Source organism: Eumetopias jubatus, unplaced genomic scaffold (assembly GCF_037043125.1).
Source record: "Eumetopias jubatus isolate StellerSeaLion01/CBP00866 unplaced genomic scaffold, mEumJub1_p1.0 scaffold_4, whole genome shotgun sequence".
Lineage (NCBI taxonomy): Eukaryota > Metazoa > Chordata > Mammalia > Carnivora > Otariidae > Eumetopias > Eumetopias jubatus.
The window spans coordinates 93,223,568-93,441,660 of record NW_028274810.1 but is presented as its reverse complement, the minus strand read 5'-3'; the positions used below and the strand labels follow the sequence as shown (position 1 = coordinate 93,441,660).

The window sequence follows — 218,093 nt, the reverse complement described above, 5'->3', positions numbered from 1 at the left end:
AATTTATAGCCAGTTGGTCAGAAGTACAGGTGCCCCCCAGGACTTGCGATTGGTGTCCGAAGCGGAGGACAGTCCTGCAGAACTAAGCCCAGAACTCCAAGTACTTTCCTGTCAGAACTGAACTGAATTGTTGGAAGCTTAGCTTGTATCAGAGAATTGCAGAATTCCTGTGGAAAAACCCCACACCGCTCAGTGTCAGAAGAAAGACACCACATCATGAAAAATTTAAAAAGTGACGGGAAGAGGCACAAGGGGCTTCTGGGGGCCCTCTGTGCCGTGCGCCCTCTCTTGGCCCAGCTGCTCACCATGTGACGGATTGCTGAGCTAGTGGATTGCATGTTTCTGTCTATATGTCAGTACCTCATAACACATAATAAGTCCCAAAAGCTGTTTTTTAACTTTTTTTTTAAGATTTTATTTATTTATTTGACAGAGAGAGCACAAGCAGGGGGAGCAGCAGCAGGAGAGGGAGAAGCAGACTTCCCGCTGAGCAGGGAGCCCGATGTGGGGCTCAATCCCAGGACCCAGGGATCACGACCTGAGCTGAAGGCAGATGCTTAATCGACCGAGCCATCCAGACACCCCTGTTTTTTTTACTTTTAACTATCCCAGTCAAATAAAACACAGCTAAGGGCCAGATCCGGGCCCCAGGCTGCAAGTTGGCAGCCCCTGAGTTAGGTACGTTCTCCCAGATGGAGAGCTCCCGGCCGCCGAGATGACAGGGCACATCAGGGAAGAGCTAGCAAGACAGGGATGGGACGTCAGGAGCTTGTCTGCTCCAGCCCCTTTCTCCTGCACACAAAGTATTATTATCCCCGTTTTCCAGAGGAGGCCACAGAGGCCCAGAAACCTCCAACAAAAGGCCACATGTCAGAAGCCACCAGCTTACCTGGGGCCTTAAAATTCCCAACCGCCTGACTGCTGTCTCATCTCCTGAGCCTCCAAAAGCCCGAAGTCGTCTCTGCCTGGAAGGGGCCGCTGGGGCCCCAAGGCTGTCCCCACTTGGCTTTTTCACCAGGCCTAAATTGCTCTTCTGAACTTGACTTACCCTTGTTGCAATTTTAATTCTTATTTTAGAGATGCTTTTAAAAACATGTTCTGAGGCCTTTGGGCACTAACATCTCATCACCCACCATTACTGTGATTCCTACTTTATTAACAATAATAATCCCCTGCTCTGGACATCATCTTGTCTTCTCGGATGATCCAAAACAGTTAGCAGGGGTGGACTCGCACCCAATGGGCTGGTCCGAGGAAGCATTGTTCTCCCCAGAAGGTCAATGACTCCTGATAAGTACTCAGGACCGTGCCACCCAGCAGTGCCCAGCACCACCGCCAGGCGCTTAGGAGACCACGTCAGGGCTGGGCCATACGAGACGCAGAGGTAACATTGGCTTCTATAATGAAGTACCCTCCTGTTCGTTCCTTTTCCACTTTTGTCCTGAATTTGACCAGAGAAAGTCTCAGTCTTGTCCTCTTTTGTCCTTGACACCTCTCGCAAGCTCCAACAAAGACAGAACAGGCCCCCCAGGGCTGGATCCAGCGAGAATTTAATGATGCCCGTTCGCTTTTCAAGGCTATTTTTACGGTCGCCTCCCATTTATGTTAAGGGGTGTTGGTGTGATGGACAGCTTCCTTTTCCGATAAATTCAAGCAAGGAAAGGGTGAATCTAAAGAAAGTATTAAAGAAAGCATAGTCTGGGTCAGGGTTGGCAAACTGGGGCCCGCGGGCCAAATCTGGCCCACTGCTTGTTTTTGTGTGGATCACAAACTGAGGATGACTTTTACATTTTTAAGTGGCCGGGGAAAATCAAAAGAAGAATACATGATAAACACCTGGGATTCAAATCCCAGCGTCCGTACATACAGTTTCGTGGGCACACATCGGTCCTCATTCATTCTCGCTTTGTTTGGCTGCCTTCACGCTACGATGGCGGAGCCGAGTAGTTATAACAGACACCAAAGAGCTCGCAAAGTCCAAAATATTTGTTATGAGACCCGCTCCAGAAAAATTTGGCCAGCCCCTGGTGTAGGTGATTGGCCGACATGACAAAGATCCTCGTGATGGTACCAGACTGAGAGAACCCCTCATCTGAACTCCGGGAGGTTATGGTCATTTCTTTCCACCCATTGTACAGATGAGAAGGAAACAGGCATAGAGAGGTTGAGTGACTTGCCTGAGGTCTCCCAGCTGGGAAGCAGCAAGCTGGGATTTGAACCCAGGGCAGATGGCAAAGGGCTTTAGGTAAGCAGGGCTGAACATAACATATGCTTTGCTGATCTTCCTTTTCATACCTTCTGCCCCACCATCCTATCCACAGCCCCGGAACACACCTGGTACTTTTGTGCCTTTGCGCATATGCCTCTTCCCCCATTGCGAAAGCCCGGCAAGACAGCGCCTCCTCTAGGAAGTCTTCCCCATGGCCCATCCCTCCCAGACCCAGGGCAAGCTCCCTCCTTTGTCCTCCCCTCCCCCCCCCACTTGCACCTACAAGGCCGTGGATTATTCATCATCATTTCCTGACGATATGGCTCACCTCCCCAGGCTCAGGTAAGGCCCCTGGAGGGTGGGGACTGTGACTTATACAAAGAGCAAACGATTTAGCAGGACAGGGCAGGCCCTCCAGGCCTAGAGCCTGGTCTACAGCCCCATCTCACTTCTCCCCTGCTTATGCTTTATGCTCCAGCAATACAGAACAGCTTGCAACGCCCCAAATCCACCATGCTAGCTCAGGCCTATCTACCTATGCCCAGCTGTTCCTTCTGACGGGACACACTCTCTACCCATTCTGCATCCAACTCCTCTTCATCCTTCAAAGCCCCAATCAGGCATCAGTATGAAGACTGCTGTGTTTCCCACTCCTACCCCCAATGGTGCAGGCTCCCGTAGGCTGCCTCAATGTCACTACTTCTAGGGAAGCTATAGAGGGGAAAGCTTGGAGCCAGACAGCCTGGGTTCAAATCTGGCTCTTCTCAGTCCTAACTCTACTGTTGGACAAGTGAATGAGCCTTGCTGTGCAGCAACAACAGGTGTGGGTCAGTGTGAGGACTGGATGACAGAACACCTGCAAAGCTCCTACATACAGTAAGTGCTCAATAAATGCTACCACGACTGCACTGTCATTATAATTGGCAGTTTCTTGGTTCCCCCGCCCTCCAAGTGTCGGGGGTCTGTGAGGGTAGGAACTGGCTCTCAGTGCTTAATGCAACAGCAGGTCTGGGCTAAGTACACAGGAAAAGCGGGCTCCCCTGCACCTGTCCCTCCTCTCCTCCACCCCAACCCCTGCTCTCAGCTGAACAAAGTGAACTGGCCTGGGGATGGGGTCGGGGAGGGGTTGGGAATCCTCCTGCCCAAGTACAGCTCTGCTTTCTCATGGCGGGGGGTCTCTGACCCGAAACCTGGGGCCCCAGGCTCCAGGGCCAGGCCAAAGGCTGCCCTCACAGTGGCCCTTCCAAATCCAAGGACAGTACCCAGTAAACATGGTTTATGGGCCAGGAAACAGATTGAGAGGCTTGCCCAGTTCATGAGTCAGTGGGACCTCAAAGGAGGCCCAGGTCCTCTACTGAGAGGAAGTTCCCCCAAACCATAAATCTGTAGAAAAACAACCCAGCCAAAGACACGCCGGGATGGTATCCTTACAGCTGGGCTCAGGCCCCATGCAGCAGCATGCAGAGCGAAGCAAAACCTCCCCAGTAAAGCCAGACTCCCCATTAAGTCTAAACGGATAAAAGCTGGGTCCCTGCCAGACAAGGCTCTGGGAAAGGCAGAGTAATGCAGTGACAAAGAAGGCAGGCCCTGGTTTCAAGTTCGGACGTCACAGCTAATGGCTGTGCGACCTTGGGCAAGTCACTTTACCTCTCTGAGCCTCGGTTTCCATCTCAGTCAAGGGAGGCACCGAGCCGCTGTGAGGATAACACCTGGGAGGTACTTTGCACACAGTGCCAGGCACCAAGTAAATCTTCAATTCATCCAGTTCTGTCTTTATCTGGAGAATCCCCCCCCGGGCCTCAGCTCCTTCCCCGACAAGACCTCCCTCCCTCAGAGCCGAGCAGAGCCGAGGGATGGACAGCACCCTGGGAGCAGGATGGGGACGGGACAGCTGGGGTCACGAAGGTCAGCTCCATTGGGGCCGTGGTCATAGCTAGTGCTTGGGAGCGCTGCCTTAGAGCCCATATAAGGATTCACTACCTGAGCCCGTAGTTTCCTGGAAAGGTCATCCCAGAAGATGCCGGTAGGGGAGTGGGGAAGGCAACCAGCTAAGCCCTGGGCAGCTAGAGCTCAGCACCAACGGGGCGATTCTGGAAGCCAGTGTCAACCCCGCACTGAGCAAGGCAGGATCTTCATACACCAACCCGTGGCTGTCATTAAGTGTGTTGGGAAGAGGGATTCATTTCCCAGCACATCATGCCTGCTGTGGATGGGGCATGAGAAGGCCCCAGACAAAGAACTGAAGGGGCCAGCAGCCTGCACTGGGGCCAGCGTGCTCTGGCGCGGTGAGGGTGAGGGCCTCTGGGGGTAGCTACTGCCCCAGCTGCGAGCGCCTACTCCCTTCCAGGCACTCGGTGCCCTCCGCAGGATTTCTCACCCAGTCCCCCTACAGCCTTGCAAGGTGGACATCATTATCTCCCTCCCCTTTTCTCTCTCTTTCTCTTTTTAAATTTTTTCTGACTTTCCATTGATCACAGCAAGGTCCCTCCCCTTTTAAACAGCCTTATCGAGGTATAATTTACACGCCACAAAATTTGCCCATTTTAAGCGTACACCTCAATGTATTTTACTACATTTACAGAGTGGGACGCCGTCACCACAACCTAATGTTGGAATGTTGTCCAATTACAGTCGCTCCCCATCCTCCCAACCAACACCCCCCACCAACCCTAGGCAGTCACAAATCCATGTTCTGTCTCCATAAATTTTTCTCTTTGGACATTTCACATAAATGGAATCATATACTGTGCGATCATTTGGATCTGGTTTCTTTCACCTAGCGTGATGTTCTTGAGGTTCATCCATGTTGTGGATGCTTCAGTATTTCTCTTTTTTATTGTCAAATAATATTCTGCTGAATAGATATACCAAATTTTGCTTTTCCATTCACCAGCTGACAGACATCTGCATCATTTGCATTTTTTGCCTATTATGAATAATGTTGCTGTGAACATTCACGTATAAGTTTTTGGGTAGATGTATGCTTTCATTTTTCTTTTTCTTTTTTTTAAAGATTTTATTTATTTGAGAGAGAGCACAAGCAGGGGGAGGGGGAGGGGCAGAGGGAGAGGGAGAGGCAAACTCCCTGCTGAGCAGGGAGCACAACGTGGGGCTCGATCCCAGGACCCTGAGCTCATGACCTGAGCCAAAGGCAGACACTTAACCGACTGAGCCACCCAGGTGCCTTACTTTCATTTTTCTAGGAGAGGGAGGGATCGTTGGGTCCTATGCTAACTTCATGTTTACCATTTTGAGAAAAATTTTTCCAAAGAGACTGACCACATGGGACATACCCACCAGCAGTGCATGAAGGTTTCAGTGCTGGACGCTTGCCCAGTGGATGTGAAATGGTACCCCATTGTGGGTTTGATTTGCATTTCCCTAACGACTACAGATTGGTTGAGCAGCTTTCCTGTGCTTATCGGCCAGGTGTATGATCTTCCTTGGATGTATATCTATTCAAATCATTTGCCCATTTATATTAATCGAAGTATAGCTGACATACAAGATGATACTAGTTTCAGACGTACAACATTGTGAGTCAACATTTACATACATTCCAAAATGCTCCCCACGACCAGTGCAGTCACCATCCGTACCCCGCAAAGTCACTACAGTATGACTGACTGTATTCCCTCTACTGTACTTTTCGTCCCCGTGACTCATTGATTTTATGACTGGAAGTTCATACCTCCTAATTCCCTTTGCCCATTTCACCCATCCCCCACCCTTGCCCCTCTGGCAACCACCAGTTTGTTGCCTGTATTTACGAGACTATTTCTGGCTTTTTCTGTTTGTCCATCTGTTTTGGTTTTTCTGATCCCCCGTATAAGTGAAATCATACGGTATTTGTCTCTGACTTCTTCCGCTCAGCATAATGCCCTCTAGTTTCATCCATGTTGTTGCAAACTCCTTTGCCTATTTTTAATCAGCAATGTGTCTTCTTCATCATCCCCCTTTTATAAATGGAAACCGTGGCTTTGAGAAGCAGAGCTGTCGCTTGGGAGTTACAGGCTCCCGAGCTACAGCTTGGGAGTGACAGGCTGCCTGACCCCTAAGGTCTGCCCTTGGCACTACTCCAGGCCATGTCCAGGCACCCATTTGACCTCATTCCCCAAAGGCATGTTTGGAGCTGTTGGGGGTTGAGCATCCGGTTCTTTGGAAATGAGGGGCTGGGGAGCCCCCCCCCACAGCTTTCCTAACTTTAGAAAGCTAAGATGCCCAGAGAGAAAGGTGCTTCGCTGCAGCCCATGCCCCTCCCCAGCACAGGACCAGGTGACAGCACAGAACCACCCTGCCAGGTGCTCAGAGTTTGAAGACGTGTGTCACTGACCATGAGGCTCCACCCCGCCTGCTTCCCGCTCACTCCCTCAGCCTCCGCTTCTGCTTCCCTCTCAGCCGTTCACTCGGGAGTCTGGCCTGCTTTCTCCTGACCTCAGGCTTTGGCTCTGCTTCCTGGCTAATGTTCTTGTCTCTTCCCTACAGTCCAATGATCCCACTAATGGCCCTCTGGGTAACACCCCTGCTGGCCTGACCCAGCTCTCCTCTAGAAGCCATCAGTCTGTCCTCTCAGTGGAGACTGTCTTAGCACCTGCCCGGTGCAGGATGCCAGGGACACAGAAAACACAGGACACGGTCTGTGCCCTCGATGAGGTGGACAAGGCAGAACCATAAATGATTGCTAGCCAGTGAAGTTTTATGGGCACTGTAACGGAGGAGAAAATTCTGTCCAGGGAACCATGGGGCGAGGATCAAGAGGCGGAAGTGAAGCCCACTCCCTGGGCAGACTCATCGTTGGAGGGGAGCTCGCTGTGGGTGGGTGAGGCAGGGAAGGGCGTTCCAGGCAGCGGGAACAGTAAGAGCCAGGGCAGAGAAGTGTGAAATCTGTTTGGCGAGTTTCAAGTAGCTCTGAGTTGCTGGGGTGTGAAAGGAAGGCCTGGGATTGAGTGGAACTGAGGTCATGGATGACCTTGAATGCCACACAAAGGAGTGGGGAGCCAGGGGAGTGAATGAGGGTTTTAAGCAAGGGAAGGACATGGTCAAATCTGTGCTTTAGAAAAATACAACCATGCTGATCAGTCTCTCATTAAATTCAGCCCACCAACACCCAGGGTGTTTTGTGCTGCTGGACGGATCCATTCCATTTGAATTCCCACTCTCATAGATGATCATGTTACACCTTCTCTCTCTCATAGCTTGGACACCTCCTCCCCATCCTCCTTCTCAGCTGATGACCTTCCTTCCTACTTCCTGAGGAAGCAAAGCAACCGGAAGAGATGCCCACACCTATCCATCACCTCATTCCAACCTATCTGCCTCTGTACTCTGCATTCCTCGGTTGCTACAAGCGAGCTCTCCAGCTATACCTGAGCCCCATCTCCCCTCATGCCCTGGACCCCTTCTGCTCTCCCCCACATAGGACATTGCCCCATGAACTGACCCCTGTCTGCTAGGTCATTCTCATCCCCATATAAATTTCTACCCCTCCTCAAACCATCACCATCATCATCATTATGATTATTACTTTGACCCTACACTCCTCTCCAGCTACTGACCCATTTCTCTGATCATTTCCACAGGAAAATTTCATAAAAGAGTGGTGAATTTTTCTGCAGCCACATTCAGTGTAAAGAATTGAATCAATTAAAAGGAGAATCAAAATGGGGTGCCTGGGTGGCTCAGTTGGGTCTACTCTTGGTTTGGGCTCAGGTCATGATCTCACGGGTCATGGGATCGAGCCCTGTGTCAGGCTCCATGCTTAGCGGGGAGTCTGCTTGAAGATTCTCTCCCTCTGCCCCTCCCCCGACTCATGCTCTCTCACTCTCTCAAATAAATAAATCTTAAAAAAAATTTTTTTAAGAGAATCAAACTGAGCAAGGAAAAAGAGATTATAAAGGTGACCATGGAAATTTGAAAAAGAGCCAAATAGAACCTCTAGGAAAGAAAAATATATTAAGTGAAATTATAAACATTAATGTCTGAATTAAATAGTGGATTACACAGGGTGAAAAGATCATCCAGGGAAATGGAAGTTATATCTGGGGAAACTGCCTAGAACTTAGCACAGAGGGATAATGTGATAAACTATGAAATAAAGACTAAAGACATGGGGGCCAGAGGAAGGGTGTAACACACATGTCATTGGTAGACTGAAAATAGCCCCCCCCCACAAAAGATTTCCATGACCTGATGCCTGGAACCTGTGAATGTAACCATATATGGAAAGAAAAAAAAAAAAAGGTCTTTGCAGATGTAATTAAGTTAAGGGTCCTAGGATGCTGAGATTAGCCTGGATTATCCAGGGTCCCTAAATGCAATCACATGTGTCCTTCTAAGAGGGTGGCAGGGGAGATTTGACAACACACAGAAGAGAAGTCAGTATGAAGATAAAGCAGAGACAGGTTTGAAGATGCTTCCCTTGAAGACTGGAGTACAATGGCTGCCAGCCCAGGGCCACTGGTGGCCACCAGGAGCTGGAAGAGACAAGGAGTAGATGGCCACTTGAGCCTCCAAAGGAAACATGGCCCTGCTAACACCTTGATTTCAGCCCAAACATACTTATTGAGGGGTTTTGGCCCCTAGATCTGTGAAAAAATGAATTTTTGTTGTTTTTTAGCCACCAAGTTTGTGGCTGCAAGAAAAAATACAATGGGAGAAAAAGCAATAATCAAAAAGATAATGGCTAAGAATTTTTTCAAAATTGATGAAAGATGTGAATCCTCATGAATTCAAAAAGCACAATGGATCTCACTCCAGATAAAAGTTCAAATCCACATCCATATAGAACATAAGGAATGTACAGGAGAGCATGGTCAGAGAGAAAACACGGTCCAAGAAAAAGAGATTTGCCAACCAAAAAAACACAAGAGTTTGTGGACAGCTGACTTTTCAACTGTAACAACTATAGCCAGAGACCAAGGGAAAATAACTATCAACTAGAATTATATACCCAGCAAAACTATCTTTCAAGAACAAGGACAAAATTTTCAAACAAGCCAATATTGGGTGTGTTGACCACCAATAAAGCTTCAACAAGGGCACTTTTATTTTTTACTTTTTAAAATTAATTAATTTTGTTTTTTAGAAAGAGTGAGCAAGAAGCAGGGATGGGGCAGAGAGAGAGGGAGAGAGAATCCCAAGCAGGCTCCACACCCAGCATGGAGCCCAACGCAGGACTCAATCCCATACCCCTGAGATCATGACCAGAGCTGAAATCAAGAGTTGGATGCTTAGCCGATCGAGCCACCCAGGCGCTACACAAAGACACTTTTAAATATGTCGCTCAGGGCGCCTGGGTGGCTCAGCTGGCTAAGCGACTGCCTTTGGCTCAGGTCATGATCCTGGAGTCCCAGGACTGAGTCCCGCATTGGGCTCCCTGCTCAGCCAGGACTCTGCTTCTCCCTCTAACCCTCCCCTTCTCATGCTCTCTCTCTCTCTCAAATAAATAAATAAAATCTTTTAAAAAAAATGAAGATGTATCTCAGGAAGAAGAAAAATGATCCCAGATGAAAGGTCTAAAATGCAAGATAGAACAATGAGAAGAAAAGAGAGAACCATGAAGGTAAATATGAATAAATACTAACTATATAAAATATGTTTTTGCACAAATCCATTTTCACTCAGTGCAGTTCCAAATGAAATCCCAACAAGGTGCTCATGGCATTTGACAGTCTCTTTCTATACTTTATAAGGAAAAGCAAAAGGCCAAAAAGAGCCAAGACATTCCTGAAGAATTACAAGGTGTACAGTTTGACTTACCAGGTATCAATACACACAATACAAAGTGATCGTTTAGACTCGTTTCAAAGCATTAGTAATTGGAGTTGTGTGGGTTTGGCTCAGGATAGACCAGTGGATCCAACTAGAGATTCTACAAGCAGACTCAAGCATAAATAGAACTGTGATCTAGAGAAGAGGTGGTTTTGCAAACTAAGGAAGAAAAGGAAGCATTCCCTAAATAAAGCCAGAATGGTTGCTTACCCACCTGGAAAATAACTGAAATTGGATCCTTACTTATATAAAATCAATTTTGGGTGGACAAAAAGACCTAAATGTGCAAGGCAAACTTTTGAAAGAAAATATAGGACCTCAGGGGAGGGAGAAGTTTCTTTAAAAAGACACAAAAAGCACACACCATAAGGAAAAACCTGGATACATTCTCCTGTGTTAAGAATAGGAACTTCTGTTCACAAAAAGTCACCACTTAGAAAGTGAAAGGACAAGCCACAGATTTGGAAATGACGCTTGGAATGCAAGTAATTTACAAAAAATTAGGACCCTAATATATAAAGAGCTCCTAAAGAATCAATAAGAAAAAGACAACATGCTAGAAAAAGGACTAAAGGACGTAACCAAGCATTGCACAGGCAAGGAAACAATATTGCCAATAAGCATGAAAAGACTCCCAACCTCAGTGCAAGCTAGTGCCGCCACTCTGGAAAACAGTATGGAGGTTCCTCAAAGAGTTGAAAATAGAGCTACCCTACGATCCAGCAATTGCACTAGTGGGTATTTACCCCAAAGATACAAATGTAGGGATCCAAGGGGATACATGCACCCTGATGTTTATAGCAGCAATGTCCACAATAGCCAAACTGTGGAAAGAGCCAAGATGTCCATCGACAGATGAATGGATAAAGATGTGGTATATAGACACAATGGAATATTATGCAGCCATCAAAAGGAATGAGATCTTGCCATTTGCAACGACGTGGGTGGAACAATAAGTCAATCAGAGAAAGACATGTATCATATGACCTTACTGATATGAGGAATTCTTAATCTCAGGAAACAAACTGAAGGTTGCTGGAGTGGTGGGGGGGTGGGAGGGATGGGGTGGCTGGGTAACAGACATTGGGGAGGGTATGTGCTATGGTGAGCGCTGTGAATTGTGCAAGACTGTTGAATCACAGATCTGTACGTCTGAAACAAATAATGCAATATATGTTAAAAAAAAAAAAGAAGAAGAAGAAGAAGAAGAAGAAGAAGAAGATAGCAGGAGGGGAAGAATGAAGGGGGGGAATCGGAGGGGGAGACGAACCATGAGAGACTATGGACTCTGAAAAACAAACTGAGGGTTCTAGAGGGGAGGGGGGTGGGGGATGGGGTAGCCTGGTGATGGGTATTAAAGAGGGCACGTTCTGCATGGAGCACTGGGTGTTATACACGAACGATGAATCATGGAACACTACATCAAAAACCAATGATGTGATGTATGGTGATTAACATAACAATAAAAAATTTTTAAAAATTCTCCCAACCTCATCAGGAATGAGAGAAATGCAAGCCTAAAACCTCCATAATATGCCAACTTACACCCACCAAATTGGCACCAATGTTAAAGTCTGACAACACTTGGTGTTGTCAGGGCTGTGGAAGGATGCAAACTCTTATACACTGCTAGTGGGAGCATAGATTCATACAGCCATTTTGGAAAGCCACTTCGCATCGTCAGGTCAAGTTCAGATGCACACACCTTACTACCCAGCATTTCTCTTCCTTTGCGCCTCACCTGGAAACCCCTCCATGTGTGCGTCAGGAGATGTAATCAATGTGGACGGCAGCAACACTGTGTCCGTATAGAGGAGAATGGATTGATGATTTGTGGTTTATTCATACAAGACAGTGCATTACGGCAGCAAAAACGAACGCATCACAGCTGCACTCAACAGTGTGGGTGAATGTCACAAACAAACGTGCAACAAACACACACAAGCCCTGTAAGAAGATGCCGTCCAATGCCATTTCTCTGAATTTTAAAGGCACGCAAAGCTACACAATATATTGTTCAAGACTGCACCCCACTGTGAGAAAACTATAAAGAAAAGGGTAAAGGAACAATAAATGCAAAATTCTGGGTAGTTATTGCTTCCAGATGGGAGGGAGAGGAAGAGCTGGGGAGACACATGGGGGAAGCTTCAAGAACTTGTAATGTCAGCTCTCCCAAGATGGATGTGGGTGTATGAATTTATTGATATTATCATTGTCAACATCATCATTATTAATATTTCACATAGAAGGCATGTTTTATGTGGATGAAACATTCTTAACTTCCTTTTTTTGTTTTTTTAAGATTTTATTTTTGAGTCATCTCTACACCCAATGTGGGTCTCGAACCCACAACCCCAAGATCAAGAGTCGCCAGGAGCCCCTGAAATGTTCTTAATTTCAAAAAGGAAAGGCAACTACCACACCCAGACACCCATACTCTGGCAAACGTGAGGATGGTGTGGACTGCAGACTCAAAATGACGGGGGAGACCTGCCGTGAGGCTGTTGCCTCTCTGGGGTCTTAGGAGCATTACGTGAAATCACGAATGCTACAGTGCTCAACAGAATGCCCTGCCCGTGATCAGCTCTATGTGAGTCTTTGTTCTTATGGCAATGATGAGTGTGTGGCTGGGGTGACATAGCGGGTACAGAGGGAAAAAGGAATATATCTGAGAGATCTTTGCAGTTCAGGGTGACTGCAAAGTGGGGGTCAACAGTGATACTATGATTTCATGGCACCAATGAATATTCTTAGTATTTGCAGAAAACCGAGCAGGGACCAGCAGAGGAGAAGCGGCTGGGGTGCTGGCTGTTCTGGATGCATCTTTGAATCATGTGGATGGTTTGGGGTTGCTTTTTTTATTTTGAGAGAGAGAGAGAGAAAGCGTGAGGGGGGGAGGGGCAGAGGGAGAGCGAATCCCAAGCAGGTTCCATGCCCAGTGCAGAGTCAGACACAGGGCTCAATCTCATGACCCTGAGATCATGACCTGAGCCAAAATCAAGAGGATTCAGACGCTTAACCGACTGAGCCACCCAGATGCCCCTCAGGTTGTTTTTATTATTATTATTACTACTACCACTATTATTATTGAGGTGTAATTGATACATACCCTTATATTAGTTGCAGGTGTACAACATAATGATTTGATATTTGTATATACAGCAAAATGACCATGTGAATGGTTACTTTTATCCATATGTTGCATGCACTGGACCAAAGATGGGTAGATGGGGAGCTCGTATGAAGGATGGAGGGTCGAGGATTTTTTGGAGAAGCTGTCCCCAAGCCAGTCCTGGCAGCCAAGTGCACAGTCCACAGCCACTCCAGCCCTCAGGCAAACTCTGGAGAATTTATTGGTCACCCCCTGGGCCCAGCACGGAACGCTTCTCTCACATGGCCTGGTCTTTACCCCTTAACAATGCCCAGAATCCTGTCTGGGGAGGCATACACCCTGTGTGTGGTGGCTATACTTGGAGACGCTCTGTCTTTGTGGCCCTCAAGGGAACCTGACTCCTGGCCTCCCTCTGAGGGCAGAGTCTTCGGAGAGCCACCCAGGGGCCTTGGCCCCCACGGTTAACCCTGACACCGTTTCCATGGTATTCTTGTCACTGGAACCTCATCAGTTCTGGGAGGGACTTCAGGGGTCTCCTGGCAGCTCTGCCTCTGAGACCAATCTGGACAGACTTACATCTCCTCCCTCTCTGAGAGTTTCCTGTGAGGAAGACTCCACTGATTCTCCTGGGAACATTTTCTCCCTTTGAACAAGAAGCTCCTCTTGAAAAACCTTGAGGCAAAGAGGACTGTCAGGAACATACTGTCCTGTTCAGTCTGCAAAGCATTCTCTTTCATGGAAGGCAACTGGGCATTGTACACCAAGAGCTTGCCGGGGCGCCGGGCTGGCTTAGCTGGTAGAGCATGTGACTCTTGATCTCAGGGTCGTGAGTTCAAGCCCCATGTTGGGTGTGGAGCCTACTTTAAAAAAAAAAAAGGGGGGGGGCTTCCAAATCACGTTAACCCATATAGTTTTCCTAATAAAATTCCCCTAAATAAACAACTGGACAATTGCATAAAGAGGCGCTTAGGGGCGCCAGGGTGGCTCAGTAGTTAAGCATCTGCCTTCAGCTCAGGTCATGATCCCAGGGTCCTGGGATCGAGCCCCGCATCGGGCTCCCTGCCCGGTGGGGAGTCTGCTTCTCCCTCTCCCTCTGCTTGTGTGCTCTCTCTCTCCTTCTCTGTCAAATAAATAAATAAAATCTTAAAAAAAAAGAGGCACTTAAAAGTTTGTATATAATAAAGAAAAATTAGAAATGTGTTATGTGTCAACCATAGAGGATTTAAATATGAAATGGTAAAACCCAGCAGCATAAGACAATGCATTTAAAAAAAAAAACAAACTTGGCTTGGGAGAATTTTAATGGCATGGAAAGATACGAAGTGTAAAAAAAAAAAAGCAGGTCATAAAATAGTGTGTTTAATAATAGAGTCATATTTTTAAAGCATGGGAAAATACAGGAAAGATTTGGAAACAAAGACCTTAATAATGGTTACCTTTGGGATGTATTATTATAGGTATTTTTCTCCCCTTCATTTTGCATAACTGCATTTTCAGAGGGTTTGCAATGAATATGTGTTTTAGTTTGAACTTTTTAATTACACCAGTAATGCACAAAAAGAGAGTTATGGGGAAGCAGTGAAGGAAAACGCCTAAGGCCAGCACCCTCTTTAACCCCCACCCCGGTGCCCATCCCCTCCCATCACTGACTGCTGTGAGCTGCTTAATGTCATTTGAGTCCCTTTTCTGTGCATTTTTGCATGGATATGTATGTACATTTAGAAAGAGGCAGCATTCTTTGGGGTTTTTTTTCTTTTTTTACATAAATGGCCTCCTAACGTAAGAACTGTACTGATAGTAACTTACTTTTTCACTTACCCCGTGGCCTGGGAGAGCTTTTGGTAAAGATAGCTCCCTCAGTCATTCTAACTGCTACGTGGTGTCTACCGTATGGATGGACCACAGTTTGTCTACCTATCCACAAATGGTGACTATTTAGGGTGTTGGTTTACAGTTTCTGACTAATGGAAACACCAGTGCCGTGAAGATCCCAGGCCATGCTTACAAGCATGCAGGTACATACATACTCATTTCTTAGGGGAGATTCTAAGAAGCCGAGTCTATGGTCATGCATATTTTAAATGTAAATATATAACCCCAAAGTACTTTCCAAAAATAAGATTTGCCCGGTGGTTTTCCCACTAATGGTATTCAAGCTACCTCTTTTTCCAAGTCCTTGCCAACATGGACATCATCCATTTTTTTTTACTTTTTTGTGTATTACTTCAATGAGAAGGAAGAAAAGAGGGTTATCAAAGGTCAGCCCATTTAACCTCTCCACATGGTGCCTGACTGGGTCTATAACACCGTCCAAAGTGTCCACCAAACTTTCGTGCCCACCTCAAATACCCAGGAACACAGTTTTGTACCCTGGGCCCTGGGTGGTTGTTGTCATGCATCATTGCTACGTCTGCAGGCAAGGGAAGGAGGGCCCATGGGGCTGTAGAGGAGGGCAGACGTTCCAGAAATGTGGAAATCATCTTCCATCACCAAACACGATTCCAGCACGATCCAGTTCTACCTCCGTAAGAAATGTCCAATCCGTCCGCCTCTTCTGCCTCCATCATCATCATTCCCCACCCAGCCATCCTCATCCAGCGCGTGAACCCGGAAGCTGTCAGCCATCGTCTCCCACGTCCACTCGTCCTTTCGATCCTCCAGCTTGTTCTCCATCCGATGGCTAGGGAAGTCTTTCTTGACATGTAATTCAGACCACATGGACTCCCACGCTCAAAAGCCTCCTGGAGCTTTCTGCTGGACTGGGGATCACATCCCAGCCCCTTTCCTGGCCAACGGAGCCCTGCACCAACAGACCCCACCTGCTCCCTGACCCCATCTCCTCTGCGGTGCCCCCTGCTCACTGCAGCCCAGGCACCCTGGCTCCCTTCTACTCTGCATAGACCACCCCCTAGCTCCTCCATGCCTCAGGGATCTTGCCCACGTGTGCCCTCTGTTAAGGACCTCCTTCTGTCACTTTCTTCCCATGCTGGCCCCTGCTAATCTTTCAGGTCTTGACTTAAATGTCACACAATCTAAGATGGGTTTTCCCCGTCTTGTTCTACTTTTCCATCCTTCGCCTTCATAGCATCTGTCACAACCACAACTCAGAAGCGAAGCTGTGTGTCTGTGTCAGGCATTTCAGGTCCAACTTCCCACCAGCCTGGGAGCCCATGAAGGCAGAGACTTCTTCCCTGTATCTCCAGCACCAAACACAGTGCCTGACACATACTAGATGATCAGTGAGGAATGAATAAGTGAGTGAATGAATGAATGAACGGGACATCCCTGGAAAGATGGGGGAGAGACAGCCTCGGTAGCAGGGAGGAACAGGAGAGAAGTAAGGAGGTACAGAACATGGAAGGTTCCAGGGAAGCCTTGGTCAGGAAGGAGCCCGGGGAGGCAGTGGGGGCCCGGAGATGACTAAGAGGAGAAGCATCTAATGTCACTTTCCCATTGTTTGCTGTTCTGTGATGCAATTCTCCCCGTGAGCCCAAATCTCAGTAAAAGCCTATGCTGCTCAGGTGAGTGACACCTTGAGAAGGAGTTAAAGGAAAATGGTGAATGCTCTTGAGTCCACGTGGGGTGGAGAGAAGAAGACAAGGGCAGGAGGTGACTCAGATCCGCCCCTGGAGAATCCTTGGTGATTTAGGCCGGGTGTGGGGATGCCACAGGTCCTCATGGTGGGAACTCACTGACAGGAAGAGTGACCAACCCCACATGGCTAGAGGAACCCGGTGATTCCATTTTTCTATCAGATTCACCATCTAAAGTGTCAGAGGAAAAGAACATTAGAAAAAAAATCAGAAAGGACACCAAGAAAGGAGGCTTACTCTTCTCAGCAGGAGAGGTGGGCAGGCAGAGGAACAAGTCTGAGCTTCGGACTCAGCCAAGTTTGGGGTTCAGGTGCCAGGTCGTCCTCAGCATCTCCATGTCTTCATATGTAAAGTGGGCATGATAGTCATCGTTGACATCCGGATGTGGGCAGATTGCAAGAGATAACAAATCTCTAAAGCACTTGGCACCACTTGCTGCACTTTTCAGAGGGAAGGCACAAGTCCAGAACCACCAGCAGGGACCTTGTGTGTTGCGTGTGTGGAGGGTTGGCTTCCCAGACTCGGGACTTGGGACTCAGGAACTGGCAGTCGCATAGGACCCCCCGCTTAGGGTCCTGCACTTGTTAACACTCTGCTTTTGTGCCACCATCTTGAAATTCTTAATTTTGGATCAAGGGATCCTGCATTTTTGTAGTGCATGGGGCTCCACAAATTAAATTATGTAACAATCATACATGTGTGTACGTGTGTGTGTGCGTGAGAGAGAGAGAGAGAGAGAGAGCATACAATGGTGAGTGGAGAGGAGGATGCTGTGGGTGCTCAGTGAAGAGATGTTCTCATCAACAAAGTGATGTTAACTGATGGCAGACACCCCAACCAGTATCCACCCCATGGTCCCGAGCCAACCCCACACATCAACGAGCTGAGACTTCACCTAACAATAGCCCCTCTCAGTTCCAAACATCAACAACCAAAACAACCCCTCCTAGCCTTTGGGCTGTTACCCAAACACCCCCACACCCACAGGCCAAGGCCCAACACCCAGCAGCACCAGGTGTGGGCTCCCTGTGGATTTTCCCAAGGACTCAACCAGCCCTAGAGGCTGTTTGCTGGTGGTTTCCATCCATGAGGCACTCAATCTGCTCATTCCCACAAGCACTTGCCCCACACCATCCTGTGCACCCTAAATGATGCATTTACCACCCTATCGCCCCTCGGCCAGTTGGTGAGCCCCTTAAGGGCAGGAGCTGGGCCAGCCTCATCTCCTATGTCCCAAGGCTGGGTGCAGTGCTTAGAACACGGAGGTGTTCAATAAATGCATACTGTTTGCTGATGCATTTATGCACTCATTCCAAACACATTTATCATCCAGTGGCAGGGATGGTTATGGACAAGAATAACATAAAATAAAGGAACACTTTTTACAGTCTGAGCAAGAATTTGAGCCTCGATAAGATTTGGACTCCCACTTCCTTAGTACTGCTTCCTTGGTCAGTGCTCACTGACCTGCTCAGGACAGGGCAGGTGTGAGGTGGAGTGGAAAGCCCCTGACAGAATCAGAAGACCTGGGGTCTGCACCTGCTCAGCTCAGTGCCCTTGAAGGCCCACACCCTTCCCTGGATGTCACTTCCCCTCTGTCTGACAAACACATTGAATCAGGGTGTGCTGTTCAATATGGTAACCCCTGTGCTTGAAATATGGCTAGTGGGACTTGAGGAATTGAATTTGAAATTGTATTTATTTTTAATTAATATGAATTTTAAAACAGATATACAAGTCTTAAGTCATTGGAGAATTCTCAAGTACATTTGGAACAACTTGGGTATAGGAACCTACTTTTTTCCATTGTAAATTTGATAAACTCTAAACACAGATCAAGTATTTCTGGGGAAAATTTAGATTTTGGACTAAGAGGTTCTGTAAGTACAAAATACAGACTTTGGAGACTTAATAGGAAAAAGGAATGTAAAATATCTCATTAACGCTTTTCATATTGATGACTTCCAATGATATTTTAGGATTTGTAGGTTAAATAAAATGTATTATTAAAATTAATTTCACCTGTTTCTCTTTTCTTTTCTTTTTGTTTTTAATGTGGGTCTTACAAGATTTAAAGTTTCATTTGTGGTTCACGTTCCACTTTTGTTGGACAGCACTGAATTAGGGAATCTCTGTAGGAATTCCCTAAAGAATCTCCCCCCCCCACTTCCCCGTTTTTTAATATCCTGATATTCTACAAATCTATGTCCTTTTAGTGCTCGGTAATCATTAAATTCTGTGGGTTGACTTGTCCGGCATTACCCCCCAACACACACCCTGCTCTTGTGTGAGCACTTTGATTTTCCAATGGGAAATTACCGCTGATAGACCCATTTTCACACCAGCTCCAGGACTCCCTCATACGACCCAGGCCTGGCCAGTCAGAGAAGAGCACCCTCCCTTTGCCCACAGTGACTGGGTCAGGGATGACACATGACAACCAGGCAGAACCAGTGAGACTTCATTTGATGGCGGGAGTAGAAATGAACCGGCTTGCCCCCTGAGGTGAATGGAGCGGGATGGAAGCCTCGATTTTGTGCATCTGAGAGAATGGCCTGCCTGACAGGAAGCCAACACAGAGAGAAGGAGAACTAAGAGTGAAGACAGTCCAAGTCTTGCACCTAAAGCCAGGATCTATCCCTGGACTTTGCGGTTGCATGAGGAAAGACGTCAACTAGAATTGGAATTCTGTCTCCTGAATCTTGAATGACACGTGGACACTTACCCCTTAACTCCAGACCAAGTGATCACGTTCAAAACCACTGGGCTGGCCTCAGCCTCTCAGCCTGTCTTACCTTCGGCCCCAGCCTCATCTCCCCTGGCCACTCTCTTACCCTCCCCTCAGCTGCAACAACTTGCAGTGACAGGAACCAGCCCCACTTGTCCCCTGGCATTGTCCCATGCCCTTCCACTGCTTGGAAGATCATTTCACTCCCCACCCTCACCCTGCCCCCCTACCTCACAGGGTCTGGCAAACTCCACCTCTTTCAAGCCTCAACTATTCTTGTCAAGGTCACTGGTGATGTCTGTGTTGCCAAATCCAATGGTCCGGTCTCTGTCCAACTCTTACGCAACTTCTTGACAACATTTAACGCAATTGAACATTCTTGCCTTCTTGAAACCTTTCTCTTTCTCTTGGCTTCTATGGTACCTGTTCTCCTTCTATCTCATTGGCCACTCCTTCTCAATCTCTTGATTCATTCATTGATTCTGTCATGTGTTCCTTCAACAAATATTTGCTAAGAGCCTACTACTTGTTAAGTCCTATGCTAGACATTAGAAGTCAACAGAACAAAACCCTGCTCCAGGGAGTTTACATTCTAGGGCATTCTTTATCAATTCTCCACCTTTGCTCAACCTCTAAATGTTGTCATGTGCTGAGGCTCACCTGGGAGCCTCTTGTCTTTTCCATCTTAGCCAGTCTCATGGCTTTAAATTCCATCCATGTGTTGATGACTCCTAAATGTCTATCCTGAGCCCTGGCTGTTTCCCCTGAACTCACGGATCCAACTGCCTTTTTGATTTAACCTCTTGGATGTTCACAGGCTGTCTCAAGCTTCACGTGTTGAAAACAGAAGAGTTTATTCCCCCCTCTCTCAGCCTAAACCTGTTTCTCCACCTGCCGTTCTACATCTCAGTCAATGGCACCACCATCCACCCAGTTGCTCAGGTCAAAAACCTAAGAGTCATCCTGATTCCTATCTTTTCTTCTTGCCCCACGTCGAATCTATCAGCAGGTTCTATCAACTCTCCTTCCAAAATGTACTGTGGAACTGTCCACCTTTCTCTATTTCCCCTTCTACCACCCTAGTCAAGGCCACCATCATTCATCCTGGGACCACTGCAATGACCCTCTAACTGGTTTACCCACTTGCATTCATGCCCGTCATCCCCATCTATTCTTCACACAGTAGCTAGAGTGATCTCTAAAAATGTAAATCAGAGCATGTCACTCCTCTTCTTAAAACCCTCCAGTAAACAGCGTGGGAGAAGAGCTTTGCGACATTTATAAAAGACAATGGATTAGTAACTCGAATATATAAACAACTTCCACCAATCAGTTAGAAAGAGACATCTTTGTGGGAAAATGACAAGGGATATGAACAGACAGTTCTCAAGAGAAGAAACTCCCAAGAGCCAATAAATACGAAATTACATGTTTCACCTCCCTAGTAATCATGGAAATGCAAATTAAAGCGAGTTACCATTTTACACCCAAAACATTGTCAAAACCTTAAAAGGCTGACAATATCAACTGTTGGCAAAGATATAAAGAAATGGGAACTTTCGGACGCTGCTAGTGGGAATCTAAATTAGTACATGAACTTTAGAGAACCATCTGGCAACTTCCTGTAAGGTTGAAAATGTGCACAACCTTCAACCCACTGATCTTCCATTTCAGATTGAGTTGCAATCACAAAACAGGATACAGCGCAAAGGCCCATCAGTATGAGAATGGATAAGTATATGTGCCATATAATCCTCAATGAATTCAACAGTTATCAAGCATTGTCAGATGGGGAAAAAAGGCAGCTGTGAAAAGAAATGTGCACATCGCTTTCATTTATACAAATTTAAAATTCTGAAATTTAAGAGAAACAGGGCTCCCCAGCAAAATCCTGGGACTACCTACCCTGGACCCCAAAGCCTGTGTGATACGGCCCTTGCTCGGCAACCTTGCCCATCCTCCACCACTTGCTAAGCTCCAGCCACACTAGCTTTCTTTCACGCATTCTTCCAGCCCTATATTTTCACAGCCACCCCAGGACCTTTCTATTAACTGTTCCCTCTGCCTGGCACTTCCCCTAAAGTGGGCTCCTCCTCACCCCCAGACATCCCTGTGTTCATTGGTTTGTTTGCTTCTTTATTTTTTTGTCTTTCCCCACTAGACCATAGGTTCCAGGAGAGGAGGGACTTTGCCTTTTTCTTTGATGACATATCACCAATGGATGGCATTTCATAGGCGCTCAGGAAACGCTTGCTAAATGAGTAAGTAGGACTTCTCCAGGCAGTCTTTCCTGAATTCCTAGACTAAGGAGCATTCCTTAACTGTGCATTTCTACAGCCTCCTGGCTTGGCTCTCTCAGCAATTTTCCCACTACGATTGAGGAATTCTTGATCTGAGGTTCTTGAATGGATGTCTGGGGAATCCACAAACATCCTAAAATTGTAGGCAAAATTTCATGTGCATGTGCTTATTACATTTCCTGGGGGGAGGGGGAAGTTTCTTTATTTTTGTCATGTTCTTAAAGGGGTTATGCCCAAACACACTAAAGAGTTGTCATGGGGTGCCTAGCTGGCCCAGTAAGAAGAGCATGTGACTCTTGATCGATTAGAGGTTTGTGGGTTCGAGTCCTACCTTGGGTGTAGAGATTACTTAAAATAAATAAAATTTTTTAAAAAAGATTTGTCATAACACTGCTGTTTCAGTTGGGTTATAATTTGACCAGGTCCTCTGGACTGCGGGCTACTTGAAGGCAAGTCCACCACTGTTCCCCCAAATGCCAGTGCAAGAATCTCAGTGAGATCTGGAATGAATAAGTGAATGAATGCATGCTTTTGGAGCCTGAGTTCCAGGCTCACATTCACTCTTGGACCCTTTGGCAGCCCAGTCATCGGGAACAGGAACAGACTGGAAAAGACGGGGAACAGAATGCTGGCATCAGAGCCAGGAAGGCTAAGCGCCCAGATGGGCAGGACCCTGGATGCGGCTGTCCTTTTGCTCATCTGGAGCCCAGCAGTGCAGATCCGTTACAGGTTTTTGGTCAAGGCTCAGCACTGGCCGCGCCCTCCCTCAGCCCCCTCCCACACCGGAAGGTGAGCTGGGTTTGGTCTCAGGGGTGTTGCAGCTGAGATCAATGCAATCTTCAAGCTCCGTTTCCCCATGGAAACCCCACAACAAGGCACCAAAACAGAGACCAAACCCTTCCTGGAAACTCAAGGGGTGAGGAGGGGAGCCTCCTTCACCGGTAACTTAGGAATCTAGAAATTCCTGTGGGGCCAACTGGGAGACAGGTGTGGGACACTCGTTCCATATAAAGAAATCCCAAGCTCCAAGACAAATCCCTGTTTGCCATGTGGCCAGAGACTTTCTCCAAGGCCATCCAGGGGCACATGCTTCCCTGAGAAGTTCCTGAATGAAGTCCTCAGGTATCATGAGGAATATTTAATAATGCTACTGGCTACAAATGATTGAGGTCTTCCTCGTGCCAGGCCTTGTGCTACATGATCTACCTTTTACGAAATTTTAACCGCACAATATCCCTATGAGTCCCATTTGACAGAAGAGAACACTGAGGCAGGAGAGGCCAAGTGGCTTGCCCAAGGCCCCTCGGCCTGCAAGTGGCAGAGCTGAAATTCAAACTGGTCCCCTGATTCCTATGACCTTAACCTCCACCCCATTTATGGAGCCCATCCTTGGTCCCTCAGGACTACACCTGATTACATTCAGGCCTCACAGCAACGCTGACAGGGGGATCGCCATTACTTTCCCCCATTTTACAGCTGAGCTGCCAGAGACTCTGAGAGGCTAAGTAATATGCCCAAGGCCACTCAGCGAGGAGAGTAATGACAGAGACCCATAGGGATCTGACTCCAACATGCTCGCTCCTAACCCCTGCCTGGAACGCTTCCCCCCAGGAGGGCTGGGCTGATGTGGCCACTCCCACCTCCCCACTCTGCGCCACTCCAAGTCCAGAGTGTAATGAAATCATTCTCGAGGTAGAATTGCTAAGACAAAAACCAGCGGCAAAAACAGTGACTGGCAATGTATGAATGAATGAACAAATGAACTAATGAATGTTGAATGAATGAATGAATGAATTTCTCCTGATGACATTCTCCCCTCTCAGAAGGGGCAAGTTTTTCTAATTCCTGCCAGGATAGGCAGACCCAGGTGCCCACCGGACATTCTCCCTGGGGGCAGGGAACCCCTTCTGTGGTGTGGTATAGGAGACAGGCTCACGTGTGTTCCTGGAGAACCCATCCTGTTGTCTGCACAGTAATCCCCAACACTTCATGCCCAGAGCACGCTTGCACACAGGTTCTCATGGATTTCTCCCCACAGCCACCGGGAGGGAGGTCCCATGCTCCCATTTTATAGGTTGACGAGCCCGCAGCTCAGAGAGGGGACGTGAGTTGTCCTACATGAACAGGTGATGGAATGGGGGACTTCTCCAACCTGTCCCTGTGGATCAGGATCTGACTGCAAACAGCGTCAGGGACAGGATTATGGGATTGCCAGAAGTTTGTCCCAGATCCACAGGCCAAAGGTCAGGGAGAAGCATCTGAGTCCTCACTTGCAGGAAAATGAAATAGAAAGAAGCCATTCCAGGGGGTGTGTCCAGAGGCCCCAGACAGCACAACCAGGCCCGGAGGACTCTCTGGTGGGGTCAGGCCAGAAACCAAGCAAACCAGGGCCACCACCCAGGGCTGGCAAAACAGGCACCAGCCCAGCCGGAGGTGGCCCCAGGAACTGGGGGCAGAATCAGCAATGGGCCCTGGCTCATCCCTCTTCAGAGTGCACAGCGTCACCCCGGATGATGGGCGGGGAGGGGAGAATGTCCCTCTAGCACGGGCACAGTGCTGTGTTGCCCTGCGCTCTCATGCCAGCCCAGCCAGGCTTGGCCCAGCCGGGCCCTCACTAGACGGCCGAGCACAACAGCTCTCTCAGGCAGGCAAACAATTAAGCCCTTTCAGGCTGAAGGCGACGAGGCTGGCACTCGCTGTACCTCTGTTTCTCACTGGCTCCTGCAAGTGAATCACTCGGATTAATTGACCCTGGGAGCAATGAATGAGGAGCAGGTTTGAGTTCTTGAGCAGATAGGAACCTGGGTCCCAGGCACCCCAGCACCACTCTGCTGATAGAAAGGAATGAGGTGTATGCTTCAGGGTCACAGAGACACACAACAATGTCATAGATTTGTCACTGACTGTGGCCATCAGAACTATAGACTGTTAGGTTCACAGCATCATGGAGCATTCAAGAGCTACCGATTGTTCTAATCACAGAGCCACAAAAAGCCAGTGTCCCAGTACCATCAATTATAAGCCCAGACTCAGCAGCTGGGGAATCACAGACTTCCAGGACCATCAAACCATCAGTTGCAAGAACCAGCTCTTTAGAGCAAGAAAAAGCATTAGAGACCAACCTGTCTGAGGCTCCATTTGGAGGTGGGGAAACTGAGTCAGCTGATTAAGGTCACCTAGCTAGGGCAAGGACCCAGACCTCATCACTCCCCATCCTTGCTCCATTTCCAGGGAAAGTGGGCAAGAGCAGCAACAGTCTGAGTTCCTGGACACTCCAGGACCTGCCCCTTGGGGAATGGTCTGGCCTCACTCTGGGGGATCATGCGACACTGTCAGGGTACCTGTGGTCAAGCCCTTCCATTATGCCAAGATCTGAGGCTTTGTGAGCTCTCATGTCATGATGATGTATTTGGCAAGTCTGGACAGGCCTGGATTGTTTTAACCAATCACTTGGTCTCCTGCCTAATAAGGGAGAATTGTGCACCCTCATGATTTTACCTGGGAGTATGCCTACTGTTGATCACACAAGGAAGAGAGCCGGTCCTCCTGAGTTTCAGCTTGGGATACCCATTACCTCATCAGGGTGACTTCAGTTCACTGCCACACAAGGAAACTCAGCCTCACTTCCCAAGGGCCTACCATGTACTAGATTCAGAGAAGCTACTAAGAGAGACTCTGTGCTCACCTTCATGGCCCATATAGTCCATTGAGTCACATATGTATGTGATTATAAGTCAAGGCAGAGTATGATGGCATAAAACACAAAAGAGACAGAAATTAAGAACTTCATGAGAGAGGGGTAACATTTAAAGAGCCACTAGAGAGCTTTTCTTTATATCAATTCCTGACTTCTGCTTCTGGCTGTGACATAGTAACAAGGATTAAACTTACCTACCTACCCAAACAACTAGAAAACTGATCAAGATGTAGGAAACAACTGTTTTCCAACAATTAAAAACAAGCATGGAAGGATGTGATCCCTAAGAGAAGAGAAACAAAAGAGGGGAGCCCTTGATTGTCCTGGTTTTCTGCATGGAGTCATATTCCAGACCAGGGTTCCAGGAGAGGGATCCCAAGAGACTACAGTAATCTTGCTGATTTGAGGATTTGGAGACTGGAGTTCAGGCACCCAGCTAGAAGCTGTGCAGCAAAGCTCTAGAAAGGAGAAAGCTGTGTCCAAAAAGAGCTCCAGAAAGCTGTGTCTGGCCTTCTGGAGTTGTTGCTAAGTAGTAGGGTGAAGCTCCATGATACTGGGCAAAGAAAAACTAGAAAGTTGCAAGCTAAACAATTCCCAGAGCTGACACAGGACAAGAGGCATTTGAGTTGCAACCAGCCAGAGTGATGAGAAGTCACTGAAAACCTAGAACATTGGGTGAAGACTTTGTATATGTCATGCCTTAGCTGTAAGCTGAGCTATCCCTAGAGTGAGGGCTAGTCCAGACTGGTTATAGCAAAGCTTAAAAACAGTCTTCAAAGAGAACAAGCTGATTTGTAAGTAACCTAGTTGCCTGTTACAACAAAACACAGCCCTCTTTAAAAGAAGGCAACAAAACTGAAATCCTCAACTACATAATATCCATAATGCCCAGCATCCAGTCAGAAATTACTAGATATGCCAAGAATCAGGAAAATGGGACCCATAGCCAGAAGAAAAATCAGTCAATAGAAATGGACCCAGAAGTGACAGAGATGATGAGATTAACATACAGAGATGTTAAAATAGTTATTATAATTGTGTTGAAGTATTTAAAGAAAAATATAAGCATAATGAGGAGAGAAATGGAAGACATAAAAAAGAATCAAATGGAATTTCTAAAGATGAAAAATATAATATCTAAAATAAAAATTTCAGGCAACCCTCTCAGGTCCCCTCCCTCTTTGGGGGTTTGTACTCTTACTCAATAAACTCTACTATTGCTCAATAAACTTTGCTTTGCTGCCCACCAAAAAAAAACAAACATAAAAATAAAATATTCATTAGATGAAGCTAACAGCAGATTAGGCACTGCAGAAGAAAAGATCATTGACCCAGGAGATACAGCAATATTATCTATCTAAACTAAAGCACAACAGGGGAAGACACTGAGAAAAAATGAACAGAGCTTAGTGATCTGTGATATGACATCAAGTAGACTATCATGAGTAATTGAAGAGGGAGAGGAGGGGTGGTTGGAGAGAAACAGAAAATATGTTGGGAAAAAAGATATCTGAACATTTTCTAAATTTTCTGAAAACTATAAACCCACGGATCCAAGAACTTCAAGGGGAAATCCCAAATAGAATAAACATAAAAACACTACACCAAGGTAGATCGTAATCAAATTACTGAAATCCAGTAACAACAAGAAAATCTTAAAATCAAAGAGAGAAACAACCATGTGAGTTACAGAGGAACAATGGTAAGAATTAAAAGACTTCTGGGGCAACTAGGTGACTCAGTCAGTTAAGCGTCCGACTCTTGATTTCAGCTCAAGTCATGATCTCAGCGTTGTGAGATCATGCCCCACGTTGGGCTCCATGCTGAGTGTGAAGTCTGCTTGAGATTCTCTCTCTCCCTCTCCCTCTGCTCCTCTCCACACTTGTGCTCTAGATAGATAGATTAGATAGATAGATAGATAGATAGATAGATAATAGATAGATAAAATCTTTAAAAAGAAGGCTTCTATCAGAAACTCTGCAAGCCAAAAGACAATGGAACCTCTCTAAAGCACTGACAGAAAAAGTTCTCAACCTAAAATTCTAGGTTTCCAGCCACGATAGTCTTTAAACAATGAAGGAGAAATAAAATCTTTTTAAGAAAAACATAACCTGAGAGAATGTGTCACCAGCAGACCTTCACTATAAGAAATAGTAAAGGAAATTCTTCAGGTGAAAGGAAGATTATACTGGGTGGAAACTTGAATCTACACAAAGTAGATTTGCCAATTTCTTTAAAACATAAAAAAATATTAACGGTGTATGCTGGGGTTTACAATGTATGAAATAGCAAAATGTATGCCAACAAGAGCAAAAAAGGACAGAATAAGGAATGGAAATGTACGGCTGCTACAAGTTTCTTACGTGAGCTATTGTAGTGGATTTGTCTTGGGTCAACTCAGCTAAGCTCTTCTGGGAACTCTGTTTCCCAGAATTCCTCTCCCTATATAGTTCCAAGTTAGTGTGGGTCACAGAAGACATTTTGTGCAACATCTGGAAGGTGGAATAAAGCAATTGCCACTTGTTGTTGTTTTTTTCTTCCCCCACTCAAAATGTTGGTACAGGAACAGGAAGCACAGTTCACACACTCTATCACCTAACTGCTGGGTCACCTTGTCGTCATGAGGCAGGAGTTGGGCTGACAACTCCTCTACCTCCTGCCGGATTGTCCTTCAAGTTTCTCTGATCCCTAGACTAGGTGTGTTTAGCTAAATGATGAAAAGCCCCAGTTTCTCCTATAGGTCATTCACATCATTGAAGCTGGCATCTTAGAGGAGATGAGAGATGATATATGGCTGCTGGTTTGTTCCGGCTCTCACCCACTCTTTCCCCACATTAAATCCATCTCCCCTTCCCAACTTCCCTCCCTTCAGTCTGTAGTATACCAGCTCCAGACACAAAGAAAATGGCCTTTTATAGATTGTTTAGCCAGCTCCATATAATTATATAAGGTCAAATTCCTAAAATAAATCCCACGTTCTAGATCATTCCCAGTGGTTCTGTTTGCCTGATCAGACCCTAATAAATATGTGAAGTGGCATAATATTACGTAAATATGATGTGATAAAGTAAGGTGCATTTAATTAACCCTAAGCATCCACTAAAAAAAAATAGAACAAAGAGAGCGCCTGGGTGGCTCAGTCGATTAAGCGTCTGCCTTCAGCTCAGGTCATGATCCTGGGGTCCTGGGATCAAGCCCCAAGTAAGGCTCCCTGCTCAGCAGGGAGTTTGCTTCTCCCTCTCCCTTGCCCCTCCACCCCCCATGCTCTCTCTCTCTCTCTCAAATAAATAAATAAAAATCTTTTTAAAAAATAGAACAAAGAGTGAAAACAAAATGGAATAAAAAAAATAATTAATCCAAAAGAAGCCAGGCAAAGGGAAATTAAGGAATCAAAGAAGAGACGGGACAAATAGCAAGCAGCAAGATAGATTTTTTTTTTATAATTTACTTAATTTTATTTAGATGAGCATCCTTTTCTATCATAAGTGTTATCAGGTTTTTTATTTTAATTCTAGTATAGTTAATATACAGTGTTATATTAGTCTCAGGTGAACAATATAGTGATTCAACAATTCTGTGCATTACTCAGTGCTCATCAGGACAAGTGCACTCCTTAATCCCTATCTCTCCCATTCCCCCACCCACCTCCCCTCTGGCAACCATCAATTTGTTCTCTATAGTTAAGAGTATGTTTCTTGGTTTGCTTCTCTCTCTCTCTCTTTTTTTCCCTTTTGCTTGTTTGTTTTGTTTCTTAAATTCCACATATGTGTGAAATCACTTGTATTTGTCTTCCTCTGACTGAATTATTTTGCTTAGCATTCTAAGAAAGTAGATTTAAACCCCACCTTATTGATAATTACATTAAATGTAAACTGTCTAAACAGTCCAATTTAAAGACAGAGATGGTCAGACTGTATTTTAAAAGCAAGGTTCAATTACATGCTGCCTAAGATAAGTCCACTTTCAATAGAAAGATAAGTTAAAAGTAAGAAGATGTGTTTTTGACTATATAGTTTCTGACTGTATAGTCCGAAAACACTAATTGTAAGAAAACTAGCTATATTAACATCAGACAAAGTAGACTTCAGAACAAGGGATATGACCAGAGATTAAGAAGAATTAATGAGAAATGGATCAACCAGTCAAGAGGATATAGCTCCCAGATACGTATGTGCCTAGTAACACATCTTCAAAATACATGAGGCAAACCTGGCAGCCCAAGAAGGAGAAATAGACAAACCCACAACTAGAGTTGGAAGTTTTAACACTCCCATAATTGACAGGACACGTAGGCAGAAAGTCAGCAAGGATAAAGAAAACCTGAACAACCCTGTCGACTGACTTCCCTAATTGACATTTAGAGACCACGCCACCCAACCACAGAGTAGACATTATCAAGGGCACACCAAAGTACACCAGATGCTGGCCCATAAAACAAGTCTCAGTGAATTTCAAAGGATTGAAATCACCACATTGATTCTGGAGGGGAAAAAAATGATAAGGGGTGGGGGGGGTGCCCGAGCTTTTTTTTTTTTTTTTCAACTAAAAGGTAGAGAAGAGAAACTTTCTATATAATGCAAATGAGTCATCGGCTGCTTACAAGTGATAGCAATGGATTACTGCTGTGTGTCTTTAAACTTAACTCCTTTCAAACTAGGCCATGAGTCAGAAGGGACGCCCAGGCCAGTAGAGCATGTTGCTGAACGTCTGGACAACTTTTCAAAGGGACAGTGCTGGTCATGGTGGCTTGAGCCGAGAAACAGGACTGTAGATAGCTGGTTGCCTAAGCTCTAGTGCTCAATCCGTCTCCTCCATTTCTTCCTGGGTGTCCCACAGGCACGTGTGTCCCAAACCAAGCCGACCGCAGGTTCCCGGCCCCTCCTCTTCAGCCCTCCTTCTCAAAACTGCCGCCTCTCCCGAATTACCCATCTCAGTTAAGAGCACCACTGGGAAACTTGCGGATACTCCCGGTTTTGCTCTCTGAGGCTTCAGCTATCGGCGGTCAATCGTGGTCCAGAAGCAGGTGACCCTCCTTCTGATGTTTTATCAGAAGGTCGGCAGTCGCCTGAAGCTATGTCACATGCCTGCAGCGCTCACCTCGCTTCATCTCATCATGCAGGCATTTTCTCGTCTTGCGTCATCCCAGGAAGGGTGAGTACAGCTCGGTCAGGTATCTTCCAGGAGACAGACCACATTCCCGTAACTTTCATTACAGTATCTTGTTAGGATTGTCCTATTTTATTATTGGTATTGCTAATCTCTTACTCTGCCTAATTTATAAACTAAACTTTATCACTAGTATGAATGTCTAGGAAAAAACCATAGTATGTACAGGGTTCGGTTCTATGCCAGTATCCACCGGAGGTCTGGGGACACGCAGTCCTTCTCTCATAATGATCTCCCAAACGCGTTGTTTCTCCCCTGCCCCCCACCACTGCCAAGTCCAGGGCCCCTTCCCATCCCTTACCTTGTTCTCCCACACCTTCTGACTTCCCCCAGGACTTCTGCTTTATTCTACCTCCCATCTATGCTATGCCCTGCACACGAAGGGAGGCTCAACTTCTTTGTTTCCCATGTTTTAAAAGTCACACGATGATACATCTTTCTCCCAAGAAAATATTTAATAAAAGGCAAGCAAACCCAAAATAAATCATTTAATAAACAGAAGTGAAATACCATCACTCAGTGATAACCACTGTTAATGTTTTGGATGAACACCCTCCCAGTGCTTTCCTAAACACTCTTTTGTATTCTTTACAAAATGGGATTGTTCTAGACTAGTAGGGTGACCAGGCGCAACCAGAACACTGCTTGTTTTTGCACTGAAGGTCCTGCATCACGGGAAAGCACTCAGTCATGGGCAAATCAAGATAGTTGTCACCCTGCAATTTTTTTTTTTTTTTTTTTTTTTTGCTTCCAAGGTTAATAATATACCCCTGTTCTTCATTTCAATGACTGCGGGGATACCAGCATGTAAAAATGTCATGATGTCTTTTAAAGGTAAAAATCCACTCTCTTCCACTTACTCTCCTTTGATACACCCCAAGCTCCCAAGTGGAGGAAGGATGCATTCCAGGAAATTCACGAGAAGAGCCATTGGTTCAAGGGAGAAAAGGTACCAGAATTTCTATTTATGTGCATTCTCTTTATCTCGTGTCTTATATTTTCCTGTTGGGAAAACTGGACAGCCCTGTGAAGAAAAATGAAACAGGACCACTATTTTACAGCACACACAAAAATGAACTCAAAGTGGATTAAAGACTTGAACATAAGACCTGAAACCACGAAGTTCCTAGAAGAAAAAACAGGCAGTGAGCTCCTTCACATCGGTCCCGGTGAGGATTTTGAGGGATTTGACACCAAAAGCAAAGGCAACAAAAGCAAAAATAAACAAGTGGGACCACATCAAACTAAAAAGCCGTTGAACACCAAAGGAAACCATCAACAAAATGAAAAGGCAACCTACTGAATGGGAGAAAACAGTTGCAAACCCTATGTCTGATAAGGGATTAATATCCAAAATATCATACAATTCAAGAGAGAATAAAAGCAAAACAATCCAATTAAATGTTTCTCTTTGTGTGTGTCTTACATGATGTATTTGCATAGTAGCACATGTGCATAATTTTTTTTATAAATAAATGTCCATTTCATGGAGATTTTTTTCCTTTATTTCAAGCATGATCCTAGAAGTTGGGGATACTGGCCTAACTGATAAAACATTAGCTCTTTAGTAGTCTTGGAATACTCAGCATAGTATTCCCCTCCAGATCCATCTGCCACCTACCCCACCCCAACCCCGCGAGCCAGACCAAACCCCGTGTGTTCCCTGGACATCCACGTTCCCCTACTCCAAGCTGATTCACAAGCTGTTCCTCCCGCCAGAGTTTCTAGGCACCCCACCCCCTTCACCTCCTGGCAGATACGTATGGATGTACTTGTGCCTCCGCACCCAGATCAAGTGACATCTCTGCCAGGAATCCTTCCTGGATGCACACCCCCACCCAGGCTGGGTGCCCCTCCTCTTTGTTCCCATGGCACCCTGAGCTTACCTGCACAACACTGACCACATGACTGTAATTGCCTGTTTATGCATGTGTGACCTCCTCAAGGTTGGGGATTGCCCTTCAGATCCCAATCCCGGGTCGCTGCCCAGCCCAGGGCCTGCCACATACTTGTCTTTTAGTAAATGATGACAGAAAAAAAAGAACAATAGCAGCAAACATGAATACTGCACCTTGTAACTGCCAGGCACTGGTTTAAGAACTTCATACACGTTAACACAATGGACACGAAACCCACCCCCGAGGCAGGTATGTGGTGTCCATTCCACAGATGGAGAAAGAGGGGCACAGAGAAGTCAAGCAACTTGCTGCAGACACATTAACTTGTCATTGGCAGAGCCAGGGTTTGAACCCAAGCAAATCAGCTTCAGAATCCATGCTAGCTAGCAATCACGAGGCGAACCGCTCAGTAAAAGAATGAACAAGCAGAGGGAGGAAGGAAGGAACACAGGAATGAACAGGTACACAGAGGAATGAGTAAACAGAGGGCATCAGAAGACCATGCCCAGCCTGCTTTGCAGACATCAACCAGCTGCTCTTTCTGTAAGACGCCGTTGTGATTTTTCCAAATGTTGGTTGGTGCTTAAGAAGGTGCAGAAAAGCTGGGCTCCTCCGTCCTCACTCTTTCCCTGGCACCAACCAATCTTTCCTGTCCTCAATATTTCCTCTGTTAACAGCATGCAGGGTGATGAGCAGCTGAACCGTAGGATCATGAGTGTTAGAGCTAGAAGGTGCGGTCCAGCTCTCCATTTTGTAGATGGAAACGTTGAGACCCAGAGAGGCCAAGTGACTTGCCCGAGGTCACACAGCAAGCTAGAGGCAGAGTAGAGAGTGGGCCTAGCCTCCTGCTTTCTAGTCTGTGTCTCTTTACTAACCTGCCTCTGCTCATTGCTTTAGACTTGTCAGGCAAAAGGCAGGGCCCGCTGTGAAGTCAGGTGGGCCGGAGTCCCGGGTCCCGGCAGCCAAGCCTACTGGGTGTCATGCCAGGGGAAGACAAACAGGCTGTTCTAGTCCTCCCTTCATCCCAGGAGGAGTCTGCTTACTATGGTAACAGCCTTCTTAGCTCAGCCAGGTCTCTGGTTTCTTGTCAGACAGTGCAGGGGGTTAAGGTCTGAGGCTCTGACAAAACCAGCCTCCCTGGGACCCTGGCATCTTTCCCGCCCTCCCCTCGCCCGGAAGCCTGCCTGGGGGAGAGTGGGAGGCATGTGGAGCGCCGTGGGGCAGAGGCTCCCCTGCCGGGCGGGGAACACCACTACGACACCAGGACCCCAACGCCTGACACTGGCTGTCTGTGATGCCGGGGGCGGGACTCCACGGCGGCCAGCCAGCTGCTGGGAGCAAGGTGCCACACCTGCTCTTTATACCTTCCCGCTGCCCAAAGCGCTCAGGATAGGACGCGTCGCCTCCACCTTACAGAAGAGGAAGCTGAGGCCCAGAGAGGGGCCGTCCCCCGCTGAGGTCACACAGCATGTCGGTGGCTCTCCCTGCGCCCCAAGCCAGGACGCTCTCCTCTGTGGGAGGCTGTAAAATGATGACGGTGAAGGCAGACTCTGTCTTTAGTGCGTGTCTGTGTGACTCGGTCCCCACAGCATGCCTGCCCGGACACTTGCCTCAGCTGGTTCCTCTGCATCCTGGACATCAGCTCGAGGGCCCTCACCTGCCCGCGGCGGCATGACCCTTAGGCTGGCCCAGGGCCCTGTCCTGGAAGCCACGGCAGCCTGGGCTCCCAGGGGACAGGAACTGATCCCCCAACCCCCAGCACGGACATGTTTGTCAAGTGAACAAATAATTAAATAGATTACTTCATTGCCAGGTAATCTTTAGCTCTGTCTCACTCAGGGGACATCCTGAAGGCAACAGCCCGCTGTTTAGCAGGTGCCCCTGCTCCACCCATTCTCCCCACACTCCCTCTGACCTTCATCCATAGCCTCACTACTCAGATCAGCAGCATCAGTATCACCAAGAGCTTGTTAAAAATGCAGACTCCTGGGGCACCTGGGTGGCTCAGTCGGTTAAGCATCTGCTTTCGGCTCAGGTCATGAGGTCCTGGGATCGAGCCCCGTGTCAGGCTCCCCACTCAGTGAGGACTCTGCTTCTCCCTCTGCTCTTCCTCCCTGCTTGTGCTCTCTCTCTCTCTCTCGCTCTCAAATAAATAAATAAATAATCTTTTAAAAAAAACATGCAGACTCCTGGCACTCAGCCAAGAGGCTGATGAACGTTAGGTATCATCAAGCACTATCGTGTTTGAACCTTCCACGAACCCTCCTCGGGGGCTGTGCCATCATCCCTCTTACTACAGACAAAGCTGGGGTTCTGGGAGGGGAATAACTTTCCCCAGGTTGAACATCCAGGAAAGGAGACGGGTGGGCTTCAGATCCGGGGTTTGTCTCTTTCCGGAGCTGATGAAAATGAACACTGATGCTCCAGGTGGCAGGAGGAGATAGAAAGCCTACATTTATGGAGCATCCGCTACCTGCAAAACCCCTTACCGGGTTCATCTCCCGTTATCTGCCCGACCCTCTTATAAAGTAGGGGGTTTTACATTCTCATTTTACAGGCGAGAATATAAGGCTCAGGGATAGGAACAGACTTTCCCAAGGTCCACAGCTAGGAGACAGCAGACATGGGATGGTATTCAGCTCTGTCTGCCTGATGTCAAAGGCCAGGCTGCTCCCGGCCCAGTGGACACGGCCTGTCAGGGTTTGCTGACTCACTGCTCGGGCTCCTGCCTGTCCAATCTCCCACCTGAGAGAGTCTGCGGCCCTGGGTCATAATCCGCACTTCCTTCCCTTTCCTAACCCTCAGCCTTTGGCTTAATCATTATCCAATTCTGACCAAACAGAACAAGCAGGAACACATGCCGATCAATGGGTCACCAGTGTGTGACATCACCCCCCCCCAGTGATTTTTATCAGCTGGCAGGTGCCAAGAATTCCAGAGATGGCCTTGGTGCATTCCTAACTTTCTTGCTACAGGTTCTGCTTCACCTGATCCCAGATGTGAACCTCTGCAGCGGGCTGGGGTCCGAGGGAATGCCTTATGCCCCGTCAATGGACATAGGAGAGTGGGACCATTCCTGGGCCACCTCTGTCCCTCCGGCTCTTGGCAGATTTCTACCTCTCTGAGCCTCAGTTTCTCCATCTCTGGAATGGGTGGCTGATAATCCAACCTTCCAGGCTGTGAGGGGTGCATGGACGTGGCTGGGGGGTCTCCACAGTTCTCTCTGCCTGGATGAGAACACAGCCGGGGACTGTCTGAGAGGTTGGCCAGGTTCACAGGCATGGATTTGCTTGAGCGGCTCTCAGGGGCAAGAGGTCGTTTGCAAGAAGAGGTGGGAAGATCGGGTCGGTGTGGGTGCCCTGGGAGGAGGTGGCCGGGCAGGGGCAGACAGTGCTGTTCGAAGGGACCAAGGCATGAACAGAGCAATAAGAGAAGCCTCACCCTCCTTCTGCCGAGAACACAGCTCCGTGGACGCAGGGATGGGGGAGCTTTGGGAAACAGTTCTCAGCATGAATTTCCACATTCCTGCAGACAGCACCGGCGGGGACCCTTAAGTGACTTCAAGGACAAAGGACATAGAGGGGGAGAGGAGTGACCAAAAGAAAGGACAGACAGATAGACGGGTTAGTGGTGAATGGAGAGGGGTTGAGCACCCAGGACTCCTGGGCCCCCGGGCAGGGTTCTGCAGGGTCCAGACGCCCCAAGGGGCAGCCAGCAACCAGGCCCGCTGAGATCTGAGTGGGTGCTATGACCGCCAGCCCATTTATACACCAGGCAGGAGAGACAGGTTCCAGACAGAGGAGGGAGGGCCAGGCCCCTGGATATACACGTGGCCGAGCCGGGCCTGCAGGCTCTGAGCCGGGCAACCTGCTCTCACCCCACCTACCCTCTCCCAGACTTGGATGCAGGGCAGAAGGCATGCCCAGGGGACCCCAAGAAAGTCCTTATAGAGTGAAAACCTCTTGTGAGTCAGCCAGAGCCCAGCAGTCCAGCTCATTCATGGCAAAGGTATTTTCCGTTCTATTCTGCAATGTCTCTCACTGGCCTGAGGTGAAGTCATCGCTGGTAAACACTCTGCCTTGTGGTAAATTTCCTTTGAACTTTTTATTTCTGTTTAACCCGCCAGACCTCGAGGGAAGCTGGCAGCCTGTAACAGGGCACAGGGCACCGGACTGAGTCAGAGGCCAGGGTTCAAACCCCAGCCCCGCCCCCGTCCAGCTGCAGGACGACGGCCAATGCAAGTCCCATCTCTGGGCCTCAGTTTCTCCGTTTGTAAAATGAAGTCACTGCGACCAGGATTGTAGAAATACCCGGCACTACACAATCCTTCAACCAACAGATATTTATCGAGTGCTTTCTATGCGTCAAGCACTGTGGTGGGCACGATGGAGATTGTGGTAAGGAATCACACACACATGCACACAGACACATATTCTCTCTCTCTCTCTCTCTCTCTCACACACACACACACACACACACACACACACACACACACACACGTCAAACGATGCCATAAACAAATATTAAAATGCAGCCGTGCTTAGTACCAAGCTCTATGGTGCTCTAAGAGCCCGTGATGGGGGCTGCACCCAGCCTGGGGTGAGCAGAAGCAGGACAGGGAAGACCTCCCCGAGGGGCTATGACTGAGTGGGAGATAGGAGATAGGCCAGGCAGGGAGAAGCTGTGAGCGAGGCCCTTGCAGAGAAGCTGAACCGCGGCCTGTCCCATGGGAGAAGGGCAGCATGCCTTCAGCACAGGGGTGAGGGGAGCACAGATGTCACGGGGCTGCAGGCACAGGAAGGTGGGAATCCGGATAGAGCCTGCAGCCCCTGAGGGCAGTTTCCAGCTCTGATACTCCAGGCCAGCACCTCCCCAGTGTTTTCAAGTGGCCTTGCAGAGAACAGTATGAAATATCAACAGATCAAACTTAATTTGGGGCTAAATCAGACGCCATCATATACCCGACGATGGTGCGGATGAAAGGCAGTAGGTAGGAAAAACCTTGTAACTGAAAATACTCTCTCCCTTACTTTAATTTTTCTGTGATTTGAAAGAACCCTATCATGATTTGATTTCGTGATAGAAAACCTCAGCCCAGTGTATAGGACAGCGGGAGTCCAGTAGGAGCCCAGGTAAACTCAGCCCCTGCCTTCCTAGGACACAGCCTGCAAGGGGCCCCCAGGGGGTGCCTAAGAAGGGGCAGAGGGATCCTTGGGTGGCTGCCCAAAGTAGGCCTGATTTCATTCTGAAAGCACAGGAAAATTCACGTCCAGGAGCCTGGCAATACTTGTCTTATAAAGAATACACTGCTTAGAAGAAAACATAAGGGGGTAAGCCCCTTGATATTGGTCTTGGCAATGATTTTTTTTTTTTTTTTGGATTTGCCACCAAAAAGCCAAGGCAACAGAAACAAGAATAAACAGGTGGGACGACCTCAAACTAAAAGGGTTCTACAGCAAAAAGGAAATCACCAGCAAAATGAAAGGCAAACCCACGGAGCACAAGGAACTCTTGGTAAGTCATACACCTGACAAAGGGTTAATATCTAAAACGTACAAAGGACTCACACAACTGAATAGCCCAAAATCCCCAGACAATCCAGTGAAAAACTGGGCAGAGGAACTAGTTTGACATTTTCCCAAAGAAGACATGCAGAGAGCCAACAGGTCCGGGAAAAGGTGCTCGGCATCACTCATCATCAGGGAAATGCAAATCAAAAGCACAATGAGCTACCACCTTGCACCTGTCAGGATGGTTACTATCAAAAAGACAAGAGGTAACAAGTACAGGCCAGGGTGCAGAGGAAGGGAGCCCCTCGTGCCGTGTTGGCAGGAATGTACGTTGGTGCGGCCATTATGGAAAACAGAGGGAGGTTTTTCAAAACGCTAGAGATAGAACTACCCTACAATCCAGCAATTCCACTTCTGGGTATTTACCCAAAGGAAATGAAATCAGGATCTCAAAGAAAGCTCTCCCATGTTCATTGCAGCCTTATTCATAGGAGCCAAGATGTGGAGACAACCCAAGGCTCCGCCAACAGATGAGTGGATAAGAAGATATAGTGTATGTATGTATACACAATGAGAAAGAAGGAAAGCCCGCCATTTACGACATGGATGGACCTTGAGGGCATCATGCCAAGTGAAACAAGCCAAACAAGGAAAGACATATCTTGCATGGTATCCCTTGTATGTGAAGTCTAAAAACAAAATGTCAAGCTCAGAGAACAGAGAGGAGAAAAGTAGTTGCCAGGTGCTCAGGAGTGAGGGAAATAGAAGGAGATTGGTAAAATGGTACATATTCTGAGCTCTAAGATGAATGAGGTCTGAGAATCTAGTGTCCAACATGGTGAATGTAGTTGGTAACACTGGAATGGAGATTCGCCAAGAGAGTAGAACTTAAATGTTCTCACAATACACACACACACACACACACACACACACACCCTCACACACACACACATACACACCCTCACATACACACACACATACACACGCGCACACATACACACCCTCATACACACATATGCACACATGCACACATACACACCCTCACGCACATACACACATACACACACGCACACATACACACCCTCACACATACATACACACATGCACGCATACACACACATAAACACACATACACACACACACACTTAGTGATGGAAGTGTTAATTAACTGGATGGGAGAAAACCTATATATATCAAATCATCACGTTATACACTTTAAATATCTTATCATTTTATTTTCTAATAAGGCTGAAAAACAATCTGCCAAATAGTGACCTCGCATTGGACAGGTTTTGATGCTTAGTGCTTGTCATCTTGACCCAGGGAGAATCACCAGGAAAGCCAAGGCCATCTGCTTCCCCCTGGCATTCCCAGCCTGGCGTTTAGCACAGGGAGGCCAGGGCTGAAATCGCGTGATCCACTTTGTGAATATTAAATATTGAACTACCTAGAATTTTTATTGCTGTCTTTAAGATTGTAGTGGTTTTACGGGAAGGATGATGTAGATAACTCAGGTCTCTCTCCAAAAAGAGTTGAACTACAGGGGTAGAGATGAAGACATTTCTCCCTCTTCAATATATTTTCTTTAAACAAGCATGGTCAGCCAATATCATTCCTTCTGGAGGCAGAGAGATGGAGGAAGGAATGAAAAGCAAAGCAGATGCACTCAAGCATCACTGAGCATCCTCACTGTGCCCAGCCCCATGCTTAGTCTGGGTTACCCAGAGAATAGCGAGTCAGGCATCCGAGTTCTGAGATAGTAGTAAGACAGGACAAGTGCAATCAGCAGTGGAAAAAGACTCTGGGCAGGGCACATGGTCCACAGATGACCCTCTGGACACAGGTGACCTGGCTTCCAACCCTTGTTCTCCTGTTTTTCACTGGGCAAGTTCCCACTCTGCTCTGAGTCTTAGTTTTCTTGGCTGTGAAATGGGCCACCAATAGGTGTGAGTATTGAGTAAGATGAGGTATGCAAAGAACTCTGTCCCCAGTGCAGCCCTCAGGGGTGGAGAGACAAATGTGGGCTGTAGGCATCTGGGGAGGTTTCTCCTGTGGGGTTGGCACAAGGACTTAGAAGCAAGGGCAGGATTGAACAGGTGGTACTTAGTGCCCACTTCTATATACACAGGTAAGGCCAGTTCGTTTGTCCTTGGTGATGGTGGTGGAGGTGGCTACTCCCTTTGAAGAGTGATTTATTTTGAATGAGAGCTGATTGTAAACTTAGCCACTTCCTGCCTCAGTTTATTCAAACTTCAGCCAAGCCCTGGTTTAAATTAAGGTCACCAGGAAATGATTTCACTCCCATTAGCTTCATGTTTCACTGAAACCCATAAAGCAGTTCATGCATCATTAGGGACTGGTAAAGGAAGCTAACTAAGGCCCTCCTAGCATGGCAGACACTGGCCCGGGACTGCTGTCTAACCAAGGAAGAAAATGGTGGGCAGATGCCGGGGGAAATCCGGCCACCACGCACACTCAGTCGCAGCAAGAAGCAGTGAAAGCCAAAACTGAATCCGCTGCAGGGACCCCCATCATCTTTGCCTGGTGCTTAGAATCATGCACATCTGCTGAAAGGGGCACAGATGTTGCTACCTGGAAGCTCTTACCAGCAACCCTCCTGTTCCAAGATGCATAGAAATTGGACAGTAGCTATCGGAAGACTCCTACGAGTTCATGCCTTTGGGCCCAATCACTTACCCCATTTTAGGCCTTTTCCCTATAGAAGTCATCTGTGGCCCTAACATAGTTTAGATACAAAGATCTTGATAGGAGAGTTCTTTATATTAGTAACAACTGGAAGAAATTAAACGTCCAACAACAGAATGGTTAAACAGAATTTGGCAGAGGCACAGTATAATGTTTCTGGTTCAGAAGGTTTTCTAATCATGACATGGGGAAAAAGAGTTGGTAGGGGGAAAATACCCAAAATTACATATTTATAATATGACTCCGAATTTGTGTTTTCAACAATTGTGCAAGGAGCTCATTTCATTCTGCCTCGTGTTGTAATTAACTGGTTGTCTGTCTGCCCCCTGATCGTAAGCTCCCTGAGGACCGCAAGAGTGAACTTGTCAGTGGATTGGAAGAAACAACAGATGGGTGCGTGGAATTACTATAAAATTTGAGTGGTTCATTTAAAAATAATAGTTAATAGCTTACATTTATTGTGTACTTACTATAGGCCAAATCCTGAACGAAGCTCTTCATACATTTCTCACTCATTCCTTACAACTATATTATGTGAAGGTGATGTGGGTTAGTTAGGTCAGTGTTTCCAAATTGTGGTCCCTTGGAACCCACAGCATCAGCATCACCTAGGAATTTGCTAGAAATCCAACATCTAGGGTTCCCACCCTGACCTCCTGAAGCAGAAACTCTGGGAGGTGGGGGCCACCAATGTGTGCTCTACCGAGCTCTCTGGGGTGATTCAGATGCAAGCTCAAGTTTGAGAAACCTGGGTGCAGGGGTGACATGCAGCTTGTGTTTCTCAAGGACAGCCTTGGCATTGAGGCTTAAAAATTGCATCCCAGCCCAATCCAGCTAAAACTGAAAACAAGCCTTAGTCTGGCAAAGTCAGATTTATCAATCCCAAATGAGGGAGAACACACACTGAAGGAACCGAACAGAGGAAAAGACAGTTACTATAGAACTTTGGAGAAGGGTGGAATTTAAATGATGTGGTATTTTACCTCAAAGCAAAGCAGGACCGTGTTGAAAGGGATCAACATCAAGTCTGGACTGCAAGTGGATCCAGAGTCCCGTCTCCTTGGAAACGACATGATGAAGACCGATGTGGGGTGATGTGTTCAGAAACCCCTTATCTGAAGCCCTATGCTTGGGTTGGAAATGAGCCTGCTTTTCTGTGTCAAAGTGACTTAGATCTTCAAGGCAACAGTGGGGCGTTTCATTCTTACCTTCCATCCTTCCCCCAAATTCCTGCTGATAAAATTTCAAGCAGCAAAGTTCCAGGGAGTGCGTGATCTTAGAGAGCAGTTTCTCAGCGAGTCACTGAAAGACATGAGTTGTTACGACATTTTACAGCGGCAGAGCGTCCTGCTGCAGGACAATATCCTTTCCTGGTTCTTGCAGCTGGCCTTCTCCCTGTCTGCCATCTCAGACGGACAAACGGCCGCGGGTCTGTCCTTTCTCAGTCCCAGCTAATTTCACTTTCTCAGCTACAAGGTGTTAAATGCATTAACACTCGTAAAGTGCTTGAACAGTGCCAGGCAGATAATTAACATAAACTATCATTTAACATCACATAGAATATAAGCTAATACAAATAAAATATAACATATAAAATATGACATGTAATCAATATAAAGAGTAATTAATTAAAGTAGTCAGAGTTTGGGTTAGATAGAAAAAGGAGAAAGGGCTTTTCCCTTCCCTTCAAGCGAACCAGAAATCATCTCAGGCCTCTGACTGCAGAAATAAGAAGACTAGCTTAAGAAAGACCCTGGGTTCTAGTTCCCTGCATGCCAAGGAGAGAGAGAAGTATTTACGGAATGTCTGTTTTGTGCTGGGTTCAGAGCTGCCCCAGTTGCCCTACAAACTGAGTTCTGTTACTGCCATTTTCCCCATGAAGGGAGGTTAAGGTAGTTGTTTAAATGCATCTGGCTAATCAGAGGTAGAGCTAGGATTCAAACCCAGCCATAGCTAGGTGCGGGACCATTCACAAATCACTTGCACTGTGGGACCTTTTGGTTTTCCATTTGTAAAATGGAGGACATACAACAAAACAGTTTTTCAAGCTCCTTCTCATGCCAATGTTCTCTCTATAATTAAAACTCAGCACCTGGTGGCTCAGTTGGTTAAGTGTCTGCTTTCGCCTCAGGTCATGATCTCAGGGTCCTGGGATCGAGCCCTTGCGTCTGGCTCTCTGCTCAGTGGGGAGCCTGTTTCTCCCGCTCCCTTTGTGTGCTCTCTCTCTCTGTCTCAAATAAATAAATAAAATCTATAAAAAATTTCAAAAAATAAAACTCAGTGATGACTCCCCACCCCCAGAAAAAGGCCATATGTGAACAGACAATGGTACAAGGATAGTCATCACGCATTTTTTATAATATCAACAATGGGAAATAACCACAATGCTGAGCAATAGGGTATGATTAAATAAATTATAATATATCCACACAGTGGAGTATTATGCAGCCATTACAAGTCAAATCATTGAAGTATATTATGAAGAAAAAAGATTTCATGATATACTGTTCACATACTCATAATATTTTGTGAAAAAAAGATAGTTTAAAAGCAGTGTATATCATCTACAGGTTAAATGGAATCCTTATCAAAATCCCAGTAACGTTTTTGAAGAAGGGCGCCTGGGTGGCTCAGTCGGTTAAGCATCTGCCTTCAGTTCGGGTCATGGTCCCGGGGTCCTGGGATTGAGTCCCAAGTTGGGCTCTCTGCTCGTCAGGGAGCCTGCTTCTCCCTCTCCCTCTCCCTCTGCCTGCTGCCCCCCCCCCCCCGCTTGTGCACTCTCTCTCTGTCAAATAAATAGTAAAAGTCTAAAAAAATGCATTTAAAGTTGCTGAGAGTAGATCTTAAAAGCCCTCATCACAAGAAAAATATGTTTATGTATGGTGACAGATGTTAACTAGACTTACTGTGGTGATCATTTTGCAATATGTACAAATATTGAATCATGTTGTGTGCCTAAAACTAATATAATGTTTTATGTCAATTATACTTCAATTTAAAAGAAAGAAAAAGAAAAATCCATTTATGCAAAATTTCAAGGGACCTAGATAGCTAAACAATCTTGAAAAAAGAAAAACAAAGTTGGAAGTCTCACATTTCCTTATTTCAAAATGTACTGCAAAGTGATGGTAATCAAAATAATATGATACTGGCATAAAGACTGACATATAGACCAAAGGAATAGAAAAGAGAAATAAATCCTCACTTATCCAGTCAAATAATTTTCAACAAAAGTGCCAAGACCATTCAATGGGGAAAGTACAGGCTTTTCAGCAAATGGTTTTGGGAAAACTGGATATTCACATGCAAAAAATAATAATAATAAAGTTGAACCCTTATTTAACACCACATACAAAAATTAACTGAAAAATGGATCAAAGACCTAAATGGAAGAGCCAAAATTATAAGACCCTTAGAAGAAAACATAGGGGAAAATCTTCACAACATTGGATTTGGGAATGATTTCTTAGATGTGACACCAAAAGCACAAGCAACAAAATAAAGAATAGATTATTTGCACTTGAGCAAAGTTTAAAACTTTGTGCATGAAAAGACACCATCAGCAGAATGAAAAGGCAATACATACAACGGGAGAAAATATTTGAAAGTTATATATTTGATAAGGGATTAATACCCAGAATATATAAAGAACTCCTATAACTCAACAACATAAAAACAAATAACCTGATTTTAAAGTGGGCAAAATGAGCAGGCATTTCTCCAAAGAAGATATTACAATTGGCTAACAAGCACATGAGAAGATACTCAACATCGCTGATCATTAGGGAAATGCAATCAAAACCATATTAGATACCACTACATACCTATTAGGATTGCTATTATCAAAAATCAAAACATAACAAGTGTTGGTGAGGATGTGGTGAAATCGGACCCCTTGTGCATTGCTGGTGCAGCTGCTGTGGAAAATAGCGTGGTGACTCCCCCAAAAAATTTAACGGAATTATCCTGTGATCCAGAAATTCTACTTTGGGGTATATACCCAAAAGAATTGCAACAGATATATGTAGGCCTTTGTTCATAGCAGCATTATTCACAATAGCGAAAAGGTGGAAATATCCCCAATAAGAAACGACCCAAGATGGATATGGAAATGTGATCTATACATAGAATGGAATATTATTCAGACCTAATTGTGAAGTTCCACCACATGCTACAATACGAATGAAACTTGAGGACATTGAGCTAAGTGAAATAGGCCAGTTACAAAAAGACAAATATTTGTATAATTCCATTTACATGAGTAGTTGTAGTAGAGTAGTCAAATTCATAGAGTCAGAAAGTAGGATGGGGGTTGCCAGAGGCTGGCAGAGAGGAAAATGTTTGGGTACACAGTTTCAATTGGGGAAGATGGAAAAGTTCTAGAGATGGATGGTGGTGATGAGTATGCACAGTGATGTGAATGTACTTAATGCTACAGAGCTGTATACTTAAAATGGTTAAAATGGTGATTTTATGTCATGTGTATTCTACCACAACAATAAAGCATACATCAAATTATCCCATTTTTTATTTTTTAATGTATATGCTTAAATATATATGAAAGGATGTATCTACAATGTTAACGGCAATTATCTCCTCTTATTAGATTATGAGTGATTTGAGATATTATCTTATTTTCTAAATATTTATGATGAATTTGGTTTAGTTGTATAATAAAATAAAATCTTGAAAAAAATGCAATGAGCAAGATTTCTAGTAATATCAACATGAGGCCTTAGCAATTCTCCTCCATAGAAAACAAGTCTAAAACTGGACAAAATTATTTTGCTAACAAAGCACTGGAAATGACCCAAGGCAGGTAACAACTTGACTAGTCTTCACTCAGGAAAAACTGCTACTGAGGATAGGAGGAGCAAATTTGTGACCTTTATGCCTGGGGGTGTTTGGGTTTCTCCCAGCAAGGGCGGCAAGAACCCATAGCTTCACTGGCCAAAGGCAGTGGATGTGGTTGGAGGGTTGCCTATTTAACAGGGAGATTTTGAAAGTGAAAGAGCCATATGTGATGGCTAATTTCTCTGTCAACTTGACTGGGCTAAGGGATGTCCAGATAGCTAGTAAAACATGATTTCCAGGTGTGTCTGCAAGGGTGTTTCCAGAAGAGATTAGCGTTCGCATACATAGACAGAGTAAAGAAGGTTGTTGTCCTCACATAATCCAATCCACTGAGAGCCTGAATAGAATGAAGAGGCAGAGGAAGGACGAATTTGCTCTTTTTGCCTGAACTGGGACATCCACCTTCTCCTGCCCTCAGACCTCAGCACTCCTGGTTCTTGAGCCTTCAGACTCAAACCAGAACTTACACCACCAGCTCCGATTCTCAGGCCTTTGGACTTAGATTTATACCATTAGCTCCCTTGGTTTCCAGGTCTTCAGACTTAGACTGAATTTCATCACTGGCTTTCCTTGTTCTCCAGCTTGCAGATGGCAGACTGTGGGACTTTTTAGCCTCCATAATTTGTTGAGCCAATTCCCGTAATAAGTCTTCTCTTATTTATCTATATCTATATATCGTATTGTTCTATTTCTCTGGAGAAACCTGACTAATACACTATAGAAAGGCAAAGACAACAAACTCCCCACATCTTAGGCTGAACGCTAAGCTAAGCATAAATGGGGAGAGCCCAAAGAACTCAGAGGAAATTGAAAGCCCAGGGACACTGGAACAATTTCTCCCTCTTCTTCTTAGCTTACCTGAAACTAGAACCTTTGAATTAGTTCCTCAACCCACCCAGAGCTCACATAGCACAAGGTTTAAATCCTCATTAGCTTGAGATGGCTGAGCGTAACCTTTGCCCAATCATTGGTTGACCTTGAACTATCCAGACACAGGAGAGACCCCTATCGAGCCAACTGAAAATAGAAAAAATAAAAAAATTTTTATTTTAGCAGAAACATTAGCAGCTTCACACTGCAAAACAGTTTGTAGTTTGAGTCCAGGTAAGTTTTTGTTTTGTTTTTAAAGATTTTATTTTTAAGTCCTCTCTACACCCAACATCAGGCTCAAAACTACAAGCCCAAGATCAAGAGCCGCACACCCTGTGGACTGAGCCAGCCAGAGTTCAGGTAAGTTAATTGCCTAATGAAAACAAAAAAACTAACAACTTCAGGAAAACCAAATAATCTAGAGTTACCACAGCATATCATCTACAGTGTCCAGTTTTCAACCAAAATTGCTGTACACAAAGAAACAGGAAAGTGTGACCCCCCCAAAAAAGCAGTAAGTAGAAACTGACTCTGAGTAAGCCCAAGTGTTAAATATAGATGAAAAAACTCCAAAAAGCTATTATAAATATGTTCAAAGAATTAAAAGAATATATATCCAAAGAATTAAGGGAAAATATACTAGGAGGAAGTGAACAAAGAGGAACTCTCTACAGAGAAATTGAAACTTAAAAAAGTCAAATAGAAATTCTAGAACTGGGGCGCCTGGGTGGCTCAGTTGTTAAGCGTCTGCCTTCAGCTCAGGTCATGATCCCAGGGTCCTGGGATCGAGTCCCACATCGGGCTCCCTCCTTGGCGGGAAGCCTGCTCTCCCTCTCCCACTCCCGCTGCTTGTGTTCCTGCTCTTACTATCTCTGTCTCTGTCAAATAAATAAATAAAATCTTTAAAAAAAAAAAAAGAAAGAAATTCTAGAGCTAAAAAGTACAATAACTGAAAAAGAATGTAAATCCACAAGATGAGGTCAACAGTAGATGTGAGATAATAGAAGAAAGAAACAATGAACTTGAAGATAAATCAGTAGAAATTCTCCAGATTGAAAACCACAGAGACAAAAGATTGAGGAAAAATCAACAGAATCTCAGAAATCTGCAAGATAGTAGCAAGCATACCAACATGTGTTTAATCGTAGCCCAAGAAGGAGAGAGAAGAAAGAAGTGGGCAGAGAAATATTTGACATATAATGGCCAAAATCTTCCCAAATTTGGTGAAAAACATTGACTAACAGATCCTATTACTCAACAAGAAAGCTAAACACAAAGAGAGTCAAACCTAGATATATCTCAGTCAAACTGTCGAAAGACAAAGACAAAATCTCGAAAGCAGCAAGACAAAAATGATGTATCACATATAGAGGACTAATAATATAAGTAGCTGGGTTCTCATCAGAAATAATGATACCAGAAGACATTGTAATGGCATATTCAAAGTGATGAAAGAAAAAAAACTTGTCAACAAAGAATTCTCTATACGGTAAAACTATCCTTCAAAATAAGGGCGAAAGAAAGACAGTTGCAGATAAATAAAAACAGCAAATGTGTTGTCGGCAGATCTGCATTACAATGAAAGATAAAGGAAAACCAAGTAAAAACTTTAAACAAAAGGGAAAAGGTAAATGCTACCTGATCCCGATCCACAGGTTAGAATGAAGAGCACTGAAATTGGTGATTATGTGGCATATTTTTTCTCTTGTTTTCTTAATTTCATTAAAAGATATATGACTGGGGCCCCTGGGAGCCTCAGTCGTTAAGTGTCGGCCTTCGGCTCAGGTCATGATCCCGGGGTCCTGGGATCGAGCCCCGCATCGTGCTCCCTGCTCAGTGGGAAGCCTGCTTCTCCCTCTCCCACTCCCCCTGCTTGTGTTCCCTCTATCTCTGTGTCTCTCTCTGTCAAATATATAAATAAAATCTTCAAAAAATATATGACTGTTGAAAGCAAAAATTACCACACTGTTTATAACATATATAGATGTAATATATGACAACAACAGCTCAAAGGAAAGTAGGTGCAACTATGCTAAGTGCAAAGTTGGAGGAAGTTGGTTATTATTAACTTGAATTAGATTGCAATAAGGTAAAGATGCATAGGGCAGTGCCTACAACAATCACCAAAAATCCACAAAAATATCAAAAAGAGAATTAAAATCATACATTAAAAGAATTATTTAACACACAAGTAGGAAGTACAGAAGAAACAGAGAAACAACTAAGAGAGAGAAAAGTAGAAAACAAACAGCAAAATTGCAGACCAACTCTAGCCAGGTCAGTAATACAATAAATATGAATGGGTTAAACCTGACAGCAAAAGGCAGAGATGCTTTAGATTGGATTGAAAAGCAAGATTCAACTATATGCTTTGCACAAGAAAGTATAGTGATGGGAAAGGATGTTCCATGCAAACGGAAGCATGAGAGGACTGGACTGACCATATTAATAACCAACAGAATAGGCTTTAAGACAAGGAGTACAAGATAGGAGGTAACAAAGACACAAGCAGAAATCAATACAATAGAAAACATGAGAAAAGCAATGAAACTAAAAGTTTGTTCTCAGTAAAAATCAATGAAATTGATAAAACCTTAGCTAGACTGATCAACACAAAATAGAAAAGAGTCACAAATTACCAGTGTCAATACCAACTAACGAAATTGAATTGGTAACTTAAAGTCTTCCCCCAAAGACCAGGTCCAGATGACTTCACTAGTGAATCCTATCAAATATGTAAGGAAGAATGACCACCAATTCTACAGAAACAGGAAATACAGGAGGAAGAAACATTTTCCAATTCATGTAATGGGGCTACTATTCTCCTGATAGCAAAGCCAGACAAGGAAATCGCAAGAAGAAGAAAAAACTATACGTCAACATCCCCCATGAATATGGATACAAAAACCTTTAACAACTATCAGCAAATCAAATGCAGCAACGTATACAAAGGATAACACATCATGCCCAAGTGAAGTTCATCCCATCAATGCAAGGTTAGCATAACATCTCGAAATCAATTCATATATTACAGCATGTTATTGGATAAAGGAGAAAAATCATACAATCATCCCAATAGATGCAGGAAAAGCATTTGACCAAATGCAACATTTACTCCTAATATAATCCCTCAGCCAACTCGAAACAGAAGGGGGCTTCCTCAGCCTGATAGAGCATCTGGCAAAAACCCACAGCTTGCGTCAGATTTCGTGGTAAGATACTGAATGCTTGCTACCTAAAATCAGGAGCAGGGCAAGGATGTCTGCTTCACCACTTCCATTTGACATTGTGCTACCGCACACCCACCAGAATGGCTAACATTAAAAATCAAACACTACCCCTGACTATACCAAGTGTGAGTGAGGATAAAAAGAAAGTGGTACGCCGAGCATTGCTGGTGAGAATGCCAAATGGTCCAGTCACTGACATATTTTCCTTGTTTTTAAAGTTTTATTTATTTAAGTAATCTCTACACCCAACATGGGGTTCGAACTCACAACCCTGAGATCAAGAGTCGCACACCCCTTCCAACTGAGTCAGCCAGGCGCCCCGGACGGGTTTCTTAAAAAGCACTTTATCTCATGATCTAGTAATTCTAGTCCTAAGTATCTACCTGAGCAAACTGAAAACATCTACGTCCACGCAGAGATTTGTATGCCAATGATCATAGCCACATTATTCATAACCCCCAAAACACTGATCCAACCCAAATGTCCTTCAACAGGGGAACATTGAACAAAATGGGATCGAGTCACCCAATTGGAAAAACTATTCAGCAATGAAAAGGGACAGCCTACATGATACAAGCTCCAAAACATTATACTAAGCAAAGAAACCAGGCACCAAAGATCACATACTGTCTGATTTCATTTATATGAAATTCTCAGAAAAGCAAATCTACAGTGGCAGGAATTACATCAGCATTTAACAGTATTTGCAGTGTTTATCTGCAAAGAAGCAGGAGGGAACTTGCAGGTGCTGGAAGCGTTCCAAACCTTGACTATGGACATGGATGCACAACTGTGCGTATTTACCGGAATTCGCTGAACCACCCGTTTTAAAATGAGCGAAGTTTACGGAGTGTAAATCATACCTCGGTAAAGCTGTCAAAGAACATGGGACAAGGAGCAGCACTCTGACCCATAACCACATCGAGGTCGACATGGTGCACCACAACACCACCGACCTCCTGGGCAGGGGGGCTGGGAAGGTCAGGGCCATGGAGACGGTGCCCAGGCCAGCAGGGCAGAAAGGCATGTGACCCAGTCACTGCGAAGCAATGCAGTGAGGTTTCACTAGAGTCCCCAGGGCTGAGGGCATGCCAGGGAGGGAGCTGTCAGCCACTTCCTGGTGGGGACGGGCCTCCTTGGAGCCCAGATGGTGGGGACAGTGGGGACATAGCCCTATTGGCTCCTCTGTCCGGCACCGTGTCCCTCCTCCGCCCACCCACCAAAGCGCCAGGGTGCTGTCGATTCTCTTTTAATTAAAGTGAATTAAAATGAATCTTGCCCGGAGAGTTTCTTGATACCTCTTGGAATAATTAGGGTCTCCCCAGGGCATTGCAAAGACTGGATCGGGCCCCTCCATCTACACCCTGAGGGCAGCTTTGGAGATGTCTCCTGGATTTGATCCCAGTGGGGAGGGCGCCGGGGAGGTAGCAAGGAGAATGTTGCAGGCGAAGAGAACCACCTGTCCAAGGGCCCTGCAGTAGGACTTGGCAGGCTCAAGCAGCTGTCCCCAAGTCCTGTGTGACCAGAGCATAGTTAGCAATGACCTAAAGGAGCCACCGAGGTCTGGGGTGTAAACTGCCATTTCCAAGGGCAGAGCAAAGTCTTGGGATGTTATTCAGCTTCATTAGCATACATAATTGTTCCATGGGCAACCTCTTGAGGGCGGGGCCTGTGCTTCACATGGTTTCCTTTTATGTCTGCAAAGGACGGAAGGAATGTTTATCGCAAGCCTACTGTGTACTTTATGGGCATGAGAGCAGGCAGTCCTTATATGGTAGGTTATTTCCTCATCCCTGTTCTAGAATAAGGAAGTTGAGGTCCAGAGAGGTGAAGTGACTTGCCTAAAGTCACACAGACTCTAGGCAGAGGTGGGATTCAAACCACCGTCTCCCTTGCCCAAGTCTGTACCAAGAGCTAAGAGCTGTCCAGAAATCCTGGTGGCGCAAGGGCATGGCTGGGCCTGGCCTATGTATCGGGCTCATTGGGCTGAATCCTAGCTCCCAGGAGAGGGGGCAGCAGGTAGGCAGCCCGAGGTCAGAGCCTCCCTGTCCACATGGCTCCCTGCCTCAGTTCCCCTGGGTGCTAAGGAAGGGCATGCTCATCTCAGGCATGACTAAGGCTTGAAAGATGTACTGAAAGTAAGATCCAGTGACTAAGAGGAAGGAAGGGGTGTCCTCGGCCTTACCCTTGCCCCACGCAGCCGTTTCCCAATTCCCTCTACTGGTTTGACCGAGCTGATGGGAGGGAGGGCGGGAGGAAGGGGTGGGCCTGCAGGAGGCGGCTGCAGGAAGCTGGCTGGGCAGGAGCAGGGTATGGGTGCTATAGCCTCCCAGGCTCCCTGCCTCTTGCCCCGCCTCATACCACCCAGCCCCTGTGAGGCCGCCCCTCGGGGCTCCCCTTCAGCCCAGGACGACGCCCAGCTGCTCAGCCTGGCATTCTGCTGCCCTGCTTTTCAGTTTCACCCTCCACAGTTCCCCACCTCACAACTTTCTGCTTCTCCCAAAATGCCTTTCCGAGCCCCATTTCATTTGGTCTTGGCCATGAACATCCGCTTCTGTTTCCCAGCTGTCGGTGTTTGACTCTTAAAATCCTCAAACAAGCCCCTTTGGTCACCAAACTGATCCAGGGCACTCTGGCCCAGGCGGCTGGCATTTTGAATCACCTTGCAGAGGGCCCGTCCTGGTTCCTGGGTGCCTGTCGCAAACTCCCAGCCAAGTCCTCCTTGGAACACCCTTCACCAAGCCAGGCAAAGCCCATCCTCCTACCCCATGACTTCTTGCCACGGACCCACAGACACACTGTGGCACTCAGGCCCAGGAGTCACGGTGACTTGTCCCTGGGACTGTCTTCCTATCAGATGGTGAGCCACTGGTGCATAGACGGTGCTGGGGATCCGTCCGGACGTGGAAGGGGAGAGCAGAGGGAGGGATGAGCCCCGCACAGTGCCCAACCTATATGTGTGTTAGTGAAAAGAAAACTGATTCTGGATGCCTCTGTTCACTAAGGAGGAATTTAGCATTTTACTAAATTTTATGAAATTTATAAAATTTCAGGAAGGAAACACATAGCTGGTTTTTTTTTTACTATCACAGCTGTGAGACACGCTCATGTGTTTTTTGGGTTTTTTTCTAGACCAAGGGTTGGCAAATGTCCTCTGTAAAGGGCCTAAATAATTTAGGTTTCAGGGATCGCATGTGTTCTCTATACTATAACTCCTCTGGTTTTTGTTTGTTTTTTCAGCGCCTTCAAGATGTAAAAGCCACTCTTAGCTCATGCGCTGTACACAAACAGGCCACAGTTTGCCAAAGTCTGTTCCACACAGCCCCACGAGATACAGATTAGAAAAAAAACACAGCCTGTAAACCTTCATCCAGAAATCACTGCTCCCCGCGATTTGGGTGTGCTTCACTCTGGGCTCTTTCTGGCCATGTCTGTTCCATATATTTGACAAAATAGGATTATATTCTACACCCTACTTAGGACTTGGATCTTTCCTTTTAACAAAAGAATGTGGACGTGGCTGGACGCCGCTGACCACAGCTCGAGGACACATTTCTCACGGCTGTGTGGTTCGGCAGCGTCTGGGCCCGGCCATGGCTTTGGCGGATTTACCAAGGGCAGACGAGGTACTGCCTCCGAGTCCTCACTCCCCTTCGTAAGAGCCAGAAAAAGACAAATAAAGGGATGGATCTTAGTGACCTGGGTCCAAGGCTCCCCTCCCACAGCAGACGCGAAGATACGCTTCTGGCGGGTGGTTTTATCACATATTTATTTTCCCCCACTTCTTTCCGGCGGCTGCTGACGAACAGAAGCAGCACAGACCGGCCCCTGCTTTGATCCCAAGGCCCAGCCCCAGGGAGCGGACAGGGTCAGACGGAGCAGGGAGCCCACGTGATGGCGCCTGGGGCCCGCGACACAGTGGCCCTCGGGCACAAGGCAATGTGACAGTCTTTCGGGTCAGACGGCACTGGCTCAGCCTTTCACCAGACAGTGATCCTAAACTGGGGCAACCGCTATTTAGAAGCTCCTGGAGGGGCAGCTGGGTGGCTCAGTCAGTTGAGCATCTGCCTTCAGCTCAGGTCATGGTCTCAGGGTCCTGGGTTCAAGCCCCAAGTCAGGCTCCCTGCTCAGCGGGAGTCTGCTTCTTCCTCTCTGCTCATGCTCTCTCTCTCTCTCTCTCTCAAATAAATAAGTAAAATTTAAAAAAAAATAGAAGCTCCTGGAGACACAGGTCTTCGCTCTCTAGGTGGGTGTTAGGTGCCCTGGCAGATGTGGCCGTGGAGGCCAAGAGACGGGAATCTTCCATACGTCCTAAAGTACTCCGGTAATTGGAGGCGGGCAAGGGGAGAGAGGGGGCTTCGCTCATGATTATAATACAGTCACATGTATCAACCGTATCCAGGCTTCATGCCACTGTGTTCAAGTCTCACACCAGCCCAGGGATCAGCCCACTTGGCAGTTGAGGGACCTGAAAGCACAGAGCAGTCAAGTTACTTGCCCAAGATCACACAGCCGGGGCCTGGGGGAGCTGGGCCCTGAACCTGTGTCTGACTCAGAAGCCGGCGCTCTCTCCTGCAGGTGGAAGGCAGCCATGGGAGGGGTGCTGCAGTGAAATGGGAGGGCCCCGGGTTGGGGTGGGGGGACTGGTTCTGGAGCCCACCCACCCCTGAGAAGCAGAAGAGCTTAGGACACTTCTGGGCCTCAGATGGCCTGAACCCTCATCTATCCAGCGGGAGCCTCCCACTCCCCTCTGCCCTCAGGGCGACAGGGGGGAGACACAGACCAGAGGATGGGCCTGAACGCGTCGGGACACGTTGCCTGAGCCGACTTATGGGGGACATCATGGACAAGTGTGGCACGGAGGCCAGAAACAACGGAAGGGCGGTGGCCGCTAGGAAAAGCACCTGCTGCTTCCAGGGACCGGGGGTCCTGAGCTCGCCAAGCCCATCCCCTCCTTCCGCCTCCCTGTGCTGCCTGCTCCAGAACCTCTCTCTGCCTCCCCGGATGACCCTGACCTCATCTGGCCAGGCTTTCTGCCACCTGTCTCCACCCGCCGTCCACCTTCCCCACCCTGCCACCAGCATCGCTGCCCTAAAAACTGAACCGGGTCATGTCTCTCCCCGGCCTCGACTCCTCCCGTGGTCCCCGCTGCCCTGACCTGAGCTCCGTGGTGGGACAGAGAGCCTTCCAGTGTCCAGGCTCTGCCAGCCCCACGCTCACTCTTCCCAGGCTCACCCTGAAAACCGCTCATGCTCCCCTAAACCTGTCTCTCGGCCTTTGTACGCTTTCCCTCTGGTTGATGCTGTTCCTGCTGGTTAATATGCCCCCTCCCCCTTTCTGGCAGCCTCTGGTCCATCCTTCAAGACTCATGTCCAGCATCACCTTCCCCGACCTCTGGGCAGCTGGGAGCTGCTCCCCCCATTCCCTCCCGTGGCCAAGGGCAAAGGGTCCGGTGCATGGAAGTCTCCATGCGCACATGTCCCCTGGCCCAGCAGGCACTGGGCCTTCCTCATCCTCACACTCCGGTGCCCACATGGGAGCCCAGCCCAGAGTCAGCATCAGCCAACAACAGCTGACCACCTGCCCAGGGTCCAGGCTCACGCGACAGCTGGGGTGGAGCCGGGGTGCCAGTGGGAACCGGGCATGCCAGGCAAGAAGGTGCTTGTCTGAGCACCAAGCCGAGGGGTGACCTCACTGATGACTCGGCCTCGCAAACACGAAGGTGGGGGCCGCCCTCCTAGGGAGGGGCTGAGCCTGGGACAGCTTTAACAGGCAAGGTGCATGCTCGGGGGCCAGAAAGCAAGGTGATGAGTCAGGGAAGGGGAGACGCCTTGCTTCCCTCCCACAAGTCCCTACTGAGCACAATACACTCAGGAAAAGAAAAAGAAAAGAAATAGGAGGGAAAAGGCTCAAGTCCCAGAGCTGGTGCTTTTTCTCGGAGGTCATTAATGATCACTCGTAAAGAATGGATGACACCATCCCTGGTTTGAGCCAAAAAACAAGAGCCCCAGGTGTGTGCCAGGCGGCAGGCCCCGAACCTAGCCCAAGCCTCCTGTGCCAAGGACACCACCCCGCCCTCCGGACTCATCCCTCGCCCCCCATCCCGTCACTCCCCAAACATCTGCCTCCCTCCCAGCCCCCAGGGGGAGGGGTTTGTGAGGCCTCTATTCCTCCAAGGCCGACTCTGGCTTTCCTACCAAGATACCTGAAAATGGGGTTCAAACTGCTGCTTCTCACTGAGCCCCTGCAGTGTGGCGGGCCCTGGTGACCTGATTTTGCAGGTGGAGAAACAGAGACTGGGGTAGGGGCCGGGGACCCAAGGTTAGTGGCTGATCAGTGGCTGTGCAGGAGACAAAGGCCCTCTCTTTCAGCTGCACAACACGGGCCCCACGGCAGCATCCTTTTGGAAAAAGGGACGGGATCAAGGGCTATTCCTGAGAGCCCCTTACAGGACCCGCAGCGAGGAGACAGAGCTGGGTGGGTGCGGGTGGGAGCAGCTGGGCCCTGGGGGAAGAGGGTTATGACAAAGCCAGAGGTGGTCAGGGTCTGCGTCCCCCACAAAGTCACACCAGGAACTCTAGCCCTCTAGAGGTCTGCCGGCCGCTACATCCTGAGGACCACTCTGCCTCCTTCCGAAGCTTCCAGGGGGATGAGAAATCCCTCCAAGGCAGCTTCACCTGCCCCTGGAGGGAGCCGGGCACAGACAAGTGTCTCTTAATGTCCCCCAGCTGAACCGACCGAGGGGAGCCTTTCGGTTGGGCCCGTGTTATGGGCTGAACTGTGTCCCCCCAAAAGATATGCTGAAGTCCTAACCCCCAGCATCTCAGAAAATGGTCTTCTCTGGAAACAGGGTGTTTGTGGAGATAATCAAGTAAAATGAGGGTTGTTAGGATGGGCCCTAACCTAACATGACTAATGGCCTTCTAGAAAGAAGAAATTTGGACACAGATGCAGACATGCTCTGAGGAAAGATGACTTGAGGGCCTCAGGGAGCAGATGGCCAGGTGCAGGCAGAGACTGGGGTGGGGGAGGGGGATGCTCCTACAGGGCAAGGATGCCCAAGGCTGCCACCCACCAAGAGCTCTGGAGCAGAGTGTCCCTCGGGGTGCTCAGAAGCAGCCCACCCTGCCGACACTTCTAGCCCCCAGAACTGTGAGACATGTGTTCCTGTCATTTCAAGCCCCCCGGTTTGTTAGAGCAGCTCCAGGGGATGAGCCAGCCGGTCCTGCAGGGAGGGAGAGAGTGATCCTGCAAGGGGCCCTTTGCTCCATCATCCTAAATTCTTAATAACTTCTGAAAAAGGGACCCACATTTTCATTTTGCACTGGGCCCCCGCTAATTGTGTAGCTGGTCGTGTTTTCAGATCTCCCTGGCAGGACCCACCTGGCGCAGATATCCAACCCCCCCAACCCCCTACAGTCAGGGCCCAGCTCGGCACTGAGCCGTGAATTTGATGGGACCCAGCCAGGCATGGTGGGGGGCCTGGGGGTAGGGGCCTCCTGGGCCTCCTGACACCTCATTTCTCCAAGGACCTCCGCAGGATGAGATACCTCCATCTGGCCCTTACATCAGGACTCCTGGGTTCTTTTGCCAAATCATCCCGGTGGTGAGCCCAAAGCAAGCCAAATATTAGAGTTTGCAAAGCAGGTGGTCACCGGGAGCCAAGACTTGGCCACACATCCCAGCCCCCTCCCTACAGCACCGAGACCTCTTTCTGCTTTGCACTCACTCGGGTCACATCAGCTGGCATTTCTGGACCCCTCCCTGGAGTTCAGCACAGAATATTCAATACCTTCTGGGAGGTTTCCATAGGGTGTAAGAGTCAGTTTCTATTTATTTCTTGTTTTTAAAAGCAAACAAACCCTCCCAGGAGGCAGGTCACCTCATGATGGAGGAGTTTTATCAGCAGCCTCTGGGGGAGAGCTGAGGGCTTTGTGCCTCACACCCAGTTGAGCTGGATCCGCCCCCTTGACCGGGTGGCCCCGGGGATGCCCCAGGCAGGGAGAAGGGGGGCATCTAGAAGGGAAAAGGGAGCTGATTTTTCTGGGCTGCCTGGGTCCCGCTCAAAGCAAGATCATAGATAATCACATTAACTCCCTGCAATAAAGCCAGGAAGAGATGGACAGATAAATTAAAGCCAGGATAATTGAGGCTCCCAGATAATCCCCATAGCTGACTTTAGCTCTGAATTTCACCTCACAGCAGCCTCCCACCCAGTGGCTGGTAAGAATTCCCCTTCTCACCTTGCCCCCACCTGGTGACCTGGTACAGTGGTCCTGGGAGGAGGTGAGGGGCACGGTGGAGGGGAAGGGGAGAGGGTGACCCCGATGATGCTAGCAGCCCTGTCGTCCCCTGGTCCAGACTGTCTTTCTCCCCTCCCTCCCTGGCCGACTCCTCCGCTGCAAGCATTGCCTCCTTCAGGCAGCCTGCCCTGATAGGGCCATGGCCCACCCCACCCTGTCTGCTCCCCTGCCCCACCCCTTCACTGAACACACTTCACCCAGATTATTCATTTACCCATCTTTCTTCCCGACCAGATGATGCGTTCTTTCAAGCCAGGGTCTTGTTGGTTTAATGTTTGGCCTCTGTGCTTTGTGCGGGGCCTGGTGCAGAGGAGGGGGCGTGCACCGAAACTTCCTGGGGGAGCACAGTCGAAGGGGACGGGAGAGGAAACTGGAAAAGCGGTGAGGAAGGCCAGGCAGGAAAGTGCGGCCAGATGCTGAATACATGGATGAAGAAAGGAACGAATGGGTTGAGGAAGGACAGAAAGATCTCGGGGCCCGGTGAAGACACAAGCCCAGAGTTCACAAGGGTGGCAGCTTTTTGGGCAGGTGACTTTGCCCTCACCCCTTTGCCAGAACCTCAGTACGATGGAGGCCCCCCTGGAGAGCAGCCGTCAGACCGTGACAGGTACAGGGTAACCGCTGGGGCTCTTTCGGGCCACTCCCTGGCACAGAGCCTGTGCCAGCAACAGGAAGAGATTCCCCCCCCACCACCACCACCGCCACCGCTGCTGGAACAGTTCAGACCGAGCAGGGCAGCCGTGGGCACCTGGCAGGCAGCACCTGGAGAACATTCTAGTGCATCTCAAGAAATTAAACTAACCCCCCCCCCCCCGAGGGGACAGGCAGAGCCATGGCGGGGGCCCACCAGAGCAGGCTTTGCACACGAATATGGAACGATGCAGGTCGGCTTTGTCATCGAGGCCATGCTTGGGAATTTTGGAAACGACAGAGAAGTGATCATAGGTCCCCCACTCCCACCAAGACAATTGCTCTTCTGTTTGGGTGCATTTCCTTCCGGCTCTTTCTACGTGTGGTTTTCCGCACAAGAGAGAGCAGAGGCAAGGGATGCCCCACAAAGCCAAGAAGGAGGAAGCTGTCCCACCCCCCCACTCAGCCCCCATTGTTGGGCCCCACAGGATTCATGCTGGGAAGTGCTCAGTGAGCCTGTTTGCAGGGTTGTGACCCTTCCCTTGTGGGGCCTCAGGGCTCCACCTGGCCTCCGGGCATATTTTTACAAGGCCACTGAAAGAGTCTACACCTGCACGGACGTTCGCAATCCTCTTTGGGAACTCAAGGAGAGAAGTGGGAGGGTTTCGAGGCCGTCCGGGGCAAATAAGCAGGGAACATTGCCTCTCTGAGGGTCTGCCTGCAACCCACCCCCACCTCCCCATTCGTTCATTCACTACGTTGGTCCATCAGCCAGCCAGTCAGCAAACCTGGAGACCCGGAGAAAATTGATAGACTCTCTGCCCATTAGGAGCTCTTGTTTGAGGGAGGAGACAACCAACCAAAGAGACAATTACAACCAAGTGAGCTGAAGGCACCGTGGAGCCACAACCCCCATGGCCAGGAGGTTCCCAGGGAACAGGGACTCTGCTTCGGTCCCCTGCCCAGACACCGGAGGGCGGGGACCCACGAGGGCATCAGACCAAGGATTCCCTAAGGACACTCAGTCACTGGGTCTCTCCCATCCGCCCAAGGATACCAGGAAGAGGAACTCAAGGGTTCCTCAAGGGTGGAAAGATGACCTGCTCGAGCTACCCCTGGCAGCTGGGACCACGTCTCCCCCTCCCTAGAACCGTCACATCGTGAGGGTGGTAGATAGAAAAACACTGGATGAAGCTGGGAGCAGAGACAGGCATCCCCAGGCTGGGGATGAGGGCAGGGGCTATGCCTCCCCCATCAGACGAGGAGCCCCTGAGTCAGGGGCCAGGCCTCTCCCATCAAACTGGAGATTCCTGGTTCAATTCAGTGGTTCCCAAAGGTTCTGCATCCACGGTGTGCTTCGTGGACCCTCTTGAACCACTTACGTAGACGCCGATGGGCCACTCACCTTCAGCATTAAGGCTTAGCAGACTCAGCTGAACACTTTCTGCTTCTTAGAAAACCCAGCAGGACTCTGCCATCTGAGATTATTTCGTAAACCGCTTACTCTATCACATAGTGTAGGAGATAACTTGCACTTAAATTTACACAAAGTGTCAATGACTTTGGGATACGGACTCACGATCTTGGGGTTAGAAGGAAATTTGGCTTTCTGTCCTCAAACGTGGGATCACCCAGAGAGCTTTCGCAAACACCCATGCTTAGGCTGTACCGCAAACCAATTGAGTCCGAATCCAGGGCGGTGAGAGTCAAGCATCCAGCCTCGATAAGCTCCCCGCCCAGGGATTCTGCTGCGGAGCCCAGCTGTAGCGGGCTTCCTTCCCGATATGGGAATCACGGTTCTTTATTTATTTATTCCACAGACGTGTACAAAGCACCTACTCCGTGCCGGAAACCAGGATTATCTTAACCTCTTCTAGAACAACTCTGTTGGTTCTCCGGCTTTTTTTTTTTTTTTGGATATTTCCAATAATGGGGAACTCACTGCTTCACGTGGCAGATCTTTTCCCAAGAGCTGGTTTTTAGGGAGTATGTAGGGAAGGGAGATGTGCTGAGAAGGGCCAACTAAGATGTCTTGGGTCCCACTATGTGCCAGCAGTGGTGTGGGATACTTCGCATGCACTCTTTCTTTGAAGCCTGACACCCCCACCCAGTGAGGCGGGGAGTACAAGCAAGGTGTTACAGAGGGGGGACCTCGAGCTCAGAGGAGCCAGGGACCAACCCAAAAGCACTCAGCTTGCGTGTGGTGAAGCCAGAGGGTGGCTTCGGCGGAGATGTCAGGGCTGGCTGGCCCGACAGGGTGGGGAGCAGGAGGGGTGGCCAGGCATTATGTCCGGGTGTCCCAGAAAGAAACTTCCAGTCTCTCATCCCCACAGGGGGCACGTTCGTGCCCCCAGTTTTCCTTCCCTCTGTCCCTTAGGGCTGGGAGAGTCAGTGCAAAGTCATGGGGACCCGAGAGCGGCTGCTCCCCAACAAGTTCTACCCACACACAAAAGGACTCAAGTTGGGCAGGGCAATAGTCAAGCCAAAGGAATGACTATCTACTGGTATACTTGACCACATCCATCCTAGGCATCCAGCCTCGGCTTCCCCAATCATAGCCCAGAGGTGAAGTCCCACCCTGCCCACCCTCCCGAACGGGAACATCTGTGCAGCCGTAACAGCTGTTACCTGCTTCTCGTGTTCCTGCCGTGTGCCAGGCGCACCCCCTGCTTTACACCCAGCCCTTACAACAGCCCCAAATGCAGGATGAGCAGGTTCCCTGTACAGACAGAAACCAGGCACAGACAACTCCAGAGCCTGAGTTCTTGCCCACGTAGACCAGCATTTTTCAACCTGAAGGTTGTTACCCATTAGTGGGGTGTGAAATCAGTGTAGCGGGCTACGAGCAGCATTTAAAAAATAGAAGCAGGGCGCCTGGGTGGCTCAGGAGTTAAGCATCTGCCTTAGGCTCAGATCATGGTCCCAGGGTCCTGGGATCGAGCCCCGCATCAGGCTCCCTGCTCGGCGGGAAGCCTGCTTCTCCCTCTCCCACTCCCCCTGCTTGTGTTCCTGCTCTCACTAACTCTCTCTCTCTGTCAAATAAACAAATAAAATCTAAAAAAAATTAATTAAATAAAATAAAATAATTTTAAAAATAATAAATAATAAAAAGAAACAGGTAGAAAAGAGTAGGAAAAAATAGGGCACATAGCAAGGGAAGGCCTGCTTCATAAACAAGGTGTGTGTGTGTGTGTTACATACCAGTTCATGATGAAAAATATATTTTTTTTACTGGGAGTTGTGATCAAATATTCGAAAGTCAATGCCCTACACTGTCGTCTACATGACGTTACTATAAAGTGGCTTCCGGGGATGGGGTGACAATGTGCTCTGGGCACCCTGAAGTGAGGGCTCAGGAGACCACAGGGAGAGAGCACCCTTGTTGAGAGCTTAGGGAGAGAGGGGGACCCAGCCGCCACCATCGGGGAGGTGAGCAGCGGCTCCCTCTGCCAGGAGCTGCGCATCCAGATGTTCTGTGCTGTTCTTTCATAACCCCACCCCACCCGTTCTTGAGAAATCGCTCAGGAGCCAGCCTGAGGGTAGGAGGCCCACACTGCAGCATGAGGGGTGTGGGTTAGACAGCAGGAAGACTTCGAGGAGACAGTGTTGGAGTCCGGAATGAACCAAGTCAGAAGGGTGATAGAGCTTCCATCCCACCACGTCTTTGGAAGCGGAGATGGGTTTCCCGTCTAGAACAGCATGGCCAGTGTTTCCCTCCGGCAGACGCGGCTGGTCGCCGGGACTCTCAGAAATCACGGGGGCGGCTGATTCTCTGACACGGTGGCCTAGGCCGGGAGCCGGGAGGTGGTGCGGGTGTCGGGGGGGGGAGGGGCAGCTGGAGAGGGACAGACAGAGCCACAGTGGCCTGGAGAAGACAGCTCTGTGGCCAGCCTCCTTATCACGGGGTGCAGCCCCCCTCCCACCTCCCGAAGCAGCCCAGGGGGCGGGACTTGGAGGCCCAGCCCCGCCTTCGGAAACCCCGAAATTGAGCAAATCACACCTCTGAGCCACCCTTGCCTTATCTGTAAAATGGGATAATGGCCTAGAGCGGCAGGGTCCGGTGAAAATACGACGTGAGTCACAGATGTCCTAGTGGCCACATAAAGAAAGAAAAATCAACAGGTGTAATTTATTCTAATAATCCATGTTATTTAACCCACAATATCCAAAATATTATCAGCCCAACACGTAGTCAATATCAAAAAGCAGTAAGATTTTTCATTCTTTGTACTGCAACTTCCACATCCAGTACGCATTTGAGACTTTGAGCCCAGCTCAAGGTAGACGAGCCCCAGCCCCAGGGCCTCACAGCCCCCTGGTGAGTGGCCACCATACTGGACAGCGGCGATATGGAAAACCTCTAGGGCCTCCCCTAAAGTTATGTGAGGGGATTAAAGTCCAGGCTGGAGTCCCCAGGCATTTGCCTCGGGTTGAACGCCAGGGCCCTGGCCGGTCCCAGCTGCAGAAAGCCATTCAGGTGATGTGCTGAGGGCAATAAAACGCCACTCAAGTGGCAATAAAATGGGTCATTGATTCTGGAATGACACAGACCTGGCCCGCTCCGCAGTGTGCTCTGGGAAAGTTAGTCATTGTCTCTGAGCCTCGGTTTTGCCATCTGTGAAACAGGGATCCTAACCATCGAGAACATTACAGAGCACCAGGCACGGGCCCAGCATTGCTGTTCTAAGCCTTTGATGTATGTCAGCTCCTCCTCCAAGAGTCTGTCATGCAGCATCTTGATTTTGCAGGAGCCCGGAGGCACAGAGAGGGGAGGTAACTTGCCCAAGACCACACAGCTAGCATGTGGCACTGCTAGGATTCGAGCCCGGGCAGCCTGGCTCGTTTGTGGGAAGAGCCCCTGGGTGACCTCCAGGCAGCTGGGGCCCAGCTGGGTCATGACCGGCTGGGAGGCAGCCCCTTCTGACCTTTCCTTGCGCCAACCCCAGCCAGAGGCTGAGTGGGGAATTCGGCTGAGAAGGCATCTTCCTCATAGCTCAGGTGCAGAGGACTGTGCGGGTGGATGATTCAGGGTCTGAAGTTCCCGGGGTTGTGGCTCTGGGGGTGGTGGGTGGGTTGAGGGGGGGTGGCCTCGGTGAGAAAGGCAGCCCCACCAGTTCCAAGGGCTGGGCCAGGAGCCCCGTGTGGGCGTCTGCCCGCGTCCCACGGCCAGCATCTTCTGAGGATGGGGGCTGAAAGCAACCCCGAGGAGGTTGCTCAGAGGTCAAAGGGCCAAGAGCTTGGAAGCGCCCAGCGGTCTTGGCAACATCCCAGGCCTGGGAAGGAACACGGCGTCTGCAGGAAGATACTGTCACTTGCACTGTGGGGTAGGTAAACAAAGATCTGGCCCAGACAATAAAGAGGCCAAAAGTCTGGCAGCAGGTGAGGCTGGATACAGCTGCTCTAAAAATCACCAAGCGCCCACCTTACCCCCACCTTCCCCGGGCCCGCTGCAGAGCCAGCCCCACTCTTGCGGGGCTCAGGCCTGCCCCCGGGGTCTTCCCCATCACCCCAGCTCGAGCCCTGAGGTTCAGTCTGATTGGTCCTGCTTTGGTCACGTGTCCACCCTTGAGCCAACCCCTGTAGCGGGAGAAATGGAGCACACGGATTGGCTAGTTGGGATGACGTGCTCCAGCCCTGGTGCCCCACGTGTAACGCGGAACCCGGGCGATCGGTACTGGCGGCATCAGCGGTGAGCTGATTGCTACTCCGTCCGATTCTGGTTGCATTTCTGCCACTGCTTGGCTAGTGACCTGGGCAATCCTTTCCCCTCTCTAGGCGCAGTGGACTGGAGCAAATCTTTTAAAACCTTGTTTTAGTTTAAAAGAAAAAAAATATTTTTCAAAGTCTTAGGTAAATCAGATCCAGGTGGAGATGCTGGGGTTGAAGCCAGGTTGGGGGAGGCAGGACCCTCACCCTCCAGTCCCTTCCCCTCCCCGCAAGGGCCCCAGGAGCCCCCATTGTTCCCTCCATCTCTGGAAGCCCAAGCCACTTGAGTGGACCTGCCCAGGTATCGTCCGGGGAAGCCTGGACAAAGTCAGTAGTCCTCGCGGGGTTTTAGGGTACAAAGGAGAGATGGGGGATCTGTGACCCCCAGTCTCACCATCACCCCCAGTCCCCCTGCACCCTCAGCATCCTCAGCCCTTTCAGAAAGCCCTGCCACTGACGGTGATCTCACACCGAAGCGGAGAGGGTGAGCCTGGCGGGAGGCCAGGATGGAGAGAGGATGGCAGCCAGGAACAGGGCCGCCTTTGTCCTCCCAGTGTCCCCTGAAGGATGGTCCTCGCCCCCTTGGCCACTACCTGGTCCTCAAGAGCAGGTGAGGGCAATGCTGAATGCTTCAAAATAATAATAGAAGAGCGACAGCATTGCCCATCCTGGCAATTCCGTTTGTAAAGCATTTTCCTGCCCTCGGCCTCAATTGGATTTTCTCAACAGCCATGAGAGGCGGCAGGACCCGGGTTTGGCCCTACTGTCCGAGTTGACACCGAGTCCTCGGCCTGCTCTGGATGCTTCCCGCACACTCACATGTCACCTCACACAGTGAGAGGAGGCGGGCACTCCTGTTAACCCTGTTCTCTAGAGGTAGCAGAGCCGGGACTCGAACCCGGGTCTGCAGCTCAAAGCCATGCGAGGAGCAGCCGGAGCGGCTCATTTTACAGAAGAGTCGGCTGTAGGGTTCCAGTCGTCACATCCTTGAAGAACAGAATGGAAGAGAGGGGCTGCACAGGAGTCTCAGGGAGAGAACAACGTCTGTCTGACACAGAGATGCTTCAGGGAAGCAGATTGCGATTCGACCCGAGACAGAACACTGTGACACTCAGAGGGACAGAGGAAAGGACAGCCTGGGCACGTAGGAGCGTCAGGGCCCTGGGCGTGTGCAGGCGGAGGCTGACCGGTCACTGGGCACAGGGGGATGGACATTCCCACGCTGCTGGGGGCTGGACGAACATGGCCTCGGTGCTGGGGCTTTGAGGTTCCTCTCGATCACTGACCAAGCCCCCTGTCTCCAGTCTCAGCCCTGCCAACCCACTTCCCACACCGCAGACCGGATGAACTTTCAAAAGCATCCCTCCGACCCCGTTGGCTCCCCACACGAGTCCTGTGGCGTTGCACCATCCGTGCGGGTTACTAGTGCTGAGCAACAAAGTACCCATGACTTAGTGCCGTAAAACAACCACGTTACTACGCTGAGTCTGTGGGTCGAGCGCCGACCGGGCATTTGGGGAATGGCTTAATTCTGCTTGGTGATATTTGGGGCCTCGGCTGGGAAAGCTGGAAGGCTGGGGTGACTCGAAGGGTGGGCCTGGGAACCATCTGGAGGAGTCTTTGCTCATACGTGTGGTTGTTGCTTGGTGCTGGTTGTCAGCGGGACCTCAGTGATGCTGTGGGCTGGACACCTACACATGGTCTCTCCAAAGTGGACGCGTTTGGGCTTCCTCACGGCGTGACGGCCAGGTTCAAAGAGTGATGATCCCAAGAGAACAAGATGGAAAGGCGTTTTTATGACCTCAACTTGGAGATCACAGAGTGCTAGACACAACGCTCTGCCATATACAAGGCTCCACCCACGTTCAAGGGAAGGGGACATAGACCCAGCATTGGATGGGAGGAAGGTCAAGGTCATGTTGAAAGAAGAGCAAGAGAGATGGGAAATAGTGTTACAAGCCACCTCTGGAAAACCAGAATCTACCACACGTCACTCTTCAGTTGGGGTCCAACCCCTCAGCACGGCCAGTGAGGGCCAGTTTGTGTCACCAGTCTCATTAGTCTCTGCATCTGCTGTTCCTTCTGACCAGAACAGCCATAGGCCCAGCCTGCTCCCACTCCCTTCACCTGGCCCACCTTCACTCACCTTTCAGGGCTCAATGGAGATGTGATTTCTTCCCAGGAAGCCTGCTCTGATCCTGGCCCCACCCCAACTGAGTCGGGGCCCCTCTTGACCGCTACCTCATTTGCCCCTCTGAGTGTACTGGTCTCTCTACTTGTTGGCCTCCAACAGACTAAGCCCCACAAGGGCAGGGGTGGTGTCCCCCCATCCATCTACCATTATATCCCCAGTGTGGGGCCAAATTCCAGCCCTTTTCCGGATCCTGCCAGTGGACAGCCAGCAGCCACCTCCCCCAGGAAGATTCCCCATATTGTCCCAGGCGGTGCCAGGCATCTCCCCTGCTCTCCCACAGCCCCCTGAGCAGGTGTTTCAGAATGCTAGGATGAAAGGAGAGAGTTCCGCCCCCTGTTCCCAAGCCAGAGCTTGTTATTGCAGTAAAAGCAGCGGCAAATTACCAGGCGGCTAGGAGCTGTAATGATTAAAACAAGGGCATTGTTCTCGGGGCTGCTAATTGCATACCTGAGGAGTGAGGCCCGCTCAGCCCACAGCTGTTAACCCGGACCTCAGCCACAATGCCAGACGCAGCCTGGCAGGGAGCCAAACAGAGGTGACAGGGGCAGGAGGGGGTGTCTGGGAGCCAGGTGTCCCCACAGGGGTGACCGCATCCACCTCACCTGGGCACCTGTTGAAAATACAGATTCCCAGGCGCCACCCACAAAATCTGTGTCTGGGGGTCCCAAGGCCCAAGAACCTGGATTCTTGGGAAGCGCCAAGCCTGGGGTTTCTAACTTGCCCCACCCTGAAGCCAGACAGAGCCCCACCCTCCCCTGGCCCGGCTCACTCTGAGAATGTGGCAAGATCCAGAAAGCGACCCAGGGAGAGGACAGGAGAGGGAAGGTTCCCAGGAATCTGGGTCGAATCTTCCTCGTGAGCTGAGAGACCCAGGGCAAGTCACCGCACTTCTCTGAGCACAGGTAGATTTACCAGAGAGCTGAGGGGTGCGTGAGCTCCTAGAGCTCCCAAGGCCAGGAAGGAGCCCCCACAATGGGCTCACTCGCTTGTGTGTTTGTATAATTTGCAAAAGCAAAATATTTTTGTATTCTTTACTTTAGCGTTCCCCTCGAGCTGTAGAAGCTTTGGGCGCCCTAAAAAATGAAGAAAGTAATTTGGACCTCCCTAGGGTCCTCCCGTGGACCGTCCCGTGGGGATGAAGCGAGCAGCTGTATGCAAAGCTGCCGGCCAGGTGCCTGACAGTGGCCCTCGGAGAAAGCACGGCCTCCGGGAGCCTCCCTCCCCTCACCTGTACACTGGGGTTGTAACCGTAGCGGCCTCATCACACGCGAGCGTTAAATGAGCTAATGCGGGGAAAGCTCCCAGCTCAGTGCCGGGCACCAAGCGAGGCCTCCGTCCATGCCCGCTGCCGGGCTGCACCGCTCCGATCGGTGACAGTGTGGGAGGTGGTGGGTGAGGAGCCCAGGAGCCACGGAATGTGAATGCTGCACTTCTGCGAGGCAGCCAAGCCTGCAGGATCACGTGAGCATGTGTGCTTTTTGAAACCCTGTTTCCTGGAAATGGAGAAAAAAGATAAGGCCCCCCCTTTGGCCAAACCCATTTAAGAACAAGGACTCCATGAACCCAGGTATGCTGGGACAGGAGTGATGGGAAGGGCCTTGACCTTGACTCGGTCTGGGAAGACACCTGCTCCGAGGAAAGGGGCAGACACCCAGATAGAAGATGCTGGAAATCTGGATTTCTCCAGAGGAGAGCTTGGGGATGGGGGGTTCATCCAGTCCAACCACCTCGGTGCTTCTCATGCCATCAGCAATCGTGAATTAAAACAAAGCAGGAGCTCAGGACCCACGAGAGGCCAGATGACCACTGTCACTGATATGCATGACATTTTCTGAAAGGACTTCCTGGAGGAGGTGACTTTCAAGCAGGGAGGGAAGGGGCAGGGATGGGCAGAAAGAGAAGATAAAGCCAGGAGATGCAGGAAGCTTGAGAGGCCTCAGCATAAAAATGGACATTAGGTGAGCACGTAGTACGTTGGGATTTGCCTGAGTGCCCCACTCAGCCCACCTCCGTTTTGGAATTCTTTTGTTGTCGTTTATGTATTTGCTTTTATACTAAGCTTGTAAAGCTTTGAAGTGATTGAAACCTGTAGAAAACTGGCATGTATAATAAGAAGATTTTTCTAGAACCCCTGGAGAGGAAGTCCCTGAGTAAGAGAGTAAGTTGTTCCTGAGGCCCCATCATCCCAAAGTCTTTAACGTTTACTTTCTACAAACAAGGACATTTCCCTGCACAACCACAGTAAAACCCTCAAGTCAGGAAGTTGGCTTTGACAACTTACTACCTTCCTTGGAATTAATAAGTATTTTGTGACGACAGACTTTGAAACTAAGTAAAGATCCCTTTCTTCATCAGACTTTCAATTGATTCCCTTACTGAGTTATAGCAATGTGGACCCACGGCTTCTTACTGTATTCAACAGTTTACAATCCACTATTACCATTGTTGGTGATAATAAGCATAACCATGGCCTGGGGGTGCCCCTTCAAGTGGTTCCTGGGGCATTGGGGCATGTCTCCATCATTCTCTGAGCATTTCCTTGCTTTTGGCCACAAGATATCCCAGTTGCATCCTGTACTTTCCCTTGGAATCAGCCATGTCTCCAAAGAACCCGGGTTCCTGTAGTGGAGAATGGTACATAGAAGCCAACAAATGGGTGCTAGATGTGCTCACTGAAAGTGGGAAGTTGCTGCTCCTGGGCCCTCTCTGCAGACAGAGCAGGGGACAGGGGCAGGAAATCTCTCTGTACAGACACACACATGTGCATGTACACACACGTGTGTCTGCATGGGGAGTGCCTCATGCACACATTTCAATCCATATTTATTTCTGCATTTCTCACACTGAAAACCACGCATACACACGGACACCTCAAATTCCAGTCTAACAGCACAAGGCTCATTTCCTTTCTCTCCCTTTCTGGACCTGCAGCTCCCTTCTCTGACGTGAAAGTCTGGCTTCCTTTATCCTTAGCATATTTACCAATTCGGTAACCAGTTTCCCACTGCTACCCCCAACTCACCCTCCGGCCCCCCGCCCCACACGCACGGGATGCCCTCCTCAACCCTCCAGTGCTCTGGCATCTCCCCGGGGCCACTCCCCCACGTGGACAAACTTTTACCCCTTTTGGGCTCCACTACCCCCACCAGGCCAACCCTCCATGGGGTGGCCTTCTTGCCTTGGGCAGGCTCTAACCTCTGGGCCAAGGTTACCCCCGTGGACGCTCTCCTTACCGGAGCTAGTAAATAGCAAAGCGCAGATTCAAAAGCAGGTCTCTCGGGGCGCCTGGGTGGCTCAGTTGGTTAAGCAACTGCCTTCAGCTCAGGTCATGATCCTGGAGTCCCGGGATCGAGTCCCATATCGGGCTCCCTGCTTGGCAGGGAGTCTGCTTCTCCCTCTGACCCTCTTCCTTCTCGTGCTCTCTATCTCTCATTCTCTCTCTCTCAAATAAATAAATAAAATCTTTAAAAAAAAAAAAAAAAAAGCAGGTCTCTCTGCTGCAGACCCTAAGCTCACCACTGTGTTCTCTTCCAAGTCCTAAGGAGGAGCACACTTTGTCTCCAAGGGAAGTTCCCCAGCTGGAAATTGGAATCGGAATTAAGGACACTCTGAGCCTCAGCCAGGACAGGTTCTCCTGGGGAGGGAGGCCAGGCACCCCCACCTCGAGCCGGGGAGGAACTCAGGAATTACAAGGCATCTGCCTGCCCGTGGCAGGTAATAAAAGCAGCTCACCATTTTTTCAAAGTCCTCTGTAAACTCACTGAGTCTTCACGCCAGCTCTAGGAGGGCAGGCTCAGCAAACCCGTTGTGTGGTCAGTAAAACCAAGGCTCAGACTGGGAAAGAAATCTGACAGCCAGTGGGTGTGAGCCCGGGAATCCACTGGACCCTTTGCACCTCCCCTCCCCCGGCACCCCACCACTCCACTTCCCTCGGCCCTGAGCGCCTCCAGAGGACCCCCAAGTTTGGGGCTCCGGTCACGGCTGGCACAGCTGGGCGGCTCTGTCCCTGCCCTTCAGAGCTCACCCTCCAGGGCAGGCCTCACCGGTGACAGTGGTGCCTACCAACGGTGGGGAGCTGGGCCCACGCCCTCTCTTCCTAGAAGCCTGGCTGCTGACTTTCTTTAACCGGACCAGCAAACTAAGGGGTGATCTGCGTGTTGTGTGGGGTTATTCCTCGCTTGCCCCATTCTCCTCCGTGAATGCCAGGAGCCCCCGGGACAGACATCCTCCTCAAAGGGCAGGCCCGGCCACAACGCAGCACAAAACCCCCACGTCAGCAGGCCTGGAGCCCGGGCCTGCCGGTGAATGAGGGCGGTTCCCCCAGCCCAGCACCTGCGACTCCGCTCAGGCCTCATCACAGGCAGGGGGCCAGGCAGAGGGGCGGCACACTCCAGCCCGCACGTGTACGGGGCCCCGCGCCACCAGGCTGCCTCGTGGGAGCCCCAGGGAGGCCAGGCTCGGGCAGCCGGGGCCACTCCACGGGGCCCCTAGGAGAGGCACCTGCATGAGTCAGCCCCACGCTGACCTCAGCACAGAGCCTCTTCCCTGGCCTGCCAGGGACACCACTCCCCATGGTGGGAATAGCCTTTGTCCCCCAAATTCCACGGAAGGGGCACCGAGTCTTGGCACGGTCCCCCTCCTCACAACCCCTTCGGAAAGCTGAATGCACCTCCCCAGTGCATTCTCTCCCCCACAGTGAGGACAAGGCCATAGCCAGCCCCAGGGCAGACTTTGGCCCTGAGGGTCCTCTGGGGTCCCGGGGAAGGGCGGGCCACACACTAAGGCCCTCCACAGGCAGGCAGGGGGGTGCATGGCTGGCAGGGCATGACAAGGCCAAGGGGAAGGGGCCTGTGCAGAGGTCCTTGGTGCCACTTCCAGGGCCCATCACTCCTGCCAGACCTCAGTTTCTCCATCTATAAAATGAGACAGTTATTTCTGGCCAGTGGTAATTATTCTGTTCTCTATGCAGCCATGGCCCACTTGTGGGCGGGTGGGCATGCCAGGCAGGTAGGACTCCAGCTCCCACTGGCACAATGTCCCCAGAGCTAGACCTTAGGGCTTCTCTTCAGATACGGGGTGAGGGTGAGTTTTGGGGGGGGGGAACTTTGTTTAGTTTGGCTGGAAAAGAATAGGGATGAAAGCCACTGCCCTGGGGGAGCCTCCCACAGGCCACTCCTGGTTTCCTTCCCTCCTCCTTCCTACAGTTCCAGAAGATGGGGCTGGGGACAGAAATGAGTTGAGAGCTGCCTCAGTTTCCCTTAGGTGCTCGTCCTTGAAAGGCCAAATTAACCATGAGGCTACTGGCAGAAATATCCTCAAGTGTCCCCAGTTCAATGCCAAGAGTACAGAGCGAACAGGATTGCGTTCCTGCCTTGGGGTCTCGGGTACCAGGGAGCTGATGCTTTGAGCTACGGTCACATCCAAGCCAGAGAGAGCTAGGACCGGGAGACTGCCAGACAGGAGACCGGCTGTTAACACACAACCAGGCGGATCCATCTGGCAACTTCGGAATGGGACAGGTGCCCCCAAGACGGTAAATCAGGGCAATGGGGTAGAGAGGATGGGGGGCAGCCCTGGACAAGTGCCTGGGAAAGGCCCCTTTGAGGAGATGCCATGTGAACAAGCCTCGAAGGCCATGAAGGCGTCTATGAGGCTTAGGAGGGAGCGTTCATCACAAGCAAAGGCCCTGGGGTTGGAAAGGGTTTGGCTTGTTGGAAGAACAGAAAGGTCAGTGTGGATACAGCTGTTTCCTCACAGGCCAGGCGACCCCACTGCCTTTGGGGGGCAGCTGCCTGACCCCCCCCCATCCCCATCCTGGCACTTAGGAGCATGCACCCAGCGAATTCTCAGCTTCCTCCATCTCCTGAGACTCAGCTGCCCTGACTCTAACCTTCAGATGCACAGTCATAGACGAGAATTCCTGCATCGTGGAGACCAGGCTCCAGGCCATCAGGGGAGGACCGTGGCCGTGGCCCGCACTCACGCGACTCAAGGGACGGAGAACTCGGGGTCCTGGCTGGGTGGCTGTCTCCCTGTCCCCCCGGCCTGCCTGGCTCAGGTGCCCAGACACGTACCAGCCTCCACCTGGTGGGGACCCCGCCCTGGCAGACGAAGCTTGCCCAAGAGGAGGTGATGTCACTGCCGTCTGGCCGGGGACCTGCTCGATTGAGAGTGATGGGCGCCTGTCCTGGCGGTGGGGCAGGAAGAACAGGCTGCCCCCGACTCCAGAGGAAGGCGGGCTGAGATGCGTCAGATGCTTCTGTCACAGCTCCCGGACCTCCCGCCCTTCCCGGGCCTGTCCGCAGACTGAGGGGCCGTTTCGGGGCCCACGTCCATGTCTGCCAGGAGGCTGAGAGCCAGGAAACCCTCGGGTTTTGCCAGCGAAGCTTTCTGGAGGACGAGGTGGAGAGGGCCGAGCTGGGGCGGAAGGAGGAGGAGCCCCTCTCTGAGCAGGTTTGACGATGCCTGGGCTGGCAGGTGCTCTGGACAGGGATGTCACCGTGGAGACGGGGCGGAGCACTTGTGGGAGGCAGCCCCGCGGTTCCCACCCGGCAGGTGGCTCCGCCGACAGCTCAGCTCAGCAGCCTCGCAGCCTTGGGAAGGGGCGGCGGTGTGTTCAGCAGGCACCCAGGTCTCGGGGTGCCCAGCCACGGGCTTTGGGCCGCCCGCCCCTCCCGTGGGGTGACCCTGGTGCTCCCCGCAACACCTGCAATCCCCCATAATCCCATGCTGCTTCTGACCCTCCTACCTTTGCCTCTGCTGTCTGGCCCGAAATGCGCTGCCCCTGCTGCCCCTCCCACCTTGGTGTCAGTCCTCCTAGTTGCTTAGGACTCAGCCCAGGTGTCCCCTCCCTCTGCCCCGCGCTCATGGCCCCTTCCCGCCCCTCATGTCCCCTCCATCCTCCAACAGGAGCCCTAGCTCCTGTCCACTCCCGGGCTCAGCAGACACCAAGCGGAACGGGCCCCCACCCGTGGCACAGACAACGTGCTCAGGAGACAGCGGCGGAGGAGGGAGTGCGGTGCTCAAGGGGCCGAGGGGCCGTCGGTCAGCTGCACGGCGCCCTCCTTGACCGAGTGGTCAACGGCATCCCTAGCGGCCGGGCCCTCGGACGGACGTGAGGGGCCGGCAGACACAGTCCCCGGCCTCAGCCGCGCCTGCCGGACGTCGTGACAAGACCCCGATCCAGGCGCTAGCCCTGCCCTCCCATTTACAGGACATACCACGGTTAGAAGCAGCAGTTAAATGAACTTTCACAGATGCAACCAGACAAACCCACGCTGGAACGTCCTCCAAGACCACTGACCTGAACTCTTCGAGAAGCCATGGCTGGAGGGGAAAGCTGTCTGTGGAGGGCGGAGAGCTTCCAGAATAAAAGTGAATTAGAAAAACAACGGAAGGCTACGTGTGAAGAAAAGAAAAAGGCAGCAGACTCTGGAAAGCATTCACTGAACCCTGCCCTAAAGGTCCCTCCATCACCCTTAACTGGGGCCTCAGTGTGCCCATCTGTAAAATGGGGGAATGAGGCCACACGAGGCCATGGAAGAGCAGGCAGAGTAGGCAAGAGATGGAGGGTTCCCGAAGCAGAGGGCTGGGGCCGGAAGACCCTGGTGGCTGCTCAGGAAGGACTGTGGCACGCAGTAGGGTCGGTCAGCAAGCAGCCCCCCCAAGCTCACTCGGGTGCTGGGGACCAGGGCCCACGCCCGGAGCCAGGACTCCACCCCCAGGCAGTGTCTGCACCTCGCATCTCGTGGCAGCCAGGCCCGGCGTCCTGTGAACCGAGAGGGCACCGGAGGCTCCCTGTCACGGCTGCAGGGTGGTCCGTGACAGCACTGTGCTCAGTCATAATCACTTAATCCTGCTGTCGGGGGTCCTATGTTATAGACGAGGGGACTCAGGCCGGCTGAGGCTGAAGCACTCTCTGTCCCTCCAGGTCACCGCCAGTCTGTCTGAGGTGGACAGCTGTCCTGTCTGGCCTCCCGACTACCCAGTGTCTGAACCCACCTGTGAGTCTCGGGGCCCCGCCTCATTCCCCCTGAAGCCTGTCCAGGCCCTCGCCTTCCCAGCCTCCCTCAGCCCCTCGGATGCCCCAGCCCAGACTCTGAAGCCAGGGCAAGGAGAAACAGGACCCTCGGGGATGGCCGTGGCTGCGGGGCACAGGCAGGTCCAGTGTGGAGCGCGGTGGCCTACGTGACTGGTTCTGTTAGCGAGAGCGCAGGAGTGAGGCGTGCCGAGAGCCCCAGGATGGACTGCAGCAGGCAGGGTCACTGCCCACCCAACAGCAGCCCGCCCTCCCCTTGCTGGGGGAGCCCCAGGGACACTCAGGTGCGTTTGAGCCAAGCTCCTGACCCCTGAGACCTGAGGGGAAGCCTCCTGAGGCTTCTAACAGAGGCTTTCCAAGAAGAGGATGCAGGAATCACCATGGGCTGGTGTGACGCCTGGACCCCGCAGGCAGCCAGCCTGGGGGGTACAGCCGACAGCCAAGGCCAGCAGAGAGCCCGGCCCCTGACGGCCTGGCCGAGCCGCAGGACCTGCCCCCCACTGGGCCCCCTGCTCTGGACGTCCTGCTGGGTGAGACAGCAGGTTCCCCGAGCTGCTGGGCGACTGGCACTCACCGCAGGGGCCTCTCGGCCGCTCCAACTCCCACAGCAACACCGACACCCCCCTTCCCTGGTCACGGGGCTGTTTCCCGCAGCTCCCGGCTGGAGCCTGGCCACCGCCTCAACGGACGGACCCACGGACACACTGGGGAGTCAGCCTGCGGGTGTTTCCCAGCAAAGCGGAGCTCAACAGTGTGACCTTGGGCACAGGATGGCTTAGGGCGTTAGGGACTTCGGGGGGGTCAGTCCCCAGGCCGCCTCACTTCTGTAAGGCACCAGACCCCCCCATCTGAACCAGGGCTCGGCCAACATGTTCTACAAAGAGACGGATGGTAGTATTTGGGGCTCTGTGGGCTGTGTGCGGTGTCTGTTACATATTCTGCTGTGTATTTCTGCCAACCTTTTTTCAAAAATGTACAAACGATTCTTACTCTCGGGCTGTGCAAACGCAGGCCAGATGTGCCTCGCCCCCCAAAACCCTTCTTGAACTGATTTGCCACGTTCGGCCTCTGGGACAGTAGGAAGTTCTTCACGACGGCCCCCCACCGGCCCGGCCACCCAACGTCTCCAAGACCGAGTCCGGCTGGGACCAGGATGGAGGTCAGATGGCAAAGGGGGAAATGACTACAGACCGAGGCCTCAGGTGGACTTGAACTCAGATCCCTGCTCTGCCGCTTCTGATCTGACAGGGCGGCCTCAGTTTCCTTCCCTGTGGAATGGGGATGACAAGAGTGCCAGCCCCCGGGGTGACAGCCTGTGAGCACTTACCCCGGGACGAGGCACGCACTGGCTGGCTAGAATTAAGTGGGGAGGCGTCCCGTGGCCCCATCCTGGTCTGGGGCCTCTGCTCTGCCAGCTTCTTGATGAGGCTGCCTGCCCGACGGTGCCAGATACCCACGAGGCTGTGCGAGTCCCACCCCTCTTGGGCCTCAGTTTCCCCCAAAAGTTGCTAATTGGACAGATATCTGTGCACCCTCCAGGAGTTCATAAAATGAAAGCTTCAGTGCACGCGTGTGCGTCCTGGGCTGGCAGCTCCGCCAGGCCCGAGCAGCCCGGAGCAGCACAATGCAGCCCGGAGGGCAGCCTGGCCCGGTGCCCAACCTGCCCGTCAGGTTCACAGCTGCCCCAAAGCACAGAGCCCAGACTCAGCCCTATGATCCTCCCGAGGGTGCCGGGGAGACCCCGGGGGTGCGCGGGCTCTCTCCTCGGACCTGCTGCCTCCCCCCGGTCCCCTCTGGACTCTGAGAACACTTGGGTGACCGTCACCGCAGCCTCGCCCCACCCGCTGGGGGACAGCCAGAGTAACCGGGGAGGAGATGGGTGGCTCCCGGCAGGGACCCATGAAAGCCTCCTCCAAAGCCTCCGTTCCCACATCACGGAGACGCTCCTTAGAACCCACAACTCGTTGGCACCTGCTCTGCGCTGGGCACTTGGCAAACACGGTCACCTTTATCCTGGGAGGCAGCACTGTTGATCGCCTTCACAGGGGCCGTAACTTGAGGCCTGCAGGGTGAGGCCGGCAGTTAGCCAAGGTCACACAGCGTACCGGAGGCAGAATTGGAACCCAGCGCTGTCTGACTCCAAAGCCCCTGAACTCACCCGCTGCCCAGCCCTTAGATTTGGAAACGACCTTCGACATCATCATCCCCCATGAGGCATGCCTGATTGCACAGCAGCTGTCGGATGCCTCCAATGACAGGAGACTCACTCCCTCCAAACTGCTCTTGGTCCTGATGGCCGCTGCTATTTTCCTTCAATGGAACCCAAACCACATCTGCGGAAGCCCCTCCTGGGGGGTGAGTCATTCACAACCCCAACAACTCACGTTTCCAGAGCCTCCCCTCTGCCAGGTACTGTGCAAGCACCTTCTTGGTTAACCAGATGAGGCATGTTCATCTTACACAGGAAGAAACTGAGGCCCAGAGAGAAGGGCTTGGTCTAAGGCTGCATGGCCAGTTGAACTCAAACATGACCCCAGAGCTGAGCAGCTTTGGTGGGATGGAGAACGGTGGTTGTGCTGGGGAGGGATGTGGGGCCAGCCCATGGGGTCTCTGCAGAGAGCTTCTCACCCCTGCCTGCCCTGCTCACCACACTTCAGGAGGAACCTCTTCACCAGCCCCGGTGCCCCCTCCCCTACACTCCAGGCCTGTCGATCTGGCAGCTCTCCAAACACACCAGGCTCTCCCTAGCTTCCAGGCCGGGGCACCTGCTGCTCCCTCAAGCCCAGGGTGATCGGGATTTGCATCTAGGACTTGTCTCTCCCACAGAAGTGGAAGGGGCTCCCTCAAAATCAGGGCCTGGGTTTGCTTAAATTTGTGTGTTCGACAACCACTTGAGCTAGAGCTGCCAGGCTTAGCAAGTACACATGCAGGCCGTGCAGTTAAATGTGAATTTCAGATAGAGAAGGACTAATTATTTTAGTATAAGTATGTCCCAACTGTTGCATGGGATATACTTATATTTTTTTTAAAAAATAGTCCTATGCAGTAGTTAGGAGATACTCATACTAAAAGTTTTTCGTTGTTGATCTGAAATTGAAATTTGGCTTGGCACCCAGCATTTCCTCCAGCAATCCTTATCAGAGCGCCTACTCTGGTGAGGCACCCCCACCCCACAGCCTCTATTCCCTCATCTTATCAGAGCTACTAATGCCTACCTCCATGAGTGCGCCCATAATAGACGAGAGCGTCAGGTGCTGAGCGCAGCCCTGCACATAGCAGGCAGGGAAAAGCAGAAGGGAAAAGGGAAGGCTCGTGGGCCCGGTCCCTGTGGCCTAGGTCCCCCGCCCATGAGTTCACTCTCGAGGAAGCCAGAGCCCCTCTGGCTACAGGGAGCAGGGAAGGAGGAAAGGATTGGTGTCCTGTGCTGTCAAAAGAATCAGCCCACCGGCCACCACTTCCGGATCCCAGAGAGGAAACAAAGTGTCTTTGTCCTGCTGCATGCAGTCACGTTCCACGGGGCTGTGACCTCGTCCCCAGGAACGTGCAGATTCCTGCCCCACGGAGAGGCCGGGGCTGAGGGCAGCCATGTGACTGGGGACCGGGCTACCAGCCACTCACAATTCCCAGGCCCGGCACTCAGGCCCCACCAAACAAAAGCTACCTCCTCACGGCCCTGTTTGCCCTGTCATTAGGGCCAGTGGGGCCCACGGATCCGCCCTGTCATCCCAGCCAGGAGTGTGTTCCCAGGGCCTTGCATCCCGTCTGTCCTGCCCTCGGCATGGTTCCTAGCACACGGCCGCCCCATCTGCCTGTGGGCACTTGGCTGGGCCCTGGCTCCCAGAGCTGTGCCTTGTGTGGGGAGCTGGGCGCATCTGCCCAGATCCTTGCCCAGACCAGCTGCGGAGCAGGACCAGGTGAATGAGCACGGCTCCGGCTGGCTTGATGGCGGCAGCATCCCCCTTAGGGGCCGTGCAGCCTTGGGCAAGTGAATTCACCTGAGTGAAACAGGAAGAACAATAGTAACCAAGGACAAGATCATGTCTGACACAGTGCTTGGCCCGGAGCAGATGCCCAGGAAATATGAGTATGGTGGGGTCCCCAAATATCTAAATTTGTGAACAGCCTGATAGGGGTCCAGCAGGAGACCCCCTGTGAAGACCAAGCCGGCTAGGGGACAGCTGAGGCAGATGGGGTGACGAGGACACTGGGCAAAGGTGGCAGAGGGACCTGAAGGACAGAGTCCAAAGAGCAACCAGTGAGACCCTCGAGTCCCGTCTCCTTGAATCCTGCCCACACCCAGAGTGCCGGGCCCTGGGGTGGGAGTTCTGGGCCCACTGGCTGATTGCCCTGTGAGCTGGTCAGCCCAGGCTAACTTCGGTCCTGTCCCCGCCCCCTGGCCTCGCCCAGCTGTTTTCTTGCTTGGGATGTCCCAGGCACTCATCTCTCCTGCTCCCGAGGGGCCGGGCCAACCCCCTAACTGACCTCAGGCGGATGCATGGGGCCCGTTCCAGGTGCTGAAATTCATGGGCTCTGCACCCCACTGGCCACTTTCTCTTCCCAAAGGGAATGCCGCCTCCTCCAAGCCCATCACCAGTCCCTCTTTCTTGTTGTCAGCCAATATGTAGAAACCATTCTTCAGGCACTCGGCGTGCCAGGCCAGTAGTCCGAGCCTAAATGCCCCACACCCTGTTGGCCTGGGACGTGGGCCTCAGGCAAGCCCCTCTTCCACTCCGTGCCCCCGAAGCCAGTCAAGGGGCACAGGTGAGAGGTAGGAGGATGCCAGCCCTGACCGACGGCGGCCGGGCACAGCCCAGGGGTCCTCGGGGTGGGGGGCACTGCAGAGGGCAGGCGCCTCCCCTCACTGCTGGGCCCCCATGCCCTGCACCTGGCCAGGCCTTGCCCAGCCGCTCCAGGCTTCAGGGAGGCCAAAGTGGGCGAGCTGGCAGCCCACGAGGCTCCAAGATCCAGCAACAGACAAGGCCAGGCAGGAAAGGGAGCGGCGCCCGGGGCAGGGACTGCAGAGCAGCAGAGAATCAAACAGGAGTCACCAAAGCAACGGGCTCCAGTGCCGCTGTGGGGCTGGCGGGCACGTGCCCACGCATGCATGCGTGTCCGGGCTGAGCGTCCGCCCCGGCAGCCGCGACACGAGGAAGGCAGCCTCCCAAGGGCCCCTGACCTCGGCCGTCTGTGATCCCCTGTTCAGCTAAGGGGAGGGGACCTGTGCCTGGGCCGTGCTCAGTTCTAGGACCTTCCACGGCATCACCTGACTTGCTGCTCACTCTCCGAGAGGACGCTGCCCAGCGCACTGCAGAGCTGGGCCCTCTCCGAGCCCCGGCGCTTCCCCTCAACACCACACGGCCCACGGCAGACAGAGAACAGCACGACGACCACCGAGCTCATGCGGCAGATTGCTTCGGTCTCAGGAAAGGCTCTCTTTCTAGCTGCCCGTGCCGGCAAAGACCCCTGAGGCTATCCCCCCGTCCTCGGGGACAGGAGGGAGCAAGCCAGGTCCCACCCCCCGAGCCCCCCTCTACACCCTCATCCTCCTCGGAGCCGCCCCCCAGCATTAGCGCCCCCAGCTCTCTCCACGCCAGCAACGCTCTCTCTGGCGAGGGCTTGACAGAGGTGCTACAGGCGAAGCGCCCGGTTCTCACGGGCACTGGGGCAAGGCTGGTCTTCATCCACTTTCTCGTCCAGAGGCCGCCCTGCTCGCTCCGCTGCATCTGAGCCTCGACAGACCAGTCTTGCGGCAGAAAGAGGGTCGAGGTGGCCTAGAGAAGCTGGAGGAGTCGGTCCTGGCCCACCCCCCGTCTCGGTGCTGCTGGGACGGTGAGGGACAGCAAGCGCACGGCAGCGGCAAGGGTGCGGAGCGGCGGCAGCGGGGCGGGCTAGGGGACGGAGCCAAGGCTCCGCCGCGGAGGTGAACGTGTGAACTGGAGTAAGGCGGCGGCGGCCTGTCCTAAGTGGACTGCACGGGGCAGAGGGGAAGCAGGGAGAGCTGTGAGGAGGCTCCTGAGTCAAGGGTGCAGCCATGGTGACAGGTGGCCGGGGGGTGACAGAGAACACTGTATTTTGAAGCCAGAAAGCAGAGTGAATCTCCCTATCGGGCTGGTCCCCGGTCCCCAAAAGGGCCCGCCTGGCCAAAGCAGCAGGGACTGCCGGGAGCCAGACAGACCCAGGGCCCTGCTGGGGTTGGACTGTTACAAGCAGGAGTGAGGACATGGCGTGGGTGGGCTAGAGGGGGGAGCACGCTGACCCGATCACCCCACGATTGCCCTGCGTGGTGGCCACAGCCCCGCACTGCCACCCGCCCACTCATCTTCATCCGCTCCTACCTCGCACCCCTCACGGGAACCTGGACTCTATGAGGACAGATATGACACACCGTCACACCCTCAGCACACGCCTGGTGCCAAGCGGACATAAAGACTCGGGTGCACAAGTCAAGTAAGGGAACGGAGACATCTCTGGAGTCCCACCCGTGGCTCCTGAGGCCCGGCAGGCAAGACACTCCCTCGGGGGGCTGTCACCTCAAGTGCAAGGTGGGTTAACACCATAACCTGCAGGGTCCATGTGGGAACCACGTGCGAAGGACCTGGCCCAGGCCCTGGTTCTCAGCAAACACAACTGGGGGCAGAAGGGGGGACCTCGGGAAGAAGGGGCCACCCCGGCTCCCACATAGCCCATAACAGAGACCTGAACTCGGAAAGCCCGCCACCAGGAGAGACGCGGTAGACTGAGGACACCAGAGGCTTTAGCCACCCCAGGAGGAACACGCCGGCTTCCCTTCTCCAGCTTCGCTGCTGAACACAGATGAGGGGCTGACCGCCGCAGCCACGACCCCGCACTGCCAGTCCGGAACCGTCTGAATCCCCCGACCAGGGTTGCCCGCTGAGGAAGACGGGGCCCAATAAGCAATGAGCCCAGAAGACAGCTCGGGGCGGGAAGGGACAAAGTGGCTTTCTGCCTGGGATCCCTCGACACTAAGGTCAGGAGACAAGGGCTCAAGGGACAGAGTGCTCTCCCTGGACCAGCTTCCGCTCCCGCCCAAGCTCTGCCGAAGGCGCCACCCCGGGACCGTCGCAGGCCTGTGCGTCTACCACACCAGCAGCCCGTCAGGGACTGTGGCAGTCACCGCGAAGTGGCCCGGGCAGACACCGGGAAAGCTGTGGCGGTGAAAGCAAGAGGCTGAGGCGTTTGGGCTGGAGCCAGAATTCCCTGAGGCCTCTGCAAGAAATAAAAAAATGAAGGGCAGAGAAAAATAAACCAACACCTTGCAAGGAGCTTTGGCAACTCCAGCTCTGCAGGCCAAAGGAACAGGCTGTGGATAAGCTCCTGCAGGTGCCCTTTCAACACTCACGATGCCCTGAGGTGTCACTGTGAAGGTGGCTCAGCCTCCAACGATGCCGAAACAGCAGGCCTGACACCTGGTAAGCAGGGGTCATCCCGACCGTCTACATGGGCCCCTTGCCCCGCTCTCCCTTCTGGCTTTGCTGTCCCTGATGAAGCCGTTCCAGTCTCTCCCCGCTGGGATGTTACGGAACAGCAATCCTGCACACGAGCATGTACCGGGAACAGGCCCTTGGGAGACCACCAGCTAGTGGGAGGCAAGGGGCAAGAGAGGGCATGAGCTTGCAGCGGGTCACTGTGAGAAGCCCGTGTCCCTGAGACCAAGGTCCTTCATCCTCCTCCACTACACACACTTGGACCTCAGCTGAGACCTGGAACTTTGCTAAAGAAAAAGGCAAAATCAGGTAGACTGAAAATGAATTCATTCGTAAGAGCAGCCATTTCTTTGCTACACGGCAGAGAAGCCCACGGATCTCCCCGCAGTTGCCGATGGTCCCACCTTACGCGTGAGGCTGTGGAGACACACGAGGCGGTCGAGCCAGCATCTGAGCAAAGGAGGGAGAGCCCCTCCCCAGAACCCGTGGGTGCCCCACAAAGCCCCTCGCCCAGCCCCAACACTGATGTGCACTTGTGCACTTGGGCACACACGCTCTCGCCTGCGGGGGCACCAGCTGGGCTCTTGCCACCAATCGCCTTTGTCTCTCTGGCCAAGGCCCAAGCAAGACACTTCCGCCTGCCTGTGGCCGTCCGGTCAGGGGCTCTGAGGGAGGGACACCGAGGCCTCCTGGACGTGCAGGTCTTCTAAAGGGGCCCAGAGGGACTTCCCGTCCCAGACAGTCCGGCCTGAGGAACGAGCCACACAAGCTGGGCATTGAGACAGAGGTGGCGTCTTTGGAGAATCAATCGGCAGAGCGGCGCGCAGGGAACAAAAGATGGCCACGAGCAAGCTCCTCCTCCCCTTGAGGCCACGTCTGGCGCAGCCTTGCCCTAGAATCTGAGGAGAGGCTTTTGCGGGTCTTGCTGCCTCACTAGCCACAGGGCCGCCGCCCACAAGCACGGGAAAGGGGGCCCCAAGGCCCCCAAAGGCAGCTGCCACCGTGGTGCGGGGCACAGACCCACCGGCGACGCCTGATCCCAGGCCCTTTCCTGCAGGGCCGCTGGGAAGACTGGAAGCGCGCGCGCACACACACACACAGGAACACGCACACACGTTCTCTCTCTCTCTGGAGCCCGGCAGAGGGCGGCTCAGGAAAGGGCAGCTAAGGAAAGAGCAGCTACTTGCTATTCCAGGGCTCAGACGGCCCCAGGCCCTCTCCTAACACGCCAACCCTGAAGCAAAGTCGCCAAAGGCTGTCTGACACACAGCGAGCAGGAACGCCAGGCGCCCTCACTCGGCCGCACCTGCCTCTGGCCGAGGACCGCAGTCGTCGGCTCTGCGAGTCTTTGGGTTCCAGCTCTTAAGGCCAAAAAACTAAGAGAGGCCAAGGGGTCTGTTTTAGGAAAGCTCAAGCTCCTCAAACGCATTGCCCCAGCTTGCCGGCCGAGAGCAAATGGGCTCCATCCGGTACCGACAAGAACGGCGACTCGGATACGTCAGTCTTCCTGTGCTTGCGCCAGAAAGGGCCACGCAGCCAAAGACAGTCAAGGACAGCGTCCGGCCAGGGGCACCAAGGGTGGGTTTAAGCAGCAGGCAACACCTTCTCTTTCAATGTGTACTCAGTCATTCGTTTATTTCTCAAGATGTGCACACTTGTGTTGAGTCGGCCAGGACAGCTCGTGGCTCCTAGGTATGTACAGGTCCTTCTGTGGCTTGGGTTACAGACAACTTCATAGCTAGTGCACCACACACACAAGATAAAACAGGAAGCCTAAAAACCCCAAGCCACTCCAAGAAGACATGGGGGGGAGAGGAGTGATGTGGCAGCGTCCCATGTGGGGGGAGTCAACGCACAAGAGGGAAGAACACGGAGGATGGAAGGCAAGCTAGCTTCAGTCTCTGCCAACGGCAGCTTCTGCGTGCTGTTCAGGGGATTGAGTTCAACAGGTCCTTCAGGAAGCTCTCGGGATCGGTGACTTCTGACAACAGCCCTGGAAAACAGAGGCGGGCAGAGGTCCTTAGGCATGGGCATGCATGGCCCCCAGCCCCACTGAGTCACGGCTGCCCCATCTGCGCAGAGAACACGGTATGCCCCGACAAGCTCTGACACGGCCGCCCCCTGGGGAGACAGTCACCGAGCAAGCACTCTCGTTCTGTCAGAGAGTTAGCTGCATTCCAGAACTGGGCGCCACTGGGTGTTTAAAGGCGTTAACATGGCAGAGACAGACCCTACGGCCGCCTGGGGCAGAGGTCCTAACCCAGGTCCATGGACCACCGCAAGGGGGGGCCTCCAGTCCGCTGACACCGAGTGCGAAGTGGAGGGGTCTTCTGAGGGGGGAGTCCACGGCATTCAGCCTATTCTTGGAGGAGCCAGGGCCAAGGAAAAGCTAATACCAGTGGCCCCAAGGGCTGGAAGGAAAAGAGCAGGGTACCAGGCCCCTGGGCTCAGCTGGGCTTCATTCCAACCACTAGTCCCAGGGCCTCCAGTGAGCTGTCAAAGCTCAGGACTCTGCTTCCGCAACTATCGAATGGGGACAGGAACAAGTCCTGGTTCGATCACTGTGGGGATTAAATGAGGCCCCGTAAGTGAACGTGCCAGTACACGGAAGGAGCTCAGTGGCCGCTGTGGCCCCGCCCCTCCCTCACCAAGCAGGGCGCTCCCACCTCACAGCCGTGAGTGGTTAAGCCCAAGGCCTGGTGCCATCCGCTCTGAGTCTTCCCCCAGCATCCGCGCCAGTGGAGGGAAGGCTGCGCCCATCACCCCGCGCTGGCTTTGGAAGGTGTTTTTGCCCTTGCATTTGAATAGGGTGTGTCTGATGTTCTTAAATTTTCTACCAGTTTAAACAAAGTAATAAAATCATGCTGTAAAAACCGGACCCTGGAGTGAAGCCACAGAGGCTCCCCGCCCGTCAGGCTCCCGCTCTCCCCGGGTTCAGGCCAGGGGCGCTACCACCAGCTGCAGGGCGGCCGGGAAGCCCCGAACCGAGATGGACACCTTTCTCCCCTGACACCTCTTCCTCTCTTAATCAGACTCTTCTGTTCCCACTCATAGCCCAGGTTCAGACACCCCCAGAGCCCTGGTGACAGGCAGAGCGCGGCACCGAGGACATACGTACACGGGCCACCTGCTCTTAGGCAGGGACCATTCCTGGGGAGAAGCACCAAGGCTAACAGTTAAGACACTGAGCTGAGCAGAGCCAACGCAGGCCCATGACCTGCTCAGCTTCCACCGAGGCCACCTGAAAGCATGGCCAAACTGGAAGTCCCAGCGCACGTGGGGAACTCCATCAGGTGGCACTGAGCTGGGAGGAAAGCGGAATTCCCAAGGAGCATCGCTTCAGACCTCTGAGGGTAGGGTTCCCAGGGGACAGCAGATGGGGAAAATGCTAGTGGAGGCTTTCTCTTGACAGCGGGATCTGAGGAGAATTTTTTTCTGGCTTCTTTACCCTTCACAAAAAGCAGGAGTGGGACAGGTCCCGTCCGCTTGGCCTTGGCTCTGGCACCACCCCCACCACCACCCCCCAGGCCGGCAGCAACCAGGCTCTGATGCACCGGCGCCCACAGCCTGACGGGGCCCTCACGTTTGTAACCTGCGTACGTTTTCCCAACCACCTCCCCAGCTGTCAGCGGGGCTTGCTGATGAGATGCGAACAAACTCTAACATGTTTGCAAGGAGGATGACCAGTTTGTTGTACACAGCATCTGTCGCCGGGAGAGAACTAGGAACTTCCTTCTCACCAGCTGTGGGATGAGGGACTGTCCAAGGGTGTCCAAGATGCTCTTTGCTCTGTTTTCATATTTACCACTTATTTTTAGAATCAGAGTTGAACTCTTCCCCATTTCCCCAGGGTAGCTGTGACATAAAAAGTCTCAGTCCCCAAGAGGCAGGAAAAAGGCAGGTCAGCTGCACGTGAATTCTCTGAACTATCATAAAAATTCAGGAATTTAAAAGAGGCTCTACCCATTTCTCAGGTATGCCCCCACAGTAAACATCTAATCTCCACAGCCTCAGTTACCCCAGCTGTGAAGTGGGGGTAACCAGAGTATCCGCCTCAAACACGTGAGCAGCACAGGGCCTGGGGTGCAGGAAGTCCCCACATGTCCCAGCTGCTGTGCTTACTACCAGGGGCCTGCTGCTTACACCTCTCTCCCAGACCCTGCTCGTGTGTCTGCTGCTGTGAAGATGAAAGCTAAGACCTGCCCCACTAAGATCACATGGGTTCCGCTGGACAAAATCTTTGAGAGATAAAACCCTGACACTGACCAGCCGCATCGAGGAACTCCGAGAAGGTCTCCACTGGCATGAACTCCTCCTGGAAGGTCTTCAGGGCTTTGTCAGCAGCTTCATAGATGGGCATGTCATTGTGGCGGATGTATTCCGCTAGAGAGCAGGACCAGCCTCCCTCCGTGTTACTGGTAGGCACCTTCTACAAGAACCAACAGGAGATAGGCCCGGGGCTGGATTACTTAATGCCTCAAGTCAGTCAGGCTTTGTTGATGCCAAAAAGCAGCCCTCCTCCCTCCCCCCACATCAAAGTTTCCCTGGAGGACGTGTTTTGCTTCTAGGAACAAGAGTCTTGTGTCATTCCTCTTGCAGCCCCTTTATGATGCACCATGTGACGTGACCTCCAAGCTACAAGTGACCACTCTTCCTTCCTGCACAGGTCACATCTGCATTTCCCCAGGAAAGGCACACTCTCACCATGCTTCAACTGAGCGGTCCCATTCAGACCGTAAAAGGAACCACCCCAACACCCTAGGGTTCTGTCAAGGCAGAGGGCAGTGTCCCTCCTGTGAGCCGGGCTGGCGTGAGTCACACTCACACGAGGCAATGCAGGTTACCCAGAGAGAGGGGACAAGAGCCAACAAGGAGGGGGCCTCGGAGGGAGGTGGGCCTGCAGGAGGCCTGAGACCAGATGAGAGGAGCGGCCTTGGCTACAGACATACACCACACACGGAATGCTGTAAGCCGGCGTGTAGATCTCTTCCATGGGAGGTGGCTCGTTCCCGGTGAGCGGCCTCAGAGCAGGCTCGGCGCCAGGAGCACAGAACTTTCACATGCTCACAGAAACCAGCCGAGCTTCCAGTGGCTTCCCTACCTTAAACATGTTGTAAATGAGATCGACGAGGGCCCAAAAGAGAAGGGAAGAGCGGTAGGCAGAATAGTCCTTCACTGCCTTGTCTGTCAGCCTGGAAAAGAAAATCCGATTGCATGCCCATGAAGACCCTGGACCGACACGCACGAGGACAGACCAGAGCAGGACGGTACCAAGGCCAGAGTCACATTAATCTGTGCGCCACTCCCTTCCCGCCACCTGCCTATCTTGTCAGAAAAAAGCAGCTATGGGCAAGAACCTCTGAAGCCTGGACAATGATCCATGAAATACTCATCCTTCGTACGGGTGAATCAGAGCCGGGTGGACATAAGGTGCACGTGGCAACCCAAGACCACTGCCCTGAGGACACACCAAGGAGTCCTATGTGTTCCTGTGTTCAGCCCCCACACAAGCCCTTGGACTCGCTGGGACCTCATAAACAAAGCGGGAAACAGGGTTCTCCCTCAGTCTGGACATTCCCCCCCAGGAGAATTTTCACAAACAGTCAGCAGACTCAAGCCAGCCAAACACAGGAATTTGGCAACCAGTGGCTGTGTTAGAAAGACAGCGAGCTGGAGGGGGAGAGACTGTTGCTGAGCAAGAGTACTATCTAGGATGGAGGGTGCAACCAACACCTCCTAAATCCTGGGTAATCCTAGAGCTGCCACCACACCCCTCTGCCTCTGTCCAGGACCATCTCCACTTAACCCAGTGATTCAGTGCAGGATGAGAGGCCAGCAGGCCCTCGGAATGCCGGGGGCAGCCTGTGACACCGTCCCCTCTTGGCAGACACTGCTGGCGTGAGGAGCGATGACCCTAAATCACGGTGGTAAAGCCACTGTGAAATAGACAGCCCAGACCCCTCTCTGCACCGGCAGTGAAAGATCCGTCCTAGGATTCAGTTTCTACCATCCAAGATCTCTTACAAGAGGTTTTATTTGCACACTGCCCTCACATCTGCAATAAGTAAAGACTAGATGAAACCTTGTCGTGGAAATCCTGTATCTTACAACACACTGGAACAAAGCCCGTAACTAAAGGAACTAAAATTTAGTATTAAAGTGTATATATCAAAGAATCAGCAAAGTAAAACAGGCAGAGAGAAGCCAAAACTATCCTGTATGGGCCGCAAGCAAAGGGACTGCTGAACAGGGAATGGGCCACCCCTACATCCAATAAATATAAATTCATTAAACAAAAATAAAGTAAAACAATAACTGAGATAATTGTTTGCTACAATATTCTTCCTGTTCCCTCCCTGCACCCCAGTGTCCTCCAAAGCACCCACTCTTTCCACGGCCCTTCGTGGGGACTCTGCAGCCTTAGGCAGGCCTGGGGGTAAGGGAGGCACACAAGTCGCCAGATAAGGCTCTGATGGAAGCCTAGAAAGTCCCAGGCCTAACTACTGGCAAGTTCCTGGCAGAGAAACCCTTCTTCAGTGTAAGAGATGCAAAAGGTCAGATTCTCTTGTGCAAATCCCTAGATTTTGTATCGGCTACTGCCTCCCACCCCATCATGGACTCAGGACAGTCTCCTGCCAGGGACACTGCCCAACCGCCAGGATGACGCCCTCTGAGTGTCCCTCTAGCACAGTCTCTCCTTGGAGGGTGTCCCAAATACGGGGCTCACGCCCGGCCCCTTCCCTGCTCGGGCCTCCACCCCTCGCCAGGTTTGGTGGCTGCTGTGCTGTGGTAAGCAGGAATCGTGAGTGACCTGCCCAACTTAATTATTTCAGGCTAATTAGCAGAGGTGACTAAACCACCACAGAGAAAACAGCAGCTCAGGAGCGAAGCCCACACCGGTGTTCCTGCTTCAGCTGTGACCCCACGGGCTTCTCCTGAACTGCCTGGGACTGTGCCGTGTTCTGGTCTCCCCGCTGAAAGCAGAAGAGCTCCTGTGCCTTCAGATTTCACACCTGCCACTGAGAGCCAGTGCCCTGCAAACAGCCACTTTCTGTGCCACGGAGACAGGCTGAGCCTGCCTTATCAACAACCTGGTATCTTCCAGATCTAACTTTTGATTTCTAGCAGCTAGTTCAGCATGAATGCCTTGGACTCTGGGAAACACTGGAAGGGGATAGGTCCAGAATTGGGGCACGGGTGAGGCAGGAAGCTGACAAGACTCGCCCCCTCCTCCTTGACACAAAGCAGCTGGTACTAGCCGGACTCAACAGCAGAGCCCTGCCTGGGACCAGCAAGACAGGGTAAATCAGAGCTGGTAGACTTGAAAGTACCAGGTGTGCCAGTCCAGGCACACAGCTCTTCCCCCTTGGTCTGTGCCCCCTTGGTCCGTCATTGTCAGGGGCTGGAAAGCTCCTCCTCTGCTCCCTTGTTGGCCTGCAAATGTGGAAATGTTCCCTCAGATCCTAGCAAAAGCAGACAGACGAACACAGATCTTCCACTCCAGGGAAGTGAAAAACCTACAGCCTACTCTGGAGCCCAGGACAGGCAGAGACTGTGCAGGGCCACCATGAGCCTAGAGTCATGCCCATGGAGTCCATGCAATGTGTGGAAATCTGCGGTCATCTCAAAGGGCTTCCTGCTGTTTATAGTTGTTTCTCTCAAGATGCCGCCCATCTGACCCAAATCACAGCACAAGGTCATGAAAACAAAGACCCTTCCTTCCCTCCTGAACTGTCGTTCCTTCTTTGGGACATGTCCACACGAACAGAAGAAAGGCTCATGGAACATGGGGCAGACGGGATAAAAATGTGACCAAGGAGCGACATAATGAGCTTTTCGTGATCAGAAGAGAAAGTCCCCAGTGCAGCCATGCGGAAGCCTTCCCAGTTAATGGCCAGCCCAGCAGGACTGGTAAAACCCAGTTACCTGCCCTAGCTCCCTCCTGGCCCTAATTCTCCTCATCAGTAGTCTTGCCCTGTGCCTGGCTGGCTGTTTCTCTGAAACCTTCCACACACTGAAGCCTGGCTCTACCTTTCTAGTGGCTTAACACGACACCCAGAGGTAGCCAGGCACCTGCCAGCCATTGGGCCCAGTCTCTCAGCAGGGCAGACTTGAGGTGAGAAGGGACAGAAGGGACTGAGTTGAGCGAGCAGGCCCTCTCTTAGCACACAAGGGGAATACACAAAGCAGACACTAGGCAGCCTGGAAGATGGTACCCTCTGAGGCAGAGACTGACCTGGTGGCCCCCCCTGGAGCCACTGCCCGGGCCTGAGAGGTCACCAGCAGCCTCCGCAGGATTTCCACACGTGTGGCTCTCCACTTCTCGGGGGGCAGGATGTGGAGGGCCAGGACTGTGAAATAGTGGGGCCCATCCACTTCAAAGGCACTCTCCACCCACTTCTCCTTGGGCTGCTCCAGAAAGCCCTGGAGGTTCTTCTCTTCTCGGGAAGTTGCTCGGGTTCTGGAACAAAAGGGTCACGATGAAACCAGGGTAGAAGCAAGGCACCAACAGCAAGAGGGAAGGAGATTTGGTCAATTCTCATCTTTAAAGCTTCTGGGACGCTTGGATCATAGAGCACGACCACCCACCCTTGACTACCCCTCCCCCCCCCGAGGGCTGCAGCCCCCCCTCCAAGCCCTTCTTGGTGGCATTTTCCCTGCCCCCACCCCACCCCCGATTCAGTTCTGACAACTCGCTGGCTCTTGAGCCCCCTGCAGATGGCGGGCACACTCACAAATACTCCATCAGAGTGTCCTCACAACCCTAGAAGGTGACAGCTGGCACCTTTTTACCATGATAGCCGATGCCCAGAGAAGTGCAGTGACCTTCCCAAAGCCAGCAGGTCTGTAAATGAGGGGGCCAAAGTGAGCCCAGATTCTGACTCTGCAAGCCAGCCCGTGTTCTCGCTTGGCCCACGCAGTCCTCACAGCTAGGTTGTCTGCGCTACGTCCACAGCGGTCCCCTCTCTGGGCACTCTGTTTCTGTGTTTCCCTATGTGTCTGCATCCCCTCCTCCGTTACAACAGCTACTTCCGGGCAAGCATGGCTCCCCGTTCTCCCTCTTGCCTGAAGTGTGAGGATATGATCACAAGCCTCACTACCAGGCACCACTCTGGGAGCACGAAATGGATCATCTCACCTAACCCTGACAACAGCCCTAAGACAGAAGTACTACCCCGATTCCACAGAAGGGGAAACAACAGAGAAGAGGAATTTGCCCAAAGTCACACACTGGGGAGTGGAAGAACTGGGCTTCGAACCCCGGCAGCCTAGATGCCGAGCTGGGCCTCCGCATTCTCAATCCCCGTGAACGCCCCCTGCCCCCCAAACCCCGGCCACCAGCTTCAGCAAGTGGCCACTGGAACGGCACAAGGACACCACTGAAGACCTTCCTGATCACATACTCCTGGACCCTATAGCCTAAATGGTGCTCTCACAACAAGGGCACTTGATGCCCTATCCTCATCCTGTGGGAGAAGAAAACAGGACCCCAGTAGCCACAGGAATGGAAGTCCCCAGGCCTGCAGACAGCATTGGCAGACACTGGACCATAGAAGGGAACAGTGTAAGGACACCTTGCTTCCTTCTGCTCCTGAAGAACGGACACAGATGGCACAGATGGGACATTCCCAACTTGACTTTCCAGAACTGGGAGTCAGAAGTGCTCTGCCACTGTAGCACATGCCCAACTCTGCTCCAGTTCACAGTGTGACCTACCCACCCATGGACCAAATGTGCCACCCAGGCCCTGCTGTAACCACACTCACACCACAGTGAAGCGACCAGCTAAGGGAGCGGCCAGTGGCTCGTCAACAGTGCCTCCCATGAAGCTTCCAGGTCAGCTTCTAACTGACCGAGACAGCCACGGCACAGCGGACTCCCACCCTGACCAAGGGACTCGGGCAGGAGTTACTAGTACCGGGAACCTGAGAAACCCAGGGCCACCTGAAGTCGCTGGCTCTCTTCTGCTGCCTCTGCGGGGCTGCGTTTCCCCTGGAGTGGAACAGTCCGCTCTGCCTCACAGCTGCCAAGAGACAGGTCTCCACAAAGCCAAGGGCTCTGTCAAAGGCCCCACAAACACCGGTAATTAGCACCGCTCAGGCCTGCAGCGGTCTGGACAGTGGGAACACTGGTGCTGTCAACAATGTGGGTGTTTCTTCTGACGGTCTCCACAGCTTAGCAGATGAGTCACACACTGACAGAGACCTGCCCAAGCACCTTTTTAACAATGAGGGCGCGGTCTGGAGGTCAGCCTTCTATCTCCCCGGGAAATGGGAGGGAAGGGGAAAACAACACTATTGAAGACAGCAGACCAGAAAGGACAAGAGACAGATTGTCCTGCTGCCTCACCCGCCTGCAGCGGCCTCAGGCGGACTGCGCACGGCCTTTCAACAGCTGGCCTGTTCCCTGCCCAACGCAGGTGTCAGACTCTTGTGGGAAAACAGGGCCTAAAGCACAGAACTGTGCAAACCAAGAGCTTAAGTATATTAAATCTCCTAATTCACTTTTATAAATCTGGGCCGAAATGAATAAATACTATTCTCTACCCTAAATGTTTCTTTAAAATTATACTTTCCGTTATCAGCGTAACTACTCCATGTGGGACGTTTTAAAATAGATAAAAATACAAGCCCTCTCCTCCTGGCTATCAGCTGACTTTCTCAGATAATCTTCAACACTCCCTGCCCCTCAACTTGCCAGAAGGACTGTTCACTAGAGAGGAAATAGGGATGGCAAGTCCAGGCCTCCATTTATGAGAAGGGTCCCTGGTTCTGCCGCAGCCCCTGGCTGTGAAACCCTCTCCCGTTCACCTTGTGTGCTTGACAGTGACTGTGTGCAGCTCTGACCCACGGCCTCCCCCATCCAAGAGCACCAAGTTCCACGAGGAATGGAGGCTACGTTGCAGTGGAAGCTAAGGAAGTCCTTTGGTGGTCTGGCCTTGACCATTTCCTGCTCCCCTCTGGGCTGAGAGTCAGTCCAAGGACACAGCCTTCGGCTGCCCACGGCGGGGGATGGAACTGTTCTGGAAAGGAAGTCACCTTTATCACCTTATTCTGTGGGACTCCAAAAAGCCGCAGATGAACATGCGTGCTTCAGCAAAGGCTACCTTAGGTCAGCCCTATGTTCTCGAACAAACGCGGGCAGACATGAGAAAACTGAGACCATATTGGGCAGAGGGGCACAGGGGCACAGGAGGGCCGGCCGGACGCTGCCCAGCGGGGCTGAGATACTGACGTGTTCAGGACATAAAGCACAGTGTGAATGATGTACGGGATCAGGTGGATGTTGCTCTCCCGGCCGCCCCCGCCAGTGTCAGCGCTGAATGACTGCTCCATGGCAAAGCGCAGGAAGAGCAGCTTCATGTCGTGGATGTTGAGCTGGTACGTGGGCTCCCGCTGGCCCGTACATTCCTGGAGGTAAGTGTTGTGCCTGGGGAGCAGGAGAACAAAGGCCGTGAGCAAAACAAGTTCCCTAGGGACAGCCGGCTTGGAAGGCAGAGCCCCCTCGGCTGGCATGGCCCGATGGCGGCAAAGGCCCCACAGGCAGACAGAGGAATGCAGGGCTGAGCTGAGGACGGCCATGGGCGCCTGCAGGAAGATGGGAACAGGGAGCATTTCCATTTCTGCTGGGATGGAACGAGATGCTCTCCAAGCTCTGAGGAGAACTTGCCAGTTTTGGGGGGCCCACTTCCTGATAAACAAATGTCATAGAATGTATCATGGCCAAATCCAGAAGCACATCTTGGAAGAAAAAATGTGGAAGGTATTCATTCTAACAAAGTGATCTATCCATAAGAATCTTTTCTTCAACCTCCAAATGAAAGGTATTTTTCTACATCAGTATATGCCACCATTAGTCTGGGCTCTGCCTGACTGTGCGACCTCAGGTAATTTACTCGACCTCTCTGTGCCTTAACTTCTTCATCCACAGAGTGTGTAGTAACAGCACATGGTAAGCATCTCAGTACATTGTCCATCATTATTACTGCCAGGTACCTTTCCATCCCTGAGCCTTTTTTTTTTAAGATTTTATTTATTTATTTGTCAGAAAGAAAGAGGGAGGGAGAAGCACACAAGCAGGGGGAGTGGCAGGCAGAGGGAGAAGCAGGCTCCCCGCTGAGCAGGGAGCCTGATGTAGGACTCGATCCCAGGACCCTGGGATCATGACCTGAGCCGAAGGCAGACGCTTAACTGACTGAGCCACCCAGGTGTCCCATCCCTGAGCCTTCTAATAGGACACGGCGTGGGGCACCACTCCCCAAAGCGCCGGTAAGAGTGGGGACCTCATCAAAGCTTTAGCAACTCTACTCTGGATTTGAGGACGAGGGATGCTTGAAAGGAGCCTGATATTCCCCATGCCACTGAGCTATTTGTGTTATTTAAACCTGAGGCAACACACTGCAGAAGAGAAATCTGGGAAATGTTGATTTTGAGGACACAGCGTCCTGTGTCTTATGCTCTGAGATCAACAAGGGAGAAGAGGGAGCGAATAACCAGAAGTTCCACATGATGCACCAGACACTGAGGGTGCTGGTTTCTCGCAGCCGAATTCCTCCCTCTTCCAGATGCAGCTTCCCTGACAGCACGCAGAGACCAGGGTTCCCAAGGACAGTGACAGGCCTCTAGACCAAGCTGACCACTGACATCCCCCCTTCTCCTGGCAATCCCCCCTTTTCTGCCCTGCACACCATTCAACACTCACCTTGCCAAGCAGGTGGCAAAAGCTGATTCAGGGACATGGGGCCCCCAGACTGGAAGGAGCCCATTGCACTTAGTGTTGGCGTTCTGAAGGGCAGCACTTTCCCACTCTTCCCGGCCACGAGCCAGCCTGGATTGGGACGAGAGCAGGGACAAGTGACCGTTGGAACTGATTTGGCAACCGGGCACCTGGACGAATGGGGGTGGAGAAGGGTTTGCTAATACTAAGGAAAGACGTCAGCCCATGCACCTGACTCCAGAGAGATTTAGCCCTCTCTATTACAATATGGTAAATGCCAGCTTCGCTGCTTCAGGGAAGCAAGGTTGCTTTCTCCAGCCTTAGGCCAAAAGCCAAGTGGATTTTCCTAGTCATATGACACGAGTGGCTCTTGGGTTTAAGGCAGGACACCCTCCTCCTGAGACGAAACCCTCACAGTCGGCATCTACCCCCTCCCAGTACAGGGTCCTGGGCAAGCTGCCCCCTCCTCTGAAGTGACACAGGCCTGGACTTGCACCTGAGGGAGCAGCCTATGGAAGAGCCCAGGCCTACCTGACAGCAGCTAGGTGGCAATCATAGTGCACGATGTTGAAGTGGGATACAGTGCTATAGCCCTGCTGTTTCCGGGGCTTGTTCTCCATCTCTTCCAAGGCTACCCGCTTGGTGAAGGTATAAATGCCCAGGACTTTTGTGGGCTGCAAAGACACCAGAAAAGGAGAAGGTGAGGTGAACCTCAAGGCAGGCTTTGGGAAGAGGCGAAGCAGAGGAGAGCGGACCCGCGGGCCTCCCCTCCCGGGAAGGAATGCACTCAGACAGGGGGTGGTGGATCAGCACCTCCATCTCTTGGTTAAGCACTTGGCTGGGCACAGCCCCAGGGAAATGAGGAACGTGGGGAGCAACCAAAATAAAGCAGATGCTGTGCAGATGGGAAAGCAGAAATGGAAGCCTACACTGTCACTCTTTTCTTTTTGCTGCTTTACTTATCTGAAAAGGAAGAATAAAGTGTCTTCTGGGTAAGTCACTTGCTTTACAAAACTTATCAGGCTGCTCCCAGGAGCCAGTGCCATAGTAGGACTTACAAGGCTTGTGGCCCTTCAGCAGTGTGGATGCTAAGCAGGGCATTCAAGCTGGAAGTGGAGAGGACGCCTTGTAGGCCTTCAGGGGAACAAACGGGTCACTCGCTGCTCTGCTCCTTTCAGTCATAAATCTAGTTTGGTAGAGGTCCTGACCTTCCCCCAGGTATCCTGGTTAGAAGCAGCATGGTGTATTTTTAAAAGCCCCAGGTCTGGAGTCAGAGAAGCCTGGGCTAAAATTCTGGCTCTGCCATGTGACCCTTGTTTTCCCATCCATAATTTGGGGTCCTGTAGCTTTAGAAACAAAATTACAGAAAGCTCTGGGTACTGGGACTAGTATATAGAAGGAATCCAGTGATGGTGATGTCAAGGATGGTGATGATGGTGATGATGATAGTGATGGTGATGGGGGTGGTGGTGGTGGTGGTGAAAACTAATGTTCAGAGCAGTCTGCCTTCCCCTCCCTTTAGAGATGACAGCTGGCCCTGACACACCCCTCGACACCGGCCCACCTAAGAATGAGGAAGGCCGGCAGGAGAAGGCCACCACTGGCGCAAGCGGCCAGGCTTGCCCAGGCCAAGCACTCTACCTGGAACTTGTACCCTTCCCTGCAGATGCAGCAGGTGAGGCCCGGCTCCTCAATCAGCTCCTCCATCTGCTTCAGGAGCGCTGTCTTGGTCACGACCTGGCCCTTTTCGTTTGTCTGCAGGGGAACCCAAGTGGTATGTTGGAAGGTGAGTTCCACCCACCCCCCCCCCCACCCTAGCTTGGGGATGCTTGGAAACAGGGCTGCCCATCCACAGACACTAGAGGGAGGATGCATGGAAAGGAAACCTCTTTAGGTGGCTTCCAATGAGGGTAAAGACCGAGATTCTTCTGCTATTCTCTTCCTGCAGGCTGCCACGCACCATCAGAAAAGCCCCCTTTCTTTGTGCCAGCACTTCCCAGTCTTAGCTGCCAAGGGCTGTTGCATTAGGATTCACTTTACGGTTTGCATGGGAGTTCTAAACTGCTGACACCCAAGCCTGTGCTCTGCAGAAGACATTCGTGGGACTACTGCTTCTTGCAACATGGGGCAGTAAGAGCAGACCATCACGTCCAACAGATGTGGGTTCAAACTCTTGTCCACCTCTTATTCATCATGCACCTTGGCCTGTTTCCCTTGCTTCTCAGCCTCTATTACTTCAACCAGAAAATGAGTATATAGTATCACCCTCACAGAATCACATGAGGGCTTAAATAAAATCTTATGAGCAAGGTGCCTAAACATAGTGCCTGGCAAATAGTAAATCCTCCATGAGGAAGGGTTATCATTATCATCCCCATCTTTACTGTTTCCGTGAATCTGTTAAGTTTTTTAGCCTCTGAGTCCCATCTGCATAGTGGGACCATAGTCCCAGCTCTGAGGGTTGTCAGGAAGATCACAGAAGGTAAAGCTCCTGGCACAGTGCCTGGCACACCTAGTTCTCTCCTCCTCCTCCTCGCCAGCCTTCACCCCCACCAACCCCAAACCAGCCCTGTCCCGAAGCACAGCTATCTCCTCCTCAACAGCATAGAAAAGAACGTGGAGACTCCCGGACAGTGGCTTTACCGTCATGCCCAGGGTGCCCAGAGCCTTCTGCCTCATTGCCATGGCCATGCGCTTCTTCTCAGCACGGGTCTCCCTGCGGGCAGCATCGATCTTCTTGTTTACATCAGGGTGCTCCCGCAATGCCTCCAGCAGGTTCTCTGCCAGGGTCCCAATGCCCTCATCGCTGGATACCTGCTCCAGTTTATGTAGGTTTGTGATGGAGTCTGTTCCGATCAGAACCTACCAAGGACAGACCAGAGACATACATGTTTCCAGTCAGGCGAACAAACATTCTATCCAGGAGCTTATAGGTTCAGAAAACTCAACAGACTGTACTCAATCTCATGTCATCTGTTCAGTTTCAATCAAATCCTTTGAATGTGTGTTTCAAAAAGTTCAACAAATGGAGGAGGGCTTGACTCTGTCACTGACCTTTGACCAGTCACTCTGCTCTTTGGCTCCAGCACCCATCTATAAAAGGGGAAGAATGGGGATGCCTGGGTGGCTTGGTCAGTTAAGCGTCACCTTTGGCTCAGGTCATGATCCTGGGGTCCTGGGATCGAGCCCTGCATTGGGCTCCCTGCTCAATAGGGAGTCTGCTTCTCCCTCTCTCTCTCTCTGCCTCTCCTCTGGCTTGTCACACCCCCCCCAAATAAATAAATAAAATCTTAAAAAAAAAAATAGGTATCACCCAGAAACCCCTGTGCTTGAGAAGGTTGGCAGTCACTGCATGACAGCACCATGTTGTCAACACGTGTGGGAGAACAGAACATGGAAGGCAGGGCAGGTCCGACAATGCTCTCCAGGTGAGTGGAGAAGGAGCACTGTACCACCAAAATCCCCCCACCCCCTGGCACAAGTGTATTAATGCTAATTACTACTGTACGTATTTGACAATAAATGGCAAACAACAGAACCAACTTGTAACGTGAAAGCTCAGCACTCAACTAATATCACTCACCAGCTCATACACCTACCCTCATAGCAGGTACACTTCCAAGCTGCACCTCAGCAAAACTATAGGTCATCTCACATCTCCTGATCCTAAATGCTGAGCCCACAGTGCAACTATCTACAGAACTACTGCGCAGGTACGCCGACCTCCTCACGCTGGGTGGTAGCTGCGTGCGTGTGCGCACACACATCTGCAGGAAGCCATGCTTTAGGTGCTAGGGGGACAAAGACCCGACCCTCCTAAAGCTTACACTCTAACTGGGCAAGCAGACACATGTCAACAGTCTGACAGAACGAGCCCTCCTGCACCTTGCTTCAAACCCCCTACGTTTCCTTCAAGGGCACCACCACTCTCCTGTCGCCCAACCCAAAACTGAACAGAGTTCTTGACTCATCCAGTTTCTTCACCCCTCATGTGCAACCAATCTCCAAATCCCATTCATTCTGCCTCCCAGACCACTGTCCACCTCACATGCTAGCTTAGCTGCCTTCACCTCTTACTAGATTATGATAAGAGGCAAACAACCATCTCTACGATCTGTCATCTCCCCTCCTTCCAGTTCATGGCCCGGGTCATGGCCCTCGGGAGAAAATGCATACTCCTCTCTTTGGAGAATGTGCCCTGGATCAGGGTCAGCTCTCGCCCCACCTCCCCCCCACCCCCACCAATCCCCATGCAACTGCTCCCAACCCCCGAGTGCTTCTAGCATCCTTTGGTTCCTGAGTCTTAGCAGGTGCCATACCTTCTTCTAAAGCATCCTCCTTCCTTTGGCCCTTTCACACTGCACTTATCACCTTCACACTACACTTATTACCAGGTACGTGGCTATATCTTCCACCAGAGAGTGAGCTCCGAGAATCACAGGCTGTGACCACCCTGGTCTCCAATGTCGCCTCAGCCTAGCACAGCTCAGGTACACAGTAAGTGCTAAAAATGTGTTGCTAGGAAGTAAATGGTCACAAGTGTGAATGCCGAGCTCCTAACTAAACAAAGTCTTAATCTAAAGAACGTAATCTGACTTAGTAACCACAAAGAAGCCTGGACATCAGCTGACCCAGGCTTGGCCATATCACAGCCCCACTCCTGGATTCACCCACATATAAAACAAATGTTACAAGAACACAGAAACTACTATACGTGAAGACTCCCGTGTAAGAAAAATTATCTCCACAAAGGTATGCTAATTATGACTACCCCCACTGAACTGAACAAAAGTTTAAAACAAGAGAGACACAAGAATCCTACAGCCAAGCTACCCTACCCTACTTTTGGAATGAGCTATCAGAACCGATCACCAAAAGAGCACGTGGGATTACATTCGATGCATAACACCATACACAGAAAAAAAACCAGCCCTGAGGACTCTCAAAACTCAACATTAAAAAAAAAAAATCCAATTAGAAAATGGGCAAAAGATATGCACAGGAAGGTCACTGAAGAAGACACACAGATGGAAAGTACGTGGAAGGTGTACAGCACCATTAACCGCTAGGGAAATACAAATTAAAATCGCAGTGAGGGAGCGCCTGGGTGGCTCAGTTGTTAAGCGTCTGCCTTCGGCTCAGGTCATGGTCCCAGGATCCTGGGATCGAGCCCCGCATCGGGCTCACTGCTCAGCGGAAAGCCTGCTTCTCCCTCTCCCACTCCCCCTGCTTGTGCTCTCTCTCTCGCTTTGTCAAATAAATAAAATCTTTTTAAAAATTAATAAATAAATACATCACCATCACCTATCAAAGTGGCTAGATGCCACCAAATGCTGATAAGGATGCAGGGACAGTAGCTCACTCAACGCACTGCTGGTGAGAATTAAAATGGGGCAGCCACTCACTCTAGAAACCAGCTTTGCAGTTTCTAATAAAACTAAATCCGCCACTACTGTATAACCCAGCAACTCCATGCCTAGGCATTTACCCCAGGGAAATGAAGATTTCTACACATACACAAAACAACTGCACGTGAATGTTTATGGCCGTTTCGTTTGTAACATCCAAAAACTGGAAACAATCCAGGTGTTAACGGGAGAATGGTGAGGTAGCCTGTGGAACCCACACTATGCAACACTAGTGAGCAATAAAAAGGAACAGACTACCAATACACACAACCTGGATGAGTCCCCAGAAAATGATGCTGAGTGAAAAAAGCCAACCCCGAAAGGCTACCTGCTCTCTGATGCCACATATAACATTCTTGAAGTGACAAGCTTATAGCCGCAGAGAGCAGATCAGGGGTTGCCAGGGTTAGTGCCAGGGTGCATAAGAGTATAAAAGGGAACAGGGGGATCTCTGACGACGAAACTGTCCTGAATCCTGACTGTATCAGTGTCAATACCCCAACTGCGATGCTGTATGTGGTTTCGTATGATGTTACAATTGAGAAACGGGCATATGAGATTTCTCCTTAACCTTACAGGTTAACCTACAATTATCTCAAAGTGAAAAGTTTAATTTAGAAAAACCAGCCTGGCCACCTGTCTGGGCCAGTGAGAATTTGTGAGGGGTACCAGATACTCCAGCTCAGGGATGAGCAGCAGAATGGAATGAATGGTGGGTCTCTCTGAGAACAGTTTCCAGCTGCCTGAAGCAGAGCAAGAAATGGTGGTGATGGTACTATTAATGTCCCAAATGACCCCAATGATGACAGCCAGAAATCAAAATTGTTTTACACTCTGGCCACCATACCTTTAGTTCAATTGCTGCTCAGATGACCCAAAAGATAATAAAGCCCCATGTAAGAATGAGGCGAGGGAGGAAGTCAGTCACTATAGCTTACTCCTCTCCACACAGAGCTGAACCAGATGACCTCTGAGAGTCTCCTCTACTCTAGGGGTCTTACATGCTAGGGGAAGTCACATCCTGAGGCTAATCAAGCTGGTTCTCTTCCTTCAGCCACAGCAGACTAGAGCATGTGGTTCCTTCACCATACATGTCCTGCTTCCAGAATAAGGTCCATAGGCATGCTGGCTACTCACTCACCTGGGTGGCGGGGTGCTGGATGGCCAGCCCCCGAAGAAGCCTCAAGATAAATGGCAGGGCTGGGCGAGATAAGAACTTTTTCCAGATGTCAGCATCCAGACTGCAAAGGAAAAGAAGCTGATTAGCAGGCCAGAGGAGCAAAGCCTACCTAGAAACCAGCTGCTGATTCTATTCTGGCTTGTTTAAACGTGACCCTTCAAGAGGGCCATCAAGAATCACAAAGCATCACCTAGCTCAGCTAGGCAGCCAGACAGAAATGAGTATTCTGAACAGAAACCAACAAGCTGCCTCCTTTTCCCAGCCCCAAAGGGCTCTGCGGTGGCTGAGTCGTCACCTTGATAGTTTCTGGAAGGGGAGGGAGACCCTAAGGAGGGCCAAAGGGGACTATGTGAAGCTTTAGGCCACAGCAATGAAGGAGAAAAGGAACCAGAAGAGGGAAGAAAAGCAGCCGCACCGACAGAGCTGTTTCTTACTTCTTGGCGCTGGGAATGTGCTTTTTCATATAGTCCAGGGCACTCTGGGTGATTCCCTTCTGGAGAATCAGATCCTTTAGCTGATGCCCATTGCTGCTGTTCTTGATGCCGGCTGCAATCTTACAGAAGCAGTCCAGGAAGACCTTATCATCGCCGCTGTGGTCTTCATCATACCTGCAGCAGAGAGCAGAGCCCCAGGGTGTGAAGGAGGGGACACACGTGCATCACGTTGTTCTCTCGGTTAACGATCTTCAACAGTCTACAGGATCAAGTCTAGACTTCTTGGCATGACACGAGGAGCCTGCTGATCTGGTTCCTGCCATTCCTCCTTACCTGCTACATCACCCAAACTCCCAACATTCTCTCACGTTTTCATGCTTTGCACACTTGACTCTCTCCATCTTGTCATGCCCCTGTCCCATCTCACCAGCCCCTTCACTCCCTCTGCCAAGCCAATGTAACACAGCATAGAGTGACTCCCCACTTACAACGAACCTCTTAAAGGCCAGACACATACACGAAAATTTAACAGAAATTGTGATTCTTCCCGTAAGCCTCACAGAACTAGCTCAAGAGTATTGGTGAGGACCCTCATGTAGCCATCTGAAATCCAAGCACATACTTGTCAAAGTTACAGTATGGCTTGAACCGCTCCACCAAGATCTGCATTTTCTCCACCTCGCCAAAGGAAAGGTACGGGATGATGCGCAGCAGGCCCTGGAGCACGCTAGGGTTGGAGCGAACAAAGGTGCTGTTAATCTGGTCCAAAAGCATCACAAGCTGATCTTTGTCACCCGTCAGGAGGAGGTTGCCCTGCAGTAGAAAAGAGGACAGAAGACTCAGTAACAGTGTCAGGACTTTGGTCAGCCATATCTGAACCCCAGATGTCACCCACTTCCATCAGAAGCAGCCCTAGAAAAACTGTCTCAGCACTTCCTGGGGAATAATGAACAGTTTGAGTTCCACTTGATACTAGTTTCTAAGTTTCTGTGTGGCTCTGTTCAGTGTCAGGTAGTTAAAAATGTTAACACAATCTCCCCTCCCCGAAGAGAATGCAGGCTGCCTGATACTCACTTGGTCACACCTCTAGCCAAAACACTGAGTACCAACAGGGACAGGAGGAGGCAAGGGTGCAATCAGTGGAGAGAAACTGAACCAGGGAGTTGGAGACCCAGGTTCTCGGCCTGATTCTGCCAGCAGCCGACTACGGAACACTGAACGGCTGGCTCCCTTTACTTCTCTGGGCTTGGAGTTTCCTCAAGTGGACAATGAGGGGCTGGGCTAAGGCCCTGCCTATCAGCCGGAACATGCCAGCGTTCCATTAATGAGCAGCTTGTGAGTGAAAGAATATCCTCAGCAGCTTCGTTTCCTCCAAATCCACAGACTTCAGGCTTCAATGCCATCATGTCACCATTAGCTGAGCTTTGTCATTTCTATGACCAAAGCATGTTCAATCATTCTTGGTGGACACATCTGGACACATAAACAGGACTGCTGCTGGCAACAAGACACAGTATTGTCCATCTGCAGATGGACAGACTGGCCCCACGCACCTTGTCCTCATTCAGGGGCTCCGCGTTGGATTCATCCAGAATGATCTCCATGATGCTAAGCACCTGCTCAGCCACAGCTGCACCACCACTGTCCTTGCTTTCTTGCTCAGCCACCAGGGCCTGTAGGAGGAGACCCAGTTACTCTGGGAAAAAGACAACCACTCACTGCTGATGGGATCTGTTCCTCACCAATGTCCTTCATGGCCTTAATGCCAGAGACATGCGTGTGTGTGCGTGTGTGCATGTGTGTGTGTGTGTGGAGAGACAAGTGTGTGGACTTCTGCAGACAATGAAATTGTGCTGTTCCAGATCTCTATCTTGGTCGCTCTGACGACACTGGCATTACTTCTCCAACACTGTGCAGTCTGGACTGTTTCACAGACTAACTTCTTCTTATCTCTGATCTGAATTCAGGAAAGGGGCCAGGAAAGCTCTTGCATGTCCCGGCAGTAGCACAGAGGTGAGCCAGCAGGAAAAGAGACAATTTAAATGATCCATGCCTTGGGGCCAGTGAGCCAGACAGAGATAAAGGGTTTGAAAAGGCCACAAACCCATTTCATCTGAGCCCAGAGCTGAGATGCCCCTCCCCCTACCCACGACTTCTGAGGCTCACTCTACCGTCTGCAGTCCATACTCCTTACCAGGTTTAGGGTCCCCAGCATGACATTCAAGGTGTTCATTTCCAGCTTGACCAGCTGCTGTCGGTTGACTTTCACCTTCACACAGTAACTGAACAATTTCAGGAGCACCTGCCAAGAAAAGTCGGTCAAAACCCAAGAGGCCATCTTAAGAGTATAAAACGTGGGGACAAGCAAGAAAGAAATGTCTGAGAGGGGTCATGTACAATCAGTAGGTACTCTTCCCGAAGTGCAGGGAACAGAAAGAAAAAGTGTTTCTTGAGGGGACATGGTAAGGTGGGAAGGATCTCAGGCCAGACTGGCATTTTAAATAGCAATGTTCTCTGGCAATAGCCTACGTGGGCTTGGCATATCTCTACCATCTCTAAAACTGTGGCAATGACACCAATTCCTAGTGGAACAGGTGACACTCTGTTGTCCCAGGGAAATTCCAGTACTAACTCAGACTCTAATAGTAAACAGAAAGATTCCAATGCTCATGGCCTGTGGGAACTCAGAACCATGTAGGTCAGTTAGTTAGTTAGTTATTTTTCCAGTAACACTTTTCCTTTATCGAGATATGGGTTTGTTTTGTTCTTTTTACATTTTTCAGATTGTAATTCTTTTAACGCTTTTTTTCCCTTAATTCTTCACATAGGTCATTTAGAACACGATTACAATGATACACGTTCTCATATCCTCTGAAGCTGGAAATAACAGTGTAATATTTATGGTGCCTTTGGGATCCTCTACTCCTTAGGAGATAGATGAAGACCCAAACAAGATCCTACCAAAGAAATAAAAGAACTACCTAGAAAATCAGTTTAAAAAGCAACAGCAGTAATAATGGACTCAAGTGCAGTTCTGCGGGGAAAGACAGGCAGGCACTGGCTCCAAACAGGTGACTGAAGAGACGCAGCCGAAGGCTGCCAGTGCACTGGCTCTGGTGGGGAGAGGGCCAACAAACGGGGGGCACCCTAGGGGACAGAGGGCTCGGGAGGCTGCTAGGCCCAGGGCTGCCTTGCCCTGGCCTGTGGCACCATGCCGCCCTCTTAGGGTTACATGGCACAGTGGCCACAAGCTTCTCTCCACAGGGGCCGCTCTCAAAGCAGAGGGCTGCTCCCTCCTTGTTGCCCCCAACTCACGGTGAGAAGGTGGCGTCCCTGCTTGAAATCTCTGATCCCAGCCAGTCTGTTGAGCATGCACTCCAGGCCCCCACACTGGGCCATCACACCAGCCATCTTATACACTTCCTCTTCATCTTCTTCTTCATCTGAGGGAGGCAGGAAGCCACACAGAAATGGCAGGGAAGGGAAGGATGGAAATAAAACAGATAATCCTTTTCCGGGCTGATCACTAGTTTCCTCTTTCTTATCTCCAAGAAAAGCATAACAATAGAAGGGATCAATACTGGATATTAAATTATGAGACTGGGGGCGCCTGGGTGGCTCAGGTCATGATCCCAGGGTTCTGAGCTCCCCGCTCAGCGGGAGGCCTGCTTCTCCCTCTCCCACTCCCCCTGCTTGTGTTCCCTCTCTCGCTGTGTGTCTCTCTGTAAGATAAATAAATAAAACCTTTTAAAAAAGAATAAATAAACTACAAGACTAAAGCCAATTACAATTATTTATTCAAATATATAAAAATACAAGCACCAGCACCACAAAAAAAACAAAGCAAAAAAACCCCCCAAAAACCTAAGCTAAAAATAAATCTGAACTTAAGTTTGTTGCTAACTGCACTTTATTCCCCAAGTTTGTTGTTGTTGTTGTTGTTGCTTTAACTCCTGAGGGGTCGGAATCAGGCCATAGATGCCTGTACTTTTCCTCAGTTGGAGAAGTAATCTCCCGTCAATTCCCATCAGAGCTACAGGAGAGTGTATGTTCAGAATGCCCCCAAATCCCAGGATGTGAACCACTCACTGGCCCCAGACCCCCCACCCGATGCGCAGCAGTGTCTGTGGGGAGGGCCTACCTGTGGTGGAGTCCAGGGACTCGATAAACTCCTCGGTGGCATCGCCCAACAGCCCACGCATGCGGTAAACAATCCTCATGGGCTCTCCCTGAGCAGAGGCAGGTAGACAAAGGTGCTTGTAAACAGGCCCAGAAAATGCAAAGGACTCAACACCTGGCCTCGTTCTTCTATTTCTCTCCAAGATCTTAACCACAACATCTAGAATCCAAGCACACTGCGACTCACGTAGGGGAAAGGCAGCTAATTTTATGCAGTGTCTACTGTGGGCCAAGAGTGGGTGTGAACCATTTTATAAACACATTCTCATTTAATTTCATTACAACTATATGTAACAACGATAATCGCTATTAAGTATTGAGTGTTTAACTCTGTGCTAAGTTCTACCCTAATGGAGCACTTCACATCATCCTCTTACACTAGAGGTTAAACAGCTTTTTCAGAGTTATCCAATGATAAGCACAGTCTAATCCCAAGCCTGTGCCTCCTACAGGAGCACAAATTCTAACCAACGGGGACCACTTCCCAAAGAATCAGGACAAGCAAGATCAATCAGATCAAAGAGCTTTGATTCAAGACTCAGGAATCAAAAGCAAGAGCATAATCCAATCCTGAGGTCTTCACATAATCACATAACAAGGAAAGGGTTCTTCCAAAATTACTCAAGTTAAAACCTCTAACTTGATGGAATGATTAGAAAGAAGTCTTCTGCAAACTTTACTAGACTGGAGGATGGTGACAGGTCACTATACACCGGGTACTAAGTTAAGCACTCTCCCATCTACATTTATCTTATTCTGGAATTAAGAAACAGGGGTCTGAGGTCACCCTGTATGAAATAAGGTTGAAGAGCAGATATCACATTAATTCAAGTTGACTGCCTCTAAGCCCAGGCCCAGCTTCAGGAGAGGAAACCCTCCTGGGAGAGAACCTGTCAGAAAGGCCGCTTACAGAAGTATATTCCCAGCTATCGGAGCCCAGTGGGAACTTAAAGAAAGAACGGCTGAAGAACAAGGGCAGAAACAGACACAGAAAACAGAATAGGCTCAGGGCGCCCAGGTGGCTAATCAGTTAAACATCTGACTCTTAATTTCAACTCCAGTCATGGTCTCAGGGTCGTGAGACCGAGTCCCGTGTCAGGCTCTGTGCTCTGTGTGGAGTCTGGTTGAGATTCTCTGTCTCCCTCTGCCCCTCCCCCTGCTCGTGCGCTCTCTCCCTTGCTCTCACTCTCTCTCTCAAATAAATAAAATCTTAAAAAAGAAAACAGAACAAGCTCTAGTCAGCAGCTAAGGAGACAGGCTGTTTATCAGGGGAAAAGAGGAGTGGAGTAAAAAGGCAAGTTGATGAAGGCCCTGACAAAAAGGTACCACAAACTCTGGACTTTGCCAGAAGAACCCCTCAGTGGACTGAGTGCTAATGTGAAAGGCGGTGACCCTCAACTTTTTCCTTGCCTCGTGGTACAAAAGGGGAGCTGCCCATGGATGCTCTTTGGGTTCTGTACCACCATTTCTAAGGACAACCATACAAGCTTGGTCTTTATTTTTTGTGTGCCATTCTGTTTTGATGCTCAAGGGTCAATGACAAGATCACTGGATGGGGCAATCTTCTGTGTGGACCTCTGCCACTGACAGTACCCACTGACCAGGGTTCCCAGCATAGCGGGAGAACAGAAGGAGACAAGCAAAAATATGTGACAGACTGAAGGCCAAAACATACTAGCAGACACTACCAATTTAGTGTCTTAAACTCTCCAGAAATATGTGGGACTAAATCAGAAAAGTTTACCATGCTTCAAGGGCACACTGGCTCACCGTTCTTCAGTTACTTGTTTGACTCACTGACTAAAAATTCCCCAAAAAGGGATGCAAAGAAAAGGGAAGGAAGGGAAAGAAATGAGGAGGAAAGGAAGGAAAAGGGGAACGAGAGGAGGGAAAGAGGAGGGAGAGGGGAAGCAGAATATCTGAGACCCTTAGGAGAGGTCAAACAGTACTGAGGGGGCCAAACGACCAGAGCGCCATGTTTCTTTCACTTCCCTCTCCCCCCCCATCAAGAACAACTGCTTGTTTGCATCTCAATTCCCCAGCTAGTCACACAGGAACCATGCTTGCTCCTTGACACCACCAGTGGAAAATGTTCTAAGTGAGCAAGCCCCTAAAAGCAGAGAGCTCATCTCAGTCAAGAGGTGCCTGTGTATAAAGAGCACGAGACAGCAAGCATCCCCCATCACATGCTTCCTCTGACACTGCCTGGCCTGGCTGCAAACAGCCAGAAATGCTCATCCTCCCCTGAAGTTCTTCTACCTCTGGTCAGATGCCTCAAAAGGAGGACAAGACGACTGGCTTGCTCTACAACCACAAACAGGGAAGCCGGGCTGCGCAAGCGCGGTTACCAACTGGGTAGTGACGATTAACAACGGCTCCTCCTGGTACAAGTCCGCCTAAGTCAGAAAAGTAAAACCCCACCTCCAAGCAAGAAAACAAGCACATACCTCATTCGTGGTACACCAGACCTTCTTGTAAACCTCGGCCACAGGAAGATCCAAACTAATGATCTTATTGTTCACTAGAAGCTGAAAAGCAGATGAAATGAGGCTGTTATTGCAAATAATTATAAGGCAAGGACATTTCAAGATCAAAGGGCACTTCATAGCAGTGGTTTATAACTCATCATTTTTGCATTCTGGGCCCACTGCCTCCCCGTCTCTAAAAACTGCACGTGTGTGCACAACACACAGAATCTGGGACACAATTTCAGAGGCTACAAACACCCTTAACCCAAACCACGGACCCCATGTTAGAAACTGCTGGTGAGGACCTTCTCCTACCCTCTCAGGCTCTGCCAGAAAAACCATTTTCTCTATTTCCCCCAACAGGCTTTCCACCCCTAGATGACAAGGCCAGACCCTGGAGGTCGTCTGCCACAAGGTACCAGATACAGGGCCAGAAATCTGCACAGGGGCCACTGTGCCAGTTTTAAGGAGCTTACTTAACTTGGAATCCCTGAGAAGTCTCTGTCAGAGCAATAAGAACAATAAACTCCTACTCCGTGACAAGCAATAGCCACTAACCATTTGCTTACCACATGCCAGGCATTGGGCAGAGCCCTTTTACAGGTAATTAACCGGTGGGAACCACTGGCCCCATTTATAGAGGAGGAAGCTGAAGCAAACCACCTGCCCAGGGTTAACTGGCTACTGAGCAGGGAGGAACCTGGATGTGACCCCAGCCCGAGTTCCTAACCATGGTGGCAACATCCTATGCTTGTTACCTCCATCCCACTGTCGTCCTCCAGGAGGGCCACCAAGTCACAGTCCTGGCAAATCTTGTTCTTTATGTCCCTCATAAGTGGCCCAATGCCTGGCTCATTGCTGCTATATGGGTTCCCGGGCATCCTGCCCTGTAAGAAGTCTTCTTGTTGTGGGTCCTTCTCCAGGGTCACAAAGAATTCAGTGACTTCATTCTCCTCCTAAAGGACAGAAAGAGGGACGCATAGGCAGGAATGGCATTAAAGACACCACAGAGGGACGGCAGAGGCCTTTCAGATTAGACCATCCTACTTTGTTCCATGGACACTGGAACACGCACACACCCTGGGAGGCACAGGAAGAAGCACCGCTTACAGGATAAATGATGCTGCAGAGCCTCTCAAAGATGAACACGGGCGTCCGGTAGTCATCCAGGTTGTAGCGCTTGGCTGTCTCAATGCACACAGCCATGAAGGCCTTGGTTTCCGATTCTGTACCTGCCAGAAATCAGTGGCCACGTCAGTTAGGAGAGAGCTTCACACACACAAACCCTGATGAGACTTTACGTGCACAACACCAACAGGTTCTTCCCTCTTGGTAAATTTGCAAATGCCCTACGTGGCAGTATCAGTATTTCAATTGGAAACTTGAAGCTGATTGATTTGATGCTCAGACCACATTCCATTTGAAAGCCCCAGCACCCAAGTCAACACAGTGCATCAATGGTTAGCTGTGTACACCTCTTGCTTCCTCTCCAAATGATCACCTCCTTAAGGAGAGGAACTATACTCAGCGCGCATCCTCTTGCGCAAAACAGGTACTCCAAAATGTCAAACAATAATCCTAATTGTATTCCAGGAGGATCAAACAGAAGTCATATATAGCTTTAAGCTTCAGTCTTAAAACGATTAAGTGGACTGCCCTCTACAAGCCAGAGAGACAATTTCAAGTCATACGAGAAGGAAGAAATATGCTTCAAAAGGGTCCAACTGTGGGGCACCTGGGTGGCTCAGTCGGTTGAGCGTCCGACTCTTGGTTTCAGTTCAGGTCATGATATCAGGGTCCTGGGATCGAGCCCCATGACAGGCTCTGGGCTCAGCGCAGAATCGGCTAGAAATTGTCTCCCTCTCCTTCTGCTCCTCCCCCTGCTCATGCTATCTAAAATAAAATAAAATCTTAGAAATAAAAAAGGGTCCACCCAAACCAGCTCAGCATGGCATGATGAAATACATCAGAAGGGCCTCCATGTCCGGCAATATGACAGGCTACACTTCCTCATCTACTCCCACTCCTCACCACTTAAAAATAATGTAAAATACTGAATAACATTTATCAGTGAACTGCCACACTAGCAGAGATGAATCAAAAACCAAAAACCAGGAGATATTCAGAACCTATGGAGGTTAGCAAAACTCTGAAGATGGTGTCTGAGCTTTGGTTTCCACAACCTGCCAGGATTTGAGAGCTAGACGCAAAGCCCCAGGTCTGCCAAGGTAGAGAATCCAGTGGGAACCCCTCCCCCACACATAAAAGTCTAATGCCCCAAAAGAGCTATACCATGTCCTAAGGGTCAACTAGAAATAACTCTCCCTTTCCCCCAAGCAAGTCACTGAAACAAAATTGTCCTCCCTTACAATCTGGCATTGAGGAGAAGGGGGAAAGATCTCCCTTGAGAGAAGGGAGCCTAACAGGCTACCCTTCACAGGGGTTTGTGGCTCAAAATTCATACTACCTAAGAGGTCTGAGAAACCTGAAGCTCAGAACTTCCTTCAAGACCACGCCATGATGGCAGTGCCCAGAGATGCTTTGCAGAAGCAGTCACAAATCCTCACTGGAGAAACCCATATTTGGCTTGGCTTCTAAAGAATTTCCACAGAGGGCACCTGGGTGGCTCAGTCGGTTAAGCATCCAACTCTTGGTTTCAGCTCAGGTCGTGATCTCAGAGCCTTGAGATCAAACCCCATGTCGGGCTTTGGCACTCAGCAGGGAGTCTGCCTCTCTCTCTCTCTGCCCCTCCCCCTGGCTCACGCTCTCTAAAATAAAAATAAATTTTTTGAAAAAAAAAAAATTCCACAGATAAACCCTTGAAACATGAGTGCTGAGCTCACAGTCAAAAATCACGAAATACAAAAAGATTTAAGGCACCAGAAGCAAGAGCTGGAATAACAAACAGCAGAATCAAATGGATAAATATTTCAAGCCTTAGAATTATCAGACACAGAAATATTTGCTATTCTTGCAAACTACAAGATAAATGGGAAGTGTGAGTGAAAAACAAGAAAAACCTATAGAGAACCACAAGGACTCAACAGTTAGACTAAAGAGCTAACACAGTGAAGAAAAAATGAACTAAATGAAAGAACTGAAGAAACCCTCCGGAGTCAGCAGAAAGAGACGATGAGATGGGCCCCGTGATGGAGTGGTAAAGAGAGACGGAGGAGAGAGTGGATTCTACAAGGATGATAGATCGGGGCAAAGGCAACTGAGGAAATGATGGCGGAGAATTTTCCAGAACCAGTGAAAGATACCAATTTGAGGACACATACTTCCTTCTGTTCTATAAGCTTAACATAAAATGTCTAAATGGGGGACGCCTGGGTGGCTCACTGGGTTAAGCATCTACCTTCGGCTCAGGTCATGATCCTGGGGTCCTGGGATCGAGCCCCGCATCGGGCTCCCTGCTCAGCGGAGAGCCTGCTTCTCCCTCTCCCTCTGCCTGCTGCTCTGCCTACTTGTGTGCGCGCTCCCCCACCCTCGTCAAATAAATAAAGTGTTAGTTAGACAGATAAATAGATAAGTAAATAAGAAAATAAATAAATAAAATGTCTAAACAGACTGAGCCCAGATCTGGAATTTTACAGCTCCAAGAACCAGAGCTTCTTGCCCTCTCTCCTCAAACGTGGAAAAACGCCTGCCACCGGCCTCCAGCAGGAATGGCACCCCCAGTCCGGGCCGCTGGGCAGCACTACCTGTGGTCATGTCCTCCAGCATCTCCAGCAGCATGTCCTGGGTCTCATCGATCAGCTTGGTCCTCTGCACCACCAGCTTTCGCAAGCACAGGTACCCATTCAGCACAGTACCTACCAAGCGACTCTTAAAGTGTCTTTTGATGGACTCCACCTCGACAAAGGAGGAAAGAAGCCCTGTGGGGACAAGAAAAAGCTGCTGCGAGGGCTCTGAATGAGAACGAAGGCAAGGAAGGTCCACATCTTCCAAAGGTTATGAGCAACTCCAACTTCTGAGCACAGAGCGGGCGCTCAAGGAAGTGAACTAGTCAACGGTGAACAGGAGCTCAAAAATGTAAGCCCACCCGAGATGGACATGCAGAGCTTACGTATGTACAGTCAACACAAGAGAGAACAGTCAACCTCCGCGCCCCAGGAACCAAGGTCAGCCAGCAAACTAGACCCAGGGTACCTAAGGGAAGGGCCCAGCGGCTACGTCTACCTGTGAGACTTTTGAGGGCGTAGCCCTGCTGCAGGTCAGTGCTCAGGGTGGCCTCCTCCAGGGCCAGCAAGCGGGCGATTTCCTACATGGGACGACAAGCAGTTAGTGACAGCACTGCTGATGAGATCGGCCCCCTCCAGCTGTGGTCCAGGAGCCCACAACATCAACCAGACGTTCTGCAGTCACCATTCTGTTCCAATGACCCCTTGAGCTGAACCTCTGCAGAACTCCTAAGAAGCCGAAGGCAGTGGCAATGACGTTAAGGGAGGGCTTAAAGACTTGGAATGGCCGAAATGCCCCCAGCAAGTTGTTACCTCCTTATGATACACAGAGCCACAAAAATCAATTTTTTTCAACAAATATTTCTTCTCCGCAAAGAAGAGTAGTACAAAATTTACATCAGGGGACTGTCATGAGAGCAGGACCGGGGAAGGGCTCTCCCAAGTTGGGGGGGGGGGAACCGGCGGTGGCAGCTACCTTGGTGATGAGGTTGCCCACATAGGGCAGGACTCCCCGAGCTGCCAGATAGACTTTCCAGTGGGCCGAAGTGATGAGCTTTTGGTAGAGAGCCAAGTACTCGGCGGCACACTCGCCAGCTATGCTCAGCTCGTCCAAGTAGCTGCCCCGAGAAAAGACAGGACACCATGAGAACGCAGCTCCAGGGGCTCCAGCAGCCCCCCTCTGTTCATGTTATCTGCTGTCTTGGGCTCCCCCTTCCTTCTGGGCACCTGAGTAAACCCCAAACTTCCCCCTTGGGGACCTCCCCACATGTGGGGACAACCCGGCGCACACAACAGGAGCGTGATACAGTGATACCCATTTTGGATCAACCAGCACCGAAACGCACAGCGCTTATCTGGGCAGCGAGACTGGTTTTGAGCGGCTCATGGAGAAGGCAAGTGTACCACAGGGTTTAGTGGCTGACGGCATGGGCTTTGGAACCCCACCGCCTGGATTCGAATCCGGCCTTCAGCAGACAAGTGCCCCAGCCGCCATGAAGGTGAAATGAGATGGCGCAGGCTGAGCTGAGCGTTCCTATGCTCATCAGACCTCAACGGCCGCAAGCTGCCAGCGCCCCTGCTCTGCTACCACTCCCAACATGACCACTCACTCAGCTTCTAGACCTTTCCTCTTTCTGTGCTTTCCACGCAGCACGGAGCCCGGCTGTGCCCTCCATCACCCTGACCTCCGGACCCCCCCAGGAACATGGACAAGGCCAAGCACTGATAAGTGTGAGCAGTACCTGGTGAGGAGGTCGAGGACCTGCTGCTTGCGGCTGGGAATGGTGGCCAGAGCTTCCACGATGGTGCAGGCTGCCTGCCGCGCAGCCTGTGTCGCCGGGGTGAAAAGCACCTGTAGGACATGGGCCAGAAGTGTCGTCTCAGGTGACGGCCGGTCTTGCCAGGTCCCCAGCAGGGCACAGTCCACCACCACCCTGCCAGAAGACCTCTGGGCACCTCTCCACGGAAAGGTTAAAGGTGAAAAGCACCAGCTAATGCCATATGCGACTGTGGCTGCCCAGGAGCCCCCTATTTCATGGAAAGTTGCTCCCTCAAGCAATCTGGAGAAATCACCTATGATGACTGAGCTAGGAAAACAAGCCAGGAAGTACTTTCCTCAACACAAATTGCTGTTAACTCTATTCTGGGGACAGGTATATGCTGTTAAATGCTTATAACCTAACAGTATCTTTCTCGTCTTATATATGAATGGACCAACAGATGCCCTGAATTACCTTAATCCTTCATAAGGTTCGCTAGAATGGAGAGGGAGAAGGCAGCAACGGGTAGGGATGACAGAAGGAGAAAAGGGAGGGGTGGCACCGAGGCTTAGTTCTGGTAAGTGACCAGGGAGGAGAGTGGCAAGCCCACCAGCTTGATGAGAAAGGCACAGAAAAATCCTGTCTTGACCAGTCTACCACACTGCTGGCTGCAACCAAGCACCTCCCTTTGCTTCCTAACTAAAAGGAAGCAAAAGCAGAGCAGACACGTGGGGAGGAGCAGAAACGCACGGCTTGGCATCGGGGGCTGAGGCAGCGAGGAGAGGGCCGAGGACTAGCTCACTCACTTGCCGCAACCAGTTGTTATGGCCCAGTTTGAGATCCAAGGGGGGGGTCCTCTTCCCACGACGACTCAGGAATTGCTTCCATCTCCACACGTACTTCTCAGTCAAATAGAGGTGGCGGAGCTCTGACTTGCTGGGGGACTTCCCATTACCATCTATCCCTGGCAGGCACACGGATGCAGCGAGGGGTAAGGAAAAGGAAGTGACAGAAAGGGGGGACTGTAGGGCTGTCAGAGGACAGGGGTCAGGGGGCCTGACTTCCCTAGTCCTGAAGAGACAGACACACCTCTGATAGGAAGACATTTCTTCCAGGCTTCGTAGGATGCTTTGGGGTCTCTCTTGAGCCACAGCTGAGCCTGGGCATGGATCTCATTGCAGTACGGCTTAACTGTGGTGAGGGCCTCGACGGGGACATCCTGCAGGGGAAAGCCGAACAGGGTGGGGAGCTTCAGAGCACACCTGAGCTGGGCTCCAATACAATGGCATGGATGCCCCAGAGGAACATATGCAAAAGCAAGAAGATCAGAAGGATCAACATTCATATCAGTTGTGTGTGTTCCTGTTAACGCATTTTGGCCCAATTTAGTTAGAGCAACATCTCCACGCTGGGCTTACGGTCACTGCTTTGTGCAGGATAAGATGTAGCTGGCTTCCTACAGACCATCCTTCGGCCGCAAACACCAGCTCCTATACCAAGCCTGACTCAGTTTCCTAAACATCTATCTTCAAGGGGTCCCTGAGCAGTCTCCAGAATTTTAAGAGCCATTACTGAGCAGAACTAGCATGCAGAGCAGAGGGACCCACACAGCACTCTAAGCCAGGCGTTCTCAAGCCTTTTGGTCTCAGGACTCCTTTACAGTCTTAAAAAAATTACTGAGGACCCTAAACAGCTTTTGCACATGTGGTTCTATTGATATTTACCATGTTAAAAATGAAGCATGAGAAATTCTTAAAATATTTACTAATTTCATCTTAAAGAAAGAATAAATCCACTACCTATTTACCTAAACATTTATGTTTCCAAAATAAAAATCATCTAAAGGAGCATCAGTACTTTATGTTTTTGAAAATTTGCTTAATGACTGCCTTAAATAAGACAGCTAGACTCCCCAACCTGCTTCCGTGTTCAAACTACTGGGAGATGTTGTTTGGGTTAAAGTACATAAAAAACACAGATACATAATTGGAAAAGAGAAGAATGTTTTAATAGTCTTCTCGTTTAGGGGCGCCTGGATGGCTCAGTCATTAAGCGTCTGCCTTCGGCTCAGGTCATGATCCCAGGGTCCTGGGATCGAGCCCCACATTGGGCTCCCTGCTCAGTGGGGAGGCTGCTTCTCCCTCTCCCACTCCCCTGCTTGTGTTCCCTCTCACTGTGTCTCTCCCTGTAAAATAAATAAATAAAATCTTTAAAAAAAAAATAGTCTTCTCATTTAATTGTGGGTTTCTTTCTTTGATACTACTGTCAGCACGTTACAGGTTCTTAAAGATTGGCTGTTACATGGAGGCTGAAATCAACGGATAAACTTTTCAGAGTCCGTTAAACACTGAAACTCATCTTTTACCCATCCGTGATTCTTTAGCATGTGCTGGTCATTCCACAAATACTGGCTCACTGAATGATGTCAATTCCTCTGGATGTGACAGGCCCACTTCATTCGTTTTTCAAGAAAGCGTCTGCCAAACACCCGATTCTGAATAACCACAACTGGCCCGGCGCACATTTTCCCAAGCATACAGGGGCTCCGTAAGAAAAGCAGCTGGCTCAGCCTGCATCTGAAACAATCACCCATGTGCTTCTCAAGACGAGCACCGCACTTCCGTGTGCAGCAGGAGCACGCTGTGTTCTTCCACACTGTCACACTGAGTATTCAAAACATGAGCACCCCAGAGTGAAAATTTACTAATATTCACTTGTGCTGCTTCCTCAAGGATGCCCTTGAGACAAAGGACACAGCAGTGGGGAACCCGGCTAAGGGTCGCTGGGAGCCGCTACCTTTCCCACTGGGGCCCCGGTGACCTCACCCACCGGTGACTGTGTGCCATCAGGACCAACGGCGCCAGACTGCTAGGGGCAAACAGGGTCGTAGGAGGATTATGAACCAGACGTCAACCTCACAGATTCCCCAATAGTCTGGGGAACACCCAGGCACCTGGGAGCCCAAATTTTGAGAACTGCTGCTTTCTCTAGGCTAAAACTAAGCACGGCGCAAACATCGACACTGGGCTCCAGTGCTCAGAGGGTAAGCAACTCTGCAAATCTGTTGCCTCACTCAGGAAAAAGTGATGGTTAGGTGCAGATGGGGTTCCTCTTCAACCAAGGGCTTTTAGCTGAGAACGAGTTCTACAGGGAAATAAACCTCATCAAAGGGAAGGAAGATGGGTTCCCTCAGCCCTGCCTTTTCTAAGGACTATCTAGGAAGACGGGAGTCAAGGAAAATGTAGTCAATTCTTCAGGATCCAGCTTCCTCCCTAGTGCTCACCACTCAGAAAGCGGCCTTCCTACACTTATGAAGACTGTTTCTACTGAAGGACTCCATCAGGAAATAGAGCAGGGGTCAAATGGCCCAAGGACCGCAGAGAAGTAAGGGACAGAGAGCCTCAGGCATGGCCGAGAGGAAGAATTATGGCCGGGGTTTTCCACAAGCCAGTACAAGCAGATCAACCTGGGGCTCAGCTATGGTTATTTTAGAATAAAAACTTGGCTTTCCTCCTTCACTTAATGATTCACTGGGTGGCTATCATCTGCTAGATATTACACTCTGCCCTGGACGTTAAAAATATTTCTAAACTGGGGCGCCTGGGTGGCTGTCGTTAAGCGTCTGCCTTCAGCTCAGGTCATGATCCCAGAGTCCTGGGATCGAGCCCCGCATCGGGCTCCCTGCTCAGCGGGAAGCCTGCTTCTCCCTCTTCCTCTGCCTGCCACCACTCTGCCTACTTGTGCTCTCTGTCAGATAAATAAAACTAAAAAAAAAAATTTCTAAACTGACGTCCCTGCATTCAAGGAGCTCAAAGGCAGCCTAGCAGAGAACTGGCTCTTTTAAGCAGCAGCTCACAGAAAAGGCAGATCCTATGCAGAGAAGACTGCACGCAGCCACAGCCAACCTTTTTTACGGACTAACATGAGCCAGGGTTTGGTGCACATGATCCGCATCAACTACTGATTCTTCACAACACTTCCACGTGTTGTGTTCTCATTTCAGAGACGGGTAAACTGAGGAGCCTGAGTTAAGAACTTGCCCAAAGTCACAAGGAAAAGAGCTGGGATGTGAAATCAGGAAATCAAGAAGTCCGCTTCAGAGCCTAGGAACTTCACCACTCGCAATGCTGCGTAGGCAACAGCACAGGAACAGCAAAGAACACCGTGCTTTCTGGGAGCCTGGGAGCCTGTAAGTCCTGCAATGCGACTGGACAGACAGCCCTCTAGTAAAACACCTTGTTCGAGGCTCTTGTGTCTTCACGTCTATTTTACTCCTGACTTTCCTCTGAGAAACCTTCCTTCTCAAAAATCCCAACTCCTGTCTACTGAACTATGGCAAAGAAAGCACTGGTGCCCTACCACGGGCAGGCTGAGTGCAGGGTAAGGCAGAGCCCTTTACGAGGCAGAATACTGTGCTGGCCAGGGCGGGAGGGGGCTGCCGCCCTGCCCTGCCCTGCGTGACACCCCGCCCAGTACCTTGTTCTTCTTGCTGGTTGGAGCAGGTGGTTTAATCAGCTTCTGCAAGATCCGCAGGCACATGAGGGTAATGTTCTCCACAACCACAGGAGTCTTAATGTTCACAGCCATGAGGAAAAGGCTGAGAGCTAGGACAGGAAGGACAGGCCAAGATGCAGTCAGAGTGACAGCAAGGCTGTCCATGGCGACCGCCGCGCCCCGCCACCTCTGTGGCTAGGACAGCACCCAAAGCCCCCATCCGCTCTCTTTAGAGCCCCTAACCAGATGTGGCCTGAGCTCACCACAGCGTAACCGGAGTTCCCAGCAGCTGTCCTCCTTCGAGATGGAATCTGTCAGCAACAGCATTTCATACTGAAGGCTGCTTGCCTAGAAGGCCAACGGGAGGAGATATGAGAAGAGGAGGGTCTGCAGGTGAGACCCAGGACTGGGGCTTACGTCCAAGCTCTGCTCAGGGGACTCAGATCAAAGATGTCTGGTACCCAGTGGCACCATCAGAAAGAGAAAGGAGTTGGGCGCCTGGGTGGCTGTCAGTTAATTGTCTGCCTTTGGCTCAGGTCATGATCTCAGGGTCCTGGGATCAAGTCCCACATCAGGCTCCCTGCTCAGTGGGGAGTCTGCTTCTCCCTCTACCCACCCTCCCCTGCTTGTGATCTCCCTCTCTCTCTCTCACTCTCAAATAAAAAAATCTTAAAAGAAAAGAAACAAAGAGAAAGGAGGAGTGGAGACCCCTGTCCCCCATCTGGCCAACCACCCATTTCTCTTCTCCCCCTGAGGCTGGCTCTGATCTGGGGCAGTCATTTTGGGTGAGAACTCTGCAGACTGCTGCTCCTTCCCTCCCCAGCCACCCCAGGGAGACTGGTGGAAAGAAAGCGAGGGAATGCAGAAAGAGAAAGAGGAAGGCATCAAAAGGGCAGTTGTCTTGCTCACTAGATCAGGATTGGCCCAGTGGCCCTTCAAGGCAGTGGAGACTTTGCCAATAATCAAGTCATTCATTTGCTGGGTGGCTTCTGGATTGTCTCTGGAGAAGCAAAGAAACAGAGTCCTGTTATCTACCACTGGCCGTGTCCCTCCTTCCCACCTGAAGGAGCACAGAGAAAAGGCACTCAATGCCCAGGGCCACCTCGCCTCCCCAGGGGCCTGACCACAAGACCTGAGTCTGTAACAGAGTGCCCATCGCAGCCGCCTTTCCCGCAGTGGTCACCGAGGGGAGAGCAGCACCAGCATCCAGGAGATCCCCTCCCCGTGCACAGCCCAGGCCACAGAGCCTCCCAGCACTGCCCGGTACACCGAATCCTCCAACCTCCGAATCCGACATCCCCCAGCCAGGATGGGTCACGACACTTTTCCTTGTCTTCTCCATCTGCCTCTAATTTCCCTCCCATGAGGTACCCACATTTCCTACCAACGGCCCACTGTAATAACATCTACATTAGTGATGACGACATCAACTGTACCAGGTCACTTTCTTGCATCCTACCCCATTCTGAATAAAATCCCAAGTCCTTACAATGGCCTAGATCGCCTGGGATCTGGTCCCCAGGGACCCCTGGTTCTCCTGCCCGTTTCCCATGCGGCCTCCTTCACTCCACTTACACAGGCCTCTGGAGCTCCCGCTCGGTCCCTGGCACAGCCCGGCCTCTCACTCTCGCACATGACGTGTCCTATGCGTGCAGCCACAGCTGAGACATCTGCATGGCTTGTCTCCTTTCTGCAAACACGCCTCCTCAAGCATCACCCCTCAGAGGTCTTCCCTGACCATCTCCCAGCAGTAATCCCTGCCGCAGTCAGGGAGCCACCCCAGCTGTACCTCTCTTCACAGTCCACTCCTGACAGACACCAGACTGTGCAAGTAAGCTTCTGCAGGTCTCCCCACCTGGACTGTAGGCTCCAGGAAGCAGAGACTCTGCTCCATTTACTACTGCACACTCAGAGTCCAGAACAGTGCCTGGCATTCAGCAGACGCTCAAAAAACACCCGCTGAGTGAGCGAGTAAGTAATACAGCAAGAAATGGTTACCAATCACCTAATGTGTTCTGGAACTTATGCCACACTCAATAAATCCAGCTCTGGCGACCGCATCAGCACATACTAAGTAGTCAACAAATACGAGTTATTGCCCACAGGAATTATTCCATCCCACCCTCGTCATAAGCCTTTAAGGCATTTACTATTATCAGTATTTTTCAGAGAAGGAAAACCTCAGCTCAGAAAAGTCAGCTAAGCTGTCCAAGGCACAGAACATCAGACACCGAGCCTAAGCTTCATCTTCCATGTGAGTCTGGAGTCCAAGTGCCCAGTCACTTCCTTCTCCTCTCTCACCAGAACCCAGAGACTGTTGAGGACAAAGTACAAGCCAAATATTCTATTTACAAGGAAACCTGGTCTCAAATGTTCACGGAGTTCACTCACCCAGACCCTGGGCATCTCTCCCTATTCCTCCCTCGTACTAAGTTAGCTGGCCTGTCTGGCAGCGACAAACACCACGCTTTGCACCCCTAAGCTCCTAGCATCGCTGTCACCACCAACCCCCGAGGTAGCAGGAGTTACTGGGCCCACAATCCCGATGCAGGCTCTGACCGAGTTAGCAGGCACATGAGCTGGCGGACCTCCTCCCGCATGGCTGCAGAGCCTCGGCGAAGATTGTAATCGAAGAGCTCCCGGATGAGGCCCTGGGAGACGAGGATGTGCCTCAGGGCCGGATTGGTGGCCAGGGCCCGGAGCAGTGTGATACAGTGTTCTGTGACGGCTGAGGCACAGCCATAGCACTTAGTAGAGGACGTGTGGCCACAGCCCAGGACGGATAAGGCGCGGTACTGGCTGGCGGTGAAGGTGGGCTGCACAGAGGTTCGGGATGATTTGGTGGCTGCTTCCCTCTGTTGCAGGTCATATTCCAACAACTCTTTGCGTGAAGCAAAGACTTTCTAAGGGAAAAAAAAAAGATAAAAGAAAAACAAATTAGCAGTTAAAAGAAGGGAAAAGAAAAAGTTAACTGGAAATCAGCTTTGGTCTGAAGAACTACTTTACATGCATTATTATATTACAGAGCAGAAAACTGAGACTTAGCAGAGCTGGTTTGCCCAAGGCAAGTGGCAGAGGCAGAACTCAGCCCCTGATCACAGGCACATGTACTGAACTCCCATGTAATGCTGTCTCATAAAGAACAAACACGAAGATCAGAGGAAAGGCAATTCTGGCGGCAAGGACCTGGGCTTGTCTTCGGCCAGCCTCCTGTCCCACGGAGATTAGGTCGGTAGCACTGCATTGGCCACCCGGCCCACCCTGGTTGACCGGCACTGGCGTGCCCTGCCCTTCCAGCCTACAAACACGGCATATCAGAAAGAGAGGCACCAGAACCCTGACACCCGGTTTTTAAAACTAGCAACCCCTCTACTAAAAGATGGGTTGTGAACGGGCCAAGGAAAACAGATCTAAAATAATCTGTTACCCTCAGTCTTCCGGAACAAATTCAGGTCTCTGCCAAGCACCAGAAACTAGATTGTGAGAGAAGTTATATGGTGCAACCACCCAGACCCTGCCTTTTCAGCCAATCGGACAAGGGAAACCCAAGACTCCCAACTGCTGGAGGGGGGCAACAGGACTGCTCTGAAAACAGCATGGGAAACGTGTGACAGAACACTCTAGAGTGGCTCCCATTTCTCTACCTGGATGATTTTGGAGAGCTCATCGAAAGAGTTCTTGCAATCCCCACAGTACTCCTGAGCCAGCTGCAGGATGTACCGATTCACACTGGCTGAAGTGGAGCTAATGCTCCCGGATGTCCCCGAGTCATCCTGCAACCCAAGAAGCATGCTGTGAGTCTCCTGCTTCTGACCCAGAGCCCTCTCCACATGCCCCTCTAGCCTGGGGTTACCTGTGGCTTTTCGGGGGCTGCCTCGTTCACTTTGCAGAGCAGGTTCTCCAGCTGTGGCCGGTGTCCCATGAGCTGGTGATACACTCGGTCAGCTTTGTCCAGAAGCGTATTGATGTTGGAAACAGCCTGGCAGGAAAAGACAGGGGTGTGTGTGAAGGCTTTTCCTTGAGTGATCCCAATAGCTAACCATTTCCTGAAACACTTCCTACAGGTCAGATGCTGTGTTTCATACATTCATTATCTATTCCCCACAATAATCCAAAGTGTTGGTGTGTTCTTTGTAACAACATACAATATACTATATAACACAGCATATACATAAGTATGCAATGCTGAGAGTAATTAATCATTGACACTAGGTCACACAGCACTGAAAGGCACAGCTGGAACTGAACTTTTGTCCCTTCTGACTCCACAACTAAATACTGTCCTGCTTCCCATGCTGCTTCTAGAAGCAATCCCAAAAGCTCCCTACTCTGACTGTCACCTAATCCCCAGTCCCACCACACCATGCAGACTGAGAACCAGCCCCTGGATAAGCGAACACTGAGGAAAGGCCAACAGCTGTTAATACGACATCTGTGGAACAAATGCAAGGCACTCATCTGACTTCTTTCAGCCCTCCCAAATCTAAAGTCATTTGTCCCTGGAGACATTCTAGTTCATTGCCAACCAACACTTCTCTGAAGTCCTATGTAAATCACATGTTCCAATATATCCTACACCATTATTTGCTCCCACCCGAAAGCTGTGCCCTGAAGAGAGTGCTGAGATGAAGACTCAGAACAGATGGAAAAGCATACTGCCCTCCACCAGCCCTGCTGCCCAAAGCTCAGAGCAAAACCACTGCCCTGAGTCTAGGACGGATCCAGCCTCACCTTCTTCCGGTCTTCTTCATTCTCAATGGGATCCACTGCACAGCAAGGCTTGGCATAGAGCATAAAGTCGAAGCGAGCGTATTTACAGAAACCACAGGCATTGCAGAGGAAGGGATCCTTTTCATCGTAGTTGATGGACCTGAAGAACCAAAGCGTTTGGGTCAGGGGGACAGAAGAAGTTGGGGCGGGGGAGGGTGACTGAGTGCCACACGCACTGTCTAGAACTGTATCGGGATGACAAGAGGCAAGGGTGACTTATACAACCAGGTAACAAGAAAGGAAAACCTGGCACTAAACCGAAGGACCCCCCACTCCCATATTACCACGGGACAGGCACGTGTGCCATTCTTCCCATCCCCACCTTCCAGCCTGGGACTCCACAGACCTATAACCCTCCAATTATGCTGAGGGCAGCAGACACTGAAACTGCCCACACTGAGACTCTTGCAGGGGATACAAGGGACGTACATGGCCCTGGCCAGGGCGCCACTCCCTCCCTCACCTGCACTTGTGACACTGGTAGACGTTCTCTCCGCAATTGCCGCAGACCCCTGGGTTGGCGGGGACGGAGGCGCTGCAGCGCGGGCATTGCAGGGTCTCTGTGGAGGCCTGGTAATTCTCATAGAAGTCCGCAAACTCAATCATCAGGTTGGAGGCCACAATGGGCAAGGGCAGGTCGATCTTCACCTCTGTCTGCCCGGGGGTCAGCTGAACCTTCTTGGCCTTGTGCCAGCGGGCCGGCCTAGAAGAGACAGTGGTCGCTAGAGGGGCGGAGGGCCTGAAGGCCACTCATGTACCCCTCGGTAAGGGCGGTCTGAGGAGACGAAGAGCAAGACTGTCCCCCCCGTGCGTTCTCCTAAGGCAGTGAAGTGGTTCCTCTAACAGGAGATGTGGCAAGTAATAGCAACCTAATTCAAAAAATATTCTCTATAAAAAAGGATTTAACACACAAGTGCTTTAAGATGTTAGATAATTTTCCAGATTCTAGAAAAACAATGAAGTACATATCAAGGGAAGACATTACTCCAAAAGTATGCCACCCTGAAGCCTATAATCCTAAGAGGTGCCGTGTACCACGTGCCAAGTAGAAAGAGAAAAAGAAAAGGCACGTAATAATTTAGAATAATTATGTTAATTACAGATAATATTTATTGGGCACTCACTATGTGCTAGGCTCTGTTCTCAGCACTTTACATACACTACACTCATCCTAATCCTTAAAAAAAAACCACCCTGAGAGTGGGCTCATCTCCACTTTATAGTTAAAGAAACCAAGGCTGTAGATCTTCTCCCATGTCAAGAGACAGTAGTAGAGCTGGGGTGTGAACCCATGGTGTTGCAGCAGAGTCGGAGAGTTGCACCAGCTGCTGCACTGAGTCTACACAACAGAAAATCCTCCTCCTCCAGAAGGGAGTGGGTTATTCCAATGAGCAGCTTCCACTTGCAGATCACCAATGTGAACTGTTCCTCAAAGGAAGAAAAATTCCTGCAGACAGAGCTCTGTGTGCTGATGTGGTAAACTCTAGCTGTATTCTGCCCCTTGGAATAATACCAATACTTCTGCTCCGTGCAGAACAGCATCTTACTATTCAAGCAGCACCTCCCCACGTCCTCTGCCCAACAGCAATGCCTGAGATTTCAACAAGAGTGCAGTCTCTGGAAGTCAACCCTTTACCCCACGCCAATGCCTTCTCTGGCCCACATACGACGTGCCTCCATTCAGACACTGGGATACACGAGCTAGAAAGATCCAACACTAGCAGACATAGAGGGAAGGTGCCATGCAGAAATGGAAGGACCATGTGCCAGAGAAGCTTCTTGATACTGCTGGCTCTGTGAGCAAACAGCATCTTAACCCAAGAAATGACAACTTCTTCCCAACACAGGTGTTATGGAAAACTAGAGTGCCCTAATAAACATGGGTAGGAGGAGAAGCCTGAAGTCCCCTAACTCAGCTTCCCCTCCCAAGGCAGGCTGTTGAATTGCTTCCTTAGACCCCCATGGGCTCCACCGGACAGGATTTTAAAAGAACCTTTAAAGTCAACACCCTTAGGAACCGTGTTTCACTTTTGTCCCCAGTGTCGACTCCAGTGGGTAAGAGGACATACCAGGCCTCTAGGGACGTGCTGCTTCACCCGATTCCAGCCATCAAAGCCAACAACTGGTGTTAAGCACAACAAGCTGCCCCTCCCCAAGTATGAAGGGCCCATACTTGTTTTTCAATTCCACGATGGCCTGCACGGTTCGGTTGTTGTAATAGAGGTTGATGGTCCGCACCATCTTTGTCCGTTTCAGGTCTCCAATTTTCACTGTCACTTTGCTGATGGTGTGGCTGCCGATGAGCTTCACAACCTGCTGTGTGGTGGTGTACCGCGTGTCCACTTTAATGGAAGACAGCTTGATATACTAAACACGGGAGTACACAAAACACTATCAGTTCAAGGTCACTGGCTCATCCTACCTTCTTCAAAACTGATCACTGTAACTCACTCTTCATCTATGGATGAAGTTTCTATTTAAGGCAGTTAAGTGTGGCAAGTAAGCATTCATACCACTGATGACCGAACACCTAGGTGGCCACACTCAATCTCTGGAAACAAGAAACCCACTGGCCCTGCAAGCCTCACGATCACCCATGTTAAAGATGGCACTTACACAAAACGGCACCTCTGGATTATTACACACCAGGCAGGGGTCGCTCTCCAGGTAATAGCCATCAAATTCCACTAAGCCAGACAAGGTACTAAGGAAGAAACCAGTATCAGCATTAGGAAATCTTCATCTTAGAGAGCAACCGAGCTTCACGAAGAAGCCACGAATGAGCCATGGCTCAATATTCCCTAAATCGAGCCCCACCCTAGTTAAGAACACAAGGGAAAAGTGAGAAATCCCAACAGGGCTTCAGGCGCCTGGCTGGCTCAGTTAGTTAAGCGACTGCCTTCGGCTCAGGTCATGATCCTGGAGTTCCGGGATCGAGTCCCACATCGGGCTTCCTGCTCAGCAGGGAGTCTGCTTCTCCCTCTGACCCTCTTCCCTCTTGTGCTCTCATTCTCTCTCTCTGTCTCAAATAAATAAAATCTTTAAAAAATAAAATAAAATAAAAAAAAGAAATCCCAACAGGGCTTAGAAGTCACAGGACGGGAATTTCAACCAATCGACCCTAGATGTTTCCTATTTCTGAGCTGTTCTGAGGTCAGAGAAATCCCTAAAAACTGACAATATAAAATCTGACTCCAAGAAAAGTCACAATTTATTAAGTCATTGAATTGTATACTTAAAATAGGTGAATTCTGTGTATATAAACTATACCTCAATGAACTTTAAAGGAAAAAGAAAAGAACAGTCACTATTAAACCAGGGAAATAACAACTGCTTGCTTAACTAATACCCTCTTTCAAAAGTTTTTTTTTTTTTTATTATTGCCATTTTCCGTAAACTTACCTTAACCTGATTTAGACTTAAGACACTTGAAAATTATAGACATTCTCGGGCGCCTGGGTGACTGAGTTGGTTAATCGACTGCCTTCGGCTCAGGTCATGATCCTGGAGTCCCGGGATCGAGTCCCGCATCGGGCTCCCTGCTCAGCAGGGAGTCCGCTTCTCCCTCTGACCCTCCCCCCTCTCATGTGCTCGTTCTCTCTGTCTCTCAAATAAATAAAATCTTAAAAAAAAAAGAAAGTTATAGACATTCTCAAATGACTGCTTACCAAAACCTAATTCAGCAGCTATATTTTGAGTACCCTGTGTATGAAAGGCCCCAGCCATGAGGGAGGGATTCAAAGACCAACTAGACAGAGGTGTATCGATTCTTATGTAAGAGCCAACCCATGTGCAGATAGCAACCGGGACTGTTGACGGAGCTTCAAACAGGGAAAAAGCAGAACAAGCTCACTTGTAAATGTTGGAGTTGGGATGGTTGGTAAGAATATGGTTTTGGGTACGCAGAATCTCCACAGCCTTCTGTGAATATTCCTTCAACTGAAACAGAAGCCAATAAAAGACCACAGTTAAAGCCCAAGGGCAAGTCTTACTGGACTGCTATCCGACACTAACTGCTGTCTAGCTGATACTGCCCAAGAAGCACCAGAGTTCTCAGCCCCCACACAGTCACACAAAGCTGGGCCTAACTCCTACAGGTTTCCACAATCTTTGTGACAACCATCTTTTCAGACCCTGTGGATGAAGAGAATTTTTATTCCCATGGAGAAGTCGTGAAATGGTTAACCAATTGCAGAGACACTTTTGGGGATGTCGTCAGGGCTGCCCGGAAAACAGGGGGACATCTTCTTTCCTAAAGCAACTTTAATGGGTTGCACTGTCCTCCCCACCTGATCTGCTCGCTAAGGCAAATTCAGCCTATACTTATTTGCTAGTATATGTTACCTGTGTGGTACACATGTTGGCTGTGCTCAACATACATCCAAAGAGATTTCACATGTGCACCACCTATGCAGGTCGGTCATGTTCTTAACTCAAAAGAGAAAAAAGGTCAAATACGGCAAGTTAGCCCCTCTGACCATATATCGACTGTTACCTTCTTCTCCGTTTGTGGGGTTTTCAAGGAGAAATATCCTAGTAGGTCCACAAACTGGGCAGCCTTACGACCGTAGGCTGGGAGTTCTGGCCATATGGACCACATCAGATCTAGCAAGAGTTCCTGTTGAGATTTGCTAGAGTTTCTGTAGATAAAGGATAGTTCACGTTACCAAGCAGCAGAAAGCCCTCAGGTCCCTTTTATTTATCCACAAGGCCCAAGTACTGCTTCTACAGGTATGTCTATCTCCTGAAAACTAGGGGTTAAGTTAAAATCATTTTGCACTCTTTTGACAGTAGATCCTAACAGGTATAGCTCAGTCCTTTGCTATCTTCAGAAGGTGGCCTGAAGAGTCAAGCCCGGTCACTTCACAAACTTCTAAACACAGCCCTCTCAGGCGAAAAGCGATCATCTCTTGCTTAAGACGTCAGTTTAATGGCTAAAAGCAGATAACCAGATGAAGACATCTGTAATAGTCAAGAGGATCCAGGCTGATGTAAATACTGACACTGTGACCGTGAGTATGCAACACAAAGCAAGACAGAACTACATCAACCACTCGTCTCCTGGACCCATGCAGACTGTCAAAACGTAGCCCAGGACCCTACCTGTAGATATGCAGGGTCAGACAGTGGGCCTGCCAGCGCACCGAGGAAGAATTGGACTCTAACAGGAAGCAACGCAGGAACTGAACCAAGGTCTCCTTATCTGCAAATTTGTTCAGCTGGTTCACCAGAGCTGTGCACAGCTGGTCCTCCTGGCTGCCTGAGCTCTCCCCTGCAAGATCAGGGAAGAATTGAGGACTAGAGAGCAGGAAGCGTGCAACAGAGTCTCAGAGCCAGTGCTCCCAGATGAAGAGGGAGAGAATTCTGTCCACTTCTAAAAGTTTCTTCAAAGAAATGGTTCTAATTTGAAAACAACTTTCACTGGTTTATTGGAGAACAAAAGCCAGCCCCGTATGAGACACGTGATAATCATGCTACAAAAAAAGCACAGGATAAAGTGCCAACACAGGCTGACAGTGAGCACACACAGCTACCCTGGAGGAGGCATTTCCTTTCAGAGGTTTGCTACCCGAAACAGCTAGCTGAATGATTAACCGGGAGAAGGTAAACCACCTCCACTACTCTTCACCCCTATCACCCGACCCAGGCCTCCAAGGACCATGAAAAGCAATGAAGCAGGAAGGCTTTTGCCTTTCCAATAGTAAGGAGTCAGCTAAAACAGCTTCCGTATGTAGAGCATTTAACAGTTTACAAGCGTCATTTGATGCTGACAACCTCTCTACACGGCAAGTGTCATTTATTACATGGCAAGTGTCATTTATTATCTCACAGAAAAACAAATTTGGCTTACTAAAACTGTTGAGTGCACTTTGACCTTTCCTTGGTATGGAAAGCCCACATATTCAAGGTGTAACCGACAATGAAACCAAAACTGGACACTGGAGAGCATCGGAGTTGTAGGTCCTAGTAAATCGGAGTAAAAGCCCTTTCCAAAGAGCAGCATAAGCCACGTGATCCAAGAGAAATCAGGACACCTCGCCCTGGTCACCAAGACAAGAGAGTGACACTTACCCTCTTTCTCCTTTTCCTTTTCTTCTTTCTTGCTCTTCTTCGTGGACGACTTGGACTGCGTCGTGGCCTGTCCAGAGCCGGCCGCCACAGGCGCTGTGGACGAGGGGGCACTCGAGGAGCCAGCCGAAGCCGCCAGGGCGGCAAGGACTTTGCTGCCGCACAGGGCACAGGACAGCAGCTGCAGCAACACTGGGGACACCCCCTCATCCACCAGGAAGCTGACTTGGAGGAGGAAGTACAGGACGGCTGCAGGCAGAGGAGACGGGGGTGCAGCTCAGAGACAAATGCACTGGACAGACGCGTCGCAGGAGCCATGTCTGCACACGGCCAGGACTGTCCCCTCCCCACCAGCTTGCATTCCCAGTCCTCTCTGCCAGATGCTGCCCAGAACTCCTGTCCTCTGCAGAACTGACCTGGTAAACACCCCAACAGCTACCTAAAGATCGGCTCCCAGCCCCCACTTCAATTAGGATGATTCCACAGGCTCTTGTCTTTAGACTCCTACTCTGTGCCCCCGAGCACCCCACATTTTATCTATGACCCTTATGGCTCTGACGGTTTGACTTGTCTTCTTTGCTAGACAAGAGTTCTGTCTAGGTGCCTTGCTCAGAGCCTCATCTCTGGCATCCAGTTCAGCATTTGGCACAGGGCAGGCCTCAATAAACAGCTCGCAAAGAGATGAATGAATGAACAACAGCCACCGGAAGTCGCTGCACTGCTTACAGTCATCTTTGATGCAGAATTTCTGCCAGTTGATGGTTCGCTGGGCAGCAATCTCGGCACAAGCCTTCAGGTGCTCCATCTGAAATGGAATCCAATCGCCAGAACTGAGTAAGGCCACCAAGCAGCCCGCACCTACCACCCTGCAACCTGGAGTGGTCTGTACGAGGCTGCTGACCCAGTGACCCGGTGAACCTGGGACCAAGGCCCACACACTGCAGCTCTTACTGAGCCTCCTCCACTCAGCTCCCACCACACAAATGCCCGTCGTTGGCAGGGGCCCTTCACACCACTCAGTAATACAGCAGGAAAGCTAGGGCATGACGAAAAACTGCAACCCAGTTTACACTCTTTTCTTCCTCCCTTCCCAGTTCACTTTTTTCTTGTGAAAGCATGACCGTAAGGACACTAGTTTATAGGACTGTATAATATTGAAAAAGTTCTCGTCTAGAGGCTCCCATGCAATATATTGTTTGCTTCCCCGAAGTCCGAACAATTTATCTTCAGACACATCATTTCTTTAGTATTCAAGGACAAAAACCAGAGGCTGGCAAATTCCAGGTTGATCCTGTCCATATGAGCAACAACACAGGCAAGAAGCCAAGGCACTCCTCCCCACAATGGAGGAGCCACTACCAGATGGGAGTGGGAATGGTCAGGGGGAAATCGCAGATCCTGAAGCCAACTCCACTTCATACAGAGCATTATGGATCCACCCTGAGCTCAACTGTGGCCAGGACGTTCTCTGAATATGTAAAAGCCCCGTACTCCTCCATCCTATTGCCTACCTGGCTGAGCCTCATCACATGCCCTCTCCCTGCCCCACCGTCCCCCTCGCCCCTCGTACCAGGCTGATGAGTGTGTCATACTGCAAGGCAGAGCCTGAGCTGGCTGTAACCACACTTGCCCGGAGGAATATCCCCTGTTCCTCCAGCAGCTTCTTGATCCCACGCACGTGGGAGTCCAGGGTGTGCAAGTCCCGGAGCTGGCGGTACTTCTCCTTTGACCCACAGATGAAGAGCAGAAGTTTGCGGACTTGACGGCGCACAAACGGAGTTTGCTGGATCATCAGGTACTTGAGAGGAAAGGCAACACCAAGAGTCAATGACTCAGGACCTGTGCCAGCAGCGGCTCCCCAGGTGTCATGAACTGTTACTAAAATGGGTAAGAAACACACACCAAGCAACCTCCTCACGGCCAAGCTAGACTCCGGTGAATTCAGTACTCATTAAGGAGCCAGCAGAAAGCAAGCTGTCAAAGAGGGGAAAACAGCAGTATTCCCACTCCCCTCCCGGGAGTCCTTGGGAATCTACAGGGAAGCTGAACTCCACTCCAGCCCACCCAAAATGAAATGGTCCAGAAAACAGATTCAGAATCTTTCAAGTCAAAGAGGTGGGGAAGAGGCTGGGCTGTTCATCTATACAACCCGAAATGGTCATTTGGGGTTTGCTAACAGGTCATTCTTCCCAGAGTTAATCTCAAGCTTGCTGTGACGGCATGACGGCAGCTAGTCGTAAGCTACCGCCCCTCGGCTGCCTCCTAACCCATCCCACCGCACGCTGCACTGCAATGGCTGGCCCACAAGTGTGCGAACTACACTGTCTGCCGCCAGGGCCTGCCAACAGGGAACAAAAAGGGACACCAGAGGGCGCGAGGAAAAAACCCTGGCTCCTTCCTGTCTGCTCTCCTGGCAGCAGCCCTTCGCTCCGGCAGCCTCCATCAGCTCTTCAGTGTTCGTTCAAGGACAAATCAGTACGGCTGGTTCTAACCATCAGCTTCTTTCCACGCTTCCAGAATCAAGCGCATCACACCCCCTCAGAGCTCCTGGGGTACCAGAGGACTCAGGCCGACTCCTCTTCAGACACAGGGCTGCCGGCGGCTGCTGCCCGCACCTGCCGTCTCTGTTTCAACACTCCCTGTGTTTTTCTCTTTGGTTCTTCAATGGCCCTCCAAACAATTCCCTATATTAAAATCTCTCTGTAATTGAACTAGTATGTTTTCTGTTTTCCAGATGGAGTCCAAAGTATTAAACTCGTCCCTTACTGTCATATGCTAAAAGAGTCAAACATACAGAATCAGAAACTAAAGCCATGGCCTGTTGTGACATCCATCTTCCATGGCTTCACCACACAGTACACCTGGGGCAAGGCCCACCAGCGTGAGTGGCACTGCTGGGGGAAACGCTCCCTGAGGATGAGGACAGAAGGGGGCCACAGAGGCCGTCAGAGCCAGGGTGCCTGGGTGGCTCAGTCGGTTAAGCGCCTGCCTTCTGCTCAGGTCGTGATCCCGGGGTCCTGGCATCAAGCCCCGAGTCGGGCTCCCTGCTCAGTGGGAAGCCTGCTTCTCCGTCTCCCTCCCCCCCACCTCATACTTGAGCGCACATGCACGCTCTCTCTCTCTCAAATAAATAAAATCTTTTAAAGAATAGGAAAAAAGTCCATCACAGCCGAGGTGTCGTCTCCTCGAATGGCACATGGCCTGCAGCCTTTGCTTACCTCCGAGAGAAAGTAAAACCACGAATGATCAAAGACAGGAGGTGGGATTCGAGAGTTGGTGTCGGCAATCTTCTTGATTTGGTAAGGAAGCCTCAAGACCATCTCCGTCAGAAGCTGAGTATAGGCCTCAAACACATCAGCAGCATGACCCTGGGGGAATAACATCTGTGTGAGGACCTGTGACGGACAGTTGTCCACAACCACGATTAGGAAAAGGGCTGGTTTACTGCTCATTAGGCATAGCTTATACTGGAGCTGGTATACAGTACCTTTCAAAGCTGTAGTCATCACTGCCTGACAGCTTGGTTTAAACCCACCAAGGTCCCAGGCTCTGGTGGACACAGATCTCACTTGTCTTAAAAGTTCCAAAATTTCACTGTGTGGGTTTTGACCCTGGACTGGCTGTATTCTGCTAACACACTAATGGGAAAAGCAGTGGTGGTGAAGGATTTCTGACTTCCTGTGAGAGACGCAGTCTATTCCCTAGAACCAAAGCCTTCTGAGATAATAAGAGACATTTGGCTCCTGGGTGGCTCAGTCAGTTGAGCAGCCAACTCTTAATTTCAGCTCAGGTCATGATCTCACGGTCCTGGGACAGAGCCCCACTTTGGGTTCCGCACACAGCAGGGAGTCTGTTTGAAAATTCTCCCTCTTCCTCTGCCCCTCCCCTCACCCGCATGCGTATGTCTGCATGCACACGTGCTCTTTCTCTCCCCCACTCTGAAATAAATAAATCTTTAAGAAAGAGAGAAGAGAGAGAGAGAGAGAGAGAAAGAGAGAAAGAAAGAGAAAGAGAGAAAGAGAGAGAAACAGAAAAAGACAGAGAAAGAGAGAAGAAAGAGAGAAAGAGAGAGAGAAAGAGAGAGAGAGAGAGAGAGAGAGAGAAAGAGAGAGAGAGAGAGAGAGAAAGAGAGAGAGAGAGAGAGAGAGAGAAAGAGAAAGAGAGAAAGAGAGAAAGAGAGAAAGAGAGAAAGAGAGAGAAACAGAAAAAGACAGAGAGAGAAAGAGAGAAAGAGAGAGAGAGAAAGAGAGAGAGAAAGAGAGAGAGAGAGAAAGAGAGAGAGAGAGAGAGAGAGAGAAAGAGAGAAAGAGAGAAAGAGAGAAAGAAAGAAAGAAAGGAAGGAAGAAATCGGGACGGCCAGGACCACTTAATGCACGTCCCACAGAGGAGGAGGAGCTGAGGAGTGTGAGGGTGGTGGAAGCAGTAGCTATCCTGCAGGCCGCATGGTCCCCCAGGAAGAGCCTGCCAGAATTTGGGGCACATGTCTCACGTATTCAATCACCAGTTACTCATCGGGTCTTTGCCAAGCAACTGGGGGTGCAAACACGGGAAAGACTCCACATGTGTACACAGGGTGCTCTGGGGACCCGGGGAAAAGCCATCTCTATCTGACCTGCTAGCAGGAAGTGCATGTTGGGGAGGGTTTTCCCAGGACCCAGTGTGTGAGCCGGGTCATGAAGGACTAGGAATTAGCTTAGAGGGGAAGGAAGTAATGCAAAGGGAGAGAAGTTCAGAAGGACAGCAAGTAGGAAGGCAGTGTGCCACATCTGGGGCAAGGCACAGGACGGGGAGCTGTGTGCCGGGGTGCGGTAGTGACACAGCTAGAGAATTAAGTAGACAGCTGGGTCCTCAAAGAACTCTTTGGCCTACAAGTTATAGAAAACCAGCAAAGGGTTAAGAAAAGAGAAGGACATGATGCGATTCATGTTTTATGCCTGTTCTATCCCTGTCTCAGTCAAAGCAGCTAGGAGCGTGCAGCAAGGAACACACTGGTGCCGCCGCTCAGACGCAAACATGCAGAAACGGCAGCAATGACAGACACCGACAGGCCCCAAGGCGCTCGGCACTGGGCTTGACTGCGTCAGGTCACCCAGTGCTCCCTATGACCCTACACAGCAGATCCCGTGTGGAGCCTCAGTTTCCAGGTATGCAAACCAAGGCGCACGAAAGCCGCACAGAACTTGTCTGAGCTTCACAGCTGGTAAGTGGGAATGCTTGTTCCTGACTCACCTGATCAGAAAGATTATCTTCTAAACGAGCTCCCTCAAGGGCCTCTGATGACAGCAGGGGGAGTCTCTCTCACACACACACACACACACACACACACACACACACACACGGACAGGGGGAGTCTCTCTCTCTCTCACACACACACACACACACACACACACACACACACACACACACACACACACACACACACACACACACACACACGGACATGATCTACCTCTGACGTCACCCTGTGCCTGCTCACCTTTTTCTAAGGAGCTTAACATGAAAGAACAGACCAGTCTGATTTCATTCAGTTCCTCTGCTTTACACGTCGTCAAGAGTCTGAATCCCAGCAGAAGGGTGGGAGAAGTGGTTATTCACTGAACTGCACCAAGATCAAAGCCCCCCAAGGCACTCGGTCTGCCTCCTGCAGCTCCCTGCCCTTGGCTCCTTCAGCCCTACTCACAGAGGGCAAAAAGGAGAGTGCGCTGGAGGAGGGCAGGAGCGGTCCTTCGTCCGGGGAAAGGCCTCACCTTCACATACTGGCGGAGGAAGAATGGGCTCATGTCTGGTGGGGATGAAGTCGTATGTGGTTTCAGCAACTGGCTGGTAGCCACGGGCTCCTCGTCGTTCTGCTGGCTCTTCCAATACTCCAGCAGGGATTTGAGCACATGCAGGCAGTAGTCCACGGCACCGGAGCTCAGCAGGGCCGAGGCTGTGGCGCTGGAGATGAGGGAAGACGACTGGGGGGAAATAGGGAGGAGGCCAGAAAGGCTGAGACCACTGGGGGCAGGGGTAGGAACCTCCCCGGCGGTAGTCTCAGAGTGGGTCACTGGCAGAGGGAGCTCGTCTCTTGAGTTAGAAGTCCCCCAACTAATTCAAACACTCCCCCCAACTCTTTCCAACGACATGGTGAAAACCAACCAACCCCAGGTCCCAGCTCTACTCGCCCACACACAGGTGTGAGAGGCCAAGGAGGCAAGGACTGGATAACCTTTCTCCTGGGAGGGGCGGGTTTTCTTCTTCACTGGGCGACTAGAAAAGAAGCCCATTTCAAGAACGAGAGAGAAAACTTTCCACTCTAAGCACTTTTCAGCAACCCCACCCTCCCGGAAGGGGCTCTCCCCACCAAACTAGCTTCTAAAGGAGATGGCTTAAGTGATCACATGAATAAAAAGCGGGAGAAAAGCCACTGTAAATAAAACCATTAGGAGAGCCTTGCAAATCCCAGCAAACCCCACAGCTCATAAGCTCATTAAGATTGGATGCAGTTCAGCCTCCATTCCTACCTTCTCTGCTTTGTGTTAATCTCCTTTCGACCGCGCACACGCTGCTTTCTGCTTTATTACTTTATTACTTTATTATTATAGCAACACACCGTAGGGGAATCCCCTTAGCCACCCTGTGCCTTGCAGAACAGTCCCCTCCTTTCAATAATGGAACTTCCAAACCCTGTAACCCCTCCAATGGAGGGACTGCTGGCGAAGATCAGGGCTTGGAAGGGATTCTGAAAGAGGTGGTGGCTCTGCTCTTCAAGAGGTGACAGCTTAGAATCTTTCTCCTCTAGAGCGACAATAGCCTGTTCTAACTATCACCTCTGCCCTCAGCCCTAGCACCAACCAGACAATCCTCTTACCTCTCCCCACACCCATGTGCTCAAAGTGACAGTACCTCACAGATGGAAGACTTGGATCCGGATTTGGTCCGGGACATGAAGACACTCAGGAGTCTCATTACTACCAGATGGACTTCATTCAGGGCGCTGCGCTCATTCTTCCTGGAGACGTCCTATAGGCAGAAGCAGAGCCCAGAAGCCCACACTTACTTTAAGCTTGAGGCGTCCTCTCAACAAGGTTCCCCCCAGCCTATCAGCACTAACTGTTCTCACATGGGATCAGAGTCAAAACAGGCACCAATGCCTCCATGGACTACACCCGGATTACCTAGAGCCCGATGTGCTTAAGAGACCGTATTAAAATACAAACAACTAATTTATTGTTTTCAGCTTAGAGAGTTACAAAAGGTCCGTGAGGACAGGGACTTGGTCTGTTCCTCATTTACGTCCAGATCCAACAGGAGTCCTGGGCCAAAGGAGGCAGGCCAACATTTTTGTTAAATCCACAGAAATGGAGCCCTCAGTGGGTAGTGTAAGTTCCTCTAAGTGAAGCTAGAGGAACTAAGTGAAGTTCCTCTAAGAGAAGGATGACAAGCTGTAAATGGACCTCAGTCCCTGTTTCTCACATGGGAGAACTCTCCAATCTTACCTTTTTGTCCATGCCCAGTTCAGCAATTAGCTGGGAGAGCAGGTTATCCAGGGCCCCCTTGTCTTTCTCATCTTCTCCATCCAGATCTGTAGTGAGCATCAGGATGACCTGGAAGTCAACAGAGAGGTAAAACATGAGCTCCAGGACCCTAAAGACGACTCCAAACACAGGGGGTTCAGAAGAAATCCCAATCTTCCTGACTGCCCTGTCAATCATAACTGTAATCCACAAGAAGGTCCTAAATCCCAAGGTATCCAAAGTTTAAGTGTCCAGAGTCAAAAGTGTCAAATTTTGGTATATGCCACACTTGGCATCACAAAAAATGTTTTGCAAAGAGTTTGCAAAACGAATTGACTAAACTACATTATAACCAACCAAAGTGGCTTGACAGAGGACAGTGTGGCTGTGCTCAAAAGTAAAGAACTTTCTGCCTACGAGGAAGGCAGCTAGTGGGAGAACAGCTACCAGACCACATTCCAACAAAGTGTTAATAAAGACTCACTACACACTAAGAATCTCTGGGGGCAGACATTTGCTCCTGGCTCTGTCAATAACTACTGGATGACTGTGGACATCTTTTTAAATTCTCTGACCCTTGGCCTTTTCATCTAGAGAGTTAAGGGCTATAACTTGCAGTTCAAAACTGCATTCCATTATTCTATGACCTAACACCAACCAAAGCCTACAGAGTCTCTAGAAGAGAGATGTGAGCATGCTGAAGGATGGTCCAACCATAATGTGACAGACCCAGGTGAACTGAGGGATACCTGCATGTACGGGATGGCCCGGACACCTCCAACATTTCGTAACTGGGGCAAGGTTTGCAGTAGTCTCTCCAACAGCATCAGACGGACCATATGCAGCCTAAAAGGCCAAGGAAAATACATGAGATGTGAGCTAGTTCACAACCACTAACCAGCTGAATATAGTTCTTTCCTCCTGCCACCAAGGTAAACAAGGAGCCTACTGCTTAGAAACAATCCTACCATTAGCAAAATGTTCAGAAATGCCTATTTGGTAACACCACCAACACAGAAGGAGCAATCTCGCTCTGTTAAAAGGAACAAACTAGTCCAAAATACAACATCTTATGGCCCTGAAAGCCTGCTACGGGAAAAGTTAGTATTTCCTCAATCAGCCCTAGTTGTTCTCAGCAGCAAAATCAAACCTTTAGTAGTGCACTCTACGGCCTTTTCCAACACATGGCCCCATTCTGCCTCCAGGCATTATCTTCTGAGATTCCTCCATATACAAAGTCTGCATCGTCCGGTTGCACCGTGACCCAGTCCTTTCTTTTTCTTGCTTCCCAGAAGGCCTGGCACTGCTTTACCCTCTCAACTCGCCTACCATTTTTCCTAGTAGAAAATTCAATCTCCACTCTACCCTTTCCACACTGGACCCATGAGTTCTCCCATATATTCAACTGGGCACTAACTAAACCTTCTTCATCTGCAGATACACAGCTGGGCTTCCCTACTAAATGTGTGCCTCGAGATCTATAGTAAATATGCTGATTCAAGAGAGAACCAAAATGAGTATGAACTAATTAGGCTCCTGTTGACAATCTGGCTGGCAGTCTCACCTAACGCAATCTTACACAGATGAAGAACACATTTGCTGAATCAATTAATGGCTTCACTCTCATAGTTCGTAAACTGTTCTTGCTTCATTTTACCTTACAGACTGTGTATAACAAACCACAAGCCTACATATGCATAAAAAGGTGATTTTCATGTATTACATATCCTAGGAGATATCCAGAATATTTTCAAAATATGAAAGTTTGAATCAAAGTATGGGGTCTTACTTGATCAATAAATAATAAATGCCCATGATTCCAAAAATAATTCAAAGGAATGAGCTAATAAAAGTCCTTCAGAATACGGTCGCACAATAAAAGCTCACACATACATCCAAAGAATAAAGCAAGCTGCGTGGGGACCACAGATGAGTAAGCGTTGCTCAGGAATGTACAAGATACAGCAAAGAAAAGTAATAGGACGGTAGCAGTTCAAATTTAGCAGTTCACTTTACACTTGCAGGGTAAAACACAACAAGCTTTGAGATGGATGAAAATCTTCAGATTGGCAGAACATACTTATGAATACATATGTATGAAAGAAAAAGTCAACAAAATGAGCAAAGTCTGGACCCAGACCAAGATGTTGCCAGACTGTTGGCTTTTCAAACTCTTAGAATCTAACAAAAAAAGTAAACCCTATACCAAAAATTACAATTTCCTTTTCTTTATTGACTTAAAGTAAAAACAAGTTAGTTATGAATATTATTATAAACAAGTCATTTAACAATTGCACGATTAACTTGTCCCTGAAAAAAAAAAGTTTGCTTAAAACCACTTTAGGGGCGCCTGGGTGGCTCAGTTGGTTGTCTGCCTTCGGCTCAGGTCATGATCCCAGGGTCCTGGGATTGAGCCCCGCATTGGGCTCCCTGCTCAGCGGAGAGCCTGCTTCTCCCTCTCCTCCCCACTCCTGCTCTCTCTCACTAGCTCTGTCACTTTCTCTCTCTCTCTCTCAAATAAACAAAATCTTTAAAAAAAAAACTTAAGACTTCTATTACTAACATGGCTAGGTTACCTAAAATGGCCCTCCTAAAAACACTAAAAATCCTAAAAAGAACATCATTTTAGAAGCAATGTCGTGTCTCAAGAAATGTGAAAGGATTGAAATCACACAGTATGTTCCCCAACCATAGTAAATTAAACTGTAAATTAGTAACAGAAAAATAATTGGAAAATTCCCAAAGGTTTGGAAATTTAGCAACACACTTCTAAATATCCTACAGGCCAAAGATGAAAATCAAAACAGAATTTAGAAAACATTCCGAACTGAACAGCAATAAAAACATAACACATCAAAATATATGCCAAAGCAGACTTTAAAGTGAAGTGCAGAGAGAAATATTTAGCTTCAAATATGTATTTAATAAAACCAATGATTTAAGCTTCCATCAAGCTAAAAAAAGAACAAAGAAATCTCAAAAGATAATACAAAAGCTTATTAAGCAGAGAAAGAAAATATTAGGAGTGAAAATAAAACAGAAAGCAGACATAAAACAGAAAAATCAAAGCTAAAAGTCAGTTCCTTGTAAATAAAGTTGGTAACTCCAAGGAAAACCGACCTTTGAAAAAAGAACACACACAAGGCGCCTGGGTAACTCAGTCGTTAAGCGTCTGCCTTCGGCTCAGGTCATGATCCCAGGGTCCTGGGATCGAGCCCCGCATCGGGCTCCCTGCTCAGTCAGAAGCCTGCTTCTCCCTCTCCCACTACCCCCCCCTGCTTGTGTTCCCTCTCTCGCTATGTCTCTGTTAAATAAATAAATAAAACCTTTTAAAAAAAAAAACACACACGCATAAGTTACCAACATTAAAAATGAAAAAAAGTACATCACTATAGACCCTTAAGACATTAAAAGCATGATTAAGAAAAGAAAGGTCATGGGGGCTCCTGGGTGGCTCAGTTGATTAAGCATCTGACCCTTGATTTTGGCTTAGGTCATGATCTCAGGGTCGTGAGATTGATCTTCATATCTGGGCTCTGTGCTCAGCATTCAATGGAGCGTCTGCTTGAGATTCTGTCCCTCTCCCTCTGCCCCCCTCTCCTACCCATGCGTGTGCATGCACTTCCTCTCTAAAATAAATTTTTAAAAATCTTTAAAAAAAAGATTATGAACTTTATGCCAATGAAGTCAACAACTTAAATAAAATAAACAAATTCCTTAAAAAACACAAAATACCAAAACTGACATAGGAAGAAACAAATAATTCTGTATCATTTAAAGAATGAACCTGTAATTTTAAATCTTTCTTTAAAGAAAGTCCAGACCCAGATGACTCCACTGCTGAATTTTTACAAGAATTTATAGATGAAATATCAATCTCACACGAACTCTTCTATTTTTTTCTTGCTTCCAAGAGTCGGACACTTAACCGACTGAGCCACCCAGGTACCACTGTATTTGATGTTTTCTGATGCCTGCTACTCAAATAGATCTTAAGAAGCCATAAATAGGTCGTCCAGCCCCGGCGCCAGCCGAGTGAGGGGACTCGGCGATGAGCGCGGCGGGAGCCGGCGAGGGCTGTTGCCGCCGGGCGCGGGTGTCCCGCCTCGTCTCCTTCAGCGCGACCCACAGACTCCACAGCAAATCTCTGAGTAATGAAGAAAACTTGAAACTGTTTGGGAAATGCAACAATCTAAATGGCCATGGGCACAATTATAAAGTTGTGGTGACGGTGCATGGAGAGATTGATCCTGTTACAGGAATGGTTATGAATTTGACTGACCTCAAAGAGTATATGGAGGAGGCAATTATGAAGCCCCTTGATCATAAGAATTTGGATCTGGATGTGCCATACTTTGCAGATGTTGTAAGCACGACGGAAAATGTAGCTGTATATATCTGGGAAAACCTCCAGAAATTTCTTCCTCTGGGAGTTCTTTATAAAGTAAAAGTGTATGAAACTGACAATAATATAGTCGTCTATAAAGGCGAATAGCTTTTAGGGGTTAATACTGTAGAAAGACTAATTTCTTTCCATATTTGAAAAAGGTCTTTATCCCCTGGGACTATTAAGAAGTCGTCACACACTTGTTATGCCTCTACACTGTGTTCCGGAGTGCCCAATTGATTGAAATCGTTGTGTGTAAGACCTGTTGTGAATTCAAATCTATCTTAAAACCAAACTTGTAAAACATCCTGAGTATCATTTAGAGAGTCTTTTATTTATAGATTAAAAATCACTTCATTTTCAAAAAAAAAAAAAAAAAGAAGCCATAAATAATTAAGCACAGTGATTTTTTTTAAAGAAAAAAAATTACAAGATATGGAACAGAAAACAGGATGGTAAAACATGTATGTAAGTAGAGTCCCAGGAAGAAAAATGACAGAAAATGAAGCAGAAGCAGTATCTGAGGAGATTAAACAGATAAGCATTTTCTAGAATAAAAGACACTAACCCAAATATTCAAGATTCCCAAAGACCACTAAGCAGAACAAATGTAAAGAAATCGATCCTGGGCGCATGGGTGGCTCAGTCAGTTAGGTCACTGCCTTCGGCTCAGGTCATGATCTCAGGGTCCTGGGATCAAGCCCCACATCTGGGTCTCTGCTCAGCGGGGAATCTGCTTCTCCCTCTCCCTCTGCCCCCCCCCCCAACTGTGCATGCACGCACTCTCTCTCTCGAATAAATAAAATCTTAAGAAAAGAAAAAAGAAATCCATCCTAACTGTATGCCAAAAAACAATGACAAAGATCTTATAAGCAGCAAGTAAAAACGCTATTTTCAAAGAAGCAATGGTTATAATAGCAGGTGACTTCTCACTGGCAATAACAGTGGATATCATTTTCAATTTGGGGGGAGAAAAACTATCAGCACAAAACTGTATACCCATCAAAAACGTGTCCACAAAATGTGAGCTGAACGAAGACATTTCCAGACTAAGAAAATCTGTGATTTCAAAAGCAGTGGCCCTCCCCTAATGGAAAACCTAAACGACGCACTTCAAGAAGAAACGATCCCAGACAGAAGGTCTGACACGCACAAGCAAATGTTGAACACAGAACGTGGTAAACACGAGTAAATCTCAACAAACACTGACCACGTAAACTACATGAATAGCAACAATACCTTGAAAGCTTCAAAGGCCTTTTTTTTTTTAATTTTATTTATTTATTTGACACAGAGACACAGCGAGAGAGGGAACACAAGCAGGGCAAGTGGAGAGGGAGAAGCAGGCCCCCTGCTGAGCAGAGAGCCCGATGAGGGGCTTGATCCCAGGACCCTGGGATCATGACCTGAGTCGAAGGCAGACACTTAATGACTGAGCCACCCAGGCACCCCAGGCCTTTTCTGAAAAAGAATTAAAACACACAAAAATAATAGCTTAACTTGATAAGAAGGGACCAAATCTTCTAAGGTCCTCTATATTATGCAGGAAGAAGATGTAGCTGTGAGTGAACTTTAGTTTTGGGTAAGTTAAATGTACATGTTGAAATGAACAGGGTAACCACCAAAGGACTGGAAACAGTGAACAACCTCCAAACATGGGAGGGAGGGGCAGAAAAAAGAAAAGGGATGAAAACATAGCAAATCGACCCAAAAGAGGACTGCAAAGACAGAAGGAAACAGAAACAGGCAAAACAAATAAGCAGCAGGAAGCAAATGGTAGGCATAAATTCCAATTCATCAGTAATGAACACTAATCACAAATGAACTTAACTATTTCAATTAACAAGCAATGGCAGATTGGATTAAAAATGTTTTAAATAAATTTCAAAAAACAAAAAAATCACAAAGACCACATTCTCTGAACACATGGAATTAACCTAGAAATCCTGTTGAGAGAAAAAAAGATTAAGTAAAAACCCCTTTATGGTAAGATATTAAAAAACAGACTCCAACAAAATATCATCACTTATTGGAGCCAGAGGTCCCCATCATCCAAGAGATGTTCCAAGAACTGAAGTTGAAACAGCAGGAAATGGAGTATGGGAGATACTCCCTGAGGTCCTCTGAAAATGTCTCATGACTGACGGCTTCAGTGACCTTTTATCTGGATAGAAATCATTGAGTCCAAAATGCTTATTGATGACTTCTGCACTGCACTAACGTGATAATCTTGGGCCTCAACAAATTTAACAAACATTGGATCACAAATGTATTTCTCTAGGCTCCCCTCTCAATTAAGACTGTGTGCGCCCCACCAATCCAGTAGCAACCACCACCAGAACTTCTTGAAGGGGATGGATTAGGAATTTTAGGTTACTTTCAATTTGCCAAATGCCCTACCACTGGTATCTCTAGACATAGATATGTATTTGCTCTGTCTTAATTCTCTGTTACCTTGTAAACATACTGAACAAGGAGCCATTTCTAGCATGTATGTAATAGCTAATCACTGGTAAGCCTAGAACAGTGCCACAAGAATGTGTAATAAGAATGCTATAAAGTGGGTTTATGGGTAATGACGAAACAAGAAAGATCTGAGCAGGATACACATTCTCATGACAATCACTTCACAGTGACTAAGGGAATATTGGGGGGGCCTTAAGAGAAAAACCACATTCTATTCTCTCTGCAGTTAATTTGATATAGTTCTAATTAGGACAAAGACGACAGACCCAGAATGCTTCCTAAGATCTTGAACCGTTTCCTGAGTTTATTAACCTGTATATTTAAAAAAAAAAAAAAAACAACAATACTATTATCATCACTCTACCTCCTGCAACTGATCCATCACCCTATTCCTGAAATATTCTCCCATAGCCTCTTGACTATGTGACAAATGACCAGGTCCTAACCTGTTGCTAGTGTGAACATCTCCTTCCCCTTCCCCTTCTCCTTCTCCCTCGGAGCCATCTCCCTCCTGGTGTCCGGTGGTGGTGCTGATGGCGCCAGTGCTTGAGCTGACACTTCCTGGTCCAGCTGGGTGCCCCTCCACTGTGGCATCACCATAAGCACTGCTCCGGCCGGATACTGAAGTGAAATGGTTAAAAAAAAGTGTAAATCAAATCCCCAAGCATGACAGAATCCAATGCACTCAGAAGTCAGCAATAGTTCAGGGACGACTGTTAGCTTCAGAGAATTTTTTCTTCTGTGTGAAGAAGAGAATAAATAAGGACTGAATTCAAGATTTTGACCCCAGAGCACTATGCTACAAGACTCTCAGGGCAGCCACTCTAAGATCCACCTACAAGAACTATCTCTGCCGCTGATAAAATTTCCATCTCCTAACCCAAGGGAAACGTACAATGACTTGGAAATCTAGGAATTATCAGCTACTCAACACCTTCCGTAAAATATTTTCCTAATTTTTAACCACAGGCTGGTTTACAAGGTCAAACCAAAATGGCATGCCTCCTCATTCCACAGCCCCACTGCATCAGCCAGTAGACTGTGAAGGTGGCCCGCTATGTTAACAGAAAGATTGCCCGGGGCGCCTGGGTGACTCAGTCAGTTAAGCATCTGCCTTCAGCTCAGGTCACGATCCCAGCGTCCTGGGATCAAGCCCCCAAGTCAGGCTCCCTGCTCAGCAAGAGCCTGCTTCTTCCTCTCCCTCTGCCTACTGCTCTGCCTACTTGTGCTCTCTCTGTGTCTGTCAAATAAATAATCTTTAGGGGGGAAAAAAAAAAAGGAAGATTGCCCAACACAGCTTCCCCCAACACAGGGGACAAAAGCCACAGTATGATGGACTTCAAGGTCATACCATAACTATTTTAGATTACTCCTGATTTGGGATAATGCACAAACTTGCTTTCCTCCAGTAAGACATGATTAAAAGCTGCCTGTAAAATGTTCCAACACTAACCACAGTTGTGCCTAAGCTCTTATCACTAAACATTTGAAACTCCAGTGTTGAGGTCAAATGAATTCCACCAGATGTTCAGTGAGCTCTCAAAAATTCCCTTTGCTGACATCAATCCCAGGAGCCAGGCAGAGATTCCTAGTGCGTTCCCGCCCCTGCCCAAGGAGATCAGGCCCCCCAGCCATATTACCACTGTGCTCGCCAGCCACCGAGTCCACGGCGCTTCCCCCGCTCTCTGAGCCCACGCTACCGCCATGGTCGGCAGGGGAGGTCCGAAGGGTGGAGCCGTCAGTTGCTGCCGTGCTGCCCTCGTCATCCGAGGCTGGAGCTGAGAGAGTAACAAGAGCTGTTACAGGTAAAAACCCCTCCTGGGGGCGACAGCATCAAACCACATAGCGCAGAGGACACAATGATGCAGTTATATATCCTGTCATCGAAGGAAAAAGGGAAAGATTTGCTTTGCTGGTTCATCACCAACAGGAACAAACACTATACACGGTGAGTTGCAAACAGTACTGAGACAGAGGGAAACCCCAGTTCGCTGGGCATTTCCTTTGCCACTACGCTATAGTGCAAGTAGACAGCGCTGAGATCCAACAAGAATCTATGATGTGGACGCTCAGTTTTCTAGCTAGAATGCCTCACAGCCACCATTGTCTAGGTGTTACTGACACCGGCTGAGATCAGAAACCACCCATTGCCATTCAAAGCACAGGACTCTGAATTTTAATGAGATTTGTTTTGCAATCAGTTAACTTGTGCTTATGTTACAAATCCCTTATCATGAGCTCTTGAATCAACCCTGGTTTGTTCGTTGGTTGGTTTGGTCAGGTGGTCCAGGAGGGAGCTCATGGGGAAAATTTTACCCCTCCTCATCCTCCTCCTCAGACACTAAGAATGAAGCAAGGAAATCCCCCAGAGACAGCCACAGCATCCAGGATCAGGGCTGAGCTGAGACAGGAGGACAATGCTGGATGGGATACATGGGGGAGGAAAGCCAAGACAGCCACAGAGCACAAGAGGAACACAGTCGGCACAGCGCAACAGCCACCTCCAAGCCTGAGGAGACAGCAGCTAACGAGAACGGAAAAGCGACACGCATGGCAGCAGGTGAGAGGGGACAGCCAATGTCTCCCTTTCTCTTCTACCCAGGGTAACGCTCCCAAGAGAAGAGAAAGAAAGGGAAGAAAGGAAGAAAGAAATACAGGGAAGCAGCCCTCAGGAAAACTCTAGATCAACCCTTCCATTCCTCAGGACTCGATTTTCCAGGGGATTATTCAGGTGTTCCCTCCTCCTCTATTTGGTCCAACTCTCTACTCAGACTTTTTTTTTCACTTATCAGATCAGCAAAGAGATTAAATGTAAAAACAAAACGAGGTCTGAAGAGTTCCTATGAATTTTAAGTGTCCACACACCCCTACCTCCCAAGCTCACAGCCCCGACGGTGAGCCACGCTGACCTGAAGCAGGACTCGGCTTCTTGCAGCTTCACTTTTATTTGTAAATGAAGAGAAAACAGTGCATGGCATAAGCTCTCTCTACTTCTCGTCTCCCTGCTCCTGTTGTCTAAAACATCCGGACTCTGGTGGAGAGCCCTGAAAGCTGTCACTGCACCCCTACAGCCGACCACCCTGCAAGCCGCTCTCTCGGCCTCTCCCTGGGAACCAGCAGGAGCCAGGCAGCATGCAAAGTGGAAGGAAGCGGAGCCATGAGCGCCTTTGCTGAGCTGCAGCACTGTGCCCTCCACGCCCGCGTTTCTAAAGCAAAGGCAGAAGCAGGAAGTCCAGAATGGCCTGTCAAAGCAGCTGCCCGTTCCACTCTCACAGCACTAGAAACAAGGCCGGAGGGTCCTGGGGCCCTGAGCCGTGCTCCTTGCTGTGGACAGTTACCTGATGCTGTGGTGTCAGAGAGGGTTCCTGCGTCCAGAGAGGAAGAGCTGGGTGCCTGGCCGGACAGCCCCAGGCTCTGCAGGCCCAGGGCACTGCTGCTGCTGCCTGGGAAACAAGTGGAGAGTGAGCACAGCATTCCCTCCAGACCCCATCCACAGCACTGCTTTGGCCACCTGCTGCCCTCGGGAGTCTAAACTCACCAGCGTGTGATCCCCTCTGGCCTAGAGGAAGTTAATCAACAACCACCGCTGTCTACCCACCAAGTTTGGTTACAGACACGGTGGAAGGCTTCCTTCAGCTCAGGCAGGACACAGGCTGGAGGAATCTAACAGATTTGGGAGGAAAGAACCCCAAAGACCAAACTAGAGGAAACGAGGAGATGGGCTCCCAGACGGCAAGTCCCAGCACGTCCCCTCTCACTCTCCACCTGTGTCTCTGAACAGCTCTCGCCCAGATCAACCTCTCCCCAAATGTGGGGACAAGCTAAGTCAGCTGGGTATCAGTAACTGCCAAACCCTCTCTGCTGTGCAAGGCCACCAGGTGGCTCTGTTCCTGGCACTGCCTTCTACCTTGCTGGTCCTGCTGCAGGCTCAGGGCAATGGCTAGTTCAACCATGGTCTCGTCATCTGCATCAGGTGGGATGTCCAGCATGGGGGGGAAGCCCTCTGCACCTGCCAGCAGGGCCTCCAGGGGAGAGGGGTTGCCATTGTTGACATTTTCGGCTGTCTCCAGCACCATCGACTCAGACTGCAGAGAGAAAGCTCTGTCAGTGTCCCATGGTAAATGGCAGCTTTTGCAAGTCAACAGAATGAGAGCCGGAGGGGAGCTGTGAAACTCTTTCTCCCCTCTCCTGCTGCCAGACACTCACCACCATCTCAAAATCTCCATGGTCCACCTCACTCTGTTCCTGGCTTTCCTGACGGATGTGACCACCATTCGGAATCCCTGATGACTGCATTTTCTCATCTGCATCATCATCGTCATCATCATCCTTGTCTCCTAAGTCAGAGAAACCCCAGTTACCTGAAGGTGCCTATTCTTTCCTCCCTCAGCACGTGGTGTGGTAAGTCACAAGGCAACATAAACCCAAGACAAGCTATCAGTGAGAGCCCTGTGCTTTAGAGGGAAGCCTTATCCTCCCACTTCCTGAACCCAGCGGAATCTAGGAAGATGGGGTTGGCAGTGACAGCTTGCCCACTTAGGAAAACACTTTCCCAGCAGATGACATGACAAAAACAACAAACAAAAAAACGAAACAAACAAACAAAAAAAAACCTTGGATTCCCAAGAGATTTCCAAGGGCAAAGAAGTATAAGACCAGTAGGACCCATGGACTCCCACCAACTCCCAGGAGACCTTGGGCAAGACCGGGAAAATAATACACTGGAGATGTTTATCTGTGATGTCATGGCAGCTTGGAGTATCATTTCGCTCCTGTCCAAAATAACTGGGTCAGTTTAGTTGTTTTCCCTTATGACAATAACCAGAACTGAAATGTAAAACCATCCAATGGAAACTGAAGGACACCACTACAGGTCCTGCCCAGGCTGGCTTCTGTGTTACGTATGAAGCCCTTCTAATAGAAGAGAAGTCAGGGTTAGACTCTTAATTGTCAGAAGAGGGTGGAGTCCTCACACTCACTGGATTGTGCGGTTGTGAAAAACATGAAAGCATGAGACCGTGGCCTGAAATGGAAACATCAACTCCGTGTACTCTAATTTCTCACCAGAGAAAAGAGGCACACATTGTTGCCTAACTCAGGCTTACGTCAATAAATGATATTCAAGGAAGATTATCTGAAGATCACCAAGTTGCACACATTCCACTAGACCTGCAACTGTACCATAAGGAAGCCCCCAGCCACATGTGGCTAGTCCAAGCGGAGATGTGGTTTTAGTATAAACTACCCTAGATTCTGAAAACTGCAAAAAATTTTTTTCAGAAAGGAAGATTTCTTGGGGCACCTGAGCGGTTCAGTCGGTTAAGCATCTGCCTTCAGCTCAGGTCATGATCCTCGGGTCCTGGAATCGAGCCCCACATCGGGCTCCCTGCTCGGCAGGGAGCCTGCTTCTCTCGCCCCCTCTTGCCCCTGCTCGTGTGCTCTCTCTTAACTCACTCTATCTCTCAAATAAATAAAATCTTTATTAAAAAAAAAAAGGGAAAATTTCTTTTTTCATACTGACTACACTTAAAATGATATTTTTTATATAACAAATGTATTTCTCTTTGCTCTTTATAATGTGGCTAATGGAAAATTAAAAATCATGTATGTCACTTGCCTTGGAAATTTCAACCCAAACCAAACTAAGTAACCAGAGAGTTACATAATAATGCTGACATTCAGGTACTTTGTAAAACTGCTTTTACTAAAATGTTCAGTGTTATGCCCTTGACTTGTGTGCAAGTATATCAGTAGGGAAATCTCTTGTGATATTTGCTATCAAACTGATTGTAGGTAAAGTCCACTGGGGCTACTACGCCTTAGGCAGCAAAGTGGGTCCTTAACAAAAAGTTTTTTATGCCAGGAAAAATAGCTGTTTTTTGTCTGTGGTCATGTGATTTTTGTGACTGTTATTTTTGCTGTAAGCTCTTGGGATCCTTTCAGTCAAACAGAAGATCCTCACTTAGCAATAATGCAAGACACATTAAGAATTGCATGACAGAAATTTTATGCACTCGGGGCGCCTGGGTGGCTCAGTTGGTTAAGCGTCCAGCTCTTTTGGTTTCGGCTCAGGTCATGATCCCGGGGTCGTGAGATGGAGTCCTGCATAGGGCTCCGTGCTCACTGGGGGAATGTGCTTGAGATTCTCTCTCTTCCTCTCCTCCTGCCCCTCTCCCTGCTCATGTACATGCACCCACACACGTGTGCGTGCTCTAAAATAAATAAATCTTTAAAAAAAAAAAGACATTTTCTGCATCCTTCGCTTGCTTTTATTATACTATCTTTATTTTCCTATGGTCTCAATTTTATTTTTTTTAATTCTACTTACCATACGCGTTTTTAAGTGCCACCTTAAATTCTTTACGGAATAAGGTAGGGTAAAACAATGGATACATAAAAGTTTCCAGGACCTTGGTCCACATGAGCAATACCTCCTAAGGCTACACCTCCCTCTCCCCGACCCCACCCACACAAGCCTAAACCCAGACCTCACATTACCCATTGGAGTGTTGCTTCGAGGGGAGGAGGGCAAGGTCACATGTCTCCGCTTGTTCCTGGGCCTTAGGACTCGAATTAGAGCTTGTTTACAAGAGAAGCTCACAGCAGGATCCTGAGGTTGGGGGGTAAAAAAAACAACCAGCATGCTTAGGTTTTATATCATTCATGAAACTGTCTATAAAGGACATTCTTTTTTGGTCAACCACTGACACAGATGTGAAGGACCAATCTATCTACTCTCACTTCCAACCTTGCTGACCAAGTTCAGTGTTAATCCCATTTCCTGACATGGCATAGATAAGACCCATTCGCCACATCCCCGAATCTCAGATCCTGGTAATGGACTGGCAGATCATTTGCTCCTGAAGTCACACTGGCTCTCTACAAATGGATTTTGCCTTTTCATCAGAGAGCAGGCTCATCTTAGCTATGGGCTAAAATCAGTACTTCTAACGCTAAGCTTCTACGACACAGTCACTGAAAATAGATCTTGTTGATGTTCATTCACAGACTCATTTAAGTAACACTAACTTAACACTAACTATGTAGCAACCACCAGTACATTCCCTGGTGTTTTAGCACTGAACAAAAAAACCAAAATCCATCTCCATTTCAAACCTTTCCCTTGCATGGAATGAGTGAGATCATAAAGCTTTTATTGACATTCAGAAGTCTTACTTCCCACAACCTTCTTTTAAAAGTCTATTGTATTTCGGGGCACCTGGGTGGCTCAGTTGTTAAGCATCTGCCTTCAGCTCAGGTCATGATCCCAGAGTCCTGGGATCAAGCCCCGCATCGTGCTCCCCGCTCAGAGGGAAACCTGCTTCTCCCTCTCCCACTTCCCCTTCTTGTGTTCCCTCTCTCATTGTGTTCTCTCTCTCTCTCTGTCAAATAAACACATAAATAAAAGCTTTAAAAAGAAAAGTCTATTGTATTTCATTAATTTAACAAATTTGTTTTTAAAAAAATTTCTAGACACTCCCAGACCAATACAAGATTATCTGAGGTTGGAGTGATACGTACAGGACACAGTAGCATCTGCATGTAGATCTTGGATGCTGTATTAATACAGTCCAGCTCACACGTACAGTAGCCATGAATGATGTCTACCAGGGCATTGACGGTAGCTTCGATATGAGTCAGGCCTACAAGGGAGGAAAACATGGTAGGAAAAATTCTAGCTACTTGAGAATCTAAAACTAAAGTGCAAATCCTCATCCCCACATAAAGGTCAAACCAATAAAAAAATGAGAAGCACACACACCCAGCAAAACAGATGAACAAAACACACATATAGAATGTAGGGTGTCAGCATTATTCGTGATTTGCTTTATTAACAGTCTCCTCATCTCCCAAACTGTCTCAAAGCCTTTGCAGATATCCTGCATCACAGAAATAAGGAGTTGTCTGCTCTTGGATATCAAAAGACAGGGCAGAAAAGTGTGAAGAGGTGAGCAGATTGTACTTGTTCCCCACAGTCCCCAAACCTTAGGTGATGATAAACTTGGCCTCTGACCTTCCTTTTAGGTTGACTGCTCAAGCAACCTGCAAACACAAATGAGCACCAGGGCTCACTCCACTTTCCTAGATTGCTATTCGGATCCTTATACCTTACTACTTAAACTTTGGATAGTGCGAAGTCAGATGCCAAACACAGGAGTAGCTTAAAAATAAAACAATTCTCAAGGTGATGCTTCACTTTTACCTTCTGAAGTGGCTTTGCCCAAGCTTTCAAAACACTTTTAAAACAATTATAACGACCATCAAGGATACACAGAAACACAAAAATGCCTCTTTATGTGAAATATTTAACCCCACAGAAGGAGCTACAGTACAAGAAAAATCCCACTTCTTTGCCACACTGCTAAACTCCTGTATCTGGAAGAATGCACTGATCTTCCAGTAATTCTGGAAGAGATAGATGATGAAGCTAAAGGATAAGGGTTTGACCTGTTCAAAGAACTTAGATCAGGCTTCAAGTATCCCTTAAAATATGATACCTGGCAGGCAGGCAGGTGCCAAGAAGGCATTCTTGGGTTTGGACGCGTGGAGTTTCCAGAAGTGGTTCACCAGCTGGGTGATGAAACTACAGCAGTCTCCTTCCAGCTGCTTCTGAGGTTCTCTCCCCTCATCTACTCCTTCTAATAGAACAAGAGAAAGAAAATGATTAACGATGGTAAATCTGACATGGAATTTAATTTGTTTTAAGGTTAACTCAGGTCAAGGAAGCTTGCCTGGGGAGGGAGTTTCAAGTGGGGCCCCAATCAATATGCCAACTATCCCTAGACTCCAGCAGGCACATCTAGGAAAAAAACAGTCTGGGAAAGGAATATCACAAAAAACATTGTATGTTAGAATAAAGGGGAGCATTCAGGATTTTTACAGCAGACTCAGGGATTTCAGGTCCAACTGCTCAACTTCTAAAAACTAGGGAACATCTGAGATTTTCTGGCATGATTCCTGGATAAGAATATGAGGAGGAGGAACCAGACGATGACAGCAAATGGGAGCATGTAAGTAACAGAACCGTAAAGGCATCGATAAGCTGTATTCGATAAGGCAAAACAAGTTAGGTACCCAGCCAACGTGAGGAGAGAAGAGAAAACAGAATGAAGCACTGAGAAAGCCCACTGCACATGTTAATAAAACACTGGCAAAAGAATAGCACGAAAGCAAGATTTGATCCTATTACTTTAAAGCAACCAGGGCCCAAGCTTAGCTTTGCCCTAAAGATCCTAAAGAGGTAGGTACTTCAGAGACAGATCATATCTGACATCCAGAGCACTAAATAAACTCAAGATTTTCCAAAGGGTAAGCACTGGAAAGAGTATTTGCTTAAATGATACAGTCTAAACGTCAAAAGCCCTACAAGGTACAAAGACAGAGTAAAATCCGGCTCAGAGAATGCAATCAGGCGGAGGCCAGAGACGACAAGAAGAGGGTGAAAGGGTATAAAAGATGTATCAAGCAGATTTCAGGACCACGACCACATAGGCCAAGTTCACCTGTTTCCATCGGGGGCAGCTTGGACTCCGTAAAGTGGACAAGGTTGTTAGGGCGCATGATGGCAATGGAGCGAGCTGTAATCACCAGCCTCTGGAAGACCTCGGGGTCCAGATCCTTGCCTTCTTTGCTAGATGTGTTGAGACACTGCACAGCTTTGCTCAGCAAGGCCTGATCCTATAACAAAAGGATCGCAGAGGATGAACCAAAAGCAAGGGCTGGGTAGGACACTAGAGCAAAGAGGAGAGGACAGCTAGCAGATCATCAGGATGGCTACCTCCTCTCAGGAGAACAGGTTAACTACCGCCAACTACCTGGAACAAGTCTTCAAAGCAGTCCAGTAAAGGTAAACTTCTTAAATCACGAAACATTAAAGGCACAAAATTCGAAAGTCATTAAGTGTCGAAGTGCGATAGGAAAATTTGGAACCACCCAATTCTCCAGAATTGCAACATCCCAGATGACTTTGCTAGAGCAGAAGAGCCTTTTCTCTGCAAGTTCCTATCGCCCAAAGAGTGCTTCTAAACTTGCCATTCCTCGAGAGGTTCGGCAGGTTAAACTTGCATTTCTCAAGCCTCTGGGCTGGAGGCACAAAAGCTCACCGAGGCGCCTGGGCTGCTGGTTTCTTCCTTGTGGAACTCACCAGTCACCTTTCCCATCTACAGCAAATGGCCCGAATTACTGCCTTCAGCCACCACTTTCAGTTATAGGTGAGACCACCCCCCCACACACACTCCCTGCGCCCCCACCCCAGGCCCCAGATTTCCCCTCAGAATCTCTCCAACAACCATTCGGCAATTTCCTCACAAGCGAGGACACCTAAGTGAGGTGCCTCGCTGGAGGAAGGATCTCCGTGATTCCCCTGCCCACGCTCTTCCGGAGAAGCCACCCAGTTTTCTCTTAGACCTTGCTGATCCTACTAGTGACAAAAAAAATCAATGCAAACCAGGGGCCTGTTAGTCGGCTTGTCCCCAGTTTTGAGGGAGAGTCATTCATTTCTCAGGAGAGACTTTAGACAGTGTGGGTCTCATCTCAATGACTTTACTGTGTGCTCCTCGCTTTCCGTTTGCGAGGCCAACTGGCCTGATTCCCCAACAGTACCAAAACTTGCGCTTCTACAGAAGGCATCCAGGGAGGGAGCGATTACCTTATGGCTGTGATAGGCCGAGCGGCTGGTGTGCAAGCTGGCCAGAAGGCTCTTGGACTGCTGCTGAACGCTGCCAGGTGCTGGCAGGGACAGCAGCAGAGTGGCCAGCTCCTGAGCTGCATTCTTGTTTCTCTCCTGATGTAGAAGACAGCAAGGTTATTGCTGACCCCACCGAATCCGTGCAGAACCAACTGTGTACACTCTGCCCCTCCCCCTTCCTCTTTTCTAGGCCACCAGCGCCAGGTTATACAACGTGGACTGCTAAGAGCAAAATGAAGAATTTCAAAAATTACAGTCCTCCCACAATACAAGAGCAGGAATCGATTCCCAGCTTTCAACTCCTGGAATAGTGTGTTTTTTTGCCAGCACTCGTCCTAACCTATGAAAACACTCTCACAATGGATCCCCCCAAAAGTAGGACAGGAGGCCTTAAGCTAGAGACTTCTCCGGAGCTTCTTTGCAAATCAAGATTATGCTATAAATATTCTTTAGCTGCAAGGCCTCGGGCCTCTGACAACTCCACTGACTTCCTGCCTCTTCAGAAAGCTCCCATGCGCTTTGAAAAAGTCACTTGCCTTCTCGATGATTGGGCCAACAGCAAAGCAGCTTTCCAGGGCTTCTAAAGAACTCACAACCAGCCTAGGGAGACAGAAAAGCTGGCTTGAGTACAACCACCACCCTTCTCTCTGGTTGTGCTTGAGCCTGTGCGAACTATAGTCAGGGGGACCTTGGGGACAGCTAATGAATGCCAAATACAAAATCAAAGCACAATAAGAACTGCCACAGGCACCATGCATATCGTTTCCTTGTGTTACAGGCCAGAAGAAACCTGGCTCCCACTTGGAGATCAACCTGAGGCCATGTTCATAATCTGTAACTGAAAGGGCTTTTCTTCCTCAAAGCGGATAAGTGTGCTTCCTTCTGCTGCCTGTGGCAGGGATCACTAAGAGGGGCTTAACAGTCTTGATGCAATGGGACCCAAAGCTCAGGTGCCCATAGATCAGGAGGCAAAAGAATACACAAAGGGAAAGGTTAAAGCCATCTTCTTATGCTGGGAAGGTATGCGTTCTATTTTACTTACATCTCCAGAAAATGCACAAAGGCACTTCCTGTGAGTCCCTAAGTATGGGAAGAGAACAAACTGTGTTTTCAGGAGCATGCCAAATGCCAACATTCACAGGGTACAGCAAAGCACCTTTAGAAAACTGAGCCACTTTCTCCTGGGAAAGGAACCAGAAACCCAGCTCTTGGAGGGCACCTAGCAACATGCTCCTCAGGGCTTACTCCTATGAGTTCACTGTGGCATGGTAAAAAGACCAACATCCTGATGCCAAGGCTCCGGGCACAGAGGGAAAGGTATGGAGGAGGTAGCTGGACAGAAAAAAGTCAAGGGGTAGCGGAAGGCAACAAAGAGCGAGGGAAGAGGGGCCTGAGGTATAAAACAAAGTTGGATGAACAAGCTCTCTGCTGGCTTGTCAGATGCTAGGATTTCCCCGTCATCCCACTGCCCACAGCTGCCCCCTTCTCACCCACTGTGGAGAGGGAGTGGAGAGGGACGGGGTACAGAAGAGCGAGCTGGGAGGTTCTGGAGTGGCCACCAAGTGTGCACGTACAACCCTCCACATACTCCACTCTTACACGGGATAGCTCTGCAGCCATGCAAGGACCAGAACAGAAAGGAGCAGGAGGACTCTTCCGCAGCAAAGCCACACCACTGGTTACACAGCTCTCTGACACACACTCACCCGTGCAGAGAAAAGAAAGAGGGCATACTAACCGGTCCAGCTTGGTTAGGGACTCAGTTTCAGAACTTGGGGGAGAAGCAAAGGGAAACAAAAAAAAAAGGAAAAAAATGTGAAGCTCAGAGAAACCTGGAAACACATCCTAAGCAAACAATATAAGAATGGGGGGGGGGGGAAGAAACAGAGAGAGAGAGAGAGAGAGAGAGAAGGGAGGGAGCAGCCTGCTGGTGGGAGGCAGTGACTTCAAGCCAGGCTATTCTTCTGACTTACGATGTAAGAAACTCAGCGTCTTACATCATGAGTCGCCTCATCTACCGCGGCAAACCAGCAGCCGCCTAGCACAAAGAAGCCAAGCGCGACACTTCAGAAGGCCCCTGGGGGGAGCCTGGGGAGGCTCTGACCTCCGCTGCACATGCAGCAGCCAGTGTCTGGCCAGCAGCGCCATTACCACCTAAGAGGCCGCTGCAGAGAAAGAGAAGATAACATCAGAAGGAACGGGAAGATTCTCCCCTCTAATCTCAGCAAGACTGGACCCAAATCTCTAACGCTGGTTTAAGTATCTCCTACTCCACAGCCTCTGGCTCCTCCAAAGGGCGCCTGAGCATTAAGAGAAGGCACAGAAGCCCCCAGGCAGACTGGAATCCCATAGCTGTGAGCACGCTGCCAGGCTCCGTCTGCATACTAAGGAGACACAGGGAGTCGGGCAGCTAGGGGACAACCTGAAACTCACAGGCTACACTTGGGGCAGTTTTGAGAGGCTGACTCTCTCAGGACAGGTTGTGCCGGGAGAGGGGAAAATGGCAAGGACAGGAGCCGACCCCCACCAGCGCTGGTACCTCTCCAGGACAGTTCCGCTGGTGGTGGCAGGGGCCCCGGAATCGCTGTCTCCGGTGCCATTGCTCTGGTTCAGGTTGGAAGGGCATATGTTGCTGACAGAGGCAGAAGGGAACTCTTCCGGGGGCTCGTCGGGCCAGCCAAACTGCTCCTTCGTCTTGCCGTAAATTTTCACAGCGTCGATCATGGTGACACCGGCCGGATCCACCGAGGCCCCAACTGCAACAAGTGAGAGAAGTTCTAGGAAGCACATTCTCTACAGGGCGAACGTGACCGCCTCCAAAGCAAAGAGCAGACTAAAGAGGGCAAAGTAGCAAATCCCACCGATTTTCGTCTTGGAGAAACTTTGTCTGGAGACTCGAACAGCACTTGGACCCTGAGGAGACGCTGACTGCACGTGAAGCAGTCCCACTGACCAAAGGCCTAGGAAAGCCAGCTCTCAGAAGAGCCTCTGAGCACCACGGCAGGACCCCTCTGGTGCTCTCAGGGCACTGCATCCCACAAGCTCCACCCCCCAGGGAGTTCTAAGCACCCCCTCTGTTCAAAACACAGATCATCATCATTCAGCCTAACAGCAGCTATTTCTAGGAGCAAGAGCATCAGACAGGCGGCCAGTAAATGGTAGAGAAAGACGCCAGGCTCGTGAAAGGCTCAGGGAGTAGTTTTCTGAGGGTTTAAAGAATTTGACGGCTCGGCAAAGCCAGGCGCTGCTACACATCCATCTCTCAGCAGCCTGTGACCGAGGCCCTCATCTGTGCTCTCAGAACACCTGCTGCTCTCACGCGCTGAGCCTGCCTCCTCCCTGCCCACTCACGCAGGCAACCACGCCAGCAAGGCTGAGCCTGCTGCACAGAAGCAGACGCGGAGGCAGGGTCTGCCCTGTCTTCACCCCTCCTATTCTTCGGCACACCCCTCTCCTGCCCATCTCCAGTGAAGCTCAGAGCTTCAGGGTGGCAGAGACCACTGAGCAGCAGAGAGCAGAGGGTTCCCAGAATACTGGAGCGCCAGAGAAGTGAGAAGGGCAGGATGTGGCAGGGGCTGGCGACTCACTGAAGAGGTTCAGTTTCTTGTCGGCCTGCAGGGCTTCCTCTCTGGTGAAGGGGAAGTCAAACCAGCGGGAGCGACTCAAGTTAAGCTGCATAGTCCTGCCAAAAATCTCAATGTAGGATGGGGCCCGTTCAATGGCCTGGGTCCCGATCTGGATCCGCATGCCTGTCATCACCATAGTGCTGTTGTTGTTGCTGATCTCGATGGTGAAGCCACCAGGCTAGAGGGAGATAAGGTACAAGTCAGACAATGAACACAAGTTCTTTGGGGCAAACTTGTAACCCTTCGTCTGCTGGCGCCGAAGTATGTGATCCCAGAGAAGTCCTTTACCCTCCTAACTGCTTGGTAATGATTTGCTTACTTCCAAGGACAAGAAAAGAGAGGCAAGGAATGGGACAGTCTCCAATTTCAAGCTACTTTCTCCCCATCACTAACCACCTCCTGCTGCTAACGTTGGAACAGAATCTCTTCTATGTGGAAGTTCAGAATCGCCATTTATTCCAGGGACCACTTAACTAGAATCCAAGGATTAGTGACTGTAAGTATGTATTTCACACCTGCCTTCTAAGAGGAGAGGTGTTTTCGAACCACACTGTTCAGGAGTCCTTCTACCCTGGTACGGTGCCTAGCCCAGCACAGTCCTCACCTTGGTGTTGGCCACATACATGCCGGTGGAATTCAGCCGGTGCTTTATCTGCTGTGCGTTGTAGACTTGCAGGAGGTCATTCCCACCAAACTCCACATCCGTCAGCTGCTGGTTGTGTTCAAAGAAGTCGATGGGGAAGGTCACCTGGCTAGATGTGCGGGTTGCTGTGGGGAATAGGACCAGCGGACACAGAGCATCAGTAAGCATGTCACCCCACCCCTGTACCCACCCCACTGGGAAAGCCCCTCCCAAACTAATTCTGCACGCCGACACTCTAACCTCTTCCAGGCAACTGGGATGTAAAAGTCTGTATCAGCGTGATGCCTGCATGGGGCCCACAGTCCAACAGTCATCATCCCTAACCACACCTTGATCCAGCAGGACAAAGAACTCAGGTGTGGTACTGAGTACAGTTAGTAACAACACATTCCCTCATGGTTGGTTTATTGAAAGTAAACAACTCAGGGGCGCCTGGATGGCTCAGCCAGTTAAATGTCTGCCTTTGGCTCAGGTCATGATCCCAGGTTCCCGGGATCAGGCCCCGTGCTGGGCTCCCCGCTCAGCAGGGAGTCTGCTCTTCCCTCTCTTGCTCATGCTCTCTCCCTCTCTCTCAAAAGAAATAAAATTTTTTAAATAAAGTGAACAGAAACTATTTCTTTACAGGAGAATGAGCTGCATTGTTACACCTCAAACATGGATTCTAAAACAAATCTGTCACGGATGACCCCTGCAAAGGTCTCTGCTTAGTCACAGTCACTCCATTCCTGAATTCAAGCCTCCACACCCTGAAGAGTCCTCTATCAGTGAGGAGAAGACTCCCAGCTCAGAATCTACGATGGGTCCCACTACTTGGTGGGAAACTGCCCAGTGGAAGCAATCTATCGTCCACTGGTTCCATGTTAGACTTCACATCAGTTAAGCCATGTTCCCCAAACCCAGACAAAAATCTCTCCAACAAAATCCATGAGATCATTCTTTCCTGGGCACCTAAGAACTGATGACCTCAAGTGGACAGCCAATGAGTGCTTGCCATTTGTACGTCAGGTCTCTAAAAGCCACAAAAACACTGCTGGCTTCAGGAAACGTGACAATGCTTTGGGGAAATTCACTAGCACCTATCTCTACCTTTACCGAACAGGCAAGTGGGAGAGTCACCATTTCTTCACAGACATCTATCACCATCTGTTCCGAGTCTTGTCTAGAAGACTGCCATCCCCATTCCCCCACCATCTTTTGAGGAGGGGCCTTACTAATGGTGGCTGTCTTGCGCTTCCGAACAGGCTTCATTATGCTGATGACACTGCTAGGCTGCAGGGACGGCTGGAGCCAGTAGGAGGTGTTCTCCACGTTGGCCATGTAAATGCGCAGGCTGCCATCTTCACAGAGCAAGATCATCGTGGTCCGCTGCTGCTCGTTGCAGGCCGTGTGCCGAATGGCAACCATGTCTTGGATCTGGCAGAGGAGACAAAGGAGGGTGTCAGTTCCCACAACTAGAGATCAGAACCTGTAGAAAGAAGGTAAGGGGTTGCAGAAGAGCAACAGAGAAAAGGTATCTAGGAGAAAATGGGTGAAAATTCTTTGATAAGCCTTTTCCACTGAAAGGGCCAGGGAAAAGACAAAACATACAAATGCAGAAATACAGAATCAGACCAGGTTCACAGCCAAATAATGGGAGCATCTGGCACTGACCTTTGCTTTGGCAGGCAGAGTCTTAATCTCTTGGATAAGGAAAGTGTCTGGTTTGACCATCACTACCAGAGGCACACCTGTAGTCTGCTGGACACAGCACACCAAACCAGGGTGGTTCATCACCTCAGACCACTGGCAAAGGGCAGGAGACGTCTTACTGCCACCATTGGAACTGCAGACAACAAAACTGGCCACAGTCAAGGTGTCAATCGCCACCTAGTCATCCTTTTCTTGACTCAAAGGCCGTACTGACCAAATACCTGCCTTCCAGAGCAATGTATACGCCCACAGACTCGAATTACCTACGAGTCTCAGCTCTATTCTCAGCCACGCATATACTTTCACATACCCACTCTGTGCTCCCTGATAGGAGTCCTGGTTTAGAAATCTCCTCTGCTAGCTCCCACTGTCTGAGGGAAGAGGTGGCCCAATGTGCCTAGAGATCATCCACTGCATGGAGCTGCCTAAGGCTCATGATCCCTGGTCCTACCAAGCATCTCTAAGCACATCAAGTTCTGCGTGAATGATACCCCATTTGATTTTATCTCCAACCAGGTAATATTTCACAACACAGAGGCCAGAGAAACAGTGCCTACAGCACTTTTATGGCTCTTCAATGGCAGACAGGAAAGACAGGAAGGAAGCCCAAGCCTCTTCTCCCAGCTCCCTAAATTAACAGTCACCACCTCACTCACACCTCTACTATCCAGACACCTGATCAAAGCCTCTACCGCCCTCATCACCCCCAACCATGCCCCCACCGCTGACACCATGCTGTCTTCTGATCAACTACCCCAGGAGGGAAACTTAAAGGGCACTTTGGCCGCATGAGTTTCTAGGAGCAACTTACACTCCCTTCTCAAAAGTCAGTTATCACCCTAAAGTCAGGTGCACTGCCTTGACTACAGCTTCTTCCTTCTGAGTGACAGTGGTTCCCAAACTACCTCCTACAGCTTGGGGTCTGCACCATGGAGGACAAACCATGCAGAGAGCCAACCTGCCAACACTGGGTACCTCTTGTCTGTAAAAGGGAGAGGCCTACTAGAGCAAAGTAAGTTTCACCAGATTCCTAACAGACGCCAGTACTGGGCTGGAGGAGTCTCCTGCTGAACGCGGGCACCGTGGAAGCTCAGCGTGAAGCGCTCCCTTCCCACCTTTTGATGTTGATGGAGAAGAGCTGCAACACTTCCAGAGTTGTCCTGCTGACAGTGGCTGCAAATGATTTGCCTTGACAATAGCTGAAAAACAACATCTGCAGCACATGGGAGTAGTAGACGGACACACCTCCACCAGCCACCTGGCTGTTACTGTCCTGTCAGGGCAAAGATACAAAACTTGCATTAACCTTGCATGTCGTCTTTGGGATCAGCATCCAGTTTTGCAGGTAATTAGTTTTAAATCATGACTGGTCTCTCATAATCTAAGTCATGCGGGTACATCTTAAAAATACCATGAGAGTTAAGGAACTTCACAGTGAATCAGTTTGGTCCTAAAGGACAAGAGTTTCTGCTAATAGGGGAAAAGTCAAAGGCCAAAGAAAAACTATAGAGGAGCTACTAGGCTAATCCATCTGGAAGAGAAGGAGAAAGCAACACCTGCCCAAACCTTCAGGTCCTCATGGTTGATTTCCAGCACATTAGTGACGTAGAAGGGTCCCTGCTGGGCACTGCTGGCCTCTTCCATGAGCTGGGTGTAGATGTAACCAGCTGAAGACATTATAACAATGATGTTCTTTCCCTCCTCGTTGAAGAGGAAGGTAACATCTCTTATCTTCGAGCTTGGCAGGAGAAAGTAGAAGGTCGGGCTCAAGGCATCAACAGAGAGGTCGTAAATCTGCAGGACAGAAGGAAGGGAGATCTAGTTCAGTCCCACCCCCAAGTCATTCTGGCGAATCCAAAGACCTGCCATTGGTGAGTAATGGGTATTCATTCTCCCTCCAACAAGCGTCTGCAAGTATCAGGTACAGAGCATACAGATGAGTTATCTTTTTACTCTCCCTCAAGGAATGACTAGGGGAGAGATACGCATCTACATATTCTGTGACAAGTACAGGAAGAACCATACACTTGGTAAAGCAGGGGGAGAACCAGAAACAATGTCATATTGCCTACACAGAGAAAGCTCTAGCTCGGCACCATAACAAAAAGCGACAAAATTAGGATTGCTTATTTTTAATTTCTGGGAGAACTAAGCACATAATGGAGATCAGACATTTTGGATTTAAAAACAAAATGATTCTAGGACCACATCATCCAAGAGCAGGAACGGTACCTTGACAAAGTCTGCAGTGACAATCGCTAACTCTGTTTGTGAACCAGGTAACCACACCGCTTTGATGATGAAGTTGCCCGTTGCCAACTGTGGATGCAACACCAAGTGATCCGAAACAGAGCCTGAACTACTGAAGGTCAACACATGGCAGTCCTGGACAGGGTTTAAGGAACAGACTGGTTAAAAGACGGCGGGAAGTAGAATGACTCATTTCACCTCTCTCAAGTCTTCCCTGACAGTCCCTCCCTTGGGGTAGTATTCACACTGTCCGGTAATATACTCAGGTTCCAAGAACACACAAAAATCCTTTCCAATACAAGAAAGATCTGCAAAAGCTGGGAGAAATTCAGAGAAAGATTTCTTTTCTATTTCAAAGGCTTTTAGGTTTTAATCTCAACGAGAATGAGAAAGCGGCACTGAGAACAGGGGAAAGAGGATCAGATCTATAGTGCAAAGTAATCAAACCTGGATCAGATTATTACCTTCAGCCCACACACGGCCAGGTAGTCCTCCTTGCAGGGATTCCCAGTGAGGCTCAACACCGTAAAAGGGACGGGGGCAGAAGCCAGGCGGGTCAGAGTCAACTTCCTTTTGCTGGAATCTGCTTGCTTCAAGAGTGCAGACAGCTGCAGAACAGTGATCTGCAAGGGGACAACCGTCAATTTATTCTTTTTTTTTTTAAGATTTTATTTATTCATTCAAGACACAGAGATAGAGAGAGAGCATGAGCAAGGGGAGGGGGAGAGGCAGAAGAAGGCTCCCCGCTGAGCCAGGAGCCGGACCTGGGGCTCAATCCCAAGACCCTGGGACCACGACCCAAACCGAAGGCAGACGCTTAACCATCTGAGCCACCCAGGCACCCCTTGCAATTTATTCTTACCCCCATCCTCTTAGAGGACAGAGCCCAACAAAAGCTCCTTCGATGGGGTACTAGTCCACAGTTAAAGTCTCTTAGGAAAACCCTCTCTTTCTCCCAGTGTAGAGAGATGGGATCCCTTCATTTCATCCTTCCAGTGACGACAAAAGAGAGGAGTAATGAAACCAGCTCTTTATACACAGTTCATGAAAATAATTATCCACTCCCTATGTACTATCATCCTTTCTAGTTTTCTATACAAAGTTTTGTTTTGTTTTGAAGTATTTTAGAGGGACCTTATAGACTTACCAGATTCCTAGTTTGTTTTCCACTTAAGTTAAAACAACTTCACTAGTGATGAAGAAGCCAGAATACAGAAAGATGTTGAGATACGTGCCACCCTTCCAACTTCCACTGGTTCTCTAAAACGACGTAAGCTTCCCTGTGTCCGTAGTGGGCCAGGAGGACAGGAAAGAACTAAATAAGGAACACTGTGTCTTCCCATGAAGACACATTTCTTGGCTTGTGCCCTGCCTCCAGCATGACCAAACCACACCAAGCCTGGAAGCCACGCTGTCCTAGATAATCGCTAGTCATTATCTTTTCCTGAAGGCTTGAAGGATAGGTTTTGAGTAAGAAACTACTCATCAGAAGCAGGAACTTTGTTGTAGTCACATTACTCCTAAGTCTAACCAATGAACTCAGAGTCGGGGTAGAAAAGCTCATTGAGCTCTGTCCCATAAAGCGTTCTTGGAACCCAAAAGACTTTCTCCCAGAGGGCCAATCTGAGTATAGTCATCTATCTGTTTTGTTCAGCACCTAAGACAAACATGACCTAACGTGAGGAGGAAAAAACTAGGAACCCACCTTCCCCTTCTCGTGGCTGACAGCCAGATGCTGGCGGCGCCCGTGCGGGGAAGAGAGCACGCACATAGCCACCCGCCGGAGCACGTGGGCGCCAATGAGCTGTCGGATAGTCTGGCCCTGGTCGCCGCTGTAACTCATCCGAACATTCTCAAAGGCGCCCTCCTGGGAGCCTAAGGTGGGCACCTGGCAAACAAGGAAGCAGAGGACAGGCAGTAGTAAGCCAGAGATCAAGTGGACCCACCCACTATTCATGGGACCAAGACACTGCATAATGTAGTCGTTCAAAACCCACAGATGCCAGTCTCCAATCCATGAACACTTAAGGTGAGCCTCTCAGTTACTTTGTTAATCCGACTAAGAACAACGGAGTGAATGTTCCACAAAGCTAAATTTAATTAATACAAAAGTACTGGCTTCTTGAAATATTAATATGCCTTTTTAAGTCAAATGATGGTGATAACAGGTGGAATGTTTTTCATTGATCTGACCTGGCAAAACCGAGTCGGCAACTTTATGGAGCCCCAACATCACCCCAATACTTACTCGCTTCATCTTTGACAGCTCAAAGTCTAAAAGCCACTACTGTAAAACTGTGACTCATTTTTACTAAAATATCAGAATATCTGTATGTATGTAACGTGTGTGTATTTCTGAGGGAATATTTTTCCCTTAAAAACAGTCTCCTTATGAGATCTACTCCTATACCTCATTCATTTGTACACTTTCCTTTCAGAAGCACAGACCCTTTAGGCTGGTTTCCACTATTTCACACCACTGCTAAACCTGACAGGCAGAACACACCAGAACTCCTATTCTCGGTGCTAAGCAACAGGTTTTAAAGTGGATAATGACTTAACAACTTCTAAGCCATTTCTCATGAAGAACTAAAGAGAAGGGCTATAAGCAGAAGACGACAAATACGATTTTTGCAAGCCAGGGGCACCTTAGGTCTCCTGCTTTATATACGGAAAAAATTTCTAACTAGTATAATTGCCCTCAGATGTTGTTCCTCACATCTTGGGGGTTCATATATTCTTATGAACTGAAAAGGGAACTTAGTCACTGAGTTGGCCCAAAGGACCTTTTGTGTCTTCCTTTGAAGACACACCTCACACATGGATCTCCCCGCTGGCTAGCTAGGGACTGGCTGTCCTAAGGATACTCTTCAGAGCATCCAGCACACCTTGGCATCTCAGCAAATGTGCTGCTCTTGCCACACTCACCATCAGCTGATCTGTCATCTCAACCACCTTGTCCACGGTATGCAGCTCCCGGAGGGCTTGCTGGGCCCGGCTGCTGCTCCCCACAGCTGAAGCCTGCTGAAAGTTGGTCTGAATGGCATCCATGAGGAAACTGAGCATGTCTAACACGAGAGGAGCGAAGGAGAAATTGGCCTGAGAAAAATCCAAATACACAAGTGAAAAAAAAAAAAAGAAATAAAATGGGTCATACTCATCATAATAAATCTTGCCAATAACTACCTTCAGAATCTAGAATCCAGTTTCCACACTTCCAATTTTATTTTCTAGCCATATCTCTTCCTTTCGATAATATTGGATTCGTGCTACAAATTCTAGGGCAATCTTTCAAAACCAGGAATCCCATGTAGACACCCTAATGCTAGAATACACCCATCACACAGGATTAGCTGAATTCTCTCTTATGCATGTAAAATTGTTCTAGTTACGTGCCATCCTTGAGAAAACTGAGAAAACAATCGTGTAAATGACTTCCTGTATTCTGTGCTTCAAATGAGGAACACTGGCCAAGGAAGGTGTTCTAGAGTATTACACAACTAAAATACACCCTCCCTCAAACCCCCCCATTGCTCCTCAGTCCCAAATCCCTCCCTGTGAGGCAGGGGCTGACAACAGGCCCTACTCAGATCCATCCCATGAAAATGAGTAAACTCAGAGAAAGGAGAAAACGTCCCTCAGCCCCACTACTAGGGGCACTGCAAGGAGAGCCTTGCGTATGGCTCGCTCAGGAACCAGCTGGCCCAGCTCCGCACTCCACCCAGCGTCCCAGGCTCCACTGGAACCCCCACCTGGTTCTGCAGTTCCTCCCGGCAGCCCTCCACTGTACGGCACAGGCTGCTCTTCTTGGGCTTCTCTTCGTCGGCAACCTTTCCGTCGCTGATGGTGACCTTGGCCTTGTCCGCTGGAGATGTGCTGGTGTGGCGCACCAGACTCTCGGAAACCCTGGGTTCACTCTGAAAGGCTGACTCCTTCATGGTGGAGCTCATGCCACTGCTGGGAGTTCGCTTCACCAGTGCCTAGGGACAGAAAATGTCAGAAGCCCAAAGCTCAAACCACAAACACAGATGAAGTGCTGCCTGAGATCTTGGTGGGAAATGCAGACCCGGAGGAGAAATCGGCCAACCATTTAAATGATATCCAACCACCTGAATTCTGATCTTCATGGTACCCACCTAATAGCTAATACTTCACCACTCACAGCCACAGGTCTTAATAACAGTATCTGAAACTGTGGCAGGTCTTAGAAAAAAAAAACTGCAAGATTTTTAAGGACCCTGAAAGTTCTAACATTTTAAGTGAAGTGGCTTAGGCCATGATCAGTGACAGACCCAGAACTTACTCCTAGACCTGGGCTACCAAGAAGGTGACATGGCAATTTCCCAGTTTGGCTTCAGCATTCCCATGTCACTAACAAGTCACCCTTCCTAGCCCAGCAAATGTTCCAAACTCTCACCAAACAGCTGCCATCTTCCTTGGCTCCACAGTCACAGAAGAAGGAACCATATTTGGCATAGGAAATCTCATGATCCTTGTGGCACACCTTGGCACAAACTGTGCACACACCTACCCCATCTACCATTTTACAGGTGTGACAGTGGTACCTACAAAGAACAAGAATGAGTAAATGAGCCCAGCTGCGCCAACAGTCCAAGGACCAACAAATCCTCACCTGGAAGAAAGAACTACTCTTACCAATGCTGATTCATGAATTCTTTCTGAGTGATCGTGAAAGTGCAGAGTTTATTGCAAAGAGAATCTTCGTCCTTCAAAGATAATAAATCTTTTTAATCAGAAATATACCCTTCTACACAGGCCTACAGAGAATAAACAGTCGATTCATAAATGACCAGTAAAACTTACTCCTTGAAATTATCTGCAGGCTATAAACATGCTACAATTCCAGGTGAGAGCTTAAGGTTTTATGATTAGAAAAAAAAAAAAAATCTAGGGGTGCCAGGGTGGCTCAGTCGGTTGAGCGTCTCTTAGTTTTGGCTCAGGTCATGATCTCAGGGGTGTGGGGTCAAGCCCCGCATCAGGCTCTGTGCTCAGCAGGGAGTCTGCTTGGGGCTCTCTCTCTCTCTTCCTCTCCCTCTGCCCCTCCCCCTGCTCACATATGCTCGCCCTCCCTCTCCCCATCTCTCTCTCAAATAAATAAATCTTTAAAATAAATAAATAAAAGAAATCTTAAGCTTTCTCTGTAAGGGAGCTCACACCATCCCCATGAAGAAATCATCCCTGAGACTCCATTTAGGATACAAAAACTGAACAACTGCAGAGTAAGTGACTCTGCATGGAAGAAGCCATGTGCTTATTAAACAGTCCCTTCCCTAAGAGATCAGATCCCTACAGCTTGCTCTGCAGACCTGGAAAATCAGTCTGGCATTAGTCATATAAAGTGGGAGAAAGCAGACAGGAGTGGGAGAGTTTTGAAGCTCACAGGGGCTAGAAAAGAGGGCCAAAGGCTTGTTAGCATGAGCTCTGTCAGTGCCCGTCAGCCGTTAATAACCTGGCATGGTTGCGTGGATGATGACGTGGTACTTACTGAATCCTCAGCCTGGGAGTCTTCCTCTTCCACTGCCAACTCCTCCACCCAGTCTGAGTCCACCTCAATGGCCCGCTCCTCCCCATCCACCGAGAGGTGACTTGGGCCTTGACCATTACTCTGGCTCAGGGCATTGGTGACATCAGCCAAGTAAGACATAATGTGGCATGTGCACTCCAGGACTATCACATGCTAGAAGAAAAGACCACCATCACACCACAAAAACCAGTTCTCCATATTTGATTACTGTATACTTTGTTTTCTCAAACTCTCCTCAATAAAGCTCAAGATCAGAGACTTGGTATAAAAGCAGACAAAAAAAACATTTTAATTACCTATTTCCTCAGCTCTGAGCACTGTGACCGCATGTAGCAGTCAATACACTGGGCTGAATTAATGTGATTCATTCATTCTCAATCAGGAAGACAACCCTCTACAAAATGTTGTAAAATGAGGTAAAAATGAAATCAGGAAAACAGAGTAGAATTGGAGGCAAAAACCATTCAAGAAGAACAGTGGTTGCCAGAGGCAGGAGCAGGGGGTGGGTGGAGAATGGATGAAGGGGGGTTCAAAAGATACAACCTTCCATTTATAAAATAAGTCACATGGATATAATGCACAGCATGGAGACAATAGTTAACAATATATTGTATTGCATGTTTGAAAGTCACTAAGAGAATAGGTCTTAAAAGTCCTCAGTACAAGAAAAAAACATTTTATAACTATGTACAGAGACAGATGTTAACGAGCCTTATTGTGGTGATCACTTCACAACCTACACAAACATCGAATCATTATGCTGTACACCTGAAAATAATAGTGTTACATGTCAAGAATACCTCAATACAATAAAAAGACTAGATTAAAAATATGAATGGGCTCTCATTGGCTTTTTTCCTACCAATAGCATTTTTTTTAACCATTATTGAAAGACAGTTACGTTACTGGGTTTTAAATTTAGGGAGGGAGGGAGGAGCAGGGAGGAATAGCTTCAGAAATCAAGCGAAATTTTCCAGCAAACCACTGCTCATGTTTGCCTAAAATCCCAGGAGCCTGGCATCAAGGCCTCATATTTCTAAGTTCCTTCCCTCTGCACTCTGATAGTTCAGAGCTGAGAGGACAAAAACCAGCAAGAAAGGAAGAAGACATGAATGGTACAGTGCTGGGTCTCAGAGGTCAGTTAGCTGCTCTTAGCCACCTATGTCAGGTTCATGGTGGGGCAAGAGGAGGAGAAGAATGCCTGCATGCAAGATTCCTGTCAGTTTAAAACCGTTCTTCACAGCAGTGACCTGAACCTTCAAGTAAATTAAACAATTCTAGTAAGTGAACTAGAGCAAAGAAGTTAGTCGGTGACCCCATATACCACCTACTCAGAATACACAGTTCCAATGCAGGAGCAGGGGACAATTTTCTACAGCATACAAGGTCTAAAAAACAGCAAGAATTCACTAGGTTTTAAGGATTCAGCTGGATGTTTTTTGTTTACCCTGTTATCTCCCCCCATCACTCCTCACAACCCAGCAGAGGCCTGAGGGCATGCAGTTCACATTACAAACTCCTAGGGCTTTGAAATTGTACACAAGGTGGCCAGGGCCAGAAGCCAGGGAAAAGGAGAGCCTTCTATGTGATCACAAAGAAGAATCATCACTCTCTGATTGCTGTCATGCTGCACTTTGCTTACCTTTCCATGCATTACATTGGCATTCAGTTTTTCAACCACATTCTTCTGTGATAGGTATTTCTTGCTGTCCCAAAGGAAAAAAAAAAAGGGGGGGGGGGACAGGGGAGACACAAAAATCATCTAAGGAACCAAAGAAAAGGAAGCAGTTTTCATGAATCCTGCATCAATTTGTGACACTGGGAAGCAAAGGCATTCTTAGAAAACACTGAGGTGTGGGTGGCTCTAGTCTTATCACTGACACTTGATACACTTTCCCTAAGACTTCTCCTAGGGATAATGAACAGGAAACCCTACCAAGAATGTAACAAAGATTGAGTCTCAAGTGAACAGTTACACACTACTCCCTCAATCCCCAATAAAAAAGTAGACTCAAGTTCTTTTATACTCACTCCAAGCTACAAAAAAAATAACTTGTAATTCATTATCCATCCGCCTTTTCTCTAAGAGGAATGCTGCACCTATAGATAGGCCCCTCCAATATCACCATCTTACCATCTACTCAGCCAGTCCACAGCAGCATTGTGAAGCTGAAGATGGCCAGCACCTTGACCTGCACTGGCCAGTGTGGCCATCACAACCATGAGTTCAGGGAAACCAGTCCCATCACCGTTGGCCAACATCTCTGTTGCCATGGGGATCAGGGTGCCCAGAAGCACAGCACACACACCTTCCCCAACTTGGCTGGTAGAAAAGAAACAGCAAATTAGTAAGTAAACAACAGGAATCTGACCGTACTTCTAAATTTATAAAAGTAAGAGACACTGAAAATTAAACATTAAATACATGACTCTCCCTGCCCCCTTTCTCCCCACTCCAAAAATATGCAATTTTGGACTTCAGCTATTAGAGCACAAAACATTTACCCATGTGACAATTGACAGGCCCAGTCACTGCAAAAGTTTTTCCACAGGAGAAATTAAGGAGCTCTACCAGATTCCTTAAGTCTAGCGAGGGGAGCTCCGGAGTTGCTCAAAATGCTAAGGACCAATGCCCGAAGGAAAGGACGCTGCAAATGCTGTCAACGTTCATCTGGGGCTCTTAGGGACATGTGACTCAAATGCATGTGTTCTACCTGTTTTCCCGAACAATGTATGTAGTCAACAGCTGCAACAGCTGCCGGTTCTCCTGAATCACATCCAGCTGGTCAGAGTCTTTGGGGGGTGACGCAGTCATGCGGGTGAGCCAGGCCTGGAGGCGCACGGGCTCCACGCAAGCCAGCTGTGCCAGAGAGCCACAGAGATGCAGAAGGCTCGGGTTTGGGCTCTTCTCAGCTAGAACAGACCAAGAGGCTGCGGTCAATGACGGAGGGTGAGGGGCAAGAGGGAAGGTGCCAACTAGGAGCCAGGAAAGGGGGAAGGAAAGGCTTTGGGCAAGTTTCCAACTGCCTTCCCAACTTCCTTGCAGGGATTCTCTGCACTTGTTACTAGGTAGTTATACTCGGGCAGAAAATATGCACAGTATTAGCTGGACATCAAAGTTCCCATAAGAAGATTACTAAAAGCTGTCACTCACTCAGCTGGAAGAGTTTGGTGAAGAATTTCAGAACTCGGTTACAGAATTTAGCAGAGAGGTTCTCATTGGCTGTTGCCATCATGATTTGCACGAGTTCTCCACTGGGAGGCAGAAGAGGTAAAAAAGGAGAGAATCACATTAAGCCTCACATAAAAAGGCATCCGCTTCTATTTCTTCACGATGTCATCTCCCTTCGGGGGACTGGTCACTTGTCAGTCAACGACCCTAGGTGTTCATGAAATCAACCCCTCATCAAAAACCTAAAGGATCAGCAATTAATCTAAGTCCTCCCCACGGTACAAACACTTAAAGCAGGTGTTAAGCGTTCCCTGAGAAAAAATTACCAAATGACTTCAGGAGACATTCAAAAAATGTTCACTGAGTAAAACAAAATACGGCTCACCTATCAGAGAAAAATTCCTCCATAGCTTTACGAGCCTGGCTGCTCTCCAGTTGCTTCTCCAAATATTGGAGACATTCCTCCAAGATGGATTCATCCAGTCCACTGAGGATCAAAAGAAAAATTAACTACCAGAAATAATATGTTTCAATGTCTTCCTAAAACTGATTTTTAAAAATCCGACGTTTATGACTAAACCTTAAGGGCAATATTCAATTTTTTTTTTCAAAGCTTAGCATTAAGGGGCGCCTGGGTGGCTCAGTCAGTTAAGCATCTGCCTTCGGCTCAGGTCATGATCCCGGGGTCCTGGGATCGAGCCCCACATCAGAGTCCCTGCTCAGCAGGGAGCCTGCTTCTCCCTCTCCCTCTGCCTGTCTCTCCCCCCGCTTGTGTTCTATCTCTGTCAGATAAGTAAATAAAATCTTTAAAAAAATTTTTTTTTCAAAGCTTAGCATAAAGCCTGGCTACACAGGAGCTCAGTACGTATCTAACACATTAAACTATAACGAAACAAAAAAGTTCCTAAAGCCTTAAAGGATATAGTCAATGGCTAAGAGTTCAAAGAATCATTGCTGCTGTTTCAAATTATAGACAGATAAATAGGAAGGAAGGAAGGAAGGAAAGAAGGAAGGAAGGATGAGAAAGGAAGGGGGGGAGAGAGAGAGAGAGAGAGGAAAGAAAGAAGAAAGAAAGGGAAGGGAGGGAGGGAGGAAAAGAAAAAAAAAAAGAAATGCCTGATGAAACTCTGGAGTCAACAACAAAAAGCCAGCAATGTCCATACTTGGACTCTTCATTAGTACGGTTCTCAGTGGGACAAAGCTGCAACTCACTCTGCTGCTCTTAAGGGCTCGCCCACATCACTAACAGCCTAAACTACCAAAGTCAAACAATGGTTTGACCCCACCACCCATCTCAGAGGCATGGTTCTAAAAATATTAGAAATTCTACGAAGCTCTTTGTACAGTTCATTGCATCAAGTAAGGCGCTTGATAAGCACCTGTTCAATTACTTAAAGTTTCCAAATCTGAACCATTCCACTTTCTCAAGATTGATTCCTCACAATCATAAAAGCGGAATCCAAATAACCTTTTGGGCACGTCCACAAGAACATAAAATGCACACAAGTACAGAACTGTTAAAAAGCACAATAAGCCATTAATTAAGGACATAAGGTAGCGCTGGTACATTCGGCTGGAAGCAGCAGGAGGTCACGGGAGCCTGACCACCCCCTCAATCAGGCTCACCTATTGGGATCTGCATGATTGGCCAGAATGTTGTAACAACCAGTGATCAGTTTCTCATACACTCGAGCCAAGAACTCCTCAGACTCCGCAGGACCCAGGATGCGCTCCAGGGAGTTGCTACTGATCTCAGCGACACTCTCAGTGCTCGACTCCAAAAGAAGGGGAAGAAGGGTCCGAATTACCTGTGGCGGGTTCATCTCATCGGACCAACTTCAGCAAAGAAAATGAAACCATGTTAGTGAATATACTCCCGCCACAAAGCTGCAAAGGCAAGGACAGGGCAACTCAATCATGTACTGAGGGAGGAGGACTTTTATTCCTGTCTTTTTCCCCTTGATATTTTTTTACATAGGTGTAATCATACAACTTCATAATTTTATTTTTCATTATTGTATCAGAAATAAAAATCATTCCACGTGAGAAGTCCATTTATTAAAATGTTAAATTAACAATATAAAATGTATTTTTTGTAATATTCAGAAAAGAAAATTAACTGAAACCTAAGCTAGAAACCCATCCCAGACAACTTTCATAGAACTGCCAGGAAATCCACATGCCAGGAATGTGGATCACTTTTAAGGCGATGTGATAGAGGCTTTCACCCGGGTCCTACATACAGGAAGACAAAGCAGTGCCTCCCTGGCCTGCCCCAGGCCCCACAAGAGCAGAGGCTAACTCCCACGAGGATTCTGGAGATGCATGATTTGAAATCTATCACTGCCACCTTAAAACTCCAACCCAAAGCACCTCAAAATTACAGTATGATTTAAAGCCTGGATGGCCTTTTCTGCCAGAGGGGAGGAGGTATTCTGCTACCTTTCACATCACATTCTAGATCAATGCTCACAGTACACTCTGAAACAACAGACTCTCTTTGCTACAGAAGCATACAAGAAAAGCATTATTACACGATTATAAATTTCATATTCCTTTAGCTACGAAGGAACACAGAAATAGAGAGCACACAGGGCTCCGTAGTAGATACTAACACAATAAGATCTCCAGTCAGCCTGACCAGTGAGAGGAGGGTGTGCTTCAGAGAAGCAGCCAGGGGCAGACTTTGGCCACAAAGAGTCCCCAAGTGAGCAGCCTGCACAGCACTGATGTAACTCTCCGAAGGGATGGTGTCATTAGCAAAGGCATTGCGCTGAAAGGAAGCAAAACAGACATGAATGGACAGACCGTCTATCTAGCAGGGATAAAAATTCTCACGTGGGAGGAAAAGAACCCAGTGGCATAAACTAAGACCCCACTGTGGTTTCTAGACAATGGCTCTACTCAGTATACACTATTACTCATCCTGGGAAGGAAAGTGGGGTAGAGCGAAAGAAGCAGTTAACAATTTTTAGCTAGTACAAAGGTAACTTAAAATTTAAAAAGTTAAAGGGCGCCTGGGTGGCTCAGTTGGTTGAGCATCCAACTCTTGTTTTCAGCTCAGGTCATGATCTCAGGGTCATGAGATGGAGCCTGCTTAAGATTCTCTCTCTCGGGCGCCTGGGTGGCTCAATCAGTTGAGTGTCTGATTCTTGGTTTCAGCTCAGCTCATGATCTTAGTAGGGTCATGGGATGGAGCCCTCATCAGGCTCCGTGCTCAGCAGGGAGTCTGCTTGAGATTCTTTCTCCCTCTCCCTCCACCCCTCCCCCTCTCTCCTCTTAAAAAAAAAAAAGCTAAAAAGTTAAACTGTTTGTACAAAGTTAAGATACCCAACACCAGTTTTCAAATAATTAGAATATATTCTACTTAACACTAAAACTACTATCTCTAATAATTAAGAAGGAGGTGTATTTTGCATATTTTGCAAAGCATTAGAGTCTCCAACAAAATATCTTCATTATCCTTCCACTATAGCTCCGGGTGATGTAAATAGAGGTCACAATTATAAAGCAGGGATAACAAGATTATAATGCTTGACTTTCACAAAGAACTGTGACAAGGGAATAATATGTTAATAGAGATAATTTGAGCAGAGCAGACACAAAGGTCAAGTGAACTGACAGGAGACTCCACAGTCTTCCAACAGCCTCCAGAACCTGAAAGCTACCCTAGAAAACTATGACAAAAGGAGCAGGTTCCTGACATTCTTCCTAAAAAGAAAATGAAAATAGCTCATATTTACTGAGACTTCAGGAGCCAAAGACTATGCCAGGCACCTTAGATTTAATACAATTAACCTTCACATCCCAGTATGAAAGACAAGGAAACAGAGCGAATAATAAAACGGCTGTCTTATAACACAGTAACATAGATTTCTTAACAAAACCACCACCTGGGTACCATTTGGTAATTCAAGCCTTTGGTTATCGATTCAACCATAGCAAATATATTGCAGCATACCAAAACCTCTTGGCAGATACTTTCAACCTAAGAAATAAGAACAGAACACAGAATGGCTAGCACTCCACCTCTGTACTCTGAGAACAGACACTCACCCAGGATCCGATGTTGGGAAACTCATTGGTGTTGATGTTGTTCCAGGATTCACACACAGCCTGCACCCAGGATGGTAAATTCTGAACCAGTGTGGGACCTGGAGGCGACAGGAAGGACGAGGACTCATCACAAGAGAGAAAAAAATGACACATACTATTTTAAAGCCAAGCCCAAATGCAGAAAGATACACCACTGCCCAAGCTGTCAACACAATTACTAAGATCGCTTTGATGGATCTTTCAATAGCAGTACTACATCCAAGAACTAGCTAATTGCTTAATAGCTAACAATGTCAATTATAAGGTTTTCATTTCCCATCATATTCACTTTCTAATCTTGCAAGTCAAAATGACAACTGAAAAAGGGATACAAAGCAGGAGCATGTCACTACAAGTCAGGTTAAATCACTACTCAGCATCTGTTACACCTTCCACAAACAGGTAGCACTTTAATCTCTTCTCTCAAGATAAATCTGAGGGCAGGGATTCTTTTTCTTTTTTTAAAGATTTATTTATACATTTCAGAGATAGAGTGAGAGACAGAGGTGGGGGAGCAAAGACAGAATCTCAAGCAGACAGAGCCTGACACAGGCCCAATCCCACCACACAGAGATCAGGACCTGAGCTGAAATCAAGTCGGACACTTAACTGACTGAGCCACCAGGTGCCCCTGAGGGCAGGGATTCTTAATGCACATCAAGAACAGCATTCCAGGGGCGCCTGGGTGGCTCAGTCAGTTAAGCATCTGCCTTCGGCTCGGGTCACGATCCCAGGGTCCCAGGAACGAGCCCCACGTTAGGCTCCCTGCTCGGCGGGAAGCCTGCTTCTCCCTCTCCCTCTGCTGCTCTCCCTGCTTATGCTCTCTCATGCTGTCAAATAAATAAATAAAATCTTTAAAAAAAAACAACAGCATTCCATGAAGTAGGAGAATTTAATTTCCAAAAGTGTGACTATCTGAACACTGAAAGGGCATTTAAAGCTTGCAATTCAGGAAAATACAAATGACTATAAATTGAGAGGGTAATGACTGCTCTTAACTCCAGTCCTGCTCAGGTCCTTTTGCTTCCCCAGCCACCATTTCTTTTTTTTTTTTTTAATTTTTTTATTGTTATATTAATCACCATACATTACATCATTAGTTTTTGATGCAGTGTTCCATGATTCATTGTTTGTTCATAACACCCAGTACTCCCTGCAGAACGTGCCCTCCTCAATACCCATCACCAGGCTAACCCATCCCCCTACCCTCCTCCCCTCTAGAACCCTCAGTTTGTTTTTCAGAGTCCATCATCTCTCATGGTTCGTCTCCCCCTCTGACTTACTCCCCTTCATTCTTCCTCTCCTGTTATCTTCTTCTTTTTCTTTTTTCTTAAAATATGTTGCGTTATTTGTTTCAGAAGTACAGATCTGTGATTCAACAGTCTTGCACAATTCACAGCACTCACCGTAGCACATACCCTCCCCAATGTCTATCACCCAGCCACCCCATCCCTCCCACCCCCAACCACTCCAGTAACACTCAGTTTGTTTCCTGAGATTAAGAATTCCTCATATCAGTGAGGTCATATGATACATGTCTTTCTCTGATTGACTTATTTCACTAAGCATAACACCCTCCAGTTCCATCCACGTCGTTGAAAATGGCAAGATCTCATTCCTTTTGATGACTGCATAATATTCCATTGTGTATATATACATCTTCTTTATCCATTCATCTGTCGATGGACATCTTGGCTCTTTCCACAGTTTGGCTATTGTGGACATTCCCAGCCACCATTTCTACCAGATCATTCCTAACACGGGGAAGAGGTCTGCCCAGCATGAAGCAGCAGCTTGCTAATCTTCCTGATCTCCATAAATGAAAAGGAGAACACAGGCTAATGCTTTAGAACCAAATGACTGGTTTGGATCCCAGCCTCCACATCCTGCAAGACATAGGATCTTGGGCAAACTGACTTCTCTAAGACTTAGTCTCCTATGGAGTAAAAGGGGAAAATAACATACATAAAGCTTCTGAGAAGACTGACAGAGATAAACCTATGTCAACGTTTGATATACAGAAAGGTTCCAGTAAGTGGTAAATGTCAGTAGACAGGTAGATAAGTGGTAGGACACGTCCTACTAGTGGTACCAGCATTTCAAAAAGCACATGCACTTACCCAGAGTGTTTGCCTTGCACCTACTAGAGCCAATAGCCAAAACGGCAGCAAAGCCATGCAATTTCTCCTGGGAAGGTTTTTCAGTGGATCCTTCTTCATTAAAGTTCTGCAGCAAATAGGCTCTGAAGAAAAAAATAGGGGATACATGAAAGCTGAAGAATCTACTCCCATCATAGTTAGAAGAAACTGCCCTAGACAAATTGAAACACCTGTACCTCAGTTTCCTAATCTATTAAATGTAGTTGACAGTACCTGCCCCTTTGTGATCTCGTAAAAATTCCAATGGGTAGCTATTTTCCAAAGAATATCCCATCCTCTGAAATGTCCCCAATACACAATTCCAGGACAAATGAGCTTGGCAAACATTGAACACTATCTACCCACCTCCCCCTGGCCTTGAAGATTGGCAGTCTATATACTGAAGGCTCTGAGAAGTACAGTTCACCTTTGAACCACAGGAGTTTTAACCACGCAGGTCCACTTACACAGATTTTTGTCAATAAATAAAACACAATACTGTGAACATATTCTGTCCTCCTTATGATTATCCTATTAACATTTTCTTTTCACTAGCTTAATTGTAAGAATACAGTATATGGTACAAACATATACAAAATATGTGCTAACAGAGACTTTATGTTATCAGTAAGGCAATTACTACAATTCAGGAAAATACAAATGGCTGTAAATTCAGAGGGCAACTACTGCCCTTAACTCCAGTCCTACTCAAGTCCTTTTACTTCCCCATCTGGTCAACAGTAGGCCACGAGTAGTTATGTTTTGGGGGAAACAAAAGTTCTATGCATATTTTCAACTGCACAGGGGGATTGGTGCTTCCAATCCCACAGTGTTCAAAGGTCAACTGTTCTATACTTTTTCAAAAGCAGTTCACCTATATTTACTAAGGACTTCCCAAACTTACTTGCCAGGAACATTTATTAACAGCTTATTGTATAAAGAGTTGGCCTAATGGGCCAGACTGGAGCCTAGCAGCTCTCAGAGGGCAGGGACTTGGTCAGCTTTGCTACTGCAATCCCTCCGGCACCTAGAAAAATACCTGACACATAGCAAGCTCTCCCATTTGCCATTCATGCCTACTGCTCCTGTATCGTCAAGAACTGTGCCTCCAATAGTCCTCACTCTACTTACTCCAAGACATTCAAACTTAGGCTTTAGTTAAGCTTTACAACAACCCAAGTCCCTTTTAGCATAAAAGCTCCATAGAACAGGAGCTGAACAGCGAAATCCTACAGGGACCAGAGAAAGTAAATAAGCGTAAAGGGGCCCGGTGAGAACAGCTATACAGGGTAGCCATTCCTCAACTCTGGTGTGCTAATGTTACGTGGCAAGTCAGACACAGTTTTGCCAGTTCTTCCCATGTACGAAAAGCCTTAAATTTTGTTTTGTGAATAAACTCCCCATCTTTAGGGCGTGCAATTTGCAATATGTATTATTTTAGAAAAGACCGGATTTCAAAATACTCCCCGACTCATTATAAAATTTCTCTACTTACATGAAATTTAAAGAGCATTTAAAGCTTCATCTTAGTGAATAACAAAAATGACATGTTTAGGGAAATTTCATTATCTTTCCTTGTATCCTACAAGTTAAACACTAGAAAATATTTAAAGATTTATAGAAATCAAACTTCTTCTTGACTCTTCCTGAACTATTTGAAAATTCTCTCATGAGGCATCCCTTTCTTTATATTAGAGAAAAAAACATTCTACCAAGACAGAAAAAAACCCTGAGCTGACAAAAAGAAAAAAAATGTAAGATTCTGAGTCCTTAAGGATCTGCACAGTGAACAGTACTTAGAACCACTAAGCTCAATTTGAAGAATTTTCAGGCTTCTAAACAAAGTAAACAACCCAAGGATCTCAATTCCCCATTTCCAACATCTGTGGTCAGGCAGCCCGTCACACCTAGTGAATGATGCATAGGTGTCAATGAGTTGTAGAGTGGCTGGAAGCAGGTTCTTGGTGATCTCAGATGACTTATGAGGATCGGTCTCGGCGGCCATCTTGGAAAAATGCTCATCCAGGGAGACCTGGACCTTCGAAATGGCAGCATCAAGGGTGTAGATGGACTGCAGACTTGGAATTTCATGGAGTTGCAAGATGGTGGTACAGTCGATGCTACAGAATGATGAGATCTTTAAAAGTACCCAAGATATTAATTAGTTGTGGCAAAGGGCTGCGGCAGAAGCTAAATCCTGGTATTATGGACCCAAAACGAACATACCTGTCGAGCAAAGTATTCCTCTACAATTTCAACGTCATATTTCACTGAGCTGCATTTGGTAGATGCCAGTTCTAGGAGAGAACCAGCATGTTCTGCCTTCATGCCCTGTTTGATAAGGTGATCCTGTTTGGACAGCAAGAAAAAGTGTTCAGGAGATTATCACAGACAGAGTCTAAAGCTTTCATTATCCTTAAAAACTAACAAGTTCCCACAAGTACAGAGCATGGTGGCTTTGGCCACCCCTTGGCAGCAAGCCTTGGGTGACACCGTGGTACCTTTATCCAGCTGACGTAAGAGCTGATGCGGAGGCGGGAAGACCAGCGCAGAGTGTGTAAGATGTCACATTCACTCATCTCAGGTGAGTTCAGAGCCAGCTGGTTCACATAGGTCTTTGATGGTGGCAAAATCCCCAGGATCCTCCACAGTATCAAGAAGTGACACTGAAGGGCACAGGCCTCCTGGAAGAAATGAAAAGAGTGGTCACAGCAGTGGCACTTGGTATCGAGTCATGAGCCCCCGGACAGTAAGAACGATTCCAAATACAACTGTTTAAAGCACACTGTGTGCAGTCCTGACCTTCAATTGAGATCTGGCTTGCAAGTCTGCTCTGCAGGTCTTTGACAGAGAATATATATAATAACAAAGCAGAAAATAGGGCGCCTGGGTGGCACAGCCATTAAGCATCTGCCTTCAGCTCAGGTCCTGATCCCAGCGTCCTGGGATCAAGCCCCGCATCAGGCTCCCTGCTCAGCGGGAAGCCTGCTTCTCCCTCCCCCAACCCCACCCCCACGCCGCTGTGTTCCCTCTCTCGCTGTCTCTGTCACATAAATAAAATCTTTAAAAAAAAAAAAAAAAGACAAATAGTAAAACACACATGTAAGTAACTTGCTCCACCTGTGCACATCTCACAGACCAAAGTCATTGTTTTAAGACAACTCTGGCTCCCCAAGAATTTACCAAGTAACCAAAAGAGAGCAGACCATTCTGCCTGGCAACCCCATCAGGAGGTGCCCCTTTCTGTGGCCTGAACTGCTGTTACAGCTTCCAGAAGTAGAGACGCATTCATGGGACCACAGAAAAAAAATGCCAGTGGGAGACTTTCACGTCAGACATCAACGACCGTTCACTGAAGGTCTGATATTTAGGTGGCCATTAACTCTCAAAGTCATATAGTTCCCTCAATGTAACAGAAAGAAAGGCAAAAATGGTTAAATTATCTCTAAAGTGAACACAGCCAACAAAACTACATAGAAATACTGACATATCAGGGGCGCCTGGGTGGCTCAGTCGGTTAAGCGGCTGCCTTTGGCTCACATCATGCTCCCAGGGTGCTGGGATTGAGCCGCACGTCGGGCTCCTTCCTCAGCGGGGAGCCTGCTTCTCATTCTGCCCGTCCTGCCCCCCTCCCCGCTTGTGCTCACTCTCAATCTCTCTCGCCCTCTCTTCCAAATAAATAAAATCTTTAAAAAAAAAAAAAATACTGAAGTATCAGTCAGTTCTGGAAATAGATAATTCAGTAGATCCCAGGAATTCCAGGAAGAAATTTCTGGTAGAACCACTACCCAATTATCAAACACATTCCAAACTCTTTATAATCAGCCTGGGCTTCAGTGGTCTTACCAGGGCCGTTACATTCTTGTTTTCCTTTCTCCTGACTGTATCAAGCTGGGATCCAGCTGCAAGCAGGGATGTCAGTGCAGTGTAAAGCTCATCATACTTGACAAGCTTAGAGAAAAGAACGTCACATGCCTAACATGGAGGGAAAAAAACATTTTTTCTTATTTTTTGAAATATTTTGTCTACTACCCATACACTATCATTTAATCTCATGACTGCCAAAATAGCTCATTCAAATTACAGGTAAGAATTTCTCATTGCAGCAAGATTCCCATTCAGGGATCTCTCTCAGTTTTATGGACTATTGTGAGCACACAAGGGCAGGTATTAGAATGATGTTAACTATTTTTTCCATTAAAAATATCTGCACGTGAAGATGCTAACAGAGACAGGAAGAAGGTGCCCCTACGGCAAAAGTAGAGCCCAGCAAATAACATATTCCTACTAGAATAAGTTCAAATCCTAATACAGGCCAAATTCCCTCATTACAAAAAGCAAGTCATTCCCTTTTCCCCTGACAGACTGATTTTGGTGGAAACCATCTGACCCACATGTAAAATGGGGTTTTAAAATTCCTGGTACCACAGAATCGAGTCGGTTCAAATCATCCTCTGAGGCTTCTGGGGACAGGACACAGTAGAATCTGGGTTGTGGGACAGCATCTGAAAAACAGTGGGCTCGTTAAAAGAATGGTCTCATTCTCAACTCTGTTTAGCGAGTATAAAATGTAAAAACTAAATAAACACTTTGGACACCTGAAGACACAAACAACCTTGGCACTGCTGACATTCGGGGCCAGGTAATTCTTTGCTACAGTCCTGTGCACGACAGGATGTTTAGCACCCTCCCTGTTGTGACAACCAAATAGGTCTCCAGACACTGCCAAATGTCCCCACCGGGGGAGGGGCCCAATCATCCCTAGTTAAGAACCACTGCTCTAGGGGCGCCTGGGTGGCTCAGTCATTAAGCAACTGCCTTCGGCTCAGGTCATCATCCCATGGTCCTGGGATCGAGCCCCGCATTGGGCTCCCTGCTCGTCAAGGAGCCTGCTTCTCCCTCTCCCTCTACTGTTCCCCCTGCTTGTGCACTCTCACTCTGTCAAATAAATAAATAAAATCTTAAAATAAAAATAAATAAAAATAAAACAAGAAGCATTTCATCAAAAGAATGGACAACTGCTCCTGAGAAACACCACAGAGAAGGTCATGGCTCCTATTATGTTCTCAACAGTATCCCACCATGACCCAAAACGAAATTTAGCCTGTGGGCTAGAACCACATTCCTATGGAAAATTAAATGTAATCACTCAGAGTGGCAGGAATCCATGTACTGCACTCTATGAGCAGACACAAAAATTCCTAATTCTTATGTCTCAGTGTTGCTTCGTTTTTTGTTTTTAAATCAATGTGGGATATGTGACAGTCTATTTCCGAAAAGGTTTTGAATCCCTTGGTATTTGCCACCTGTAGGGAATAGACTAAATCTTGAGGAGTGTCCAGCAATCTCCAGCACCAAATTCAATCCCCCCCCGTGAGAACTAGTGAGTCAGCTTCTTACTGACAATCTTCTTTCTGACCTGATGAAAAATGCTTAGACCAGTTTTCTTCTACTTCTTTGAACCCATGATAGAGAGGGGTGGTTGCCCGGCGGCTGTTGCTGTCCTGGGATCCATTTGCCCACCCAAAAGGAGGACTCAGCAAATTATGCTGCACCTTTTAAAACACAAATACTCAAATTAAGAAAGATACAAAGCCACATTCCGCATCTCACTGCAGGTGTGATAACTCGTCAATATATCAAAGCTTGGGAAACTCACAAACCAAAATAGTTTTGATTTTTCTGTGATTTCTTTGGGAGCATCTTTTTGCCAAAGTATAATGGGAATAGGGCTCAAGCAAACATTTTAGGAAATGCTGAATAATCCTTAACTGGCCTTCCCGTCCTCATGTTGGATCCCTATAACAAAACAGTTTACTAATCCATAAAACTTACTGCTCAACTATCATTCAACCACTAACAAATACTCAGGGAGGGCAGATGCTCAGGGCACTGAGCTGGACACCAGGTAAAGTGGGTTAATTCAAAGGACATCTGTGAACAGAACCTATAATCCAATTTTCACAAAACCATCAAATCAAATAACCTACATTTACTGCTCCTGGCTAAATACAAAGCGTGAGCGCACACACACAAGTCCAGTAGTCTTCCTAAGGTTAATCATAAACCTACCACAAGAAATGTCTAAAACCTAAAGTGAGCAGGTCATTTTGCTTTGGATCATGGCAACTTGAGAAGAAAAACACTCTCGGGGCGCCTGGGTGGCTCAGTTGGTTAAGCGTCTGCCTTCGGCTCAGGTCATGATCCCAGAGTCCTGGGATCAAGCCCCTCATCAGGATCCCTGCTCCTCCGGAAGCCTGCTTCTCCCTCTCCTACTCCCCCTGCTCGTGTCCCCTCTCTCGCTGTCTCTTTCTCTGTCAAATAAATAAATAAAATCTTTAAAAAAAAAGAAAGAAAAAGAAAAACACTCTCGATAACAGCTAGTAAAGCAAAAACAATGTGTTCATCTGTACCTGCTCGAACAGATACACAGGGGCTTTGGAGTACTGATGAAGCAGATAATCAAAGATCAGAAGGAGGCGAGCCAGGATGAGAGGCACGGAGCGCGCCTGCGCATCCATGTTGGCACTCAACTCCTGGATGATCTGCACAAAAAGGGTCAGTATGGCCCGCCGGCCTTTCTCAGTGAAATTGTGGAAAATGAGAAGGAGCAGCTGCAGGTGTTCTACATTCAAATCTTCCGTCTCGTTGGGCACCACCCCTTGCAGGGCATTCTGCTTCATTGTCGACAGAAACCTACCGCAGAGAAAAGGAGAACGTGTCTGGTAAAAGAAGTCCGAACATCCCCCAAGATTTACAATGTCCAGGGCTTGGAGGAGTTAAGCTTTTTAAACCCAGGCATTAAGATAACAAATCAAGACAAAAATCTACACGTAAAGAGAAGATTAAAAACTCAACTTCGGCTACGAAAAAGATAAATTCGGCCACAAAATATTCCCTGTTGACTGTGGCAGTAGTGTAAACACCCACTCTGCCATTTCTGACCATGAAAAGAACTGTAAGCTCCCCCAAAAGGTGGCTCATTTTTTTTAGTTAATAAACCTGGATAGTTTTATAAACTAGAAACAGTTCAATTACTTTTCCCTATAATTTGACTCTACAGCTTAATTTGTATTTTAAGAGTTTATACTACAGATTAAAATCACTGCATGACAGCACTCAAAAATAACTCAATGTACTAAAAAGCAATAAAAAATATTACACTATTCAGAGAACCTGTCTAAAGAGCTTTTATGCAAAAAAGGAATGAATGTAGACAACTGTTTTCCATTGCCTTTGGCTAATTTAGGAGAGAGATTTGTGTTTTAATAAGGGTTTCCCTCACCCCATCCCCCTATGCTCCCCCCTCCCCCCCTCCCCCCCTCCTGGCCTTTTTGCAAGATTCCACCAAGAAAAATACAGTGGGACTTTGGCATTCAAGGAGGTTTATGATTTCTCAAATCCAGCATTAGAGCTATTTGATCATAGTATGGGGAAGAGAAAAGCAAAGCCTTTTAGGAAAACAAACTGCTTTGAAGACTCTTAACCATGTAAACAAAAATGGCAAATATAGGTCCATCTAAAGAGGATTTAGATGATTAATCTGAGCTTCCCCCAAGTAAAATAATTCTTTAAAAGTTGTCCAAAAAAGACTGCAAGTCACCCTGAGTGGTTTTCATGTTGAAAGCAAAATAACCAAAGACAGAGTTGGCTTCCCTGTTCCCGGTCTTTCAGAAAATCAGGTCAGGTTAAATTGGCTACGTTCAGGATTCAGGTTCGGTCTCATAACTGCAACCATACCCCCATGTGCTAAGGGATGATTCTGTTTCCAGACCATGGTGTAGGTACTTCTGCTTCTTCAACAGCACATCTTCCCCCAAAGCCATCAGAAACATACTCCTCCACCCTCACCACCGTACACCCTACCATCAGATACCACCTCAGAGCCCCAGGCTAACTGCAGACAAGTCAAACAAATTAAAAAAGCACAGAACCTTCTCTGCAGGGCTTCTCCTGGAGTTCTCTTACCTGTCCCAAACTTTAAGGCATTCAGGGACATCAGGATCACCTTGAGCGCCGGCTTTATGTTGCCAGATGAGCAAAAGGCGTGAAAGCACAGAGAGGCTTTGAGGGTGAATGTACAAGGGCCAAGGGCCCTCAGAGAAAGGTGCTACTCCCAGCTGCTGCAACAGCGTGTTCTGCCAGGAAAGACATACAAGAGACCATTAGGAAAAAAGACGGAAAATGAGGCCAAAGGTTCCCCGCGGGCCCTAAATGTTACTCTTTAATGCTGGAAGAGTATTTTAAAGAGCATGAGGAAATTCAGATTTAGACGCACTTTGGAGAAAGGTCATTTCACTCAACGAACAGGAAAAAAGGGAAAATTACTAATCTAATCCCAGTCACAACTATAGCTAATTAGTGTCAGAACTGGGGTCCTGACACTAAAGGAGAGATGCACGAGACAGCAGAATCTGGATGACCGTCCAAACGAGCTGACAGTTTTTCTTTCACAACGTGTTATATACCTCAAGTAACATACAAAGTGGGAAGGTCCTGCAACTCGTAGGTCCAGCCGCTTGTATTTTCTTGTAAGCCTCTGCTTAGAGGCAGAGAAAGTCTGCCTCTATAATGTCAAGGCACCCCAAATTAGTCAGGGTTGTCTGCCTCCAGTTGTAGCGTGTCTTTCAAATGAGCTTGACTTGCAGCTCAGTTATCTAAGCTGCAACTTATCTTCTCAAACACACACACAAACTGAGCACGATGCCAATGGAAAACCAGACAAAGGCCTGCTTTCTCACTTGGCTTCAGAAGACACAAATCATAGTTACCTCGGGATACAGGATAAATTTCTAAGTCTGTCAAATTAAATTATATTCTTTTTTTTTAAACTTTTTATTTATTTATTCATGAGAGACAGAGACAGAGAGAGAGAGAGAAAGGCAGAGGGAGAAGCAGGCTCCCAAGGAGCAGGGAGCCTGATGCAGGACTCGATCCCAAGACCCTGGGATCATGACCTGAGCCGAAGGCAGACGCTTAACCATCTGAGCCACCCAGGCGCCCCAAATTAAATTATATTCTTATAAAACATCCCAGAGGAGCCCAATCCTTGGAAATAATTATTCAAAATGTCACAGATATCAAGAGTAGTTCACACATGTACTGGGTGGTTATCACAGGCTAGCTGCACACATACTGCCACACGAAATGCTCAGAGCTATAGCATTAGGTGGGTACGTGCTCCATTTTACTGATGCGGAAATAGAGCTCAGAGCGGTTTAAGAACACGACCTAAGCCACATGATTCCCATGTGTCCAAGCCAGGTTTATCTCTAAAATCTGCATTCTTAATCATTATGCTGCACACAGGCTTAAAGACTTTTCTCAATTCCTGACTCAAGGAAGTAATTCAAAAAACTTAACATGCCTTAACTACATCAAAAATATTACCTGTAGCACTCCTGTAATAATAAAAAAAAATTTTAGAAAAAAATCTTAGTGTTCAATCAAGGAATATGCAGCCATAATAGTGACAACCATAAAGAAAAAGGTAACAATTTTTGAAATAGTAAAATTTTTAAAAGCAGAAGAAAGAGATGTATAGATGTTCTGATCTTAACTGCAAAACTGTGCAACTATAATATAGGGACTAGAAAAAAACATCAAAAAATGTAAATCATGAATTTGGTGGAAGGATATGTTATCGATGTCATATTTTTTGAGAGGGTTTTTTGTTTTGTGTCAAGTTGTTTCAGGCCTCAGAGCCCTAAGAAATGAGCGAACATTCCTCAGAACCTGGTTTCCCCTATCCACTCCAACTCTCAGTAGCCCCTAAGTAAGGGAAACTGACTTTTTAAGTAAAACTGAGCCACAGCACCCCCACAAAGGCCTGGCTGAAGCCTTCCCTCCAGCCCTCCAGGTGCCCTGCGCCCACCCTTGCTTGGTGCCGGCACTCCTGGACTCTCTGCCTCCGCCCTCCCCATTCGGGCCATCTTCCAACCCTCTTAACTGTTCTCGTGACTTCAACGGCTGCCTCTTAGTGGTTAAATCCCAAAGCTCCATTATCAATCTTAATTTTTTTTATGATTTCTTACTTATTTGAGAGACAGCGCAAGCACGAGTGGGAGACAGAGACAGAGGGAGAAGGAGAAGCAGACTCTCCACTGAGCAGGGAGCCTGATGTGGGGCTCCAACCCAGGACCCCAAGACCATGACCTGAGCCGAAGGCAGACGTTTAACCGACTGAGCCACCCAGGCATCCCTCAATCTTAATGTTTTAAGAACTGAATTTCAGACTCACATTTCCAACTACTTTCTAGATGTCTTCATCCCACTGGCACCTCAAAATGTCATCCTATTTAAAATGATTTTTTTAATAGTAGTAGTGGCAACTATTTTAACTAAAAACATAAATAAAACATACAATTCCTATATACAAAACTCATATACAATGCCCGTATACAAAAATATACGAACTGCTTTTCTCATTGGACTGAAAGGGCTATAAAATTCCCCATCCTGACAGGAAGCAACACAATCCCATGGTAACATCACAGTTCACTGCCTTTAGCTTACTCCTTCATGAAAAGAAAGCCTCGCACTCAAGCTCTCCTGCACCGTGGCTTCCAGGCTGGCCGACCACAAGGGACTGCAAGTTATGTGGGTAAGCAGACACGGCTTGTTTTTCAGAACAAAGAGAAAATGGCACAATGCGCCTCATGTAGCTTAACAACCCAGAGGATCATTCTGAGCAAACCTGCAACCGTGAGTAAAAAGAACCCGAGTTGACTCAAACCTAAGAGTGAGCTCCCTGCACACTCACAACGGCTCCTTCTACCACCAAACCGACTCTCCTTGCTGACGTCCCCTTTCTATGAAAGACAACGGCACCCTTCTGGTCTCATTTGGGTTGAAAAGGCAGGCAGTATCTCAGACCCTTCCTATCCATGTCCTTTACCCCAGTCAAATAATTTCCCATGATCTCTACCGTGGGCCCTTTATCCACATTGTATCACCCACCCCCTTTCCTCATGATCCCAAACTAATTCAAGTCATCTGGATTTCTTCAGTACCCGCAACACTACCTGGCACATAGTAGGTGCTCAATGAATACTCAGTGAATGAATGAGTGACCTAGACCACTACGTAATATTAAGTTATTATACTCCCACACGTAATAGTAATAAATACAAGACAACAAATATGTTAATAACAACTATAACATTAAGAAGAAGAAGAAGAATAGTAACAAACTAATAAAGATAGCAGCTAATCTTTAGTAGGAACTAGTAGACACACACACTAGCCAGGTGTGTGTCTTGTTTTTACTTACATCACGATAAAATAACGTAACATAAAATTTACCACTTAAATCGTTTTTAAGTGTACAGTTCCACGGCATTAAGTACACAGACACTATGCAAACATCACTATCATCCATCTCCAGCACTTTTTTATTTTTCCCAACTGAAACTCTCTGCCCATGAAACACTAACTCCCTGTGATATTGTGATATAAGAAGAAATACATATTTGGTCTCTGTCCCATTTCTGGCACAGAGCTCCTAAAAATTTTGTCATTTCCTGACAAGAGTGAGAAGAACGTATTTTGCTCTTCATAATAAGCCCCTTTCAATAACACCTGTGTTTATGATAATGAGACCCCTAGACAGCTTCAGGATGGGGGCCGATTGCCAGAGGAACCAACCACATGATTAGAGGGCTGGATCCCCAACCTTACAGCTCCATCCCCAACTGGGGCTAGAGTTTGAGTTAATCACCAATGGCCAATAGAGCAGAATGCCAACAGAAAGCCAGACTAAGCCTGCTTTCTCATTTGGCTTCAGAAGACAAAAATCATCTCAGCAGACTGCTCTATTAAACAAATTTGAAAGAACAGAGAGACCATGCCAACTAAGCACATGGCCTTTTAGGAGAAAGTCCTCTTTCCAAGATGTTCGTAAGTCTTCTTCAATAAATAGGTTTTGATTTCTTCTGTAAGTAGAGAAAGCCTAGCGGTCTAACTAATTCAGAACGAGTTTTTTATTATTCTGACAGGTGAAGAAAGTTTTTATGATATAACTTACATTTGTTTTCTCTCACAGACTGGGCTCCATTTCATTTACCTCCCTTAAAGGACACTGTGTATGTCTTGCAATGCAAGCCAGACACCTTGGGTAAATAACTTTGTATGTGAGATGCCTGGGTGGCTCAGTCAGTTAAGTGTCCAACTCTCGGTTTCAGCTCAGGTCATGATCTCAGGGTCATGAAATGGAGCCACGTGTCAGGCTCCACACTATGTGTGAAGCCTGCTTAAGATTCTCTCTCTACCCCTCCCTTCCGCCCACCCCCCCCCGCCGCGCCAAGCACACATGCACTCTCTCTCAAAAAAAACTTTGTACATGATTCCAGAGAAACAATATCAATAACAGATAGTTAAATTACACTAACCATCCTTCACTTTCTTCCATCATAGTAATGAAATTTGAGGGAAGAATTTAAAGTCCCATGTTTGGAAATGGAATGAAGAGGGAAGTTTGATAATTTGCTCTCCATAAAGTCAGTGGTTATGGGCAGCCAAGCTGCATGTCCACACAAGGTCTGGAATTATTTTGTAAATGCTAAGAGGGCAACATCATTACAGGAATCTTAAGAACTCTTATTCTCTACAGGAAAGTATTTCTTCCCCCATTATTTGGACAAGTTTAGGCAGGAAAAGGCCAAGTCTATGAACTTTGAAACTTCCCTAAATAAACTTAGATCTCAGCAAGGAGCTATTAACTTTCGCAGGACATCCTGACCCTATACAGTCTGAGAAGGTGCTACAGGCCATATGCTAACTGAAGCATTTTCTTCTCTTCATCTTAGATAGATCAACAACTTTACCACTCAAGTTATAGTCCCTTTCCTGACCAAAAAAAAAAAAATTTTTTTAAAGATTTATTTATTTGAGAGGGCTAGCGCACACACATGTGCATGCGCAGGGGGAGGGGCGGAGGAAGACGGAGGGAGAATCTCAAGCCAACTCCAAGCTGAGCATGGATCCTGACACGGGACTCAATCTCACAACCCTGAGATCAGGACCTGTGCCAAAACCCAGAGTCAGACGCTCCACTGACTATGCCACCACTGACTGCACCCCCAAAGCAAATTTTTTCAACTAACATTAGGTACATATAAATAGGTTTTATAATCATCTTTTTAAACAATGAAATAAATTAAGAATTTTTCAAATAACAGGATAGTAAGAATCAAGTTTAACCTTTTGAAATAGCTTCCTAGATCCTGTCCCTTTGGAGGCAAGTGCAAACCCCTGAATTGTGTCCTGGTTCTGAAAATCCACTGAAATAATCTTAAGAATAACAAAAAATTTTCACAACAATCTTCGGCAAGCTATTGGAGAGATCTACCAAATATAAGTCTTCTGGGGAAGTGAGGGGTAGCTACAACTAAGAATCTGCATTTATTAAATTCCCCAGGGATCTTTATGTACACTAAAAGACTAAGAATCACTAACTTAGACCACGTTAAAAAAATTATCATCAGAATACGACACTGTTGGGGCACCTGGATGGCTCAGTCGGTTAAGTGTCTGACTCTTAATCTCAGCTCAGGTCTTGATCTCAGGGTCATGAGTTCAAGCCCCACAATGGGCTTGGGGAAAAAAAAAAAAAAAACACGACATGGTCAAATGTTGGGAGAGAAAGTGAATCCACCAATGTGACACGTTGCTGATGGTAAAACTTGGTGCAGCTTTTTTTTTTTTTTTAAGTAATCTCTACACCCAATGTGGGGCTCAAACTCACAACCCCGAGACCAAGAGTCACATGCTCTACCGACTGAGCCAGCCAGGCGCCCCATCGGTGCAGCTACTTTAGAGAGCAAGTCTGGCACTACCTGCTTACAGTCACATACTCCGGATCCTACTAATTCTACTCCCAGTTATCTGCCCATGAGAACCCCTTGTTATGCCAGGGGACCCAAGATCACAGCAACAGCTGGAGTAACAACAAACCCTGACACAACCAAAAGGTCCACCAGTGGGAGCAGAGGGGAGGTAACAAATTGGTAGTCACAAACACAACGGGACAGCATGTAACAGTCAAAACAAAAACTACAGAATCAGCAAGAGTAGAGATGAATCTTGGCAACATAATGCTAAATAATATTCAATGAAAAAAGAAAGCCTAACAAAATTATACAGAACATGGTATCAATTACTATAAAGCTAAAAGCAATCAAATAGTTTGAAACTTTAAGGAATACAAATGTAAAAATAAATATATATATGAAACTAATGAAAGGGGGAATTTGAGATACAGGATTCAAGACATCGCCTACTAGTGAGGAGAGAAAACCCTAAGATTTTTAAGGCCTACCATCAAGATCCTAGGCTTTATTCTGGTGGTGAGTCTGCAAGTAGGCGTGTATCTAAAAGCATCTACCTCCTGTAATTTGAATGACTCCTTTAAAACACACATTTCCAGGGACGCCTGGGGGGCTCAGTCGGTTAAGCATCTGCCTTCAGCTCAGGTCATGATCCCAGGGTCCTGGGATCGAGTCCTGCATTGGGCTCCTTGCTCAGCAGGAAGCCTGCTTCTCCCTCTGCCTGCCGCTCCCCCTGCTTGTGCTATCTCTCTCTCTCTGACAAATAAATAAAATCTTTAAAAAATAAAATAAAAATAAAACACACATTCCCAACATGGATTTCTTAGATTACTAATGAAGTTAAGCATTTCCTAGGACTGTTAGTCACTGATAATTCCTTTTATAAACTGCCCTCTTGTCTATTCTGTCCACCTGTCTACTAGGGCAGTCATTAGGAGCTGGTTTTGTAGTTTTTCCTTTGCTTTAAGCTTACTGAAAGACTTAGAAATAAAGAACACATTTTCTCTTTCTTAAAATGATCCTGATGCGGCAGTGGGACATACTAGAATAATCTCTCTCTTTCCAGTGAGGGGGTTTCCACCACAAGCCATGCTCCTTTACAATTGGAACACTACAGCCTACTGGGAACGGACGCAGACAGCACTTGGCCAAAGGTCTCAGTGCACACAAACCTGCAGGTTGGGTGACTGAAGGTCAGAAGTTACCAGAGAGTGGTTGAAGTGATAGAGAGCAGCAGCGAACTCTTCATCTGATGAACCTGGAAGGCAAATAAGGACACTGATTATTCAAGCAGCCCCTGATGCATCATACCGCCCTGCCAACAGCCAAACGCCACTGGGGAAAAAAAAATCCACTAGGTCCCTATCCTGTCTACTGACCCTTGAGTCCATCTTTGTCCACCTCCTTAATGATGCTGGCCAGGGTGGCCATGTGGTGTTCTGAAAGAGACACACTCAGGTAGTTTCGGATAAAATTGTTCCGCGAGTTCAGCATGGAAGAAGTGATGAAGTTCAAAATGTTGGAAGCCAGACCTAAGAACTAAAAAGAACATAAAGAACCTTATGTCAGGGTCACAAGCCCAGAGTGCCTCCAAATCCTGAATATAAAGAGAAATAAAACATGCCCACAGATCTGATGCAACAGACGCAACGAATTAGAGTCAGATTTTAAATCCCCTACAGTTGGACACAATTTAATTATGACAATCTTTCCCACATAATTCTACCAGTTACACAAAATTGCACCAGTTAAACACAACAGACTTCAGAAAACACCGTGTGAAGACAGAGACTGCTTGAGAGACTTGTCATTCCTCTAAGGCCCTGCATTTCTTCAGCTCAAGGACATTACTGAAATAAGGAATTCTGAAGTCTGTATGATCATTATACACACACAGAATTCCCAGCTCTTTACCTGTCTCTCAAAATGAAACTGAATTATTGTGTAAATGTTTTATGTCCACAACCCGGACTAGACTAAGCTGTAGGAAAGTGTGGTCCGTATCTAACTTGTTTTACCGATAAAGCTTTAGAACAGGATTGATAGTACGTTATCTAGAAATGCTGCTTGAACAAGTTAATTAGCAAGCACTTAACGATGGCCCACACCTATGCTAAGGGCTCTTTAATTCTTCACAACACCCCTAAAGGCAGGTACAATCACTCCCATATGACAGAAGACAAAATTGAGGCTTGGAGAATTTTAGATTCTTGCCCAAAGTCTCAGAGCCAGTAGTGGTAGAAGGATTCAAACTCACTTCTAACTCCAAAGGCTATGTTACTAACCCTCAATCAAAGAAATAATACCAAGAGTAGAAATCATTTAATCAAACACCATCAGGACACTTAAGTCTTAAGTAAATATCTAAATATTACTTAAGATTATTATTAGTTAACCCAACCTATTAGTTCAAACGATCTGCTTTTCACACCCCTTCTCCCCACCTCTCCTTCCCCTAAACCTCAGAAATCCACTCTTACCAGCTCAGGATCTTTGCGACTAGCCAAAATGTTGCCCTTCTCACCAGGGGCCTGTTTACTGGGGCTTTTAACTCGAGGAGAGCTCTCCAGCGGAGGGGGTGGGGGAGGAGGTGGAGGTGCCACTTTCTCTTTACTGGGGGAGATGGTCTCCTCAAACCACTGCCCCAAAATAGGCTCACTGTCATCATCTGAACAGAGAAAAAAATAGAAGTAATAAAAATAACACATTTTTACAAAGTTTTTAGTACATCGGCTTTGTGGAAATATCTACGCCAAAAGGAACACAAGGATATCTTGATTTCAGGTGGTAGTTACATGGTTGCATAAATTTATCAATACTCATCTAAATGTACACATAATGTACACATAAAACAGGAGCATTTTATTATCTATGTTATACCTCAACAGAACTGGTATTTCTTAAAGGAGCCCAATGAAGAAAGAGAAACAACCTCACTTTACTGGCAACAAGCCAAACATTTTGAAAGACAAATCTGTTCTTACCTATCAGTTCCCAAATTAAGAGCTACACCTTTCACAATACTCTATACATTATTCCCACAAACCTGATTATAAAGAACCTGAGACATTTCTCTTATTCAATCTCTCTCCAAAGACAGGAGGGAATGTTCATTTTGCCCTGTTGTTCACTGAAACAGTCTGGAGTTCCTCTCCCTATGCCTCCCCAAGCCACACATCGGTGGCAACAGCCAAACCCAACCCCTCTCACACAACCTCTGGAGTTGCACTGGGAAAGCTCAGAACAGAGTTCACCAAACAGGTCCACACAAAAAGAAGAACTGACATGTATTCTGATCTTGGAAGGTAAGGGCTGAAAAGCAATCTGGGCTGAGAGCAGTTTCTGTCCTCTGTCTCCACGGCTCAAATTACTCGTAATAACATGTCACCTTTAAGGGCACAGAAAATCAAGATGCACGCTTGGCAGGTGAAGACGGCAAACAGGACACGAAAGGAAGAAGCCCCGGAGGAGTGGGGGACTTCCTGTTGCACAGTGCCACAGAAAAGAGGCCTCTCTACCTTGGCTGCTGTCCTCCTCCGTGCTGCTGAAATCATCCTCATAGTAGGTGTTTGAGTCGGTCGAGGCGCTGGCGTCACTGCTCATGGAGCCCTTTCTCTGACGCTGCAGGACACAGGCCTAGGAAAGCAGCAAGCTTTTGTAACTGCTGGTCACAAAAATGGAGCCACCCTACTTCACCTTGTTCACCACGTGAGACACTCTCTCCACTGTCTTTTCCTCTCCTCTAAATCCAAGAAGCCCTCCTAACAGCACCCTCCCTTCAGGGCTCTGATCACTTCATCCCAAGGCTCTCCAAAGCCAAAGCTGTGAACAAGAACTGAAACACGAGTGTTTCCAGAGCGCCCCCTAAGTTTCCGCATCAGCAGGACAACTGTCACAAAGCACCAAGCAGCCATACATGTCACAACACTGCAATCAACAGATTCAAATCTGTGCAATCATTCAAGAATTCTGCTCATCTTCAAAACCACTACCACAACTTTTGAATTTATAAAGGTCACAGTACACAATCTTATTCACTTTGAAAGGGTTATATAAAATCCTCCCAATTCTCAGCGGTGTGACACCACCCACCTTTCTGTAGGAGGTTGAGAGCAATGTCAACAGCAGGTTCGTCAGTGGGACAGAGTCAATCAGCCGCTGGATCCTCTGGATGGAGGTGCTCTGGGCCATAATGCTCAGGACCGCAGGGGGACCATCTGTCTCCCAGCCCTGAAGGGAACCATAGCAAAAGAGAATTCATGTCTTCCAACTGAGCAGGAAGGAACAACAGGAGCAGATGGTTCAAGGTAGCTTCCCCAGAAGTGAAACCAGCAATGAAGATGCTGACCCCAAGCACGAGCCCTCACCTTGTGCAGAGCTTCCACTTGCAGGTCTTGAAAGAGAGAGCTTAACAGCTTGACAGCATGGTTTGCCAATATTACTGAGAGCACCCCAAATCCCTGGTGCCTACACAAAACAGTAAACACAACAAATTAAAACCTCAAAAACAGGGGATCTTACCATTCGGGGCCTAGACCCCTTTCAGAATCTATGGACCTTTCCCCAGAAGGAAAAAAAAAATGCACACACAATATCTGCATGTAATTTCAAAAGCTTCATCTCCCTGAAGCCCACTCACATCCTGCCTCAGGATCCACAGGCTTCAGGTTAAGAACTCCAGAACTACAACAAAGTCTTCCAAACACATGGCATTTTGGAATTCAAACTATTAGTTCGAATCTACTGGTTGACGTGAAAGATGCTGACATTCAAAGGTTAGTTGAACTTTTTATAAAAGTCATTCTTTTGCGGCGCCTGGGTGGCTCAGTGGGTTAAGCATCTGCCTTTGGCTCGGGTCACGATCCCAGGGTCCTGGGATTGAGCCCCACATCAGGCTCCCTGCTTAGCAGGGAGCCTGCTTCTCCCTCTCCTTCTGCCTGCCACTCCTCCTGCTTGTACTCTCTCTCAAATAAATAAATCTTCAAAAAAATTTAAAATTAAAAAAATAATAAAAGTCATTCTTTTCAGAAAGCTTCTGGGTTGACAAATACAGGGAGATGAGAGAGCAGAACATGTCAGAGGGCAGGGATGCTCCACGTTCTCTCCCCGCACCTTGCCCTAGGCATCTCTTTCAGCTGGCTGTTCCAGAGTCATAGCCTTTTATAAGAAACTGCTCATCAATTAAGGAAAAAAAAAAGCCATTCTTCTGAGAAGAAAAAAGGTAAAAATCACCAACTTCTATAAAATATCTGATCACAAACCAGAGAATAAAAACAAAGTTTTACACATTAAATGTGAGTAAAACTTTCTTTCGGTCCAAATAACCACAGGACAAAGAATTAGTATACCTAATATATAAAGAGCTCATGTCCGTCAGTAAGAAAAAAGGACAAATACCAAAGAGAAAACTGGGACAAAAGACACAGGTAGTTACAGTCGTACTCACAAAGAAATATGATTAGGAGCGATGTAATACCATCTTTCTCCTTTAAGATTAGAAAAATGTGAAGATTAATGACAGCTGCTGTCAGAGGACCGGGAGAAATGGGCACGTGCACACACAGCTAGTGAGAGTACAATCAGAACAGTCTAACGAAACACTGCAAATTTTTACATAAGTGTACCCTTTGTCCTAACAATCATACTTCCGGGAATTTACCCCAAGGGGATAATTAAACAAGTTCACAAAGATTTACATTTAGGAAGATTTATCAAAGCACAGTTTATCAAAACAAGAAATTTAATATAGCCTAAATAAGTGTTTCAATAGGGTAATTAGTTAACAACGGCATGTTTATATGGTGGAAAACCGCCAGCCATTAAACACTCACAGTGAATCCAAAACAGCACCACTGAAAAGTTATCAACAATATTTTCTAACGGCGATCCTGTTCTGTAAACATACACACTTACATACGTGCACCAAAAAATGTCTGGAAGAATGTTTACCGATTTGGGTGGTAGAATCTGGGATGACTTATTTTCCTCTTTCTTATGATTTGTAACTTATACAAGGTACAGGTTTTCCTTTTAAAGGTCAAGAAACAAGAGCCATTTTTTTTTTAAAGATTTTATTTCTTTGACAGAGCACAAGCAGGGGAGCAGGAGGCAGAGGGAGAGAGCGAAGGGACCCTGGGATCATGACCTGAGCCGAAGGCAGACGCTTAACAACTGAGCCACCCAGGCGTCCCAACAAGAGCCATTTTTTAAACGTAACTGCTACTTTGAAGGATAGACCTTTTAGCATCCTCCCGTTTCCTGCTACGGTGCCAAGCGTGAAGACAGAAACTCACAAAATCATAAACTACTGTTCTCTCTGGAACACGCTTACCTCTCTTCTGTGCCTGGTATCTACTATCTACCATCCTAACATCTATTTCAATTTTCAGCTCATGTAACACTTCCTCAAGGAAGCCTGCCTTGATTTCTCTGACTAGGCCAAGTACTCTTATTAGAATACTCTCTAGACACAATTTGACATATTTCTTCAGGTCTCTCGGAAATGTGTCTTTTTTTTTTGGTACATCACAGCACTCCAGAACTGACACAGAGCCTGGGACAGAGAAGATACTCAGTGAATATTATCTGTTGAATGAGGTCCAGAACTTGACTTCCTCCTGGAACTCCAGACGCCCATACCAACTGCCTACTCAACATCTCACATAGAGAAAAGTTTGACATCACCTCAAACTCAGCATGGTGAAGACGAAATTCTATACTTCTTCCCCTTCCTGCCACCCAAGCCCTAAGCCAGTGTTCCGTCTCCATAAATTATACAACCCAGTTGCTCATGCCAAAAAATTGTGATGTCCTATCTTTCACACTCACTATCCAAGCCATCAGCAAATCCTGTCAGCTGTACCTTCCAAACACATGCTGCTTTGACCTCTTCTCTCTGCCTTTCCCACCGGCTCCCTATTCCAAGTCCCTTCATCTCTTGTTTGGAATAATGCATTAGCTTCCCAACTACTCGCCCTCCTTCCTGCCTTACACCCTGCAATCTATTCTCCTCAAAGCAGCTGGGGTATCGGCTCACTAATAACTAATGAATCAGAACAGATCACTCCCCTGGGGAACACCCTCCACCACTTACAAATTAACACCTGGCCCTGGGAGATCTGGCCCCTAGCTACCTCTCTGACCTAACTTTCTACTACTCTCCCTTCCCGAGGGCTCCAACCAGCCACACCAACTTTGCTGATCCTTAAAAACGCCAATCATACCTCCACCTTCAAACCTGAACAATTCTTCCCCCAAAATTTCAATGGCTCCCTCTGTCACCTCACATATATTCTCTCCATCTTATCTTTAGAGCCCATTCCTCACCATCCTAATTAAAATAACAGCCCCTGTCACTCTCTAGCCCCTGGCTCTGGCTTATTTTTCTTCACAACACTCATATGAGAATCCATCATGAACTTATTAGTTGCTCCAATGAGAAAGTAAGCTCCATAAAAGCACAGACATTGCTTTGAATAGTGCTACATCCTCAATGCCTGGAGAGAGCCCAGCACATGGTAGGGACTGAATGAATAAAATCTAGAAATGCCTGGGCTTAGAAAATAAAACCTCAAACCACATGGAAGTCCTATCTCTAACTCCTCTCCAAGCAAGCAGGGCTTACTGTCCAGACTTCGTCAGAACGGTAGCAAATGTTTTAAGGAAGCAAGCCAGGAGCAACTGACAGAATCCTCCTTACAGGTTAAACATGCAAGTAAAGTAATTAAATGCAAGTCATACCAGCCCATTTTACAAAACAGAAGCATTTTTTTCTGATTTGAACCTCATTAAAACCCTGAAAGATGTATTACACATTTTCCCCTTTAGAGATAAGCAAACAAGCTCAGAAAAAATGAGCAATCTGTCCAAAGTCACACAGCTATGACGTAGGCATAAGGGACTATGATCATCACCTTAGTTGTTAAATTTAACCAGGTATGCAGGCAAATTGTTCTACTGATGTGAAGATGAGAGGGGTAACCCTAGCTCCCCATCAACATAAAATGGCAGGGACACAAAACAAAACATGAGTAGCAATCGAGTAGACACATACCCTTTCCCAGGTCCCAGTTTAGGAGAGCCCACTCCCTCTTTTGTACGAGAAAGGATGTCTCTGACTCGGAGTGCAGCCAGGGGGTCTTTCTCTTTCCCCTTATCAGCCAAGGCAGTAGGACTGAGGTTCAATATGAGGAAAAGGCTGTTTAACAAACACCAGGCACCCAGCAATTGGAAGTTCTGATAGTGCTGTTGAAAAAGCACAAAAGAAAAGTATGAACGCAGAGATCTTACGAGCTATGAAACAGGAATGTAGCAGAGACATCCTTCTTACCTCTCCACCAGCCCGCCGGGAATTGCTGATTGCTTGTCCAATCATGTCATAGATTTCAAGCTGTCCAACATCAAACATACACAAAAATCTGAGCAAGCTGACCTACTTCATTACAAACCTTAATCCCACCCAAATTAATTTCACTTGAAGAATTAAATATCCTCAAGGCACTTTCTAAAGATAGGATTCCATCACACTTTCCTTGACCTTTACATGATGCTGACTCCTCATTACATTCAGCTCACAGGTCACCTTCTCAGAGATGTCCCCCACACACCATCTAAAGCAACACAGCCAGGCCCCCATCAGATCATGGTACAAAACAGGGACTCGTCCTACACACTCACCATTCTCAGAGACTATCTCGTGTACTGTAGGTCTCCGCTCAAAGTGCACTGATGCACACAGCAAGCCCTCAGTACACGTGCAGACTGAGTGACTCATCTTTCACAAGGTCCACTGCCACCACAAAGACGCGGTGCCTTCCACAGAGCCAACCATGTGAATGCCCACCTCTTAGACCTGCTACCAAGGGGAAGGGATGGAAAAGACTCCACATCCTTTCCTCTCCCTGGGAAGAGAGTGGACCTGGCACTATTTCCTCACTGAACGACAGAGGCCCCCAAGGCCAGGGGACCCAGCTTACACATTTCTGGACAATCGTAGCCGCATCGCTCTCATAGTCCTCTTCTTTGGAGCTTGTGGACCCTGTCCGCACCTGCTGGGCACTACCCACATGCAGGATGGCCATGCAAGTTGCCACACTCACACCTGGGGGGAAGAGGGGAGAAGATGCACAGATTCCAATCATGGCACAGTCCCAGGAGTCCACCAAAACAGAGAAAGAAAACACAACCCACCCCCAAACCATTCCATGATTTGACAACTGAGAGTAATGTCCACAAGAGCAAGACTAGATAGTGTTACCATCTGGTCCAGCAATCACACTCCAAAGTATTTATCTGAATGAGCTGAACACCTGCATCCACATCAAAACCTGCACACGAGTACTTACTGTAGCTTTTTCCTTAACTGCCAACAATGAGAAGCAACTGAGATGCTCTTCAACAGGTGGATGTACCACAAACTACGGCACTCCCATACAAAGAATATTATTCAGCAATAAAAAAAAGGCGAGTGATCAAGTCATAAAAAATCAGGGAGGAAACTTAAATGCGCACTCCAAGCAGAAGCAGCCAGTCTGAAAATGCGACATACTATATAACTGATTCCAACTTTAGGGCACTCTGGAAAAGTTAAAACCATGGAGACAGTAAAAAGATCAGTGGTTTCTGGGGGTGAGGGTAGGGAGAGTGGGATTACTAGGTGGAGCACGTAGGACTTCAGAGCAGTGAAACTACCTTGTGTCATAGTGATGATGAACAGAGGGCATTATACATTTGTCAAAACCCACAGAACTGTGTAACACAGAGGAAACCCTGATGTAAACAATGGACTTCAAAAAAAAACAACGGACTTCAGATAATAGTGTATCAAATCCTGGGTTCATCAATTATAACAAACGTACCATAGTAATGCAATATGTGAATAATAAAGGAAACAGGGTACTGGGGAGAGAGGGTAGGTGGGAACTCTGTATAACCTGCTCAACTTCTCTGTAAACCTAAAACTGCTTTAAAAACAAAATCTATTAACTTTAAAACATCACAAAATGTTTTCCTATTTTTCCAAGATTGTGGGGAAAAACATTCCATGTTTGGTATTCCTCAAAGACACTAAGGCCAAATCCCTGTCTTTACGTCAAATCCCAGGCCATCAAATTTCAACAACCCAAATCTGGGATCTTTAATCAACTAAAAAATTTTGAGGACTCTTTAACCAATATTGACTAAGTACACTGAGAGCCATGTGATATTCAAGAAATTCCCTAAAAATTAAAAACCCCAACTTAAAAACTGCAAAAATCAAAGGCAGAGGATGAGGTAGTAAGCACTGGAGATGGGCTGAGGGAAAACACATTTTCCCATGCATCTTTAGCTTTCTCTTCCCACTGCTGCTGCCCTAGCTCAGGCTCTTACGGTGTCTCGCTTGAATGACTACAAAAAAATCCTCCTAAAAAAGCTTCCTGCCTCCAAATTTCCCCACACCAAAATATCCTGTACATTGCTGTTTGAATATAGCTCAGAATTTTCAGTGGTTTCTACTGTCTACAGGACATGGTCCAAATGACTTAGACTGCATCTCAAGACCTCTGTGACTGTGTCCTCCTTTCTCTCCGGCTGTACAATACCCACTCATCACATATCCTCTCCCCTCACCCCTTCCCTCCACACACACTTACACAGTATGTTCCCCCAAACTCTAGGATACTTTGAGTCCTGCTTCTGCCTCTTCCTCGGGATAGCCAAGTTGCAATCCTACCTTCCCTATAGGTACATCAACAGAACTCCTTCATTACTACTGCTTTACCCAATTAAAAGTGCCTTCCTCTTTCTATCCCTATATCCCAGATGTTCAAAATAAAGCTATTAAAAGAATGTAGGGAGATGATCAACCTCAGCAATTTCTTGGTGCTCCCCAGGTTAGGTTGCCAAAGGGGTTCAAATCCTCACTTACAGAGCCAAGTAAACATCAGAAATTGTTGTATCTTCCAAGACATACCAGGACTACAGTTATTTAAAACCAAGGATCAGTGAATTGGGTTAAAAAGTCACTGTCATAATAACTTAAAAGAGAGTAAACAGCAGCTGTCAGTCGCCACTCTCAAGGCAGCATGAGCAACAGGAAGAAAGGGGATTTTGTGGGAGCATGAAGAATAACATCTGTTGTATTTACCAATATAAACAGATACCACCTGTTCCGTGAAGGCTTCCTCAGATGTGCTCCCACAGCAAGACTCCATCTCTCCCTTCTTTGTGAACCCAACTACTCTACACTTCTCTTATTGCCTTTATCATCTCCTGTTGTGTATCACTCCATGTGGTCCTAACTGTTCTCCTTGAGGGCATGGATTACATATTGTTTATCTCAATATCCCAACAGCCCTTGGCATTTTGCTTTTCATACAGTAGATAATTTACTATTTGCACATACTATGAAAGCAAATATGCATATAATGTGCCACCAGCTGTGGAACAATGGGATCATTCTCAAGATTCCAATGGAGACCTCATTTCATCTAGATGAGCCATCAGATGATCCTCGGGGATAAGGGCCCAAGTAAGGGGGAGAGAGCAGAGCACTCAGGAGGATCTCATGGTTTCCAGAAAGTATACTTGTGCTTAACCGAGAAAATGAGATCAGACATCATAACCTCTCACCTGCATACAGACAACTTAGGCTGAGGACTGTCACATCTTGTAGACGAGAAGGATTGAGAGGTTCCAACACAGGTAGAGAAAGGGTATCCAATGCCATGGTTACATCAATCACCAGTGAATGAAAACTAGAACATGACAGAGAAGGAGGTTAACCAAAGCATCTCTCTGAATCCCTTGCTTCTATAATCTGATAATTAAAGAAAGTCGGCATGCCATAAACTATCCAGTTTCTCTCTTTTTGAGAGCAGCATTAGAAGGTAAAGCACACACACCCTGGAGCACCTTACCCATTGCGAACAGCAGTGGCATCTGCTACTGTGGCCGGCATGATGAAGAAAGAATTGGCCAACACTGCATCTTGAAACCGATTGATGTAGCGCAGGAAATAGGGCAGGTTCAAACACACACGCAGTAGCTTCTCTGAGCCACCTGCATTAATGACAAGGCTCGACCTTACAAACGGGCTTGATTCTTTTCCACTTACGGAATTTTTGAAAGCAGAGAAACCAGCTCTGTGACGACAGTTAAGAGTCTTACCAAGCTCTTGAAGACTAGCCACATTCTGAGCTATAAACACATTCTTGGTTTTGATAGCAGAGGCTTGATCTGTGGATGACTGCTCATCATTTTCTCCTTCAGCCTAAAGAGAAACAAAGGATGCAAAAGGCCTATCATGATACCATCACCTACCAACTGCTGCCCTGCAGTTCAGAATCTAAGCAAGTGTCCAAACGAAGCAGAAGTTCTATGGATACTCTTCAGACTTCCCAGGTAATGAGGGGGGACTCCCTCTCTAATGTTAGGGAAAATACAAGTTATTGTCCTAAGAGGAGGAGAAAAATACATAGCTTGAAGATATATATATTCTACAACTAATAGAGAGTGTGATGTCTTTTATAAAAAAGTGTACATGTTCTTTATATCTGTTTATATGCATTGAGAAATTTTAGAAGAATGAGCATCAAAAGAATATCAACGGTGGACAGAAAGTTAGGGGAAGTTTTGCTTTTTGTTTGTTTGTATTCTTCTATTTCTTCCTACCCTAGGCACATACATCATTTTACATCATAAATGTTAAGATACATTTGTTACTTTTTTCTAGTATTATCATCTCAAAACCTCCAAGGGATGAGGCATTTGGCTGGAGTAACTCACCGGAGTCTGTGGACCTACGGGTGGTGATGCTACAGTTCTAGGGTTGAAAACTGACGTCAACTGGTTCAAAAAATTCATCTGTACCTCCTTCTGCCTCAGCTCTGGGCTTACTGGTGAGGCCAGCTCTTTCTGATCTTCCACTGTAAATATAAAACCAAAAACAGGGATGAGCAGAGTGCCACTAGAAGCCAAAGCAGGAAAAAGTTGGCCAGGGAAGTAGCCAAAGAAGTAGGTCTGGCAAATGAAGGCTCACCATCTGAGAGTGTCTTCACTGTTTGTGGCAGCTTGGCTGATTTCATCATTGCTGTAAACGTGATAATTTCAGTCCTGTCTAGTCGGCTACAGCCAGTGCACAGGCCCTTGATGAGGAGAATCAAGTGTTTCTGAAAAGAAAACAAATTCAAATGTGTCTTTCAGAAGATACTACTATTTTGGGACTTTTCACTGGCACAGGGCCAAATTTAGGTTCGTATCACGAACTGAAATTAGGGAAAACGCTAAAGGAAGAGATCACAAGTTGATGGTCCTCAGACCGTACCTGGCTTGCAAATTTGTCTTATTATGCTCACAGTGTTGTTGGATTTTTATTTTTTTCATTTGAAGTTATAGGTAACTTTTTAAAACATGGAAGGTTCAACATACAAATCCAGATTTCTTATCTTTCACAGTAATTCACAAGACACAGCAAATGAGTCTCCACCGCCCCCCGCCAACAATCAGCTGGAGCTACATGGTGATTGGCCTTTACTTTATAGCTGGGTCAGGAACCCTTTTCAACTGGCACACTTCACCCATTTTATGTTACTTGCCTGACCCCTGGAAACGTGGAAGTTTGCAATCCTTGCAAAAGCCTCTGTAGTCCTCTAAACCAGAGGCTGGCGAACCACAGCTCCAATTCAGCCCACTGCCTGCTTTTGTAAATAAAGTTTACTGGACCACAGCTACACTTGTTCATTTATGTATTGTCTGTGGCTGCTTTCATACTACAAAAGCAGAGTTTAAAAAATAGAGACTAGTTTCAACAGGAACCAAATGGTCAGCAAATTGTTCACTATCTGGCCTGTTACAGGAAAAGTTCACCAACCCCTGCTCTATGCCACCCCTCTCCATCATCATTCCACTAGTCTGTCACAGTCCTACCTCAAAATAAGGGACACAGATGAGCCCATCACTCTCACCTGGGACACGGCACAGGCCTCATCTGGGTTCTCCAGACGCAGGAGAGAAAACTCGATCAGGACTTTACAGGCCGCTGCTACCGACTGAAGCTGGTTCCGGGGAACTGAGAAAGGAATGGGTTTCACTTAACCTCAGACCGCCATAGCCTTAGTCAGCCTCACGGTCAGTACATCTAACCAGACAACTCCCAAGCTCCGTGTGTCCAGCATTGCCAGCACCATTCCATGACAACAATCATTCAGAACCAACAATCCAAGGGTCAAACAAAGGCATCCTGGCACTGATAACCATACACTGCTACTACATCAATCTATCTTACATTTACGGGAAATTCATTATAATAGGAAATACAACACAGTAAGTACGAAGCACTTCAAATATATTAACCCACTTAATCCTTAAACCAACGTTCTGAGGTAGATATTGTTACCCCCTCCCCTTCCTTTTCGTAACAGGGAAATTATACCACAGAGAGGTTAAATGACTTGCCCAAAGTCACAGGGCTAGAATCAAATCCAGGAAGTCTGGCTCTTAACTATTAGAATATAATACCTCTCCTTTCCCACAGGTTCTAAATGCCTTTTACAAGAGGCTTCCTACACAAAATTTCTTCAAGCTAAAAGTGATTCCTCCATCAGCAGCCAGTGCCTATAATAAACAGCACTGCACATGATGGTTATCCAGCAACCCTATGGCTTCCTTTCATTTTACTTGCTTAGCAAACTATTTAAATAAACAAATAATTAGAATTCTTCAGAACTCTCTGAGTTAGGATTTTTTTAAACAAGTAAAAACACAAAAATTCAGAAATAGTGGAAAATAAGGGTAAAAAAAAGAAAAGGTTTAAAAGATGAGTAACTGAAATTGAAATCCCTGGACATACCAGAGAATACAAAAGGAGAATTTACTTTCTCACCAAAACCAAATAAGGAATAGAGCCTTCATGAGTGGCCCTGAACCTCAGGTCAGTATCCGCCCATCCCCCTCAACCCCCCAAAATTAACACATTAGTAATTACATGTATGAAACCAATAAAATGCTTCTGATTAAGAAGGTACAAGTTAACATAATGGGTTACGAAGCAGACATCCAAACCAAGTACTTTTTAAATCCCTCTTGGTTGGTCTAAGTAAAGGAACTTCCAGAGCCTTATCAAACTGATAGTGGTCTCTACTGTTGGGTGAACAGGTTAGGAGTGTTAAAATACAGACTTCATTAACAACCTGTTCAGACACCCTACAAAGACGAGACACAACCACCCCCCATCCCCAAGCCCTCAGAAGGGAGTGAAAAGAGTGGAATACTCACTGAGGCTGCAAACTGTTGTAATATAGTGCGTGGAAAGTGCAACAAAAGAGGAGTAGAAGGGCTCATACTGCTTCTCGTGGTGCAGGATTTCAGATTCACTGCAAAGAAAATAATTCAACTAGCATTTATTTAGTGCTTCTTATCCGCCAGATGCCCTACCCCTTTACAGGCATTACCATACTTAATCCTTAGAGCACTTGGGAGGCACTGTAACCATCCCTATGTTCAAGATCGAGAAAGTGAAACTTAGCAAATTAAAAGCAAGCACCTTGCTCAAGGTGTCAGGCTTAGGGATTTTCAAAGGCTAACAGGTAGGAAACATTTTCACACTCACTTAGAATTAAAATCCAAGTTAAAACATAACAGGATGCCATTTTGTCCTTTATTACTGGTTGGCAAAGACCAAAAGTTAATAATGTCATGTGCTGGCAAAAAGGAAGCAGACCAGAGCACTCAAAATACTGTTAGTGGGAATACAAGTCATCGTAACCCATGTTGGAAGACCAAATAAGACCAGTCCATAATGCAAGAATCAACAACTCGGGGAGAAATCACCTGATCAATGCTAAAACCCCAAATTCACCAGGTATCAGAGTCCTCCTGTCTCCCCACGCCCCCGTACCCCCAACCAGGACATAGCTAGATCACAACAAATTCAGGGATTTTAACCATATCCCTTATCTTGAGCTGAGGAAATGCCCTCTTCTGTGAAAATGTGGAGCCCAACTAAGTCTTAAAGCTATACATGTATGTCATTCTAGCAAATCAGATGCTAATTCCCAAACCCTGAAACAAGAAGACAATGAAAACAAAATAAAACAAAATCTATCTTATTAAATGGAAAGAACAGAAGGCTGTGGCTAAACAGTTTCCTCAGTGAGTTAATTCTCCAACCAAAAGTATCAGCCTAGGAAGGGAAATGTACACAGTCAGGACTCTATCCACTTGCCAAATCAACACAAGAGCCAAAAGACAAGTTCAACACTGGGGAGATGCCAGTGTGAGTGATGAATCACCTCAAATAGCACTTAAGAGTCTGGCATTGCAAACACTCTGCTATGTGGGGATTTACTAGGATAAATGGGGATTTATCAAAGATCAGTTCCTTAACTCGGAATAACTGCTTTACCAAGAAAAAATATTTATGGAGCATCTATGATGTACAAGGGTCTTCCTGACCACCAAGGATCATTTCTATTTGTCAGATGGACAAAAAAGAGGAAACAAAAACCTTTAAACACTAAGTAACACTCAGTTTCTGGTGGCCATCATATTGGTATAAGGTCATATCCTACTCAGTAGAAAACTCCCTACTAAATCTCCTACTTCCACCTCATACACTTAGTCAGTTGTTCCTTCACTTCCACCCTTGTATTTTCTTAGTCATTGTTCTAAGGTTTTTCCACCCTGTAATTTGATGTATTTTACTGAGTCATTTACCTTCTCTGTTTTATTTCAAAAGTTCAGAGCTGCTTATCCCCATGTTTTTCAGCTGAATGGGCTTACTAGAACTAAGAGAAAAACTGCCCACCCAAAGGATTCTGTTGTTTTCATTTCCATTCAGATAATGAAATACATCCAAAATACAAGAATAAACTCATTTAATTGCCTGGTTCAATGTTGCCCCTTTGTGATTTTCCTGCCCTAGAAATGCGCAACTGCCTCATTCCAATAAAAAAACAAGAACGTACTTTGGGAAAAGATGGGCACTGGCATACAAAAAAATGGAGCACTCTCAAGCTCCACTTACAGTTTGCTTAGGGCAACTAAGGATAAACCTGGGGAAATTAATCTGAAAAGACCTGAAGGAGGGAGTAGACATGTGGCCCAAAGGACAATACCATATCTCTTGATTTTAAAGAGACAAGTGTGTCTGAGTCACCTAATGAAGACTTGCTACCACCCTCATTCCCCAAGAATCTGAAAAACACCAAGATACCATAAGACGCAAAGAAATGGAAAAAAAAGGGACAAAAGGCAAGAAGTTAGGTAGGAATGGGGAAGAATGAAGAAATGCAGGCAAATATAACTAGAGAAAGGAAAATAAGACTTTTAGGTAAAAATATATCCCTCCTCTGGGCGGTCAAGCTATCCTCCTCAAACCTCTGCTTCTTCTAACATTCCAACCACACCACCACTGGGGCTGAAACACTGCTGAAAGACAGGGAATCTGAAACATTTATATCCCATACAAAATAAATGTGAGGCAGAGTACAAAAGGGAAACAGCAGCTTCGCAGCCCAGTCACAGAAATCCAATTTGACATGTAAGTAAAAAATAACTGGCTCAGGTCTGGAAATATCTGCTTTTTTTTAGGAAGAGGTGGAACTCCAAGAGGACAAAATAAAAGATTACAGATTCACCTTCCTTCTCCCCCTTAAATACCACACTATTTATATCTTTTTTCTAAACTATTGGAAACTCCACATACCCCTTTCCCTTCATCAGAGTCATAAACTCCCAAGAACAGAATCCACTGTGCCTGTTTCATGACACAATCAAGGAAAAAGTAAGCATAATGAATACAATTAAAGAATAAAAGCATTAAAAAATATACGCTTAGTGAACATCTGCTGTATGTCAGAGTAACACACGTCTAACCAAATAACTAAAAGCTTTCAGATACCTCCTTCACTCTTGACAAACTTGTGGTGAATGTGACACTAAGACATTAACCAGCCATGAGGACTAATCTCACAATCACACTCTATCACTTGGTGGCCGGCTTTTTTTTCCTGTAGGTCAATCATGAACTTCTGTCTGACAGCATGTAAATTCAGAAGACTGACATTAGTGTATCCATTTCTCCCTTTCAAGATATTTAGGAAATGACCGAACACTATCTAATAGAGATTTTCTAATAGCTTCCACCTTCCCAAGTAGGTCTCTCTCGCCTAAATTTTATCGAACACCTAGGAGGCAGAGACTGAAAGAGATTTATCGTTAAGGAGGCCAGGACAGCCTAGGAAGGACTGGCTCATGGGAAAGAGGCATTTTTTTAATTTATTTATTTATTTATTTATTTGGGGGGTAATCTACAAAGAGTCAATCAAAGTGTTCAATGACAATCATGGTCACCAACATATCTTACACAGAGTTAAATCTTTTTTTTTTTTTAAGATTTTATTTATTTGTTGGAGAAAGAGGGGAAGCACAACAAGCAGGGGGAGCGGCAGGCAGAGGGAGAAGCAGGCTCCCCACTGAGCAAGGAGCCCGATGCAGGACTCGATTCCAGCACCCTGGGACCATGACCTGAGCCGAAGGCAGACACACAACCAACTAAGCCACCCAGGCACCCCTTACACAGAGTTAAGAAAGAAATTCTGTATTTGATGGTACCTTAAACCATAAGGTTGCATTCAGCACTTATACTAATTAATCCCAAATATGGCATGTGCTCTATTGAGCTAATTCTAGCTCCACTTCTGGTCTGGAAAAGCAAGGGCACTGTAAGGATTTTCAATCCTTACTATTAGAAGACATACTAGCAAAAGGCAGTAGAAATGAAAATGAATTTCTTGTTAAGTAAACTCAGGTATGTTTTTCTTTTAAAAATCGAAGGACATTTTTGAAAGTATGCTTCCCAGTTTACCCATGCTAATCTACTCCTCCTTTGTTTCATAGTTTGGTTACAAAGTCAAACTTAATAAACAGGATCTAGACCTAGAAATTGTTATCTACCTTTTCTTCAAACCCAAAGTTCAATTCCAACTATAAAAGATATGAAAGACTAGAGATGGCAAGTGGATTGGTGGAGCACGGAGGAGTCTCAGGGCAAGTCACCATCCCCGAAGGTCAAACAGGGAGGAATTCAGTGGATGAGAAGGCTGTCAGGTAGGAAGGAAGAGCTGGCAAAGACGGAGCCAAGACATCTAAAAGGGAAGCAGAGAGTAGTAGATTGCAACAGAAAAACAGGTCTCTGGAGGCAAGGGAGAAAAACATGGCAATCATGACAATAGAAAGGGAACCCCAAATGGGAGCAGCAATCCCAGAAGTAAAGTAGCAGCCTAGGCACCTAAACCTTACCTACAAAACAAAGCCCACCATAGCATCTGTACAGTGCTGACTCTGACCTGGTCCCGTACTCAATGGCCGTAACTCTATATTCAAGAAATACTTCCACAATTCTGACACCCTCATTTCATTTTTTTTAAAGATTTTATTTATTGGGACGTCCGGGTGGCTCAGTCAGTTAAGCGTCTGCCTTTGGCTCAGGTCATGATCCCAGGGTCCTGGGATTGAGCCCCGCACTGGGCTCCCTGCTCAGCAGGAAGCCTGCTTCTCCCTCTCCCACTCCCCCTGCTTGTGTTCCCTCTCTCGCTGTGTCTCTCTGTCAAATAAATAAAATCTTAAAACAAAAAAAGAATGCTTTTTCAATTTTTATATGGCTGAAAAATAATTTTTAAGACTTATGTTGTGACAGGTAAATATATGAAATTCACATTTTAGTGTCCATAAGATTTTGGAACACAGCCACACCCATTCATTTATGTATAGTGTAAGGCTGCTTTTGCTATACAATGACCGAGTTGACTAATCCACACAGAGAATGTACAGCCTGCAAATATTTACTCTCTGGCCCTTTACAAAAAGAAAAAAAGCATGCCAACCTCTGCTCTATACCAAACTGAACACTAGTATGTTTGGTTGTTTTTTACTGTAAATAACTTGAAATCCAGGTATTCTGAAAACTTTTCTAGGATCAAATTCCTCTCATAGAGCCTAAAGAGGACGTATAACCAGCTTTCAAAGTGAATTGAGCAACAAAACCAGAACCAAGACTTCGGGGATCTTGCCTTACAATAAAAGTGTTTGTTACTAAACATCCATTAGTTTGGGTATCTTTTCTAAACCGTGAAGAGTTCTTACCAGTATCTACAAACACAGGCAACTCTTGATTACCTCAGGGTGGAGAGCGCACTGTCACTTATTTGGCAAAATTCAAACCTAGTTTGACGTATTTGGCTTTGGCTCCTTCTACAAGCTGGACAGAGTTGCTAAGCCATCATAGTTTTAAAAAGATGGATCTGGAATACCGGATGAATGGGAGGGTATCATGTCCATAAAAACATAAAAGCAGGGGTGTCTGGCTGGCTCACTGGGGCATGCGACTCTTGATCTTGGGTTTGAGAATTGGAGCCCCACAGGTGTAGAGCTTACTTAAAAATAAAAATCTTTTGAAATAAATAAATAAAAGCAAATATTCTCGAGTGGAACACTGTCCATCACAAGTCACGTGATGAGTATAATGCAGGAAAAATACCGCAGAACCAAATGTTTAAAACAGTTAAAAAAGAGGCCGCATAACTTGAGAGCAGTATCTTGATACTTGTTTATATCTTTAAAACATTCCTGGCTTAATAATTACACAGGAAAATCCATCTGTAGAGTTAACTGTGAAATTAACAAACACAGCCGATATTTTATTGTAACTTAAAAAAATGCATCCAAAGCATCACAAACCTAACAAGAGGCACTACAATAAACAATTTGTCAAGTCATGGGCCTCCCTTGAGTAATAAATAGCAATTTCTAACCTTCTGGATAACATTACGATATACCCTTGTTACCCTTGTTCGCAAGAAGCTAAAATGACCCAGTCAGCAATTGCAGATTGTTGAAGTAAGATTTGACTAGTAAAATAAAAGTGAGACTGCCTTTAAAACCACGTCTACCATTAAACCAATGAAAGACTCCTCTGAGCAACGTTAAGTCAGGAAAAGACAGGCATTCGGTATCATGGCATTGTATGAACACAACTATCACGATCTAAGAACTCCGGACAAAATGACAAAACGATTTAACACCAAACCAATAAATGACCCCGTTTTTAAGAGTCTGAAGATATTTCATCGTGAGAGAGCGCGCGCGCAAGCGAGGGCACTGTTTCTGCGAGAAAATGACTTCAGGTTAACAGTGAAATGGTTTCACCAAAGACCGTTACATTAGCAATATACATTAAGTGCAACCTGAAGAGAAAGTCCTCAATGGTCACTAGTGGCTTCAGTCACAGAAACAGCACGTGCCCCCAGTGATTACCGCACCACGGAAAGACCGTTATTAAATTATGTGGCACATCTCCAATTTAAACCCCAGGCTCCGCTCTGGCCCAGGCTAGGGGGATGAGTGCGGGCAAGAAATGCAAACTCATCAGTGCTTTGACCTTAACACAGGGGGCAGCCCCGGAGACATTCCCCTAAGAGCGCGAAGCGTCCCCAAGTCACTCCCAAACGGCTCCGGCCACGCCCTGTCAAGAGGGCGTCCTCAAAAGTTTTCCTCGGAAGGGAAATCGAGGCACAGATAATTTACATGGACCGAAGGAAGGAGCCCCGAACAAGCCCTCGTCTGCCTGGATCGGGGAGCCCCGAAGCCGCGGCTGGGGCGGGGGTCACCAAGCAGCAGAAGGCGGCCTGGGAAGCGGGTCCAGACGATCCGGCACGACCTCCCCTCCCCCTCCCTACGCCCGCCTCGCCGGGGCCGCCGCCCGGTACCTCTCGATGACGGAGGCCACCAGCTGCGGCAACTCCTTCATCTCGAAGGCGGAATAGGACGCGGACAGCAGGGGCCGCACCGCCACCTCCCAGCCCGGGGTTGTGTCCGGCCCCGTCGCCGGAGCCCCTGGCGCCGACGGCGGCACCGCCGCCTCTTCGCCGCCGCTCGTCGCCATCTTCCGTCGTACTACTGCGGCTCCCTTCAGGGGCTTGCCACCGGCCCAGCACCGCCTCCCGGGAGGGGGCGGAAGTGACGCAATCTGCGCGTCAAACTGCGCGACGCAGTCGCCGGGCAAAATACGCGAAGCGCAGGGCGGCCTCCCTCAGCTCTCAGGAGAAGCGCGGCGCCGCGCGGAGGCCGGCCGGAGGAGCTGCGCCTGCGCAGGAGTTAAGCCTTCGGAAGAGGGCGGGGGGGCGCCTGCGCGCTGGGAGCCGTTCCTGAAGGTGGGAGCGATGGGGCCTCGGGGCATCGGGGAAAGGTGAGTTGGGTTTTGGTTGAAGTTGGCAAGACCAGGACAACGGAACAGGCTATGCATCTGCGGATGTAATGGTCCCGGCCCGAGACAGCTAAGGACGAGAGTCCGATCACTCACCCGCTTCCTCCTCTCCCGAGTGCCCCCCACAATAGTGATACCACAGCGTACATAATCTACAAACTTTCTACTCCCTACGGCACCTCTCGCTATGACAATCATTAGTCTTACGTAATTCTGGCCCAAATCCCTCTAGTGTTTTCATTACTCTCACTAGTAATATTACCAGCTCGCATTTTACATCGCTGTCTGCAATTTGTCCCGGCAGGTTGTGGTTTCCCCATTTTTCGACCAGCAAAGAAAGAATGTTAGCTTTAATAACGGGCTTTTTGCCGATAGAGCGATCTGGATTCCAGATCTAAGAGGGAAAAGCAGTTTGACTTGACAGTTGACTCAAGAAAATGTATGCGTGCTTCGAAGACGTTCTTGGGGGGGTGTAGGGGTGTCAGTGGAGGACGTCAAGCCCTAGGCCCTGTGACCCACAGCCCGCCTAAATAAAGACATCTTCGCAAGAACAATGGACGGTTTGATAACCCTGAAGCCCTGAAAATCTTCCCCAAGTGTTGGAGGACCTCCTTTTGTTATCCGCGTAACTCTGATAAATAAATTGGTACTTGATCGATTTGCACTTGTAGTAAGAGAAGCGCTATTTTACATTAGGGATAAAATGCAGTCAACGTATTGACTCTTCGAGGAAAGTCAAGGTATTGCTGCTACTCTTGGAGGAAAACATGGCTTTAATAATAACCGTAAAGATTTTCCTTTATTTTCTCAGGGGATAATAATGACAACAGCAGGTTTCTTAAACATCAAAACGTTAAAGACCGAGAAAGAAGCCTTTCCATAACACAGTAAATATTGCACTAGTTTAAGATATTGAACCAGGCCTGAAGGAGAAGGCTTAAAATTTTAGAGTGGCTCTTGGGACATTCGTTTTATTTTACCCAAGGACAAAATTAATCTGCAGAGGTTCTCTTGGAAAGGTTTCAGGAAGTAATAGAAGATCAAATGTTCCTGCCCCCTTCCTTCCCCCTGCGGCTGGAAGAGAGAGAGTAAAAAAGTCAAATGCAGAATATCACGGGGAAATTTGCTCCTATACATAAACTCACATTACTCTTTAATATTTCTGGCTTATAAGATTCGGAGAAAGCAATCCAGGTTAAGATCTGTCTTTACGGGGGTGCCTAGGTGATTCAGTCGGTTAAGCATCTGCCTTCAGCTCAGGTCATGATCCCAGGATCCTGGAATCTAGCCCCATGTCCTGCTCCCTGCTCAGTGGGGAGCCTGCTTCTCCCTCTCCCTCTGCCTGCTGCTCCCCCTGATTGTTTTCTCTCTCTCTCAAATATTTTTTTTTTAAAAAAAGACCCTTCTTTATAAATACCACATCAATTCCAGTATTGGAGATTTGTTCTTGTGTTGCTACAAAGATTTGGAATGGCATCTGCATTCTAAAAAAAATTTTTTTAAATAAGCTGTGCTCCCAACGTGGGACCTGAGCTCAGGACCGTGGAATCAAGAGTCACATGCTCTACCAACTGAGCCATCCAGGTGCCCCTCCACATTCTAAATTTAGATAAGAAAGGAACACAATAAATGGGGACTAAAAAAGACTTCTAGAGGAAACACAAGTTTCTTTTTTTTTTTTAAAGATTTTATTTATTTGACAGAGAGACACAGGGAGAGAGGGAACACAAGCAGGGGGAGTGAGAGAGGGAGAAGCAGGCTTCCTGCCGAGCAGAGAGCCTGATGCAGGGCTCGATCCCAGGACCCTGGGATCATGACCTGAGCCGAAGGCAGACGCTTAACAACTGAGCCACCCAGGCGCCCCTCACAAGCTTCTAATACTCTAGTCCAGAAAATAAGATAGAAACTAAAGAGTAATTTTTATGAATTATTAACTGAAGATTTAAAGTATTCGTTTCCTTCTAATAGCCCAAGTGGCTGGGGAAGGAACTAAAATTTTAAAACTTATAAAAGAGAGACATGATATGATCATATTACAAGAAATGCAGTGAAAGAAAAAAATTAAGCAGCCATGACTGAATGGTATTCAGTTGGGGATTCAGACTAGGAGGAAGTGTGGAGAAACCGGCAGGGAGTAAAAACGTTCTGTATCTTGACAGGAGTCGTGGTTACATGAATATACACACAATATTCAACTATATACTTACAATGTATTCACGTTAGTAGTTAAAAATTATACCTCAATCTAAAAACAAGGGGGACCTGGATAGCTTAATCGCTTAAGCGTCCCACTCTTGATTTCAGCTCAGGTCATGATCTCAGGGTCATGAAATCAAGCCCCCCCATCAGGCTCTGTGCTCAGCGTGGAGCCTGCTTAAGATTCTGTCACTCTCCCTCCACCCCTCCCCCGCTTAATAAATAAATAAATAAATAAATAAATAAATAAAATTTTTAAAAATCTCTTTAAAAAAATAAAGTGAAAACAACAAGAGGTCATTGTCACTCCACAAACCTCAAAGCCAGAAATATTGGCAGTTTTTATTTCAAAAAAATTCCATCTGATAAGAGTTGCTTGAAATAAATCCTAGTAGGTATTGTGTGTTATTCATTACTTGAATAAACCACAGGTATTAACTCCCAGGGGCCAACAGAAATCAATCTGTTCTCGAGCTTTTACAAAGTTACAAGAACCAATAGTGCATATTTTATGGAAACTCCTAATGGAAAGCAGCTCCTTTTTGGTAATTCACAATGAAGGGAGTTTTTTTTTTTTTTAACATCAAGAATATAAGGAAATAGGGACACCTCGATGGCTCAATCAGTTGGGTGTCTGCCTTCGGCTCAGGTCATGATCCCAGAGTCCTGGGATCGAGTCCCACGTCAGGCTTCTTGCTCAGCCGTGAGCCTGCTTCTCCCTCTGCTTGCTGCTCTCCTTGCTTGTGCGCGCGCTCTCTCTCTCTCTCTCTCTCTCTCTGACAAATAAAATCTTTTTTAAAAAATACTATAAGGAAATAGATTAGAAGCCTAATTTAATTTAGTAATATGATAGTCATTTGTAATCCACAAGTATTGATTGTTTTTCTCATAATACTGCATTTTATATGGTATGAATTTAAAACAAGAAAATGTGCCTTGCAGCCTTCTTGCAGTTTTGGCAATTGTGCAGGGACTAGAATAGAATGTCAGTTTTACAGAATAGCAGGAAGCAAGATTTACAGGAAACTGAGGAAGAAAAGAGCACAATTGAAATGATTAAAATTATAAGGTGAACATCCAGATTTGCAATACTGTTCAGTAACAGCCAATGTGAATTAATAAAAGCTTGACTGTCAAACTTCTACAAAATGAAGCTTAGATAGATACACTAATTCAGCTTAACCCAAATAATTTACATAAGATCGCAAATATATCAGAAGAGTTTTGTTTTAGGGGCGCCTGGGTGGCTCAGTTGGTTAAGCTACCGACTTGATTTCAGCTCAGGTCATGATCTCAGGGTCCTGGGATTGAGCCCCACATTGAGCTCCGCACTCAGCACGGAGTCAACTTGTCTTCTCTCCCTCTTCTCCTCCCCCTGTTCACTCTCCTTTTTTTTTTTTAAGATCTTATTTGTTCATTTGAGAGAGCAAGAGCAGAGGGAGAAGCAGACTCCCCACTGGGATTGAGTCCCAGTCCTCAGGTGCCCCAATAAATAAAATCTTTAAAAAAAGAAGAAGAGTTTTGTTTTGGAAAATGACTTTTGTAGTCCTCAGACCTACCATTACCATCGTTTAGGATTTACACTCAGCAAAATTTTAGACCATCAGATTTAGAGATAGGTGGGAGAAGGGTAAATCAAATGTGGAAAAATGTTAATATCTGGGGAATCTGAGTGAAGGGTATCTGAGAATTATTTGTACTATTGTAACGTTTCTCTAAGTCTGAAATTGCATCAAAATAAAAAGTTTAAAAAACCAGTTTGTAAATACTTTGCTTTGTGATTAGGAAAACATGATTTGAATATAATGACATACGTGGCAGGCACTTAGCAGAAGTAAAGTAGTATACTTAAAAGTCTAGAAAAAGTGGAGTCAAATGATTGTACTGTATCCTTTAGCACTGTTAGGGGACAGGGGATGGGAGGTGTCCTGGTCAGCAGACATGAACATTCTGGTCTCTTAGCAGAAGCATGCCTATCATTAAAACCATGTGTATAATATCACATCCTCTATTCCAACTCCAGAATAACCAAACAAGCTTATAATAGCATTTTAACTTATTATATAGTCCTTTTTTATAGGATATGCATTCCAACTAGCAAACATAAGTATTCTTCTTTTCACAACTATTGTCTTCATTGTCATCTGTAAACTGGCATTCTGGTTTGTCAGTCTTCTAATCTAACTTATTGTGTGACAGCACATGGAATGTACATCACCAAAACTGTAAAGAATAAAGGCACTTATATGAGTAAACATGCCTTTGAAATGCTCATTTTTAGTTTGCTCTATTGACTTTCACTCATTCCGATTGTGTGTGAGGTGGTAGTAGACAAAGAGTGTGCTTCCATATTAAATCTGTGACTATTTTATAAAGATACCCTCCTAAATGCCATCAGTCTGTATACTGGGAAAGGCACCTTCTCAGTATCACGGGTCAGAAATTTACATAAGCCTCAGTGCTGGTGGAAAAATGGCTTCTTGTTTGGAGGTCAGTCTCAAGGTCACACTCTAGTG

At 48.1% G+C, this 218,093-nt stretch overlaps 1 protein-coding gene and 1 pseudogene across 3 annotated transcripts; one reads left to right on the top strand and one right to left on the bottom strand.

Moving 5' to 3' along the window:
* Positions 1–82,269: 82,269 nt before the first annotated feature.
* Positions 82,270–213,061, bottom strand: UBR4 (ubiquitin protein ligase E3 component n-recognin 4). Of its 3 annotated transcripts, none has more exons than XM_028108295.2 (106): positions 212,885–213,061; positions 206,394–206,491; positions 205,085–205,188; positions 204,160–204,289; positions 203,907–204,046; positions 203,289–203,391; positions 203,039–203,180; positions 202,752–202,876; positions 200,117–200,241; positions 199,471–199,530; positions 199,195–199,385; positions 195,509–195,608; positions 195,234–195,371; positions 194,660–194,777; positions 193,622–193,809; positions 192,521–192,680; positions 192,314–192,399; positions 185,284–185,453; positions 183,729–184,011; positions 182,735–182,870; positions 181,741–181,820; positions 181,162–181,290; positions 179,817–179,999; positions 179,542–179,664; positions 179,223–179,452; positions 177,298–177,419; positions 175,139–175,236; positions 173,698–173,855; positions 172,709–172,918; positions 171,468–171,569; positions 171,065–171,165; positions 170,625–170,823; positions 170,045–170,233; positions 169,553–169,616; positions 167,872–168,063; positions 167,022–167,092; positions 166,783–166,930; positions 166,118–166,345; positions 165,294–165,464; positions 164,071–164,253; positions 162,830–162,988; positions 162,348–162,500; positions 161,682–161,909; positions 161,231–161,388; positions 160,077–160,248; positions 159,638–159,839; positions 158,388–158,551; positions 157,745–157,961; positions 156,697–156,913; positions 154,694–154,757; positions 154,119–154,253; positions 152,974–153,148; positions 151,969–152,109; positions 150,992–151,113; positions 149,969–150,080; positions 147,677–147,807; positions 147,378–147,555; positions 146,809–146,913; positions 145,111–145,248; positions 143,917–144,091; positions 137,367–137,463; positions 136,600–136,707; positions 136,007–136,123; positions 134,869–135,078; positions 132,340–132,489; positions 130,692–130,919; positions 129,848–129,926; positions 129,125–129,370; positions 128,156–128,324; positions 127,548–127,692; positions 126,906–126,991; positions 125,669–125,756; positions 125,226–125,419; positions 123,516–123,755; positions 123,014–123,152; positions 122,136–122,261; positions 121,927–122,055; positions 120,842–121,185; positions 119,192–119,282; positions 118,546–118,630; positions 118,265–118,392; positions 114,878–115,007; positions 114,595–114,752; positions 113,771–113,880; positions 113,005–113,146; positions 112,528–112,609; positions 112,050–112,223; positions 109,456–109,577; positions 109,104–109,301; positions 108,325–108,405; positions 105,840–105,927; positions 105,014–105,141; positions 103,893–104,000; positions 103,252–103,371; positions 102,321–102,511; positions 101,699–101,872; positions 101,226–101,325; positions 97,320–97,538; positions 96,318–96,431; positions 95,208–95,350; positions 94,662–94,787; positions 93,195–93,389; positions 90,196–90,420; positions 87,061–87,151; positions 86,226–86,388; positions 82,270–83,952 (listed from the first exon to the last, which is right to left on the bottom strand). In XM_028108295.2, exons 1-106 carry the CDS (start codon positions 213,058–213,060, stop codon positions 83,888–83,890), a joined length of 15,546 nt encoding a protein of 5,181 aa, XP_027964096.1. In that variant the 5' UTR covers position 213,061; the 3' UTR covers positions 82,270–83,887. The 3 variants fall into 3 exon arrangements, with proteins under 3 accessions (XP_027964096.1, XP_027964098.1, XP_027964097.1); XM_028108297.2 differs by having other exon boundaries at positions 145,111–145,242; XM_028108296.2 differs by having other exon boundaries at positions 147,677–147,804.
* Positions 140,634–141,351, top strand: LOC114213222 (6-pyruvoyl tetrahydrobiopterin synthase pseudogene; annotated as a pseudogene).
* Positions 213,062–218,093: the final 5,032 nt, after the last annotated feature.

Excerpts from the sequence above, each read along its gene's own strand:
- UBR4 (XM_028108295.2), bottom strand. The coding sequence starts at position 213,060 with ATGGCGACGAGCGGCGGCGAAGAGGCGGCGGTGCCGCCGTCGGCGCCA. Across the intron at positions 203,392-203,906 it reads CCGTAGGTCCACAGACTCCG|GCTGAAGGAGAAAATGATGA; the intron begins GTGAGTTACTCC and ends GTTTCTCTTTAG. Across the intron at positions 150,081-150,991 it reads TGCAGATGCTACTGTGTCCT|GATCCTGCTGTGAGCTTCTC; the intron begins GTACGTATCACT and ends CCCCAACCTCAG.